The sequence below is a fragment of the Rhinolophus sinicus genome, chromosome 11, assembly GCF_057876585.1.
Source record: "Rhinolophus sinicus isolate RSI-liver-muscle chromosome 11, RSI-T2T, whole genome shotgun sequence".
Lineage (NCBI taxonomy): Eukaryota > Metazoa > Chordata > Mammalia > Chiroptera > Rhinolophidae > Rhinolophus > Rhinolophus sinicus.
Window position 1 is genome coordinate 26,308,962 of NC_142511.1, and position 288,358 is coordinate 26,597,319.

Here is a 288,358-nt window from a genome sequence, read left to right on the forward strand (position 1 = left end):
GCTGATCTAACAAGCAGCATTTTCCCTACTCCCCTAAGTTTGGGCTGGGTGCCTCTCCTCTGTGCCCTGTAATAGGCAGGGCATTATCTCTGTCACTGCACTGTGTTGCAACGATCTGTTTATATTACTATCTCTACCACGCCTATGTGTTTTTGAGAGCAGGGGATATGTCTTACTCATCTTTGTGTTCTTTATCCCAACAACAGTGTCTGACACACAGGAGATACTAAAGAATGATTATTATTGTTTTACTGCATTTCACTGACCTCCCTTGATTCTGAAGTAAATCAGAGAGCTGACACCTGCCCTCAAGGAACTTATATCCGATTTAACCTCGATTATTACTACTACGAATAGTAATCTTTTCCTGATATGAGGGGTAGATGAGACACCAAGAATTACTATGCAGGGGTGGCTGCTTAGCTCTGTGCTCTTAACAAGGTTGCCGGTTCGATCCCCACATGGGCTACCGTGAGCTGCGCCAGCTGTGATGATTCAGCATTGGTCAGAAGCCTATGATAAGAAATTCCCCAGGAGCGCAGGTATTTTACGTTCTCTTCACAGTTCTGGATGAGGTATACACTTTGGGGAGGGGTGGTAAGTGCTGTGACCCACAGAGTACAAAGTCAAGTATCAAATGAGTATTTAATAAGTATTTTGAAAGCAGTTTCATGCTAGGGAAGAATTCTGAAATCTAGATAACAGTTGGTTAAAAAACAAAAATCTAGCAGTCTTAGGAATGTATAAAAGGTGTTTAGAATAGGGACTTCCAGGAACTTTCATTCTTACAGAGGAGATGACACATGTGCAACTGGCATATAGGTATCTCCCTAAATCTCTTTTCTCCAAATTGCAAAAATTGGCAGTGAAGCAAGATCTAGTGGTGATGAGGGACTCTGACTAGCAGGACATCTGCTGTAAGTTCCATGCAGAACATTTGATGAATTCTTGCCTTGCCTTGCTGACAACTTAATCTCTCAGTAAGTAGAAAAAGCAATGAGGGGGAACTGCTACTCAGCACTTAATTAAGACTGGTAAGGAAGACCTAGATAATGATGTGTATGTTATAGGAAACTGGGAAGAAAGTGACTATGGTATTTCCAAAAACTAATAATAAATGATAAGGTGGCCTCTTATTATAATAAAATATGGCAACCATCTCAATTCCTTTAGGAAAACAGGCAATGTATTAATAAATTAATTAAAATATTCAGAGCAGTGTACCCCAGACACCAAAAAAGCAGATTTCTAAAAGTTCAGAGCAAAGAATTATGATCTTTTGACCCATGACGCAAAATAGAACTGGAGCTCCACTCATTAATGGAATGGGCATGTCTAAGAAATTCAAATAAAATAATCATGAATCATCCTGATTAAAAAAAAAAAAAAGGAGATGGCAACTAACAAAACCAATGGGAACTCATAAAGAGCTCTTTGATGAGCTCAGATTGAATAAAGACCTGCACAAAAGGTATAAGGAGGAAAGCGTAACTCGTAACAAATCGAAGAAGTTCACACTGTCCTATAAGGTCAGTAATAGTACTAATGCTCAAATTACTGATGTGTGCCAAGTACTGTTCTCAGTAGTTTATACATATTAATTCATTGATTCCTCAGAAGAACATTATGAAATAGGTGTAAAATTTATCTTGTTTTTAAAAGGAAAGAATCTAAGAAACACAGTGGTTAAGTTACTAACCCAGAGTAAAAAAAGAAAAAACCAAGAAGTAGCAGAGTTGGGATTTGAATCCAAGCAAGCTGACTCCATAGTTGACACCCTTAATCTCTAGGCTCTACTTCTATCTATAATACTTGACAACATTTTCAGCACATTGTGTATGAATAGCATGTTAAAGAGCAGAATACATAGGTCTTTGGCACAATAATAATTTCATATGGCTTTTAAAGGGAATATTCCATGTAATAATAAGAAGGAGAAAATAATGGGCTTAATAGAGGTGATAAAATGGGAACAGATGTCAAAGGAAAGGCAGCCCTATTAAACTCTTATTTTGTTGCCACTTTCTCTAAGGAGAAGATTTTAGTTGGAAAAAGTAGATTAAATATTTTTATAATTTGAAGCCAAAATAAAAAGAAAATCTTCTAATTATTCCAAAATAACAGTTGTCCTAGGATCCTAGGGATTTTAGCTGGCCAGAAAGGAAACAAGACCTATTTGCGCTGTGAGGAGGGATAAAAGTGAGAGTCATGGAATCCAAAACGCTAAAGACCATCAGTCCAGCTTTGTCTCATTTTACTCCATGTAGATTATGCTCAGTTCTGGGTATAATATTCTGTGGGGAATGTTCACCAAGCATTCCATCCATGGTTAGAGGAGTAAAGGCTAATGGTAAAGCATGGACGCTGTGCTATATGAAGATCTCCTGATGGAAGATCTCCCGATGGAAGCTCTCCTGTAGTTATGTATGTAACACTTGCATGGCACTTCACATTTACAAAGCGCTTTCACACGTACTGTCTTCCTAGATCCCCACAATATTCTTCAGCAGTAGATACTCCCAAGCCAGTTTAATAGAAGTTTAGAGGAGGAAAACAACATAGTTGGAGAAACCAAAGGCTCTGCCAGGCTATACCAGGCTCCCTCATGGTTCTGCCTTCCACCACCCGAAGGGCAATCATGTAGAAAAGGGGTTAGATTTATTCTGTTAGGTCTATCTGTGCTCTAAAGAGGAAGGAATTTTCCAACAGGACAGCACCCCAACACTGGATGTGTTCAAATGGAGTTGAGAGATTGGCATGTGAGGTTGCTCTACTGATTGGAGGTTGGTCTGAAAGAGCAGTGGTCCTCAGAGTTAAATTTCATGAACAAAACAACAACAGTAATTGGAGAACTGATTTAGGATTAACATTCTTACCACCTGTCTTTTTATCAGCCCGTTAAAAAAGGGAACTGCACACCAAAAAATGATAGTCTACTACACTGTCCTTTTGCTTCTATATTTTGCTGCAGACTGCAAAAGAAAAACACAAAAAAACAAACAAACAAACAAAAAAACAAAAAAGTCACAAACTGGCAACAATCCACAGAGCATTATTTGGGAAACCTCGGGTTACAGGGCTTTTAAGGTACTTTCTAATTCTAAAACTTGTGCAACTTTAAATCACACGTTTTGGTACCTAATTATGACTGTTTTATATTTTAGCTATTATCTTGAAGACTTATTCAGTGCAGAGCAATGTGTTAAGATTTTTACATGTCAGCCAATTCAATCTTTCAAATAGCCCTCTGTAATAGGGTCTTGATAGCCCACTTTTAGTGGAAACTGAGACGCAAGGAATTGTCCCTGGTCACACAGCTGGAAATTAAACTTTGGTCTCTGACTTCAGTGCCTTTGCTCTCAACAATTGTATTACATTTCTTCTATTATTAAATACTAATAAAATATTTCCAGTATCTTCAGACTCTGATTTCCTACATGGCAGGGTCTGTACATTTTTAATTTCTGAATCCTATGGTTGCAGTTAGCACACAGTATCTCTACTGCATTCAACAAAATTGGCAAGTGTTTATTGAATGTCTACTGTGGTTCAGGTAGTAAGCTCAGGGCTTACTAAGGCACATGGAAGATATTTGTTGATTAATTGATCAGTAAATTTATTAGAATGTTGAATAGGTGAAATTGGTAAAAAGTACTCTCATTTAACTTATTTGCTATTTGAGTATTCAAACTCACAGTAATCACCAGTAAGGAGAGTCTTTTTTCTGACTTAACAACCCAAAGAAAAAAAGTCCTGATATTCCATTACTTCTCAGACTTTCCTCTCTATGCCAGGGAGAACAGCAGAGACCCCATCCTTTATTTCCTGTGTTCTCTGACCACCTGCCCATGCCTGCTGACTGTCTTGTAGCCTGAGAGACCAAATAGACTGACCTCTGGGTCTTTTTGAACCTCTGTACCATTAAAAGGCTGTTGGGAAGAACTCACTGTGAACTAAATAGTAGAAAAGTGGGTCCACGAGAAAAGGTAAGAGGATTTGGGGTAATATTAGGTCAAGAGGAAAAGATTCTAAAGGACTGAGAGCCTGGTGTTTGACTTCACAGTTTATATTCAGATGATGCTCATCTTGTGCCCACTGTTCTCTGTGCAAAAGGGGTTTTATTGTATACCACTGCCACCTTAACAGTGCAAAAGTGTGTAACTTGCCAAGAACATCCAATCAGTGAGGTTGTTATCTTAGTATGAGCCCAGCATATGTGACCAAGCAGCTTCCATTGGTGTGTTTGGAGGATAGGGGCTCAAGTCAGGCTGCTGGAGTTGTCCTTACTGCCACTCGCTGCCACCTCGCCTGGTGCTGGATGCTCCTGTACCCCTTTAAGCACTGCCCTTTCCACGGCGCTGGCACACACTCATCCAGTGTTGGGGCTCAGGGACTGTAGGTGGGGTGATAAGGAAAGTGAGAAGAGCAAAATCTGTCCATGACAACCTGATGGTGACAATAATCACATTTACTTGAAAATTGCCTGAGAATGAACTACATGATCTTGTGTAGCTATGCAAACAGATGCAAATATATGCAAATATGTGACCCTCTTAACTATTTTCTCCATCTGGTAAGGCCAGAAGGAAGTGGGCTCTAAGTGATGGATTCTGTCCAGTTCTCCCCTTGGGCTGAAGGGGTGGCTGGAAAAATATCTTTCATTCTCCAGGCCACCTTTCTCCTATAGCTGGGGTTTGGGGTGGGGGCTAAAGCACCTAGGTAGGCTCATGGTAAGCAATATACAGTAGTTTGATTCAGCTTGATCCACTGTGGAAAAGGTGGGCCTTCTCTTCCCTGTCCCCTTCTTCAGCCCAGCCCCTCCTATCCCACCCATGCCCAGACCATAATGTCATAACAAGACAACATTATCATATTGCTCTGGCTATCTCAATAAATGGGGAACTTTCCACATCCCTGAGCTTCAGCCATCAGTTGGAAAACAAGAAAGCTGAACTTCATTCACTTTAAGGTCCCTCCCAGAAGGTCAGATCTGAATGTCTGGAATCTACAATGGAAAAATATAGCAACAGGGCTGTGCTGTATGACTCACCACCAGCTGGTTGCAACAGAGAAAGGAGCGAGGGCTTTGAAGTCATACTGGAACAGAGAACTTGGTTCAAATCGTATGTTTTTCTGGTTCCTTTCAATTTATACTTGGACAAGTTGTGTAATTTCTGATTGGAGGGCCTTATTTTTCCCTTTTGGTACTTAACCTCTGTCTTCTGTACATGCATTCATATATACAACAGACATTCAAAACCCATACTTGGTGTCCAGCACTGGGCTAGGTTCTAGAATTTAAAGATCAGGAAGACATTGACTCTGTCCTTAAGAACCTAGCCTAGTGGGAGCAACACACAATGACAGAGGTTAAATAGCACAGGGGATAACTAACATACCCAAGATGCTTTGGGAGCACAGAGCAGGTGCACCTGACTCACTAACACAGCCTGTGGGGGACACAGTGGAAGGCTGCAGGTCAAGGGGTACCTGAGGTGAATCTGAAAAGCAAGTTTAGGTATTGGCTAGATGAAGACGAGGTAGGGAGAGCTTTCCAGTCCATGGAGCAGCCCCATGCAAAGGTACAGAGGCCTGAGAGAAGGCGGCTTGCTTTAGGGGAGCAGCTTGTCATGTACCATATGTGGAGCTTAACACGATTGGTAAGGCTGGAGGGGCAGGTAAGTGCCATGCTAAGGCTTGTTTTTACTCTAGGATGAGAGGGAGCCAGTGATATTTGGAGGAGTAATGTGGACAGATCGGCATGTTTTCAGAATCTCTCTAGTTGCAGGTGGAGTTGTTTTGGGAGGGCCAGGCTGGAGTCTGAGAGGCCCATTGAGAGGCTGGAAAAGCTAGTTCCCCCACTTGCCCCAGAGAAGGTGGATCTGAGCAATCCCAGCCAGCATCCCTGTGGACCTGAGCTGCTCCTCTGCACAACTGTGAGGTGGGGCAAGTCTACCTTTGAGGTCCCCCCACCTCTGCTCCTTCTTCATTCAGCTCCTCGTTACGCCTCAGCTGCCTGATTTTCTTCTGTGGCCCTTGACCTTACTTTTGGCAACATTTCTGATAAATTAACCTACCCTTAGTGTCCATTATTTAATTGCCCCTCTTAGAGGAATTTGGGATGCAGGCAATGTTTACCAGTGAGACAGACATCTTTAACAGCAGAATATGGCTGGGTGGCAAGGACTGAACTATGAGGCCTGCAAACCCCCACCCCATCCCCACTTGGAGTGCATGGGGGAAGTTGACTCCTGTTTCCCTGAGACAACTTCTGTGGTTAGGACTGCCAGCAAACACAGACAAGGCCTGGCCAATGTGAATGGGGCAGCCTGGTCTCTGCCTGAAGGACATGGCGGTTGGACACAGGATCTAGAAGTGGAGACCGTGTATAGCTGTGCACACATGCTTTCCTGGGTGCACCACATGAGACCCTGTGTGGTCTCTGCACTTCCTCAAGGGAGTGCTACTTTGCCATCCTGTGGCTCATGGCCAGCTCCTCGGCACTCCTCAACACTCGGTCACTTCTGATCCTGCTCGCACCTCACACCTGATTTACTGACAGTTACCCACAGTCATACTTCCTAGAGATCACCTAGAGCAAGAGAAGGAAGGAAAGGTAGAAATGCTGTATACCCATTGCCCCACAGCTCTCAGACCTCTGCCATTTGGGGGAAGATTTGAGGAAAGTCTATCTTTTTGGGTCAGAGGGAGCCTAGGAAGGAATGGCGATGTTTTTTCTCACTGTGTTTAAAGCATGGGAACTAAGTGTGTGCAGCTCCTGCCCCCAGTGCAAGTTAACTCTTGAATTTTAAACTGGAGTCTGGAAGGCAGGGATACTGGAGAAAGGAAAGGGAGCCAGAGCCTTCCATCAGCTGGGGGTTGGGGGAAGGACTGGGGACTCTGCGTGAAGACAGAGCCCAGGTTGAATATGTAACAAAAAGTGTGCAGAGCATCTCAGATGTCACTGTGCAAACAAATTCCCTTCAGTTTTGTTAAAGTGCATGTCCTGACTCCACAGCAGTTCTGGGGTGAGGCCTGAGAATTTGTATTTCCTACAAGCTCCCAGGTTATGCCAATATTATGACCCATAGCCTACACTCTGACAGGTAAGTGTGTAGAATATGTGGCATTAATCCATTTCCAAAGAGTTGAGGGAAGCTCAGAGGCCGCTGAGCAGACAAGTTCTCCACACTAACCCACCTTCCCACAAGGAGACTCCAGAAGATGCCATGTTCCCAGGGACAGAAAATCACAGGAGAGAACAAACGAGAAGAGCTGGAATGTGGTCATTGTAGGGTCCCTGGAGTAAAGTTAGGTATAATAAATGGAACTATAGAGAATCACTAATTTTTGCAGTCCAAGAACGTTTTATGCTTCTGCCCTAAATAATACTGTAAAATAGCAAAAGCCAGCCAACAGCCCACATTATCACCACTACCATGACCCCACTGATTGGCCTTTTATTTATTTATTTATTTATTATTTTATTTATTAGTTTCAGGTGTACAAAACAATGTAATAGTTAGACATTTGTCATTTATATCCTTCACACAGTGACAACCCTCCACCCCCGATCTACTACCCCTCTGACATTGCATACAGCTGTTACATTTCCACTGTCTCTATTCCTAATGCTGTACTCCACTTCTTGTAACTATATATGTATGTATATAAAATTATAGTTGACATTCATTATTGTTCAGCTTCAGCTTCAGGTGTACAGTGCAGTGATCAGGCATCTACATCATCCCTGAAGTGGTCTCCTTAATGAGACAAGTGTCCATCGTGGCCTCTCTTTTAAAGGAACATTTTCTGGTAGCTTCCTATCAAGCTGTCTGGGAGCAGATTCTGTTAGCCCTTTGGTCACAGAGCTAAGTGGAGACACAAGGACAGAGGTGGAAGGGTAACTCCTATCAGTCAAGTGACTCTAGGTGGAATGGCCCAGAAGGCAATGGACATTTTTCAATTGCCTGCAGTGCAAACTCTTCTTTAATACTAATTGCAGTGTATTTCCTTCCAGCTGTAACTCATTTTACAACTTCTACATATTTGGGTTCATTTAATCTTTATATCAGGTTTATGAGGTAGGCAGGACAAAAATAGTTAGTTACCTGTTTTTCTCAAGTGGGAAAACTGAAGCTCAGAAAGCTGGTAGGTGACACAGCTCAGAAGACGAGGACCCATGTCCCCAACTCAACCTGGTGTTTTCTCTAAACACAAAGGGAGCAGAAATGACCCTTGAAGTCCCTGATTGATGTCCGGGTATCCTGGAAATTGTCTACTTTGGTTTGTAAAAGTTATTTAAATTAAGATAATTCAAGAACTGGCAACAAAGGGCAGGGGGGATTTGGCAAACAATTCCTTAGTTCTACCACCTCTATTTCTTAATGTTAATTATAGTGAAGAACTTTCTAAAATGTGTATTTAGGCTTCTCTGTTTTGTTTTCATAGGGCCCTTTCATCCTCAATATCAAGTAATTCTCTGGCCAAATTTGGGTCTGGAGAGAAGAGAAGCTGAAGTGACAAGTTCTGACCACTAGAGGGACCCCAGGCACCAGCTATAATACAATTTTTCCACGGCAATTGATGCCTGAAATGGTACCCATTTGGGAAAATTTAGGTCAGATGAATATCTGGCTAAGGATCCCTTCGTTGTTCCAGAAATCGGGTCTAGAAAAGACCAGTTCTGAACCGGAGAACTTTAATTTGAGAATCCAAGCAAAGAGATTAAAATCATCACAAGGGGGACCCAGACACCAGTATTTTTGTCTCTTTCATGTAACATATTGTCATAGGGAGTGTTCTAGTTCCAAATATTCTGATTCAGAATATCTTGAATTGAGTCAAAAACTACTGAAGATCTCTTCCCGGCAATTCTGATGAACTGCCAATTTGAGGGAAAGCTGCTGGGCTGGTCCTGGCCATATCTTAATGCCCAGTGTTCCATTTTGGTGATTTGTTACTGTCCAGTCTCAGCTTGTGTCTTTTCTGTAATTGTGAACTCATAATTCAAATTAGTTCCATCTTCTTATTCTCTTCTATGGCACCAGTTCTTTTCTATCATAACAGCATTTGTAATTTATCTGTGTTTAGTGCTTGATCTCGGCTCTCCTATTTGTCTCTCAACTCCACAAGGACAAGGCTCTAATTTATTATATTCGCCACTCTAAAACAAGAACACCAGGCAGTGTGGAGAGCATTGTGTGTGTGTGTGTGTGTGTGTGTGTGTGTGTGTGTGTGTGTGTTTACATTAACAATAATGCCATAGCCCATCTCTGTAATGTGTAATCCAACTATAGGTGTTCTTTCCTAACATTTAGTCAAAATCGATCTCTGTGATTTCTTCCCATCTAATGTTTCTAGTTGTAAAACTACAGCTACACACTTTTCTAATGCTCATTTCACAGGACAACTACTTAGCTATATAAAGATATCTATATATTTTCTATATTTTTCCAGCATCAGTGTCCCACCTCCACCCACCCCTGTTCCTCAGACCCTCCTTAGAGAAGTAGCATGTCCTCTTGATTGTCATCATTTTAGCCATCCCCTTTCCAAGACCTCTAATTTGTTAGTGGCCCTTTCAACATGTAGTACCCAGAGCTGAGCTGTTGATTTCAAAACATGGCCTGCCTAGGGCAGGAGCAAGTGCCATAGTGTCCTCGCTTATCCTGTGTACTACATCTCTTGGTGCAGCTGAGTCTGCATCAGCTTTTTGGCCACCACACACACTCTTGAATCATCTTTAGCCTGTGGCCAAGTGAAACCTTTATTTATTTATTTAATCCTAAATTTTCTTTTTTCTTCTTTTTATAAATATTTTTATTAGTTTCAGGTGTACAAAACAAGGTAATGATTAGACATTTACACCATCACAAAATGATAACCCCTCAAGTCTACTACCCCTCTGGCATTGCACATAGCTATTACAATACCATTGACTGTATTCCGTATTCTGTACTTTACATCCTGTGACTATATATATATATATTTAATTATAGTTGACATTCAATATTATTTTATATTAGTTTCAGGTATACAGCACAGTGGTTAGGCATTGATATAATCTATGAAGCGATCCTAACAATAAGTCCAGTGCCCACCTGACACATTACATAGTGTTTACAACATTATTGATTATATTCCCTATACTGTATTTCAAATCCCCATGACTATTTTGTGACTACTAATTTGTACTTTCTAATCCCTTCACATTCTTTCCCATTCCCTAAGCCCCCTCCCATCTAACAACCATCAGTTTTTTCTCTGTATCTGAGTCTATTTCTGTTTTGTTTGCTCATTTATTTTGTTATTTAGATTCCACATATAAGTGAGATCATATGGTATTTGTCTTTCTCAGTCTCACTTATTTCACTTAGCATAATATCCTCTAGGTTCATCCATGTTGTTCAAATGGTACGATCCCATTTTATGGCAGAGTAATACTCCATTGTATAAATGTACCACAGTTTCTTTATCCAATTGTCTGTTGATGGGCATTTTGGTTGTTTGCATATCTTGGCCATTGTGAATAGTGCTGCAATAAACATAAGGGTGCATATATTTTTTTGAATTAGTGTTTTGAATTTCTTGGAGGAGTAAAATTTCTGGATCATAAGGTAGTTTATTTTCAATTTTTAGAGGAATTTGAAACCTCCATACTGTTTGCACCAATTTGCAATCCCAACAGTGCATGAGGGTTCCATATTCTCCACATCCTTACCAACACTTGTAGTTTGTTGATTTATTGATGATGGCCATTCGTACAGGAGTGAGGTGGTATCTCATCGTGTTTTTATTTGCGTTTTTCTGATGATTAAAACAATTGAGCATCTTTTCATATGTTTATTGGCCATCTGTCTGTCCTCTTTAGAGAAATGTCTCTTCATGTCCTCTGCTCATTTTTTAATGGGGTTGTTTGGTTGGGTTTTTTTTTTGGTGTTGAGTTGTATGAGTTTGTTATATATTTTGGATATTAACCCCTTAGCAGTTGTATCATTGGCAAATAACTTCTCCCATTCAGTAGGATGTCTTTGTGTTTTGTTGATGGTTTCCTTTGCTGTGAAAAAACTCTTTAGTTCGATGTAATCCCACATGTTTGTTTTTTTCTTTTGCTTCCGTTGCCTGAAGGAAGATATATCAATGAAAGTATTACTAAGGGTAATGTCTGGGAGTTTACTTCCTATGTTTTCTTCTAGGAGTTTTATGGTTTCTGATCTTACATTTAAGTCTTTAATCCATTTTGAGATTATTCTTAAAATGGAGTAAGAAGTTTGTCCAGTTTCTTTTTTTTACATATACCTGTCCAGTTTTCTCAGCACCATTTATTAAATAGACCGTCTTTATCTCAAATGTAAATTCTTGCTTCCTTTGTCATAGATTAAATGACCATATAGACATGGATTTATTTCTGGCCTTTCTATTCTATTCCATTGATCTATGTGTCTGTTTTTGTGCCAATACCATGCTGCATTACTATAGCCTTGTAGTATAATTTGAAATCAGGTAATGAGATACTTCCAGCTTTGTTCCTATTTCTCAGTATTGCCATGGCTATTTGGGGTCTTTTATGGTTTCATATAAATTTTTGGATTATTTGTTCTAGTTCTCTGAAAAATGCCATTGGCATTTTAATAGGGATTGCATCAAATCTGCATATTGCTTTGGGTAATATAGACATTTTTAACTATATTAATTCTTTGTATCCATGAGCATAGTATATGTTTCCATTTATTTGTATCTTCTTTAATTTCTCTCTTCAATGTCTCATAATTTTCTGAGTCTTTTACTTCCTTGGTTAAATTTATTCCTAAGTATTATTTTTTTAATTTTTTGTTTATTTTTATTTTTATATTTTTAAGATTTTAAATTAAAGTACAGCTAACATACAATATTATATTAGTTTCAGGTATACATCATAGTTATTCAACAGTACCCATCAAGATCTATACAGTGTTATTACCACATTATTGATTATATTCCCTACGCTAAAGAAGTGATCACTATGATAAGTCCAGCAACCATCTGACACTGTACCATGCTATGACAATATTATTGATATTTTCACCCCTTTTTATAATTTTCAATTAGAGTTTCAATTATTTTATGTTAGTTTCAAGTGTACAGCATAGTGGTTAGATATTTATATAATTTAGGAAATGATCCCTCTGAGTAATACCACCTGGCACTATTCATAGTTTTTACCGTATTATTGATTATATTTCCTATACTTTACATCACCATGACAATTTTGTAACTACCAATTTATATTTCTTAATAACTTCATCTTTTTCACCATGCCCCCAACCTCATTCCCATCTATCACCCTGATAGATCTGTTACCTGTCTGGAACCATGTATAGTTATTACACTATTATTGACTATATTCCTTATACTATACCTTATATCCCCATGACTACTGTATAACAACAAATTTGTACTTCATAATCCCTTCCCCTTTTCACCCATCCCTAACCCCCTCCCATCTTAAAGAAATCCCTCTAAGATTCCTTGTAATGCTGGTTTGGTGATGATGAACTCCTTCAGCTTTTTCTTGTTTGGGAAGTTCTTTATCTGTTTTTCAATTCTAAATGATAGCTCTTCTGGGTAGAGTAATCTTGGCTGTAGGTCCTTGCTTTTCATCATTTTGAAAATTTCCTGTCAATCCCTTCTGGCCACCAAAGTTTCTGTTGAGAAATTAGCTGACAGTTTTATGGGGGGGTTCTTTGTAGGTAAATAACTGCTTTTCTCTTGCTGCTTTTAAGATTCTTTCTTTGTCTTTAACCTTAGGCATTTTAATTATGATGTGCCTTGGTGTTAGCCTCTTTGGGTTCATCTTGTTTGGTGTTCTCTGTGCTTCCTGGGCTTGTATATCTATTTCCTTCACAAGGTTAGGGAAGTTTTCTGTCATTATTTCTTCAAATAGTTTTCAATTCCTTGCTCTCTCTCTCCGCCTTCTGGTACCCCTATAATGCGAATATTGGTAATCTTGATGTTGTCCCAGAGACCTCTTATCTCTTCTCAGTTTTTTGGATTCTTTTTTCTTTTTGCTATTCTGGTTTGGTGTTTTGTGCTACCTTATTTTCTACATAGCTGGTTCAGTCCTCTGCTTCATCTAATCTACTGTTGATTCCCTGTACTATATTCTTCATTTCCATTATTGTAGACTTTATTTCTGACTGGTTCTTTTTTATGTTTTCTATCTCCATTTTTATGTTTCCTAGCTCTTTGTTAAAATTCTCCCTGAGATTTGTGAGTACCCTTGTAACCAGTGTTTGGAACTCTACATCTAGCAGATTGCTTGTTTCCATTTTGTTTAATTCTTTCTCTGGAGCTTTGTTCTGTTCTTTTATTTGAGACATATTTCTTTGTCTCTCCATTTTGGCTGCCTCCCAGCGTTTTTTTCTGTATAGAGTATAGAGCTGCTATGTGTCCTGGTCTTAGTAGAGTGGCCTTATATGGTTGGTATGCTGTGGGTCCCATTGGCACAGTCTTTCTGGTCACCTGGGCCACATACTCCAGGTGTGTCTTTTGTGTGGGTTGTGTGTGCTCTCCTCTTGTAGTTGAGCCTTGGTTGATAATTGCACATCAATAGGAGGGACTGGCACTTGGGCTCACTTGTTCTGAGGACTGGCTTTGACTACAGTGGAAGAGTTGTTGTGCAGGTCCTACAGAGCAGGATCTGCCTCAGCAGGACTCTGGTGCCTGCCCAATCTGCCCCTTGGTTGTGTTGTATTGGAGGAGGCTGGGTGATGCTCCAGCTCATTTTGAAGCTGACCACTGGGAGAAACAGTCCCAGGACCACCTTAGAGGGGATCCACTATACCTCAAGTTCAGCCACAGCCTGTGCCCCACCTGGGGCCATCTGGCAGGAGCCACAAAGAAATCCGCAGATGGCTGCTGTCCATGCCATGCTTAGTTGTGTCTTGAGAGGGAGGCCAAGGTATGAACCAAGACTGGCTGCCACTAGTGCCGGCTTAGGGCTGCTCAACCAGAGGGATAGGATAGGCTGAAGCCAGATGCTGCTTGTTTGAGTTCCATGAATCTTTGAGAGATCCTAGGAAAGTCTGCAGCATGAGCTAAGGCAGGCAATTTGTAGGCAAAAGCCACTGGAAGTGCCTAAAAGTTGGGTAGGTTAGGGTCTCGACTTGCCAGGGCATGATGAATCAACAGTGGAGACTCAGATATGGTGGCCACCTGTGACTGCACACCGGGAAGGGGGAGGGCTCAACAAAGAAACAACAGCCACGCCAGCTCCTCCATCCAGGAGAAAGCCACCACTCCATGCTCTGTCCCAAGCCAGACAACTCAGTCCGTGCTGCGTTTCCAGCTGCTGTCCCAGCATTGGAGCCTAGAGTGAGTGATTCTATTGGTGAGTAAGTCTGCACATGGTCCCTTTAAGAGGAGCACCTGGAAGTTCAGTCACCCTCCATCTCACTCAGTCATAATCTCCATTGGTTTTCACAACCAGAAATTATGGGAACTTCTCTCCCCACCACTGAAACCCAGGGCTGTGGTGGGGCTGTGACCTCTCGCTCCTCTGGAGGGTGGGAGGGGGAACCTCCACAGCCAAAATATCCCTCCCAATCTTCAACGGTCACATGCAGTTGTGGGACCAGCCTGTTACGCGTCTCTGCCCCTCTTACCAGACTTGAGGTGACTTCTTCTGCACGTCTTTAGTTGTAGCGCTCTGGTTCAGCAAGATTTCAGGTGATTCTCAGTGATGGTTGTTTTGTAGTTTAATTGTAATTTTGCTGTAGTCATAAGAGAAGGTAAGCACAGTGTTTACCTACTGTGCTGTCTTGGTATCCCCTAAGTATTGTTATCTGCAATTGTAAATGGGATTATTTTCTTAATTTCTCTTTCTGATAATTCATCACTGGTGTATAAAAATGCAACCGATTTCTGAATATTAATTTTGTATCCTGCTACTTTACTAAATTCATTGATCAGTTCCAATAGTTTTTTGGTGGACTCTTTGGGGCTCTTTATATGTAGTATCATGTCATCTGCAAATAATGACAATCTTACTTCTTTTTTCCCAATTTGGATGACTTTTATTTTTATTTACTTACTTTTTTGTCTGATTGCTGTGGCTAGAACTTCCAGTGCTATGTTGAATAAAAATGATGAAATTGGGCATTCTTATCTTGCTCCTGATCTTAAGGGGAATGCTTTTAGCTTTTCCCCATTGAGTATGGTATTAGCTGTGGGTTTGTCATACATGGCCTTTGTTATGTTGAGATATATTTTCTCTATTCTCACTTTGCTGTGAGTTTTTATCACAAATGAATGATGGATTTTGTCAAATGCTTTTCCTGCATCTATTGATATGACCATAGGACTTTTATTTTTCATTTTTTTAATGTGGTGTAGCACATTGATTGATTTGCAGATATTGAACCAAACTTGCATACCCACTTGATCGTGGCATATGATCTTTTTAATGTATTGCTAAATTCAGTTTCCTAATATTTTGTCGAGGATTTTTGCATCTATGTTCAGTAGGGATATTGGCCAATAGTTTTCTTTTTCGTAATGTTTTTGTCTGGTTTTGGGACCAGGATAATAGTGGTTTCATAAAATGAGCTCGGGAGCCTTCCTTTCTTTTGGATTTTGCAATAGTTTGAGGAGAATAGGTGTTCTTTTCTGAATGTTTAGTAAAATTCACCTCTGAAGCCATCTGGTCCAGGACTTGTTTGTTAGCAGCTTGTTGATTACTGATTCAATTTTGTTTGTAGTAGTCAGTCTGTTCTGATTTTTGGTTTCTTTTTGATTCAGCTTTGAAAGATTATATGCTTCTGGGAATTTACCCATTTCTTCCACATTGTCTAATTTGTTGGGGTATAGTTGCTCATAGTATTTTTTAAAAAAAATTTTGTATTCTTCTGGTGTCAGTTGTCACTTCTCTTTCATTTTTGATTTTATCTATTTGGGTCTTCTCTCTTTTTTTGCTTGATGAGTGTGGTTAAGTGTTATCAATTTTGTTTATCTTTAAAAAAACAGCTCTTGGTTTCATTGATCTTTTGTATTTTTTTTCATTTGTTTGTTTTTAGTCTCCATTTCATTTCTTTGCACTCTAATCATTATTATTTCCTTTCTTGTACTCACTTTGGGCTTATTTTGCTGTTCTTTTTCCTGTTCCTTTAGGTGTAAAGACAGACTATTGATTTCCGATTTTTCTTGTTTCTTTATGTAGGTATGCATTGCTATGAATTTACTTCTTAAAACTGCTTTTGCTGTGGCACATAGGTTTTTCGGGTCATCGTGTTTTCATTTTCATTTGTCTCAAGATTTCTTCCTTGATCTCATTGTTGACCCATTCATTATTATTTTTTTTTAAGATTTTTATTATTAGGGAAGGGGAACAGGACTTTATGGGGGAACAATGTATATTTCCAGGACTTTTTGTTGGGGAACAGTAGTGTATTTTCCCAGGACTCATTAGCTCCATCCAAGTCAAGTTGTTGCTCTTTCAATCTTAGTTGTGGAGGGTGCAGCTCAGCTCCAGGTCCAGTCGCCATTGTTAGTTGGTTGAGATGCTAGCATGCACTCCAACTAACTGAGCCATGTGGCCACCCGGGAGCTCAGCGACAGCTCGTTGACTTCATTCTAGTTGCGGGGGGTGAAGTTCGCTGGCCCATGTGGGAATCGAACCGGTTAGTTAGAGCATGAGCCCCGTTGCCCAGAGCTCGTGCTCTAACTAACTGAGCCACCCGTCCACCCCCATTCATTATTTAATAGTATGTTATTTAGTCTCCATATATGTGTTTTTCAGCTTTTTTTCTTGTAATTGATTTCTAGTTTCATAGCACTGTGGGCAGAGGAGATGCTTAAATTAATGAGACTTGTTTTGTGGCCTAACATGTGGTCTATCTTGGAAAATGTTCCACGTGCACTTGAAAAGAATATATATTCCGTTCTTTGTTGTGAAAACTCTAAAACTATCAGTTAAATCCATCTGATCTAGTGTGTCATTTAAGGCCCCTGTTTCCATGCTGACTTTTTTGGCTAAAGAATGTCCATTGGTGTCAGTGGGGTGCTAAAGTCCTTTACTATGATTGTGTTATGTCTGTAAATATTTGTTTTATATATTTAGGTGTTCCTACGTTGAGTGCGTAGATGTTTACTAGGGTTATGTCCTCTTGTTGGATTGATCCCTTTATTATTATGTAATATCCTTCTTTGTCTCTTATTATAGTTTTTGTTTTAAAGTCTATTTTGTCTGATATAAGTACTGCTACTCCAGTTTTTTTCTCATTTCCATTTTTGTGAAATGCCTTTTTTTATCCCTCTACTTTCAGTCTGTGTGCGTCTTTTGATCTGAGGTATGTCTCTCGTAGACAGCATATGCATGGGTCTTGCTTTCTTATCCATTTAGCTACCCTATATCTTTTAATTGGAGCATTTAATCCGTTTACATTAAAAGTGATTATTAATAGGTATGTAGTCATTGCCGTTTTATTATTCATAGTTTTGGTCTTTGTTAGTTTATTTGTTTTCTGTTTTCTTCTGCTTAAAGAAGTCCTTTTAACATTTACTGTAGTATGGATTTGGTGGTAATGAATTTCTTTAGCTTTTTCTTATCTGGGAAGCTCTTTATCTCTCCTTCAATTTTAAATGATAGAATTGCTGATAGGGTAATCTTGGTTGTAGACCCTCATTTTTCATTACTTTGAATATTTCCTGCCTCTTCCTTCTGGTCTGCAGTTTCTATTGAGAAATCAGCTGACAGTCTTATGGGAGCTCCATTGTGAGTAACTAGTTGTTGTTCTCTTGCTGCTTTCAGAATTCTCTCTTTGTTTTTAACCTTTGTCATTTTAACTATGATGTGTCTTGGTGTGGGCCTGTTTGGGTTCATCTTGTTTGGGACTCTGCTTCCTGGGCTTGTATGTCTATTTCTTTCACCAGGTTAGGGAAGTTTTCTGTTATTTCTTTAAATAGGTTCTTGATTCCTTGCTCTCTCTCTTCTTCTTCTGGTATTCCTATGATGCGAATGTTGTTACACTTGATGTTGTCCCTCAGAGCCCTTAAACTATCTTCATTGCTTTTTATTCTTTTTTCTTTTCATTGTTCCAATTTGGTGTATTTTGCTACCATGTCTTCTAATTCTCTGATTTGATCCTCTGTTTCTTCTAGTGTGCTGGTGATTCCTTCTGGTGCATTTGTCATTTGAATTATTGCGTTCTTTTCTCCACTTTTAACTCTTTTTTTCCCCTAATAGTTTCTGTGTCCTTCTTTATACTTACTATCTTTTTGTTGAAATTCTCACTAAGTTCCTTAAACATTCTTATAACCAGTGTTTTAAACTCTGTCTCTGGTAGTTTTGTTTCCTCCATTTCATTTAGTTCCATTTTTGGAGGTTTCACTTGTTCTTTCATGTGTGACATGTTTTTTGTTGTTGTTGTTGCTTCTATTTATCAGGTAAATCTCATATATCTCTCAGTCTTTGCTAGGTGGCCTTATGTAGTATGTGCCCTGTGCAGTCCAATTGTGCAGTCTTCCTGATCTGTGCACATGTTCCAGGAGTGTCCCTTGTGTGCTGTGTGTGTTCTCCTGTTGTACTTGAATCTTGATTGCTTTTGACATGTCAGTGGGTAGGATTGACTCCCAGGCTGACTAAGTGTGAGGACTGGCTACACCCACAGTGTATGAGCTGCTGCGTGGGAGCTGACTTCTCAGAGGGGGCTTCACTCCCACTGGCTCTTGTGCCTATTCAGTCCCCCCTTTGAGTGTGCCACTTGTAGGGCTAACCAGGTAGTGTGCTCTGGTGTGGTCTGAAGCTGGCCTCTGGGTGTGTGTTTTCTGGTGTGTCTTGGGAGGGGCTCCCATGCAGGCCACTTTCATCCTTGCCTGTTACTGCCCTGTGGCTACTGGTAGGAGCACAAAGCTATATGTGGTTGGATCTGCTGCCTGTGCTGGATCTGGAGGCATGTGGGGGTGGCCATGTTGTGAACCAAGTCTGGCTGCCACCAGTGATGGGCCTGAGGCAGCTTAACAAAAGGTCCAGGGTTCCCTAAGCCTATTGTCACCTGCCAGATACCAGTGAGGCACCAATGTTGAAAGAGACTCCTTAGGTGAATGGGCCAGGCTGGCTGACCCCGCGTTGAGAGTGTCCTTGATGATGCAGCACTAGCTGGGCGGGTGAAGTTCAAGGGAGTCACAAGATGTGACTGATGGCTTTTACAAAATTAACGCACATTCCGTTCTTATGTCAGTGCCCGGCCTATGACCACTTTGCAGAGTGCTCCAGCCACCAGCCACTGCCTCAGGCTTGCAAATTCCTGAAAGCGACCCCAGAGTGGCTGTGGCACAATTTTGGAGTCACTGTCCACCACTGAAATCTCCCCAGGCTGTCATGTATTGTCTCCTGCTGTAAAAGGCCTCCGCAGGTTGAGAGGCGGGTCTGACCATCCAGGTGCCCAGAGTGCCCCTGGCAGTGTAGCTCTAGGTGGGTGGGTTCCAGAGAGCTAACGGGTGTGGCCAGTGGTTTCTACAAAGTCAATGCAGTCTTGGCTTCTACACCGGTGCTGGGCCCACAACCATTTTGCAAAAATGCCCCAAGAACACCACAGTTAGCCACTGACCATCTCAGGCCCACCACCACCCATCTCAGTCCCACAGGTTCCCAAGAGCTGTCCAAGAGATAGTGTAGCACATGTCTTGGTTTACCACCCACCAGCAAATGTTTCCCAGGCCACTGCAGGCCCTCTACCAGCTTCAAACAAGCTTCCTCAGCCTGTGGGTGGGCCAGCAGCCCAGCATTAAAGAGTTTCCCCGCACAATGTAGCACTAGCTGTGCCAGGGGTGGGGACCCAGAGTGTCACCAAGGCGGTGTGCATGTGCGGATTCCACCAGACCAATGTGGTCCCAGACTTGGCCCTTTGGAGGAGGGCTTAACACTAAAAAGATGGCACCCTCCTGTAGGCCACATGTGTTTCAGGTTCCACACTGGGACAGCAATGGCTCCTGTCCCTCCAGCTTCCAGGCTGAAGCCACACAACTCAGTCCTCACACATCCCTGGGCCTTCTGAGCTGCCACCCCTCCACCAGAGACTGGGGGGTGCCTGCAATCAAGCGAGTTCATCCAGAGGGCATCTGAGTTTCCGACCACCCTCTGCCCCACCAGAAAGGTCAGACAGAGTCCTCACTGATTTTCACTGCCAGATGCTATGGGAACTCCTCTTCCTGGCACAGGAACCCTGGGCTGGGGAGCTTGGTGTGGGACTATGACTCTTCCCTCTTCAGGGACCTCTGCCACCAAGTTGTCTCTCCCAGCATTCAACTACCATCTGTGGTTTTGGGGTCAGCCCGTTTTGCATCTCTGCTCCTCCTACAAGTCTCGACGAGACCTCTTCTTTATATCCTTAATTATAGGAGTTCTGTTCAGCTAGTCTTGAGATGATTTTTGAGGTTAATTGTTCTATAATTTATTTATAATTTTGGGGTGATGCTGGGATGCAGTAAGCATAGTGTTTACCTAATCTGCCATCTTGGAACTTTCTCCGTTTTAAAAAATTTATTAAGAAATTCTGTTGAACTAGGCCTCTTCCATCCTGTTTGGGCACCATTATTTTTTTTTAAACACAGGTTTTGCACTAAGTTCTATTAAATTTAATTTAATTTCTGCAATTTTTACTATCTCAGTGACCTGTGTGTCCAATTTGTTTCTTTCATATATGCCCAGAGCTTTCCATGGATCTCCCTCTGCCAATTAATCAAGAATGTGAAGTGAGCAGCCCTGTTCTGTGTCTTGAAAGAGTGGATGTGGAGGAGGAGAAACATGGTCATATTTTTGGAAGCTTCCAGGCTGATAACAGAGACAATCCACTTCTTCCTCACCTCTTTCTCAGGTCACAGATAGAAAAGGACAAACTAATTCTTCCATACCCCTTCCATCTCTTCTGGGGATAATCAGCCTCATTGTAATGGTTTCCAGAACCCACCACACCCACCTTGTAAGAGTGTATAAGAACATTCTTAGATGTGACAATGTGGCAGGACCACCTACTGACTAGAGGCTCTGAGAGTTGCTAAGTGTCTTCAGCTGTGCAATAGAGGCCTGGAATCCAAATATGTTCAGGGTTATTAAGGAGAGGGTTGGGAAACCCTGAGAATCAAAGGAGGAAGCTGACAGGTACCTCTCACAGTGTCTTGAACATAGTAGGCCCTCAATGCATTCTTTAAATGAAATGAATTATACACCCTTTGGTGCCTTAGAGGGTTAACCAGACCAAGTACTCAGAACTGCAGAGAGATAAATAATTGCCCGGGATGTGGAATACAGAGCAGGGTACTAAACTGGAACTAAGGAAGAGAGAAGGGGAACTGATAAGGAAACAACAGCAACAACAACAACAACAAAAACAAATCAACCCTAGAGACCAAAATGACTTTTAGGTCCTAGAAGGATGTGGGCTCTTTTTCCCTGAGTGTGATAAAAAAATCTGAGGATGTGGCTGGACTCCAAAATTGATTCTGAGCCAATGGATGACTGCCTTCTAGAACTCAGGGACTCACTTTTTCTCAAGTAGAAATGACAAAACAGCCCATTCTCTGCTCTTTCTTACTGTCCAAAGCCTGCAGTTTCCCAAAGGAAAGAAAGATTGCTTCCCCAATGTGTGGGTCAGGAACTGTGGCAAAGTCCTTCAGCTCTAGCCGGTCAAAAGTGGACACAGAAAACAGGTTCACAAGCCAGAAATTGCATACTGACAGTCCTCCAGTCTCTTCTGCTCCAAAATGATTGAATGGAATGGGAGATATACCCCGGAGGACTTAGAGAGAGAAGCTTTGTTTTCTGGCGTTATTCTGCACTAATTCTTTGCCTACTTGTTCCTCTTCCCCATGAGACTGTAAATTCTCCAGGGTGGGGCACCATGCTTTATTCATAAAAATTAATTAATTCACATATTTAGCACGTGTACTGAGCTCTGACTATGTTCCAGTCACAAAAAAAACTGTGCTTGTTTTCTAGTGGTAGGAGGAGGTTGTAGATTAGCAACAAACTGATAAGCAAACAAATGAAGACAGAAGACAATTTCAGTGTGTGATAAATACCACACTGGAAACATCCCAAGTGCATTGGTGAATAATCATTGGGAACATGGAGGCTGGAGGGTAGGGAAGGGCTATGTCTCATTGTCAGGGAAGGTCACTCTTGGAGAAGATGATATTTGCATTGAAATCCCAAGGATGTCTGTCATATAAACAGCACCAAGCAAAAGAGATAACTAGTGCAAAAATTCTTAGAATAAAAATTGGATTTTCCCCTTCAAAGAACAGACAGTTCTTTACGCCACTGGTCCTCAAGATTAGTGAGCAAAGGGGAGACAAAGCCACAGCCTGATTGTGGAAGCATGGAAGTCATGACAGGCAGTGAAAGCATTTGAGTTTAACTCTAAGTGCAGTAGGGAAGAACTAAATGCCAAAATTTGGGTTTAATACTATATTTTCCTAAAGAGTAGATTTCATAATTTTCATCAGATTTTCCAGGAGACCTATAACACCCCCTCCCTCAAAGATTAATAGTACCTGATTCAGAGAGAGAAGAGAAGGCTCAGGTCCTTCAGAAGGATGCAGTTTGGAGCCACATGCAATGTATTCTAGGACACAGAGAACTGCTCTGGAAAAAAGTACAATCATCCTTGAGGAGGGCAAGGGTGAAAACTTGAGACATTATCTGTGAAATCTTATGGAGTAGGCAGCTTTAAATGCTCACAAATGTGGAAGGAACATACCCAGAAAGGTGGAGGAGAAATGGGCTGCGATGGTAAAATTGGGGTTCTCATTCTAGAAACCAAGTCTGCAAACACTGGACAATGCATTAGAGATATTTGAGAATTACTAGGACTTTTCCCTCTCATTTATACAAATATGTCTAAAAGGTTTCCTAAATCTAAGTGTGATATAAAGATGTCTGAAACTCCCCTAAAGTTATGGCCCCCAATTTCCCCAAACCCATTTTTGAAGGTCCTCTATCTTCTGGAGATTTCCTCTCTTCATCAAGTAGTTACAGGAAAGATGAAAGCTGACATATGTTTTTGCTGAACTAATTTTTAAGTCCCCCCCCTTGCATGCCCTACACCACTCCTGCCCAAATCATCTTGAAGATGTGTAGAGATGATTTGGAAGGACTTGTACTTGTCGATTAACCTAAACAGTCACATTCATCTGCAAGGTGCATTATTGTTAATTAAAACTGCCATTCTACTTGTGTCCAGACAGAGGGCTGCTGTTGTCAGAATAATTAGATAGCATACTATGGTTTTCATACATATCCCTGGTAATTAAAGTTGACAATGAATTCGTTTAAAATCCCAATGAAATTCTCAAACAGAATTCCTCTGAGGGTGGCTTCTGGAAGAAGGTGATGATGGGGCTGTGGAGGAAAGGGAAATAGGGGTGGATAAAAGGATGTAAGGACCAGCTACTTGTTTCCTAAATCCTCTGAGAGAGGCCCAAGCTTGGAATAAATGAACTATGGGTGTCAATGTGATCTTCAATATTCCCTTAAGAAATAAGTCTCTCTTTAAAGAAGCAATGTAGACTGACCCACCCCAAGACCTTGTGTGCTCCCAAGAACATGCTCCCTGGCTCTCATCTTTCAGAGAGGATTTTTTCTTTAGCCAGGAGGCCTAATAACTCATAGATAACAGTTAAAGTCCCTCAGATTAAATTCTTATGGGTTCTAAGAAAACAGGATTTGTATCCTGAAGTGTTGCAGAAAAGATGCTCGATTCAGACCAAGGTTGGAATGGTTGGTGGCATGCAGTGGGTTAAATGGACTGGGGTAACAGGACTGTGAGGAAAGCCTTAAAAGAAATGACCAAAATCAGGGTTAAACTTTCTGAAGAACTACCCAACTATAGCCTAGCTAATGACAGGAAAAGGCAAGTCCCTGAAGGAACTGGGGCAGTTGGCAGCGGTGGAATGGAGAAGAAACAACTGTGGGAGGAGTCGCCAACCCACCCTGACCTCTTATCAGCTTCAGGCTTTTGCCTCTGCCTTTTCTTTATGAGAGATGTGACAGCTGCTGAATGACCTGGGCTTCTCTCTAACTGGACTGAACAAGGAGGGATTTTTACCTGGAGGCATGGGCTGGGGGTAGATAAGACAACCCCAGTGGTCTTAAATTAAGTCTCCCTTGCATTGGGTTGACACTGGAAGACTCAGCAAGTCACAACACACTCTGCCTCAACTAGGTCAGCCTCCTCTGAGAATCCAGTACCTTCTAAGTTGGGCAGTGTCTGGTAGGACTGAGAGAGTGGTCAGAGGTTGAAGGGGGAATGATGAGAGAAGGCTGAAAAAGGGATAAGAGAAAATGAAAACACTGGAACACGTTCATTAACTGTGGTTGGAGACCTTAGCATAATTTAAGCTTGCAAATTATCTTTTGTCTTCATTTTCTCTCCCTTTCTCTTTCAGAATGTCTCCTATGTCTCAATCAGTCCCCTAAATCCCACCTTTCAATTTAGGATGCACCAATCAGCAGCTAACTTGGTAGTTGCTAAGAGACAGGAGGTGGAGGCTTTGGAGGGTTTGTTGCTGCACCCACCCAGGAAAATTCCCCAAGCCTTTTGCATCACCTGCCTAGGATGCTCTAGCTCATCTCTGCTCCTCTCCTGCACGCTACTATTTATCACCAAGCCCAAAAAGTCAAGTAGAATTGGTGTGGGGCAGGAGTCAGGTATAGCTCATCTTTGAAAAATGGAAAGAACACATGTGGATTCAGATATAAGGCTTCCCCTCAAGTTTTCCAGCTTTTAATTGGATTGGAGGGAGGAGCTCATTTTCTCTCTCTCTCTCTCTCTCTCTCTCTCTCTCTCTCTCTCTCTCTCTCTCTCTCTCACTCTGTGTGTGTGTGTGTGTGAGATCTTGGGTAGAGGGTGAATTTGTTGGTGGCAGTAGAGGTTGTTCCCCTTATGAGGAGGAGTTTATTCACTGTCCTTCCAATCATCGCCTACATGTGGTTGTGTTGGGATTGAGAAAAAGCCTCCAGGATCAAGATGAGCAGTCAAAGAATCAGCGGGTATTTAAGGAAGAGACATCCAGGGCAGGGGGTTATAATGTGGAAGGTGGGAGGACAGATTTGTATGGGAAAGAAAGGCTTATTCCAACAGCTGGGGTTTAAAATGGAAACTGAGGGATTTTAAGCAGAAATGAATTAAGTCAGTTCCCTTCCCCTTGAAGTTTCTCATGCTTCTTGATTTTCAGTTCCCTGTATACAACCTACACAGAAAAGACTAGGCAGAGAGACTAGGGTAAAGAAACTCATGGGTAAGGAGTGTGTCGTAAATCCTGATTCCATATCCTGAGAACAAGGATGGAGAACAGAATGAAGTGGAGGGGGGCCTGTGAGAGGTCACAGCACACACACAGGTGTGTGCAGTTCAGACACTGACGGAGAGGCAAGCACACATGTCAAAATATGTTATTACATGCATGCATCTAATATGGATGTGGGTTCTAACAGATTGAGACAGACAGATGTACATGTGTGCACGTGTGTACACACACACACACTCACACGGGGATTACGATCATCCTGAGGAGTCGACCTCAGAGAGATGACTCGTAGGCAGTGGCTTCTATGATTGCCTTGATATGTGCCCTAGACTAAGTAAGCTCCCCCAGGATGCTTCTCTCCACCTTCCCCACCACCACCCTGAGCTCTAAACAAACCCAGCAGGTAATAGGGAGACAGAAGGCACAGAGGAAAGTAGGACAGGTCAAACAGGGAGGGGTGTCATGATCTGGGCTCATCTTCACTCCTCTCTGCTTTGCTCTCTCCAGTTTCTATTCTTTTCATTTGCTCTCTGTAGCAACTTCTTTTCTTTACCCACTAAGCCATCTCTTCCAGTTTTTCAAGTTTAGGTACTCCCCTTATACCCTTGTCCCCCTTCTCTTTGCCCTTGAAAGAGAGAAGTAACCCTATACCTCAAGAGTACACCTGTGTGCCCTAAGGATATTTGTACATAATTCCCTTTCTCTCAGGCCAGCTAGAGAAACAGCGGAAAGTCTGGCCTGAAATCTCTCTCTCTCTCTCTCTCTCTCTCTCTCTCTCTCTCTCTCTCTCTCTCTCTCTCTCTCTTTCTCCTTTGCTCCTCCTCACTCCGTCTCTTTTCCTTCCTCTACTCTATATACCCAGACAAAATAAGTAACCACCAGCTTCATAAAAGCAGTGTACACTTTAATTCAGGTTGACAGGTGGGAAGAGAGCTAGGATTTGCTTCGAACGGTGTCCAGATGAAAGGACTATCTTGCTGAGAGAGGCAAGGAGGGCAAGCAAGTGCGAGTGGCCTGGTGGCAGAACAGGGCTAGGAGCAGAGGTGTAGCCACACAGTGTAATATTGCCAGGGCTTCTGCCAGGTGCATCAGCAGGTCCAGAGCCTGCTGGGCTGGACATGATGACAATATCAAGAAGTTGGACCTCACTAAGGAGTCCAATACCCGAAGTACTCCATGAGGCCACCAGAAAATGAACCAGACACACAGGATATCTACCCAGGGACATGACCCCCTGCCCAATACCTTCTTTAGCCCCTTGGCTCCCAATAAACCCAGTGGCAACACGATAAAGATAGCAAAACAGGCAGCAGTGTGCATAAACTGTAAAATGCCCCATCTGAATGTCAGCATGCAGAGTCCATCGGAAATGTCACTGGCTAGGGTGATTGGCAGCCCCAATAGGACTGCCACTACCCAAAGTCCCAGGGTGAGCCATAGAGTGAGGCCTGAGACCTGGCCTGCACCAAGTTTGGGGCCCAGGCAGGCACGGCAGCCTATCAGCAAAGCTTGGGCAAAGGCCGAGCTATACCAGACCAAGTGGGTCACGTGACACAGGTGGGTGTTGTGGACACCACTTAGGCCTGGTGCCAGGATGGGCACAGCAATGCTGAAGAGGATACTGCCCACAGCCAACTGTGCCAGGATTGGCCTACCAGGACAGAGCTGCCAGTGAAAGAGAGGTCTGAGAAGAGCGAAGAGGACAGCCCCACTTGCTAGGATGCCCAGGACACTGGCGAGGCTATAGAAGGGCAGTGAGGACTCATCCAGCAGGTTACAGGAGCGGCAGGGGGCAGCTGCTTCAAGTCCAGTGTAGTCATAGTCAGCTCCTCCGTAGGAATTATTCCAGTCATCTGAAAAGTCATCTCCAATGGTAAGGTTACTGAAGTTCTCATCAGTACGGGAGGAGTCCACCTGGAGGACATCCCCAGAGGGGACAATCAGAGCATCTAGTTACCCCACTGAAGAGTCTCCCAGGAACTGAGGGGCAAGTGAAGGGGAAGAATAGAAGGGAAGCTGAGGTTGGAGAACAAGGGGGCTGGAGGGGTTGGATGCAGTGGGGATGGTGGGAAAGGACAGCACATGGAGACTGAGGAGCCTGTGAAGGAGCAGAGTCACAGAACAGTACTGGAAAGCAATGGGCAAGACTGGAGAGCAGGGGGAGTTTGGAGGGACGAGACCTGGGTGGAACTGACTAAAAGACAAACAAGGACAATAATGGGAAACCTAGGAGACTCGCGGAAGAAGGAGAGAGGGAAAACGAGGGAAGGGATAAGAAATGAGGTGGGAAGGAAAGTGATACAAAGACAGAGGGGCGCACAGAAGGGCAGTAATGGCAGAGGTGGGGGCTGTGGGTTCCCTCCCACACTCACCCGGTGCAGACAGTTCCCCATAACACTGCTGGGGTCGGGCAGGCAGCGAGAAGGGCTGGGACAGTTCTGTCACTGGCTGTGGTTCCAAGATAAATGTCAGGGAGTAATGAAGGCCATCAGTTCTGGGCAGGGCCATGGGGTGGCATGGGGAGTACACTCAGGAAGTCTTTACCCCACGCCCACTGCCTGCCTAAGCCTCAGGCCCATGTGGGACACTGGTCCAAGGCTTCCTGTTTTGAGGTTGGAGTCCACCGGTGTGGTCCTGCACTCGGGAAAGGAAAAAGGTGGGGACCAAAAAATGGGTATTTTCCAGAAGGTGGAAAGGGAGGCTGAGAAGCCAGAGGGATTTCCAGCAAAGATTCTTTAAGCACAAGGAAGGAAGAAGGGGTCAGGGGTGAAGTGTGAGACAGAGATAGGAGACATGCTGGGAAGTTCGAGGGAAAGGCATGGATGACTCACTGTTCCTTCACCCCCTTGAAGTTGATCCAAGGATAATTCAAAAGTCATGTGTTTATGGGATGGGGTATTAGTGGTGCTTTTGGCTGGATGCGTGAGATGGTGACAACCCAAGTGGGATATGTGTAAGGGTGGGGGGCTCTTTGTGTATCGGCCTGGGTACAAGAATGTGCTTATTTATCTCTGTGTGTGGCTGTGTATCATGTGCACATATCTGAGGCAAGTGTCTGGGTGTGGGTATTTCAGTGTGAGGGCTGGGGCGCAGCTGGTAAGAGGGCTGGGCGGTAGCATCATGAAGCAACCTTCAGGTAGTGACGGGGCATTTGCCTCATCAACTATGAGTGCAGTGAATGTATCTTCCATACCAAGCAGAACATGGTCTGACAAGTTAGAGCAGGCTCTGGGGGACAATGGGATCTTTTCAAATGGGCCTGTTGCTTCTGGGGTACTCTCTACTCTTACTTCTGTTGGGGACACAAAGGCTGGAACTGCTGCATTGACCTAACATCTCAATACTGTATAAAGTTTCTTATATGGGGACAGCTGCGATTTCTTTGCAGCTGGCAGACAGAAAGGGTGTCTACCCTGCAGGCAGAACCCCCTAAGCTGACAGGGTTGCTCTCTGGTAAACCTTTCCCCCGAGCTGCTGTCCCATGATCTCTGCTGTTTCATCACCCCTTCCCCCACATTTTATTTTCTGTTAGAGAGACTTAGTCTGGACATTGGAAGGGGTGAGTCTTGTAGTGTCCAAGTCAGAATGGTGAATTAGAGGGCTGCTTCATTTGTGCAAGAAAACATGTGGTGCTTTAACTCCAGTCCTGCCAAGAATCTCCTTTCTATTCACATAGGGGTGCCTGGAGGTAAAGTAGGGAAGCCAAGTTGCAAAAGAATGGGGACTTTATAGGGACTGTCCCCTTTTCTCCCAGGACAGTAGCTCTAGCCTCAGGTTCAACATGAGGGGGGCTAGGAAATGAGTTTGGGGGGTCTGTTGACGCTGTCCTGGAATGATTTTGATGGCATCTTCACCTGCATTTCCTCCTTCTCCAGCCTGGGAGCAATCAGTTGCCTCACCCCAAACTCTGGAAAACAAGGGCCCAGCCAAAGGAAGCAGGCACATCTCTCCCTTGGAGAGTTATATTGTTTCCATACAGAGATGCCCTTGGGAGGGTAGCCTGGTGAGGCACACATGACCCCTGGATGTACCAGGTGTAGGGGGCACCAGCAGAGCCATCCTTACACATGCATCCCCACAGGAGCACGAACAGCAAGAAGGAGGCAGCCAAGCAACACGGTGATCCAGATATATTGAGGGTGCCCCTCTGAGATTAGCACAAGAGAGTTAGAAAGATTATAAAGATACACGATCCCCTTCCTGCTCCCTTCCCCACCCTTAGCCCACAGACAGACACACACAGCACAAGGACCCTCTTCCCCCACCGCCCCCCGGCCCCCGGTACAAATATGGCTTCTGTGTAATATGGATAGAGTGGTTTAGCTCAAAGAGGAAAAGTCATTTTCCCAAAAGCAGGTGCTGGGAGACAGGAGCCCAAAAGGCCTGAGGCCCTAGGCTGTCTTTCTGCTGTAAGAGGAGGGGCCCTGGCTTAGATGGGCAGGGTTGCCTGTGATGCCCAGGGCCCTAACCAGCGGCTGGGAGATCCACAGCAGTATGACCTGAACTGAGGGGTTTGGGTCAGACCTGTTGGATGCAGCTCCCTCTATTTTGCACACCCCTGGGTTGTTAGAACAGGGAAGACATGCTGGAGGAGGGACAGCAGTGCCAAGGAGCATCTTGGATCTGAGACAGGGTAACTGGCTGGACAGGGTGGGTGAGCAATCTCATCTCCATGGCAACTAGCTTGGGCCACAAAGGAAAACAGAAAATCAAAAGCAGGGGTAGAGATGGGAAGGAGATATGTTTCACTCCTAGCCCTCAATTCACTGGGTACAGACTATGGGAAAATAAAATGGCAGTGGTCTTTCCAGGATCAGGACCAGGGAGAGGCCTGAGGGATGCATAGCAAAGGCTGTGGCACTGACTCCATAGCTCTTAGAAGGGAGATTGAGGCAGGGTTTGATGCTCTGTGTTTTAGGGTGAAGTGAGATGGGCAACTGAGCACAATGCATCCTAGGACTGTTTTCCTGATGACAGATGGACACTGGAGGTAGCATGGACGTTCAAGGATGGAGCAACCTCCCAGAGGAGGTTCAAAGCTGGCTACAAATCCTCCACTCCCAAAGCCCTCCATTACACGTCCCACAGCCCGCCCACTTGCCCAGGACCTGCATCATTGCCTCTCATACAGATATACACACACATACACATCCTCACACTCACAGAGTTCACATTATTCCCTTCCTTTGGGCAGGAAACAGCTCAGTGCAGTGAAACTCCTTTTAGTATTTTCATGGTTATGTCTGTCTGGCTGCTGGGATAGGGAGGAAAGACTAAGGGAAGGTTTAGGAACTGAAAGGGGCAAAGCAGCACAGTGTGGGAAGAGCGGTTGCTGAGCAACAGTCCAGGGCTTCAGTGAGAGTGAGGGGACCCTGGGGAGGGAAGCAGGGGAAGCAGACAGTTAGGCCCAGAGCAGCACCACTGCCACAGCTGCCGGAACAAGGAGGGACAGCCTTGCCTTGCTATCCTCAAGGGTGGTTCCTGTGGAAAGGGCCTGGCTTCATTCATCCTGGGGATCAAGGGGGAGATGGGGCCATCTCTGCCAACTTCCTCTCCAAATCTACTTCTGGCAGGGACCCACGTCCTCCCCATGTGGAAGCTATGGGTCTCTGTGTGGTTGCATCCCATCTGCAGGTCACATCTTCTCAGGGACTCCCCCATTTACACCTTTCCCATCGTGGTGGAATGGGTGTCAGAGAGGCACCTTCATCTCTGTCCATAGCTCCAGGTGTGTGACTTCAGCAGAGGAAAGGCCACCTCTAGCTCCTGCTCACAACCTCCCCATTCCCAGAGAAGTCCAGGAAGCGGCTCTGCTGTAGAGGATGGGGGCCTGGTAAGAGCAGCTCTGCTCCTTTCCTGTCCTCACCCCGCCACCCTCGTTCTCCTCCTAAAGCTCCAAGTGTTTTGCTTTCCTCACCCCAGGGCGCCTGCCCCTCCAGCCTGGAGACAGATTTGATTTGGGATTGTTACAAAAATAATAATAACCCAAATGCAGAGAAGCCACAGAAAGGGCTGAGGCAACCCTCCCTCCTCCCCCCCCTCCTCCCTCCCCATTCCAAACCGAGTACAAAACTGCACCCAAAGCAGACATTCTGTACAGGGGGTGGGGAGCCTAGGGAGCAAGCGGGAGGGGCAGCCCTGGGGTCACTCTGTACAAGTCCGGGTTGGTGATGGCCCCAGCAGTCCCCATGGGGCCCCTGAGGGGCGCAGGAGGTGGGTGGTCACCCTAGATGAAATATTCCTTCTTGTCGTCCCCGCCCGACTGCCCGCCTTCCGCGTTGATGATGGCTGTGTCAGCATCTGGGGCATCGTCAGAACCTTTAGCCTCATGTGTCAGGTAGGTTCCTGGGGAGAGATAGGGACTCCTCTTTTCAAGTGCAGTTTCCAGACTTTGAAGCCCCCCTTGCCCACCTACCCATCCACACCTTGCTCCTCTCATTTTTCTCCTATTTAGAGCTTTCTTCTAGGGAAGAAGAAAGCCGCATACCTGACCTAACTTGCATTTTGCTGCCAATATCCATCACCTGACCACACCCTCATGAATCAATGAATCCTGCCTTTAATGAGAATTTCATTAATAACACAGGCAAAAAAATAATGGTGTGTGTGTATGTGCGTGTATATGGGTGCATGTGTGTATACGAGGTCAATTAAGTTCATAAACTCATCCTAGAAAAAGTGCTATGTACCTCAATGCTGAATATCACTACAGTCACCTTTGAAGTACACCCCTTGGGAAGCTATGCACTGATGCCAGTGCCTAGTCCAACCTTTAAAGCAATTTTGGAACTCTTTTTCTGGAATGGCCATCAGTTATTGTCATATTACCCTTGATGTCCTGAATGTCATCAACATGTCTTCCTTTCAATATTTCCTTTATCTTCAGGTAAAGAAAGAAGTCATTGAGGGCCAGATCAGGTGAGTAGGGAGGGTGTTCTAATACAGTTATGTGTTTACTGGCTAAAAACTCCCTCACAGACAGTACTGTGTAAGCTGGTGCATTGTCGTGATGCAAGAGCCATGAATTGTTGGCGAAAAGTTCAGGTCGTTTTCGTCTAACTTTTTCACGCAGCCCTTTCAGCACTTCCAAATAGTAAACGTGGTTAACTGTTTCTCCAGTTGGTAAAAATTCATAATGAATATTCCCTCAGATATAAAAAAAAAGTTAGCAACATCATTGCCACAAGTTTGTGAACTTCATTGTCAGACCGCGTATGTGCATATGTATATGAATACATGTGTATGAATGTGTGTGTCTGTATATGTGTAGTGTATGTGTGTATGCATGTCTGTATGTGTGCCTGTATGTGCATGTGTGCATGTGTATGTATGCATGTAAGGTAGTGTTAGGGAAACTGCTATGTCAGCTCCATGTACATGACAGTTGAGAGCTGGCTAGTACTTGATCAGTTGGTGTAATCCAGCTACTGGCTAGAAGTTATAAAAGAAGGGGACATCTGAGAGGAAGGTGTGTGAGGAGAGGGTAGAGAGACATGGTGTGCATATAGGAGAGGGGAGAAAAGAAAACAAATGTCGTGGGGACAAGGGGTGGAGAGGTCAAAGACCAAGGAAAATGAGGCTAAACAAAAGGAAGAAAGTATAGGAAGAAATGGGAAGAAGATGCAGAGTTTCACAGTTCTCTGCTTACAGCAGAACACCCTGGCAGCAGAGCAGCATGGGAGCAGCAGCTGACTATGTGGGAAGGTTTGATTTTACTGGATGATGACAAAGTAATGAGGTTTTCCATTATCACAGGGTTGGCTGCATTCTTTTTCAAACACTCCAAGGGGCTGACTGAGTCTCCAAAGGCCCTTCCTGCAGACAGCTCCTACCTGCCTGTCCCTAACCTAACTCCCTACCCACGCCCAAGTTCTCCTGCCGATTTTCTCGCGAATCTGACCTTTGTGCCGGATCAAGTAGTGGCCAAGGAAAATGAGCAGGATGAGCAGCAGGAAGACGACAAAAGCCACGATCCCGCCAATAATGGCATGGTAGGTGCTGGAGGATGAGGGCACCGGACTGGGGTCTGGAGGGAGGGGGAGTGCACACAGTCAGACCTGGGAAAAACCTTAATCTGATAGCATTTCTGACCTGGTCACAGATAATCTCACACAGCAGAGAACATGGACTAACATCAGGAGAATGGAGTGGTATCATTCAGCAAAGGGAATACGCCTTATTTTGTACACAAGTTTCTTACACAGTGTGTAGAAGAACATAGTTATATTTAAATAAAATTGATGCATTCATGAATAAATATATAAATCTGTTCCCATTTAACCCTTTAAGTTGAGTTCATGGCATTGAAGTTTGTTCTTGGCCAAGTCAAAGATCATTGCTTTAACATTTAAATCATCTCTCGGTCTCTCTCTCTCTCTCTCTCTCTCTCTCTCTCTCTTTCTCTCTCTATCTGTCTCTTTCTTTCCTCTTTCTCTCTCTCTCTGTCTGTCTCTGTTTATGTCTCTATCTTTCTTTCTTCCGATTTCTGGGTTATCAGAGTATTCCTTCCCTATCCCCCATAACCACTTACTCTCCTGTCTGCTTGCTATTCTGAGCTGGCTTCTCTAGTGGGGATACTCAACCTATTCTCAACCTATCCACCCACTGCCCTGAGATTACATAGAGAAGGAGCAGAGAAAAACTGATGGATCCAAAAAGTAGGCACTTTGACAATACTTTACAAAAGATGATAGACTGCGACCCCCTTAATAAAGAACAGTGTTCCTTCTTGGCAGGGGAGTTTAGAGTTCCAGCAAAACCCCAGTCCTCTAGCAAGTCTCATTAGGAAGATCTGCAATCCATTTTCACTTCCCACCATCCAAAGGTTTATGGGAAGGACAAAGTCTTCCTTCATAGAAGTCCCACTGTGCTTCCTCCAATGATGGCCAACATCTCTGCTATAGGATAGAGAATCTGTCCTCCCAAAGAAGCCTCTACTGAGGATTAATTCCCACAGCACAGATAGGTCAGGCATGCCAAGGATGGCACCAGCCACAGCAGAGTCCCAAATGCCTGAGAAGGCAGTCCACAGGCTCAGGATACAGTACTGAGATGTCCAAAATTATACTTGCCATAGATATGACTCTCCTACCCATGGGAGAGCTATTGTTTTTCCATAGACTTGGCTTGAGTCTTGATACTTCACTGACTCCTTAAATGTTTTGTCTTTCCTACCTTATGTCTCCTCAGACTTGACTGGTCCAGCTTTTTAATTCCTTGCCTGTCTGTACCTTATTTGAAAGAAAACATTTATGCTCTGTCTTTTAATGTTCTACTTAGGAGGGAGGGAGAGGATTGGCCTGGGGGCTCCATGATAATCATATCATGGTGGGGGTGTGATGGTAATAAGTTGGAGGAAGCAGAGTGAGGTTACCCACTGTCTTTCTCCCAGGGAGTATGTGAGACACAGTCCATATTAAAAATAAATCCTGGATAATTATTCCAGAGACTAGGGAGATGGAAATTCCCTAGAAAAACATAGGTTTCCATGGCCAAAATGACCTCTGGAGTCATCCATGACAGGCCCCCTTTCTATAGGTAGAAATCTATTTAATTTCATTCCAGGCAGGTGGGGATCAACACCGTGTTTCCCCGAAAATAAGACCGGGTCTTATATTAATGTTTGCTCCAAAAGACGCATTAGGGCTTATGTTCAGGGGATGTCATCCTGAAAAATCATGCTAGGGCTTATTTTCCGGTTAGGTCTTATTTTTGGGGAAACAGTACTGCTTAGGATATTCCTGAAAGATGCAGTAACTTATTCTACCACCAGGTGTCAGCACTGGAAGCAGTTAGGTCAAACAGGACTGGCTTTCCTGTACAGGGCAAAGCAGATCAGCAAGAGGCCAATCATAAAGGAACAAGAACTTTCTCTCACTACCAATCATCATCAGAGTCGGTCTGGAGAGATCTGGGGATACCGGACCTCAATGCATTGTCCTTGCTCCTGGCATTCTGCAGTAGCTTTGTTTGTTGTGCCGAGGCAGTCACATCTGAGGTCTGCTCTGGAGTTGGAATCACCCCATCCAGACACAATGGTCTCTTATCCCTGAGAGGCCTGGATGTTCTCCCTTTACTGCTTTAATGGGCATTGCACTCTGATGTTCAGGGAGACTCTGATGTTCCCCACCCCCACAATGCATTTCCTCTATTCTGAGGAAAGGCTTATAAGACTGTTTGGCAGGACTCCATTGCCATTGGGATCTTCAAAAATTTCCATAAAGGCACCTCTGTGCTAGCCTGTCTCTTCTCCTGAAACTGGGTTTGGTAGTTGTATCTTTGTGAAGAACTTCAGAGAAGAAGCATCACCTAGCCCCTCTAGAAGATATGGCATCTGAGAAAAGCTTCTAACTAGTTCTCAGCATATTACAAATTTATCTCCATTTCTGGCTGGACCCAGGTCTGCAGGACAGGAGATGATAGCAGCAGGATGCATCTCATACTATTCACAGGAGAAGCAACTCTGAGAACAGCCTATTGCAAAGGGCAATGCATCTACACCCACACTTGAGAGGCTCTGGGGCCTCTAAACACAGAATTATTATGCTTGCTGCCAGGTGAGTGCAGGGATCGGAGGATGGTGTTACTGCTAAACAAAGTCTGATGGGAGCCTTCCATTCTACTGGTCTTTCCTTATTGCACACTTCAGAGTGGATCTGAAGCCTGAGTGTTCAGGCCCTAGGTAGGGGGCTGTTGTCCCTTTAGCCCAGTTTCAAGCACCATCTGGGGGTGCTCTCAGGAGATAGAAAGACAAGAGTGCAAGATGGACAGAGAAAAGGGATGCTGGAGGTGGGCTCACCATTCACATTGAGAGTGTAGTAAGCCTTGTAGCTGCCCATGTTGCTGGTGGCTGTGCAGCCATAGGTGCCACTGTCACTTTTGTTGAGGAATGGGAAGATCAGGGCGCTCTCCTGGGTTATCTTCAGGGGTGGCACACTACCCTCCTTCTCCCATAGGTACTGCTGGGGGCTGTTGAGGCAAAGAAATCCCAGGTGTTCAGGAGAAAGTAGCTCAGGTAGCTAAAGAGAGATTAAACACACACACACACATACACACACACACACACGCAAAAAACAAAACTGGGAGCAGGGAAGTCAAGGACTGTTTGATGCAAGTGTAAAAGTTATAGGAGCCAGGGGCACTGAGCCACTCTGAGGCACGGGATAGGGGTAACCTTTTGGGGTTGAATTTTGGGAAACAGGAGATGTACTAACTTGTATCTTACTGTAACTTGGTTCCTTATGGGAACCTCAGAGAACCAGGGAGGGACCCCTCCCCACTTCTGCTCTTTGCAGGAAAAATAAAGGCTGGATGTTGTTAGACAGTGTCAGGGAAAATGAGAGGCTCAGACAATACAGAGGAGATTGAAAGACTTTCAACGAAAATCACAATTTGAGAGTATGGAGCTGTATTAGAGGCCAGGAAATGGATCTTCTTACATGGGATTGCCACGACCCTCACAGTGTAGCAACAGCTTCTGGCCCTCACGGGGATGTGGAGGGTCTGGCCTAATCTTTGCCGTCGGTGTGTCTGTGGAGAAGGAAATGATGTCAGTGCAAAACTCCCACCTCCACAAAATCACCTAGTTATACATTACAGCTTCTACACCTAAATGCCTCAGCTGCCCAAGACGCCATAAACAAAGACCTTTCTCCCCTTACTTCTGTAAGCAAAGACCGCTATTATCATTGAATGTGTGAAGGACTCGTAGAGGTAGGGTTTCGGAAGGTCTGTCTTCGGTGAGGATCCAAGAGATGTCTTAACAGAGAGCTGAGAAGGGGTGTCACTGGTTCATCTGTGCCTAGCACACTGCCTAGCACATAAATGGGACTTAACATATATTGATGACAGAACAAATACACTTGAACTTGATAATTTACTGAGCTCTCAACCTCTGAATCCTCTGCTCTGCAAGGGAGCTTAAACTGGAAAAAACACCTGAACAAAAAACATTTTTAGTGATCAGTTCAAAAATGAAGTGAGAGCTTTGAAATAGCAAGAGATGAGGGTCATATTTTGGCTGCAAAAAGGCACTAACACAATATAGATGGGCTCTGTGAAGGAACAATGGCATCTGCCACTGACCCCAAAAGGCTGTTGAGGAGGCTAGCTCCAGATGGCCGTATAGAACAATACAACCAGATGCTGGTTTAGAACAACAGATAAAGAGGCTGAGCTTCTCCTAAGGATATAGAGCCAACCTCAATAACCAGTTAATGAAGGTGTTTCAGTCAAATCAAACAGGACAAAGAGAATCAGGCCAGGTAAGAGAATGGGTGTTCCTGGGCCCTACAGCCATAGAAACCTCTAGCACAGTACCTAGAGTATAGCAATTGTTGACTGAATGCTGATCACAGTTAGGCCAAAAAGCTCCCTGGAGAGTGACTGCCCGATGGTCTGGTACCTAACATAGAAATCTTTGCGAATCAGACTGGGGAGGGCTTTCATTAGCCCTGGCCGGAGACCAGTCTTAGGGGAAGAAGCCCAAGCAAGACCAGGGGCCTTGCCCTCAGAACTAATAATCAGAGAAACACCTTATAGCTATATAGAACTCTGAAGTTTACAAAGTGCTTTCATAGATATTGTTTCATTTATTCTCAGGAAAACTTAGTGAAGTAAAAAGGAGCCACTAAGATTACATACTTTGGTGAAAGTAACACAGCTAGTAAGTAACTGCAGCTAGAATCCAGGTTGTTTGCTTCCAGATTGAGAGTCTGCTAAGCACAGAGTGATGACACCCCAAACCTACCCCATGTTCGAGTTTCAGCCATGGGTTTAGCAACTGATTTAAACAGCATTGAATTTGGGCCTGGACCTTCCACAAGGAGATTAAGGGTGTTAATTATTTTAGAAACACCCAGCCTTGAGATAAATTAGGGCAAATAATGCTTCACTTCACGGCTCTGTCTGTTGCCCTCGCACTTCATTGTGTTTTCTTTTCCCCTTGGTTACTCCACTAAGAAAAATTATTTTTGAAAATATCCAAATTTCCTCAGGTGGGGAGGGAAATTCCTTGTCCTTACTCAAGACAGATTCCATAGAGGGATAAGAATCCTTGGAAAGGTTAGGAGTGGCCATTTTGGGTCAGAATCCCAAGAGAAATCATAAAGCTACGGCAGATAGGGGAGTACAGTAGGGAAAAGATCTGGAAAGACTGATGCCAGAGAGATTGTGTTTCCTACCACCTGTATTTTCTTTAAACTATAGTATGCTAGACTAAAAGAATAAGACTTAGTGATCCCCATGTTCATCTTCTCATTTAGCAAATAAAACACCAAGCTCAGTGGGGTAATTTTCTTAGCATCACACGCTAGTAAGTGGTGGAAGGTAGACTAGAACATGCATCTTCTAATGCTTGGTTTGTTTTAGTTACCACTGCAACTTACAAGCCAGCTGCATAGCACTGACCTCCCTGGGGATTGGTAAACTTGCCCCTTGGAGCTACAAGCTACATGTTCTTGTACATAAAGTTTTATTGGAACACTGCCATATTCGTTTGTTTACATATCATCTATGGCTACTTTCCTGCAAGAACAGCAGAGGTAAGTAGGTGAGACAGAGACCATATGACCCCCAAAGCTTAAAGTGTTTGCTATTGGGCTCTTTACAGAAAACATTTGCTGACCCTTGGCTCATCCTGTCAGCTCTTGTCTCATTTTGTTTTTACCTGTCCGCTCATGTGTGCCTGTTGCTTCATGTATAGTTACCTGCACTTTCCTTTTCCCCACTCCCCATCTCATACCTGATTCGTCTTCACCCACAAGCCCATAACATACATAAAACTTCGATGCGTTGAGAGGCGGATCTGTCAGCTCCTTTTAGAGATTCATGGTTCACAGAGCATAGGATGTCTGCCCCATCATCTTCCCGGGTAACCTGGAACATCACTGAGCTGCTCACGGTGAAGGTTTTACCATTGGGATCTTCCTGTATTTGGGTTGGTTCTCCTAGAGTGCAGAAACAGACCCACATACATGCACACACACGTAGATACAGAGTGAGCACTAACATACAGATATTGTGTGGGTCCCACTGTAGACATACAGATGGTGAGTCTCAACTTAGACAAACTTAGAAAGTTGTGAAATGGGTATGTACACACAAGGAAAATGTAGGCACCTGCACACATGCACACACACACACACACACACACACACACACACACACACACACAGTATACACAGAATATCTGTCATTCCCACTTTTCCCTTCTATATCATGCCTTATGTGCACATACACAGACATATGGACATGTTCCCCTCCCTCTCTCCTCTCCTCCCCTCAGCACCACCTCCTCCTGTAACCCCAAGGCAGAAGAAACTTACCGGGAAGCTCTTGCTCACCCTTCCTCCAGGTGAGCTGAGCTGCAGGTTTGCTCCCAGAAGACTGACAGTTTAGGATGATTGTCTCCTTTTCCCGTAATGATGACTTGTAGCCAGTGATTATGGGCTTCTGTGGGATTCCTACCATGCATAGGGGATGGCCAGGATATGAAGGAGAGGCCATGAGGTCACACTCAGCTCTCCCTGCTGAGATGGCCTCTGTGGGGGTCAAGATATTTGGGTGCTATTATGATTTATGATGAGTAGAAGACTAGATATCTTTCTCTTTGATCTCCTCCCTGAGGACCAGGAAGGAAGACCTCGGGGGTGGGGGGGGAAGGTATGCTATTAGGGAGATAAACCATATCTGAGAAATGATACGTGACTGACACCCCACAGCACAACTGGGTGGCCACAGAAATAGTGTGAAGCTCAGGGAAGCAAAGAAGGAAATTGCAATATAGGATGAAATATAGGATGCTTACGTGGAAGCGTGTAGGCAACTAGGGTACTCAACTTGAACATTATAATCATACATTACATGCACTTCTTTTGTTTCCCTCACACAATCATAGGAGGTAGTTGGAACAGACATCATCATCTTTCTGTTACAGGTTAAGGAACTCAAGCTCATAGAGAGTAAGAAATTTGTCTTAGAGTAAGTGGTAAGTAGAGGAGAAAGGATTAGAACTCAGTGCTCTTTGCATGTCATTCCGTAGCAAAGGAAATACAGGCTGAACTTTTCCAAAAGACTTGGAGACTTGCCTGGCTCTAGGCTCCTTCAAGGGCCCACCTAGGGAGATTTGTTTACATGGAGCATGCTGTGGTGACACTGGGGTTTGGGAGCCTCACCAAGCACAGTGACGAGGGACTTGGCAGTTCTCACAGGCATAGTGAAGATGGAGCAGGTGTACTCGCCCTCGTCTGCCAGGGCCACATTGCTGATGCTAATGCTGAGCTCATGGGGTGTGGATTTAACCAGCTGAATCCGATTATCTCGAAGGGCTGGGGGGAAATCGGGAGAATTGGAAGCAAAGCTTTTACTGGCGTCTTTCATATTTATCTTCAATCCCAGGTCAGCTTCTTTAGGATGATATGGGACAAGGGGGGAAAACTGCTCCTGAATTTGAGCAGTCTTTGGGTCATTCAGTCACTTTCCTGGGCTTCTGGGCACTGTAGCCAGAGATATACTCAGAAAAGATGGTTGGTCCTCAAGGGCTTTCTCATGAGACACAACACTGACATCAGCTGTCTCTTACTGCTCCTTTGGGGTAAAGTCACCCCAGGACCCTATAAGACCTAGGTCAGAAACCCATGGCCTAGGTCAGAGCTATGATACTGAAGTTTCTCTGAAACTAGCTGAGGAGCCCAGGGCTTTTGCTTCCTCAAATAGCATACCTTCATGCTTCTTAGCCTCTGGACTACAGGGCCATTTCTCCTCAGTGCTGCAGTCCCCTTCCCCAGCCCATGGTTGCCCACAGAGAGAGATAACTCATGAGACTCTACCTCTCTTCTCCCCAAAGTAGAGAGTCTGCTGGGCAGGATTAGACCACTGCAGGGATGAGTCCTCATGGTCTTTCACTTGGCACTTGAGGACCACGGTGCCACCAGCCACCACTGTCTCATCAGATGTCCAGGGCTGACTGTCTGCAGAAGTAGAATACAGTTAGTTGCCTGAGTAAGCCCTAGCCCCTCCACCCATTTCTGGGCCAAGGTCCACCTCATCTAATTCAGACCATCCAAGGTCGAGGTCTCTGTGTTTTTTAAGACATCACAGAGGAAGAAATAGGGTGAAGGAATAGAGGTGGTGGGGACCTTATTTCTTCTTGCTTTGAATACACAGAAAAACTGTCACTTGTTGAATGTTTGCTGAATGAACTGACAGGGCCACAAACACTTAGAGGAATAAAGACACTCCAAATCTACACGTATCACTCCACATGTGTCTTTTCTGATAGAGTTCTACCATTCACCTTTGAAAACACACATACGCATCTGTCATTCTATGTTTTGCCTTTCTGCCACCATCTGCATATAAAAGCAAGAACAGAAGAAGCAGCTGTGACTAATAATCCCAAAACTAAAAGTGAGGGAAAGGCCAGGCCAGCCCTTGGATTGCACATTTATTTACATAAGAGGTAACTGATAAAACTTCAAAACAAACAAGAAAGATTTTTTAAAAAACTGAAACATTTTGACATGGAAGTTTCAATTCCTCCAATGGTAACTTCCCTTCTTTCATCAGCTGCCTTAACATATTGCTTTCAGTATTAGTGCTACGCGCTTCCCAACATAAACCCAAATCACCATCTTGGTGTTATTTTAAAGAGCAGAGGATTAAAGTTTTCCTTTCAATGTGATGGAAATAAGTTTTCTAATCCCTCTCTCCTTAGTCAAGTTAAACTAAAACAGGACTAATAAGGTATATGGATGAGCCATTTGAATCCCAAACTGCCTTCTAGTCAGGCATAGCTGTGAGCTCCTTGGACTGTGTGACACTTGTTTCCTCTATTTTTCCAAAAGCAGCTACTGATTCCCAATATTGAGTCCCTCATCTTCAGGACTGACTTTCTGTAACCCAATAGCACTGACTTTCACAGAACTAAAAATAACACCTTGCATCTATGATTCTGAAATATCCAGAATATTTCTTCTATGGCACTAAATTACTTAACTAGTATTATTCTTCTCTGAATAGGAAAGAAGAAACACACTTCTTAATTCCATAATTGAATAATTTAGATGATCCACATGTTCCCTATGGCACCGACCTTACTCCTGCCCTGTCTGCTTATTTTTTCTTTCTTGATCACCACAGTTCCATTTCCAAGAAACATACAATGAGTACTCCTGGCAGAGAAAGTGCCCTGAGGAGTGAAGGTGGCATGTGCTGGAATTGATACCAAGCACCAGTGCTTCAGGGTGGCTGTCTCCAAATAGAAGCACAAAGCCTGGCTACTCATTTTAGTGTTTAGAATCATAAAAATTAGAACTGAAGGGACCTTAGGGATCATGGAATCCTATTCCCTCATTTTACAGATGTAGACAATGAGGCAATGGAGGTGAAGTGATTGCCTAAGATCATTCTATTTATCGGTGATGCTAGTTAGGGCTAGAACTTTATTCTTCTGACTCTAAAAGCAGTGCTTTTTCATTGGAATGCCCTCAAATAATCACCTAACTTGAGAATTAAAACTATGATTTTGAGATTAGTGAGCCACAGACTGAACTGGCTGAGTAAATTTGGGAGTGATATATTCTTTAAATATCTCAGTGAAAGGTTAGGGAAGCCTCTCATTTACTACTAGCTAGAATACCAGTTTTTGACTAGTAATTCCATTGTCCCCAGTCCTTTATGAAGATTTCTACCTTGACTATGTTTTCCAGAAATTCTTTATTCTAAGTAAAACACTCCTCCTGGAATATTTTTATTTTGGGGGGAAAAGGTGTAGCGGATACAGAGGTCTCTGTGCTGGAGTAAGGGAGGCGTGGGTGCTCGAGACGGTGGTGGCATAGAACTAAGCACTAAAGCCAGATGGGGAGGAAGAGAAGTTGTGTGGCAACGAGGGGAGTGAGGACACAGGGTGAAGGCCACGTGACTAGGACGGGATGTGAGGATGGCGAGGGCACTGAGGGCACTGAGATGCGGGGGCCTGGATTCTCACCTTGACTGGCCAGCATGTCAGGGCTGCTCCAGACTGTGGAGCTGATGGCCTCGTCGAGTGAAGCCAGAGTTCCCAGCTCCAAATCCTGCTCCTGCCAGTAGCCTGGGGAGAGAATCTCCATCAAGGAAGAGCCCCACACATACACTGCTGCAGTTTCGGATCTATACTTTCATTTTTGGGGGTGGGGTAAGAGGTTGGCCCTATGAACAGTATGTTCACCAGGATATTCAAGAGAAGATGGATTTCTCACAAAGGAAAGAGATTAACTAGAGTCCTGAAAAAGGAAGTGAACTCTTCCTCCAAATGGACGAATTAAAGGAGGATAAGTTTTATCAGTCAATCATATAATGTTAGAGCCAAAAGAGGTCCTAGAGGTCATGTGGTTTAGTACTCCCACATCATAAGTCGGTGAGGACAATGAAGTCCATAGAGGTTAATCGTGACTTAGTGAAGGTCACTACAGAGAAAATGAAAAATAACCAAAGACCTTTCATTCTTTACCCAGGATTCTTTCTGCTACACCATATTATCTACTAAAATAACGACAGGTTTAATAATTAGTAAATACTTTCACATTAATCCTTTTAACAAACCTGTAAAATCGGTACTCTGGTATTATCATTACTACTTTGCAGTGTGGAAACAGAGTAAGTGACTTGTCCAAGGTCATACAAATAGAAGAACAAAGACGGGAAATTAAATGCCTGATCCAAATCCGAAGCTCCATTTATTTCAGGTAAGACCCTACCACTGAAGACAGACAAAACAGGGCTGAAGTTACCTCCACACCTTCCTAGATTGTTACCTTCTATTGAAAACTCCAATTCTCAAGTTTTCCTCCTCCACCCTCAGTCCAATTGCCCACTTTAGACCATGTTTCCCCGAAAATAAGACCTAGCCAGACAATCAGCTCTAATGCGTCTTTTGGAGCAAAAATTAATATAAGACCCAGTCTAATTTTACTATAAGACCGGTCTTATGTAATATAATATAATATAAGGCCCTGTCTTATATTTTTGCTCCAAAAAACGCATTAGAGCTGATTGTCTGGCTAGGTCTTATTTTCGGGGAAACACGGTATCACTGACTCTGCTCCCTTCTCTGGCACAACAAATCCCTCTCTTCCTAGAGGGTAGCCTCTAAAGCCTTTTGTGAAGTACTATATAGTGTCAAGGGCCTATTTTCCCAATTCAACTTAAAGAGGCGGAAGGACAAAGAAACAGGCCTAGGGATTCTTTTCAGGGTCTCCCGCCATAAGCCCAGAAGTAGCCAATCACATGCACAAAATTCAGTGAGGTCATCTGCTGCTGAGGAAAAGTCCAAGCTGCTACCCGTCCTGCCACGAGCCTGGGTGTAACTTTAATTGTCCCAGCGCGCTTGCTCTGAAGAACCCGCGGGGGAAGGGTGGATGGGAGAGGAAAGAACGGGAAGGGGGCGCTGGGCCACAGGCAATGGTGAGGGACGTGGGGGATACGAGGTGGTGGGGGTGCGAGACTAAAAAGGGAAGTGGAACTTGGGCCTCGGGTCCTGGAGAAGAAAGGGGATGAGGGAGAGAATTGCCTAATCAGAAGGGAAAGAGAGGAGAGGGCAGAGGGAGAGTGAGGGCAGAGGGAAAGGGGGAAGGAGAGGGGAGAAGGGAGGAGAGTAAGAGAGAGTCCTTGCTTCTTGGATAGGGCTCTAGGAGACAGCTTCAGGGGTTCACAGGCCTCCATGGAGACGTCCCTCTGTGCCGCCCTCCTCCACCGTTCTTTACAGACATGTTCTGGGAGATTTCAGAAATTACTGTTCTCAAACAGAAGCCCTAATGCCAAAATGGGAGGGGCAGTAAAGCAGAGAAAACAAAGTATGTACCAGGTAGAAAGAAGTCGGCAGAAAGAGGACAAGGAAAGTGTTGACGAAGAGAGGCAACAAAGGTCAGGACAAGAGAAGGAAATTCTACCAGGGAGAAGACAAGGGCTCGCCCATCCAGCAGAGACCCTCCCTGGGTACCAGGCTCTCATCCTGCTGCCTTCTGTGGACCTCAAGGATTGAGGCAACCTGAAGTTGGTGAGTGTTTCATATTATTTTCCAGGTTGTGTATTTGTGGGCGCTCTGCTTCAACACACAGTAGGAAGCCAAAATGGTTGTGCTAAAGATTGAGATGGTGGAGGGACAGAGAGAAGCCAGGATCAGTGCTCAGCCCACGGTAAACACTAATAGGCCTTTGCTCTAATGAACAGAGGAAATAGCCATCTCATACCTTAGCATATGACGTTGAGTTTGCAGAGTGTATTTTCAACCACGAATTGACTGAATGTCAAAACAACCTTGAGAGATAGTAGGCAGCCAGATAATTGGGTTTTAGAGATGAGGTTTAGAAAGGTTCAGGGACACACAAATAGCATACCTCTCAAGGATCCTCTTTCTCTCTGTGTTGATGCTGTCAAAGCTTTCTCAACAGCTCCTTTTTCTTATAGCTTTTCAGCCCATTTACATGTTTGGTTATTGGTCTCCTCATCTATACCTTGAGCCTGTGTATCTTTAGCACTTAGACCATAGTGGACTCAGTACAATTCAATTGGTCTGGTAATTCATTCAGTTGCTATTGGCACTGTGCTATGTCTAGTCCTAATCAGACAGAGTGTGTATTCTGTCTAACAGCATGGATTTAGTCTTTACTCTCCTTCTTTCATCTGTGCTTCCTTTCTGCATTCTAAATTCAGTTCTCCTTGCTTACATTCCTTTCATCCCTTCCCTCCTCCTGCATTTTGCTGGCATTTTCTTTTCCTGCATAGGATAAATAAGTGAAATAATGATGTAGGTCATTCAAACCAATCTGAATTATTCAGATGAGGGGGACTGATAATAAACAAATAATCTGCAATAAATGGCATATTTGGAATATGCTTGATATATTGTCTGCAGGCTTACAGAGAACGCACTCTGGTATTTGTAGTATTTTAAGAAACAGCTTAAGAGGTAGCTGGGTCCCCTCCCCCCCCCCCAGGGATGGCATTTCTCTCTCTAATTTTGAGAAGTACTTATGTTTTCTTGCTGTTTTTATAAAATTGTACAATTGTAATAATAAATTCTGAATGGCTACTCCCCTGGGAAAGATGAGTGATTAAAATATTGTCAATAGGAACATGGATAAGTAGAAGAAATCATTACCTGGGTTGTGAAAGGATAGAGCCTTCTTTGGATTTATATCATGCCAATCATTTATGATGTCAGCAAAATTCCCTCAGTGGATTCAGATTGGAAAGGAAAACGAGAGTACTCTGAAATGCTGGCATGAACTTTGAAGTGGAAATAGTGAAAATTCTGCTCTGGCAGGGTCGTTGGAAGGAAATGCAGACATTGAGACCACAGAATCATTAGAGAGGCGAGGCCCCTCATATAGAAAAATAGATGAAGAGTGCTCTGGTCATATAGGTCATATTGTTTCCCTGCTCAGAAACCTTCACTGACTTCACACTGTCTGCAGATCATATCCAGATTTGTTAGCCTGGCCTGCTAGATCCTGTAGATTCTGATGCCAGCATGCCTTTCAGCTTTCTTTTCTTTACTTCACTCACCTGATATCCTAGACATATACCTGTACTTGGAATTCTTTCTATAACCCCTTTGCTTTCTTGCATATATTACCTTTCCTACAATAACTCCGTTGATAATACCCTTCGCCCATCTTCATGTGTCTAAGCCTTACCCATCCTTAAAGCCTACTTTTTGTGCCAGCTTCTTCAAGAAGTCTTCCCTGATTGTCCCAGGTGGAAATAATTTCTCATTTCTCTGAGTTAGAACAGTTTATCTGCTTTCCTTAAATTATGCATTACTATCTATTTTGTACTGTAAGTTTGGCTTCCCTCCAAAATTATACAGATCCTGCAGGTAGGGTTGATATCCGATTAATTTTTTTATCCAATACTGGCCCTAATACAGCATATTACACATAGAAGGTACCTAATAAATATTTAATAAATGAAACACAGATGCTGTGCATCTTCTACTGTGAGAACTAGGCTCAACATCTGCCAGTGCAGAGGAACTAGCAAACGAAACAGGGTAAGAACAAATAAATAGACCAAAGAAGAGAGTCGCCCATCCAGAGGCTGAAGCTCTAGACGTCTACAAGAGGTGGAAATCTATATTTATCGATCACCTTCTGTGTGTCAAGATACAATTTAGGTGCTCTATATTCATTATTCCAGAACAACCCTTTTAACAGGTATTATTATGCACATGTTAAGGATGAGTTAACTAAGACTCAGGGAAGTTAAGTAACTCATCCATATGATGGATTCAATAAGTGTTGAGATGGGACAGGCTTTAAACTTAGATCCCTCTGACCATGAAGCTCAGCCTTTCTGCACATCTTCACTACACTGCTTCCCTTTGCAGAACATGTATTTCGTGCGTGTGGTAGTGGGGCAGGGGCTAGAGGGGAAGGGTCCTTTCTGCATCACCGGCCGGGGTGGCTCACCTGAGCAACACTCACCTGAATGTGACTCAAAAAGAAAAGGGTGGCACTTTGAAGATGGGTGCTTGTGGTGGTGGTGGTTTGACTTGTACCCATTGAATTATATTTTTAATTGGATTTCTTTTCTTTTTTTTTTTTTTTAAGATTTTATTGGGGAAGGGGAACAGGACTTTATTTGGGGAACAGTGTGTATTTCCAGGACTATTTTCCAAGTCAAGTTGTTGTCCTTTCAATCTTGGTTGTGGAGGGCGCAGCTCAGCTCCAAGTCCAGTTGCCATTGTCAGTTGCAGGGGGCGCAGCCCACCATCCCTTGCGGGAGTCGAACTTGGCAACCTTGTGGTTGAGAGGATGCACTTCAACCAACTCCTACCATTCGGGAGCTCAGCAGCAGCTCAGTTCAAGGTGCCTGTTCAATCTTAGTTGCAGGGGGCGGAGCCCACCATCCCTGTGGGAGTCAAGGAATCGAACCCGCAACCTTGTGGTTGAGAGCCCACTCGCCCATGTGGGAATCGAACTGGCAGCCTTCGGCGTTAGGAGCATGGAGTTCCAGCAGCCTGAGCCACCAGGCCAGCCCTGGATTTCTTAATATATCTTCATCTATACCTTTGGGGGATATTTTGTGCACCCTTAAGAGCCTTATAATGTGGGACTCTTAGTTAACCAAGCTACATGTGTCTGGTTAAAACTAGTGGAATCCCCTCATGTTTTCATAGCACTCTAGCACCTTCGCTAAAAATTAACATTATCTTCCTGTTTGCCCTCAGTTGCCTTGGGGGTTCTTAATTCTTTGTTTATTTACCCATGCATTCTAGTACCTTTAGGACTCCCAGCATTTTAAAGGACAACATAGCCCTTTCACCCACTAATTTCCTTTTGATTGATTGCTCAAATTAAGAATAGCAGAGGTGGGAATTGGAGACTTACTAATGTGCCTCTTTAAAGCATACATTAGCAACCTGTGGTTCAGTTTTTCACTCATAGTCCAGGACCTTGCACATAGTAAGTACTCAATAAATACCTATTCAATAAATAAATGAGTGACTCAAATGAATAATAGTATGTCTCCAATTTAAGTGATGCTAGTAGGGAAATTTGTGCACCAGTATAACTTCTGATTGCTTGGTTTTTATATCTTTCTGTCTGTTTTGGAATCTAAGGTGCATTGTCCTTAGGGCCATGAACAAGGTCACAGGTACATATTTAGGATGGTGGGACAAGGGGACAGAACTCTCCCACATAGCTGCTGTTTTCCTTCCCAGTGCTTGGGTCCAGAGCCCCACTTCACAGACTAGAGAACATCAGCTTCCTGAGTAGGAGTTGATGGTGATGGTGATGATGATGATGATGATGATGATGATGATGATGATTCAGCATTTCTCTAACTCCAGAGTTAAAAATGCTCTTCATCCCAGCCTACTTGTTATTCCTCACCACTACCTTGACGGGTGGGTGGATGAAGGGAAAAACACACTGGGGGCTGTGGCCCAGAATACTGAAGGGACCCACTTTTGGAATGGTTTACCCACACCCGTGGCTGGGCCCCCTGGCCAGGTGATCTCACTCTAATTCTCCTGTGACCTTAGACACATCATGAATTCTTGTGCGTATTTGGATCACACACTGAAGAGAATGGCCATAGCAAAATCAGTATTAGAACTCAGCTCCTGGAGCTTTTTTTTAATGACCAGAGCCATATTTTTCTTTAATAGTGAATGTCTGATTCTGCACTTGGAGGAAAGTGCACCAGTCCCATCTGAGTCCTGATTTAGGCATTAACTCCAAGAAATGAAAAGTCACTTTGACTTGAGATTTTACAGCACAACACCCTGATCAAAAAAAGGATTCTACTTAATTTTCTACAGTTTCTGTTGGGCTGCCAGGAATTATGCTACCTCTACTATGGTCATGGTGCATGGTCACGGTGCAGTTTCTTAGTCTAAGACTTTGAGGGCTTGTGTGTCAAAATATTCCTTATTTCCTGCCCTCCATTCCTTTCTAACTTTGTCTGCCCTCCCCTAAGCTCCCAATTCCCTGATATCCCTGGTGTTAGAGTGCTGTCAGACAAAACCTGAGGCCACAGAGGTGGGAGTTACTTTGTCATCTGGGCTTATCTGTCTTTTCAGGGATTGTCTGTGCAATTCCTTCTCTTTCTGTTGCTCCTCAGGGACAGGGCTCTGTCCCCTCCTAAAGGATCTCCTTGTTCAGCTCAGATATGCTCCAGCTCACATTCACTTCAGAACGTCAGAGCTCAGTCATGCTTCAGCTGCTCGCCTGCTCTCTGAGCTGGGCCTTCTTCCAGTTTGCTGCCCCTCCACCTTCTTTCCAACTGAACTACTGAGACCTTGCTCCTCCTTGTTCCTTCCCTCCATTGTTATTTCTGTTGCTGTCTAGTTTTTCGTCCTGGAGTCTTATTTATCTACCTTCCTTCTGGCTCCCAGCGGCCTCTTGGCCTGAAGTCACTACTCAGCTTTGCTTAATTCTCCCAGGACACTTGGAGGATATAAGTGAAAATAGGTGGTAACTAGGGGTGGGGAACAGAGGCTTCACTCTAAGAAGTTGCTAACATGCTGATTAGCCCTATATGTTGGTAAAGCGTGGACAAGAGATCCAGGATTTATAGAACTATTGTCAGATGATCCAAGAGATTTAGTTTTGGAAGGGGCTGTTGTGGGCTCAGACAGGTTTATTGTTGCATATTGGGAGACACCTTTGGGTTGCATACTAAGTAGTTGTTGAAAATGAAGGGCTTTGTTTCCTGGGCTTGGAATGGCGTGTGGGTGAGCTTTTCCAGGCTGAATGAGGAGGAGGGACCCTTTGGGGTAGTTGGCTAGTGTTCCTGTGGTGGGCATGAGGGGGAGATTGAAACAAAAAGCTTGTCTTGGTGTTAAACCTATATTCACTGAAAAAAAGAAAAACGAAAAACACCCAGTCATCCCAATGTTTTTCCATAATCAAACGTTAGAAATAGTAGGAAACTTTAATATGAATAAATATATTTTGTACATTTCCTAAAACCCTGCAATCAACTTGCATGGCTGGTCATTTTTTACTGACCCCTAATGGCCAGAGCTGGTTATTTTTAAGATCTGTTTGATTTTACCAGACAGGATAGAACTGATGTCCTTTTTGAACCCGTTACCAAAGTTCAATGATTCCTCTCCTTTTTTTTGTTACACCTCTTCCTTCCCAAAATATTTTCCCCTCTATGATTCTTAGAAGAATAGACTTTTAGAGTTGACAAGAATCCTAAGTACCATCTAGTGCAACCCTCTCATTTTAAAGATGAAGAACTAAGGCTTAAAGAGGTTTGGGAACTTAAGGAAGGTCACACAGGCAGCTGGTGGGAGCTGTGGTTATAACCCAGTCTCCTGTATCCATTGCCATGTGATAGCAGCTCTGTGTACTAGCTAATTCAGAGGTTAAGTTGCCATTTAGGGTGATTTCACTTCCAGTGACATGCACCCTTCCTGCTCCCCATCTCACTGTGTATTATAGTGAGGAACCCCAGGACCCTAGACATCTAGGAAAGTAACTCTACTAAAAGCCCAGCAGGTTCGAGAAGTTGGGGTGAGATGAGGAGGTAGTCCCTGAAGATGCACAGACTGGCATCTTCACAAACTTCAGGATTTTACAGGCAGAGTCCAGCTCTCACAGAAGAGGAGGCCGAGGGGCAGAAGCCACTTCCATGACTGTAGGAGTTAGAAATGGTGATTATGAGGACAAAGCCGTGTATGTGCACATGCTGGCATCTGCATGGTGGAGAGCTGGAGGAATGCTAACCTGATTGTGAAGTGGGAGACAGAGACTAGAAAAGATAAAAAAGCAGAAGAGCATGTCCTATTCTTAAGCTAGAGAGAGAAAAAAATCTGGAGGTAGAAGTGGGCTTGCAGTAGGCTGGGGGGGGGGGCATGAGAGACTTAGTTAAGATTCTGAGGAGCAGAGACTAGGAAGTGGGTGGCAGAGAAGGAGGTGAGGACAGCTGTTGCTTTGATTTGCTATTGAGTCAGTGTTCTTGGTGCATTAACATTGGGAGGGAGCCCTGAGCTGGCCCCCAACCAAAACAAGCCCCTGTGTAGCCAATACTGTGTTGTAGCAAGAACTGCAGTTGGGAGACAAAAAGGAAGGGGAACCTATCCCCAAAGAGCCCCTTCCTAGCCTTAGCTCCTTGCTTCTAGGACTGAGCTGTGTGCTCCAGACAAGCTTCTAAGGCTGGTAGGAGAGATGAGACAGAGCCAAGGGGATGGCTCAATAAGAGCTTCTGGGGGAACAGGTTCTGTGCTGGGGTCTGACTCTAATCAGTGGTTTCTCAGGTAAGCCCTAAGGCCAGCCATGAAATCACTCCAGTGGATGACAGCTCTGAGACATTTTAGGAGTGTCTACCCCCATCTCCTCATTCCCTTCCCAACGTGCTCACATACTCAGAAATCAGGACAGGTATGTCTGGGATCTGCATTCTAATGCAATAGAGAGTCAGGAGGCCAGACTTTATCTGAGCTCTTAGATGTCCCTTGAACCGACAGCAGGCACTTATACTCTTCCTCCAAATTTATCTTGCTACTTTCACACATATGTAATAGAACTGAGCAAATATACCCCCATCTCAGGAAGTACTTGGAAATGAAACATAAGAGTCAGTGTGGAGTAAATAAAAGCAGAATTCAGTTTAGTTCATTGGAAAATATGTTTAGCAATGGGAAATTAGGGGCCGGGACTAGGCAAGAAAGCCCAGAGACATCAGGGAGAAATAAATGATAGATTCCCTGAGGCTAAGAAATCTCAGTCCAGGTTCCAAAGCCTTGCTCCTGCCCTCAGAGCCTCAGTATTTGTGTGGATGCATGGATGAATTCCCCCTCTCAACGGGCTCTCTCTTCTCCTTTGCTCTTTATGTCACACTTCAAATCTTTCAGGCTGATGACTTGGTGTGGTGGGATAACAATGCTGTGAAAAAGTTTAATTTGTTAGAAGTCAGGCAAGAGAGCATTTATCTCGGCTGGTTCTGATTCTGCTGACTTGTTTTTACTGTTTTCCTTCACTGGGTGATCAGAGTCAGGGTGTGGATGACAGGTTCAGGGCAGTGGTTAGGAACATGACATGAAGAATAATGTGTCCCACTCTCCACGCCCACACTACTCTAGGTTCCCTTCTTCCCCCGATCCTGTCTGAGAGTCAGTCTCTTCCCTTCATTTTTCTCATTTGTATCGTGTTTCCCTGAAAATAAGACCTAGCCAGACAATCAGCTGTAATGAATCTTGTGGAGCAAAAATTAATATAAGACCTGGTATTATATTATATATTATATTATATTATATTATATTATATTATATTATATTATATCATATCATATCATATTATACTAATCATATTATATGACATAAGACCCATTCTTACATTATAGTAAAATAAGACCAGGTCTTATATTAATTTTTACTCCAAAAGACGCATTAGAGCTGATTGTCCGGCTAGATCTTATTTTCGGGGAAACGGTAAAACTTACTTTTCAGAGAGGGGCACATTGTTCAATTAGCCTTACTTTGTGCCTTCCTGGGAATTTAACTCTTCTGTGAAACAGATATATTCTCCAAAGTCTACAGACCTCACAGTCCCCAGAGTGGCGAATAATACTGTTCTAACCCAAAGATCTCTTTTTCTCTTCTTTTCTCTTTTTAAACTTTCATTGAGTGTCTCTTCTTTGATGTGGGGATACACTTGTTTTTGTGTCCCAAGTGCATATATATTCCGGCCTAGTACCCTCTTTCTCTCCTTCAACATGTGTCCCTCGACACGCATGGCACACTACAATTTCCATTATTCATATGTCTTTTTAAATTTTTTTCTGACATAAATACACAGCATTTTGTATGACCCAGATATAGAGCCTTTTTTACAAGCCCATTATTAATCAAAACCTCTTACTTCCAGAAAACCATATGGTTAAACACAGAGATTCTCCCCAAAGCAGAATTCAGGCTCTCTCTTCTGCTCAAACTCCCCAGGAGGTGGCCAGAATCCTCTCCTCCCTGGGGCTGAGGCTCAGTCCATCTGTTACTGACATTGGACTCCAGGGCTTGCAAACCAGAAGAGAGTTGGCATCAAGCAGCATTTGACGATAAATGAGGATATGTATGGCCCAGGGACTTAGTGATGGTGTTTTTTATATTTGTCTGAGATTACAGGATAGAGATTAGGGGAGGAAACATATAATATGTGTTTGAAAAGATTTTATCTGTAAGGAGTAGTAGGAATGAGTAAGTACAATTGTCCTACTGTCATTTTTTACATTTTCTGGGGGACAAATGATTAGGAGCAGATGGTAAAACTGGCCCCTCATTTTATAATACTGAAAGAACTTTGCCCCAGGTTCTTCAAAGGCTGACCTAAGCTATGCTAAGTCTCAAGTTACTTGCCATTGATATATATTAGAGTTTTGCTGAGTTTCCAAGAAGTATCAAGTATTTAAGTCAGAAACTCAATAAACCAGTCCACCTGTATAGCTTTTTACCTTGTCTGAGGCTTTGGCTGGAATTCTAGAATCAGAATGGAAGCAAAGAGCCAGAGCACAAAAGAAAACTAAATATATGAAGCAAGGATCTGCATATTCCTAATGAAATCTGGTACTGCGAGTACTAATGCTCCATTCTACCTTGCCAATATCCGGAACTATATGAAGGAACTGGAGAGCTAAATAATGGTTAGTTTAGAGATGAATGACTGAGCTATCAGCTTTCATTTCTTTTTCTTTTTTCCCCCTAGGGCAAGGTGATGTATCTGATCTTCCTGACTCTGAGCTGGAAGTAAATGAGCCAAAGGTGCTTATAATTAGCAGTCAATAAGCAATACGTATAGGTCTAGCTGGGGTAAGAAAAAATAGATCCTTAGAGAAGACAAAATTTTAGTTCTTTATATTATTTAGCTTTCTTATCATTCTCCTGGAGGCCTCCAGGAGAATGATGGAGAAAGATAAGAGGGTAAATAATCTCAGAGGTAAGAGCTCATATAGAAGAATGACACACACATATTGAAAACAAATATCTATTTATCTATATCTGATATCTATCTATCTCTATGTATCTATGTATTTATATATCTATATCTATCTATCTATCTATCTATCTATCTATCTATCTATCTATCTATCTATCTATCTATACCATGTTTTCCCCAAAATAAGACCTAGATGGACAATCAGCTCTAATGCGTCTTTTGGAGCAAAAATTAATTGTCCGTCTAGGTCTTATTTTGGGGGAAACATACATATGTATATATATATCAGAATCTCTGCACTAGAATCCTTTCTGAAACATGTCTTCTCTTCATGAGAATGGGGTGGGGCTCAGGGAGATGAATAGATCGCAGATAGTCCAGCTGTTACTGTAACCCTAATTCTGTCTTCTTGATGGCTCATTCATGGAGATAAATCACTTCCATTACCTGTCCTTGAAGAATGAAGTTTCTCCTTGTTTCAAATGATGAAATGGAAGGGGGATCTTGGAAATTCATTCTGGAAACCTGCTTCCCCAACTAAACTCTGCTGTAGGTCGATCATAAATGTTAACTATTATATGAACTATTATGCAGAAATTGACACAGGGAAATCAGCATTTAGGGGAAGAGAAGCTTGTGTAGTTCTTATGTGATGGGAGGAACAGGCTGTCTAGTCTAAGACTGGCAGAGGTGGAGCACTCTCAGCCCCTTGCCACACTTGATATCCTCAGCTTATTGGCAGATACCCCAAATGAGTAGCAGAGTCCAGGTTAGGGATGCAACTCCTGAGGTTTGGCCAAGGACTTAGACTCTGGGATGGGGTGATTATATATAAAGCCATTTAGTTCTGTACCAGATGGTTGTAAAGATGGGGAACATGAGTCAAGATTTTGATATTTTTCTCTATGCCTCTCATGTACTGAATCCCTTCAGTATCTATTCTGATAACCCATCACTATGTGTTGTTTTCGCATGTACTTCTAAGATTGAGGGAATAGGCAAAATAAGCTCCATGACAGGAGAGCTAGAGTTGGTCATCAGGCTCAGGATGGCTTTAAGAGGTTCAAACTTATAAACTGAGTAGGACTCATTTTGCATTCCACATTTATAGTGTATGTGTGGTTACTGTATGTGAGCAATACTGTCTCAATCTAAAACACGACTATTTGTAGTTCTGTTTTTAATATATGAGTCCAAATATGACAAAACATCCTGTTCTTTTGAGGCCATTTGAAGTCACTCTAGGCCCTAGTCTCCTGAACATTTCAAACACTTCTTTTCAACCTCAGAATTAATTGTTCTAATTGTCCCCTTCTTACAGTTGATTAGGCGGTTGTGAGGACTCTCCTGGTGGAGCAGGTCAGGGAGCATAATCAGGATCGTGTGTGTGTTTGTGGTAGGGGAGGGAGGTTCCAACCCTGTTCTGGGGACTGCACTGGGGAGAGTAGAGATTATGAAGCTTGGAGGGAAAGCAGGACCATGGAGAGCAACAAGGAGAACCTAGAGTGGCAGGGGCTAGCACCTGTCACTGTCAGAGAACCTTCAGGGGCTAGCACCATGGAGAGCTCAAAGCACAAGTAGTTTTTCCCACAAGAAATTGGGGAAGCTATAAGGTAGCCAGCCAGCTCTCCAACAATCAAACTGAAAGTACAGAAATCAGGATTTCTGTTAGGATCATGCTACACACCCATCACTTGCTCTAAAAGGCTTCCTGAAGTACTGTGTTTGAACCTGTCATATATACATCCAAGAGTATGTAAAAAGTGAGGACCACCACCAACAAATTCATGTTGTATTTGTCAACATGAGCCTCAGTAATTATGATAATTACCTAAGTATTGATGGTGGTGGACAGGGTTTTAATCTGCTACAACCAGTTATGAATAAAATTACAATTATCTAACAAGGTAAACAGTGTCACAGAGCCTGTGTCTCTTCAGAGACACTAGGGTATGGGGCAGCCAAAATGTATTATCATCAGATAGAGTATGAGATGTATTAGAGTCAGAGTGCTCTAAGGCACCCAAAATTGCTGAATAGTCCAGTCTTGATCATACATGGAAAGGAGAAATGAATCATGCTTCTTAAGAAGAGTATTGTTCTCAGGACTTAGAGGTCTCTGTGTTAATTGGGACATTTGGTCACTTTCTTTAGGCTTAGGGAAATTTTGGTAAAGGGACCAATAATTCTGTCTTCAATACTTGTTGCTTTAGTCAAGAATATATAAAAGTTAAGAGGCTTTACTGAACCTCTATTTGTAAAAATCTCAACTACTTCATGTGTTCAAGACTCTTGAGAACATGGCTTCTCAGTGCTAGAAGGGATGGATCTCCTTGTTATAACAGGAGAGGGAATTGGGTTTTTACCCCTGAGCATCAGCTGGTTCTTATCTTGTAGGGAATCATCACTACTGCTGATTTCAGAGTTTATGGATGGACCTCTATGACAGGATCTCATCCAGGAACAAAATATTCCAGTATATGGGTCAACAGGAAATAGTTAAACAGAAAATATTATATTTTAACATGAAAAATGAAAGGAGAAGATATAATTACCAAAACTTTGTAATATACTAGTTTTTTTCATTCAGTAGTTAGTAAGGAGCTGGCGCAGTCCACAGCTCTCCTGGAGAATCTGGAACCCAGATTAATATCCTTAGTACTGAGAAGTAAATGACAATAAAAGGGATAATTGGGCCAGTATACAGTTCTCCTGGAATAGGAAACGACAAAGAACGTGACTAGTCACAGCCCTGGGTGTTTTATTTCTCTGGTGATAACTATGAAGATTTCTTCCCCTAGTATGTGACTTAAGGAAAAGCAGCTTTTGACCCAATTCTACATATTATTTGGACTATGAGAAAGTAGTAACAGAAAGGAGTGCCAAAATAAAATCTAAAGATGTACAGAGCAATGGCACAACTACCCAGTCTGCTATTTCAAAGTGACCGGAAGACCGAAAAGATGCCATCTGTAGGATGTTATGGCTCAAGAACTATGAGTCATTCGCCAAGTGAATAGTGAATGTCTCCAACAAGGCACTCTTGAAATTAGATTTGGACCTCCTTTCTTCCTCAGTTGGAAGAGGAAGGAGAGAGAGGGAGCCTAAAGGTAGAGAGCTGAGTCATTTTACTGTCAGTGTAGGGCACAGGATTTCAAACGATATGTAGCAGAACCCTAAGTTGTGCCTTAAGGATTATGGGGAGTGTGGGGAAGTATGGGAATTTTGTTTTATTTATCTGAGAAAGAACTTTCACATCTTTTAAAAAAAAGAGTAAGAAAACAACTGCTGTAGAGAAAACTACTAAAGCCAACAGTGCTGCTTAGCCCTAGAGAGCACTTAGGACAGAATCTTTGTCAACTGCTGGATAGGCAGTTGACATTCCACAGCTTGGGCCCCACATCAGACAGACTGGTTCTGTATGGAATTAACTAAACTCTGCTGTACCAGTGTCTCTCCAGTGGTTTCAACTTCTCTGTGCCAGAAAATGTACATGTGTGAAGGGAGAGCATTTCCTTCCCAATGGTTACAGCTGCAACTAGGAAGAGAACAGGAACAGAAACAGAACAGAACAGAACAGTTATAGCTGCAGCTAGGAACAGAAAGTGGATGGAGTAGGTCTGCCAAGTAGATCCATGGGCAGTTCTAGAGTGAATACCTGCTGGACTTCTCCAGCACACTGGGCATGATCTCTACACTGGGCACCTGGCCAGGGGGCTGCAGAGTGGATAGCAGTGAACAGAAGGTCATTGGGAAGGGAAAAGATATGCAAGTGGGGGCAGTGCAGTACAAGGTTAAATTGCTATAACCTGGTCTAAAGTAATGTGAGGCTGTTCACCCATCCATTTCTACACTAGATCAATTCAGAGTGCTGGAAATAACTTGAGAAGGAAGAATCCAAGAAAGGCTGGTCACAATGTTGAATGTTGAGATACTCACCAGAGAGATAACCACAGGACACATTAAGTTCATAGGGTTTGTATTCCCCAAACCTGGAATTGCGAACTTCTGCCAATACTAATGTAGAAATGTGAGAAGGAAGGGGCAGGTAGCAAATTCTGAATGTCTAAACTGTTCCTGAGCTTCTAGCCACAGCACTAATGGCCAGGTTCAGATATCATTGCTTGCCCTTCTCCAGGCTCTCAATCCCTGTTCAGCCTTAGGAAGCCTAAAAAATATACACTGTACTCCCGGGAGCTATATGCCTCAGCAGCACATGAAATCTGCTTTTCTTATTCTAAATGGAAATAGCCACTCTACCACATACACTTGACCCCTCAAACAATTAGTGTACTAGGGTATTTTGTCCTTAAATTTTCACATCACATCGCTCCCTGTTTTGGTCAAACATTACCAGTAAGCTATGAACTTCCTAGCTCCTGCCCAGAAGCACCAGACCGACTTAGGGGTAGACATCCCTTCCGCAATATCCTGGTCAGAATGGCTTCATCAATGAGCATTAAATCTATGCACCTACCTCCCATATCAAAGCTGGCCTTCTTAAATCCAGAAACTAGGATGTAGAATTAATTTAGAGAGATCATATGTGGTTGTGCATCCTGAGACATTGCACATCAGACAGACGCCCACCGTCTGGACAGATAATGCTCTACAAAGAAAACGATGCTTGATTTGACTCTTCCTAGTTAACAGACCTTTCTCCCCATCCCCAACTTCCCACCGTCTCCTCTAGAAATTCTCCATTCAAAACTTAGTGCCTTCTATTCTTTCCCTTACACAGCTGCTCTAAGACATATTTATAAATATGAGGATAGAGCATTTCTCTTCCTTTCTCTTCAACCTTAATCCTGAGTGGGGGCTGGGTCCCAAGTTAAGGACCAAGAAAGAATACTACAGTTGATGAAGACTTAGCTAGCATATAGATTTACTCTGTTCTCCAGTGTTTACATTCTAGAGTTGAGGAGCTCACAGCTTTCTGGGATGACTTCTTTCTGTTTAGGTACCAGCCTGGAACCATCAGTTCCCATTGCCCAACAGGTGCAGTTTGAGTTACACTTGTCTGTCTTTAATGCAGCTAGCAGAATGGGAAGGCCAGGGGCTGCAATTGAAAGTCAAGACCTAGTAGAGGATCGTTATTGAGACACAAACACCCAGTGCCTCTCCTTGCCTTGCACTTAGCCTGCCCTCCCTCGACTCTGCATCCTCTCGGTGAGTTGGGTCATCAGTGCAGGCCTCTGAGGAAGGGCGATTCTACATAGGGGAGAGGAGGGACAGCTGTCTCTGTGGTGACTCAGGCAGCACTTCCCTTTGGGGAGTGCTGATGGGTACAGGGTGGAAGGAGTCAGCCACCCTGTAGGAAGGGGATCTCCAGTGTCCCCCATACCAGCAGAAGCTCCTTAACCATGACGGAAACGGGGCTGGGGGAGGTCAGGTGAAATGGAACGATTATTCCTCCAGCACCCTGGCTCTTCGCCTGTTTTCTTCAGATGAAATTCTCTACATCATCCTCCCCAGTTTCAACCCCCCCCTCTCCACCCCTGCCCCACCCTGTGCCCATCCCTGCTGGCCACTGGGTCCATCATCAGGAGCCTCCTCCCTTTTCTCCTCCCCTGCGGTTCTTTCTGTTTTTCATTGGCATCTGGCCTGGCATAGCCAGGCTCCCCCTCACTCTCCCCACATCCCTTTGCTCCGCAGAGTGCCCAGTTCCTCTTCCCCCTCCCCCACCTCAGCCCTTGCTCTTACTAGGGTGAAGGAGACTGGAAGATGCATTCCTTTAGTCCCATCACAGCCTGCCCTCCCTCCTCTGGGACCCAAGGCTCCGACTCTCTTCCTGGTCTCCTTACAAACTGCCCCTGCCACCCTATTAACCATAAGCAGCCTTTAAGAAAGCTGAGGTGCCCACACAATGCTGACCTACATAGCCTGGTCCAGGACAGGAGGGGCTCTTCCCAAGTCCCTTCACCCCTGGCCCTACCTCTTTTCTCTCCCCACTCTCTTCCTTCATCTCTCTACCATTACAAGCCAAAAACGGTTTGAGTTCCAGACTGGGGAAAAGGGGCTGGGCATGCTACTCCTCCCCAAATTTGGGACAATCAGTGTTTAGCCTAGGAAAGCTTCGGGTTTTCTGTGCATCCTCCTTCACAAATATCTTTTTGATCCTTTCTTTTGCCTAACCTACCCCCACCTTTTCCAGTCTGGGTTTCTTCTTCCAGCTTCAGCCACCGCTAGGGATATTGCCATCGCAGGGCCTCCTCCGCCCTGTGTTGTTGTTTTGCTCCAAGGAGAAGGTTCCCCCCCCCCCCCCCCCCCCCCCCGCCTTCTTTGCCCACGCCCCCCTCAGCAGCCTCACCCAGCCCCTTTCCCTGGGCACTCTGAGCTCCGCCACGGGTGGGGGAGCAGAAATGTTTGCATACAGCAGTTTGGGGGATTGCACTGGCCATCCAACCCTCCAGACATACACAAACACCGGACACACGCCCTGTCTCACTCCGCCCCCAGCACACACTGACACAGACATACACACAGATGCTGACACAGGAACGCAGAACCAGACACCAACAGAGACACGCACACCCAGACACACACGGACATCAACACATCCAGAGCCCGGGCTGCTATATAGCAGACCCCAACCACGGTGCACACGCAGTCACTCGACGGTGTACAAGGAACATGTATACCCGGCACACCCACGACCCATCGAGACCCGAGCGCTCAGACGAGCACAGGGGGATCACCAGCAGCTGGCGACTTGAATCCTACGTCCAAACAAAGCCACAGACGACCTCCGCCCCCAGTGGCGCTCGGAACCCCCGCCCTGGGAGCAGCCCACCTCCCCTGGCGCCGCCCCCTCCCTCACTCACCGTCCTGCGAGAGGTTGGCCCCGCCGGGCGCCCAGCTGCAGGCAAAGAGCAGGAGCAGGGGCAGGACGGAAGAAATCCCCATCACGCTTCCCGGCTGGCTCCCTGCTGGGCGCGGGCAAGCCTGGGTCCCGAGGGGCTGGGGAGGGGGTAGACGATGACTGACCGAAAGGGCGCCCCGGAGCCGCTGGGAGCCCGGGGCCGAGGCGGGGACCGGGAGGGAGCCTGCGCTGCTGCAGTCGCGGGGATTAAATAGGGCGCTTGGAGCAAACCATTCGGTTGGAGGTGGAGGGGGGGTGATGGGGGGCTGGGCTGGTCGCGGAGGGGGGGCGAGGCTGCCGCATTCCCCACTTCCCCCCGCCCCCACGCCCCTTCCGTGCCGTGGTGGTGCCTTCCACCCTGTCCCCCGGGATCTTCGCCAGCTTGGCTCGGGTGTGGAGCAGAGGGAGGGAGCTGGCTTAACAGCGGGACCCAGTGCGCACCCCTCTTAGGTTTGGGGTGGAGAGGGGAGTGGGACAGGGCGCTAGGCCAGCTGGCAAGAGCGGCCACTGCAGGCCTGGACAAGGGCGTGCCCACTAGCCTAAAATCCTTCAGCCCGACATCCCCCCTTGGCAACTGGGATCCCCAAGAGCCTAAGAGGGTCTACTTATCAACAAAGTATCCTGGGACATCTCCCCAGTGGGTGACCAGTTTCCTTGACCATTCTCCTAAAGACTAACATCCCTAGATCCTCTGATCCAAGATCCCCTAGTTACCTTTCCAGCAACAATTTGTGGCCCCAGGCACTATCCCTTGAAAGGCATCTTCTAGCAACCCCCAGGCGGTGGGACTCAACATTTCCCTCAACCCCTTGTCACAGAAATTATCCCCCCCCCCCCCCCCGCCAAAAAAAAAGCAGTGGTTTCACTTCAGACTCTTGCCCAACCAAGTGGGCTACAAAGCAACGCAATAGTTTCTCCCTTAATCCTTCCTATCCCTTTACTCCCAGGCCTTCCCCCCAATATTTTTTTTTTTCTTTCTTATTCATTCAGAAGAGCTTTTCCTCCCTTCTCACGTTTTAGTGAGTAAAATTTCTCTATGAATGGTCTGATCTACTGACTCTGGAAGCTGCCCCTCAAGGACCAGTGCATCTGTGACTGATGCAGTTCGTGGCCTTGAGTCCAGATATAGCATAGATGAGCGGCAGGGTGTCTATACTTGCTCTTGGCTCAAGAGTCCCCAGTCCCTGGGGTTGTTGTTCTTTGTAGTTGAGTATCTCTGGAAGAGGTTTGGTTCATCTCAGTAAGAATCCTTCTGAGTCAGTTTGTGCAGTTTTTGGGAATCAATTTCTAAATTTTAGAATCTCCAAATCAAAGTATGTAAGCATTCTTAGAAAATACTTGGTCCAACTCCTTATTATTCTGGTGCAACTTAGGTCCACAGAATATTAACTGACCCAGCGAAGGTTATATTTACAGTTAATAGTAGAAAACACAACTGTTGGCTAGGACATGGAACAATATGATTTTCAAAGTTCCTTCCCATCCTGTGAGGCCATATTTTGTCCCTAGATGAGGGACTTGGGTGCATGACTTCCAACTCTTGGACCAGTCCCTCCTGTACTGATGGCTGTGCCTCGCTCTGCTCATCCTTAATGTTTAGGTAATCTTTCCCCCTCTCAGACAGGCTTTCTCAGCTCTTGTGATGGATACAAGGACAAGGATGTGGAAAGCACTTTGTCACCAGTAAAGCTCTATAAAAATGCTAGTCACTGAAGGAGAGACCAAGAGAGAATATTCTCTAGGGACATCCTTCAGGATGGTCAGAATGCTGCCCCACTGTTTTTCTCTCACTGTTTCTGGAACTTAACTATGGTTTCTGGGGAAAAAGCTCTGCCTGCCTCTTGAACATTTCCTGAGTGTCTGGACATTAAGAATTACTGGCAGGAAAGTGTTTGACCACCGTGGGCTGCCTGACTTTCCTGCCTTGACACATCTCAGTGATTCTAAACCATTGTTCTTTTCTGGGTTCTCTGGCGTCTTGAAATCTCAGAGGCAAAGATAGGGGGATAGTGTAGTTGAGGGATATGGAGACCCGGGTATAAGCAAGAGAGGACGTGGACTATGGTCTGGGGGAGGGAGAGATAAGGGGGAGACTGGACTTTCTGACAGAGGTGGGACCAGGTTGGCATAAGTTTAGTCATGAAGACAGAAGCAAGGAGTGGGTGTGTTTTCAGAAAGAGAATGGGGCTTCAGAGTGGAAGGATTGGGCTATCCTAGTTAAAGTGTCTTGATGGATAAAGAGTATTTTCTTTGGAGCTAGAAGAAACCTTAGAGGTCATGTAAGAGGCCTTAAGAGAGGACAGGTTAGTGGGATGGGGGGAGTGAGAGTGGGGATGGTGGGATGAGGACCACAGGCTGTGGGATTATGTCCCAAGTTCTTCTAACCAACCATCGTTTCTATCTGCTGCTCTGCGGTGGCCCCTTCTGATGGCCTCCCTTAATCCTCCTAATGACTCTGCTGGTCTGGCCTCACCCTGCACTGGAACCGCATGGGAGGAGAACCAAGGGTGGGAGGAAAGGAAGAGAGCTGTTTTGGAGAGAGTATTAAAAGTGAGCAAATGAGATTCTGGAATGCTCTTTTCCTTTCTGCATCATCATCATCAGTTTGGTAGCACTTTAGACCCTGTAAATAAGAAACCGTCATTGGCTTTTAGAATGGTAGAATAAAAGAGTATTAGAGTCGTAAGGGACCTTCAAGGTTACCTAATTAATACCCCTTGTTGAACAGATGAAGAAAATGAAACTCAGAGAAGTTAAGTGACTTTCTTTGTTCACAAAGCTGTGTAGTAATGGGTTACCAATGTTGCATGGGGAGGCACATAGTATCCCTGGAGGCAAGAGGAATAAGGAGACTCTCCCAATACTCCCCAGAAGTGTATAATTTGAGGAATTCCTCACTCATGCATAACTCAGAGTGAAAGGGTAGTTTTTCCTACAGATGTGATGTATCCGCTGGAATAACTCCTTGTCTGTAATCATTCTAATGCCCCTTGTACATGTGCATCTAGCTTCTTACAGGCACCTTATTCACTAGGAATAGAGTTTTACAAAGAAAGAAAGACTGATCTACAAGGATTATTCCCATCATAAAAATGGGTAAAATAAAAGTATCCTTGTGGGATCGTGATTTCTATGGTTATTTACCACTCTAAAGTGCTATGATATACAATATGTCCCAGAGACTTGCACAAAATCTGTAGTAGGTTGTCTGTGGGATTAAAGAACTGATAGCTACAGTGAAAATGGGGGCGGGGGGGACAGAAAAGGGGTGTTTTGGCTCCTGGATGCCTGTCCACTCAGCAACAGCCTGGGTAGCTGGGGGTGTGGAATGTGGAGCTGGCACTGGTGCTGGGCTCGACCCAGCTGTGTGGGCCCTGGGTATTCCTTTCTCCTGTGGAAGGAGAGGAGGGAACTCAGCCTGAGTCGGGTGAATACTACATATTCCTCTGGGACGGGGATGCCAGCACCTGGGGGGAAAAACTCAGAAGATGTGGCTCACTTCTGCTTTGCACTCTAACCTTTCTTCTCTGTATGACTGTTTCTTTATTAGTAAATTCTACATAGGTTTCCACATAGTTTTCCTCTTTTATTTTCCACCCAACTAAACCAGTACTCCTTATTCTGCTTCTTCTATTATCCAGTTATAATCAACCCCATCCTTAATAATAACCTCTGTATGCATTTTAATTCTAACCTTAATTGAGTGCTATAATAATTTCAGTCCTAACCCTAATTTATTATAGACCCTAACTACTAATCCTAATACCAACCCCAATTTAATTGTCAATTTTAATCAGTATCTTAATTCTAACCTGGTATAAATCAGCAACTAGGACAGTGACTTGCACATAATAAAAATTATTACAGGTACCATTTACTAAGAACCCATTTTAATTGTATGCTGACTTTGCGCTGAGTACTTTACACACACAGTATCTCATTTAGGTACCTGAAAGTACACTAATGTGGTTGGAATTGTTAGTTGTCTTACAAATGTGAGGAAACAAAGGTTTAACCAGATTATGTAATTTGTAAATACTGGATCCAAATCCATTGTTTAATTTCTGCTTAACTGGAAAGCCTGTGCTCATTTCTCTTTCTGTCAACAAATATTTTTTGAGCGACCTTTTTCTAAAATCCTAACTAATTCTGACTAGAATGATTTCTAATATACTGAGTTTCTCAAAAGTATATTGTTAGTTGGGGTTTAAAAAAAAATACATAGTACAAAATAGAAACTGAGCAAACCAACCAACAAAAAGCCCAAATCTCCCCGCCCAGAAACCCCACCGACACTTTAAAACATGAAAGTAATGTATTCATAAAGTTAAAACAATCAAACTGTAGAAAGAAACAAACTGAAAGGAAAAGCCTCCTTCTGCTTACCAGACTGGCCGTACTGCACCATTCGTGTTGGAGTTGTGCAGTGCAGCAGCCCTGCCTCCCAAGTCATCAGAAGACAGATAAAGTCAAGGTAAATACTAGTGAAACCACCTATGCATGTATTAGGCTGGTACAAAAGTAATTGCAGTTTTGGACCATCTAAGTCATGTCTAATACGTTAGACAATTTGACACTGGACAATTTGAATTTATGATTAACAATGTTAAAGGCCAAGCTTTTATATACTAAGCTCTTTACATTTATTATATATTTTAATACTTACAAGCTCTCTGTACAGTATGCATTACCCCTATTTTACAGATGAGGGCAGCAAGGCCTGGAGAAGCCAAGTGACTAGCACAAGAGCACAAAGATGGTGAATGAAAGACCCAGGTTTTAAATACAGATTTGTCTTGTTCTAAAACCTCAATTTTTAATCACTAGACTTAGCCAGGAAGGCTTATGAGAGAAGAGGTCATTTGATCTTGGTTCTAAAGGAGAGATATTGCAAAGAAAGATGGCCTACTATGAGACTCTAGATGGATTCAAATCAAGGGGAGGAAACAGAACAATGGAGAAAAGCAAGGGAACTAGCACTCAGAGGGAAATGAGTAAAAGGCGAGAGAGTAATCGGAGAATAGAACAAATATGAGTGGAGACCAGGAAAATCTTTTTTGTGATAAATTCAGGCAAAAATAAACAATGTAGTAAATATGAGTGCCACTGTTGCTTCAGTTACAGGCCGATTGATGTATTTTGGAAAGACAGCAGACACACACAATCATCTGCAAACAAAGATACACAATTTCAGTTACATGTATCTGTGTCTGTAACCTCTCCAGCAAAATATCTTTGCATTCTTCCACTTGCATTCCTTGCTCCAGTAACATCAAATGGCTTGTAATTTCCCAAACACACTGCTGTTTCATGCCTCAGTGTCTTTGCACATACTGTTTCCTGTGCTTGGATTGCCCATCTCATTAAGCCTGATGAAACTTGTGCTTGTGTTTATCCACCCAGACTTCGATGAGGTGTCCCCGCCTCTGTGAAGCCTTCTACCCAGAGCTCATCACTCCTTGCTGGGTGTTACCACTACATTGAATATATACTTCCACTGTTACACTTTTTTCACTGTGTTGCAGTGGTTTGTCTACATGTTTTTCTTCTCTAACTGTGAGCCTTTTGAGGGCAGGAATGATATTTCATGAATCTTGCTATTCCTGCTTAGCACAGAAATGGAAAAAACAGTATATTCTCAGTTAATTCTACTAAATTAACCTGAAATAATCTATTTCTAAACACATAGGCTTAATAAACCATTTTTTTCCCAGAAGCACATTTGTATATAACCACATTTCATTGGCATACTCCCTGAAGGTATGTATGTGTTCTTAGAGATGCAATGTGTCCAAAATAAGATGAGTGGTTCTAATATACATGTACACTTATTTTTATCCACTTATTCAGGGTATATTTTGTAATTCTTGGAATTGACGTTAGAGCCTGCCACATCCTTTTGCATATCATCAGTTATAGAAAATTTTCATTCTTTGAGTTTGGCTTTTAATTTTGAAAATAGCCAAATATCTTTGGGATACAAGCCTTATGTATAAGTGAAAGATCATACTGGGTAATACAAAAAGCAGATTTGACTGTAAAGTAATAAGAAATGGCTTATAGGTTGACTAATATGTTGGTTCTTAAGGCAGTTCCCAAAGAGGAGTTCTAGAAATTTCTGAGCAATGTCATTCTTGTTTGTTTGTTAATACAAACAAAATAAAACAAGAGTTTTGTCACTTTATAGTCATACTTGGTGAACGTATAAGAACACAAAAAATTATATGTCTAGAATAGAACTCCTGATCATTTATTCATTTATAGTTTATTGAGTTTTTATATGCAATGCACAATGCTAGTTGAAATTAGGTGTTTTGTCCCTGCTGTTTTATTGCTCTGTATTAAAAAAATCTATAAACTCCCAGGTTTTATTTTTTAATTACAAAGTAAAATGATCATTGGATGCTCTTATGCCATCCCCTGCTCCCACCCCATTTTTGAGCCTTATTTTATTTGTGAGCAATAATGCAAGGGTCAGGGATAGGGTAATATTTAGGGATGCAAAATACTTGATAATCAAGATCAATTTGATAGTAATAGTTTGCTTTTTAGAGTCATAGAATAGGAGTGATTGTTAAAAAATGCCACAACAAAATGTCAGTGTCTGGTACTGGGCTCTTGAAAGTACAAAAATCAGTAAGTCATGAAACTTACCTTCAAGGAACTCCTAGACCAGTAGGGAAGGTAAGCAAACACGCAATTACTACACCATGTGACAAATGCTGCAGTACAATTATATATAAGTCACCACAGAATCAAATAAGAGGCCACAATTAAATTTGTAGAAGACTTTAAGGAGTGACTAGGTGTTGGCCAGGTGTAAAAAGGATGTAAGTCATTACAAAAGAGGGAACAGCATATGCAAATGCAAGAAACAGTATAGTCAGTGTGGCTAGATTGTGAAGGGAATTTATGCTAGAGATTGTTCTTTATTCTGCAGACAAGGAATCATTGAAGGGTTTTAAGCAAGGAATTGTCAGTGCCAGATTTTCTTTCCTTCCTTTTTTTTTTAAAAAAAAGGATTTTATTGGGGAAGGGGAACAGGACTTTATTGGACAACAATGTGTACTTCCGGAACTTTTCCAAGTCAAGTTGTTGTCCTTTCAATCTTAGTTGTGGAGGGTGCAGCTCAGCTCCAGGTCTAGTTGCTGTTGTTAGTTGCAGGGGGCGTTTTTTGGCAACCTTGTGATTGAGAGCCTGCGCTCCAACCAACAGAGCCATCCAGGAGCTCAGCGGCAGCTCAGCTCAAAGTGCTGTGTTCAATCTTAGTTACAGTGGGGCGGAGCACACCATCCCTTGTGGGAGTCGAGGAATCGAACTGGCAACCTTGTGGTTGAGAGCCCGTGCTCCAACCAACTGAGCCATCTGGCCACCCAGGAGCTGAGTGACAGCTCATTGACTTTATTCTAGTTGAAGAGGGTGCAGCTAGCTGGCCCATGTGGGAATCGAACTGGCAGCCCGTTGCCCAGAGCTCGCTCTCTAACAAACTGAGCCACCCGTCTGCTCCCAGATTTTCATTTTAGAGCAATAACTCTGGCAGTGGTGGATAGATGGGCTGGGGGATACATATTATTTGAATTAGAAGCCTGATCTTTCTGGGAACCACAAATCTAGTAGCATGATATTGCATAGGACCCACTGAGTGTGGTCTTGTCTGATCCTATGGGTTAGGTGGAGATAATACCTACAGCACTGTGGTAGGATCCAGACAACAATACACACTGTGTTTCCCCGAAAATAAGACCAGATCTTATATTAATTTTTGCTCCCAAAGACACATTAGGGCTTATGTTCAGGGGATGTCATCCTGAAAAACCATGCTAGGGCTTATTTTCCAGGTCTTATTTTCGGGGAAACACCGTAGTGTGGCCAGTGTCATGGACACAGATACAGACAGTGGTGCACAGCAACATGAAGGTGTATGGAGGAAGGGGTTAGTGTTGATGACCAGCTGTCCTGGCTTGCCAGAGACTGAGTGAGGCACTTCCCAGGACTTTCAGTGTTAGCATTGGGAAAGTCCCTTACAAACTGGGATGGATGGTCACCTTAGGCAGTGCCTGGCAGGAACTGCCTGCACTCAGTTGTACCTGTTACTCAGACCATCTTCCTGGCAACCAGCTGGGGGTCATCTCCAGGGCATATTGGAGTGGGAGCAAAGCTTTGTGAGTTATGTTATGTTTGGGGGGAGGGTAGAGGTGGAGAGGAGAAAAGCTAGGCCAGTTGAACAGGACGAAAGAGAAGAAAGGCTAAAGAGGAGACAGAGGGTAGAGGTTGGTTTCTGGTCCAGGATCTTACCTCCACTCTTTGAGATCCTGGGCTCTCTGCTGGTGGTAAGAAACATTGCAGACTCAATACAACAAGCATTGCAAAGAATCACTGTGTATATATAGTTTTTCATTCATATGTATGTTTCTTATATTCATTATATAGTCATTCAACATTCATGGAGTGCCTACTGTCTATCTGGCACTTTACATATGTTCTATCATTTAGTTTTCAAGCACAGCCCTGTGATTTGTAGGTAGGATTATTCCCATTTTACAGATGAGGAAAATGAAGCTCAGGAAGTGTGGTAACTTCCTACAAGTCACACATTAACTGGTGGAGCTGAGATCTTAATTCAGGTGTGTCACCAAAGTCCCTGGTCATTCCCACAAACCAGTGTATCCATCTGTGCCTGATCATAAGAGTTACATGGGCACCTGTTAAAAATAATACAGGTACCCAGGAGATTCTGGTTCCGAATTTTAATGACAAAGATCCCAACCTTTCTGTTAACAAATGCTCCCAGGTGATCCCCAGGCCCTGACAATCTTGACAAGCAGCCTACCTCACAAAGAGCTCGCTGACTCCTGAGAGAACCATACGTGTGAATAGTTCATTAGAACACAGTTGTGTTAAGTTTTAAAACCAAAGTATTACTGAGTTCTTCAACAAATAATTTTCTTGACTATTCTCTTCAGTGATTGCTAATCTTGTTTATAAAATGTTATGCAATCTGACCTGTGCCTTTCTCTCTGACTTCATGTAACCTCTTGGCCACACTCTCCCTCCTTTTGTATTTCTCTACACCAAACTCATGCTCACACTAAACCTTTGCACTGGCTGGGCATTCTAAACTGGAACTTTCCCTCTCTGCTCTGTGCAAAGCTGCTCTTGCTTGCACATCTCAGTTTAAATGTCACCTCCTCAAAGAGCTGTTTCATTCCCTTTCAGTCACTTACCAATTTTCTGCTACTTTCTTTATAATTTATCTTTTGTTTGTTTATTTGTTGTCTGTACCCCTTCTCACAGTAGACATAGCTCCATAAGAAAAGAAACCTCAATTTTGTTCAAAGCTATATTGCTGGAAATCAAAAGGATATTGTACATAACAACTCCTGGCACATAATAGGTGCTTATTAAATGTTTGAATGAATGCATAAAAGAGAATACTATCACTCATCATATTTGGAGAAGAGTATCCACATTCTTTGATCTTACACTTTGATTTTACAATTGGGAACATTTTTCTGGGGCCGGCCCAGTGGCTCAGGTAGTTGGAGCGTCATGCTCCTAACGAGGTCGCCAGTTTGATTCCCACATAGGCCAGTGAGCTGCGCCCTCTACAGCTAAGATTGTGAACAACGTCTCTCCCTGGAGCTGGGCTGCGGTGAGCAGCCTGAGGGCGGCGTGGGCTGCGGTGGGCTGCTGCGTGCTACCATGTGCTGCTTTCCAGGAGTGGCCGGTAGCCAGTGTGAGTGGCCGTGTGCTGTCATGAGCAGCAGCCATCGTGAGCAGCTGGTAGCCAGCAAGAGCTGCCGTGAGCTGCTGTGAGCAGCCAACCTATGACTGGTGACCGACTGCCTCAGGGGGGTGGGACGCAAGGCTCATAATACCAGCATAGGCCAGGGAGCTGTGTCCTACACAAATAGACTGAGAAACAATGGCTTGAACCGGAGGAGGGGGGTGCAGGGGGCTGGAGGCAGAAGACCTGGGTGGGGGAATAAAAAATAAAAGAAAAGAACTTTTTTCTTAGGCCCAAAGTAAACCTTCCACTGCCATTTAAGGCTTTTCCCTCTGGTTCATGAAAGAAGCATTTCTTTCTCTTTACTTGCCTCTACAAGGCATGATAAAAAATTACAGTGAATGTTTAAATTTAAAAAATTATTATAGTAAAAGACACATTGCCATTAATCCCCCTCAAAATATTCCCCCTACTTCAAACACATTTATCCCATCATTCTTGCCACTTTATGAAGCGGTTCTGGAAGTCCTCTTTCATGAGAGTCTTTAGTTGCTGTCGTAGCTGCCTTGATGTCTTGAATCTATTCAAAATGTTTACCTTTCATGATCATTTTGACTTTGGGGAAGAGCCAGAAGTCACATGGTGTCAGATCCAGTGAATAAGGTGGATGAGGACATACAATAATGTTTCTATTTGACAGAAATTTCTGTATACCAGAAACGATGTGTGACATGGAGCCATTGTGATCAACAAATATGGTGAATGCAGCTGCTGAATGCCATCCAATGGAAAGACAGGGATCTTCAATGCGAGAAGCAGCATATTGAACCTTAGTAACAGTGTGTGACAAGTTTCAATTTGTTTGATGCAGTCTGTCGGGTGTGAGCTACAGTTGAGAGAAGGTGAGTTTTAAAGTGTGCCATAAATCATCCTCCATCATGACAATGCTCTGTGTCACACATCGCTTCTGGTATACGGCAATTTCTGTCAAATAAAAATATTACAGTGTGTCCTCATCCACCTTCTTCACCAGATCTGGCACTATGCGACTTCTAGCTCTTTCCCAAAGTCAAAATTATTCAGGACATTGAGGCAGCCACTACAGTGCAACTAAAGACTCTTACGAAAGAAGACTTCCAGAACTGCTTCAGAAAGTGGCAAGAAAGATGGGATAAATGTATTTGAAGTGAGGGGGAGTATTTTATGGGGGATTAATGACAATGTGTTTTTTACTGTAATAATTTTTTAAATTTAAACATTCACCATATTGTTTCATCACTCTTCATACATATGTCCCTCTAGCGGCTTTAAGACTGTTTTTAAATTGCCCTTCAACCTCCCATATAACAGGTGAAGTGTCCTAATTCTTAACCTTCTGCCAGTTCTTTCATCATTTCAGAACCTCTTCTTTGATCCTTTTCTCTTAGATAGCTGGGTTCAGAATAGGTTCTGGTAGGTGAATAAGGCCATGGCTGATGGTTATGAGTTGAACACAAATGCTATTCTAGGCCCTCTTGTATGTTTTTCTGTTGTCTTGATTTTTAAACTGTCTTCTTTGGTTAATTCATGGTCATTGTGGACCATTTTGGTCCTAAGATCTTTTTAAGCCCTAAAATTCCAGAACTTGCTACCACTAGAGTAATATTCCCTAGCCAGGTGACACCTAATGAGATTTGCCACCTGTGCTTCCAATCCCAGGGCTTCCTTGTGGACTAGTGTCCCCACATGCACATGCCTGTCAGGCTGACCATTGCACCTGCTATTCTTGTGCTTAAACTAGAAATACTTTGGGTGTATTCTCACTATATTCACACGAAGGTAGTGAAAGATGTGGACTGTGAAGGTCCAGGAATGACTGTGTGTCCTGCTTTAAGAAAGAAAGGTAAACTGGTTCTGGGTCCACCTGCAAGGAGCCATTCCTGACTCATTAAGGAGACAGTGCAGGGCAGTGAGAAAGCATGGATTTTGAAATTTTACTCACTTGGGCTTGAATGCCAACTATTCCACTTTATCTGAGGTCAGTTTTTTCGTTAAACATTAGACATTCTTACTCTCTTGTAGGCTTGTTGTGAAGATTAAGTAAGGACATTTATGCAAAACTCCTAGTTGATAATTCAATGCACGTTAGTACCCCCTTCACTTTGGAGCAGTAGTGTGAGAGATGTTTCTCTGATCTACCTGCTTGTACCATAGAATCTTGCTCTGCCCGTTGTCTAAATGTAAAGTACTGCTTGAATCTAGATTTTCAGTTCCAATAACTTGATCACTCTTAACCCAGAGCTCCACTGTTTAGCCTGCTCTCTGCTACCCTCCTGTGGTCATCCTGACCCCTTGCCATTCGTGATCCTCTGCTCCCTCGGTGTGGTCGCTTTGCTGTAATGCAGCCTCTTCCCAGCTTCTTGGACATACTAGCTCTCAGCTCATCTGAGTTATGAACATGTACATAAAACATTTTTTAGATTAATTAATGAATCAGTTTTTTACTGTATGGTTGTTTTTCATTTTTAATTAAATTTAAAATTTATTGGGGGTAACATTGGTTAATACCATTATATAAATTTCAGGTGTATAACTTCGTAACATGATATCTGTATACTTTATTGTATACTCTCCACCCAAAATCTTAATTTCCTTTCATCACCATATATTTGGCCTCCTTCATTGTCTCCGAAACCCTGTCCCCTCTGATAACCACCCTTCTGTCTGATAACCACCCTTCTGTTGTCTGTAGCTATGAGTTTGTTTGTTGATTTGTTACATTTTGTTCTATATCTCCCATATAAGTGAAATCATGTATTTTTTAATGTCATTTTATTTTATTTATTTTTATTTTATTGGGGAATGTTGGGGAACAGTGTGTTTTTCCAGGGCCCATCAGCGCCAAGTCAAGTCGTCCTTCAATCTAGTTGTGGAGGGCACAGCTCAGCTTCAGGTCCAGTCGCTGGTTTCAATCTTTAGTTGCAGGGGGCACAGCCCTCCATCCCATGCAGGAATTGAACCTGCAACCTTGTTGTTGAGAGCTCACGCTCTAACCAACTGAAGCATCCGGCCACCACTCCTGCTGTTGTCTTCAATCTAGTTGTGGAAGGCGTAGCTTACTGGCCCATGTGGGACTCGAACTGGCAACCGTGTTGTTAAGAGCTTGTGCTCTAACCAACCAGCCATCCAGCCACCCCTGAAATCATATGGTATCTGTCCTTTTCCATCTGACTTATATCAGTTAGCATAATACTCTCAAGATCCATCCATATTGTCACAAATAGTAGTATTTCATCCTTTCTTATGGCTGAGTAGTATTCTATTGTATACATGTATCACATCTTCTTTATCCAGTTGTCCATCAAAAGACACTTAGGTTGTTTCCATGTCTTGGCCACTGTGAATAATGCTATAGTGAACATAGGAGTACACTTATCTTTACAAATAAATATTTTCAACTTTTTTGGGTAAGCCAGAAGTGGAATTGCTGGATTGTATGGTAGCTCTATTCTTAATTTTTTTGAGGAATCTACATACTGTTTTCCAATTTATATTACCATCAACAGTGTACAAGAGTTCCCTTTTCTTCACATCCTCACCAATACTTGTTATTTCTTGTCTTATGTATAATAGCCATTCTAACAGGTGTGAGGTGGTATGTCTTTGTAATTTCAGCCTTCTATTCTCGGGTAGTATTATCTGAGTTCCTCTAAGCTTTCCCTATTCCTTTCTAATACATAGCTTATCTGTCAGAGAGTCTATAGGAGACATATTCTTCATGTTGAGAGTTTGGATACCAGTAAGGTCTCCAAGTTTCAAATCTCTTGTCCTGTTCAACACCAGGTTCTCTGTCCTATGAATGCTGAAAGAGCAGTATATTGCCATAGACTATTAAACTGTAAAAATCCCCTCTTTTTGTCTTCAAAATTAGATCTCTTTAAGTTAGTAAGAAAAAATACACCTGTTTTGGTCTTGCCGAAGGGTAATGGTGGACCTTCGATAGACTCAGAATGCTAGTGCTTTAGAGTGATGATGTGTGGACGAAGGTTATATCTGCTTTGTCCTTCTCCTGATTGCATAACATGTCTATCAAGGAGAATGAAGGCTTATTTAGGATACAGTAAGTAAACTAGTTTGTTTGAAAAACTTTGTGGTTGAGAATAAAGGGAAATAAAGTTGCTGTGATGGCTTTAAACTAAATTTGAGAGGGCAGAACTTGAAAACCAGGGCAGACATTGAAGAATTTTATCTTTATCCCAGTGTTAGTGGGAAAAATTTCATAGCAGGATGTTATATGATTGAATTGATATTTAAAGAGTAATCATCAGATTCAATATGGTAAAGGTGTTAATTCTCTCTCCCTCTTAATCTATAAATTCAGTACAATTCTATGCTAAAATATATATATATATATTTTATTAAAAATATATATATATATTTATTTAAAAAAAAAATATATATATATATATATATATTTATTTATGGAACTTGACCAGTCAGTTCTAACATTCCCTTGGAAAATAAAGTCAAGAATATTCATAATTTTTTAAACACATGTGGTTTACAGTGAAGGAGGGTTTTCCAGTTATCCTAAATTACTTTAAAATTATACTTCAATGTTTTCATTGCTATAATTTTTATAGCACGGGAATATACAAATGGTTCCATGGAACAGGAGAGAAAACATAGTCATAAATTAATGTGAGAACTTAGTGTAAGAAGAACGCTACCTTTATCATATACTACACTACTAATCAGGACTAGGAGTTGGACTGTTTAATGAATAGCATTAGAATAATTTGTTTGCCAGTTGAAGTGGGATAGGTTGAGCCCTCCCTCCAACCATATACAAAAGTAAATTTCAGATGGACCAAAGTGCTAAATTTTATAAAGAAAACACAACTAAGCGAAATTTTTAAGAACTATAGAAAATTATGTTTAATCTTGAAGTGGGAGAGAACTACCTAAGCAAGACACAAAACCCAGAATCCATAAAGGAAATGACTGACAAGTTTTACTGCATGACATTTTAAAATTGATGTAATTGTAGACAAATTGTAGATAAATAAAAATGTCCCAATCTTTAACTTACTTTTACACTTTAAGTTAAAGACTAGGAATTTTTTATTTACAGCATATATAGCAAGGCACTAAATTCATAAAATGCAAAATATTCAATAAATACACATCAAAATACAAACAATTAAAGAGAAAATTACACAAAGTGTATGAGTAGGAATTCTCAGAAAAATACAATTGTCCAGTAAATACCTGAAAAAATGATCAATTGAATTTGAATTTTGAGAAATACAAGTTAAAGGAGCTGAGAGACCCTAGATTGTTGAAAATTAAAATAATGGGTAATATCCGGTGTTGGCAAGTGTTTGGGGGAAAAAGCACCTTCATTTATTGTTAGTGAGAATGTAAATTGGTGAAGACTTTTTGGAGATATTTTGGCAGAATGTATCGAAATTAAAAATGGAAATACCAGCAGTGGTAGTTCCACAAATCTGTGCTATAGATCTATTTAAACAAGTGCCATGATTTATAGAGGTGAATCATATCTTTGTTTCCAGTAGTGAGAAATGAAAAACAACCTAAATATTCATCAGTAATGAATTAGTTAAATAAATTATGGTATATTCATACTTTGTAATAACATATAACAGTTAAAAAGAATGAGGTAAATTTATATGTACAAAGATGTATTGTTAAGTAAAAACACAAAGAAAATACACATACTATTATTATTCCTTTTTGTGTAAAATAGGAAAAACAAAAGCCTAAAACAATATATTTGCATGTTGCATTCATATATAGGTAAGTGCGTGTTTAAGTAAATGAATAGCTACTTACTGGCTGTGTGACCTTGGGCAAGATACTTAACCTGTCAGTATTTTATTCTCTTTGTATGGAAAATGAAGATAATAATAGTACATACCCCCCAGGGTTATATGATAAGGCTTAAATAAATTAATCTATTTAAAGTGCTTGAATAATGCCTGGCACACAGTAGGCACTTGATAATATCCTGTTATTTGGATACATATTAAACTTGGGAAATTATTATTCTTGGGGTGGGAGTGAGATTTAAGGCATAAGGGGGGGCTATAATTGTTTATATTACATGTTTAATATTTTTACAGTGATCATGTGCTTATGTGTCGAGTGACTGAAGCATTTTTTTAAAAGCTTATCTAAGGAGATCTGTTAAAAGATGATTATAGAAATTTGGTGTTGGTTATGGGAAGCAGAGAGAGGGAGAAGAAAGAGGCTCGAAGTTTGGGAGTTTGAGTGATTGACTTGGAAAATGCTGAGCCATGGAAAGAAATAGTGGGGTCAGGAGAACTTTTTTGTGGGGTGTAGTATTTTGGTATGGAGGAAGATTAGTTTTATTTAAACTATGTTGAGTTTAAGCTTATGGGAGCCCATCTTATAGGAAATATTCAGTAGACTGGAGCTCTGGAGAAAGTTGAAAGCTTCAACTACCACTTAGAGGTAGAGTTGCAGAAAAAGTCTCAAGGTCTCAGGTCTCATTTTAATATTTTCCATTATAAAAATAAATAATTGTGGCATTATGGAACAATCTCTGGGCTTGGGGGAGAAAGACCTGTTCTAATCAGTCAGGCTGACAAGGGTAGGAGGAACTCAAGTTACTCATCATCTGGTAGGAGATAGGACAAGGGCATTCCAGAAAAAGGAAATACTCTCATACCAACGCATGTTAGTGTGGAACTGGAACAGTTGTTTTCTGTTTTTGATTTTTCTGTTTTAGGGAACTGTAAGTACTTTGGCATTGTGCAACATCAAGCCAAGGGTGAGGGTGGGAGATGATAGTAAATAAGTTGAAAAGAGGGACAGGAATCAGATCATACATGGCCTTTACGCTCTTCTTTGGGCAATGGAGAAACATTGAGGGATTTTGTCTCTGGTCAATGGAAAAACTGTGAAAAATCACAATTGTTTTGCTGGTGGTGTGGAAGATGAGTAGGAGTAGAGCAGAGGTGGTTGCAGGTAGACAAGTGAGGAGTTATTATAATGTTCAAATAGCTCTGGTTACAAAGGGTAAACTATCTGAACTACACCCAAAGCAATGGGGATAGAAAGTGAGAGCTAGTAAAGAGGTAGAATTGATAGAACTCTGTAGTTAATTAAATTTGGAGGATAAAAGTTGATGGGGGAACTGACCTAAAATGGTGGCCCAAGCGGAGAGAGAAGTCCCCAGCCTGAGCCCCAGCCCACTTCTGCATAACCCCCTCCAAGCCACACCCCAAGCCAATCACCAGACGACACCTACCCCTTCCCCGACTCAAGGAAGTCCCCAACCCATAAAAACCTGCTCAAAACCTTGCTAGGGGCTTAGTATTTTGGGAAAGATCCCGCTGAGCCCACTGGCATAATAAAGCTGACCTTCCTAACTCTGAGTGCCGCTTCAGTTCTTTCTGGTCCTGGTATCTATAACATTCTTGGTTCCCTGACCAGGAAACCCAACCGTGCTGGCCCCTTGAACCACCGGTCTGGGCGAGAACGGGACGTAGGGTGGCGGGAGAGCCGAGTTGGGGCTAGGCAGCCCTGCTGATTTCGGCAGGCCCAGAACTGGCGACCTCCTGCCGGCTCTGGCCCGTGACTCCCTGCTGAACCCCAGTGGAGAGAAAGGACGGACAGTCAACCAAGACATCGGACACAGTAAGACTCCGGGGCCTGGACCCAGTTAGGCCTGCCTAAGGGCAGAAGGGGAGCTGATCACCTCCCACTGAGTCCCACTTCAGACTCTAGTTAGGGCCGTTCCGGGGGAAGGGCGTCTTTCCTCCCTGAATGAATGTGTGTGTGCTTGGTCCTGAACAGGATTCTGTGTGCCAGAATCCTGTAGCCAACAGGATCCGTAGCCAACAGTATCCACGGCCTGTTGGCTATGGAGCCCTAGTGAGCCCCAACCTGCGTTCCGTGGTAGCATCGTACTACATAAAGGTGATTCACACTCTCGGAGTGCAACTGGGCCCAGGGCTTATATGGGCACACCTTAGCCAAGACGTACCCAAAGTTCCCGCGAGGGACACGGCCAGGCGGGCGCCTGATTGAAACCCTTCCCTTGTCTACGCGACACCAAACATCATGGGAGGGAATCACGGGAAGCCCACAGTTCAAGATTGCATGTTAAAGAATTTCAGGAAGGGTTTCAGAGGCGACTATGAAGTCAAAATGACCCCCGGATATCTCCGCACTTTATGTGAACTGGAGTGGCCAAGTTTTGACGTGGGATGAGCCCCAGAAGGCACGCTTGACCTCCCCATGATTCGCTGAGTCTACATAGTTGTCACCGGGACCCCAGGACATGCAGACCAGTTCCCTTACATTGACTCGTGGTTGGAAATAGCCCAAATCCTTCCTCCTTGGGTACGGTTCTGCTCCTATAGTAAGGGACAGTCCAGGATCCTTGTTGCACGGAACCCATGAGGCCGTGCCCAGAAAGACAAGACTAAGACCATTTACCATGGAGACCCCGATGAAGAGCCGCCAGCACCTCCCTACGCACCATGGCCAACGGCTGGCGCAGCCCCGCCACTTCCAGACACTCCGCTTCCAGCCTCGGCCTCCCCATGGTCCCAACCCAACCAGCCTGGAGCCCTACTAAATAGGATTAGCAGGAATCGAGTGGGACTGACGAGGATCGGGCTCGTTTGAACTAGGCCCCCACGAGCCCACGGTTGACTTAGATGTAGGGGGCCAAACAGTGACTTTTATGGTAGATACCAGAGCAGAACACTCAGTAGTCACCACGCTGGTGTCACCACGCCGGTGGCACCGCTCGGGGACCACAGAGTCACCATAATGGGAGCCACTGCGAATCAAGCTAAGAGCCAACCATTCTGCCAGGTTCGTACTTGTAAATTAGGAGGACACACCGTGTCGCACGAGTTCCTCTACTTACCAGACTGCCCAATCCCGCTCCTGGGACGCGACCTCCTTACCAGGTTAGGGGCGCAAATCTCCTTCGAACCATCAGGCCAAGCCACCATGTCACTGCAGCCCCCGTCAGAGACTTATTCTGTCTATCACCACCCTGAGGGAAGAAGAATGGAGGCTCTACGGGACCGGCAGTGTAGAACAGAACCCAGAAGCCTACAGGGCCTATTTCCCGGAGGTTTGGGCTGAAGATAACCCGCCTAGGCTAGCAAAACATAAGGCCCCAGTTTTGGTGGAACTGAGACCTGGAGCTCAACTCCAACGGCTACGCCAATACCCCATCTCCAGGGAAGCTCAGGCAGGGATTCAAAAACACCTCACCCGTCTCAGAGCAGCAGGAATACTTGTAGAATGCCAGTCGCGATGGAATACGCCCCTCCTGCCGGTAAGGAAGCCTAATGGAGAATACCGGCCAGTACAAGGTTTAAGAGCGGTAAACCAAGCCACAGTCTCCCTACACCCCGTAGTCCCAAATCCGTATACTCTCCTCAGTCAGCTGCCCCTGGAGTCCGGATGGTTCACCTGCCTGGACCTGAAAGATGCATTTTTCTGCATTCAGTTAGTGCCCCAGAGCCAATCACTGCTCGCCTTTGAATGGATTGAACCTGATACCAGCTGGCAGCTCCAGCTGACATGGACTTGGCTCCCACAGGGCTTCAAAAACTCCCCAACCCTCTTTGGGGAAGCGCTAGCCTCAGATTTAGCCACCTTCCCTTGAGAAGAATACCGCTGCACCCTATTGCAATATGTGGATAACTCCTAGCCTGTGCCACCGAGACCAGTGTCAAACCGTGACGCGGGCACACCTGTCCCACTTACCCGAGACGGGGTATAGAGTCTCCTGGAAGAAAGCCCAGCTCTGCAGAAACAAGTACAGTACTTGGGCTTTGTCATCTCCAACGGACAGCAGGTCCTCAGCACCGAGCGGAAGAAAGTCATCACTTCCCTCCCTCGGGCCACCAACCAGAGGGCTCTCCGTGAGTTCCTCGGGGCTGCTGGCTTCTGCCAGATCTGGATTCCTGGCTTTTCAGCAATAGCCCGGCCCTTATATGAGGCTCTAACTGGTCAAGAAAAGGCCCCCATGCTATGGACAGAAGATCAAGAACACGCTTTCCAGCAGCTCAAGAGCTCACTTGGACAGGCCCCAGCCCTCGGGTTACCTGATGCTGAGAGGCCATTCCACTTATTTGTCCATGAAAGAGACAAAATAGCCTTAGGACTGCTGGCCCAAACAGTTGGACCATGGCTCTGTCCCATTGCCTACCTCTCATAGAAACTAGACCCTGTAGCAACAGGTTGGCCACCATGCCTGCGGGCCCTAGCAGCCACTGTGGTTCTCATCAAAGCTCACCTTAGGCCAGAGACTTATAGTTAAAGTACCCCACTCGGTCACCACCTTAATGCACAGTCAAGGACCCTGATGGATGTTGAATGCACGGCTGACTCAGTATCAAGGGCTACTCCTGGAAAACCCTCGGATCTCATTAGAAACTGTGTGCACCCTGAACTCAGCCACTTTCCTGCCAACCAAGAAAGGGGATCCAGAACATGACTGTATAGAGGTTATCAACGAGGTCTACGCCACCAAACCCGACCTCTGGGACAGCCCACATCCTATAACCCAGACCAGTATACTCTGAATACTGACGGCAGCAGCTTTCTGAGGGACGGAAAACATCATGCGGGGTACGCAATAACCACCACAGATGAGGTATTCGAGGCAGGGGCACTTCCATCAGGATGGTTGGCCCAACGGGCAGAACTATGGGCACTAATAAGAGCCCTTACTCTATCCAAGGGCCGAAAAGTCAATATCTACACTGATTCTCGGTATGCCTTTGCTACCGTCCATATCCATGGGGCTATATACAAAGAAAGAGGCCTTCTGACCGCGGAGGGAAAAACTATTAAAAATAAACAAGAAATCCTTAAGCTCCTACAAGCCATTTGGCTTCCCCAGCAGGTTGCAGTTATCCATTGTCGGGGCCACCAGAGGGGCAACGAGCCCTCAGCAGTCGGGAACAGGCTCGCCGACACGACGGCTAAATCAGCGGCAATGGGAAGCCTTAGTGAACTACTCTTGGTCACTGACACTACCACCATGTCCCTCCCGCAGTACACAAAAGAAGAACTCAGATGGGCAAAGTCAGAAGGGGCCACCAGATTGCCACAAGGGTGGTGGCAACTGCCCGATGGAAGACTCTTCATCCCAGCCCTGCTAGGTCCTCAAGTAACCGCTGAATATCACAAGTTAACCCACTTAGGAAAAACTGCTCTCGAGGACCTCCTAGCCAAAAACTTCTACATTAGCCAGCTGTCAGCTCTTTGCAAGTCAATCGGAGAACGCTGCCTCACTTGTGCAAAGAACAATCCAAAGTCCGGCCCTAACCCCATCCCCAGGATTCAGAGAAGTGGTACCGCACCTTTTGAGGACCTCGAAGTTGACTTCACTGACCTGACAAACTGCCGCGGTACTAAGTACTTGCTGGTCCTGGTCTGTACCTACTCCGGGTGGGTCGAAGCTTTCCCACTTGGACTGAGAAGAGCCGCGAAGTAGCCAAGGTCCTCCTCAGGGAGATTATCCCCTGCTATACGGGATTCCACTTTCTATCCACAGTGACAACAGGCCAGCTTCATAGCAGAACTTCTCCAGACGGTAACCAGAGCCATGGACATCAACTGGAGACTCCATACAGCATACTGACCACAAAGCTCAGGGAATGTTGAACGCGTGAACCGTACCCTCAAGGAGACATTGGCTAAACTCCACCAGGAGACCTCCCTAGGGTGGGGGGACCTCCTACCGCTAGCTGTCCTTCAGGCGCACTGCACCCCTGGCAAATCTGGATTCTCTCCCTTCGAAATTATGTTCCGGATGCCCCCTCCCCTGCTAACCAACCTCCCTGGCGACATTTGCCAGCTGGGGTTCTCCAGCCTCCAAAACCAGATGGCCACGCTAGGCAAGGTCCTCACAGATATACGTGCTTGCATTATGGAAAGGGCCCCCATTTTCCTTGGGGCCCTTGTACACCCCTTTATCCCGGGAGATCAAGTCTGGGTCAAAGATTGGAAGCATGAGCCCCTCCGACCCCGGTGGACAGGCCCTCACACAGTCATACTTGTTACTCCCACCGCTCTTAAAGTTTCAGGCATCGTTCCATGGATCCTTCACACTCGGGTTAAAAGAGTCCAGCTGGAGGACGACACCTGGATCGCCCAGGCTGACCCGGCCCATCCACTCTGACCCTCAAGAAACAGCCGGATGAGCTTCCCATCGTCTGCCCCGCCTCCATCTTTGCCATCATTGAGCTCCTCCTATTTCTGGCCTTTGCTGGTCCTCTTGGCTCCTACCCCTGGCCAGCCCACTCCTCACGATCTTCCTCCTTGCTACCATCAGGCCATGCATAGTTAACACTGTCATACGTTTCATAGAGAACTCCGTCACCTGACGGGCTGCAGCCTGGATCCCTGCCCCACGGGATTATCGTCCTCTTAGCCAATATGATGATCTCTAAGTTGTTACCACTTACGATCATCAACAGGGGGGACATGATGGGGGAACTGACCTAAAATGGTGGCCCAAGCAAAGAGAGAAGTCCCCAGCCTAAGCCCCAGCCCACTTCCACACAACCCCCTGCAAGCCACACCCCAAGCCAATCACCAGACAGCACCTACCCCTTCCCCAACTCAAGGAAGTCCACAACCCATAAAAACTTGCTCAAAACCTTCCTAGGGCTCAGTATTTTGGGAAAGATCCCGCTGAGCCCACGGGCATAATAAAGCCGACCTTCCTAACTCTCTGAGTGCCACTTGGGTTCTTTCTGGTCCTGGTATCCGTAACAAGGTGAGGGAAGGAGGCTTGACATGCTCCATGTTTCCAGCTTAAGTGATTGGATGACTAATTATTTCTCCCTAAACTATTTTTATCAAATCAATCTTCTTTCAATTTATTATTGTGTAGCCAGTTCTATTAGTGGGGTCCAGATCTCCTTTATAACTTACCTTGACCTTTACCAAAAGCCTCCTCACTGAGCCATCTTGAAATTATTCACCACACAGCAATCAGAGTGAACTGTCTAAAATGCAAATCAAATCATAGTTCTTTCTTAACTGAAACCCTTTGCTGCCTCTTCACCTCCTGCAGGATTAAAATTGAAGGCCTTTAACATGATATATGAAGGTCTCTATGGTCTGGTGTTTTCCGCCACGTTCTTTGTCACTTCTTGCCTGGGACTTTGGACTTCAGCAACTCCTTATTTCTTGCAGTTTCTTATGCAAATCTTACTGTGCAAAAGGTCCAGCTGCTCACCATACAAAAGCCAAAATTCAACAGGCGAGGTTGGTGGAAAGAAAGGTAGGTTCTATTCCAGAATGCCAGTGTTAAGGGAAGACAGTGGACTCCCTGTCACAAAGACTGCCTTCCCCTCTCAATATCTTCAAAAGGTTTTATAGACACGCAAGGAGCGCAGAACAAAGGAAGGAGAAGTTAGCTGGGCAACTTCAGGCAAAAGCAGTTCCTAGAGGCTATTCTGCCCCAGGATCAGGAGTGAACCCCATAGAGATGCAAAAAACCCCTCCCAAATGACCAGTGCCAGGTATACACACTGGTCTGAAGTAAACAGAACCATTGAAACTGCTATGCATAGTAAATGCACAGTAAACAGAGTTATCAAGGTTTGGGGGGAGGAGAAGGAAGCAAAGAAAGGGAAAAAAAAGAAAAACTTTCCAAACGTCCTAAGCCAAACCACTGTTGAAGCGAATTACATCTGAGGTTTAAATTTCAGAAATAGAAGCTAGCGGGTCACTGTTGCGTAATTACAGATGGAGAGGGTTGACAAAAAATATAGACTAGAGAAATATAGAAAATAGAGTGCAAACATTCACCCACTTAGCATTATCAATTTAATCTGCAAACTAGTTTTTTTTTAACTTATACAAGTAATTAGAGTATGTTGTAAAACTTCAGCTGATGCATAAGATTAAAAATGAGACTGAATTATTTTATATTTTTCCCCCATTTTAAGCATTCAGTTATTCCAGGAAGAGTTTATTCTATCTTTTTTATTTTCTTATCAGCTAAGACTGAATACTAAGCATTTTGCTCTTCTTCTCCCTTCCCTTCTCCACATTGTACATAATGACTATTGGGGATTCACTAGCGATTCAATGAGTGACCTTATGGTGGAATAAAGAGAGCCCTGAAGTAGGAGTCAGAAAACCTGCAGCTGAGTACCAGCTTTGTGAATCATGAGCTGACTGATCTTGAACAAATCATTTTATCTATCTGGACATCAATTTTTTATGTTTTGCAAAGACAGGGAAGAGACTTGTAAGGAAAGTTCTCAAAATATCACTTCCTGGGAAAAATTATAATGGGTAAGTCCATGCCTCTCTGCCGATATCTTCTGTGGATGCCTACTTGGATTGGTGGCAGAGGTCAGGACATTGTGCCTGTAGGTTTCCTGAGCCCCACCACTTCTTAGCTGAGTGACTTTGTGCAAGCCATGTTAATGTCTTTGATCAAGATTTTTCTTTTATAAAAGGAGAATAATGATAATCTAGGATAGTTCTGATGATAAAATAAGATAAAGAATTCAAAATACTTTTATCATCATTATTATTACTGTTAATACTGTTTTTTAGAATTGTAGATAGGTAGAATGAGGAAGGGCCTTGGAAATTCAGCCACCACTTTTTAAAGGAGACTCTAAGCCTGAAGAAGATTAACTGGTTTACTCAAGGTAAAATGCTTTCCCTTGACCGTGACCCTGTCCTCAGGGTGGGGACTGAATGTTCTTTAGGACATGCTTTAGAAGGGCCAGTCCTGTGTAGACAATGACGGACTGTTGTGTAGCATAAACTGTGTATAGACTTTGCTATGATTTGTCAGAAGTTCCTACTGTGGTTCCCTGAAAATAAGACCTAGCCGGGCAATCAGCTCTAATGCATCTTTTGGAGCAAAAATTATTATAAGACCCAGTCTTATTTTACTATAATATAAGACTGGGTATAATATAATATAATATAATATAATATAATATGGTCTTATATTAATTTTTGCTCCAAAAGACTCATTAAAGCTGATTGTCTGGCTAGGTCTTATTTTCGGGGAAACAGGGTGTGTAAGGACAGGTTTAGTCCCTGGGATTGAACTTTTCATGGTCATATGTTTTGTTTAAACTGATGCATTGTAAAGTATGAACCTCTGTCTTCTCTGGCCATTGCAGAATCTACTTTATTATGTTCACCTCAAGGCTCCTTCCACGCTGAATGAGAAGTGGAGCTGAGGTAGGCAAAAGATGAAGAAAGCCCTGTTTTCTCTTAATATTAGGCAAAACCAGTTTTCTTGAATCTCTTGACCTATGACCACAGAATCCTTAAGGATCCATCTTCTAATTCTTTGTCCTTGGGCCTAGAGTATCTGCCCTTTAAGGACCAGAGGCTCTGTGGTGACTGGGAAGATAAAGAAACCTGGTTGTCAGCCCATTTATCCCTATAGTAACTCAATGCCATGGGGATTACGAGGGCCCTATTCAGGGCCTCCCAGTTTTAAATCCAGTATTGCAGAGTCCCAGGCAAAGAAACAAAACAGACACATGTGTGCTATAGAGTCAGGAAGATCCCAGGATATCTGGGATCACATAGACGGGAAGGACCAGCAAGTCGTTCTGGACAATGCTCAGGAATCTGGTACCATATGGAGTGGCTGGAAGAAGACTCAGAAGAACAGGTACTATAGACTGCATTTTTAAGGAGGAGAGATCTGGACTAAAAGGATTAGGGGGAAGGAAAGAAGTATGTAGAATGAAATCTAGAGAAAGGAAAAAGAGGGTTTGAGGATGAAGGAATAACAATATCAAGAAGATTCTAGAGCTAAGTGACAGAGCATAATAATTGAGGGCAGGGGTAGAGGGGCTTGAAGGCCTGGGAAACGCAGAGAGTCCTAAGGATGATGGCTAAGGGGGACAGAGACAGAGAGGGGCAGTGGGCTGAATCAGCAGGAGATCAGGAACAATAGTGTCTGGACAGCAGTGTTTGGAATAGATGGACCCTAGATGAAAACAGATGGGGGTATGGCCAAGAAATTGAGTTTTACAGAGTATAGGGAGTAGATGGGATAGGATTAGGGAATGCCAACTGCAGAATGTGGGAGAAGTGAAATTAACATGAATGAGGAGAGGTGTGGACAGAGAGAGAAAGGGCATTTTAAATCAGGAAATGACTAAGGGTGATGCACCTGGGGAAGGAGCAGAAGTTGATGGACATGGCAAGAAGAAACAGTAAGAAAAGAGAACTGGGGAACCAGTACTGCATATACAGGTAGGTGATGGCTTGGAGTTAGAAACAGAGGCAGAGAGTCTGGATTCTAAAGAGGAGAAAGGGTGTTTAACTAGAGGGGTAGCACCAAGAATTAACTTATTTGTTGGGGAATGGAGATGAAACAGAGAGCCATGTTTCCCACCAAATTCCCAGAAAGGTCTGTTGGGACATGATTGCCCACTGCCTCTCCTTTTGTTAAACATTGCGAGCTTCTTCCTCCTTCTTGACCAAAGAGAATTCATGTCCTTGGAGACATACACTAGAATTCTCTAGATGGTTTTCTAGAGAAGGCTGAGATAAAGGAATTATCTATCTCCGTATTCTTCATCATTCCTCAGACTCCTTTAGGGAGTTGGCCTCTGCATGGACTGTGTTGTGATTTTTACTAGTCACTAGAGGTCTAACCCATTTTGAGATAGGTTGGTTCTAGGTCTATTTTGTGGGGAGGCTTGAGAGACCTGGGTAATCAATTGTACTGGGCTAGACCTAGAGTGGTGTCTGAAAGTAAGATGTGATATAAAGCAAAATTTGCCCTGTATTTGTCCTCCTTTGGCTTAATTCTCAGACTCAGTTATTACTTGGATTATCTCACTTCCTCCATCTTAGAGGATAGGAAGTGGGATGGGGAAGGAATGAGCAATCCTCAGTTGGGCTCATCATCTGAGGATAGAAGAAAACAGAAGGCTGTATGAACGTAAATTCTTCATTGTGATGGGTTAGAAAAATGCATGAAAGGAATAAACAAATGAGCACAGGGAAAGACCCCACAAGGACAAAATGTCTAGAAAAGAAGTGATGGGCCTTTTTGCCTTATAGACATGTCCATGTTGCCCTTCTTTAAAGTGTAGGGAGTTATGAGCTAAACATCTATTAGTTCTGCAGAGTGGACTGACTATTATAACCCTGACTACAAAAAGCACCTTTTCAACCTCCCTGGGAGGGCTGAGGGCAGGAATATGGTGGGCTCTCAGGTGTAAAATACCAAGAGGGAACTGACAGTACTTAGGAACATGAAATGATGGTATATGGAAACCATTTCTACAGGATTTTCCCACAACAGATGTCAATTACTGTATTTTGCCGTGTATAATGCACACTTTTTTGCCCAAATTTGCGAGGGAAAAATAAAGATATGCATTATACATGGGTAGTACTAATTCCGTATATATATATAAATGTTTTTAATTTTTTTTATTTATGCTTATGAGTTAAAAGTGTAACTCTAGAAATCAATAACAATATCCGTATGCAAAATAATACCCTGAAATACAATAATCGGTTTTGTTGAACTTTTGATGAACTTGTAATGACGAAGAGTTCTCAGCCTTCTATGATGAGTAAATATCGTAAATTTGTTACCGGTACATAAAATTTCTTGTACCTTGTATTTGTTCTGGTGTTTTTTAAATTATTTGTTACATCACACTTCTTGTACCACAATATGTCTAAAAAATGAATGCTAAAATTCCTTTATAATACAAAAACCAAGTAATGTAAACAAATGAAAATTTGAATTAAAAGATTTTTTTACCTGAAAGTTTGGGCCAAAAACATAGGTGTACATTATACACAGCAAAATACGTTAATGAGGTTTGGGACAGTGTAGGGACTGGGAGATAAAGTATAGCATTTAAGAACTATGCTATCCAAATGACTACTTTACTATTTTGGTCCATCTAATATCCCTTAGCATTTGAAACATGGACTAGTTTAATATAGTCAATAATAGTCTAATAACTGTTAGGTCTCTGAATATTAGAGACCTTGACTTAATGTTAGGTCTCTGAATGTTAGGGCTCAGAGACTTTGACTTACAGACAGAGCCATGTCTGCAAGAAAACAACAAAATGTCTGTTGGCCTGCACCTGCAGACAGAGCCAAACTTGCGATAACAGAAAACGCTGCAAAACAGCTACTGGCTACAGGTAGCCAGCATTTTCTGTTCAAACAATACTACCCTGTCAGTACTGCCCCTATATAACTCTCTTCACCCCCTCCCTCAGGGCTGCAAGTCTCCTTTAGACATGTAGCCTGGGCTGTAGCCATCTTTTGCTCAGCCTGATAAACTTTTGTCTCTTACAATAAAAACTTTCTTAACTTGCCTGACCATGCACATTCCTTTACCGGCCACCTATCAATAACTATGTATGGTATCAGGTGGGTACTAGACTTATTGGGGTGATCACTTTATAAGTTATATAAATATCTAATCACTATGTTGTACACCTGAACCTAATATAATATTGTATGTCAATTATAATAGAAATTTTTTTTAAAAAAATTGAAAAAAGAAACACAGACTAGTTGGTAGCTTTACGGAAACTGTGATTAGGACCATAGTAGGATGTTAATTGTTTCTGTTTCTGGGCCAACAGGAATTTTTTGTGTGTGGCATTTATCATATGTATCCCACCAATGCTTTATGAATAAAATAATGAATGAGTATTACCAGTTTGCCTGTGGGGGTCAAAGAATGGGACTCAATTAGAAGTATGAGTAATGTTTGAATCACAGATCTTTGAAGAATTAAGTAAGTACAAAAAATTTTTGGAAGGCAATGTATTTGTCTTCTTAAGTGTTTACATAAACACAAATGACATACCTGGCTTAAAAGAAGAAAGAGATGTACTGTGGGGACAGAGTCCCAGAGAGCAGTTTCCAGGCTCTCGGCCTCGCGTGGAAGGTGGTGGCCTATTAGATGGCCATCAGCTGTAATCAGATGGCCATCCACTCTGTCTGGGTGGCCATCAGCTGTTACCGGTTAGCCATTAGCCACTGATATAGCTGCCGTGGCTGCGTTGGTTGGTTGGTTGGTTGGTTGGTTGGTTGGTTGGTTGGTTGGCAGAGAAGTGGATGGTGAATTGCGGCTATCAAGTGGGGTTAGCAAGCACGGATGGTGGGTTGCAGATCGTGTAGATCCTACTTCCTGGGTCTCGCCCCGCCACCAGCGAGACTGGGGTGCAGGAGGACCCCTCATTGGGGTACTGGCAAATGTTTGCTTTTTTGTCTTGACCAGCCACCATCGAGAATATAGTGGTATGAACCCCCTATCCATGGCTCCATTGATGTTCCTTTTTGACCTCACCATATCCTGTGTTCTTGTGTGGGGAGTGGAGCCAAGACCCTGCATGACATGTACTGTCTTCAGTCACTTTGAATGGCTTGACCTCATCATTCCTGCCCCTCCCTTTAAAACTTCCACTCTCTTTGATTGCTTCCCTTATTTAAATTGAAAACCTAGTTTAGAGACATTATTCATACTTATCAAGAAGCTTTATATGGTTTATGGTTGATAAAGTGAAACCAGAAATGTCAGAGAGACATCTCTTATTTGAGAAAAGCCCTCAGACAAAGTCCAGAGTATTTTTGTTGATATAGATTGGGAGTATAAGCGGTCCTGGAAAGACTTGTTGAGGAGGAGTGTTTTTTGCTACACTGGAGAGATTGCTGTTGGGGGTGGAAGGTAAGGGAAAGATAAAGAAGTGTATTTAAAAAGAAGGAGGCAGCTCAGACAATGGAGTCAAGAATTATAACTCATGGAATGGAGGAAGAACGAGGACAAAACCTTGAACCAGCTAATCTTTAAGAATAGCATTTATTATTACCCCCGGTTTATAATGTAGAAATGGAAAATTGAGGAGTAAAGTAATTTTCTCAGGGTTTTGAAGCAAGTAAGTTGCACAGCTTGTATTGAGGCTGGATCTTTTTACTTCCAGACTTATATGGTCTTGGTGTTAACTCGGAAAATTGACACCTTATTTGGTGGACAATAAGATAGATGTTGTCTTTTCTCCCACATGTCTTCCAGAGTAGTTGCTACATGGGAATTTGCCTACAGGATCCTGAGGGCAGTACCACGTCACCTATTTATCTCTCATTATTGTATCCCCAATGGTGAGTGAGAACATTGCAAACAATGAATGAAGCTGCTGGAGGGAGTTGGAGAGCTGGACTCTACATTCAGCTTGTGGAGAACACATGATCTCTAAAGAGGCAATGAAGCTTTGGGCAAAACTTGGTCTGGGGGTGGCCGGTTAGCTCAGTTGGTTAGAGCATGGTGCTGATAACACCAAAGTTGCTGGTTCGATCCCTCCGTGGGCCACTGTGAGCTACACCCCCCTTAAAACAAACAAACAAACAAACAAACTTGGTCTGACAGATTTCTTGGTTATAGAACAATATCTTTATGAAGAGCAGAGGGTTTGTGTTTGCGTCTGAGAGAACAGTGATGGAACCTGGTGGGAAGTGTTGTGAGAATCTGTATTGCATCCATGTGGTTCATGGCTGGCCAGTGGGGTTGAGCTTCCCTTTACAGTCACATGGACCTCCAGATTAGTTCTTTAAGTAGCACCTTGTTACTAGACACTCAATACACTTTCTGGCTAGTACTGAGTTCTGTGTCAGGTTGTTGAGTTGTCTAGGATAGATATGTTAAGGAAGGCCTATTCTATCCTTTCTTTATTATATACATCATCAGTTTTACTTTTCTGAGCCCCCCATCTCGAGGTCCTCGATGGAAGGCAAGTTTGGTTGGAGTGGCTGCTTTTCCCCAGGTGTTGCAGTCTTCTCCTTATATCCCAACCTGACTGAATCACCTTCGTCCTGTTCTGTCTCAGATCTCATTCTTGGGGCTATATGAATAGGTAGGGAAGTGTGAGAGATCAGTGATTAGTGATTATAGTATTAGACTTAGAGGGCCCTAAAAGATCTTTCAATCTAAGCACTTCGTATTGTCCTATTCTTCGCTTGGCTGTCCCTTTGTCTCACAGTTTAGAGAGGACGAACTTGAGTTATGATTGGAGTCAGTTGGCAGTATCCAGATCTGTGAGCCATAGAAGCACACACTGTGACAGAGGAGGAGGGAATCTGAACCAGCTTCCTGCTTTTATTGTAACCTTTGAGTGGGAGTGCTATGGTGAACACTGAATCAAAGTCTTTAAATTAATGCGTTGTCATTGGAGTATAGAGGCCAGTTGTCCCCTGATTTACCTGGGAATCAAATAGGAAAAGGTGAACTGAAGGTGAAGTAAAGAGGACTTAGATTAGACATTCAGAAGAACTGGCACAGTGGAAACTATAACCAGCAGTGATTATGGGATTGTCTTCTATAGGAGGCTTTTTAAAAATAGCAACTATTTTCTTGGATCTGGGCTGGTATGGAGGCCTTTATACATGGTTATGGAGAAATGGTCATTTTGATTTTCCTAGGAGGCCTCTAGAAAGCCCAGACAGCTGAGAAATCCTCATTCTTTGAATTAGGCAGCGCTGGGAGGAAGAATGGCAGAGAGTTATAGCTAGGGAAGATGGGGGAGGGGAAGCAGGTATTCATAGAGGTCTGTGTGAGGACCATCTGTATTTCATTAGGGAGCTGCTGCTCTCACCCTCCTCCCTATATGCATGTTCTCTCTCTCTCTCTCTCTCTCTCTCTCTCTCTCTGTTTCTCTCTCTCTCTCTCTCTGTCTCTCTCTCCCCCCACCCCCCACCCCCACCCCCTCCCCGAGCGCGCGCGCACACACACACACACACACACACACACACACACTCACCACTGTTTCGTCTCCTCCTCCATCCTTAATTCTAGTGAAGATGGTGAAGGAACACCACATCAGACTCCTGGTACCTCTTCCCTAGGCGTGACAGATACAGCTCTCAAAGTTGAGAACTTGACCCGGTCTCCTGGAACCCTGCTTCCCTGGCAGTCTCTGCCGCTGTTCACGCTGTTTCTTTACAGAAGCAGTTCCTTTGTCTCAGAGATCAACGATTTTCCTGAATTCCCTAGCTATGCTCAGCCTGTCTGAGAATAGCTTGACTGGGATGAAACCACAGTAAAGGAGAGGGGTGGAGGTAGATGTGGCTTCTCATTGCTCTGCTGGACAGAGTGTGCTCTGCTTAGTTAGCATGAGAATAGGGAGGTTTTCTCCGTATCCTCTTTTAGGGATCGAGAGGAAAGGAGAGCAAAGGTTCTAGCTCTGTCCTACTCGATCAGAGATTCTGGGACTCAGCAAGTGACCATAATCACATTCCTCCTATCCTCTGAGGACCTCAGGACCCACAGTATTGAGAAAAGCTTTGATGGAGCCGGCTGGTGGATCTCCACTCCAGATTTTCCAGCTGTCCCTGTCCCCCCACCGCTGAGAGAGCAGGATGCTGAGATGACTCCGTGATGCAGAAGGTATGTGCTTTTTCAGTTCTGGTGCTGATGCTATGTGTGTGGTGAGGTCTCTGTGGCGCAATGGACGAGCGCGCTGGACTTCTAATCCAGAGGTTCCGGGTTCGAGTCCCGGCAGAGATGATCACCTAGCAGGTACCCCTTTCATTTTCTATGCTGTCATGCTAGGTTTACAATTATATTTATCCCTCTCTGGAGTCTGTAGTGCAGCGAAAGGAAACCACTTTCCTTGGGAATCCTGGGCCTCCTCTCCTTTTCCCTCCCCACCTTTGATTCTTTCTCTTTTCCTCCCTTACTGATTTTCATTGTTAGTGAAGGCTCAGATGTCTGCTGCATCTCTCTACTCAGACTGAATAATACAGCCTTTGCATCCTTTGCTTCACTGATGACTGAGATGCCAGGTCACTGGTTCTTGGACCACTATAGTTTGCTCCTTTTGCCTCTGTAAACACAAGAAGGCAGACTTTCCCATCTGCCAATAAGGAAATGTCCAGTAGTCCTCTAAAGTAACACCTACCTTGACCTGATAGATCAGGAGATGGATGGGGTCATGCAGAGGATAATTTCTTGTGCTATCTTTGTCAACTATGTTTACATTCCTAGGGCTTTTTGTGCTAAAGCTCATCATGCATTTCCTCATCTACAAGGTGAGATGTAATCATTGCTCTTTGTCTCAGTGGAATAAACTACACAGCAGCACACTAATTACTAGTGGCAGATGAATTTCTTCCCAGAAACTCAAAGTTCTTATACTTAAATGCTCTTTACTGTGAAAAGTTTGCAGCCTTTCCTATTTGCAGAGCAACTTTAAGGGTTGTATCTAAATGCTATTTTCATAATTCCCAGTTTCCAACAAGCCATCTTTTCACCATCTCTCTCATCTTACATTCATTTTTGCTCTCTTTCCCTGTCTCACCTTCAGCAAGATTGGCAGGGAGCTTGGGTTTCTATTTTGGGCTGGTTTGGCTCTTTCTCCCTTGCATATCACAGCGTCCAGCCTATTAGCTAGAGGGTGCCACCCAAGCCAGGAACTGACCTCCACCTCCTGTGAACCCAGGAAACCTGAGAAGACACACTCCTCCTCCCACTGCTGGGAAGTGAGCATCTTGCCCACACGGGACTCTGCACAGGTGACCAGGGGACACAGTCAGCCGTGGATTGGGCTCTGAGAAAGCTGGGGTGGGGTGAAGGGGGAAAATCCACACATGGTTTAATCATACAAACGCCATGCCAAAAAGCAGGAGTTGATAGGGCAGAAAGGAGGACTCTGGGGGGAGACTGATGCTTTTTTGTCTTTAGGACATGTGCACTTTTTTAGCAAATTGAAACTCCTGAAATTTGAAGTAATGAGGTACTTTAAAGGACTTAACAATTCTTGTAGGAAGAGCCCACATAGCTTTCCTTCTTTGAGTTATGTTGGTGGAATGCAAATCAGATATTAACCACCTCCATAAGCCTCATTGGGCATGCCCTTTGGAGGATACTGCTGTGGACCAGAAATCGCTGCACAGACCCATCTGGAACTTGTCTTTTATTATTATTAGCTCAGCCTATGATAGATATTTTACTTTAAGCTCTGGCCTGAAAGGAAAAATTGGTGTGTGTGTCGGAGGCGATAGAGGATGGGGGCATTTTAGGGAAGTGGACTGTCACATTTTTCAACCATATCTAGAATACTCCGTCTTTCTAGTTCCCCCTGTATCATTGTATTGCAATGAGGCTGCTCAACAGTAATGAGAAGTAAGGAGGTTGTCCCTCTATCCCTGTTAAAGGTTGGGACAAATGTCTAGATCCATTATAGCCCACATTAAGGTTTGTTCAGTGCTAGAAGCTTTCTAGAAATAAAGACTTCATGAAATTTTGGGAGTGTGGGCTGAGAACTGAGAGGGGATGTGTGCCCAAGTAGGCATCAAACTGATATTTGTTCAGAAGTTTGATCAGGGTGCAATGTAGCCAGCTCCTTAGGTGAAGTTCTATACCAGTGAGAATTAAAACCCAAAGATAATCCCTCAAACCCGATTTTTGCCAATCATTTTTATTTTCTAACTAGGAATCAGAAGACCTTGGTTTGAGTTGCAGCTTGTCCAAGTTGCTAAATCTCTCTGAACTTTAATTTGCTTGTTTATAAAAACAAGATTTTATTATCTATCCTCCAAATGTGAAAATGAATGAGAAAGTCCATTATACAGCTATGTACAGATGTAGAGGCTATGTTAGCATTCTAGTTGCTTTTGCCTGTCTCTCCTCAACATGTGGGAAAGGTGCTTGGCTGTAAAGTGGGGAATAAAGGGTATGAAGGATCAGCCCTGCCTGGAGCATCCAGGGTGACTGTACCTTCAGTTGGAGCTGATGCTGACTTGTGCTATCCTAAGGAAGAGGGCAAATTGGACTTTTCTAGCTGGTGGAGTCCTTCAGAGGGCAGATGGTCCCTCTGTGCGTTAGCTAGGGGCTTCATCTCAGCAGGTAGGTTGAGGTCCTTGCTGGCTACGCTACTTAAGGGAACTGGAAGCTTCCACTGATTCAAATATCACCCAACCTTCAGCCCCCTCAGTCTCTGAGAAGTGCTGTTTCGGGGACTTCAAGAAGAATATCACAAGACTGGGGGTAAGATTTTCCATATTGGTAAAATTTCCTCTATATGTTGTAACACCTTTCTTAATACATGAGCGCTAACTCCTAATTTATGAATGCCATAATTACTATATTTTAAAGATATAATATAAAATAAAGATGAGTGAGTTTTTTTTCTAAAGTTATTTCACTCAAATGCTTCAGAGGTTTGGAGCTCATCCTTAATTACAAAGTATGCCAGCTAGATGTATCTTATTTACTATTATATTCTCAGTGCCTGAAACATGGTAGGCATTTAATGGACATGTTTGGAACAATTGATGTTTAGATTGGCTATAAATCATGTAGATAGAAAAGAGAACGAGACATAGCTCCTAGGGATCATGAACACAGGCAATATCTTCATATATTAATTCATTTACTTTACAAACATTCATGAAGTGCCCATTTTGTACCACTTTCCAAGTTCCAGGCACTGAGATCCAAAATAGCAGTGCCCACCTCCGTCATGGAGTGCTTATTTCCTTGGCAAAGACAAAGAATAGATAGGTAAATAACGTTATCATAGAATTGTAAGTAGAGACACTTATCCACAGTTTCACTTTCCTTGGTTTCAGTTTCCCATGGTTAACTATGGTATGAAAATATCAAATAACAAATTCCAGAAATAAACAATTCGTAAGTTTTAAATTGCACGCCATCCTAAGTAGCGTGATGAAATCTCGCACCATCCCACTCCATCCTGCCTGGTATGTGAATCGGCCCTTTGTCCAGCATGTCCGTGCTTTGTACACTAACCTCCCATTAGACACTTAGGAGCATCTCAGTTATCAGATCTACTGTCATGGTATCACAGTGCTTATGTACAGGTAACCCTTATTTTACTTATTAAGGGTTCCAAATCCATTCACATAACTTTTATTACAGTAAATTGTTACAATTGTTCTATTTTATTATTAGTTATTGTTAATCTCTTACTGTGCCTAATTTTAAATTAAACTTTATCGTAGGTATGTATGTACATGTAGGAAAGAACAGTATTTGAGTATGTTGGGTTTGATACTATCCATCGTTTCAGGCATCCAGTGAGCTCTTCAAATGTATCCCCCATGGATAAGGGGAGACTAGTGTACATGCTGGAGGAATGTAACTGATGGTAAGAGGTAGCAGTTGTGAAGCATGATGGTCACAGAAGACCTCTCTCAGGAGATAACGTTTGAGTGAAGAATGAATGAAGCAAAAGAGATCAATGAGAGATAGATGGTAGGCATTCCAATCAGAAAAACCAGAAGAGACCCTGAGTTGGGCTTGATGGCTTTGGGGGAAAACACAAAGGTCAGCATGACTGGCGCGGAGGGAGCAATGGGGAGATTTAGGTTCAGAGAATAATATGGGCATGTGCCATGTAGGACAACATTCTCAACTCTGTCACATCCAAATGTGCCTTGTATAATCAGTCTAGTATTTTCTCACTTCTCCTGTACTATCCTGCAATGAAATTCCTAGGTACTATAACATTCCTACACACACAATTAAAAGAAATAAATCTTAGGTATAATATGAGAGAAATAAAAGGAAATAAATTTGTAACAATATGTATTTGGATATGTAAATGATACACTAGCAGTCTTGTATCTATATGAACTTACTTTCAATGAAACAGATATATTTATACTTATTTATATTTATATCTGCATTTATTTATATTTATACCAATGCTAGCATGTTGCATTGCTGACACATATCACAAAGCATGTTATTTACCATCAGTGTTTTGATTTTCCAAACTGCTGAACACTTCTTGATAAAGTTATGATTAAAACAATTTAAAACTTCTCGCAAAATACACAGTATTTTTAAGGATATTTATTAGGTTGGTGCAAAAGTAATTGCGGTTTTTGCAATTATTTTTAACCTCTTAAACCGCAATTATTTTTGCACCAACCTAATATCCTTAAATACACAGGATATTTAAGAAAGTTTTAAACCATGCAGAAAACCCCCTATATTTATTTGTGAAAATGAGTTCGATTCTAGGCTCAGATGCCAACAACTAGATTTCAAAAGAGATAGACAACATGGGGCAAGTCTTCTTCATGTAAGATGCACCTGCACATTGTGGGATACATAAATCCCAGCTACCATTCCTGTCTTCAGCTAATAGTGGTCCCCAGTCATTGTGAAAACAAAAACGACCCCACCAGATTTTCAAACCACTTCCTAGAGGCGATTCCAGACCCATTGGCAAGTGATGAATACGGCTTTTAGGTCCGGCGTGTTAATGAAAACCATTAGTGAGTTTCAGCAGAGGAGTGAAGGAATTTGATTTGTGTTAAATGGCTAATTTTAGCTATTGGTAGAGAGTAGACTGGGATAGGGGTGGGAGCAGGTTTTCAGGTCTGCTGGACTCAAAGCCTTTTAGAAGTAGCCAAGAGTGGCGTTGTGGTTCCCAACTGGTGCCCACCTACAAAAGTGACTTATTAGCTCTGGAGGGCTGACCTGGCATGGATCACTTATATTGTGTGTGGGAACTAGTTATTTTGATTTATTGTCATTATAATGGTTGTTATCTACTAATGAAAATGTTTATTTTATTTGTATTTAAAAGCTGTAGTAAATTGAACTTACTCCCCCAAATACTATTTCAGTGTTTATGTCCTTAGTAGTTCCTATAAATTATAATGGAATAGAATGTCTTTAACTTCCCTGTGTCCTCCTTGGAACTTGGATCTTTTGCTTGTAATGTTGTTCTGTGATGGTTCTGTTGAGAGAATGGATTGTGAGACATGGAGCATTATAATAAAGTTGAAAACATGAGCATAGTGGAAGAAGCAACTGCATGGGAATGATGTGGACTTGGGTCTGCATCTGAGGCCTGTCTCTTTACTCAGACAACTGGGCACACACTAGGTCTCTTGAGCCTTGGTTTCCTCATCTAGAAAATGATCCAATATAATAATACCTAGAATTAAATAAAGGAAAATACCAAAGTGTCTGTATAGTTATATACATGTGCAAAAGCAATGCTACCACAGACAGTCCTTTCAAACAGTCTTCAGATCGCATGCATCGTGCTAGTTTCTTGGAGATTGTGGGTTTTTGGACTTATCCATGGACTTCATGTTTCTTACCCTTGAAAATGCTTGGTCAAAGTGCAGTGCTGGGGAAGTAAAAAATGTCTAATATAGCTTCAGTAGCAGATACCCTCCAACAGAACTTTCTGTTTCCTGCAGTGGTGGTGGGAGCCCTGAATTTCTCTCTGGGGCTATGTGCATAGAAACTTTGTAGCAATCCTTAGTCCAGCCCCAGGAACAAAGTTTCACACTCCCTGTGGAGAAGGTCATGTGAAGCCTCTTCTGCAGGGAGCAATGCAGGTGTTAATGACAGGGATGAGGGCAAATGTGTCTAGAAAAGGCAGGTAGGTGTCTCTAGAGGTGGAATTAGACTAAAGCCAAATTCCTGGAGAGGCGGGAGGAGAAAGGAGACCAGAGCTTGGCTTCTGTGTGCCTGGCCTGGTCTGGGGCCTTTTCTGGGAGTCTTCCCTGCCACGGACACAGCTTAGTCTTGAGTCTCAGTCCTGAGTCTCTGGAATCACCAATAACTCCTAATAATCTTTTCCTTCCTTCCTTTTGTTACATCTACAGGCCACTTTTGAGGAAGGAAATGGTGCCTTTCAAAATAACAGACAATTTAGAACTAATTATGTTTATTTTGAAGGAATGTGAAACTTTTTTGTTTTCAAATTATGTACAAACTTCTAGTAGTGCTTTTTAAATTTTTGTACTTAAGTGTGCCCCTAATAGAAGGAGAATGATTGCTTACCCCTAGGTATCAAGAAGCAGAGCCTAAAGTGACCTTTGTCAAGTATAACATTCCTTTGAAGTCTTATATTTTATGCTACATTACAGTACAAATTTTGAGTTATACATCATCATGCTTGCACTTTTTTAAGTACAAAAATTATCTGGCCCAAAATCTTATAGTAAAAGTGATGCCTGGCATACCTCACATATTGTTGCCTGGCATACCCTAGGTATAAAAACGCAGAAATAAATTAATATTAAAAATGAGTTTGTGATCCCAGAGTATCCACTCAGAGATGAGGAGGAGATAGTCCAGAGACAGGTTAAGTAGATAGAAACCTGACAGAGTAAACAGTAATTCATTTATTCATTCAGCAAATATTTATTTAGTATCTACTATGTGCGAAGCATTGAACTAGGTACTGGGATGCAATGGTGAGCAAAAAGAGACAGAATGATCACACAAATATACGTAAAATTGCAGCTATGAGCAAAAGAGAGATCTATGGAGCAAAGAAAGTTTGGGGAGCTGACCTCTTCAGAGGAAAGCTTCTTCCAGGAACTGTCTTTTGACTTCAGTATGAAAGATCAGTAGGAAATAACGAGGTAAAGAATGAAGGAAAGAGCTTTTTCAGACAGAAATAGGGAGCACAAAGGTCTTGTGTTGGGAAGGAGAACAAAGGACTGAAGAGCAAGCGTAGTTTGACTACAGAAAGTGAGGCAGAAGGTGGTGAGAAATGATGTTGGAGAGAGAGGCAGGAGGCTGACCCCACATGGCATTATAGTACGTGTAGGGGGTTTTGTCTTTATCCAAAAGACAAGGGAAAACCACTGAAGGGTTTTAAGCCAGAGAATAACATGCTTAGATTTGCATTTCAGAAATATTACTCCAGCTGCTGCTCCAAGTACAGAGAGGAAGGGTGCTGGGGTAGATGCTGGAGCTGAATTAGTAATTACCACCAATAGTTGTGAGAAGTGATATTAGCTTCGATTAGGGGGATGATAATGGTGTTGGTGGTGGTAATGGTGGAGGTAGAAGAAGATAGGTTTTAGAGTACTTGTGAGCTAAAATGTGCAGGATTTGGTGATGAATGGAAATGGCAGAAAGAGGAAGGGGTTGTCAGGGATGGTGCCAAGATTTCTGGCTTGCCTACCATTGACCAAGACAGGAAACACTGGAAGAAGTTCAGGTTTGGTGGAGAAAATGGTGAGTTTAGTTTTGACCTTCAAATTTGAGGTGTTTTTGAGATATCCAAGAACAGATGTCAAGTATGTATGAAGTTGAGAGCTGGGTTATGGTCTAAATTGATGGTTTGATTTGGGGGACTCATCTGCATGCTGGTGGAATTTGAAGCCATAGTATGAATGAAGTCACCTAGGAGAAAGTGTAGAGTGTGAAGAAAGACTTAAAAATGAGCTAAGAAGAACTTCAACATTTGATAAGAGAGAGGAGTTAGAAAAGCAGTGGCCAAGAGGTAGGAGGAAAACAAGAATATTATCACTTTCAAAGCCATGGGAAGGGAATGTTCAAGAAGGGACTTGGTTGGGCACCACGTGTTTCTGAGAAGTCAAGAATGATCATCACTAAAAACTACCTATTAGATTAAGTGACATGGAAATAAGTTGTTTCAGTTTCTATGGAGTACCACGGCAGGAAACCGGACTGAAGTGGACTGCAGAGGGGATGAGAGGTGAGGACATTGAAGAAATGCAAACAGGCAACTCTTAGAAGTTTGGTTGAGAGGGATGAGGAACAGGTGGTGACAGGAGGCAAACAAAATATTTTGTTTTCCCTTATTTTAAAACTTTAAATTATGGAAATTTTTAAACATAAATAAAATTAGAATAGTGTTATGAATCCACTTGTACCCGTCACTCAGTTTTAACAGTGATCAACACTTGAACAAACTTGTATCTATACCTCCACCCATTTTATTTTCTTTTTAGTGGGAGAGATGAGCTAATTTGAAAGCTATTGGGAAGGAATTTGTTGAAAGGAGAGTGAATATTTGCGAGAGAGAGGAAAAAAAGAGGCATAAGTGATAGCCAAGGTTTCTGAGAAGGTGAGAGGGGCACAGGAGAAGGGATTAACTTTAGGAAACTGAGGAGCCAGCTCCTCTGCTGCCACAGGAGAGAAAGTAGGTGAGGTGGTATGATGTGTGCAGATGTATATTTACATGTTTAACATCATCTGGCAAATAATAAAATGTCACCTGATGATGGAGGTAGCTCCTCTTCCTCCGCTTTTTCTTCCTTCTCCGTCTTTTATTATTTTTTATTTTTTTAAAATTTTTATTAAAATATAGCTAACATAAAATATTATATTAGTTTCAGGGGTGCATCATAGTTATTTACAGTACCCACCTGGCACTATACATAGTTATTACCATATTTTTTGTTATATTCCTTATGTTAAAGAAGTGATCACCATGATAAATCCAGCAGCCATCTGACATAGTACCAGCTATCACAATATTATTGACTATATTTCCTACGCTGTACAGTACATCCGCAAGACTTATTTGTTTTATACCTGGAGTGTTGAACCTCATTGCCCTTTACCATCCCTCCCTTTTTAATTTTTAAATTATGGTCGACATTCAATATTATATTAATTTCAGGTGTGCAGCATAGTGGTTAGACATTTATATAATTTACCAAGTGATCCCTTGACTAGTACCCACCTGGCACCATACATAGTTATAACCATATTCTCGATACAGTCCTTATGCTTTACTTTACATCCCATGACTATTTTATAACTACCAGTTTATATTTCTTAATCCCTTTACCTTTTCCCCCCTAACCCCAACACCCTCCCATCTATCACCCTAATAAATCCAGTACCCATCTGACACCACAGTTATTACAATATGATTGACTGACTATATTCCTTATGCTATTCCCTACATCCCCATGACTACTGGGTAACAACTAATCTGTACTTCTTAATCCCTTCCCCTTTTTCACCCACCCCCAACACTCCTCCCATCTGGCAACTATCAAAATGTTCTCTGTATCTATGAGTTTGTTTCTCTTTCATTTGTTTATTTTGTTCTTTAGATTCTACTTCTTTGTTCTTTAGAAATCATATTACATTTGTCTTTCACTTTCTGACTTACTACACTCAGCACGATACCCTCTAGGCCAGGCCCATCCAGGTAGTTGCAGATGGTAAGATTTCATTATTTTTTTACAGCTGAGTAGTATTCCATTGTATATATGTACTATCTCTTCTTTTTTCCATTCATCCATTCAGGGACACCCAGGTTGCCTTCATATCTTGGCTATTGTAAATAATGCTGCAATGAACATATGGATGAGCACATCCCCTTGAAATAGCATTTTGGGTTTCTTCAGATAAATACCCAGAAGTGGGATTACTAAATCCTTCTTTGTCTCATGCTTTAGTCTTTGTTTTAAAGACTATTTTGTCTGGTTTAAGTATTGCTACCCCAGCTTTTTCTCTTTGTTTCCATTTTGATGTAATATCTTTTTCCCAGCCCTTTACTTTCCGTCTGTGTGTGTGTTTCAATCTGAAGTGAGTCTCTTGTAGGCAGCATATGTAAGGGTCTTGTTTTCTAATCCATTCAGCACCCCCTCCCCATCTTTTGATTGGAACATTTAGTCCATTCACATTGAAAGTAATTGTTGATAGGTATTTAGTTCTTTTCATTGTATTATTCATACTTTTTGTGTGTGTGTGTGTCTTTAAGTAGTCCCTCTAAGATTTCTTGTAATACTGGTTTGGTGGTGATGAACTCCTTTAGCTTTTTCTTGTCTGGTAAGCTCTTTATTTGTCCTTTGATTCTAAGTGATAGCTTTGCTGAGTAGAATAATCTTGGGTTTTAGGTCTTGGCTTTTCATCACTTTGAATAAATTGTGTCAATCCCTTCTGGCCTGCAAAGTTTCTGTTGAGAAATCAGCTGACAATCTTATGGCAGCTCCCTTATAAGTAACTAACTACTTTTCTCTTGCTGCTTTTAAGATTCTCTCTAACCTTTGGCATTTCAATTAAGATGTGTCTTGGTGTTGGCTTCTTTGGGTTCATCTTGTTTGGCAAACAGCACTTCTTGGGCTTGTATTAGATTGGTGCAAAAGTAATTGTGGTTTAAAAGAGTAAAAATAATTGCAAAAAACGTAATTACTTTTTGCACCAACCTAATATATCTATTTCCTTTGTCAGGTTAAGGAAGTTTTCAGTCATTATTTCTTCACATAGGTTTTCAATTCCTTGCTCTCTCTCTTCTCCTTATGGTACCCCTATAATGTGAATGTTGGTACACTTGATGTTGTCCCAGAGACCCTTTAAGCTCTCCTTATTTTTTTTTTCTTTTTGCTGTTCTGATTGGGTGTTTTTTGCTACTTTATCTTCTGAATCACTGATTTGATTATCTGCTTCATCTTATCTACTATTGAGTCCTTGTAATGGATTTTTCATTTCGATTATTGTATTAATGTCTGACTGGTTTCTTTTTATGTTTTTTATTGCTTTGTTGAAGTTCTCCCTGAGATCACTGAGCATCCTTATAACCAGTGTTTGGAACTCTGTATCTGGTAGATTGCTTGTCTCCATTTTATTTAGTTCTTTTTCTGGAGCTTTGTTGTGTTATTTTATTTGGGACATGTTTGTCTCCCCATTTTGGCTGCCTCCCTATGTTTGTTTCTATGTGTTAGGTGGAGCTGCTACCGTGTTTCCCCGAAAATAAGACCTAGCTGGACAATCAGCTCTAATGTGTCTTTTGGAGCAAAAATTAATAACAGACTCGGTATTATATTATATTATATTATATTATATTATATTATATTATATTATATTATGTAATTATAAAGACCGGTTCTTATATTATAGTAAAATAAGACTGGGTCTTATATTAATTTTTGCTCAAAAAGACGCATTAGAGCTGATTGTCTGGTGTCGCGTCCAGCACAACACAGGCAGTGAGAGAACAAGAAGGGGCTGCAAAGGGTTAACAGAGAAACTGAAGTCAAGAGATTTATGCACTAGGGGCCAAGGGTCTCACAGCCTCAGAGGACTGAGAGCCTCGAATCAGGCCATCGTGTGGCTTTTATTGATGCACATACAAGGAAGTAGCATTGTTTTTTCCATGGTCTGTGAGTCCCATGCATCATACCAGAAAACTGGTTCAAACCAATCACCCTTGCCTGCAAGCGGACGATACCGAAAGTCCCATGATGTACTAGTAATTGTTGTATGTACTCCCCAAGGGACAAAACCTTTATGCTGAAACTTACTGATAAGAATAGATGGAGAACTGATGTTATCACATCATTGAATCACTTTCCAAGCAGGTTGTGGAAAGGAATGCAGCCACAGAGGCAGAAGCTCTCCTTAGACAGGGCATGGTGGGGGGCTGTGCCCACCTCTATCAGCCCTATGAGTTCTCCTGATGGCCCCTATGCAACTGTGCCTGTCTTAGGTTGTTCCTCCCTTGAGGCATCTTACCCATCATTGACTAACCAGCCATCCTTTGGGGCCAAACAGGGAGACATGAGGTGTAAGCACAAAGGTGAAGCAAAGTCCCTGAAAGGATCCATCTCACAGACTCTCCTTTCTTTATGAATAGGCACAAGGAGACAGACGGGTAGGCTGCTGCGTGACAACAGTCTGGCTAGGTCTTATTTTTGGGGAAACACAGTATATCTCCTGGTCTTAGTAGAGTGACCTTCTGTAGTAGGTATGCTATGGAACTCAGTGGCAAAGTCTTCCTGGTCACCTGAGCCACCCACTCCAGGTGTGTCCCTTGTGTGTGCCCTCTTGTAGTTGACCCTTGGTTGCTGTTTGCATGTCAATGATAGAGCTTGCCCCTCGGGCTCATTGGTTGTGACTGTAGTGGAGGAGTTGTGTTACAGGGGCTGACCCTACAGAGCAGGATCTGCTTCAGCAGGTCTCTGGTGCCTGCCAATCTGCTCCTTGGTTGTGTTGTCCTTGGAGGTGGCTAGGTGATGCTCCAGCTCATCCTAGGCGGGACACTGGGTGCGCCAGCCCCAGGACCACCTGGGAGGGGACCCACTGCAGGTCAAGTTCAGCTGCAGCCCGTTAACCACCCAGGGCCACCCAGCAGGAGCCACAAAGCAATCTGCAAGTGACTGCCACCCATGCAGTGCTTGGAGGTGCCTCGAGAGGCCAAGCCTCAAACCAAGGCCGACTGCCACTACTGCTGGGCTTAAGGCTGCTCAGCCAGAAGTATAGGACATGCTCAAGCCAGATGCGACTTGTCTGGGTTCCGTGAACATTTGAAAGACCCTAGGAAAGTCTTCGGCATGAGCCAAGGCAGGCAGTTTGTATGAAAAAGCCACTGGAAGCAGCTTGGGTGTGCCCAAAAGTTGGGTTGGGGAGGACGTGGTGAATCAATGGTGTCAGCAAGCTTGATGGAGAATCAGATATGGCAGATGCCTGCATCTGCACGCTGGAAAGGGGAGACCTCAACAAAGAAACAATGGCTTCTGCCAGCTCCTCCATTCAGGAGCAAGCGCCCGTCCAGTTCTTGTCCTGAAGCCAGACAGCTCAGTTCCCCACAAAATGTCCCTGTCACCTCTCTAGCTGCTGCCCCAGTGCTGGAGCTCAAAGCCAGTGACTCCATCAGTGAGTATGTCTGTGTGTGGGCCCTTTAAGGGGATCTTGGGGACTATAGCCACCCATCATCTCACTTAGCCACAATCTCCGCTGGTTTTCACCAGAAATTATGGGGACTTCTCTCCCTGGCACTGGAACCCTGGGCAGAGGAGCTTTATGTGGTGCTTTGGGGAGACCTTTGCTCTGGAGATATCCCCCTCGATTTTTAATGGTCGCATGTGGGTGTGGGACCAGCCCGTTCTATGTCTCTGCCCCTTTTACCAGTCTTGAGGTGGCTTCTTCTGTATGTCTGCAGTTGTAGGGCTTTGGTTCAGCAAGACTTCAGGCAATTCTCAATGATATTTGTTTCATAGAGTAGTTGTAATTTTGATGTGGTCATGAGAGAAGGTAAGCATATTCTTTACCTTTTCTTCCATCTTGACCAGAACTCCCTTCTCCATCTTTCAATTAAGTAGTCATGGTCATCTTTAGAGAATGGGAAAAAGAGGATGTTGGATGTTTGAAGAGAATATAGAAAGTTGGATTAGTTATTTTAGAGGAAGAGAATGATAATGTAGCAGAGAAATGTGGAATATTTACTAGACAGTGTTAAAGATCCATTTGGAAAAGATGGATTGGCTCTGGAAAACATTCAATTCACATATATATGTGTACATATATATACATATACTATATGTACATTGGCATATTAATGTTTGCCTTCATCATAATAGTAACATAAAACAACATATTAGTGTTGTTACTCTATTCACTAATGGAGGGATTTGTCTATGCACATGTATATGAGGTGTGATCAACAAATACATTGAATGTTTAAATTTTTAAAAAATTATTACGGTAAAAGACACATTGCCATCAATCACCCTCAAAATACTGCCCCTTGCTTCAAACACACTTACTCTATTGTTCTTGCCACTTTCTGAGGCAGTTCTGGAAGTCCTCTTTCATGAATGTCTTTAGTTGTGCTGTTGTGGCTGCCTCGATGTTCTGAATAGATTCAAAACGCTTACCTTTCATGGTCATTTTGACTTTGGGGAAGAGCCAGAAGTCTCCTCGTACCAGATCCAGTGAATAAGGTAGATAAGGACACACCTTAATGTTTTTATTTGACAGAAATTGCTGTGCCAGAAGCGATGTGTGACATGGAGTCTTTCCGTTGTGATCACAAAATACTGTGAATGCAGCTGCCAAGTGCCATCCATCGGAAAGGCAGGGATCTTCAATACGGAAGCAGTGCATCGAACCTTAGTAACAGTGTGTGGCAGGTTTCAACTTGTTTGGTACAGTCAGTCAGGTGTGAGCTGTGGTTGAGATGATAAAAGGCAAGTGATTGTAATTCTTAAAATGTTGGCGGGTCTAAGTACAGGCACTGTTTCACATTAATTGGTTTAGGGCGCCACCTGCTGGAAAGTGGGCTCAACGTCTCCAGCCAGGTTTTTCCAATGCAATAATCTAAAATCTTTATTCTCTGAGTAAGACAATGTTCTTGCATGTAGCATTTCCCTCATGATTTGTGAGTTTCGTTTTTTAGATACTCTTTTACTTTATTTGTGTATCAAAGCAGGAAAATTAAAGTGTCTTTTTTTCCTGACTTGATTTTAGTCAAAGACCACATCTATCCCATTTCAATCCATTTGTTGACTGTAAACCTCATCCATGATCCATACATAAAAGAAGAGAAATAAAATGTCAGACCTATATGAAATGACATTAATAATAAATAGATTATTAGTTATGTGTGTAGATGATACAGAGTCCAACTTTATCCAGATTAAGAGATGTACTATTTACAATCCCTCAAATTTGGATTTTGTTGTCCACCCACTTTCTGTCCCAAAATCTTCTCCTTTAGACTCTTTAAGTAAAACGTGTGTTTCTTTGTAGTTTCTAATATGATCCTTCAGGAAACTAGGCTGCTATAAATGATCTTTTTTATAGTCTATCTTAACCTGAGTATAATGTCCATTAAAACGTTTTCTTCAAGATCTCTAGGTCACACCACTAAACTGCTCCCAGGTTCTAGGTTTTCATTAAACAATTCTTTGTTTTCAAATTAACTTATTCTATAAAAGAGTTCAGGGGTAAAAAAAATTACTCTGATTGCTTCCTCTCCTTTTATTCAGTCAATGATTTATTAATTATAGTCATTTTACATGTACAAATTCAGTCATGATACATAGGAGATGTAGAGAAATGCCAATATAAAGTACTAAGTCACTCACAAGAAAAGCAGCATTGGTTCATTTACTTAACCAGTCTTCATTAAGTGCCTACAGTGTGTCATGAGCTTTGAGAGCATGGAGATATATCTGATAGGGAAAAAGACAGACATGATCTGGTTCTTACAGAGCTTGCTATACAGTATGAAAAACAGACATTGATTAAGTCATCCCAACAAGTTTTGATGAGTTCTCTGATGGGGGAAGTACAAGTAAAGTTGTGGAATTTCTGGTAGCTACAAAGTCATTGAGGTGCTCTCGGAAGAAGTGTTATTAAGCCATGATGTCAGGCAGGCTATCGGATGGAAGTCTAATTCTGAGAGCCAGATTGTGGAGGGCTGATAAACCTTTTTAAGGAGTTTGGATTTTAGTCTAAGAGCAAATACCAGCCAATGAAAGATTTTAAATGTGTGTGGGGGGCAGTGGTAGTGGAGGTGGTGGTGACCATAGTCAGATTTATATTTTGGAAAGAGTATTCTAGCTGAAGTTGGGAGAAGAGCTGGAGGGAAGCCAGATTGAATATTAGTTCAAAGGTATGTGGCATTGGCTTATTTTAGGGCAATGGAAGAGAGAAGTGAATGAATCTGATACATATTTAGGATTTTGAATGGAGAAGGCTTGGTAGAAATTGGTTGTAACAGGTAAAGAGAAGAGTCCAGGATGACTTCTAGCTTTCTGGCTTGAGCAAATGAGTGAATGGAGGTCACAGTTAATGAGACAGGGAAAACTAGAAAAGTAGATTCTCAAAATGGCACGCAAAGATGAGTATTTTTCCTTCAGACATGCTGAATTTAAGATGTTTAAAGTGTATAGGTAGATATGTCTGTTGAGCAATTAGATATATGAACTAGGAACTCTGAAGAGAAATCTAGGCCAGAGATACAAGTTAGGAATGATTAGTCTGTTGAGAGTACATTGATGTCTCGGGAGTGGTTTGATATCACATAGAATGTGCAGTGAGAAAAGAAGAATGGCTAAAGCGGAACCTTGAGGAACCCATCATTTAAGGGCTTGTAAGAGGAAGTAGAAGCCAGCAAATGAGACCAGTCAGAAAGGCTGGAAGAAAACCAGGAGGGCTGCAGCCAGGCCCAGTGAAAAGAAACTTTTCTAACCAGAAGAGCATGTGCAACAATGTCAAATGTTGCTGTTAAGGCCTGATGTTTTCTTTAGGATTTAGTAGTAGCATGTGGCCTTGTCAAGTGAAGTTCTAGTGGAGTGACAGAGTCGATTTTAGTGAGTAGAGGTAAGGAAGTGGAGGCACTGAGTACATAATATTTGTTGTGAAATGGAGTTTAGGAATGAGGTTGGAGCTGGAGGGAGAAGTCTGGTTAAGGTAGTGATGTTGTTTTGTTTTTTGGAAAGAGAATGTTTGAGAATTGTTAAATCTCATGGAAGTTATCCCACAAAGAAATAGAAGGCAGAAGGATTAAGAGAGGGTGTAGTCAGTAGACAGTTTATTCCCTGAGAGGCTCCTGGAGATGATTTTAAACATATAATAATTTATTGTGTTCTTAGTGCAGGAACTATTCTAATAGCATTATCTCATTTAACTCTTAACGCAGTTTCTCTGAGAGAGATACTATTATTATCATCCCAGTTTTTTGAGATGAAAACACTGAGGCGCAGACAAGTACTGTACTTAACCAAGGCCAGACAGTAAGTGGTGGACCTAAGGTTCATGCCCACGCATCTGACTTAAGACTTGCACCATTAATCACAAGGCCTTGTTGTGGGATCCCCAGCCTAGCTGGAGACTTAAATAGGAGGCACCCACCCTTCCTCTTATAACTGAAGAGAAGTGTAACAAGGCAGGTGTGGATGCAGGTAAGTGTCAGCATTTTTAGTTTTCTAGGGCTGTCATAACAAAATACCCCAAACTGCATTGCTTAAAAACAACAGAAGTTGATTCTCTCACAGTTTCGGAAGCCAGAAGTCCAAAATTAAGGTGTCATCCAAGTCTCACTCCCTCTGAAGTGGCTACATACCTCGAATCTTGTCTTTCTCTTACAAGGACACCTTCCATTGGATTCAGGGCTCACCCTCAAATCCAGAGTGATCTCACCTTGAGAACCTTAATTTACTTACATCTGCAAAGATGTTTTTTTCCAAATAAGGTCACATTCTCAGGTCGAGGGTTAGGATATGGACTTATCTTTGGGGCAACTTAGAAAATTAAAGGAGTTCCTGTCCAGTGGATTCCATATCTTCTATGAAGTAGGAATATGAGTCACTTTCTGGGAGTAAGCACAGGTGAAGAGGGATCAAACATCTGAGGAGTTAAAAAAATATTGAAGTTATTATTGCCATTTGGAGTCAGCTGAGTAGGAAACATAGTATGTTTGTGGAGTGGTGTGGAGAACACAGATAAAGTTTGTTACCATTAATTTATGGTTGTGTGATTTTCTCTAGCAGTGATTAGCAGCATGGGTGCAAACATGGAGAAAGCTGACAGTTGAAGTAACTCAAGTTACAGCCTAGGAGAAGGGAGCATAGATTTGAAGGAAGGACAAAGAAGAGTTTTAGAATACTGGCAAGTGGTGGTTTTCTACAGGACATAGGAGTTAAGCTAGATATTCATGGAAGTGAGGTCAGAAGGGACGCTAATGCCTGTGTCAGAAAGCAGACAAAACACTGGGAGCAATTTAGTGAACTATCTGTAATGATATAAGGTTAATCTCAGTGTACAGCATATTGGATTATGTTATTTCACATGAAATGAATCTGGTTCAGTAGACACAAAGAGAAGGTTATTAGAGATGAAAAAAATCAAATAAAACAGAAGGCAGGATTCTGGACAGGTCAGCCATGTTGACATAGTGCCACACAGAAAAATGGCAGGGCCTGTATGGAGAATGCTGTTAATGGTGCTGTGTTTCAGCTGGACCTCTAGAATTGTTAGCAGTCGGAGAAGGCTATTAAGGGAGGGTGTTGTGGTTCCCTTGGGACAACATTTACACTGTTAGTTAAGATTTTTCAGAGAAATTGAACAAATAGGAATGTGTGTGTGTGTGTGTGTGTGTGTGTGTGTGTGTGTGAGAGAGAGAGAGAGAGAGAGAGAGAGAGAGAGAGAGAGAGAGAGAGAGAGAGGAGAGAGAGAGAATATGACAAGTTGGCTCACACAACTATGGAGGCTGAGAAGTTCAAATCCAGGAGAGCTGTTGGTATAGTTCCAGTTCGAGTCCTAAGGCCTGAAAATCAAGAGAGTTGATGTTGTAAGTTCTAGTCTAAGTCTAAATTTGAAGAAAGGAGAAGACTGATGTCCCAGCTCAAAGAGAGAGAGAAAGAATTCTTTCTTACTCAGTTTTTTAATTCTATTCAGGCCTTCAATTGATTGGATGGGGCCAACCACATTGGGGAGGGGCAATCTGCTTTACTCAGTCTACAGATTTAAATATTAATCACATCCAGAAACACACTCACAGAAACACCCAGAAATAATGTTTGACCAAATATCTGGGTATTCCCATGGCCATCAAGTTGACACAAAAAATTAACCATCACAAACACCTGGATTTTATAAATGGCCTTAATATACTTATCTTCAGTCTCATTGATAATAAAACGAAGGGGTGAACAAGATTTCTAAAAGATTCTTCTGATTTTCACTTTTGTGTTTTAAAGCATAATTACTAGTCCTTAGGGTGGAAAGAAACATTGTATTAAAGTTCTTAACAAAGTGTAATTCAGAAATGATACCTGTGAATACACAAATCTTAGAAACTGATGATTATACTCAGAATCTGGCTAGTACTCTCTACCTACCTGTTTTATTTACTTGTTTGTTTGTTTATTTTGTTTTCTAACCATAAAGGTTTTGATAGAACAATTTTAACAGTACAGCCATGGAAAATTCTCTGTCATTAACACTGTTCCAAAAGGTTCTTGGACATCAGGTCCCAGGTCTGGGTTGCTGAATCTGTGCCTTTTCTGAGCGTGGAGTGAGTGACATTGTGATGCTGCAGTGGTCACCTCTAAAGTGAGTTTCTCATTTAGGTTAATGCAGCAAACTTGCTCTCAGAAGATGTACTCCAAGTTGTTTCTTTTGCTTGAAATCTGGGCATTTTAAGCCCAGATTCAATCTGGGTTGAGTATGTCTTTTAAGTATGTGTGCCTGAGATAAATAAAGACTTCCTGGAGAGGTAGGAAGAGATGACATTTTGAAGTGTGACACATGTGTCTAGTTTGGGGTTAAGGAAAGGAGAGTGTGAGTACAGCAGCAAGGAGAGGCCTTGGTTCAGTCTTCCAGCTGGAGGAGTTAGAGGGAAAAGAGTCAGGAGAGTCAGTGTCTTCTCAGATTGGTACACTTTATCTTCACTCCACTTGGATTGCCCTTCCTCCATTGCCCCCCCCCCGCCACATGACTTAAAATGTCCCCTGAAACATCAGACTCCTCTGAGTAGCTTCTCTTGACTTACCTCCCCACTCTCCCTGATCTAGATCACAGGCCCTACATTTGTTCGCCTATCTCATCCTCTGTCAGGGCATTCACCATGTTATATTTACCTGTCTTATTTTTGTCTCCCCAACACAATATCTGACATATAAGACATAATAAATTAATTTACACTGAAGTCATTTTATTGTGGACTTATGGTGAGTTTGTCATTATCTTTTGTCCCCATATCTAACAACTGTTTTATGCCAGTCACTGTGCTAGCAATTGAGAGAATAATGATAAACAAGACATATGGGTCCTAACCCTTGTGAAGCATGTATTCATTTTGAATGAATACAACTGACAGAAAAGAAGGCAGCAGAAAAACTAAATAAATGAAGTGGCTACCATTTGTAATTAGTTTGTTATGAAGGGAATAAATAAGAGACTGAGAGAGACTGACAGGTATACCTACTTTGGTTAAGATGTACAAGAAGTCTTTCTCAGTTGGCAATGAGATAAATACTCGAGGCAGTGGAAACAGCAGCATGGAGAAACTGAGTTAAATGTGGGTAGAGTAGAATGAGCAACGCAGCCTGGAGAGACACAGGAGTGAGTTATACAGAGATGTTGCTCCATAGTTAGAAGCTCAGATGAGAGGACTTGGGAGACCAATAAGGAGGCACTGCAGTAACCCCATGAGTGAAGGAGATATTATTGTCTTGGCACAATGTAATGCAGTAGAGACAGAATAGTGGTGGCTTGATACTAATTTTAAAGGTGAAACTTGATTAGATTTGTTGATGATTTGGGTGTGGTTAAGGAAGGAAAGAAAGGAATCAAGGAAGTCTCTGACTTGAGTAATGAATTGTCATGTACGATTCAGAGCGATTTGGAAGAAGGAGAAATAAACAGGCTCAAGAGAAAGCCAAGTGTTCCATTTACATTTGAGACTTGTGTAATTTATCCAAGAGTAGATTCCAGGTGGGAAGTTGGATATTAATTTTAAGTTCAGAGGAGCTCAGCATCTTCACATATAAATGAAAGAGGCCTCCACATGAAGATCATACATAGATCTGTGGGAACTGATGAGGTCATTTAGGGAAAGAAGGTAGAGAGAAGAACAAAAAGAGCTCAAACAAGCTCTTTGGATCTCCATGGTTTGAAATTTAGGTAAAGGAGGAGGAACCATAAAAACAAAACAACAAAAAGAAAAACTGAAGAGAAGTAGCCAGTAAGAGGATGATTTTGGGAAGCAAAACAGAGGCGAGCTTCAAAGAAGAGGGAATGTTGTAGCTGAGTTTAATGAGATGAGGACTGAGAGGTATCCACTGAAGCTTGCATAACATGGAGGTCACTGGGTGCTTTGGCAAGAACAGTTACAGTGAGTGTTAAGGTCAGAAGCTAGATCACAGCTGGGTAAGAGTGAGTGAGAGTTCAGGAAGTGGAGACAGCATGTATAAAGAGTTTTTTCAAGAAGTTTGAATAAAGGGAACAGAGAAGTGGATCAGCAGTTGTGTAGAGGTGTGGAGAAGAATTACAGTTGTTGTTACATACTTCCGATTTTTTAAAAAAAATTATTGGGATGACAATTGTTAGTAAAATTACATAGATTTCAGGTGTACAATTCTGTATTACATCATCTATAAATTCCACTGTGTGTTCACCACCCAGAGTCAGTTCTCCTTCCATCACCATATATTTGATCCCCCTTACCCTCATCTCCCACCCTCCACACCCTTTACCCTCTGGTAACCACTAAACTATTGCCTCTGTCTATGAGTTTTTGTTTCTCATTTGTTTGTCTTGTTCTTTTGCTGTTTTGGGTTTATATACCACGTATCAGTGAAATCACATGGTTCTCTGCTTTTTCTGTCTGACTTATTTTGCTCAACATTACACTCTCAAGAGCCATCCATGTTGTCACAAATGTTCCTATATCATCTTTTCTTACCGCCGAATAGCATTCCATTGTGTATATATACCACAACTTCTTTATCCATTCATCTATCAAAGGACATTTTGGTTGTTTACATGTCTTGGCCACCGTAAACAAAGCTGCAATGAACATTGGAGCACACGTGTCTTTATGTATAAATGTTTTCAGATTTTTTGGGTAGATACTCAAGAGAGGGATTGCTGGGTCATATGGTAATTCTGTTCGTAATTTTTTGAGGAACCTCCACACTGCCTTCCATAGCGGCTGCACCAGTCTGCATTCCCACCAACAGTGTATGAGGGTTCCTTTTTCTCCACAGCCTCTCCAACACTTGTTACTATTTGTCTTGTTGATGATAGCCATTCTGACTGGGGTGAGGTGATATCTCATTGTGGTTTTGATTTGCATTTCTCTGATGATTAGTGATGTTGAGCATTTTTTCCTATGTCTATTTGCCATTTGTATGTCCTCTTTGGAGAAATGTCTCTTCAGGTCCTCTGCCCATTTTTCAATTGGGTTGTTTGTTTTATTGTTGTTGAGTTTCATGACTTCCTTGTATATTTTGGATATTAGACCTTTATTGAAGGCACTGTTTGCAAAAATCTTCTCCCATTCAGTTGGTTGCCTCTTTATTTTGTTAAGGCTTTCTTTTGCTGTGCAGAAGCTTTTAAGTTTCATATAGTCCTGTTCGTTTATTTTAGCTTTTACTTCCATTGCCTTTGTAGTCAAACTCATAAAATGCTCTTTGAACCCAAGGTCCATAAGTTTAGTACCTATGTTTTCTTCTATGCAGTTTATTGTGTCCGGTCTTATGCTTAATCTTTGATCCACTTTGAATTAATTGTGGTACATGGTGACAATAGCAGTCCAGTTTCATTGTTTTGCACGTGGCTATCCAATTCTTCCAGCACCATTTATTGAAGAGGCTGTCTTTCCTCCATTGTATGTTTTTAGCTTCTTTGTGAAAAATTATCTGTCAATATTTATATGGTTTTATTTCTGGGCTCTCAATTCTATTCCATTGGTTTCTGTGTCTGTTTTTCTGCCAATACCATGCTGTTTTGATTATTGTAGCCCTGTAGTTCAAGCTGAAGTCAGGGAGTGTGATACCTCCAGTATTGTTCTTTTTTCTTAAGATTGCTTTGGCTATTCAGGGTCTTTTGTGGTTCCAAACAAATCTGATCATTTTTTGTCTATTTCTTTAAAAAATGCCATTGGGATTTTGATGGCGATTGCATTAAATCTGTATATTGCTTTGGGTAACATGGCAGTTTAACTATGTTGATTCTTCCAATTCATGAGCACGGAATGTCTTTCCATTTCTTTGTGTCTTCTTCAATTTCTTTCAAAAATGTCTTATAGTTTTCAGCATATAGGTCCTTCACATCCTTGGTTAAGTTTATTCCTAGGTATTTTATTCTTTTTGCTGCAATTGCAAAAGGAATTTCTTTTCTTTTTTTTAAATTTATTGGGGTGACAATTGTTAGTGAAATCACGTAGATTTCAGGTGTACAATTCTGTATTACATCATCTATAAATCCCATTGTGTGTACACCAGCCAGAGTCAGTTCCCCTTCCATCACCATATATTTGATCCCCCTTACCCCCATCTCCCAGGGGAGAGGAATTGTTTTTTGTATTTCTTTTTCTGCGATTTCATTGTTAGTATATATGAATGCAATGGACTTTTGTACGTTGATTTTGTAGCCAGCAACTTTACTGTATTCGTTGATTGTTTCTAAGAGCTTTTTGATGGAGTCTTTAGGGTTTTCTATATATAGCATCATGTCATCTGCAAAGAGTGATAATTTAACTTCTTCATTCCCAATTTGGATGCTTTTTATTTCTTTCTCTTGCCTGATTGCTCTGGCAAGGACTTCCAACACTATGTTGAAAAGCAGCGGTGATAGGGGACATCCCTGTCGTGTTCCTGAACGTAGAGCAAAGGGCTTCAGTTTTTTCACCATTAATTATGAGATTATCTGAGGGCTTGTCATCTATGGCCTTTATTATGTTAAGGTATTTTCCTTCTATACCTATTTTATTAAGTGTTTTAATCATAAATGGATGTTGTATCTTGTCAAATGCTTTTTCTGCATCTATTGATATAATCATATGATTTTTGTCCTTTATTTTGTTTATGTGATATATCACATTGATGGATTTGCGGGTGTTGAACCTTCCTTGTGCCCCGGGGATGAACCCCACTTGGTCGTGATGAATAATATTTTTAATGCATTGTTGTATTCGATTTGCTAGAATTTTATTTAGGGTTTTTGGATCTACATTCATCAGAGATATTGGCCTGTAGTTTTCTTTTTTTGTGTTGTCCTTACCAGGTTTTGGTATCAGGGTAATGTTGGCCTCATAAAATGAGTTAGGGAGTACTGTCTCTTCTTCAATTTTTTGGAAGAGTTTGAGCAGGATTGGTATTAGATCCTTTTTGAAGGTTTGATAGAATTCACTAGTGAAGCAATCTGGTCCCGGACTTTTGTTTTTGGGAAGGTTTTGAATGACTGATTCAATTTTGTTACTGGTGTTCGGTCTGTTTAGATTTTCCAGTTCTTCATGGTTCAGCCTTGGAAGGCTATATGTTTCTAAGAACTTGTCCATTTTTCTAGGCTATTGAATTTGGTGGCATATAGTCCTTCATAGTATTCTTGGATGATCCTTTGTATTTCTGTGGTGTCCATGATAACTTCCCCTTTTTCATTTCTGATTTTGTTAATTAGCGTTTTCTCTCTTTTTATCTTAGTGAGTCTGGCCAAGGGTTTGTCAATTTTGTTAATCTTTTCAAAGAACCAGCTCTTTGTCACATTAATTTTTTCTATTGTCTTTTTGTTCTCTATTTCATTTAGTTCTGCTCTGATTTTTGTTATTTCCTTTCTTCTGCTGATCTTGGGTTTCACTTGTTCTTCTTTTTCTAGTTCTTTAAGGTGTAACATGAGGTTATTTATTTGGGATTTTTCTTGTTTCTTGAGATAGGCCTGTAATGATATAAATCTCCCTCTTAAAACTGCTTTCGCCGAATCCCCAAAATTTTGGTAGGATTTATTTTCATTGTCATTTGTTTCTATGTATCTTTTGATCTCTCCTCTAATTTCTTCTTTAACCCAGTCATTCTTTTAAAGTATGTTGTTTAATGTCCATGTATTTGTGTTTTTTCCTGCTTTCTTTTTGCGGTCAATATCCAATTTCAAAGCCTTGTGATCATAGAATATGCTTGGCATGATTTCAGTCTTCTTAAATTAGCTGAGGCAGATTTTATGTCCCAATATATGGGCTATCCTTGAGAATGTTCCATGTACACTAGAAAAGAATGTATAGTCTGATGTTTTAGGATGAAGTGCTCTATAAATGTCAATTCTGTCTATTTCATCTAATGTGTCATTTATGGCTGCTATTTCGTTATTTATTTTCTGTTTGTATTATCTATCCATAGCTGTCAATGATGTATTTAAGTCCCCTAGTATAATTGCGTTTTGGTCAATTTCTCCCTTTAGTTCTTGCTTGGTATATTTCAGTGCTCCCTGATTGGGGGCATAAATATTGATGACTGTTATGTCTTCTTGTTGTATAGTCCCCTTTACCATTATGAAATGTCCATCTTTGTCTCTTGTTATCTTTTTCATCCTGAAGTCTGTTTCATCTGATATCATTATGGCTACACCTGATTTTCTCTGGGTACTATTTGCTTGGAGTGTCAATTTCCACCCTTTCACTTTGAGTCTATGCTTGTCCTTGTAACTGAGATGTGTCTTTTGGAGACAGCATATGGTTGGGTTTAGTTTTTTGATCCAATCTGCTACTTTGTTACTTTTTATTAGTGAGTTCAGTCCATTTATATTTAGGGTGATTATTGATATGTGAGGATTTCCTGTCATTCTATCTTAGTTTTCTGGTAAGGCTGTGTCTCCATTGTTTCTTTGCCTTTTTGTTGTTGTCTATTATTTCTGTGTGGTGGTATTCTATGATGTTTCCCTCTGTTTCTTCTTTTATTTCAGTATATATTTCAGTTCTGGATTTTTTTTGAGTGGTTAACCTTAAGTTTATTGAAAAGAAAGTTTGATATTTAGAGTATTCCATTTTCTTCAGCACGCTTACTTTCTCCATTCCCATATTCCGGTTCAGGCCTTACTCTCCCCCTTTTTATATCGGTTGCCACAAATCGTCCCTGTTGATGGTGGTCGAATAGCCTCCTTTAGTATTTCTTGTAGTGCAGGTTGTGTATTAGAAAATTCCCTCAGCTTCTGTATGTCTGGAAAGGTCTTTATTCCTCCTTCATATCTAAAGGATATCTTTGCTGGATATATTATTCTTGGCTCATAATTTCTCTCTTTCAATAGTTTGAATATTTGGTTCCACTCCCTCCTGGCTTGTAGAGTTTCTGCTGAAAAATCAGATGATAATCTAATGGGCTTTCCTTTGTAGGTTACCGTCTTCTTTTCCCTGGCTGCCTCGAGGATTCTTTCTTTGTCATTGATTTTAGACAGCTTCAATACAATTTGCCTTGGAGAAGGCCTGTTGGGATTGAGGTAATTAGGTGTTCTATTTGCTTCTTGGATTCGAGGATCCATTTCTGTCCACAAGTTTGGGAAGTTCTCATCAACAATTTGTTTGAATATATTCTCTGTTCCCTTCTCTCTTTCTTCTCCTTCTGGTATGCCCATTATTCTTATATTGCTCTTTCTGATGGAGTCAGAAAGTTCTTGTAGAGTTCTTCATTTCTTTTAAGTCCCTTTCTTCTTCCATCTGTGTAATTTCCAGGTTTCTATCTTCGATGTCACTGATTCTTTCCTCCATCTGGTCAACTCTACTACCTAGCTGGCTGTCTCATTCTTTATTTCTTCTATTGAGTTCTTAATCTCCAGAAATTCTATTTGGTTCTCTTTTAAAATTTCAATCTCTTTTCTAAAATGCTCATGTTGTTCTTTGATTGTGTTTCTGAGTTCATTAAACTGCCTTTCTGTGTTTTCTTGCATCTCGTTGAGTTTTTTCAGAACTGCAATCTTGAATTCTCTGTCATTTAAGTCACATATTTCCATATGTTTAAGCTCATTTTCTGGAGATTTTTCATTTTCTATCTGAGCTGTCTTGTTGCCTTGGTTATTCATGGCAATTACTGATTTATTATTTCTCTTCCTAGACATCTACAGGAGTGGCTTCTGCAACAGGTTGATAGGAAGAGGGCTTTCTTTTGTTTTCCAGTACTTGTTGGTAGAATGTTTTATTTTCTCTCCGACTGCAGCCTTTTTTTCTCTCACACGATAGTGCTATGTTTTCTCTGTACTATTCCAGCTTCTCACACAATGAGGGGATTCCTGGGAGACGGGCTTCTCCTCTGTTAATAGTTCGCCTGGGTCCCAGGGCGCAGTATCCCAGTGTGTATGCAGAGAGCTTTTGAAGTTCCAAAGCTCTTCCTGCACCAGATTCAGAGCCCGTATGTTTCAGCACTTCTGTTTACTCCTGCAGGGCTCCACCCAGATAGTTGGGGCCAGGGGCGGGTGAGTTGTGAAAGGTGGCCCAGAACAATGGCGGGGTCCACCAGCACAGCCGGTCCAGCTTCCACAGCTCCCTCCCCTTTGCCGGATCTAATTGGGCTGTCAATCTGTGTCTGCTCTCCACAGTTCTCAGAACAGCAAATATTCTGTTCTTTTGATCTGACACTGCTACTGTTCCACTTCTAGCACTGGGCAGGTGGGGGTGGGGTGAGCTCTGGGAGGGTAGGGAGGGGTTGGCTAGTCTCAGTCCCTAAGGCTTCCATTCTCTGCTCAACTGTGAGGGCTTAAACCATCGTTTTCAGCCTTCTTCCCTCAGTCTTTTCTCCGAGGTCTCTGCCGTGAGCGTTGGGTTCAGCTGTGTTATATGCTGTCTCCTCAGCCCTGTGGGCCATAAATGCAGCCCTAGCAGTTCGAGTTCTTCCCTCTCCCATAGCTGCGGTTGCTCCTGGATGCAGCGAGCTAGGAGCAATGAGCTAGGTCTGCGTCCTGCACCCACGTGTGGGGACAGAGCCCCAGAAAGTAGTTTACACGCTCTCGGCCTCACGTGGAAAAGTGCTGGCTCAAGTAGTAGATGGCCATCAGCTGTGGCTGATTGGCCGTCAGCCTTAGCCAGTTAGCCAATTAGCCGCTAATGTAACTGCTGCGGCTGCGGAGGAGAGCCGAGGAGAGCCGAGGAAAGCGGAGGAGAGCTGAGGAGAGTAGAGGAGCAGAGTCGAGGGGAGTGGAGGAGAGTCGTCGGTCGGTTGGCAGAAAAATGGACAGCAGGTCGCACGTCTGGTGAACCCAGCCTCCAGTGAGACCATAGTGGCATGACTCCCCTACCCATGGCTCTGTGGGTGTTCCTTTTTGGCCTCACCATATCCTGCATTCTTGTGTGGGGAGCGGGAGCAGAGAACCCGCAGGCCACCTGGCATGACAGCACGCGTCTCCGTCTCCGCTCTTCTCCCTTCCCTCCTCCCCTGCTTGTGCGATTCGCCCACCTTTAGGTGAATTCAGTAGTGGGTCTCTTTGTCTTGCCTGTCTGCTGTGCAGGGAGTCCTTTGTGGAGCTATAGTTTTTCGTTTTGTTGTAAATTCCAGGGGAGATTTACAGAGGCTCACCTCACGCCGCCATTTTGATGACATCTAGTATTTTATTATTGTTTCTTAGTATTTTATTAGTGGGTTGACATCACCCATACATAGCAGGCTGTGTACTATGATTGAGAGATTTCTAAAGGACTCGCTGCCTGTCAAAGTCTTCCTCAGTTGGACTGTGGTAACATGATTAAATCATTTTCATGGAGTTCAAAGTTTCTACAGTTCTCCGATTATGCAAATTAGGATCATTAAAATGCAAATGTAGACGAGACTCAATTCAACTGTGGACATTTGAGCTCTTACTTTGCTGGTCACCTAGAAATGTCTGGAGAGAATGGAGCAGAATTGCCATCAAATAGAAGAGTCCAAAGAGTTTGGGGTCACCATGAAAGCACTAAATCCTGTCAGAGTAATAAGGAGCAAGGCATTAAAGAAGAGAGGAAAGGTCTCTGCAAATGACTTGACAATTGTGACTTAGTCTAGTTTGTTCTGCTTAGGTCTAAGGTGGCAGCCTGTGATCTTTTTTTTCCTTTGAATTCTTTCTCTGTGTCATTTTTTCCTAAACAATTGTTTTTAGAACAGGATCTTGACAAACCAGAGCTATTATGACATAGACATCTAACTTTTTATCAAAAATTCATGCTCCACTTCCAGGAGCCACCCTTTCAGACTGCCTTGTATCTGGATGGTGCTGGGTGCCCATGGCACATGTGTGGAAGTGATATGTGTCTCTTATAGGCTGAGATGGTTAAAAAGCAAATACACTTTCTCCATTCATTTTTCTTGCCTGCTTACTGGGTATTGACACCAGTGGCAATACCAGAAAGCAAATCTTGAAGATGGAACAAAACTAGAAGGAAACTGGGCATCTGAGTCAATGCTTGGAGGAGAGCTGCCCGACCAGGAACACTTATGTTGAACTAGAATATGAGCAAAAATCCAGTGAGATTTTGGGGTTTTCTGGTACAGCAGATCATATCACTTGGATTAATGCAGCTACTGAGATTAGCAAACTTCTTTAGACTTTCTGTTTCCCACAAATTGTGATCAGCTAGCCTTTTCTCTTGAGCAATAGCCCTTCGCCTTTCCCTTTTCTCCCCAGATGCTTTCTGCCCTCCTTGCAGTCATGTCCTCATATGAATAATGACATCAACACAGAGCAAAGAGAGCAGAATAATGTTTATTTCATGCATGCATGCATTCATTCATTCATTCATTTTTTCCCTCCTTGACTTGATTTCATGGTAGTAGCCCAGGGGCTGGATGGGAGCCAAGGATAGATGTCTGTAGACACTGGGCATAAATTTGTGCGAGATTTTTAAAAAGCATAAACAGGGAAGGCCATAGTTTCAATTACATGATTTTAAGTTGAGAGCCAAGAGGAAGAGTGCTTTTTCACCACTTTACATCCGTGAAATTTGTTTATTTTTCATTTCTTACTTTCCATTTGGCAGAGTGCCCTTGAAATGTAAGATTTGTCAGTGGAGCAGCCTGCGGTCATTACATGGTTTATAAAATTGGCACAGGAAGATCAGAGAGTTGTTTCTACCTAAAACCAAGCTTTGTGCCTGAAGCCCAGGTTTAAATACTAGAATAGGAGAGAAACTGAGAGTCCATGTGTTGAAGGAAGATAAACTTACACATACAAAAATAACAAAACAAAAACCTAGAAAACAAAACTAAAAATAGGAGCTTACAGAAGCACAGCACACTGACTTCTGAGATATCATAACTTTCCCACTTATATAGATTGTGCTTAGAGATTCACTCTCAGTATGATCAAGTGGAGTTTGTACTTAAAACGTTGTGACAGCCTGCTATTTGAGGAGTAGAGTTGGGAAGACTATGGTTTCTAAACAAGAAGATGTCTCCATAATCAATTATGATTAAGTGACTGAACTGAAATTGAAAACATGGTTGAGGGCTCCCTCAATAGTTTCTATCACCAGCTTATACAGGCAGTGGAAGGTTTCACTTGTCTTGAATAATGCTTAACTTTCCACAGTTGAATACATGGCTCTTGGGGGAAGAGCTTCTTATGATGTGCTGGATTCTGATCAAGACTCTCCAGGTTGGAATCCTGACTCTGCCACTTACTGTCTCCATGACTTTGGGTACGTTATAAAACCCTCTTTTTGCCTCAATTTCCTCATTAGTACAATGGACTTAATCATAGGACCTACCGCATAGAGTTATCAGAGGAATTGAATGAGCTAATAGAAGTAAATCACTACAACAGCAATTACTAAATAAGAATCAGTTTTTGCTATTGTTTTTCTTTTGTGGATTAAATGCATTTCCTCATGTTTGAGCTTATCTTGGACTGGAACAGAGTTGCTAATGGGCTCAGACATGTTAAGGTCCTGACTCAGGTTCCTTCAGCCTTCTCTAGAGTATATTCATGGCACTAGATGTCCATAGCTACTTTTCCTTTCCAACAGTCACAGCTAATCACAGTTTTTTCTCTTGAGCTGTAGCTCTTTCTCCTCCTCATCTCTCCATTGATTCTTTCTATCTTCCCTGCAATCGTATCCTCATTGCACTGGCAATTTTACACATGCTAATTTAACCTTCTAGATCTGATTCAAGAGTTATAATTATGAATAATTTTCTTTTAAATTTGTTTGGCTATTAAATATCTAACATTTTTCACAGGTAGCTCTGTGACAGGTGAGAACATTTTAGTTTAGGAGCAAAAGACAATAATAGCTGTGATAATGACATAGGCTATCAGAAAGAGGGGGAGAGGTAACAGAGCAAAGTACCCTAGGATCATTGTGCAAGACAAATTATACATATCATGGCTTTCCAACGAAACACTGTAACAAACTAACTTAACTGCATATCCAATAGATACTAACATATAGTTACATGGTAAAAATAATTATTTCAAGTGTCTTGCACACAGGATTCTGATGGTATAGCTTTTGGTAGCATGTTTTCTAAGGACAAAAAAGAACTCAAGAGAATGTTAAACTTCACTGAATAGTTTTATTATTGGTGTTGTAATTTTGAAATTATTGCATGTCTATTGTAGAATAAAACAAATAATCAAAACTTCAAACAATTTTTATTTTATTTTAAAAATTCTTCTTAAGTATAGTTGGTATATAATATTATATTAGTTTCAGGTGTACAATATAGTGATTTAACATTTATGTACCTTATAATGTGATCACCACACTAAGACTAGTAACCATCTGTCACCATGTAGACTTATCACATTATTGACTATATATTCCCCTTCACCTTTTTCTCCCAGCCCCCTACTCTCTTGCCCTTGGCAAACATCAGTTTGATCTCTATTTCTATGAGTCTGTTTTTGTTCTGTTTGTTTGTTTAGTTTTGTTTTGTTTTAGATTCCACATAAAAGTGAAATGATACAGTATTTGCCTTTCTCTGACTTATTTCACTTAGCATAATACCCTCTAGGTTCATCCATGTTGTTGTAAATGGCAAGATTTCATTCTTTTTTATTGCTGAGTATATTTATTCCATTGTATATGTGATTCACATTTTTATCCATTCATCTATCAATGGACACCTAAGTTGCTCTATATCTTGGCTATCGTAAACAGTGCTGCAGTGAACATAGGGGTGCATATATCTTTTCAAATTTTCTTTGGATATTCAGAAGGGGAATTGCTGGGTCATATGGCAGCTCTATTTTTAATTTTTTGAGGATTCTCTATACTGTTTTCCATAGTGGTTGTGCCAATTTACATTCCCATCATTCCTAATGCATTACAACCCTAATGCATTACAATCCTAATAGTGCATTAGGATTCCCTTTTGTCCACATTCTCACCAGTGCATGTAATTTGTTGACTTTTATAATAGTCATTCTTATTGGTGTCAAATGCTATCTCATTATGGTTTTGATTTTCATTTATATTGATGATATTAGGGTCCAAGATTTTCAGTGTATGAGAAAAGAGAAAAAAATGTAAAAACAGAGAAGTTAAGGGGCGGGAGGAGCCCTATAATATCATATCTGAGTTGGAAATAGCAATATGGGCACAGGCTTATATGATATAATCTATACATAATCTATATAAACTATAGCATGTATTATATACAGTATAATCTATGTAACCTATATTTATCTGCATATAATCTATAAGTCTATATTATACATGCATACATATACATATACATATGTGTGTGTGGAGAGGACAGAGAGAAAGGGGAAAATGCAACAATATGTTCTGTCCAATGAAAGAGCTTAGAAGCCATTTTGTTTCAGAAGCAATGAGCACACTTGACATTCAAGTATTGTTTTCTAAAACACCATTCTCTAAAAGGAACCATTAAATGGTCAGTTCTAGGTTTGAGGCAGAGAAAGTTTAAGGTGAGCTTAAGATCTCTTATTGTATCAGAATGATAGAAAATGCTAAAGACTAATTGGGGTCTCGTTAAGAGGATCCAGGTGAATGAGCTGTCACTTGCCAAATTTGGGAAAACATCAGCATAAAAAAAATTAATGTTTGTGATTGATCATATCAATGAAAATGTCTGACATCATAAAAATGGTGGCATGAGGTGAGCCTCTTGAAATCTTCCCTGGGATTTACAACAGATTGAAGAACTATAACTCCACAAAGAACTCCCTGCACAGCAGACAGGAAACATTAAGAGGCACACTACTGAACTCAACTAAAGATGGGCAAATTGTGCAAGCTGAGGAAGAGGGAAGGGAGAAGTGTGGAGACGGGGTCATGTGGGCACAGGACACGGACCTAGCTTGGTGCTCTGAGCTTGCTACATTCTGGAACTACCACACTGGCGGGAGAGGGAAGAACTCGGACTGCTATGGCTCTGTTTAGGAGCCACAGGGCTGAGGGGCAGCATATAACATGGCTGAATCCAATGCTCACAGCAGAGACCTCGGAGCAAAGACCAAGGGAAAGGCTGAAAATGGTGGTTTAAGCTCTCGCTGCTGAGCAGAGAACGGAAGCCTTAGGCACTGAGCCTGGCCCCCCTCCTTACCCTCCCAGAGCTTGCTGCGCCCCCACCTGCCCAGTGCCAGAAGCAGAACATTAGCAGTGTCAGATCAAAATAACTGAATATTTGCAGTTCTGAGAACTGCGGTCCACAGACACGGACACGCAGCACAACTAGTTCCGGCACAGGGAAGGGAGCCATGGAAGCAGGACTGGCTGTGGTGATAGTCACCACCATTGCTCTGGCCCACCTCTCACAACCCACCCCACCCCTGTCCCCACCTATCTGGGTGGATCCCTGCAGGAGTAAACAGAGCTGCTGAAACACACGGGCTCTGATTCTGGTGCAAGAAGAGCTTTGGAACTTCAGAAGCTCTCCACATCCACCCACGGAGGCAGTGCCCTATGACTCTGGTAAACTGTTCAAAGAGGAGAAGCCCACCTTCCAGGGAATCTCCCCATTGTGTGAGAAGCGAAAATACTGCAGAGAAAATATAACACTACAGTGTGAGAGAGCATAAAAGACTGCAATTGGAGAAAAAATAAAATATTCCATAAAAACCTACTGGAAAACAAAAGAAAGATCTATTTCTATCAACCTGTTGCAGACCCACTCCTATAGATGTCTAGGAAGAGAAATAATAAATCATTAATAGCCTTGAATAACCAACATAACAAGACAGCTCAGAACGAAAATGAAATGTCTCCAGAAAATGAACTTAAGGACATGGAACTATGTGACTTAAATGACAGAGAATTCAAGATTGCAGTTCTGAAAAAACTCAATGAGATGCAAGAAAACACAGACAAGTAGTTTAATGAACTCAGAAACACAATCAAATAACAAAATGAACATTTACCAAAGAGATTGAATTAAAAAAAAAAAAAAAAGAGCCAAGTAGAATTTCTGGAGATTAAGAACTCAATAAAAGAAATGAAGAATGAAATAGCCAGCTTAGGTAGCAGAGTTGACCAGATGGAGGAAAGAATCAGTGACATCAAAGACGGAAATCTTGAAGTGACACAGATGGAAGAAGAAAGAGACCTGAGACTTAAAGGAAATGAAAAACTCTACAAGAACTTTCTGACTCCATCAGAAAGAGGAATATAAGAATAATGGGCATACCAGAAGCAGAAGGAAGAGAGAAGAGGACAGAGAGTATATTCAAACAAATAGTCGATGAGAACTTCCCAAACTTGTGGAAAGAACTGGATCCTCGAATCCAAGAAGCAAATAGAACACCTAATTGCCACAACCCCAACAGGCCTTCTCCAAGGAACATTGGAGAAGAAAGAAACGTAACAACAAAGAAACTTAACAACAAAGAAACTTAACAACAAAGAAAGAATCCTTAAGGCAGCCAGGGAAAAGAAGATGGTAACCTACAAAGGAAAGCCCAAGATTATCATCAGATTTTTCCGCAGAAATTTTACAAGCCAGGAGGGAGTGTAATATTCAAACTACTGAAAGAGAGAAATTATGAGCCAAGAATAATATACTTATCAAAGATATTCTTTAGATACGAAGGCAGAATAAAGACCTTTCCAGACATACATAAGCTGAGGGAATTTTCTAACACACAACCTGCAGTACAAGAAATACTGAAGGAGGCTATTCGACCAGTATAAATGGGGATAATTTGTGACAACCAAACTATAAAAGGGGGGGGGGGGAAGTAAAGTCCTGAACAGGAATATGGGAATGGAGAAAGTAATCATGCTGAAGAAAATGGAATACTCTAAATATGAAACACTCTTTTACATAAACTTAATGGTAACCACCACCCCCAAAAAAAAATCCGGAACTGAAATATATAATGTAATAAAAGAAGAAACAGAAGGAAAAATCATAGAATACCATCACACAGAAATAATAGACAACAACAAAAGGCAAAGAAACAATGGAGACACAGTCTTACCAGAAAACCTAAGATACAATGATAGGAAATCCTCACATATCAATAATCACCCAAAATGTAAATGGACTGAACTCACCAATAAAAAGGCACAGGGTAGCAGATTGGATCAAAACACTAAACTCAACCATGTTATGCCTCCAAGAGACACTTCTCAGCTGCAAGAACAAACATAGACTCAAAGTGAAAGGGTTAAATTAACACCCCAAGCAAATGGTATCCAGAGAAAATGAGGTGTTGCCATACTGATATCAGATGCAACAGACTTCAGGATAAAAAAGATAACAAGAGACAAAGATGGACATTTCATAATGATAAAGGGGACTATACAACAAGAAGACAAAACAGTCATCAATATTTATGCTCCCAATCAGGGAGCACCGAAATATACCAAACACTACTAACAGAACTAAAGGGAAAAATTGACCAAAACACAACTATAGTAGGGGACCTAAATACATCATTGACAGTAATGGATAGATCATCTAAAGAAAGTAAATAAAAAATAGCAGTCCTAAATAACACATTAGATGAAATGGACGTAATTGACATTCATAGAGCACTTCATCCTAGAACACCAGACTCTAAATTGTTTTGTAGTATACATGGGACATTCTCAAGGATAGACTATACATTGGGACATAAAATTAGCCTCAGCAAATTTAAGAAGACTGAAATCATACCAAGTATATCTCTGAAAACAAGGTTTTGAAATTGAAGATCAACTGCAAGAAGAAAGCAGAAACAACCACAAATATTTGCAGATTAAACAATGTACTTTCAAAGACCGACCAGGTCAAAGAAGAAATAAGAGATCAAAAAATACATAGAAACAAATGCAAATGAAAATACATCCTACCTAAAGTTTTAGGTTGCAGCGAAAGCAGTTTTAAGAGGGAAATTTATGTCATTACAGACCTATCTCTAGAAACAAGAAGAATCCCAGATAAATAACTTCATGTTACACCTTAAAGAACTAGAAAAAGAAGAACAAGTGAAACCCAAGGTCAGCAGAAGAAAGGAAATAACAAAAATTAGAGCAGAACTAAATGAAATGGAGATCAAAAAGACAATAGAAAAAATAATGTGACAGAGAGCTGGTTAATCTTCTTTGCGAAGATTAACAATATTGACAAACCCTTGGTTAGATTCACTGAGATAAAAAGAGAAAAGACACTGATAAACAAGAAGCAAATAGAACACCTAATTTCAGAAATGAAAGAGGAGAAGTTATCATGGACACCACAGAAATACAAAGGATCACCCAAGAATACTATGAAGGACTCCGTGCCACCAAATTCAATAACCTAGAAGAAATGGACACGTTCTTAGAAACATATGGCCTTCCTAGGCTGAACCATGAAGAACTGGAAAATCTAAACAGACCGATCACCAGTAACGAAATTGAATCAGTCATCCAAAACTTTCCCAAAAGCAAAAGTCCGGGACCGGATGGCTTCACACGTGACAGTTGTCACCTCAATAAACTTTCATTAAAAATAAATAAATAAATATATAAATAAATACATAAATAAATATGACTATATCGAACTTGAAAGCTTCTGCACAGCAAAAGAAACCATCGACAAAATAGTCAACCAGTTGAATGGGAGAAGATTTTTGCAAACAATGCCTCCGATATGGGGCAAATATCCAAAATATACAAGGAACTCATACAACTCAACAACAAAAAGCAAACAACCCAATTGAAAAATGGGCAGAGGACCTCAAGAGACATTTCTCCAAAGAGGACATATAAATGGCAAATAGACATATGAAAAGATGCTGAACATCATCACTAATCATCAGAGAAATGCAAAAAAAAAAACCACAATGAGCTATCACCTCACCCCAGTCAGAATGGCAATCATCAACAAGACAAATAGTAACAAGTGTTGGAGAGGCTGTGGAGAATAAGGAACCCTCATACACTGTTGGTGGGAATGCAGACTGGTGCAGCCATTATGGAAGGCAGTGTGGAGGTTCCTCAAAAAATTACGAATAGAATTGCTGTATGACCCAACAATACCTCTACTGGGTATCTACCAAAAAATTCTGAAAACATTTATCATAAAGACGTGTGCTCCAATGTTCATTGCAGCTTTATTTACGGTGGCCAAGACATGGAAACAACCCAAATGTCCTTCAATAGATGAATGGATAAAGAAGTTGTGGTATATATACACAATGTAATACTATTTGGTGGTAAGAAAGATGAAATAGTATCATTTGTGACAACATTAATGGATCTTGAGATTATAATGCTAAGTGAAATAAGTCAGACAGAAAAAGTAGAGAACGATATGATTTTACTAATATGTGGTATATAAAACTGAAAATAACAAAAAAAAACAACAAGAGAAACAAATGAAGAAACAAAAATTCATAGACATAGACAATAGTTTAGGGGTTACCAGAGGGTAAGGAGGGGGGGCTCTAGAAGAAGTTAAATAGGGTCTAATATATGGTGGTGGAAAAAGAACTGACTGTGAGTGATGAACACACAATGTGAGATAATGTAATACAGAATTGTACACCTGAAATCTATGTAACTTTACTAACAATTGTCACCCCAACAAACTTTAATTTAAAAAATAAATAAAATAAAAATAAAAATGTCCGAGTCTATGATGATACTCAAAAAGGAAAAGAAAAAAAGAGAAAGGAAATAAAAGCTTATTTACTATAATGGAGATTCTTAGTGCATAATTCCTTATTCTGAAAATTAGTAATTAAAAAGAAATAATTGAGCTTTACCTATTTTTTTTACTTTTGATAGGTAAGTTATTCTGTAGAACAAACAATGCCTAAATCTGAGTAGCTTAAAGCAAAAATGTTTATTTTTCACTTTCACTATATGTCTGTCTTGAATTAGTAGGTAATGTGATCCACATCCTCCTCCTTTAGGGATGCAAAGTGACAGAGACTTAATAATTTATAATGCTGCTGGTCTCTGTGGCAGTAGAAAGAATGTGCTGGAAAATACACCACATGTCTACTGAGTTTCCTTGGATCAAGCAAGTTACACGGCCATGTCCAAGCTTAGGAGGGTGGAAAAATTTGATCAAACCATGGCAGATTGTGTAATTTTTTAGAAGCTATTCTCCTCTCTTGTTCTGCAGGAACAGTGACTTTCTCCCTCTATTTAGATTTTGTGACTTGTTTTGGCTGATGCTGCCTAGGTGGAACTGACAACACGCTGGCCAGAGCAGAGGCTCTAAGAGGCATCTCATGCTTTCACTCTCTTGCACTCTTACCATCCAGCAAAAGAAGAGCAGGACCCCGGGAGCCATTACTTCTTCATTCAGACTCCTGGTTTGAGAGAAAGATGACATTGATTTAGAGCCTGGAGCAAAGCCCAGAGAAGCTATAGCTGAGCCATAGGCAAATCACAGAACTGTGAGCAAGAAATGTTTGTTGTTATAAGCCACTAAGATTTTGGATTGTTTGTTACTGAAAAAAAAGAAGCTGACTAATACACCCATTATGTACTTATAAGGAAGGAAAAGCAGAATGTTGGTGAACAGCCTATAAATGACTATCACATTGCCTTTTAAAAAAAAAAAAATTATTAGGGAATATTGGGGAATAGTGTGTTTTTCCAGGACCCATCAGCTCCATGTAAAGTCATTGTTTTCAATCTAGTTGTTGGGGATGCAGCTCAGCTCCAAGTCAAGTCATCGTTTTCTATCTAGTTGTGGAGGGCGCAGCTCACTGGCCCATGTGGGAATCGAACTGGCAACCTTGGTGTTATGAGCACTGTACTCTAACCACGAAAACAACCGGCCGCCCCACATTGCCTTTTAAAGTGAATATTGCAGAAAATTGCCAACTAGTAAATGTAGAAGGAATGATATCACTAGAATCACCATTTACCATCCCAAAATAATTGATTCAGACAATATTATCAATTAATTTTGGAGCCATTAGGTAAAAGTTTGTTAGGAATAGAATATTTAGATGAGGTCTAAGTATCTCTTTACCAATCGCTTGTTTTTTTTCACAGGTTTAAATGTACCTTTAAAATAGAAAGAACTGTTTTCATTAATTTCTACCTCACTGATAGTGGACAAGTTGACACTGGTGTAATGAAATATGAAGTAACAGCACTGCTTTTGAAATACCCTTGCCTAAAATGTTTCATCTGTATTTATTCAACTTTAGTCCAGAGTTCCAAGATACAAGGAATACAGGAGACCTAGGAACCTGTTAAATAATGCTACATGAAACAACACATCAGGAATGTGGTAATTTTATAAGGTGATTGTCCGAAACTCCTCAGAATGCTCTTGACATGGGGCTAAAAAAACAGTATAATTATAAGGTGTGACAATTAAGTTCGTGAACTTATCCTTGAAAAAAGTGCTGTATATCTCATTGTTGAATACCACTATGGTCACCTTTGAAGTATTCCCCTTTGGAAGATATGCACCAATGCCAGAGCCTAGTCAACCCATCAAAACAATTTTGGAACTCTTTTTCTGGAATGGCATCAGAGCTGTTGCCGTATTACTCTTGATTTCCTGAATGTCATCAAAATGTATGCCTTTCAATATTTCCTTTATCTTTGGGTAAAGAAAGAAGTCATTGGGGGCCAGATCAGGTGAGTAGGGAGGGTGTTCCAATACAGTTATTTATTTACTGGTTAAAATACTCCCTCACAGACAGTGCCGTGTGAGCTGGTGCATTGTCGTGATGCAAGAGCCATGAATTGTTGGTGAAAAGTTCAGATCACTTTTGTCTAACTTTTTCACACAGCCTTTTCAGCACTTTCAGGTAGTAAACTTGGTTAACTGTCCATTTGGTACAAATTCATAATGAATAATCCCTCTGCTATCAAGAAAGTTTAGCAACATCATTTTGATTCTCGATTTGGACTGGTGCAACTATTTTGGTGGTGGAGAATTGGCTGACTTCCATTGTGCGCTTTGATGCTTTATTTCAGGGTTGTATTGGTACATCCATGTTTCATCATCAGTGATAACATGGCCCAAAACATTGTCTTGTCTCTCCAAAAAGTCTTGGCAAACTTCGACTCTCCTTTGCTTTTGTTCATCGGTGAGCTCCTTTGGGACCATTTTTGCACACACCTTTCTCATGGCAAATTTCTTTTTAATTAAAATTTATTGGGGTGACAATCGTTAGTAAAGTTACATAGGTTTCAAGTGTACAAACAACCAAAGTGTCCTTCGATAAGATGATTGGATGCCAAGATTTTCAGTTAAGATTTTCGTAACTGCTTTTCTGTTGATGTTTACTTGGTCTGCTATGCTTCTTACAATGAATTGACACAATTCATTGAATTTTTGCAATGTTTTTTGTCAGTTCTGCTCATTAATGGCCGCCCTGAGCTGTCTTCATCAGTGACACATTCTCTCCCCTCAGAAAAACATTTTATCCATTTGTACACTGCCACTTTGTTTGTGTTATTATCCCCATAAACTTGGACTAACACGTCCCTGATTTCACCTCCACTCTTGCCAAGTTTAACAAGAAATTTAGTGTTTGTTCATTGCTCTAATTCAAGCTCAGACATTCTCTCGATGGCACACAAAAACAAAACAATAATGAACACCACTCGGCAAGACACCTCCATACGTCAACACGAACAGAGCTGTGAGACACTGATACACCAAGGTTATGAAACCTTACCGAGCTGTTTGTACAGTGTTGCCAATGTAAGCACACGGTGACAAGTTCATGAACTTAATTGTATGATTGTGCTTGTTTAAATGGACAGAAGATATGAAACAAATGTAGTGCGAAAGCCTTGATTGGATTCTATTTTGAAAAAACTAACTATAAAAGCCTCTGTTGGTCTGTTTCGGAAATTTGACCCTGTGGCCAGGATGTTGCATGATAACAGAGTATTTTTAGTGGTAATCCTAGGTATGATAAAGGTATTGAGGCTATATAAGAGATTGTTTTTCTTATTATAGGACATGTATACTGAAGTATTTAGTGGCTAAATATTATATCTAACCCAGTTTCAAATGGTTCAGCAATACATATATACTGATAAACAAATACCCATAGAATATTTAAAATTCAGGCAAAATCTTAACATTTCTTGAATCTAAGTGATAGGTATACAACTGTTCATGATCTCATTCTTTCAAATTTATATTTGAAATTATATATATATATATATATATATATATATATATATATATATATATATATATATATATATATATATATATAAAACACCTGGGGTGTAATTCAAATCTGTGCTCAAAATGTCATCCTGATCTAGAAATCTAGCAAGATAAATGTGACCTCAATTTTTATTTTCCTTGTTTCTGAACCATTTTATTTCAGGGATTCTGAGATTGAATAGTTATTCTTAAATTTCTGTATCCTCCGTCTTTTATCCTTGTACAAAGAGCAATCCATTGATTTAGGGAAAGAAACAAATAATCACACTTTACTTGACTTACAGCCCACCTGAAGAAGCTATATCTTACTGGATAGCCTGCTGTTTCTCAGTTTTAGAAAAAAGACAATCTATAGCTACACACACACACACACACACACACACACAATGCATGAACTTAAACTCGATGTGTTATTATTTTTCCTATATTCCCACCTCTTCTCATAGGATAAGGCATTTCTCTTCTTTCCTGATGCCTCAGGATAGATCTGATCTTCTGATCTTCTGTTACCCTCACTCTTCATATAATTTCTTTTGATTTTTGGCCTTCAGCCTAACACACACACACACACACACACACACACAGACACACACACACACACCTAACCTCCATTTTAAAAATAATTTATTTTTCTACTAAGCCTCCCGAGATATGTTGACGTATCTGTGTTCTTCCTTGACAGCAAAATTTCTGTTAACTATAGTTTATATAAGCTATTGCAATTTTCAGGCCAGTTATTCATTATTCTCATTTGTTGCTGAAACAACTTTCGAAAGTCACAAAAAAATTTGAATCAAATTTTCTGGTTTTTGTACTCATCTATATTTCTCTAACTTTTTTTTTAATATTCAGTGCCAATTCCATCTTAATTTGTTTCCTGTAGCATCCAGAAGATCTAACTATGGTTTTGAAAGCACAGTTCATGCCAGGTGACTATAGAAGATATGAGGTACACAGGTCTTTTTTCAAGCAGGTCTGGTCACTTCCTTAGACCCTTTCCTTACATAGGTTCTATTAACTAAAGCTACTGGCATTTTGCAGGTTCAGTTTCCTGTTTCCACTTTAAACCCATTGTGCTCATGTGTGATTTTCCCTTGTTACCAGTCTGTTGTCTTATACCTAGACTCCTTCTCAGGATAGTTCTTTATATTGACTCTGTTTGGAATATCTTCTTAGCTTCGATTTGAATTCCTCCCATTGTACTGTCTCTTGGGCCTCTCCATGTCAGATTCATGTATAACATTTTGAGGTTCACTGGTGTTTCACCCTTGCATTATATTCAGGTTCCCAGAACACCACACCTCAGACAGGGCCAGGCATCCATCTTTTTGATAAAGAAGAATCATATACAACAGTGGTCATCCTGAGGTATGATCAGGGGTCAAGGAAAGCTCAGTTCCTGTCAGATGTGATGAACTCTTTTCTTATAGGGATTTGAATTTCAGATCATGTGTGTACGAGGTGGCTCAAAGTCCAGGTCCATAGTTGTGTAACAATCCAAATATTCTCCATGTCCAGGGTCATAACAAAGTTTTCAACCCTATTGTATTCATTAGAGTTGATAGAACTTAATCAAAGGCAATGACAGTAAATTCCTAGCTCAGCACTGTCTAAAAGAACCGTAACTATCTCCAGAAAATTACTGAAGAAGTGGAGAGCTAAGGAAACTTACTATAGCCGTTTTTGGGTAGATACCCAAGAGAGGGATTGCTGGGTCATATGGTAATTCTATTCTTAATTTTTTGAGGAACCTCCACACTGCCTTCCATAGCGGCTGCACCAATCTGCATTCCCACCAACAGTGTACGAGGGTTCCTTTTTCTCCACTTGTTATTATTTGTCTTGTTGATGATAGCCATTCTGACTGGGGTGAGGTGATATCTCATTGTGGTTTTTATTTGCATTTCTCTGATGATTAGTGATGTTGAGCATTTTCTCATATGTGTATTTGCCATCTGCATGTCCTCTTTGGAGAATTGGCGATTCAGGTCCTCTGCCCATTTTTTACTTGGATTGTTTGTTTTGTTGTTGTTGAGCTATATGAGTTCTTTATATATTTTGTTTATTAGCCCTTATCAGAGATATTATTTGCAAAAATCTTCTCCCATTCAGTTGGTTGCCTCTTTATTTTGTCGATGGTTTCTTTTGCTGTCCAGAATCTTTTTAGTGTGATATAGTCCCATTCATTTATTTTAGCTTATACTTCCCTTGCCTTTGAAATCAAATTCATAAAATCGTCTTTGAACCCAAGGCCCATAAGTTTAGTGCCTATGTTTTCTTCTATGCAGTTTATTTTTTCAGGCTGTATGTTTAGGTCTTTGATCCATTTTGAGTTAATTTTAGTACACGGTGACAGATAGAAGTCTAGTTTCATTCTTTTGCATGTGGCTTTCCAATTCTCCCATCATCATTTATTGAAGAGACTGTCTTTTCTCCATTGTATGTTTTTGGCTTCTTTGTCAAAAATTATCTCTTCATATTTATGTGGGTTTATTTCTGGATTCTCAATTCTATTCCATTGGTGTGTCTATTTTTCTGCACTACCATACTGTTTTGATTATTGTTGCCCTGTAGTACAAGCTGAAATCAGGGAGTGTGATACTTCCAGCATTGTTCCTTTTTCTTAGGATTGCTTTGGCTATTCAGGGTCTTTGGTGGTTCCATACAGATCTGATAGTTTTTTTTGGTTCTATTTCTTTAAAAAATGCCATTGGGATTTTGATGGCGATTGCATTAAATCTGTATATTGTTTTGTGTAATACGGCAATTTTAGCTATGTTGATTCTTCCAATCCATGAACATGAAATGTCTTTCCATTTTTTTGTCTTCTTCAGTTTCTTTCAGAAATGTCTTATAGTTTTCAATGTATAGGTCTTTCACATCCTTGGTTAAGTTTATTCTTAGGTATTTTATTATTTTTGTTGGAATTGCAAATAATTTTTGTTTTTCAGGGATTTCATTGTTAGTATATAGGAAAGCAATGGACTTTTGTACGTTGATTTTGTAGCCAGCAACTTTACTGTATTCATCTATTGTTTCTAATACCTTCCTGGTGGAGACTTTAGGATTTTCTATATATAGCATCATGTCATCTGCAAAAAGTGACAATTTAACTTCTTCATTCCCAATTTGGATGCCTATTATTTCTTTCTCTTGCCTGATTCTTCTGGCTAAGACTTCCAATACTATGTTGTAAAGAAGAAGTGATAGGGGACAGCCCTGTTGTGTTCCTGAACATAGAGCAAAGGGCTTCAGTTTTTCATTATTAATTATGAATATTAGCTGAGGATTTGTATTTATGGCCTTTATTATGTTAAAGTATTTTTTCTTCTATACCCATTTTATTAAGTGTTTTAATCATAAATGGATGTTGTATCTTATCAAATGCCTTTTCTGCATCTATTAATGTAATCATAAGATTTTTCTCCTCTATTTTGTTTATGTGGTGTATCACATTGATCGATTTGCATATGTTGAACCATCCTTCTGTCCCTGGGATGCACTCCACTTGGTCGTGATGTATAATCTTTTTAATGCATTGTTGCATTCAATTTGCTAGAATTTTATTTAGGATTTTTGCATCTGTATTCATCAGATATTGGTCTGTAATTTTCTTTTTTTGTGTTATCCTTACCAGGTTTTGGTATCAGGGCAATATTGGCCTCATAAAATGAGTTATGGAGTATTGTCTCTTGTTCAAATTTTTGGAAGAGTTTGAGGAGGAAAGGTTTTAGATCCTCTTTTAATGTTTGGTAGAATTCACTAGTGAAGCCATCTGGTCCCAGACTTTTGCTTTGGGGAAGGTTTCAGATGACTGATTCAATTTCTTTACCGTTGATTTGTCTATTTAGATTTTCCAATGCTTAGTGATTCAGCCTAGGAAGGCTGTATGTTTCTAAGAACATGTCCCTGTCTTTTGGGTTATTTAATTTTGTGTCATATAGTCCTCCGTAGTATTCCTGGATGATCCTTTGTATTTCGGTGGAATTGTGGTAAGTCTCTGTCTTTCATTTCTGATTTTGTTGATTTTCATCTTAGAGAGTCTAGCCAAGGATTTGAAAATTTTGTTAATCTTTTCAGAGCAGCAGCTCTTTGGTGCATTAATTTTTATATTGTCTTTTTGTTCTCTATCTCATTTAGTTCTTCTCTGATTTTTATTATTTTCTTCCTTCTGCTGACTGGCTTTCATTTTTCCTTCTTTTTCTAGTTCTTTAAGGTGTAACATGAGTTTATTTATCTGGGATTTTTCTTCTTTCTTGAGATAGACCTGTAATGATATAAATGTCCCTCTTAAAACTGCTTTTGCTGCATCCCAAAAATTTGGGTAGTGTATATTTTTATTGTCATTTGTTTCTATGTATATTTTGATCTCTCATCTTATTTCTTCTTTGACCCAGTCATTCTTTAAAAGTATTTTGTTTAATCTCCACACATTTGTGATTTTTTCTGCTTTCTTTTTGCAGTTGATCTGCAATTTCAAAGCCTTGTGATCAGACAATATGCTTGGTATAATTTCAGTCTTCTTAAATTTGCTGCAGCTAGTTTTATGTCCCAATATATGGTCTATCCTTGAGAATGTTCCATGTACACTAGAAGAAAATGTAGAGTCTGATGTTCTTGGATGAGGTGCTCTATAAATGTCAGTTAGGTCCATTTCATCTAATGTGTTATTTAGGGCTCATATTTCTTTATTTATTTTCTGTTTGCAATTGATCTATCCATAGCTGTCAATGATGTATTTAGGTCCCATACTATAATTGTGTTTTGGTCAATTTCTCCCTTTAGTTCTGTTAGTAGTTGCTTGGTATATTTTTGTGCTCCCTGATTGGAGGCATAATTATTGATGACTGTTATGTCCTCTTGTTTTATAGTCCCCTTTTTCATTATGAAATGTCCTTCTTTGTCTGTTGTTACCTTTTTTATCCTGAAGTCTGTTTCATCTGATATCTGCATAGCTACACCTGCTTTTCTCTTAATACCATTTGCTTGGAGTGTCAATTTCCACCCTTTCACTTTGAGTCTATATTTGTCCTTGTAGCTGAGATGTGTCTCTTGGAGGCAGCATATGGTTAGGTTTATTTGATCCAATCTACAACTCTGTGCCTTTTTATTGGTGAATTCAGTCCCTTTACTTTTAGGGTAAGTATTGATATATGAGGATTTCTTATCATTCTATCTCTGGTTTTCTGGTAGGACAGTGTCTCCATTGTTTCTTTGACTTTTTGTTGCTATCTGTTATTTCAGTGTGGTGGTATTCTATGATTTTTTCCTCTGTTTCTTCTTTTATTACGTTATATATTTCAGTTCTGTATTTTTTTGAGAGGTTACCATTAAGTTTATGTAAAAGAAAGTTTCATATTTAGAGTATTCCATTTTCTTTAGCATGCTTTCCTTTTCCATTCCCTTGTGCCATTTCAGACCTTTACTCTCTCCCCTTTTATGTATTTTTTTTTTTTTTTGGCCACAAATTATCCCTATTTATGCTGTGAGTTGATTTCTGCACTGTAGAAGCAAGTTGTGTTTTTCCTCTCTCCTTTTGTTTTTTTTAAGTGTTCTTTTTTCCCCATCTTTACCCTGAATGTTACATTTAAGTGTATAGTATCCTATTTGATGCATGGGTTGCCATTTCCTGCTTCTGTCTGTCTGTTCATAATACTACTCATGGATTTGTATTATTTTCCTGTTTTGTTTCAGGTTGAATAATTTCCTTCAGTATTTCTTGTAGTGCAGATCGTATGTTAGAAAATTCCCTTAGCTTCTGTATGTCTGGAAAGGTCTTTATTCCTCCTTCATATCTAAAGGATATCTTGCTGGACATATTATTCTTGGCTGATAATTTCTCTTTCAATAGTTTGAATATTTGATTCCACTCTGTTCTGGCTTGTAGAGTTTCTGCTAAAAAGTCTGATGATAATCTAATGGGCTTTTCTTTGTAAGTTACCATCTTCTTTTCCCTGGCTGTCTTGAGGATTCTTTCTTTGTCATTAATTTTTGACAGCTTCAATATAATATGCCTTTTAGAAGGCCTGTTGGGATTGAGGTAATTAGGTGTCTATTTGTCTTGGATTCGAGGATCCTGTTCTTTCTATAAGTTTGGGAAGTTCTCATTGACTATTTATTTGCATATACTCTCTGTTCCCTCTCCCTTTCTTCTCCTTCTGGTATGCCCATTATTCTTGTATTGCTCTTTCTGATGGAGTCAGTAAGTTTTTTAGCGGTCTTTCATTTCTTTTAACTCTCAAGTCTCTCTCTTCTTTGATTTGTGTCATTTCCAGATTTCTCTCTTCAATGTCACTGATTCTTTCCTTTATGTGGTCAGCTCTATTAGCTAAGCTAGCTATTTCATTTTTCATTTCTTTTATTGAGTTCTTTCCCCCCCTTTCTTCTGCCTCCCCTCCCACTCCAGTTCAAGTCATTGTTTCTCAGTCTCGTTGTGTATGACCTAGCTCCCTGGCTCATTCTGGTATTATGAACCTTGCGCTACCCCCATCTGAGGCAGTCTGTCGCTAGTCCTCGGTCAGCCACTCACAGCAGCTTATGGCAGCTCTCAGCAGCTGCTTTCTGCTCACTATGGCTGCCAGCTACTCACGCTGGCTGCTGGCCACTCACTCTGGCCACCGGCCACTCATGGCAGCACACAGTAGCCCACAGCAGCACACAGCAGCCCTTGGCATCACTGCCTCAGCACTCAGCAGCCCACCGCAGCTCAGCCAACCTCCAGCTGCTCAAGGCAGTCCAGCTCCAGGGAGAGCTGTTGTTCACAATCTTAACTGTAGAGGGCGCAGCTCACTGGCCCATGTGGGAATTGAACCAGCGACCTCAGCATTAGGAGCATGGCGCTCCAACCACCTGAGCCACCGGGGTGATCCTTTTATTGAGTTCTTAATCTCCAGAAATTCTATTTGGTTCTTTCTTAAAATTTCAATCTCTTTGGTAAAATGTTCATTTTGTTCTTTGATTGTGTGTCTGAGTTAATTAAACTGTCTGTCTGTTTTCTTGCATCTTGTTGAGTTTTTTCAGAATGGCTATCTTGAATTCTCTGTCATTTAAGTCACATATCTCCATGTGTTTCAGTTCAGTTTTTGGAGACTTTTCATTTTCTTTTTGAGCTGCCTTGTTACCTTAGTTATTCATGGCAATTAATGAATTATTATTCCTCTTCCTAGGCATCTATAGGAGTGGATTCTGCAGCAGGTTGATAGGACGAGGTCTTTCTTTTGCTTTCCAGTAGGTGTTGATAGAAATTTTTTCTCTCTGACTTTTATTCTCTCAGTCTGTAGTTTTATATTTTATCTGCCCTATTCTGGCTTCTCACATAACGGGTGAGTTCCCAGGAAGGTGGACTTCACCTCTGTGAGCAGGTCACCTGGGTACAGGGCACCGCCTCTGTGGGGGTATGTGGAGAGCTTCTGAAGTTCTAAAGCTCTTTCTGCACGAATTTCAGAGCTTGTGTGTTTCAGTGACTCTGTGTTCCCCTGCAGGGATCTGTCCAGTTAGGTGGGGGCAGGAGCAGGATGTGTTGTGAGACGTGGCAATGAGCAAAGGCGGTAACCATCAACACAGCCAATCCTGCACCCAAGGCTCCCTCCTCTTTGTCAGAACTATTTGGGCTGAGAGTCCGTGGCTGCAGGGCTGCAGTTCTCAGTACTACAAATGTTCTGTTCTTTTGATGTGACACTGCCTCTGTTTCACTTCTAGAACTGGGAGGGAGGGTTTTGGGCGAGCTCTGGGGTAGTGGGGTGGAGTTAGCCTGGCTCTGTGCCTATGTCTTCTGTCCTCTGCTTGGCAGTGAGGATTTAAAATACTTTTTTCACGCTTCTTCCCTTAGTCTTTGCTTGGTGGTCTCTGCTGTGAGCATTGGATTCAGCCATGTTATATGCTGATCCCTCAGGTGGAACTTTGGGCCATAGGGGGAGCGCTAGCAGTCCACATCTTTGCCATCACTTGTTTGTTGATTTATTGATGATAGCCATCCTGATCAGAGTGAGGTGGTATCTCATTGTGGTTTTTATTTGAATTTTTCTAATGATTAGTGAGGTTGAGCATTTTCTCATATGTCTGTTGGCCATCTATATGTCCTCTTTAGAAAAATGTCTCTTCATGACCTCTGCCCATTTTTTAATTAGGTTTTTTTCTTTTTTTGGTATTGAGTTGAGTGAGTTTTTTATAAACTTTGGATATTAACCCCTTATCAGATGTATCATTGACAAATATCTTCTCCCATTCAATAGAATGCCTTTCTGTTTTATTGATGATTTCCTTTGCTGTGAAAAAAACTTTTTAGTTTTATGTAATCCCATATGTTTATTTTTTCTTTTACTTCCCTTGCTGAGGGGATATGTCAGTAAAAATATTACTAAAGGTAATATCTGCAAATTTACTTCGCGTATTTTTTTCTAGGAGTTTTATGGTTTCAGTTCTTACTTTTTTTTTTTTTTTAATTGGGTAACAGTGTTGTTTTTTTTTTTTTTTTTTCCAGGGCCCATCAGCTCCAAGTCAAGTCATTGTCCTTCAATCTATTTGTGGAGGGCGCAGCTCAGCTCTAAGTCCAGTTGCCATTTTTAATCTAGTTGCAGGGGGTGCAGCCCACCATCCCATGTGGGAATTGAACTGGCAACCTTGTTGTTAAGAGCAAGCACTCTAACCACCTGAGCCATCCGCCGCCCACCGGCAGCTCAGTGGCAACTAAGCTCAAGCCATTGTCTTCAATCTAGTTGTGGTGGGTGCATCTCACTGGCCCATGTAGGAATTGAATCAGCAACCTTGTTGTTAAGAGCACAAGCTCTAACCAACTGAGCTAACCAGCCACCCCCGGATCTTACATTTAAGTCTTTAATCCATTTTGAATTTATTCTCAAATAGGGTGTAAGGAGGTGATTCAGCTTCATTTTTTTGCATGTGTCTGTCCATTTTTCCCAGCACCATTTTTTGAATAGATTGTCTTTACCCCAGTGTAAAGTCTTGCTTCCATTGTCATAGATTAGATTACTATATAGGCATGGATTTTTTTCCTGAACTCTTTATTTAGTTCCATTGATCTTTGTGTCTGTTTTTATGGCAGTACCATGCTGTTTGATTACTATAGCCTGGTAGTATGATTTGATGTCAGGTAGCATGTTACCTCCCATTTTGTTCTTATTTCTCAAGATTGCTGTGACTATTCAGGTTTTTCTATGGTTCCATGTAAATTTTAGGATTATTTGTTCTAGTTCTGTGAAAAATGTCATTGGTAATTTGATAGGGATTGTGTTGAATCTATATATTTTAACTATATTAATTCTTCCTATCTATAAGCACGGCGTATGTTTCTATTTATTTGTGTCTGCTTTAATTTTTCTCTTCAATGTCTTATATTCTGAGTAAAGCTCTTTTACTTCCTTGGTTAAATTTATTCCCAAATATTTTATTGGTTTTGAAGCAATTGTAAATTGGGATTATTTTCTTAATTTCTCCTTCTGATAGTTTGTTATTGGTATATATAAATGAAACTGATTTCTGAATATTAATTTTGTATCCTGCTACTTTACTGAATTCACTTATCAGTTCTAATAGTTTTTTGGTGGAATCTTTGGGGTCCTCTATATATGGTATCATGTCATCTGCATATAATGACAATTTTACTTCCTCCTTTCCAATTTGGATGACTTTTATTTATTTATTTTTCTTGTCTGATTGCTGTGGCTAGAACTTTCAGTACTATGTTGAATAAAAGTGGTGAGAATTGGCATCCATGTCTTGTTCCTGATCTTAAGGGCAATTCTTTTAGCTTTTCCCTATTGAGTATGGTATTAGCTGTGGGTTTGTCATATATGGCCTTTATTACGTTGAGGTATGTTCCCTCTATTCTCACTTTGCTGTGAGTTTTTATCACAAATGGATGCTGGATTTTGTCAAATGCTTTTTCTGCATCTATTGATATAACCATATAATTCTTATTTTTCATTTTGTTAATGTGGTGTATCACATTAATTGATTTGAGGATATTGAACCTAACTTGCACACCAGACATGAATCCCAGTTGATTGTTACATATGGTCTTTTTAATGTATTGCTGAATTTGGTTTCCTAATATTTTGTTGAGGATTTTTGCATCTATGTTCATTAGGGATACTGGCCTATAGTTTTATTTTTTTGCAATGTCTTTGTCTTGTTTTGGGATTAGGGTAATAGTGGCCTCATAAAATGAGCTTGGGAGCCTTCCCTGCTTCTGGCCTTTTTGGAATCATTTGAGATAAATAGGCAATAATTGTTTTTTGAATGTTTGGTAAAATTCATCTGTGAAGCCATCTGGTCCAGACTTTTGTTTGTTTGGAGCTTGTTGATTCCTGATTCACTTCCTGATTCAATTTCATTGGTAGTAATTGGTCTGTTCAGATTTTCTGTTTCTTCTTGATTCAGCGTTGGAAGATTGTATGCTTCTAGGAATTTTCCATTTCTTCCAAATTGTGTAATTTTGGCATATAGTTGCTCTTAGTATTTTCTTAAATATTTTTGGATTTCTGTGGTGTCTGTTGTCACTTCTCTGCTTTCATTTCTGATTTTATTAATTTGGATCCTCTCTCTATTTTTCTTGATGAGTCTGGCTAATGGTTTGTCAATTTTGTTTTTCTTTTAAAAAAACCAGCTCTTGGTTTCATTGATCTTTTTAATGGTTATTTTTAGTCTCTATTTCATTTATTTCTGCTTTGATTTTTATTATTTCCTCCCTTGTATTTCCTTTGGAATTATTTTGCTGTTCTTTTTCCTGTTCCCTTAGGTGTAGAGCTAGACTGTTGGTTTGAGATTTTTCTCATTTCTTTAGGTAGGCCTGCATTGCTATGAATTTCCCTCTTACGACTGCTTTCATTGTATCCCATAGATTTTGGGTCATTGTGTTTTTATTTCCATTTGTCTCAAGTTAACTTTTGATTTATTCCTTGATCTCATTGTTGATCCATTCATTACTTAATAGCATGTTATTCAGTCTCCATGTGTTGGTGTGTCTTCCAGGTTTCTTCTTGTAACTGATTTCTAATTTCATAGCACTGTGCTTGAGAAGATGCTTGATATGATTTCAATCTTCTTAAATTTATTAAGACTTGAGGCCTAGCATGTGGTCGGTGTATCCTGGAAAATGTAGCATGTGCACTTCAAAAGAATGTATATTCTGCTGCTTTGGTGTGAAATGCTTTAAAATTATCAATTAAGTCCATCTGGTCTAATGTGTGTCACTTAAGGCCAGTGTTTCCGTATTGATTTTCTGTTTTGAGGATCTGTCCATTGGTGTCAGTGGAGTGTTGAATTCCCCTACTATGATTGTGTTGCAGTTGATCTCTGTCTTTATGTCAGTCATTGTCTGTTTTGTATATTTAGGGGCTCCTGTGTCATGTGCATAGATGTTTATTAGGGTTATGTCCTCTTGTTGAATTGATCCCTTTATTATTATGTAGTGCCCTTCTTTGTCTTTAATTTGTTTTTTTCTTTCCCAGGGTTTTGCACCAAGTTAAACAGTAATTTCTAGTCCAGTTTCCAAGTGAAGCTAGCCAGTGGTACTTTTTCCTTGCTATTTTTCTTCTTATCATTTCCCCTCATTAACAAATGAAGAGCTTTACCTGATATATCTTTCTATCCTAACAAGATAAATAGTAATCCTTGAAGCAATGACTCAAAGACTAGTCTGTTGTGAGGTGAGGCTGTGGGAAGTTTTTCAGAAGAAGCTCTGGGGAAACCAATTGCTAATTAGAAAATTATGAGGAAGCCATAGTTATGGATTTCTGTGGTGGGAAAAAGGCTAGTGTTGCCTATATTCCAGAAAAGGAAAAGTTGTGGATCATCTGATTCTAAACCTCAGATGACTGAAGGACTAGAAGTCAACTTTTATTTCACCACAACTGAGACCTTAACAAAAGGAAATGCATTTGGCTGTAGCAGGAATAAGAAAATATTGTACTGGGGATTGACCCAGACAGACTAAAAAGAATTCTGATTTTCTGGGTGTGTTGGTCTGCAGGTGTCTTATTGACATGAGTTTGTATTTAGAGGCTTTTGATTTCTGTCTGAAGGAGGGAGAAACTTAAGGGATGAGAAGGAGCCCCTAAGAAAAAGACAAAAACAATGGCATAACAAAAATGCCAATGATGTACTATTGGGTTAAAACATCAGAGTACAAAACTGTATTATACATTATTCTTGCAGTTGAAAATGTCTAGAAAATAAACTGTCACTCTACAAACTCAGGCAAAAAATATGACTTTTTAATTTTTTTCTGTGACATTTAAATTTTTATTTCTTTTTTATTATTGCTATGATTGATTCATTTTTTAAAAGATTTTTGTTAAAAATATAGCTTACATACAATATTATATTAGTTTCAGGTGTGCACCATAGTTATTCAACATTTATATACCTAAAGAAGTGATCAACATGATAAGTCCAGCAACCATCTGATATCCTATTATGCTATCACAATATTATTGATCATATTGTCTATGCTGTATATTATTACATCCCCATGATTTATTTGTTTTTCATCTGGACATTTGGCCTTCTTATTCCCCCTTTTTCAATTTTTCAATTACAGTTGGCATTCAATATTATTTTATATTAATTTCAGGTGTACTACATAGTGGTTAGACCATTATATAATTTAAGAAATGATCCCCCTGATGAGTACCCACCTGACACTCTACATAGATATTGCCATATCATTGACTATATTCCCAATGCTTTACTTTATATCCCCATGACTATTTTGTAACTACCAATTTGTACTGCTTAATCTCTTCACCTTTTTCATCCTGCCCTCTAACACTCTCACATCTACCCTGTTTCCCTGCAAATAAGACCTAACCGGAAAGTAGGCCCCAGCATGATTTTTCAGGATGCTCCTAATATAAAATAAGCCCTACCATATTTCCCCGAAAATAAGGTTGGGTCTTATATTAATTTTTGCTCCAAAAGATTCATTAGGGCTTATTTTATATTAGGAGCATCCTGAAAAATCATGCTAGTGCTTATTTTCTGGTTAGGTCTTATTTTTGGGGAAACACGGTATCACCCCAACAAATCTAGTACCACCTGACACGATACACAGTTATTACAATATTATTGACTATATTTATTATACTATACCCTACATCCCCATTACTACTTTGTAACAACCAATTGGTACTTCAAATCCCTTCCCCTTTTTTCACCTACACCCTCAAATCTCCTCCCATGCGGCAAAATGTTTTCTGCATCTATGAGTTTGTTTCTGTTTTGTTTATTTCTTTTGTTCTTTAGATTTCACACATAAGCAAAATCACATTACATTTATCTCTGTCTGACACTCTATTCAGCCCAATACCCTCCAGGTCCATCCATGTTACCGCAGATCACATGAGTCGATTTTCTTCCATGGCTGAGCAATATTCCATTGTATATATGTACCACATCCTCTTTATCCATTCTTCCATTGACAGACACCCACGTTGCCTCGACATCTCAGCCATGAACATATAGATATGAGGTCTGACAATTAAGTTTGTGAACTAATCCTGGAAAAAGTGCTACATACCTTATTGCTGAATTCCACTATGGTCACCTTCAAAGTACTCCTCTTGGGAAGCTATGCACCAATGCCAGTGCTTAGTCAACCCTTCAAAGCAATTTTGGAACTCTTGATTTTTGAGTGGCCATCAGAGCTGTCATCATATTACCCTTGATGTCCTGAATGTCATCAAAATGTCTTCGTTTCAATATTTCCTTTATCTTCAGGTAAATAAAGAAGTCATTGGAGCCATATCAGGTGAGTAACGAGGGTGTTGTAATACAGTTATTTGTTTACTGGCTAAAAACTCCCTCACACATAGTGCCATGTGAGCTGGTGCATTGTTGTGATGCAAGAGCCATGAATTGTTAGCTAAAAGTTCAGGTCATTTTCGTTTAACTTTTTCACACAGCCCTTTAAGCACTTCCAAATAGTAAACTTGGTTAACTGTTTGTCCAGTTGGTACAAAATCATAATGAATAACTCCTCTGATATCAAAAAATGTTAGCAATATCATTGTGACTCTTGATTTGGACTGACAAAACTTTTTTGGTTGTGGAGAATTGGCTAACTTCCATTGTGCACTTTGACGATTTATTTCACGGTTGTATTGGTACACCCATGTTTCATCAGCAGTGATAACACGGCCCAAAACATTGTCTTGTCTCTCAAAAAAATCTTGGCAAACTTTGACTCTCCTTTGCTTTTGTTCATTGGTGAACTCCTTTGGGATCATTTTTGCACTCACCTTTCCTATGCCAAGATTTTCAGTTAAGATTTTCCTAATTGTTTCTCTATCGATGTTAACTTGGTCAGCTATGCTTCTCACAGTCAGCTGACATTTTTGATGCACAATTCGAAGAATTTTTGCAATGTTTTCATCAGTTTTGCTCATTACTGGTCTCCCTGACTTCTCTTTATCAGTGACACATTCTTTCCCCTCAGAAAAACATTTAATCCATTTGTACACTACCATTTTCTTCATGGCATTATCCCCATAACCTTGGACTAGTATGTCCCTGATTTCAATTCCACTCTTGCCAAGTTTAACAAGAAATTTAATGTTTATTCATTGCTCTAATTCAAGCTCAGACATTCTGGTGATGAAACACAAAAACATGCAACAACAATAATGAACACTGCTGAGCAAGACACCACCACACGTCAACATGAACACAGCTGTGATACACTGACACACGAAGGTTATGAAATCTTACCACGTTGTTTGTGCAGTGCTGCCAATATAATCACACGGTGGCATGTTCGCAAATCTAATTGTCAGACCTCGTACATACAGCCCCTTAAAGTATCATTTTGGGTTTCTTCAGATAAATACCCAGAAGTGAGATAACTAGGTCCTTCTTTGTCTGTTTCATAGCCTTTATTTTAAAGTCTATTTTGTCTGGTATAAGTATTGCTACTCTAGCTTTTGTTTGTTTCCATTTTCATGAAATATCTTTTTCTATCCCTTTACTTTCCATCCTATGTGTGTCTTTCAATCTGAAGTGAGTCTCTTATAGGCAGTATATGTAAGGGTCTTGTTTTCTTTGTGTTTTTTTTTTAATCCATTCAGTCCTCATGTCTTTTGATTGGAGCATTTAATCCATTTACATTTAAAGTAATTGTTGATAGATATGTAGCTTTTGCCATTTTATTATTCATAATTTTGATTTATTTATTTAGTTTTTCCATCTTAAAGAAGTCCCTCTAACTATCCCTGTAATACTGGTTTGGTGGTGATTAACGTTTTTAGCATCTTCTTTACCTGTCCTTTGATTTTAAATGACAGCCTTGCTATAACCAAGACTACCCTTGGTTATAGGCCCTTGTTTTTTCTTATCACTTTTAATATTTCACGCCAATCCCTTCTGGCTTGCTAAGTTTCTGTTGAGAAATCAGCTGACAACCTTACGGGAGCTCTCTTATAAGTTATTAGTTGACTTTCTCATGCTGCTTTTAGGATTCTCTCATTGTTTTTAACCTTTGCCATTTTAATTATAATGTGTTTTGGTGTGGGCCTGTTTAAAATCATCTTGTTTGGGACTCTGTGTTTCCTGGACTTGTATGTCTGTTTCCTCTGCCAAGTTATGGAAGTTTTCAGTCATTGTATCTTCAAGTAGGTTCTCAGTCCCTTGCTTTCTCTCGTCTCCTTCTGGCAGCCCTATGATGCGAATGTTGGTACACTTGATGTTGTCCCGTAGGTCTCTTAAACTATCATTTTTTTTAATTCTTTCTTCTTTTTACTGTTCCAATTAGGTGTTTTCTACTACTTTGTCTTCCAACTTGCTGATTCGATCCTCTGCTTCATCCAGTCTGTTGATACTTTCCTCTAGTGCATTCTTCATTTCAGTTATTGTATTCTTCACTTCTAACTGCTTCATTTTTATTGTTTCTATGCTTTTTTTGTGCTTGCTATCCCACTGTTTTTTACAGGCAGGTGTTGTGGGGGTTCCTCTTTCCTGCACAAGTACTCCAGGCTGGGAAGACTAGTTGTGGGGTTAGGGTCCCTCACTTCTCTGGGGGGGAACTTCCACAGCTGAGATATCCCTCCTGATTCTCAACCTCCACATAGCATTTGGGGCCAGACTGTTTCACGACTCCACCCTTTCTACCAATCTCAATGCTTCTTCTTTACATCCTTAGTTATAAAACTTTTGTTCAGCTAGACTTCAGGTGGTTCTCAAGGTTGATTGCTCTATAATTTAGTTGTAATTTTAATGTGTTCATAGAAAGAAGCAGGTACCGTGTTTATCTACTTCACCATCTTGGATCTCTGCATTCCTGAGTAAATCTAATTTCTATTTCTTGTAGTCTATTCAATGGCAGAAAATTGATTTCAATTCACTTAAGATTAGACCCCATTTTCCCTCAGTCACAAATAAATTCCTAGATTTTGGAGAACCAATTAGAATCACATAATAACTATACTTTAAAATCTTTTGAGACATCTTTTTCAGTCATATTGGATATGTAATAAACGTTTCTAAATATGCCATCAGATGAAAAGTTGTTAATTATCTTGTTAGATTCTTTTATATTTTTGCTGAATTTTTTTGGCTGTTTGAACTATAATTTATTGAAAGAAATGTGCTGCAATCTCCCACTGTTATGGTGATTTCTGTTTATTCTTGCAGATCTATAAATTTTTGTTTATATATATTTAGTCTATGTAATGATGTGCACACATATTTAGAATTGTTATATTGCTTTGGTAACTTTTACCTTTAATCATTGTAGAAACTCTGTACTTAATGATTCTATTTGTCTTAAAGTCTTCTTTGACTAACATTAATATAGCTCTACTGACTGTCTTTTAGTTATTATTTGGTTGATGTATCTCTTCCCATTCCTTCCTTTCCAACCTTTCAGTATGTTCATGCTTTAGCTGTGTCTTTTGTCATTTGTAAATAGCCCAGAAACTGGATTGTGTTGTAATCCGATCTGACATTCTCTTTTAACTGGCAAAGTTAATTTGTATATGTTTTGGGATAATTCATATAGTTGGGTTTGATGTTGGTGTTATTATATTGTTTACTTTCTTCTTTTTTTAAATTTTTTAAGATAAATATTTATATATTTCCCTTGATCCTTGTTTCGTAAGTCCTACACCATTACTTCTGTGGGAACATGTCATTTTCTTACACTTCATGTAAATTTCTTCCAGATGTAGCCTTTTTTGTCTAAACACTTAGTGTCAAGTTCTCTCTCTCCATCTCTCTCTCTCTCTCTCTCTCTCTCTTTCTGTCTTGTAATTGAGGTGAAATTTATATAAATTATCTTAAAGTGAATAATTCTATGACATTTAGTACATTCGTAATGTACCAAATATGCAGTCACTACTTCCGTTTATGCCCAAAATATAACATCTCTTTTGCTTTGTTCTGTAATGTATTTTATTAGGATTCATGCCAGGTTGTTTTAATTTTTTTGAAAAAATAATCCCTATACACAGCCAGAATCTTCCAAAGGAGGAGTGGATTGCCCTTGGCATCATTCCTTGTCCACTTTGCTATTAGAATAATCATCAATCTAATCTGAAGCCAAAGAGTAGTGCCGAATCCTATAGTCACTATCTAAGAAGATACTCTTCAATCCTTTAGAAGAGAAACAGGAGGGTGGCTATGGATGGACATAGGGAATCTTTGTTTATGCTCCCTCAAAGGGTTTTATCATTACCACCATGGTTAATCCACCACAAAGAACCATCTTATTACATTTCAGTCCTCCACTTCCATGCTACCCAAAGAAGTTTAGAACTCTCCCCCAATCTAATGTCTTTCAATCTTGTTGCTTTTTTATTATTGTGGTAAAACATATATAACATAATTTTATCATTTCAACCATTCATTTCACCCCTGTACAATTCAGGGGTGGCTGATTAGCTCAGTTGGTTAGAGCGTGGTGCTCTTAACAACAGGGTTGCCGGTTCGATTCCCACTTGGGCCACTGTGAGCTGCACCCTCCACAACTAGATTGAAACATAAGTGTACAATTCACAGGCATTAAATATATTCATAGTGATGTGTACCCATCACCACTGTTTATACCTAAAACTTTTCATTGTCCAAACTATTGTTATTTTTTCATGTTTATTCTAAACCTGGTCTTCCCTATCATTCATGGTGGTAAAGACCACATGGCTAATAAACTCACACTTTTGAAGCGTCCAGATCAGGTTCTGTGGCAGCTCAGGGTTACTAAATACTATTCAATATTAAATCTTCACTCTTCCTTTCTAGAAGCATCTTATATGGTCCTAATGTGTCCAGTTTATAAGCAAGCAGAGAGAGAAAAGAACACAGCAAAACAGCTTCTACATTCATCAGCCTCTCTGATACACATGACACAATGGTAACTAAGCTAAGTTGTGGGGAGGGCTTACAGGAGAGCTTGTGAAGGGATCAGAATAGAGGCACAAACAAGCCTTTTACCATTTTTCCTTTGCCCACCACTTCTACTGACTCGGATAAGACACTAAGATGAAATGGAGAGTAGCATTTTGTGTCCATAAATATGACTGAGAGGAAAGAAGTATCCTGGGTCCCAGATGGCTTTGTAAAGCTGCTATACCAGCCCTGGGTGGTTTACTACTGGATATGAGAAAAATGAAACATTCCATTAAATGTCTGCTTAAGCTCATTGTTTTGTTTTTGTTCATTTGAGTCTCTTGTTACTTTCAACTGAATACAGATCATAACTTCCACAGGCTCCCTTCAGCCTAGCTCTCACCAGCATCCCCCACCCTCACCCCCACATGTGCATTCACACCAACAGGCAGTAGAACAAGACTCATCTCAGTTAGAAGCCATATTAGTTAAACACTAGCTCACAACAATTATCCAGAGAGGTCAAGTAGGATTGGGCATTGCTCTTTGAATTCAGATTAGACTGATGATTATTCTAATAGCAAAGTGGACAAGGAATGATGCCGAAGGTAGTCCACACCTCTTTTGGAAGATTCTGGGTGTGTATAGGGATTTTTTTTCCCCAAAAAATTAAAACCACCTGGCATGAACCCTAATAAAATACATTATAGAACAAAGCAAAATAGACCTTGTTATATTTTGGACATAAACTGAGGTAGTGATTGCATATTTAGTACATTTTGAATGTACTAAATGCCATAGAATTATTCACTTTAAAATTGTTAATTTTGTTATGTGACTTTCACCTCAATTAAAAAACAGAGAGAGAGAGAGAGAGAGAGAGAGAGAGAGAGAATTTGCTAAATGTTTAGACAAAAAAGACTACATCTGGAAGAAATTTACATGAACTGATGAGACACCTTGCCAAATGTGACAGCAAAGTTTACCCCACCCACATCTCAAGGAAACCTGGCACACAGTCATTAAGTTGTTAATGACGTTTTAAAAAATCTAAACTCTACCCAGTTTTAACCTCATGGCACACTGCTTTCCTGCACATACCCCTTTCTTGAGAACATTTCTGTCTGACCACTTGGTACAGTTTCTGAATATAGGTTGAAGTTGTCATAGATGTGACTTCCTGTTTGCTTCAAAGTAAAAGCTAGAAGCCAGACAATGGTTTATCATTAGGACCAAACATTGTGGTTTGCTTGGTATATGACTATTCTGGTATAATTATAAGTAATACTTTTTTTACTCTTAAATGACTTCCATTTGGGACAATAAACTATATGGCCTTTTGTGCTGTGAGGATACAAATCTGGTCACTCCCCTCCTGTCATACTTCTCTGACCTCATCTCCTGTGACCTCCCCCTTTATTGCTGTGCTGTGATGATACTGGGCTCCCCACTTTTCCTTGAATTCATGGGTGTACTCCTGCCCTAGAACCCTCACAGGAATTATTTTCTCTTTCTGGAATACTCTTCCCCAGATATGTGCATAATCCATTCCTTCAAGTCTTTGCTTACGTTTTATTTTCTCAATGAGACATCAACTGACCACCAATTTAAAATTGCATCACTCACTCCCCCCCTGCATTTCTGATCCCCCTTATCCTTCTCCAGTGTTTCTTATTTTGGTAACATACTATACCACATATATACATCTCATGTTTATTGTTCCTCTCCCTTAGCTAGAATATGAGCTTCTCAAGGGCAGGGAATTTGTATTTTTGTTTCCTGATGTAGCAGAAGAGCCCAGAATGCCTCACACATAGTAGACACTCAATATATATTTGTTGAGTGAATGAGTGAAAGAATGAATGAAACTTACGTGATCTGTGCCCATTTCCTCAAAGACTTCCAGGTGACTAGCTAGCTATAAAAGAGCCATGGTCTTAATAGCTGATGGTGACTTACTAATTTATCCCTAAACTGGATATCTGTTGCATTTTTATTTCCCAAGGGAATGTTGAAACATTTTACAGCATAGGATTTGACCATCTTATCACAGACCAGTATAAGGGAAATTTGGAAGACAAGTAGTTCTTCAGGATCTCTAGAAAAAAATTCCAAAGAAGCAATTGTTTACCTAAAAGAAAATCTGGGCCGGCCCAGTGGCTCAGGTGGTTAGAGCTCCATGCTCCTAACTCCGAAGTCTGCCGGTTCGATTCCCACATGGGCCAGTGGGCTCTCAACCACAAGGTTGCCGGTTCAATTCCCCGTCCCGCAAGGGATGGTGGGCTCTGCCCCCTGCAACTAAGATTGAACATGGCACCTTGAGCTGAGCTGCCTCCCGGATGGCTCAGTTGGTTGGTGCACGGGCTGTCAACCACAAGGTTGCCAGTTTGATTCCTCGAGTTCCGCAAGGGATGGTGGGCAGCGCCCCCTGCAACTAAGATTGAACACAGCACCTTGAGCTGAGCTGCCACTGAGCTCCCGGATGGCTCAGTTGGTTGGAATGCGTCCTCTCAACCACAAGGTTGCCAGTTCGACTCCTGCAAGGGATGGGGGGCTGTAACCCCTGCAACTAGAAAACGGCAACTGGACCTGGAGCTGAGCTGTGCCCTCCACAACTAAGACTGAAAGGACAACTTGAAGCTGAACAGCACCCTCCACAACTAAGATTGAAAGGACAACAACTTGACTTGGAAAAAAGGCCTGGAAGTACACACTGTTCCCCAATAAAGTCCTGTTCCCCTTCCCCAATAAAATCTTTAAAAAAACAACAACAACAACAAAAACTAAATATGCTGCCAAAATGGGTCTTAACCCGATAGTAGCTCCTCTAGTTTGGGATGGGTCTGTAACTCAAATTAAGCCCCAATATACTAAAAAAGAACAAGATTTGGTTTAAATAAGGGACTACACTGCCCAACCCACAGGTTGGTTACAAGGGTAGGATGGTCGTTTACACCTCCCAGCTGCTAACCAATGGAAAATTCTTAAAACCCTCCACCAAATCTTCCACTTAGGAAGGGACAAAACTTTACAAATGGCTCAAAAATTATTCACAGGAAAAGACCTTCAAAAGACTATGCAACATATTCTCACATCCTGGCAGACCATAAGAATAACCCTCTAACACATCCTCAGACCCCCAAAGGGTTGCAAAGACAAGGAAGATGCCCAGGAGAGGATTGGCAATTAGACTTCACCCATATGCTTAAGGCTAAAGGATACAAGTATCTCCTAGTGTGGGTAGACACCTTCACCCACTGGGTTGAAGCCTTTCCTTGCAGAACAGAAAAGGCAATAGAAGTCGTCAATGCCCTAATTATAGAAATTATACCTAGATTTGGCCTCCCCAAGTCTCTTCAAAGTGACAATGGGCCTTCTTTTAAATCTTCAGTCACTGAAGGTGTATCCAAAGACTTAGGAATAAACTATCACCTCCATTGTGCTTGGAGGCCACAATCATCAGGCAAGGTAGAAAAGACCAATGACATCATCAAGAGACATCTTCAAAAGCTGTCACAAGAAACCAGTCAAGATTGGATAACTTTACTTCCCATAGGTCTCCTTTGCATTCGAAATACTCCAATTAAGCGTAGCCTGAGCCTTTTTGAAATGCTGTATGGTAGACCTTTCTTGACCAATGACCTCCTAGTCAATCATGAAGTTATGGAATTAACCCAACATATAAACTCACTAGCACAATTTTTAACAGGCCATTTAACAACTGTTAGAAGCTCAACCCCAAGCACATTGAAAACAACTATTTAATCTAAGGGGTCTGAAGTTCTTATTAAATCTCTTCTTTGTCTCCAACACTTGATCCAGTGTGGAAAGGTCCCTACACGGTAATCCTCTCCACTCTTACTGCAATTAAAGTACCAGAATTCGACTCCTGGACCCACCACTCTCAAGTCAAGTCTTGGACACCCCCAGATCAGAGCCCTGGATACTCCAGCCATCCCCTGGGAGACCTAAAACTGATTCTATGTCGCTCAGGTAAATGTTCAGATGGTGGGGCTTAACTCCAAGAAGGCAATAATTGGAGGTTACATTTTTCTATTACTGGCCTTCCTTCTTTTTCTAGCGGCCTCCCTCTTTTGTGGGGCTCTAAATCCCACTCCCCTCCTCTGCCTCCAGGGTCTCTCATGGACAGGTTTCAGCTTGGGGCTATTCTGTATTGTGTTCCTGGGACTCACTCTGATAGTCCTACACATTTCCCCCAAGATTTAAGATGGCTACATGACTCATCTTCTTAGCTCCCCTCCTAGGCAACACATGCTCTCCAAACAGAGGGAATCTTAGAATGGGTCCAGCTTATAGCAACTGCCTTTAACCTAACTTACTGGTGGATCTGTGGGAAGGAGTCTCTAGGGAATGTTATCCCTGCTTCTACACTCACCTGGTTACAAGCTAATTACACCATTACTACCTCAATTTCTTACACTCACCCCTTCCCCAAAGAGTATGTTGAGAAACTGTTCCTAGCTGCCGAGAAAGAAGACATGGAAAGTAAAAAACAACAGACTCCCTGTTCCAATGAAACCCAGTCTGTTGCCTGGCTAGATAAGGTTCTGAAATGTCTCCTTCACTCCAGGACAAAGATATGAGAATGTGCCTTGAGGTTAATAAATTATCTCATAAATGCCTTTTGGCCAGATAAAGGAGCAGATCTGATACATAGGGATGGGTTCATTAATCCTTTTAGGATCTGATAGACAAGGATGGGTTCGTTAATTCCTTTAAGATCTGATAGATAGGGATGGGTTCAGTTAATCCCCTCAGGATGGGCAAACAGGACAAACCTGATAGACGAATTCCATTAGAAGGCACCAGCCCCCTTCTCACAGCAGGGAAGGAAAGATATAAAAACCAGCCTTTGCCCCAAGTTGGGCAAACCAGTCAGGACCCCCTCTCGCTCCGAGAGCTGCGACTCTTTACTTTTAATAACTATCTTTTAAAACTCCTCGCCTCTCCTTGGTCCATGCTTCCATTCTTTGGTTTCACAAGACACGATCCTGGCACAAATAAAATATTCTACATCATTAAGGCCAATGTGCAAATGTATACTCTGCTGGGAGATTTTTTGAGGCCAGGGAACTTCCTTGCTGCTCCTTGAATCAGTCTTCCTTGGTTCAGTCCGATCTTGTTTCTAGGATTGTGCTTCTTCATTGCCAGAATAGATTTAAGCACAGACAAGCCTGAAGGCTAAGTGTAAGTGATTCTCTGGTTTTTTGTGGGGGAAGTAGGGAGGAGCCCAGAGATCTAAGAAGTCCTTTTTCAAGGAAAGTCAGTGTAACACATCCACCAGTGAGGAAATATGGCTGCTTGGTTTCTAATCTAAGCAGACACCAGCACACCAGGCAAGTGTGGTTGTGCTCCTGCTCTCAATTCAAGCAGGTGATTTGAAAAAAGAAAAGTAGTTCCCAGAATCAGACACAGAGTACATCACTTGTGGTCTTGTGGTCTTTGGGAGGAAAAAAATAAAGCAGGTCTATGACAACCTTGTGGAATGTGGTCCTGAGCTGTATGTTAGAGAGATGAGTTAGAGTCTCAAATCCTGTGTATTCACCTACATCACCTTTTACTTCTATTCCATTGTATCCACCATGTCCTATGCCCACTCTTGGGATCTTTTTTTTTTTTCTCTGAAAAATAAAATTTGATCAATTTCCTCTCTGACCATTTCTCATCTGTCTCTTGACTATCCTTCCAACTCTGTCACCCAGTTTTCCCTCTCCTTTGTGTCCTGCCTCATCCAGATCTGCAGTTTTTGACCTGTTTTTTTCAATGTGCATTAACCCCCCTGTCTTCACTGCTTTTTCTACTAAACTTGGAATCTGTAGTCAATAACTTCAATAACTCTTCCCAATATCCTTAATGCTACTGTTCACCTATCCTTCTATTGCAAGACCCCAACTGTCTGCCATTTCTGAACCTTCTCTGGAGTTATTGAGCACTGATGGGGGGAAAAAAAATCACACAACTATGAAGTTGGTGTCACCATATACTTAAAATTCCCAAAGTCACCTGGGTCCTCACTACTCAGCCAACTGAAGTAGCCTCTCCTCATCATCCCACCTTTTTTCCTTCATAGCATTTGTCACAAACAGACATTATCTCTTGGGAGTATGTTTTTTTGTTGATCTTCCTCTGCTAAAGTTCCATAGGAAGAGACTTTGTTTTTCTCTCCTGTGTCCTCAGCACACAAGTACATGGTAGAGATTTGTTAATCAAATAAACAAATCTCAGCTTAAATGTTACTATCTCAAGGAGGTGTTTTGAATCCCTGTCTCCTATCAAGTCTGAGTTAGGAATTTTTCCCTTAGCATCTTGTGTTTCACCATCATGGCACTTTTCACACCATATTGTCATTGCCTATTTATCTACCTTTATCTTTTTCTAGATCAGCACTGTCCATTAGAACTTTCACAAAGCTAGAAATACTCATTATCTGTGCCATCCAATACAGTAGCCACTAGACATATGTGACTGTCAGACACTTGATGCCATGTTTCTCTGAAAATAAGACCTAGTCTGACAATCATCTCTAATGCATCTTTTGGAGAAAAAATTATGTTATGTAAGACTGAGCCTTATGTTACGGTAAAATAAGACTGGGTTAGGTCTTATTTTCATGGAAACACAGTATGTGGCTAGCGTGACTGAGAAAATACATTTTTCCTATTATTTAATTTTAATTAATTTAAATTTTTATTATATTTATTGGGGTGACATTGGTTAGTAAATATATATAGGTTTCAAGTGTACAGTTCTATAATACATCATCTATATATCACATTGTGTGTTCATCACCCAGAGTCACTTCTCCTTCCATTACCATATATTTGATCCTCTTTATCCTCTTCTACCACCCCATCTCCCCTGCTTATCCTCTGGTAACCACTAAATTGTTGTCTGTGTCTATGAGTTTTTGTTTCTTTGTTTGTCCTGTTTGTTGCTTTCACACATATGAGTGAAATTATATGGTTCTCAACTTTTTCTGTCTGACTTATTTCACTTAGCATGATAATCTCAAGATCCATTCATGTTATCACAAATGGCAGTATTGCATCTTTTCTTAGAGCCAAGTAATATTCCATTGCATATTTGTACCACATCTTCTTTATCCAGTCATCTGTCGAAGGACACTTTGGTTGTTTCCATTCTTGGGCACTGTGAATAATTCTGCAGTGAACATAGTGGTACATATGTCTTTACAGATAAGTGTTTTCAGATATTTTGGGTAGATACCCAGAAGAAGGATTGCTGGGTTATATGGTAATTCTGTTCTTAATTTTTCGAGGAGCCTTCATATTGTTTTCCATAGTGGCTGTACCAATTTATATTCCTAAGAGCAGTGTACTAAAAGGGTTCCCTTTTTTCCACAACCTCTCCAACAGTTATTACTTGTCTTGTTGATAATAGCCATTCTAACAGGTGTGAGGTGGTATCTCATTGTGGTTTTGATTTGCATTTCCCTCATAGGTAGTGAAGTTGAGCATTTTTTCATATATCTTTTGGCTGTATATTTTCTTAGCCACATATGTTTAGCACCAACTCTATTAGAGATCACACACAACTCTAAATTTGAAGGTCTATGAGGTAAGGGACTGTGACTGTCTAGTTTTCTTTTGTATTTCTCAGGGCCAACATTGTTTCTGGCACATGATAGGAATCCAATAAAAAGAAAGTTGGCATATAATCTATTGATTGTATGTCTGTTAGAGGTTGATCCCTTCTGTGGTGAGATGGAGGTTGAATGTGAGAAAATTCTTTTTCAAAACGACTTGGATATTTGTACTGATGAGTTTAAGAGACTTAAATTATTAGTGTGTGTGTGTGTGTGTGTGTGTGTGTGTGTGAGAGAGAGAGAGAGAGAGAGAGAGAGAGAGAGAGAGAGAGAGAGAAAGGTCTCCAGGTGTGAGCTAGCAATAGCTGCTAGACTTAAGGTAGCTAAATTTGTAATAGAAAATGCTTATTCCCTCTTGGCCCTGAATTGTACCATAGAAAATTTTTAAAATGTATTTTAAATACATAAAAATGCATTGTACATCTGCAAAATAAGAAAAATGAAGGAGATCCCTCTTAGGAATGGAATACAACCTCAGAATGTAGAGGGTATTTTATTTCTCTTTTGTTGCTAAGTGGTTATAGTGCCTGCAAATCTTGAGTTAGAAAATTGATTTGCCAATTTAAGGATGTGAGTTAACTCTGTGCAACATAATAAGCACTGATCTAAGTGTTTTATATGCATTAATTTATGTGATCCTCAAGTACTACTGTTACGGAACTCAGGTTCGGACTTGCAGCCCAAAGAGTCCAAAAACTTTGAGTGACAAGGTGTCATGCGGGGCGGCCTGCGGGTCTCAGCTCCCACTCCCCACATAAGAATGCAGGATGTGGCTAGGCCAAAAAGGAACACCCACGGAGTCATAGGTAGGGGAGTCACACCACTATAGTCTCACTGGAGGCTGGAGTCACCTGACGTGCGACCTGCTGTCCGCTTTTCTGCCAACCGATGGACTCCCACTCCCCAGCGCAGCTGCAGCAGTTATATCAGTGGCCAATTGGCTAATCGGCTACAGCTGACGGCCAACTAGCCACAGCCGATGACCATCTACTACCTGAGCCAGCACCCCTCCATGTGAGGCTGAGTGCCGGGAAACTGCTTTCCGGGGCTTTGTCCCCACACTCCACCCCTACAGGGTTTCGCCTCACAATCTACATGACAAGCATCTTCTGCGAGGGTCCTTGTGCCAATTGAGCCTACAGGCACCCGACCACACAACACCAAAAACCTTGACAGATAAGCCAGGGCCTTGGACTTTTTCCTCGTTCACCACCCAGCCACGTGACTTCAGGTGGCAGAGAAGAGAGGGAGCTGCTTGCTCTAAATCTGAAAGAGAATCTGATATTAATAAAATATCATCGACATAATGAAACAAGGCCACAGAGGACAGGTGATCCCACTGTGCCAAATCCTGGACCACGAACCCGTGGCAGATAGTGGGGCTGTGCAAGTATCCTTGCAGAAGGACTTGAAAAGTCCACTGCCGCCCATCCCAAGTAAAAGCAAACTGCTCTTGACACTCGGGTGCAATGTCAATGGAGAAAAAAGCATTGGCCAAGTCCACTACATAATGATACGTTCCCAGGCAGATAGTCAGACGATCCATCAAATCGTGTATTGAAGGCACTGCAGCGTGCAAGGGTGGCATCACCTTATTTAACTCCCTATAGTCCACAGTCATTCACCAGGTCCCATCTGGCTTCTTGACAGGCCATACTGGGGAGTTAAAGGGACTGTGCGTTGGCCTCACTATATGTGCCTTTTCCAATTCCAATATTGTACGACCAATCTCCTCCTGTCCTCCTGGCAGGCGGTACTGTCGCACTGTAACCACGCGCCAGGGCTGTGGCAACACTTGAGGAGGGTGGTGAGCATGCCCGCGTGTCACCGCTTTCACCACCCGGATCTGGAGACGGAACTCTCCTACCGACGTCTGTAAGCTGAGGCCATGTAGCACGTCCACCCCTAGAATATATTCCGGAACGGGGGAGACATACACCTTGTAGGTACGAGTGGGAAGCCTTCATATACTTAGTGGTAAGGAAACAGCTTTTACAGTCACAGTCTTTCCCCCGTAGCCATCAATGCAGGTTGCTGGTCCGGTGAACAGTTCTGGGTTCCCATAAACAAGACTGCAGTCTGCGCCAGTGTCAACTAGAGCCAAAACCCTCTGCACATTAGAAGGGAACCAATGTATGGACAGTTCCACGTGGGGCCTCCGGTCCCTGCTTGTCCCCTCTGACCGGGTACCTTGGCCCTACCCCTACTCAAACTGAAAGGAGTCGGCCTCAAGCGGCCGCATGAAGTCCTAGAGGGACACGGGTCGCGCTTTCCCAGACTTCTCCTTTAGGCTTCTCCGGAATTGCTGTTCCGGACGCAACTCTTTCCGAAGTTCCAACAACAGTGCATTGGGTTGTTGGTCTATTTTCTCCTGATTGACCCCTGCTGCCACGAAATCACACCACATCTGTGCGCGTGTTACTCTCTGAGGCCCGCGACCTCGCCCCTTTACCTTTGATTTGGGCTTCCAGGTCTCAACTGTGTGGACCTCCTGTCTTAACTTCCTTTGCCTCCAGCTTTCAACATCCCCTAGGGTGGTCATGGCAGTTGTAACTTCATGGATCCTTCGCCCTACATAAGGCATAAGAATGGCAACCAAGGATCCAAAAGCACTCGCAGGTGCAGTATCCAAAACCAGATCTCTCATGCTGGCTGTAAAAAGCTCGTCATCCGTCCCCTGCATATTAGGGTTGAAAATAGCATGTCTCATACCCATTTCACGGATTATTTGCGTAAGTTCTGTATATGACTGCCATTTACTCACAGTGTCTGGCAGCTCGCCAGCCTGTTCCCATACGGTGCGTACCGCAGCAGTGAGCCACTCATTAGAGAATGGTTGCCCTGGTTGTTGACCAACCTATGGCAGTTCTATAACCTTTGTCGCAGGGACAGATGCACTGTCACAAAGGCTAGCTTTTCCATCTCTCCTGGGAGCAGAGAATGTCTGCTCCCTCATCCCATAAACGTAATAGCCAAGCCGAGACTGGCTCTCCAGGGCGCTGTCTGTACCGCCTCCCCAGCTCCTGCAACTCAGTGGGAGTGTATGGGGGGTAGGTTGTGAACTCAGTCACAGCTGGGTTACAGGCAGCAACGCCCCCGGGGCCCAAAGGTTGCTCACGTTTCACCCTTTGCTTCAAGATTGGCCGGGCTTGGGGGTTGGGAGCTACATTGTCTCCACTTGCTTCCTCCGCCTCTGCCTCAGAGTCTCTACTGTGGGGCCCCCCTTCTAACAGGCGGACCCGAGCTTCCAGTGCTTCCAACCGGGACACCTGGTCTGGCACCTGGGCTTTCATTAGGCACATTTTCCGTGTTGAGACTCAAGGCCGTGAGGAATATCCAGCCCACGTGGCCGGCTGTAGCCTCCGCCTCCTCCGGCAACTGCTCAACCAGAGCCTGCAGGGACCTCTCCACACTGGCTGGAGAGCCATCCATGTCCTCCCACCCCTCCTTGGTGGCCCAACTTCTGAGAACAGTGGCCATCGGGCACCACACACTGTTTGGGGGCCACACGTCCTCCTGCCCAGAGTCAGGCTCCGTTCCTACCTGGCCGGAATCTTGCTCACCGTGCCAGGTGTCTGAATGGGTGGAGGCCTCCGTGTAAGATGTCCACAACCCTCGGAGCCTAAGGCCGCAGCAGATTACCAAAATGAAGGCAACCTCTTTCATGGCCAAGAGAGTGGTGTGCCAGCTGAAGGCTTGAGTCTCCCAGGCAGACCGCCCCTCCTGTTCCCTGTGTCGCTCCTCATGGGCCTCCCGAAGCTGAGCTCTCACACGCACAAACTGCTCCACCATGCTTTGGTAGGTTTTGGCTGGCACCGTACTCTGCTTATGAAACTGAGCTTTTATACGTATAAACTGCTCCAGTACATTCCGGAGAGTTTCGGCTGACACCACACCCTGCTTGCTGTGCCATGTGTCGTGCAGGACGGCCTGCGGGGTCTCAGCTCCTGCTCCCCACACAAGAACGCAGGATATGGTGAGGCCAAAAAGGAACACCCACGGAGCCATAGGTAGGGGAGTCATGCCACTATGGTCTCACTGGGTTCACCTGACGTGCGACCTGCTGTCCGCTTTTCTGCCAACCGACCGACTCCCACTCCCCAGCGCAGCTGCGGCAGATATATCAGTGGCCAATTGGCTAACTGGCTACAGCTGATGGCCATCTACTACACAAGCCAGCACCCGTCCATGTGAGGTCGAGAGCCGGGAAACTGCTCTCAGGGGCTTTGTCCCCACACAAGGGTTGGTGAAGAGAAAAGTGTCCTTTATTCTAGATGCCAGCAGCTAGGGAAGATGGCAGACTCGTGCCTAGAAAAACCACCTTCCCTGAGCCAAAATGATTAAGAGGTTTTATAGGCAGGTAATTGGGAAAGAACAAAGGAAAGCAAGCCTCAGGGCTAATAGTTGAGACTCATCTCCAGGGGTCTTCTGAGGCCTCAGATTTGTCTCAATGTTATCTTAAATCTTATTGTCCATAGCCGTCTGCAGAAAACCTGATAGGGAGTGGTGAAAAACTGCTAGGGAGTTGTGTTCTTGGGTCCCGAAGTCCATGTCTGAGGATTGAAGAAGCTGCTCTTTTCAGGTTAGGATATTTGTTAATTAACAAGGTACGGGTCGCCTTGAAAAAGGGAACAGAGTTTTTCAGTTAAACAGTGGGAGGAGAAGCAAACAGGAAATCGCTGAATATCAGGGTGGATTAAACTACAAACTACCACGTTTCCTTGAAAATAAGACTGGGTCTTATATTAAGGTTTATATTATATTAATGCCCAAAAGATGCATTAGGGCTTATGTTCAGGGGAGGTCATCCTGAAAAATCATGCTAAGGCTTGTAGTCTGATTAGATCTTATTTTCGGGGAAACATGGTAGCTAAGCTTTATTACATTATTGGTCTACCAAATTGCACCCTTACACTACTATAGATGTAGGAAATTTTTTCCATGTGTGAGTGAGTGAGTGCCAGGATCATGTCTCATTAAACTGAAGAATGGAAGCATGGACCAAGGAGAGGCAAGGAGTTGTAAAATAGAATAGTTTATTAAAAAGCAAAGAAATGAAGCTCCCGAGTGGAAGGGGTTTCCTGAATGGGGTGCCCCCTGACTGAGGCAAAAGGTCTTACTTTTATGCCTTCCCCTGCCTGTTTGGGGAAGGGGGCTGGCACCTTCTAATGGAATTCATCTACCAGGTTTGTTCTGTTTGCCCATCCTGAAGGGATTAGCAAAATAACCCATTCCTATCTATCAGATCTGTTCCGTTCACCTGGCCAAAAAGAATTTTATGAGATAATTTATTAACCTCAAGGTGCTGTTACATTTTGTCCTGGAGTGAAGGAGTTATTTCAAAACCTGAAGTTTCAGGATATGGTTTTCTTTTATTTTATCAGGGACCTTCCTGTTTGCCTAACAACATGCTAAATAACCTGTCTCACTATTAACTCTACTTTACGGCTAAGGAAATTGAAACATAGGATAAGTGGCTTGCCCAATGTTACTCAGCTAAATGGGGAAATGAGGATTTGAACCCAGGCATTCTGGTTCCACAATCTACTCTCACTTGTATTGCCTCTTGCATTATCACTTGTACTGTCTCTCTGTACTTACCATAACTGAATACGTTTGCTGTGGCTGTGAAATTTGTCTGTGTGTGTGTGTGTGTGTGTGTGTGTGTGTGTGAGAGAGAGAGAGAGAGAGAGAGAGAGAGAGAGAGAGAGAGATGAGCGTTTCCTGAAGATGCTTGTTCTTTGCTACAGCCTGAGAGGTGAGGAGACTGGAATGAATAAGGCACGGAATGATGTAACTATGGTCCAGTGAAAAATAATTCCCCTTGGAATTAGATGCCTGTGTTTTCTCACTTATGGAGTTTTGGGAAATTACTTACCTCATTTGGTTATTCAAATTACATGAGTATGTATGTGAAAGGGCTTTATAAAATATAAAGGGTTTCAGTAGGATGGGTGCCTGAGAATCTGAAATACTGGCACAGTGGCCATTAAGCAATGCCATGTGTCAAGGATCATACAGTTATAGGACTTAGTGATGGGCCTGAGATTTGGGGAGAATTCAGACTTTTCTGGTATCCTGCAGTCCAAGGATTCATGCTCTTGGATGGTAAAAGAGAGGCCTAAAGGCTTTCTTGCAACTCCACATTTTCTATGTTTTGGAGTTGCCTCAATCCCAGAGTCACCCATTGTCTAGGAAATCAGCCATATCACAGCAAGAAAGAGATTTAAAGATGAAGGGAGGTTTTTTGTTTTCTGTTTGTTGGTTGTTTTTTGTCACTAAAGGCCAATGCAGTCCCCTCATATCCCCTGATGTGAGATGAATGTCACCTCTAGGATTTGAAGCAACCCAGATTATATATACCTCTGCTCTCAAGGCTGCTAATACCTACAAATAGTCACACACATTCTTCTTGGCTGGTTTTTGCTGCAACTCTTCAATGAGTAGCCCTCTGTCACCATGGTGTGTCTGCCTGAGAGTACTGTTTGTGTTCTGGCTGTGATCACACTTCATGGAAGAGCTAGTAGGCCACAGAAATTATGAAAAGTTTGGAGCCTTATGAAGTTATTCCTGCTGTAAAACACAGTAATTTTAAAATGTCTCTTGAATCTGAAAAAGGAGATTGTGATGGATAAGTAGAATCAAAATCCATAAAATTTTTGAAGTGAAAATAAATGGCAATTTGTTATTAAATCCAAATTATTATCCCCTTGGTATACATATTACAACCAAATTTATTAAACTCGTGCTATGAGCTAACCATTCTGCTGGGTGATACTGCATATTATCCTATTTCTCTTCATAGTATTCCTGCAAGGTGGACATTATATCTTTACAGATAAGACTCAGAGAGGCTAAGTAACATGCCCAAGGCCAATAGCTAGTGAACCAGGATTTGAATATGTGTAAAAATTTTAAACTCCCCGCCCTTTCCATTACACCAAGTTGCCTCTCTTGAAGTTCAAATGAGAAGGTTTGGATAACTAAAGGAGGATCTTTACAGCATGCAATAACATTGTAGATGGGTAGTACCAGAGTTGTACATTAGATTCAGAAGAAAGCTTATGTCGTATCTGGAATAACACCTTTCCCTTTGATAGTCTTCTTAGAACCCAAACCTACTCTACCAAAATAAGTTATAATCTGGTTTATGGTAACTGGCAGAATTTATAAAAATAAACAGGTGTGATGTGATGTTCCAAAGTTGGTTGAGATTTAATATATGAGACCCTAGTCCAATTCAATACTCTGCAATTTCTTCTCAGTTTGGTCCCCTCATATCAATATAATAATCCTGATTTGAAACTGTACATCTGTAGTCATCATTGTAAGCTATGAATCGAGGCTGTGATGTTTTCTTTTTAAATGTCTTACGTCCTTCTTAAGGAATTCTTTTTTTGTTATTGTTTTCTCTTCTTCCACCTCCCCGCCACACTCTAGTTCAAGCCATTGATTCTCAGTCTAGTTGTGTAGGACACAGCTCCCTGGCCCATGTTCCCCACCAGCTGAGGCAGTCGGTCAACTGGTCATTGGTTGGCCGCTCACAGTAGCTCTCACCGGCTGTCAACCTTTCACAATGGCTGCCAGCCACTCACACCGGCCGCCAGCTACTCATGGCAGCACACAGCAGCTCACAATGTTTGCCGGCCATTCATGCTGGCTGCCGGCTACTCAGGCTGGCCACTGGCCATTCACCGCAGCCCACAGCAGCCCACAGCAGCTCACACCAACCTCTGGCTGCTCACAGCAGCCCAGCTCCAGGGAGAGCCATTGTTCACAATCTTAGCTGTAGAGGGCGCAGCTCATTGGCCCATGTGGGAATCGAACCAGCGACCTTGGTGTTATGAGCACTGGGCTCCTATCACCTGAGCCACGGGGCCAGCCCAGGAATTCTTGATGGTATACAATGTATGATGATGCCACTTAGGTTATTAAAATTGTAAATGTTTCTAGCCGCTACAGATTTCCAGGCATCCACTGTGATATTTTAAGGGAGGGTCTTTTCACTTCAAGGCAAGTATGGTACCTTAAAGATCTTGTTACATACACTTTCATCATAGAGTAAACTAGGTACTTTACAACATAGGCCGTAAAGCAGGGAGACAAAAAAAAGGTGCAGAATGTAGTAGAAGTATTCTAGAGTACTGTGGGGACAGAGCCCCAAAAAGTAGTTTACAGGCTCTCGGCCTCACGTGGAAGAGTGCTGGCTCGGGTAGTAGATGGCCGTCAGCTGTGGCTGATTGGCCGTCAGCTGTAGCCAGTTAGCCAATTAGCCGCTAATATAACTGCTGCGGCTACGGAGGGAGAAGAGAGAGAGAATGGGGCTAGCAAGAAGATGGTGGCTGGGCTGGCAAGTATGGATGGTGGTTTGCGGACAGTGTGAATCCAGCCTCCATCGAGAGTATAGTGCCGCCAGAGAGAATATAGTGGTATGTCTCCCCTACCTATGGCTCCGTGGGTGTTCCTTTTTGGCCTCACCATATCCTGCGTTCTTGTATGGGGAGCGGGAGCAGAGACCCCGCAGGCCGCCCCGCACGACAAATGGCGCAGCGAGCAGGGTCTCCCGCATGACAAGTACTTAGCTGGGGAAAAAAAGATAACAGAGGGAGTTATTGATGTGTCAATGGAATTAACCCCTGGTCATTTGCAAAATGTGAATACATTCACAGACTCAGCCTGAAATGAGGAGAGCAAGTTTATTCAACAAGAAAGATGCCAGCATAGAAGTTGCCAGGGCAGATAACTGCACCTAACTTTAGGTTAACTTTTTCTTGTGTAGGACAGGGCAGGTAAATTTCCTTACAGCAGGAGACTGAGGTTCTTTGATTGACATGTTGGTTATATAACTAGCTCTTTCTGTGCATGCTCTTACCCAGAATGCATACAGAAAAACCCATGGAGGGGCGGGGGGTGGGCAAGCCTTAATGTTCATTCCATTCTAATTGTATTATAATTAGGCTAGAGTTCAACTATCGGACAGGTTTTGGCAATTTGTGCATGTGTGAAGAACTAGTTAGTATCAGTTGGGTCTTATCTCCTCTTTTTATGAGGGTTTAGACCTTTTAGACTTATTTCTAGGGGATGAGCCTGGGCGTTTTCTACCTCATCAGTTATCATGTAAACAAAGAATCCCTGTAGGCTGGAATGGCATGAGTACTCTTACCCACCTCCATTTTCCTGAGCCTTTGACATTGTGGATGGAAAAGGAGTCGCATATTAAACCTGACAAGCTCAGGAGACTGACAATAACCACGTAAGATGGCATGAGCCTAAAAATTTTATAATTAAGTGGGCCATGTCTGGAAGTCACTTCTTTCATAAAGTTAATCTGTGCCTTTAAGTGGGTCTGTTGTCTTTGTGCACCTAAGACAACATCTTTGGAATGTCAGTAATCCTTTTTCTGGACCAGAACTGGAAAATTGCAAAATTCTTCATTATTATGCTTGTCTCCTGATTACCATCTCTATGTGCTGTAAAAAGCAAACTGTTAACTATCCTGCACCCACCTATGTAAAAGAAGTACCTCTCCAATTTACTTTTATCCAATCCCAGAGATTTCCCAGCTTTGCTTTCTCCCATCCCCTTAATCTATCACCAATGTATTTCATGAAACCATCATCCTTTGATTTTATGTATAAAATAAGCTGCAAACCACCATTTTGTGGAGCATTTTCTCAATCTGTTGAAATTTTGCTTCCCGGCAATTGTTATCAGTTTGGCTCAAATAAACTCTTTCAAGTTTTTTTTTTAGGCCGGATGATTTCTCGTCGACAACACGGACTGAGAATTCACAGCTCAGCAGCATTCTCACCAAGTGTCTCAAAACGACCAACTGATTGGAATAGACATTTATAATATAGAAAACTATTCTCCATCCAAGCTCTATCTTTTTTTCTTTCCTTGGGGGAATTATTTTACAAAGCCTTTAGGATACCGAGGAAAAGAGAAAGAAGGCAGATCCAGAGTTTTCTGGTCTTTGATACAGATTGACTAAATAAACTATGGTAGATGATAAAACATGTGTAGCAAAATACCACCCTTTTTATAATTACATTATTGCATAACCAATGATGAAAATGATCTGAAAAGATTTTTTACAGAAGTGTCAGAAGTGCTTGTGTCTCTGGATGGTGAGATTATGAGTATTTTTTCTTTCTTAATATTGTTTTGCTATGTTTCTGATTTTTCAGTAATGATTTCAATTGCTTTTGTAACAAAAGCAATAAAAAAACTGAGCTTAGTGAAAGAAATAATAAAATATTTTTCTTATTTTCAGGTTGTTTTACCTTTTTTTCTAGCATAAGCAGTCTACAACAAGAAAAACTGGCTGATAGAAGAGGGTAAATGGGGTCAAATACATGGTGATGGAATGAGAAATGATTCTGGGTCATGAGCACACAATGTGATATATAACTGATGTATTATAGAATTGTACACTTGACACCTATGTAAATTTACTCATTTATTTGTCACCCCAAATATATTTAATTTAAAAAATAACTGGCTGAAAATAAATTCAGCATAACAAAATAAAAAGAACAAAATCTTCAATTTTGGAAAAAAGTATTTAAGTAATATAAACCTTCATAAATAGTTGTAAAAGAGGTTCATGGTTTGCCAAGTTTCCAATATTTAAAAAAAAATCATTGAGAACACTAGATTTCTTAAAATTGTTAAATATTGCATAGATATACATAGCACATATTTAAGATGCAAAGGTATAACAGCACAATAAATATCCCTATACCCACCACCCAGTTTACAAATAGAATAATATCATTATTTCTGAAGTCCCCTGTATGCCCCTTTAGTACCATCTACTTCCCACTCTCCTGATATAACTATTATCCTGCATTCTGTTTTAAGTTTTGTGTCAATAAACTACACACACACACACACACACACACACACACACACACACACAGATCTGACAATTACGTTCGCAAACTCATCCTAGGAAAAGTGCTACATACCTCATTGCTGTATATTACTACGGTCACCTTTGGAGTACTCCCCTTGGGAAGCTATACACTGATGCCAGCGCCTAATCTACCCTTCAAAGCAATTTTGGAGCTCTTTTTCTGTAATAGCCATCAGAGCTGTCCTTGTATTAACCTTGATGTCCTGAATGTCATCAAATATCTTCCTTTCAATATTTCCTTTATCTTCGGGTAAAGAAGAAGTCATTGGGGGCCAGATCAGGTGAGTAGGGAGGGTGTTCCAATAGTTATTTGTTTACTGACTAACAGTAAACATGTGAGCTGGTGCATTGTCATGATGGAAGAGCCATGAGTTGTTGGCAAAAATTTCAGGTCATTTTCGTCTAACTTTTTCATGCAGCCTTTTTAGCACTTACAAATAGTAAACTTGATTAACTGTTTGTCCAGTTGGTGCAAAATATAATGTATAATCCCTCTGATATCAAAAAAGGTTAGCAACGTTATTGCAACAAAGTTCACAGCCTTAATTGTCAGACCTCATATATATATATACATATGTATATATATGTATATATATATTACATTTAATACTTTAAAAATGGAATCACATTATGTATATTCTCTGCAACCGCTGAGATTCATTCATCTTATTTTGTAACTGTGCTTCACTTTTGCAGTTGTATAATATTCCACCACATAAATATATCACAATTTATTTGTTCGTTTTACAGTTGGTCACTTTTTTCTTTTTTTTTTTCTTTAACAAACAATGCTGCTAAAAAGTTTGTATCAGATGGGGAGTTCTGTGTCATAGGATATGTGTTTTTTCAAAATTAATAGATAATGCCACACTATGTTTTAAAAAAGTTGTATCTCGTTATATTTATACCAACAGTGAGTAAGACTTTCCATTTATCCACATCCTCACTAATATTTCAATTTGTCATACTTTAATATTTTCTTCTCTGGTGGTTATGAAATGGCATCTCACTGTGATTTAAATTTTCATTTCCTTGATTACCACTGATGACTTTAAGCAACTTTTTATATATTTGTTTGCTAGCTGTGTTTCTTTATGTGTAAAATTCTGCTTGTCTTTTGCTCATTTATTTATTGGATTATTAGTCTTTTTCTTATAGATTTATAGAACTTGTTTGTATATTCTATATACTAATCCTTTATCAGTTATATGGACCTGTAAATATCTTCTCCTCGTTTTTGGTTTGTTCTTTCCACTTTCTCTAATTTTTTTTTAATCAACAGATAGTCTCAATTTTAAAGTAATTTATCAATCGATTTTTTTCATGGTTTTCATTCTATATCCTTTACTACTCATTATCATAGAGCTATATGTGTTCTTCTAAAAGTTTTATGGTTTTTCTTATTTAAATTTTCAGTCACTTGCTGCTGATTTATGTATATTGTATTTTATTTCATATGGAAATGTAAGATTACTGTTAATCTCTCCTGTTAAATATGCACTTACACATTTGATGGTTTCTATGTTCCATAACTTAAATTTGTAAAAATTAGTTTTGCAAATTTTTGGTGCTTATTTTTTCCTGGTCCTTTTAGGTTATTTTAGATATCTATTGTGCTAACCAGTATATATAAGCTTCCCTCCCTATCTTTGTGTTTTCAAGAAATCTGATAAGTGTTTTCTACGCCTTTATCTGAATGAACAATAAAAAAGGCTAGGTCAGAAGAGAATCCTGTGTCACACTTCTCCAGATTGTTCTTCTAAGCTGAATTTTATTCACTAATCAAGACTCCAGAGGTGATCCTTTTAAAACAACTAAAAATCCACTTATCAATATTACCAACTTACATTTTTTTCTAGGTAACCTGTAGCAGTATTAAATCCAGTTTGTCTTCCCAGAGTATAATATGACATATCTGGTTATGTCTCTCTACTGACCCTCAGGAAATTCAGATGCCTTTTAAAATTATATAACCAGAGACAGAAATTGAAATAATATGCTAGACCTTGTGGAATTATATATGACATAATTAATAATTTTCCATTTGTAAATATCATGGATGTGTGTGTGTGTGTGTGTGTGCGTGTGTGTGTGTGTGTGTGTTAATGTCTTTCCAGTATTTTATTTATGCAGAAGCAGATTGGAATTTGGTTAAGATTTTAGACTCTTGAGAAAAATTACTCAGGATTAAACTCCACTCTTCTACTTATATCGTATATCATTATAACTTCAGGTAAATAACCTATCCTTTTTACACCTAAATTTCTCAGTCTAAACATGAATGCCATAATAGTTCCTATCCTTAGAGTATGGTTGAGCCTGGAAAACATTGGGACATAAGGATTCACCCTCTCCTTCTCAGCTGCCTGACATGGACTGTCTGTGTCCCCTACCCCTCCTCACCCTTCCCCATCTTCTCTCCCTCCCCCAGAAGATTAGAACTTCAACCTACTTCATTCTGATGGGTTGGGCAGAGAATGGGAGCCAGTTTCTCATTTGTGTAATTCTGGAACATATTTTGTGGGGTTTGACTTATGCCTAGTTAGGGCGAAAACTGTTATATGCTGTCACAACCTCCTGCTGCATATATATTCATAAACTTCAGGACTTCTTCTATACATTACGTAGTAACTTACCGTTTTCAGATAATGCAATGTAGTGAACCATTTCCTGTGTCATATTCTTCAATACCATGTTGGTGGCTAGACCCTTAGTTTTCCATATTCAGATAGTATTTTCATATTTTTCTGTTAAAATTGAATAAGGATGAATACCTATTTATTCAAATCTGATTTTACATTTTTATTTCCTGAGGTAAATGCCAGGAAGTAGAAGCTACGTTATAATTACACTCTTTTTTTCAATAATCTTTAATTTACTGTAAGATCCATACTGATCCAAGGATTTCACTTTAATCACCTTTCCTTTTTTTTTTTTTCAATTAAATTTATTGCGGTGACAATTGTTAGTAAAATTACATAGATTTCAGGTGTACAATTCTCTATTACATCATCTATTTATGGTTTATTCTTACTTTGAAAAATTTTTTTTTTAAATCAGAGCATTTTTTTTCCAATTTTTATTGCAGAATATTGGGGAACAGTGTGTTTTTCCAGGGCTCATCAGTCGTTGTCCTTCAATCTACATAGTTGTGGGAGGCACAGCTCAGCTCTAAGTCCAGTCGCCTTTTTTATTTATTTATTTATTGGGGTGACAATTGTTAGTAAAATTACATAGATTTCAGGGGAACAATTCTGTATTACATCATCTATAAATCCCCTTGTGTGTTCACCACCCAGACTCAGTTATCCTTCCATCACCATATATTTGATCCCCCTTACCCTCAACTCCTACCACCCACCCCCCTTACCCTCTGATAACCACTAAACTATTGTCTGTGTCTATGAGTTTTTGTTTCTCATTTGTTTGTCTTGTTCTTTTGTTGTTTTTGGTTTATATACCACATATCAGTGAGATCACATGGTTCTCTGCTTTTTCTGTCTGACTTATTTCGCTTAGCATTATACTCTCAAGATTCATCCATGTTGTCACAAATGTTCCTATATCATCTTTTCTTAGCGCCGAATAGTATTCCATTGTGTATATATACCACAACTTCTTTATCCATTCATCTATCGAAGGACATTTTGGTTGTTTCCATGTCTTGGCCACCGTAAACAAAGTTGCAATGAACATTGGAGCACACGTGTCTTTATAGATAAATGTTTTCAGATTTTTTGTGTAGATACCCAGGAGAGGGATTGCTGGGTCTTATGGTAATTCTATTCGTAATTTTTTGAGGAACCTCCACACTGCCTTCCATAGCGGCTGCACCAGTCTGCATTCCCACCAACAGTGTATGAGGGTTCCTTTTTCTCCACAGCCTCTCCAACACTTGTTACTATTTGTCTTGTTGATGATAGCCATTCTGACTGGGGTGAAGGTGATATCTCATTGTGGTTTTTATTTGCATTTCTCTGATGATTAGTGAGGTTGAGCATTTTTTCCTATGTCTATTTGCCATTTGTATGTCCTTTTTGGAGAAATGTCTCTTTAGGTCTTCTGCCCATTTTTCAATTGGGTTGTTTGTTTTGTTGTTGTTGAGTTTCATGAGTTCCTTGTACATTTTGAATATTAGCCCCTTATTGGAGGCACTGTTTGCAAAAATCTTCTCCCATTCAGTTGGTAGCCTCTTTATTTTGTCGATGGTTTCTTTTGCTGTGCAGAAGCTTTTAAGTTTCATATAGTCCCATTTGTTTATTTTAGCTGTTACTTCCATTGCCTTTGTAGTCAAACTCATAAAATGCTCTTTGAACCCAAGGTCCATAAGTTTAGTACCTATGTTTTCTTCTATGCAGTTTATTGTGTCAGGTCTTATGCTTAAGTCTTTGATCCATTTTGAATTAATTTTGGTACATGGTGACAGATAGCAGTCCAGTTTCATTCTTTTGCACGTGGCTATCCAATTCTCCCAGCACCATTTATTGAAGAGGCTGTCTTTCCTCCTTGTATGTTTTTAGCTACTTTTTCCAAAATTATCTGTCCATATTTATGTGGTTTTTGTTCTGGGTTCACAATTCTATTCCATTGGTCTATGTGTCTGCTTTCCTGACAATACCATGCTGTTTTGATGACTGTAGTCCTGTAGTACAAGCTAAAGTCAGGGAGTGTGATACCTCCAGTATTGTTCTTTTTTCTTAAGATTGCTTTAGCTATTCGGGGTCTTTTGTGGTTCCAAACAAATCTGATGATTTTTTGTTCTATTTCTTTAAAATATGCCATTGGGATTTTGATGGGGATTGCATTAATCTGTATATTGCTTTGGGTAATATGGCCATTTTAATTATGTTGATTCTTCCAATCCATGAGCACGGAATGTCTTTCCATTTTTTTGTGTCTTCTTCAATTTCTTTCAAAAATGTCTCATAGTTTTCTGCATATAGGTCCTTTACATTCTTGGTTAAGTTTATTCCTAGGTATTTTATTCCTTTTGCTGCAATTACAAAAGGAATTGTTTTTGGTATTTCTTTTTCTGAGATTTCATTGTTAGTATATAGGAATGCAATGGACTTTTGTACGTTGATTTTGTAGCCGGTAACTTTACTGTATTCATTGATTGTTTCTAATAGCTTTTTGGTGGAGTCTTTAGGGTTTTCTATATATAGCATCATGTCATCTGCAAAGAGTAATAATTTAAGTTCTTCAGTCCCAATTTGGATGCCTTTTCTTTCTCTTGCCTGATTGCTCTGGCAAGGACTTCCAACACTATGTTGAAAAGCAGAGGAGATAGGGGACAGCCTTGTCGTGTTCCTGAACGTAGAACAAAGGGCTTCAGTTTTTCACCATTAATTATGAGATTAGCTGAGGGCTTGTCATCTATGGCCTTTATTATGTTAAGGTGTTTTCCTTCTATACCTATTTTATTAAGTGTTTTAATCGTAAATAGATGTTGTATCTTGTCAAATGCCTTTTCTGTATCAATTGATATAATCATGATTTTTGTCCTTTATTTTGTTTATGTGATGTATCACATTGATGGATTTGCGTATGTTGAACCATCCTTGTGCCCCGCCCCAGGGATGAACCCCACTTGGTCGTGATGAATAATATTTTTAATGCATTGTTATATTCGATTTGCTAGAATTTTGTTTATGATTTTTGCATCTGTATTCATCAGAGATATTGGTCTGTAGTTTTCTTTTTTTGTGTTGTCCTTACCAGGTTTTGGTATCAGGGTAATGTTGGCCTCATAAAATGAGTTAGGGAGTTCTTTGTCTTTTTCAATTTTTTGGAAGAGTTTGAGCAGGATTGGTATTAGATACTCTTTGAAGGTTTGGCAGAATTCACTAGTGAAGCCATCTGGTCCCGGACTTTTGCTTTTGGGAAGGTTTTGGATGACTGATTCAATTTCGTTACTGGTGATCGGTCTGTTTAGATTTTCCAGTTCTTCATGGTTCAGCCTTGGAAGGCTATATGTTTCTAAGAACTTGTCCATTTCTTCTAGGTTATTGAATTTGGTGGCATATAGTCCTTCATAGTATTCTTGGATGATCCTTTGTATTTCTGTGGTGTCCATGATAACTTCCCCTTTTTCATTTCTGATTTTGTTAATTAGTGTCTTCTCTCTTTTTATCTCAGTGAGTCTAGCCAAGGGTTTGTCAATTTTGTTAATCTTTTCAAAGAACCAGCTCTTTGTCAAATTAATCTTTTCTACTGTCTTTTTGTTCTCTATTTCATTTAGTTCTGCTCTGATTTTTGTTATTTCCTTTCCTCTGCTGACCTTGGGTTTCACTTGTTCTTCTTTTTCTAGTTTTTAAAGGTGTAACATGAGGTTATTTATTTGGGATTTTTCTTGTTTCTTGAGATAGGCCTGTAATGCGATAAGTTTCCCTCTTAAAACTGCTTTCCCTGCATCCAAAAAATTTTGGTGGGATGTATTTTCATTGTCATTTGTTTCTATGAATCTTTTGCTCTCTCCTCTAATTTCTTCTTTGACCCAGTCATTCTTTAAAAGTTTGTTGTTTAATCTCCATGTATTTGTTTTTTTTCCTGCTTTGTTTTTGCAGTTGATATCCAATTTCAAAGCCTTGTGATCAGAGAATATGCTTGGTATGATTTCAATCTTCTTAAATGTGCTGAGGCTGATTTTATGTCCCAATATATGGTCTATCCTTGAGAATGTTCCATGTACACTAGAAAAGACTGTGTAGTCTGATGTTTTAGGATGAAGTGCTCTATATATGGCAATTATGTCCATTTCATCTAATGTGTCATTTATGGCTGCTATTTCGTTATTTATTTTCTGTTTGGATGATCTATCCATAGCTGCCAATGATGTATTTAAGTCCCCTAGTATAATTGTGTTTTGGTCAATTTCTCCCTTTAGTTCTGTTAGTAGTTGCTTGGTATATTTCAGTGTTCCCTGATTGGGGGCATAAATATTGATGACTGTTATGTCTTCTTGTTGTACAGTCCCCTTCACCATTATGAAATGTCCATCTTTATCTCTTGTTATCTTTTTCACCTTGAAGTCTATTTCATCTGATATCATTATGGCTACACCTGATTTTCTCTGGGTACCATTTGCTTGGAGTGTCAATTTCCACCCTTTCACTTTGAGTCTATGCTTGTCCTTGTAGCTGAGATGTGTCTCTTGGAGACAGCATATGGTTGGGTTTAGTTTTTTGATCCAATCTGCTACTCTGTGCCTTTTTATTGGTGAGTTCAGTCCATTTACATTTAGGGTGATTATTGATATGTGAGGATTTCCTGTCATTCTATCTTTAGTTTTCTGGTAAGGCTGTGTCTCCATTGTTTCTTTGCCTTTTTGTTGTTGTCTATTATTTCTGTGTGGTGGTATTCTATGATGTTTCCCTCTGTTTCTTCTCTTATTTCAGTATATATTTCAGTTCTGGATTTTTTTTGAGTGGTTACCCTTAAGTTTATGTAAAAGAAAGTTTGATATTTAGAGTATTCCATTATCTTCAGCACGCTTACTCTCTCCATTCCCATATTCCGGTTCAGGCCTTTACTCTCCCCCTTTTATGTTTCAGTTGCCAGAAATTGTCACTGTTGATGGTGGTCGAATAGCCTCCTTTAGTATTTCTTGTAGTGTAGTTCGTGTATTAGAAAATTCCCTCAGCTTTCGTATGTCTGGAAATATGGATTCCTCCTTCATATCTAAAGGATATCTTTGCTGGATATATTATTCTTGGCTCATAATTTCTCTCTTTCAATAGTTTGAATATTTGGTTCCACTCCCTCTTGGCTTGTAGAGTTTCTGCTGAGAAATGAAATGATAATCTAATGGGCTTTCCTTTGTAGGTTACCGTCTTCTTTTCCCTGGCTGCCTTGAGGATTCTTTCTTTGTCGTTGATTTTAGACACCTTCAACACAATGTGCCTTGGAGAAGGCCTGTTGGGATTGAGGTAATTAGGTGTTCTATTTGCTCTTGGATTCGAGGATCCAGTTCTGTCCACAAGCATGGGAAGTTCTCATCAACAATTTGTTTGAATATATTCTCTGTTCCCTTCTCTCTTTCTTCTCCTTCTGGTATGCCCATTATTCTTATATTGCTCTTTCTGATGGAGTCAGAAAGTTCTTGTAGAGTTCTTTATTTCTTTTAAGTCTCAAGTCTCTTTCTTCTTCCATCTGTGTAATTTCCAGGTTTCTATCTTCGATGACACTGATTCTTTCCTCCATCTGGTCAACTTTACTACCTAAGCTGGTTATTTCATTTTTAATTTCTTCTATTGAGTTCTTAATCTCCAGAAATTCTATTTCGTTCTTTTTTAAAATTTCAATCTCTTTCATAAAATTCTCATGTTGTTCTTTGATTGTGTTTCTGAGTTCATTAAACTGCCTTTCTGTGTTTTCTTGCGTCTTGTTGAGTTGTTTCAGAACTGCAATCTTGAATTCTGTGTCATTTAAATCACATGTTTCCATATCTTTAAGTTCCTTTTCTGGAGACTTTTCACTTTCTTTCTTAGCTATCTTGTTGTCTTGGTTATTCATGGCAATTACTGATTTATTATTTCTCTTCCTAGACATCTACAGGAGTGGCTTCTGCAACAGGTTGATAGGAAGAAGTCTTTCTTTTGTTTTCCAGTACTTGTTGGTAGAATGTTTTATTTTCTCTCTGACTGCAGCCTTTTTTTTCTCTCTCACACAGTAGTGCTATGTTTTCTCTGCACTATTCCAGCTTCTCCCACAATGAGGGGATTCCCTGGGAGATGGGCTTCTCCTCTGTTAATAGTTCGTCTGGGTCACAGGGCGCAGTGTCCCGGTGGGTATGTGGAGAGCTTTTGAAGTTCCAAAGCTCTTCCTGCACCAGATTCAGAGCCCGTATATTTCAGCAGTTCTGTTTACTCCTGCAGGGATCTGCCCAGATAGGTGGGGCGAGGGGTGGGGTGAGTTGTGAGAGGTGGCCCAGAACAATGGCAGCTACCACCACCACAGCCCGTCCTGCTTCCATAGCTCCCTCCCCTTTGCCGGAACTAGTTGGGCTGCGAATCTGTGTCTGTGGTCCACAGTTCTCAGAATAGCAAATATTCTGTTCTTTTGATCTGACACTGCTACTGTTTCGCTTCTAGCACCGGGCAGGTGGGGGCAAGGCGAGCTCTGGGAGGGTAGGGAGGGGGCGGCTAGTCTCAGTGCCTAAGGCTTCCGTTCTCTGCTTGGCAGTGAGGGCTTAAACCACCATTTTCAGCCTTTTTCCCTCAGTCTTTTCTCCAAGGTCTCTTCTGTGAGCATTGGGTTCAGCCGTGTTATATGCTGTCCCCTCAGCTCTATGGGCCATAAGCGGAGCCCTAGCAGTCTGAGCTCTTCCCTTTCCCGCAGCTGCAGTAGTTCTGGGATGTAGCAAGCTCGGAACACTGAGGTAGGTCTGCCTCCTGCACCCGCGTGGCTCCGTCTCTGCAGTTCTCCCTTCCCTCCTCCCACGCTTGCGCGATTCGCCCATCTTTAGGTGAATTCAGTAGTGGCCCTCTTCGTCTTGCCTGTCTGCTGTGCAGGGAGTCCTTTGTGGAGTTATTGTTCAATTAGTTGTAAATTCCAGGGGAGTTTTACGAGGCTCACCTCATGCCGCAATTTTGATGATGTCTTCTCTTTTCCCATCCTTTCCTTTATTTGAACACTAGAAATAAGGCTCTTTGGGATGTGTGTATCTTTGGAAAAATCACCCTCTTTACTTTCTTTGCCTTTGTTATGTTTCATGACTTCAGGGTACCAGTCTCTTTATTCAGAACATTTTTACAGGTGACATTAGTTGAAATATCTACCTCTTAAACAGGAACTTTTTAATGGAGGAGGACAAAGCCACTTCTTTTGCTTTAACTGTTGTTGGCTTTTGGTCAACACACACACACACACACACACACACACACACACGCACTCACGCACACAGTTTGTTAACATGTCCTTTATATTTCAACCTCCAAAGTTACTTTAGAAATAAAAGGGCATCCAGAGAGGAAAACTTTGAATTGGCTGCCTTTATCCCACAGATTTCTCCTAATACAGAGATAGTGAGAATACATGTAAGGATTGTATTTTATAAGTATATCCATGCATACCTTGTTTTATAGTGCTCCACTTTACTTGCTTTGCAGATACTGCATTTTTTACAGAATAAAGGTGGGGACAACACCACATCAAGCATCTGCTGGTGCTATTTTTCCAATAACATTTGATCACTTCATGTCTGTGTCATATTTTGGAAATTCTCACAATATTTCAAATTTTTCATTATTATTATATTTGTTATGATGATCTGTGATCAGTAATCTTTGATTTTATTGTTGGAATTGTTTCAGGGCAACACAAACCACACCCACATAAGATGGCAAACTTAATCTATAAATGTTGTGTGTTCTGACTGTTCCATTGACTGGCCATTCTCCCATCTCCCTCTCTTTAGGCGTCCCTATTCCCTGAGACACAACAATATTGAAATTAGGTCAATTAATACCCCACAATGAACTCTACATGTTCAAGTGAAAGGAAGAGCCACAGATCTCTCTCACTTTAAATAAAAAGCTAGAAATGATTAAGCATAGAGAAGAAGGCATGTTGAAACTGAGATGGACTGAAAGCTAGGCCTCTTGCACCAGTTAGCCAAGTTGTGAATGCAAAGGAAAAGTTCTTGATAAAATTTAAAATTATTGACCCTATGCTGTACTTTACATCCCTGTCACTATTTTTGTAACTGGCAATTTGTACTTGTTACTCCCTTTCACTTTTTTCACCCAGCTCTCCAACTCCCTCCCACCTGGTGACCATCATAGTTTGTTTCCGTTTTGTTTATCCGTTTATTTTAAATATATAAAACTTGTTGAGCATCTATGTGCCTGGCCCTCTACTAGGCATTTTGAAATAAAAGAGGGAGATAGGAGTCTAGCAGGTAAGACACATAAACAAAATCAAAATATGAAGCATGTAGAGAGATAGGGGAACTAACCTAAGTATGAAAGGAGGAATGGAGGAGAGGTATACAGATGGCTCTTAAGCTGAATTTTGGAGGGTGAAGAGGAGCTTACCAGAGAGAGAGAGGGAAGTCAGGGAACTAGGTACAAGAAATAATGTCTACAAAGGCAGAGCATACCTGAGAGCAGGGCACATCCCGTCATGCAGAGTCTGCAGAATGGCTGGAGGGGACAGGCTTGTTATGGCCAGCAAACAGGAGGAGAGTGGCGGTGAAGCCCAGATATTGTCACCAACACATGCTTCAGAGGTGACCCTGTGCAGATGGGTGGCATATGTGGTCACCAAAGAGGCCAAGTGAAAACAGGAATTTTCCAGTGGGCGGCGTAGGAGCCAAAGGAGCCATGTCCTTGGAGTTGGAGAAGCTCGGAAATGCACACGTCCTCACTGCCACCCTCTTCTCAGTCTCACCAGCATAGTCAATCTACAGCTGCCATTCAAATAACTATAACTCTGTTTCTTTCCTGCAGAGAAACAAAAACCCTCTCCATAGGTCTTTAAAGACTTCCAAACAGTGACAGAGGCTTGGCTGTCGTTTTCCTGGGCTGTCAAGCCACACACCACTCTGCACAGGACGATTGTAAAAATGACTCGTACTTTACTGTCCATCTCCCCTTTTCTTTTGACAATATCAATAGTTTCTGCCAGATGGCCATGATATGTTTTATAAGATCCTAGGCAATTTTACCTGCCAAACGACTTAGATTTAGTATTTATGGTGTTAAGGAGATTAGCTCCTAATTGCTAATGTTAGGCAGACAGCAGAACTACCTGACCTGATTCCTTGGTGCAGCTTCTTGAAGGGACCCTGCTGAATTGGAGAGACCCTGAACCTGACATTTCCTGCACATTAAAAGACGTCCTCACACACTTCATTTGTACATTGAGAAACAAGGTGCTAGATAGAAGCCAGAGCTCAGGCTGCCACTGTCCTCCCTAGTTTGTCTCTATTTGGACTTTGAAAAATTATACAGACATTTCAGGATTTGTTTTTTCATTTTGGCTTCTTTGGCGTTTTGTTTGTTTGGGAACGCTGAGGTAAAAGTGAGGGTCAAGACACTGGATGTGAGCAACTCATCGTCTCACTTCTCTGCTAAGGAAAGTTGGATGGCAATGGAAAGATACTTTTCTTCTCTCCTCCCTCTTTCCTTCCTTGCCTCCTTCCCATGAGCTACCCATTATATTCAGGAATATAAAATGGGCAATGATTTGTCCTGCCATCAAGAAACTTGCCATCCACTTGGAACCAATGTAATATTGTATGTCAACTGTAATTGAAAACAATTTTTTCAATGAAAAAAGAAAAGAAACTTGCAGTGTCTTCAAGGAGAAGGTGCAGGGTATTCTAAAGCCCCAGTGAAGACCAGGAGCATTGCTTGAATGCTGCTAGAAATGCAGAATCTCAGGCCCAGCCCACACCTCCTGAATCAGAACCTGCATTTTAACCATGCTCCAGGTGACTCGTATGGATGTTGAAGCTTGAAAAACGTTCTATGCCTTCAAAGCAGCAGGCTATGCTCCCCAAAGCATGTAGGCTGAAAAGAGAACAAAGTATTCTGGAATAAGGAAAACCAAAGCAGGTTTTATGGAAACAGCAGCCAGCTTTGACAAAAACTACATGTAAATCAAGTAAGTAGAAAAGAGACTGGAGAGCAAGACTGGACAGACGGCGCATGGGACTATAAAATCAAGTGAAGAGAGAGTTCTGGAACAAGAGTTGAAAAATCCAGGTTCTAGTTCTGGAATTGTCTATGATTTTCTAACTATGTGACATTGGACAAGAATCGCAGTTTTTCATCAGTAAAATGAGAATCATAATACCTGTCCTGCTGACTTCATTAAGTATTTAGAAATATCAAATACATTAATATACATGAAGAAGAATTGTAAGTCGTAAAGTATTTGCAAATGTAAGTTTTAATTAAGAAACTAGAAAAAGAGGGAACAATTGATCGTAACACAGGTTACAAAAGATGTATTGAAATAGTTGATCAAGTTACATATTGTCCATGCTCTAGAATGGTAATTCTCAAACTGTCTCATGAATCAGAAACATGAGCCTATCCCTGGAGTTTTTGATTCAGCAGGTCTGAGGTGAAGCCCAATAATTTTCATTTCTAACAAGTTCCCCATCGGTGTTGATGCTGTGATCCAGGAACCACATTTTGAGAACCACTGCTCTAGGATTCAGAAGAAAAAAAGAAACATTTTTTTTGGAACTTGATGACTGCCTGGTTTTCTATTCTGCCATTGAAAATGTTTTCTCTGATAATTCTTTACACTAAGACCAAGGTATGGAAGTTGACCTCTTCAGGCCTCTAAGGAAGACCTATGGCTTCTTAGGAAAAGGAAGTTGTGTGTGGGAGCTGGGGAGAAGGAGCAGGATCCCTGAGTGATGAGGCAGATTGGGAGCATGTGATGACCTTTGTCTACATGAAGATTTCATCCTCAGAGGCCCAGTTAAATCTCACTTAGTCCGGGAACTAAAATGCCAAAGAACAACAAAGTACAAGTAAATGCAGGGTTTGAAATGAGATCTTCAATCCTTTGGAGGAAAAACCACTCAAAAAATAGACTTTCCTGATGGTCTTTTTTTTTTTTTTTTTGAGATGAGACCACATCAACCAGAGAACTAGAACAGTAGGTCAATTCCATCCTTTGTTTTTTAAACGTTTATTGAACTATGTGCCAGATATAAGTTTTGAATGCTTCACCAGGATGTAATCTTGAAATAACATCCTGAAAGAGTAAATCCCCACGCCCATTCCTCCTCAATTCCTTTTACAATTTCATCTTTGCCCCCTTCCCATTTGCATTCATTCATTCATTCATTCATTCATTCATTCATTCAGCACCTACAGGCCTTTGTAGGTTTGTGGCATGTGCACAGATGATTAAGATCGTGTCATTGTGTACGAGAAAGTCACAGAAGAGCTGGGGAGATGAGGCATGCATATGAACATTTATAATGCAACTAGGAAACCAGTGGTTCAGGTGGGTTGCAGATAAAATGTCAGGGGAGTCCTGAGGTAGGAGAGATGACTACCATCTGTAGGTTTCATCGGGTCATAGGTTAAGAGTCTGGAATAAAATCTGGCAGGGAAAATAGAGTTCTCACTTCCTTCAGTTCTCTGATTTAGCCTGTGAGACTCAATTAAGTTTTCTGAACAAGGCCAATGAAGGAGCCAATTGGAGCTGCAGGTGGGGGCTATTTCATGATATATCAAGAGTCTGAGTTCAAACCCCCTCTAATGATATGTAATGGGGTTTCTTTTTTTGGATATCTTGCAAAGAAATAAAGATAACATGCCTGGTTCCCTGGTCCTTGGACAGGAGGCATTGCTCTTTTGTGGGCTGACAGCAGTATTTCCATCTTAAGGGGACTGTGTTGGTGAACAGTGGGCCTCCTCCACACTGACAGTCAGAGGTGTGATGACCAAGATGTGATACCTGGGAAAGGCTCTGGGCTCCGGGCAAGGAGAAAGACATGGCTTCACAGACCTCATTCCCATTTCTGAGTTCACTCTTTAATGTATTCAATAAACATTTGTTGAGTGTCTATTAGTGCTGGGGACACACCAGTGAACCAGAAAGTCAATGTTTTGGGGTGTGTTTTTTGTTGTTGTCGTTTGTTTGTTTTATGACCTTGTATTTTATTGTGGAAAGGCAGAAAATAAACATGAAACAAACACAAAATGTTAAATAATTGTGTCTATCTACTCTGGAGACAAAAGAGGATGGTAATATTATAGAGAAAGAAGGTCCTCCCAGGAAGGGACATTTCAGGGCAGCCCTGAATAATCACCAGAAACCATGTGAAGGTCAGAAATTCCTTGCTGCACCTGAGAAATTTGACTTGTTTTGAGTCAGTTTTCTTATCCCTGAAGTGGATGCATTGATGCTGATTTCACAAGGTTGTTATAGAAAGTAAAATGGATGGCATCTGCAAAGCACTTGGTTCAGTACCTTCCATGTTTTGTGTCCTCACTCATTCTTTCTATCCTTCCTGCCCCCAGCTATGGGACTTTGCGACTAGGCAATGACCTAAGACTACTTCCTTAGTGGTGGCTCCTCTGCGCTCCAAGATCTCTGATGCTCCAAGCCTTCCCTGGGCTTCAGACACAGACTTCACAGCTCCAGAGGTGAGGAATGTAACGACCATTTGGCACTTCAAACAGATATTGGAAAATATTCCTACCCTTTATGTTCACATCTCAACTCCCAGAAAAGACAGGATTCAGAATGTGCCAAATTGATCCTCATCTCTTTTTTAATGAGAAGTGAGCTTACTGGGTGATCCCTGATGAAACCGTTTGTACATACATATTTTTAATTGAAAATAGCTCTTTATGCGAAATAAGTCAGACAGAAAAAGTAGAGAACCATGTGATTTCACTGATATGTGGTATATAAACCAAAAGTAACAAAAGAACAAGACAAACAAATGAGAAACAGAAACTCATAGACACAGACAATGGTTTGGTGGTTGCCAGAGGGTAAGGGGGGTGGGGGGGTGGGGGGTGGGAGATGAGGGTAAGGGGGATCGAATATATGGTGATGGAAGGAGAACTGACTCTGGGTGATGAACACACAATGGGATTTATAGATGATGTAATACAGAATTATACACCTGAAATCTATGTAATTTTACTAACAATTGTCACCCCAATAAATTTAATAAAAAATAAAAAAAAAAAAGAAACTAGCTCTTTATGAATGGTTACACAATGTACTGTTTGTGAGAGAAATGGCCTGGTTTTAACTGCGCATTCTTCACAGACAGCTCCTGTTTGGTCTCTTCTCCCAGGAACCATAACTGAGTTTTATGCTAGGGCAGGAGAGGTTGGCTGTTACCAGTGGGAGGGGACATTCTTCTAAAGTTGATAAAACATTGCCAGGTAAGGATATCCCATTGTCATTGGGGCCCTCAATAGAAGTTAAATGTGCTGTTCTTCTCCCAACTTAGGCGCTGGAGGACACTTAGGAGATGGAGGAGGTAAGGGCAGGGGTGGAGGTAAGGAGGAAGGGGACTACTCAGGGCCAAAGACATTTCTGATTTTGTCATGGCTGTAATTACAGAAAAAGAGGAAGCTAAGACTCTTGGAACCTAGGATTTCTGACCCTGAAGTATGGGAGCAACAGATTGAGCTGAACTTGACAGGTATGAAGACAGGTAAGGAAGATGGAAGCATACACTCCGGGAAAAAGGAAAGGCTGACGTTAGAAACAAGTCTTCTGAGGCAGTATACGATTCTGTTTATGAACTCTATCACACTGCTTGAGCTTAACTTCCTGACTCTGCTGCCTACTTAGCTGCCTGGCCTTCCTTAGGCAAGTTGCTGAGAACTGTGAACTCTCGTGCAACACAGAGGACTTGCCCGAACACTGTGTTGAGACACTTGTCTAAACTTTAACCTGGAGTCAGTCATGTCCCTTAGGTGACCCCAGCCCCAGTTCTGAGTCTTTGCTCAAGAAAAAGACATACTGTCAAACCATAGAATACACATTGTCTCAACCCACCTTGCCCAACCATTTCTAGTAATTCTCCACTTACCACCTCCTGTAATTTACCATTTCCCTAGCCACCAGTCCCCCTTTTTGTTCCCCTTTTATACTTCTCCACAGACCCCTTTGTATTCCCCAGATGCTCTGCCTTTAAAAACCTCAGTCACCTTTGTCTTAGTTGGAGTTGAGCTCAATTCACACTGGAGTCTTTCTCCCATACTGTCGTAATCTGAATAAGCTCTGTCTTGCTACCTTTAGCAAGTGTCTCATGCTGTTTTTTCTCTCATGTTACGTAACATTCTGAATGGGTTTTCTCAACTGAAAACTGGAGATCATGATAGCATACACATCATAAAGGAAACAAATTCTAGTACAATGTGTATAATGGTATCTGATCATGGCCTAATCATTACTCAATATAGGTTAGCTATAATTATTGTTGTAGCTGTTATTACAGCAAGGGCAGGTATCTTGACTAGGGAGATGATGGGATTCTGTACTTCAGTGTTGTTTGGTCACTTATTAAACCTGGCCCAAAAAGTCCCGAGAACACTGCTCTGGGTTTGGTAAGGTGTCTGAATGAGGAGGAGAAGAGTGTTGGGGGTCTGTGTCTCATGCAGCATGCTCTGTGCTGAGCTAGTTTGCCTACTCTGTTATTCTTCAGGAAAACAAGTTCTTCCACCAGCACACTGTGATGACACAGGGAAAGGACAGCTGCAATAGGATGAAGTGAGTACATCCTATATCACTGTCCAGAGGTCAAATATCTTTACCACTCTTCAGAAGAAACTATAGTTCATTGACACCAAAACTTAAATCCTTTATAATTAAGGATGAAAGCTTTTTCACCCTTAAATTTCCAATCTGTGAAGTATGAGGTAAAGACTTGTCTAGCTGAGAGAACAGTGACTCTGCTTCCCGGTAATGAGTTACCCTGGGGCAATAAACTCAGTGTCTTCAAACCCTGGGAGACCAAGATTCGGCAGATGCAATAAATGAGTCTTCACAGACCTCCCTAAGGTTAGCAGAGGGATAAATGGGTGAAGGATTCCCTTTCATCATCCAAAAGATCCACAGGAAACCGTGGGTCTCTGCCTCCAGAAAGCAGAAGGAGGATAAGAAAGATGGCATTTATGCATGTCATTTGTGAAGGGACAGGTGATTTCTGCTCAATAAGCCAGAAGATCAGAAAAGACACCTTATGATGACCTTGAATTCCCTGCTTAGTACCAGGCTGAAACATGTGGAAAGAACACTCTAGGCTGAGAAATGTGCATTCTAGAGGGGTCTCTAAAAAATTATAAAACTTCTCTCTTAATTCCTGTCTGTCTCTAAAGGAGTGGTTTTCAATATGTGGTCTCAGGAGCAGAGGCATCAAAATCACCTGGGAACTTGTTAGAAATGCAAATTACAGGGCCTCACCTCAGAGCTTCTGAATCAGAAATTCTGGAGCTGAGGTCCAGTGATAGTATTTTAAAAAGTGTTCTATGGGTGTGAAATGGTATGTCATTGTGGTTTTGATTTGCAGTTTACAAATGGCTAATAATGTTTAGCATCTTTTCAACATGTGTTTATTGACCATTTGTATATCTTCTTTGAAGAACTGTCTAATCAGATTGTTTGCCCACTAAAGGGGGGAAAAGTGTTCTAGGTGATGCTGTTGCTCAAACAAGTTGAGAATAAGTACTCTAAGAGATTAGGTTCCACTCATTTGACCTCTGCCCTATCCCCCTGACTGTGATGATTAAATTTTCCAAAAAGCCATCCGTCTTAAGACCCTATTAATTAAACAAGAAGAGATGTGTTCTTGCTAAAACAGGGGCCCTAGGAAGATGTCAAGGAAAGATGAGGGCCAGCCATGCATGTCACCAACTCCTAACCCCTCCTTCTGTCATTGCAGCTTTGGTATTTGGCTTCAAGAGGGTCGAGAGAAAAGAGAACCCAACATCCTGCACCCAAGTGGTGGTTGACATATGGCTCCCGTGTCTCAGATCCTGGTAAACCCAACCTGATTTTTGTCTCTGTAAATCCATTTTACGGTTTCTGCAGATCTGGAATGCTAATTCTCAATATGGCCTTGACCACGCACCTCGTGTTCCCTGCAAGAGCCTGATACAATCTCCCTTCTGATTGTCAACAACAGAAGAAGAGTTGCTGAAGACAGCTGGTGTCTTCAGATGGGAGAGGGAAGTAGAAAACTGGCTGTTACAATTACAAAACTGATTGGCACCAGAAGGGGGCATGGGAGAAGACAGACATTTGTGATTAAAGTGTTAATCTCTTGCCGAGACATTTTGCCAATGTCTCTTTGGGCTTGAAAACCCTCCTCTGCATTGTGCTAAGTGGAATAAGCCACACACAAAAGCACTCATGTTGTCAGAGCAATGATGTCATCACATGTTATTCCATTGATACAAGGGTCCCACAGTAGTCAAAATTATAGACAGAAAGTAAAATATAGATTCCCGGGGGCTGGTGGCAGGGGAGAATAGGGAGTTGTTGAATGGGTACAGGATTTCAGTTTGGCATGATCAAAAAGTTCTGGAGATGGGTGGTGGAGATAGCTGCACGATAATGTGAATATATTTAATTCCAATGAATTATACAGTTAAAAATAGCTAAAATGTTAATTTCATGTGATATACATTTTTATCATACATTTTAAAAAGCAAATAAATAGACCACCCACAGGCCATTGGCCATTGCCTTGGCATCAAGATTAAGTCCTTCACCTGGTTTGGCAGACCTTGTGTGGGCAGTACCCCTCTTCAGCCCCATCTCAAGCGTCTTGGGCTCCCCTTGTGCAGCCACCGCAACCTTCTTTGGGATTTTCAGAGTACCGTGTGCCCTCTTGCCCACACACCTTGTCCCCACCCTCCTTAACTAGTTCAGACTATTTTGTGAGAGTTCACCTTAAGTATCAGAGCCTCAGTGTCTTCCCTTAGTATCTATTTTCACCATAAGACTTTAGGCAACTTGAAGGCAGGGTCACATCAGTCTGGTTTAACGTTAAATCCCAGGGCCTCGCACAATGTCTGACCCAAAGTAGAAACTCAGTGAAATACGTATTAAACAAATAAATCAGGAAATACATTCCCTGATAAGGGCCAACTTACCTGGGTAAAAACCAGGTGGAAGTATGATTAAGGCCAGAGATTCTCAAACTTTCTGGTATCAGGACCCCTTTACATTCTTGAATAATTGTGAAGACCCCAAAGAGCCTTTGTTTATGATGTTCTATTGATTGATATTTATCACATTAGAAATAAAAACTGAGAATTTTTTAAAATTCAAGAATACACCAAAAGCAAAGACATCATCACATGAGTTGACCTTAAAATGCCACAGTACACTCATGAGAGATGAGAGTGAAATAGAAAAATAACTTCTCATTAGTATTATAAAAATAGTTTTGACTTCACAGATACTCTGCAAGGATGTCAGGAACCCCTAGGGGTTCCCAGAACACACTTTGAGAATAACTCTTCCAGTCATTTAAAATGTCAGTGTCTAACTTGAGTTAGTGTGCTCATGGACACTGAGTGCTTGGATTGGGCTTTCTAGAGGCACACAGGCATGAGATTGCAGGGTGTGTGCTGCTGGCAATACAGAAGTCAGTATTGCCAAAGCTCAATAGTGAGAGTATAGAATATCAGTACATTTAGAAAATGTTCATTGAGCACCTCTTATGTTCCAAGTAGAGATCTTTTGGCATGAGACGCTGTGTTTCCTCAAAGAACGATTCCCTTTCATGAAATAAAGACTGCCTATTGACAACACAAGCTTGGAAACTTGGTATCTTTGGTAGCTATTTCTCTTCCTCTCAGAAGTAGGAGGAAGGACAGGAGGCCTTGAACCCCTCTGTTTTTTCGCATTTATTTACTTAATTCTCTCAGGTTGACCATTGGAACCAATGAGTTGATTAGGTCAAATGGTTGACCAATGCAAGTTAAACAAGTTACTTGCCAAAAAAAGAAAAAGCAACCTTCTTGCTTTTTAACCACTCAATTGACCAAATGAAATTCTCTTTCCCTTTCCCTCTCATTCTGTTTGTGTGGTGTTGACGGCCAGTGAGGCATCTAGGACAGAGTGGTGACTAGGACAAAAGAGCGGATAGCACTTGAAGTTTTGGCCGACAAAGGGGTCAGAAGCCAGAAAAACAAACAGGGATCAAGGGACTCAGATAACTGGGGTAAAGCACATGCAAACACTGGGTCTCTGGGAGAATGGCAGGGTGAAGAACACACAGGCAGGCTGGGTACATGGCTGCCTGCAGAAGGCTGCTGCTGTGGAGGCAGCTGCTTGCCCAGCCCAGCTGCACTTTCTTCCCTTTCTCCCTGGTGAGAACCGGCCCTCCTTGAGTTCTGCCTGCGGACCCTGTAGGTGCTGAAAACTGAAAGCAGCTGGCAGGTAGAAGTGCAAAGTAGAGGGAATACAGATCTCCTACAAAGGCAGAGCACTGATATTACTTTGAACAATCATGGATTTATTGCTTCTTGTCCAGGTAACACTATGAGTTTTTATTTTAAATTATATGTTTCAGGTATGCAACATTATAATTTGACATCTGTATACACTACAAAGTGATCACACCAAAAAGTCTAGTTAGTCTCCATCATCAGACAATTGACTCCTTTTTCCCCTTTGCCCACTCCCCAATCTCCTTCCCTCTGGTAATCACCAACCAGTCTGTTCTCTGTATCTATGAATTCATTTCCGTTTTATTTTGTCTGTTCTTTTTCTTTAAGGCTCCACATGTGAGTGAAATCACACAGTATTTGTCTTTCTCCTTTGTTGCGACCTGCACAACGCAAGTTGTGGGAAGGCGAGGGAGGCGGCAAGGGTTAAACTATCATAAAGAGACAGAGACTCAAATATAGTTAAATCACAGAGGACCGAGGGACTCACAGCCTCAAGGGACTGGAGCTCCGAATCGGTTTGTCGTGGGTATTTATTGATTTCTTACAATAAGCATCACCAGATGAAAGGCAGGGTCCCGAAATTCTCACACACCATAAAAATTCTTCCAATTCACAGATATCTGTCCCAAAGCAACCGATGCTCATTGTCCCCAGGCGACTAAGGTGGGTGTGTTCAACGCCCTGGGGGAGCAAGTCTCACAAGGTAAAACCATCCCATGAGCTAAGCAGGAAGAGCGATAATTTATCGCTCTAAGAAGTCCTTTGCATAGCAGGGTGCAGGACAACAACTGGGGCATGCATTAGCAGCTTCCCATAATGGTGAGGAGGAGGGGTATGGCTACCTCCTGACTTTTATTATGTTAACTCATGGGGGTCCCAATGGGGTCCTGTCTGGCTTAAGTCGTTCCTCCCATGAGGAATCATTACTCGTCTTTGACTGCAGACCCTGCTTACAGGGACCAAATAGAGAGACTTAGGATAAATGAACTCAACCCCAAAGAGGGACAGTCCCACAAAGTCTTTCCTTTCCTAAGGAAAGATTGGAGGGGACAAACGGCTAGGCTGCTGTGTGACCACACTCCTTCTGATTTCTGTCAGTTAGCATTATACCTTCAAGTTCTATCCATGTTGTTGCAAACGGCAAGATTTGATTCATTTTTATGGCTGAGTAATATTCCATTATATATACCATATCTTCTTTATCTATTCATTCATTGATGGACACTTAGGTTGTTTCCATGTCTTGGCTATTGTAATTGATACTGCAATGAACATAGGGACTTACATGTAGGTATTTTTGAGTTAGTGTTTCTGTATTCTGTGGGTAAATCCCAGCAGTGGAATAGCTAGATCGTATGGTAGTTCTATTTTTAATTTTTAGGAATCTCCATACTGATTTCCATAGTGGCTGTACCAATTTACAATCCCACCAGCAGTGTATGAAGGTTCTCTTTTCTCCACATCCTCTGCAACACTTGTTATTTCTAGTCTTTTTGATAACAGCCATTCTAACAGGTGTGAGGTGATGGCTTATTGTGGTTTTAATTTGCATTTTTTTGATGATTAGTGATGTTGAGAATCTTTTCATATGTCAATTGGCATGTGTATGTCCTCTTTGGAGAAATGTCTATTCAGGTCCTCCTTTTTAATTGGGTTGTTTGTTTTGTTGTTGTTGAGTGTATGGGTTCTTTATGTACTTTGGATGTAAAGCCCTTATCAGATGTATGATTTGCAAATATCTTCTCCCATTCAGAAGGTTGTCTTTTCATTTTGATGAGGCCACATTATGTTTTGTACAGGGTACTGGGAGCCAGGTTCTCAGTTTATGAGAGGTTGCCCATCCATCAAATCTAACGGGAAAGGAACAAGCAAAAGAAAAAAAAAAAAGTTACCTGGAGACTCAAGTTTTGATATGTGCATCTTTAAATCAAGTCCTATATTGGGTTTCCCAGAGGCAGTCCCCCAAACAAAGATTTTGTGTAAGTAGTCTATTTGGGAGGTGATCGTAGGAAACACCTAAAGGGAAGTGGTAAATTGAGATGTCGAAGGAAAGCAATAAAGTATGCATTATTGAGCAGATTACCATGATGGACAGCTGGGCTCAATGTCTCTGGGGAACCCTGAGAGATTATATAGAGCAAACTGCAGAGTTATCCCACCCGAGAGGAAGGGGAGATGAGCTATTTATCTGTCAAATCTTTCCAGTCATTGGTTGAGAAATTTCCCAGGAGGCATTGTATCCCTGGCTTGCCCTCTCACCATCTTAGTGGGCTCCCAGTGGCCAGATGGAGGTCAAAGGCAAGGAGTTGGAGTGTGGGCAGTGGAAGCTATTCCAGTCAGTGCTCGTGGCAATGGTGGGTGCAAAGGGACAAGGCATGGCTCCCAAGTGTATGTGTAAGAAAAGCTGGGTGGGTGTGCTCAGTTATCAAGCGAACTCAACATTCCACTCAGAGAGGCATGTGAGATTCAGCCAGGAAAGTCCTCACTACTTACTGTCCTCCTTAATGATCATTCCTTCAATTTCATTGATCAAAAGAGGCAAGACTACTTTTCCTCCATCAGCTAGTCTCCAGCTTTTCCATCTGTTTGGTGGTTTTTATTGTGAACCTCAGGAATGTGTCTCAAGGAATGAGTTTTTTTTTATTAATCATTTCTTTGTGCAAATCCAGGATTATAATGCAATGCAATAAGAATTACACCAACTGCTAGGCAGTAACAATCTGGATAAAGCAATCAAGGGGAGAAGTCAGTGGACAGCCATGGAACTACGTATATCTGTTTGCCAAGTTTGTAATGTATGAGATAGCAGCCTTCTGAAAATTTTGATTTATGTTTCATATAATCATCTATTATCTTAATTTGTAACATTCCTTTTAAACTCACCTGAGGGCATGTTCTTTCAGAAGCTTAATTATGTGCAGTTAGTTGTTTGACAACAGTTTTGGCAAATGGTTATAATGAGAGTAGATCTGTGTGTTTGACAGACAGCAGGACATAGCAGGCTTCTCAACAGGTGCCTCTGGGAGGGGACCCACGGTGTGAGAGAATCCTTCTGCAGATTTCCCTCAAAATTGAACATATTTTTTTTTTTTTTAAATTAAATTTATTGGGGTGACAATTGTTAGTAAAATTACATAGATTTCAGGTGTACAATTCTGTATTACATCATCTATAAATCCCATTGTATGTTCATCACCCAGAGTCAGTTCTTCCATCACCATATATTCGATCCCCCTTACCCTCACCTCCCCCCCCACCCCCCACCCCCCTTACCCTCTGGCAACCACTAAACTATTGTCCGTGTCTATGAGTTTCTGTTTCTCATTTGTTTGTCTTGTTCTTTTGTTGTTTTTGGTTTATATACCACATATCAGTGAAATCACATGGTTCTCTGCTTTTTCTGTCTGACTTGTTTCGCTCAGCATTACTCTCTCAAGATCCATCCATGTTGTCACAAATGTTCCTATATCATCTTTTCTCACTGCCGAATAGTATTCCATTGTGTATATGTACCACAACTTCTTTATCCATTCATCTATCGAAGGACATTTTGGTTGTTTCCATGTCTTGGCCACCGTAAACAAAGCTGCAATGAACATTGGAGCACACGTGTCTTTATCTCTAAATGTTTTCAGATTTTTTGGGTAGATACCCAGGAGAGGGATTGCTGGGTCAAACGGCAATTCTATTCGTAATTCTTTGAGGAACCTCCACACTGCCTTCCATAACGGCTGCACCAGTCTGCATTCCCACCAACAGTGTATGAGGGTTCCTTTTTCTCCACAACCTCTCCAACATTTGTTACTATTTGTCTTGTTGATGATAGCCATTCTGACTGGGGTGAGGTGATATCTCATTGTGGTTTTGATTTGCATTTCTCTGATGATTAGTGATGTTGAGCATTTTTTCATATGTTTATTTGCCATTTGTATGTCCTCTTTGGAGAAATGTCTCTTCAAGTCCTCTGCCCATTTATCAATTGGGTTGTTTGCTTTTTTGTTGTTGAGTTGCATGAGTTCCTTGTATATTCTGGATACTAGCCCCTTATCGGAGGCACTGTTAGCAAAAATCTTCTCCCATTCAGTTGGTGGCCTCTTTATTTTGTCAATGGTTTCTTTTGCTGTGCAGAAGCTTTTAAGTTTCATATAGTCCCATTCGTTTATTTTAGCTTTTACTTCCATTGCCTTTGGAGTCAAGTTCATAAAATGCTCTTTGAACCCAAGGTCCATAAGTTTAGTACCTATGTTTTCTTCTATGCAGTTTATTGTGTCAGGTCTTATGCTTAAGTCTTTGATCCATTTTGAATTGACTTTGGTACATGGTGACAAATAGCAGTCCAGTTTCATTCTTTTGCACGTGGCTATCCAATTCTCCCAGCACCATTTATTGAAGAGGCTGTCTTTGCTCCATTGTATGTTTTTAGCTTCTTTGTCAAAAATTATCTGTCCATATTTATGTGGTTTTATTTCTGGGTTCTCAATTCTATTCCATTGGTCTATGTGTCTGTTTTTCTGCCAATACCATGCTGTTTTGATTATTGTGGCCCTGTAGTACAGGCCAAAGTCAGGAAGTGTGATACCTCCATTATAGTTCTTTTTTCTTAAGATTGCTTTGGCTATTCGGGGTCTTTTGTGGTTCCAAACAAATCTGATGATTTTTTGTTCTATTTCTTTAAAATATGCCATTGGGATTTTGATGGGGATTGCATTGAATCTGTATATTGCTTTGGGTAATATGGCCATTTTAACTATGTTGATTCTTCCAATCCATGAGCATGGAATGTCTTTCCATTTCTTTGTGTCTTCTTCAATTTCTTTCAAAAATGTCTTATAGTTTTCAGCATATAGGTCTTTCACATCCTTGGTTAAGTTTATTCCTAGGTATTTTATTCTTTTTGCTGCAATTGCAAAAGGAATTGTTTTTTGTATTTCTTTTTCTGAGATTTCATTGTTAGTATATAGGAAGGCAATGGACTTTTGTGCGTTGATTTTGTAGCCGGCAACTTTACTGTATTCGTTGATTGTTTCTAGTAGCTTTTTGGTGGAGTCTTTAGGGTTTTCTATATATAGCATCATGTCATCTGCAAACAGTGATAATTTAACTTCTTCATTCCCAATTTGGATGCCTTTTATTTCTTTCTCTTGCCTGATTGCTCTGGCAAGGACTTCCAACACTATGTTGAAAAGCAGAGGTGATAGGGGACATCCCTGTCGTGTTCCTGAACGTAGAGCAAAGGGCTTCAGCTTTTCTCCATTAATTATGAGATTAGCAGAGGGCTTGTCATATATGGCCTTTATTATGTTAAGGTATTTTCCTTCTATACCCATTTTATTAAGTGTTTTAATCATAAATGGATGTTGTATCTTGTCAAATGCTTTTTCTGCATCAATTGATATAATCATATGATTTTTGTCCTTTATTTTGTTTATGTGATGTATCACATTGATGGATTTGCGTATGTTGAACCATCCTTGTGCCCCGGGGATGAACCCCACTTGGTCGTGATGAATAATCTTTTTAATGCATTGTTGTATTCGAGTTGCTAGAATTTTATTTAGGATTTTTGCATCGGTATTCATTAGAGATATTGGTCTGTAGTTTTCTTTTTTTGTGCTGTCCTTACCAGGTTTTGGTATCAGGGTAATGTTGGCCTCATAAAATGAGTTAGGGAGTACTGTCTCTTCTTCAATTTTTTGGAAGAGTTTGTGCAGAATTGGTATTAGATCCTCTTTGAAGGTTTGGTAGAATTCACTAGTGAAGCCATCTGGTCCCGGACTTTTGCTTTTGGGAAGGTTTTGGATGACTGATTCAATTTCGTTACTGGTGATCGGTCTGTTTAGATTTTCCAGTTCTTCATGGTTCAGCCTTGGAAGGCTATATGTTTCTAAGAACTTGTCCATTTCTTCTAGGTTGTTGAATTTGGTGGCATATAGTCCTTCATAGTATTCTTGGATGATCCTTTGTATTTCTGTGGTGTCCGTGATAACTTCCCCTTTTACGTTTCTGATTTTGTTAATCAGTGTCTTCTCTCTTTTTATCTTAGTAAGTCTAGCCAAGGGTTTGTCAATTTTGTTAATCTTTTCAAAGAACCAGCTCTTTGTCACATTAATTTTTTCTATTGTCTTTTTGTTCTCTATTTCATTTATTTCTGCTTTAATTTTTATTATTTCCTTTCTTCTGCTGACCTTGGGTTTTACTTGTTCTTCTTTTTCTAGTTCTTTAAGGTGTAACATGAGGTTATTTATTTGGGAGTTTTCTTGTTTCTTGAGATAGGCCTGTAATGAGATAAATTTCCCTCTTAAAACTGCTTTCGCTGCATCCCAGAAATTTTGGTAGGATGTATTTTCATTGTCATTTGTTTCTATGTATCTTTTGATCTCTCCTCTAATTTCTTCTTTGACCCAGTCCTTCTTTAAAAGTATGTTGTTTAATCTCCATGTATTTGTGTTTTTTCCCGCTTTCTTTTTACAGTTGATATCCAATTTCAAAGCCTTGTGATCAGAGAATATGCATGGTATGATTTCAATCTTCTTAAATTTGTTGAGACTGATTTTATGTCCCAATATATGGTCTATCCTTGAGAATGTTCCGTGTACACCAGAAAAGAATGTATAGTCTGATGTTTTAGGATGAAGTGCTCTATAAATGTCAATTATGTCCATTTCATCTAATGTGTCATTTAGGGCTACTATTTCGTTATTTATTTTCTGTTTGGATGATCTATCCATAGCTGTCAATGATGTATTTAAGTCCCCTAGTATAATTGTGTTTTGGTCAATTTCTCCCTTTAGTTCTGTTAGTAGTTGCTTGGTGTATTTCGGTGCTCCCTGATTGGGGGCATAAATATTGATGACTGTTATGTCTTCTTGTTGTACAGTCCCCTTCACCATTATGAAATGTCCATCTTTGTCTCTTGTTATCTTTTTCACCTTGAAGTCTGTTTCATCTGATATCATTATGGCTACACCTGATTTTCTCTGGGTACCATTTGCTTGGAGTGTCAATTTCCACCCTTTCACTTTGTGTCTGTGCTTGTCCTTGTAGCTGAGATGTGTCTCTTGGAGACAGCATATGGTTGGGTTTAGTTTTTTGATCCAATCTGCTACTCTGTGCCTTTTTATTGGTGAGTTCAGTCCATTTACATTTAGGGTGATTATTGATATGTGAGGATTTCCTGTCATTCTATCTTTAGTTTTCTGGTAAGGCTGTGTCTCCATTGTTTCTTTGCCTTTTTGTTGTTGTCTATTATTTCTGTGTGGTGGTATTCTATGATGTTTCCCTCTGTTTCTTCTCTTATTTCAGTATATATTTCAGTTCTGGATTTTTTTTGAGTGGTTACCCTTAAGTTTATGTAAAAGAAAGTTTGATATTTAGAGTATTCCATTATCTTCAGCACGCTTACTCTCTCCATTCCCATATTCCGGTTCAGGCCTTTACTCTCCCCCTTTTTGAGTTTTGGTTGCCACAAATTGTCCCTGTTGATGGTGGTCGAATAGCCTCCTTTAGTATTTCTTGTAGTGCAGGTCGTGTATTAGAAAATTCCCTCAGCTTCTGTATGTCTGGAAAGGTCTTTATTCCTCCTTCATATCTAAAGGATATCTTTGCTGGATATATTATTCTTGGCTCATGATTTCTCTCTTTCAATAGTTTGAATATTTGGTTCCACTCCCTCCTGGCTTGTAGAGTTTCTGCTGAAAAATCTGATGATAATCTAATGGGCTTTCCTTTGTAAGTTACCGTCTTCTTTTCCCTGGCTGCCTTGAGGATTCTTTCTTTGTCGTTGATTTTAGACAGCTTCAATACAATGTGCCTTGGAGAAGGTCTGTTGGGATTGAGGTAACTAGGTGTTCTATTTGCTTCTTGGATTCGAGGGTCCAGTTCTGTCCACAAATTTGGGAAGTTCTCATCGACAATTTGTTTGAATATATTCTCTGTTCCCTTCTCTCTTTCTTCTCCTTCTGGTATGCCCATTATTCTTATATTGCTCTTTCTGATGGAGTCAGAAAGTTCTTGTAGAGTTCTTTCATTTCTTTTAAGTCTCAAGTCTCTTTCTTCTTCTCTCTGTGTCATTTCCAGGTTTCTATCTTCGATGTCACTGACTCTTTCCTCCATCTGGTCAACTCTACTACCTAAGCTGGTTATTTCATTCTTAATTTCTTCTATTGAGTTCTTAATCTCCAGAAATTCTATTTGGTTCTTTTTTAAGATTTCAATCTCTTTCGTAAAATGCTCATGCTGTTCTTTGATTGAGTTTCTGAGTTCCTTTAACTGCCTATCTGTGTTTTCTTGTATCTCGTTGAGTTTTTTCAGAACTGCAATCTTGAATTCTCTGTCATTTAAGTCACATATTTCTGTATCTTTAAGTGCCTTCTCTGGAGATTTTTCACTTTCTTTCTGAGCTATCTTGTTGCCTTGGTTATTCATGGTGATTACTGGTTTACTATTTCTCTTCCTAGACATCTACAGGAGTGGCTTCTGCAACAGGTTGATAGAAAGCGGTCTTTCTTTTGTTTGCCAGTACTTGTTGGTAGAATGTTTTATTATTTCTCCAACTGCAACTTATTTTTCTTCTCCCACACAGTAGTGCTATGTTTTCTCTGCACTATTCCAACTTCTCACACAATGGGGGGATTCCCTGGGAGACGGGCTTCTCCTCTGTTAATAGTTCGTCTAGATCACAGGGCGCAGTGTCCCGGTGGGTATGCGGAGAGCTTTTGATGTTCCAAAGCTCTTCCAGCTCCTGATTCAGAGCCCGTAGGTTTCAGCAGTTCTGTTTACTCCTGCAGGGATCCGCCCAGATAGGTGGGGTCAGAGGCGGGGTGAGTTGTGAGAGGTGGCCCAGAGCAATGGCGGCAACCACCACAGCCCGTCCTGCTTCCACAGCTCTCTCCCCTTTGCTGGAACTAGTTGGGCTGTGAAATTGTGTTTGCAGTCCACAGTTCTCAAAACAGCAAATTTTCTGTTGTTTTGATCTGACACTGCTACTGTTTCGCTTTTAGCACCGGGCAGGTGGGGGCCGGACGAGCTCTGGGAGGGGAGGGTGGGGCGGCTAGTCTCAGTGCCTAAGGCTCCGTTCTCTGCTCGGCAGTGCGGGCTTAAACCACCGTTTTCAGCCTTTTTCCCTCAGTCTTTTCTCCGAGGTCTCTGCCGTGAGCGTTGGGTTCAGCCGTGTTATATGCTGTCCCCTCAGCCCTGTGGAGCCCTGGCGGAGCCCTAGCAGTCCGAGTTCTTCCCTCTCCCGCAGCTGCGGTAGTTCCGGGAAGCAGCGAGCTCGGCACACTGAGCCAGGTCTGCGTCCTCCGCCCGCGCGTCTCCGTCTCCGCGCACTTCTCCCTTTCCTCCTCCCTCCACTCGCGCGAATCTCCCACCTGTAGGTGATTTCAGTCGGTAGTGGGCCTCTTCGTGTTGCCTGTGTGCTGTGCAGGGAGTCCTTTGTGGAGTTTTTGTTGTTCGATTCGTTGTAAATTCCAGGGGAGCTTTACAGAGGCTCTCCTCACGCCGCCATTTTTCCGGAAGTAGTCAAAATTGAACATATTGATTAGCATGGAGACTGAGAAATCGTGACCTCTTACTCAAGAGGTTACACTTCCAATAAGGAGTGGGGAGGAGAGTATCACTCAACAAATGTTTATAGAGCATTTACTGCGTGCAAAGCCAGTGATTCTTTTTTTAAAGATTTTTATTAAAATATAGCTAACATACAACATTATATTAGTTTCAGTTGTACACCATAGTTATTCAACATTTATATACCTAAAGAAGTGATAAGTGCAGCACCACGATAAGTGCAGCAACCATCTGACACTGTACCATGTTATCACAATATTATTGACTATTCCCTGGGCTGTACATCACATCCCCATGACTACTTTGTAACTGCAAGCTTCTGCTTCTTAATCCCTTCACCTGTTTCACCCTTCCCAACCCCCTCCCACCTATTACCCCCCAAAATCTGGTACCCATCTGATACCACACATAGTTATTACAATATTACTGACTATATCCCTTATGCTGTACCCTACATCCCCATGACTACTTTGTAACAAAAAATTTGTACTTCTTAATCCCTTTCCCCTTTTCACTCTCTCCCAACTGCCCTCCCATGTGGCAACCATCAATATGTTCTCTGTATCTGTGAGTTTATTTCTGTTATTTTGTTTATTTTGTTCTTTAGATTCCAGGTATAAATGAAATCACATTGCATCTATCTTTCTCTGTCTTACACTCCACTCAGCACAGTACCTCCAGGTCAATCCATGCCCCTGCAGATGGCAGGAACCCATTCCCTTCTATGGCCGAGCAATATTCCACTGTACATATGTACCACCTCCTCTTTATCCATTCTTCCATCGACAGACACCCAGGCTGCCTCCACATCTTGGCCATTGTAAACAATGTTACAATGAACAAATATATATAGATGCACCCATCCCCTTGAAGTAGCATTTGGGTTTCTTCAGATAAATACCCAGAAGTGGGATTATAGGGTCTTTCTTTGCCTCTTGTTATAGTCTTTTGGTTTTTGTTTTAAAGTCTATTTTGTCTGGTATAAGTATTGCTATTCCAGACTTTTGTTTTGTTTTGTTTTGTTTTGTTTTGTTTTGTTTTGTTTTTTTGTTTCCATTTTCATGAAATGTCTTTTTCCATCTCTTTACTTTCCATGTGTGTGTCTTCTAATCTGAAGTGATTCTCTTGTAGGCAGCATATGTAAAGGTTTTGTTTTCTTATCCATTCAGCCTTCCTATGTTCTTTGATTGGAGTATTTAATCCATTTACAATGAAAGTAATTGTTGATAGATATGTAGTTGTTGCCATTTTATTATTCATAATTTTGATCATTTTATTTTCCATCTTAAAGAAGTACCTCTAACATTCCTTGTAATACTGGTTTGGTGGTGATGAAATCCTTTTGCTTGTGCTTATCTGGGAAGCTCATTATCTGTCCTTTGATTCTAAACAATAGCTTTGCTGGATAGAGTAATCTTGGTTGTAGGTCCTTGCTTTTCATCACATTGAATATTTTGTGCCAATCCCTTCTGGCCTGCAAAGTTTCTGTTGAGAAATCAGCTGACAATCTCATGGGAGCTCCCTTAGAGGTTACTAGTTGCCTTTCTCATGCTGCTTTTAGGATTCTTTCTTTGTCTTTAACATTTGCCACTCTAATTATAATGTGTTTTGGTGTGGTCCTATTTGGGTTCATCTTGTTTGGGACTCTGTCTTCCTTGATTTCTACGTCTATTTCCTTCACCACGTTAGGAAAGTTTTCAGTCATTATTTCTTCAAATGAATTCTCAATCCTTTGCTTTCTCTCTTCTCCTTCTGGTACTGCTATAAAGTGAATGTTAGTGTGCTTGATGTTGTCCAAGAGGTCTCTTAAACTATCCTCATTTTGGTGGATTTTTTTTTTCTTTATGCTATTCTGATTGGGTGTTTTCAGCTACCTTCTGTTTCAAATCTCTGATTCAGGCCTTTGCTTCAATTAGTCTGCTGGTAATTCCTTCTAGTGCATTCTTCATTTCAGTTATTGTATTCTTCACTTCAGACTCTTCTTTTTTAATGGTTTTTATGTCCTTTTTTATGCTTGCTATTTCTTTGTTGAAGTTCTCACTAAGTTCCCTGAGCATCCTTATAACCATTGTTTTAAACTCTGTCTCTGGTGAGTTGCTTACCTCGATTTTGTTTAGTTTTATTTCTGGAGTTTTCATCTGTTCTTTCATTTGTGATGTATTTCTTTGTTTCCTCACTTTTGCTGCTTCTCTGTTTGTTTCTGTGTATTAGGTAGATCTGCCATGTCTCTCAGTCTTGGCCAGGTGGGCTTATGTAGCAGGTGCCCTATGGGGCCCAGTGGCACATTCTCTCTGTCACCTGAGTCAGGTGCTCCAGGAGTGTACCTTGTGTTTGTTGTGTGTTTCCACCTGTTGCAGTTGAGCCTTGATTGTTATTGGCACATCAGTGGGTAGGATTGATCCTCAGGCTGATTGGCTGTGGAGTTTGGCCTTGTCCACAGCTTATAGGCTGCTGTGTGTGGAGCTTACCCCATTGAGTGAGATTTGCCCCAGCAGGATCTGGTCCCTGTTGAGACCACCCTTTGTGCAGGCCACTTGTGGGTCTAATTGGGTGGTGCTCTGCTGTGACCTGCAGCCAACATCCAGGTATGTTGGTTCTAGAGTCTCTTGGGAGGGTCTTTAATGCAGGCCCAGATCACCCACTGCCTGTGACTGGTCAGGGACTACCTGGTAGGAGGTACAAAATGATCCACGGTTGTTCGCAGCCTGTGCTTACCATGGAGGTGCATGGGAGAGGCCACACTGTGAACTGAGGATGGCTGCCACCAGTACTGGGCCTGGGGTAGCTCTACAAAAAGCCAGGACACCACGAGGCCTGCTGCCACCTGCCAGCTCCCTTAACATTCAGCCACTGATAAAGCCTCATGTGGTACATGAGTTGGGTGAAGCAGGGTCTCAGGGAGTTATTAGAGTGGGAAGATTTGTGGTCAACAGGTTAATGTAGACTCTGGTTTGGTGCCAGTGCTGAGCCTGGAGCTACTCAGCAAAATTCTCATAGCACACTGAGGGCAGCTGCTGCCCACATGGGTCCCACAGACTGATAGTTTTTCAAGAAAGGGTGCTGGCTGCTCTGGGAGAAAGTGCCTCTGGCACTGGGGGGCAGGGTCCCAGTGAGTCAGCAGGGCGAACCTGCAGAGTTCACCATGCCAATCAGATTCAGATTTGTTTGTGAGGGTGAGGGCTCAACACATAAAAGATGGTATCCACCTACCAGCTGCAGGGATAAGGATCCCACACAGGGAAGACTGTCCTCCAGTCCTTGTTTTGAAGCCACACACCTCAGTCTGGCCCCCAATATGTCTCCACCTCCCCTGAGTTGCTGTCTTGCTGGAGCCCAAGGTGAGTGCCTCAGAGTGAGACAATCTGTGCGAGGGCCATTTAAGAGGATGCCTGGGTTTCCTGCCATCTTCTGTCCCACCCAGATGGTCAGAATCCCCATTGTTTTTTCACAGCTCCATGTTGTGGGGGCTCCTTTTCCTGGCACCAGTACTCTGAGATGGGGAGGCCAGTGTGGGGCTGGGGTCTCTCACTCACTCTTTCATGGCTGAGATATCCCTCCTGGTTCTCAACTATCACATGGAGGTTTGGGACCAGCTGGTTTTGTGTCTCTGCCCTCCTACCAGTCTCTATGTGGCTTCTTCTTTATAGCCTTAGTTATAAAACTTCTGTTCAGCCAGACTTTAGATGGCTCTCCAGGTTGATTGTTCTATAATTTAGTTGTAATTTTAATCTGTTCATGGAACAAAGCAGGCACAATGATTATCTACTCTGCCGTCTTGGGTCTCCTGTCCTTAAACTCAAGCCAGTGATTCTTTTGGTCTCAGAACCCTTTATACTCTTGAAAATTATTGACAATCACAAAGTGCTTTCATTTATGTGTGTTATATCTACAGAGATTTACAAATAAAAATAAAAATGTTAAATACTTATTATTAATTCATTAAAAATAGCAATAATAAAGCCATTACATGTTAACATAAGTAACATTTTTATGAAAAATAATTATATTTTCAAAGCAAAATAATATATTGCAGGAAGAGTGGCATTCCTTTGAATTTTTGCAAATCTCTTTTAAGTCTTGTTTGATGGAAGGCAGCTGGATTTTCATATCTGCTTCTGCATTCAATTTGTTGTAGTATGTTGTTTTGTTGAAGAAAATTTGGCCTCACACAGATATATATTTGGAAAAAGGAGGAATATTTTAATAGCCTTTTAGATAATTGTGGATATTTTTCTTTGATGCAATACCAAACTATACAATAGTAGTTTCTGTTTTCCTCTCCTCTCCTCTCTTTTCCTCTCCTCTCCTCTCCTCTCCTCCCTTTTCTTCTCCTCTCATTTCCTCTTCGTTCTTTCTTTTGCACTTTTAACCATTTTTAAATACACAGGTCAGTAACATTAAGAACATTCACATTGTTGTGCAACCATCACCACCATCCATTTATAGAACTCTTGGTTTTGCAAAATTAAAACTCTGTACCCATTAAACACTAACTCCTCAGCATTCTTCCAGACAGAGGCAACCACCATTCCACTTTCTGTTTCTATCAGTTTCACTTTATATACTTCACATAAGTGGGATCATTCAGTATTTATCCTTTTCTGTCTGGTTTCTTTCACTCAGCATAATGTCCTCAATGTTCAATCCTATGTAGCATGTTTCAGAATTTCCTTTCTTTTTAAGGCTGAATAATATTCTATTGTATGCCATATTTTGTTTATCCATTCATTTATGGATGGACACTTGGGTTACTTCCACCTATTAACTATTGTAAATAATGCTGCTATGAATATGAGTGTATAAATATCTGTTTGAGGCTCCGCTTTCGATTCTTTTGGGTATATGCCCAGAAGCAGAATTGCTGCATTGTATGGTAATTCTATTTGTAAGTTTTTGAGGAACTATCATATTATGTAATAGTTTCTTAAAAATTAGTTACATGTGGCATCTGAAAGAATTATCAATGAAATTTTTGTGATCTGTTGCATCAAGATTTATTAGTCTATCTTGCACTTTGAATGGATCTTTAACCCATGCATAATTCTTAAAGTAGTGTGCATGGGTCATTTGGAAAATATTGATTCAGTGAGTTTTGAAGATCTTCCAAATAATGATTCATTTTTAATACAATATAAAATAATCAAATTCATTTATATCACTGTTGCTATCATCAGAAAAGTCTAAGAATTTCAAAGCTGTCAAGTTCATGGTGATGGATATAAATTGTCTAAAATTCTAATTTTCACTTGAAAGCTTTGTGTTTTATCATTGGCAACCAACACTGTCAGTTGTTTTCCTTGAAGTGATGGGCTCACTTTGTTCATTTTCAAGAAAAAGTTTGTTAAATATCCAAGTCTGAATCACTATAACTTGTCATTTTTCAAATAATAATAATAATATTCCATAAAGGAAGAAAGCTCAATTCAAGCAACTGCCCAAGTACTTTTCTCAGAGACAACTGTCGTCCTTTGGTATGCAGCAGAAGTGTATTATGTGTACTTTCCATTTTGTGGCACAGAATATTAAAAACACAGGTATTCAAGGATCAGTTTGGATTTAACAAAATTAAGCATTGTTACTGTTTCATCAAGGACATTCTTTAGTGACACTGCATGGTTTTACTGCCTGTGGGTTGTGAGTGAAAACTAGAATGTCTACTAGTTAAGTTTGGCTACTGCCTCTAGTTGTGCTAAGGCCCAAGCAGGTTTACTCCCTGTTGCTTTTGCACCATCAATGCAAGTATCACCCCAGTGACTAAGGCAAATAACAGCTTAAAATTTTTTGAGAATAGATTGGATTTCTCAGATTTCCTGAAAGTTTTCTCTGGGACAGTCTGGGTCTGCAGGCTGTTCTTTGAGAACCACTGCTAAAAATGATACTGCTTGGTTGAAAATCCAAATACAACATACTAAACACATATGTATAGTGTGTACCTTCCTCATTTGCTTAAAATATTTTATTTTTCTTCAGAAATGTCACAGATTTATGACAGCAAATATATAACGATTAAAATCACCAGTAACCTTATCATCCACAGAACAACTATTATTAATAATTTTCTTTCTATGCTTTCAGATAAATGTGTATACATACATCTACCTACACATATACCTTTTAAAAATGGAATAATATTAAACAAACTATTATATATATTATATAACCTGTGTCGTTTGTATAATGTTATGGCATACATATTTTTCCATGCCATTAAACATTCTTATACACATTCATATACAAGATACAAAACAGATATAAAACAAATGGCATCACATCCTATGACTACATCAACATTTTAACCAAACCCAGTTATTGCAAATGTAGCTTGTTTTCTATTGCTTTGCTATTATAAAAATTGTCCACCCGCTATTCTTATGTCTGAAGTGTTATATATGGATTTGTATTTTATTTCTTAGTATAAATTTGTAGAAGTAGAGTTGGTAGATAATAGAATCTTCATATTTTAAAATAAAAATGGATTTTGTGTAATTGTCCTCCAAATAGTTGTATCATCCTGCTGTCTCATAGTACTGTAGGAGAATGCCCAGTTGCTAGATGTTGGACTTCTGGTGTACATTATATTTTCCTGGTCCCTGTGTTGGAGTGTTTGTCCCTTCCCATAATTTAAGGATGGAGGGTCTGCTCAGACTGTTTGCCCTTGGCCCATTCTCTGTCCAATTGTGTAATCCTCACTCTACCTCTTTGTGTGCGCGCGTGCGCGTGCACACACACACGCACACACACACACACACAGACTCCTTGATCTGCAGAAGGGGGACAAAGCTGGCGTGCACATCGCCCAGGTCGCTTCCCTCAGAGCTGACTTATTCATTCTGTGTTACTGAAATATCTCCTAGTTCCAAAGTCTAAGTTTCTGATACTCTAGTCTGATAAAAGACACTGAAGATTAAAATTTCCAGTAGGCATGACTTCAGATTCTGTTCCTCTCTCTGCTCCATGAACACACTCCATAGGCAAGATCCCCCCCTATGTAGCTTCCCTGTAAGGCCTTGCATCTGGCTGAGTAATAACTTGGTGCATAAGACAACTGAGACCATCCTACTTGAAGAAAACTAAATCCAAACTGACTTCCTCTACATTTGCAGGCTTGAACATTTGATTGTATTCCAAATTTTCAAAGAGAATGGAGTTCATTATGGTCCACTGAACTTTTTCTTTCTTTCTTTCTTTCTTTCTTTCTTTCTTTCTTTCTTTCTTTCTTTCTTTCTTTCTTTCTTTCTTTCTTTCTTTTTTTTTTTTTTTAAGTAGGGCACAGCTCACAGTGGCCCATGCAGGGATCAAACCCGTGACCTGGGTGTTATTGGAACCATGCTCTAACCAACTGAGCTAACTGGCCGTCCCTCCACTGATTTTTTAAAAGTTATTTAAGTTGTGGTAAAACACACATTGACACAAATATTGCCACTTTAAGCATTTTTAAGTGTATAGTTCATTGACATTAAGCACATCTACATTGTTGTACAAGTGTCACCACCATCCATCTCCAGAACTTTTCATCTTCCCAGCTGAAACTGTACATATTAAATAACTTTCCAGCCCCTGGCAACCACAATTCTATTTTCTGTCTCTATGGATCTGACTACTTTAGGTACCTCATATAAGTGGAATCATGCAATATTTGTCCTTTTGTGACTGGCTTATTTCACTCGGCATAATTGGCTTATTGATTTCCACAGCCTGCTTTTATGAGCCCCTGACAGCACCAGTATGGTTCAATTCAAGTGTTTGCAAGCAGATAACATCAGGATTTTCGTGTTCCTGAGCAAATTTGTTCAGGAAAGGGGATGCATGAACAAGAATTCTTGCTCTTGAGGGATAATTTGTCTAAATGCGTTTTCAGAAGAAAGAGAACAGCATCACAAGTATGAGGCTTCATTGAAAGTCTATTGATTTAAACCACAAAACTGGAATTTCTGGCTTCTTTTCTCCTCCTCCTCCTCCCCCTCCCCTTCTTCTCTTACACCGCCTCCCTCTCCCTCTCCCTCCCTTCTCCCCTCCTCCGCCCCGCTCCCCTCCTCTTCTTACCCCTCCCCTCCTCCTCCTCTTGCCATTTCTGAGGTGAGGAGCACCCCATCACGGACCAGGAGGATTTCAGAATCACTGGGACTTCACTGTCTTTCCTCTAAAACGGAAAGACTCCTCCTTCCAAAGGCTAGTTTGGATCTACTGTTCTGGTTCTGATGGAACGTTGCAGTTAGGCTTATCTTTGTGGAAATTTGGGTACAAGCATTCACACCCTCAAGTTGCTTTCCAATTCTTTATTTTTTTAAAGAGGATATTAAATTGTTTACTGATTACACGATAATGGACGACACACAAGCTTCATTCCCATTTATGATTTTATTTGGTACCATAATTCAATTTAGATATATTGCATAGGATGTGCCAACATCATTAATAACCAAATAAACTCCATGACTCTGCTTGGGTGACCCTTGTAATGGTGAGCTCCAGGTCACCAACACAGTACTCGTCAATTCAACTACACCAAGGTTTCTGAAGACAAGGCTTCTGAGCCCAAACAGATTGTAAATAAATTTCAAATGGAACCTGGCATCACCCTGAAGGAATTCTAACTTCACACTGTTGGGGTAACTTACCAAGATGGCTTCAGAGCAGACTAACTTTATATAGCACATTAAAAAAAAAAAAGACACATTTATTCAGTGTCATAATCAGACTATTACATTTAGCAATCAACAGCATGAGTGCAACTCCCCCCCCCCCAATGACATTAAAACCCTTTGTTGGAATGCTTTACACTTTCCACAGAACAGAAATTAAAATAACCTGTTATACAATTAGTCACAAGTACAGTCCTCAAGTTTTTTGCTGAAACTCACGAGTACTGTCTAAAGTATGTCTTCTTTGTGGCAGCTAGGCTCTGCCACCACTGTGTTTGGCTGAGCTCACAAATCTGTTGTAACCTGTAGCTGCCCTGTCACTTCTCTGGCTCTCCTCTCCTGCTAAGCGTGGTTTCTTGGCAGTAATTAAAACCTTCTGCCACTGCCATAGCTACTGCTGCTGCTGTAACCGCTACAGCCACCTTGGTTTTGTGGTTTGGCAAAGTATTGGCCACCACCACCATAGAGGCCAGAGCTTCTGCCTCTCAAGTTTCCTACTTTCAGGGTCCAAAATTTGAAGAATGATTGTTGTAATTGCCAAAATCACTGTAGCTTCTGCCACTTCCAAAACTGCTTCCATCATTACCAAATCCTTTATAGCCATCCCCACTGCCACCATATCCTTCACCACCACGGCTGACACCACAGCCACCTCAACCACTGAAGTTCCCTCTACAACCAAAGTTGTCATTCCCACCAAAACCACCTCCTCAACCACCACCGAAGTTTCCAGAACCACTTTGACCTCTTTGGCTGGATGAAGCACTAGCCATTTCTTGCTTAGATAGGGCTTTCCTTATGTCACAGTTGTGGCCATTCCCAGTACAGCATTCCTGAATGACAATCTTGTCTACAGAGTCATGGTCATCAAAGGTGACAAAAGCAAAGCCTCTCTTCTTGCCACTGCCTCGGTCAGTCATGATCTCAATCACTTCAGTTTTCCCACACTGTTCAAAATAATCTCTTAGGTGATGTTCTTCAGTGTTGTCTTTAATACCACCAACCAAAATCTTTTTCACAGTGAAGTGGGAACCAGGTCTTAGAGAATTTCCTCTTGAGACAGCCCTCTTTGGTCCCACACCTCTTCCGTCCACTTGTGACCTTGCATTCATGGCTGCATCCACCTCCATGGTGGCATCAGTAACAAACCCAAAGCCTCTGGAGCACTTGGTGTCTGGGTCTCTCATCACCACACAGCCAGTGAGCGATCCCCATTGCTCAGGATAGCTCCTCAGATTCTCATCAGTAGTTTCAAAGCTCAAACCTCCGATGAAGGGCTTCTGCAGATGTTCAGGCTCTTGGGGAGACTCTGACTTAGACATGACGACCACAGGAGGGGAGACGTCCAGGATGCTTCCTCGGTGGCGTCCACCGACAGAAAGGAGTGATCTCCCAATTCTTCATTAAAATTAATTTAAGTTATCAGCAGAGTCTAAAGAATGGCATCAGTTCACGACAGTCTATGCAAAGTGTCCTGAGAGGTCTGCAGTCACTTTGTCCACAGACCCTGGGCTGGCCGGGCTGTGTCCGCACCTCCTTTCTCCCCGCCCCCCAGCATCCAGCACCGCCAGGCCTGCGCCCGTGGAGGCGGGCACAGGGGACGAGCGGGCACTCAGAAGAGCACGCATTTGCTGCTCATGCAGCCGGGGTTACCCTCATCTGGTGGGCTCACCTTGCGTAGCTTGCGCTGCTGGATCTCACGCACCAGCGTGTAGAAGGCGTCCTCCACGCCCTGGCGCGTCTTGGCCGAGGTCTCGATGTAGGGGATGTGGTAGCTGCAGGCCAGGTTCTGCGCCTGTCGAGTTTCCACGGTGCGTGCAGCCAGGTCACACTTGTTCCCCACCAGCACCATCGGCACATCGTCCGAGTCCTTCAGCTGCCCGATCTGCTCCCGGTACTGGTGGATATCCTCGAAGGACTTGGTGTTGTTGATGGCGAAGACGCAGAGGAAACCCTCGCCAGTGCGCATGTACTGGTCCCGCATGGCGCTGTACTCCCGCATGGCGCTGTACTCCTCCTGGCCCGCCGTGTCCAGGATACCCAACAGACACGTTTCCCCATCGATGACCACTTGCTTCCGGTAAGAGTCCAAGATGGTGGGGTCGTACTCTTCCACAAAGTGGTTCTGGAAGAACTGGATGGTCAGGGCACTCTTCCCCACGTTGCCAGTGCCCACCACCACGAGCTTGTACTCCGTCATGTTTCCTCCAGGGACTCAGCACGAGGTACTGTGCTGGTGTCCTGTCCCACAGCTCACTGGCGCTGCCGCCCCTCGGGCCGGAGCGGGTGGGGGCGGCTGCCGGGCGCGCAGCTCTTCCGGCGCTTGGGCTCTGTCAGCAGTGGGTGCGGCTTCGTTTGTGGGCGGTGGGCACGAGCGTGGGGGGCGGACACCAAGACTATACTTTTAAGAAGACTTGTTCTAATAGCAGTGGTATCTGCCGTCTCGCTAGGGCTTGCTTTGTGCCATGCATGTGCTTATTGAGTGCTATAAGGTGCTTATTCTCAGTGCTGTTTTTGTGAATGAGGAAACAGGACAGAGGTAATAGATAACTTGCTAGAATCACAGTATATGGCGGAGCGGGATTGGAATTCAGGCAGTCCAGGGCTAGAATCTAGGGGCTTAATAAACCCACCCTAAGATTCCTCGTCTATCAACAGACTGCTGAGTATTGATTACACTGATTTGTTGAAGAAGGAACCTTTTAAAAGTGATGTAACAGTTTTATTTACAAATATTAATAAGTATAAAGTGCTGGAAGTGATATCCTTGGTGATTATGTAAACATATCATGAAACTTTTTAAAGTAGTTTTTGAAAGTATTTTGGGGGCCTCTGCAAGCAAAAACATTGGAAAACTCTGTTCTAGTTTACAACTGATTTTGGAAGAGAGCAATGATCATAATCTAATTTGACTAAAAGTAAAAAGTGATAAAAAGTTATTTAAAACTAATAGAAGTAAAACAATACTTGGACTATCAGTTTAACGACCTGGAATACATCAATGCAATATCAGTCAAAGACAAAGTAAGAGGCTGTTTTTAATTAGTGCATGAAAATTACATCCTTTATGAAAAATAGAATCAGGAATAACTCTGTTTTGAGAAAAACATTATTAAACAAAGCAAGTGTGAAAGGTAGGCAAAGTGAATTACACCCAAACAACCACAAACCCAGCAAGTATAAGCAAAAATTTTAATGGCCTTTCTTTCTTGTTAATAATGATATATGAAGCTATGCACTACTTTTTAAACTAAGCAATCAAACCTAGCAGAATAAGCCTATGCATTTCATCCAGGATTATGACAGTGGATTATGAAAGGCCCATAGGGAGGAGACAGCTGGTTCTAGGGCTCCCAGCCACCTATTAGAAATTTAAAGGAATTTTCTGCTTTCAGATCTCTATCATGTCCTCTACTTCACTACAAGAAGCAGATTATGACAATCCCTATGGAGCTAATCAGAGGGGTCTCAGGGCAAAGAGTTTATTTTATTCAATTACAAGAATATTCAATGACTATCTACAAGGAGCTCAGAGCTGTAGTAATCGAGGACAGTTTTGGGATGCAGAAAAGATGAATAAAACAATGAGATAGTTCTTAAGGAGTTCTTTCTCATCTAGGGAGAGGAGATAAAGAGAAAGCAGGGAAGCGAGAGAGAAAATTGAAAAGTGAGTGTTGTGGTAACTGTGGTATGAGTGCCGGGAAGAGAGAGAGTAGGGATTGTGGTGGGAAGTACGTGACTGAGATGGAGGTGGTACACGGATAGTGTTTCATACCAGCATAACAGTGGTCTCCAAAGAGAAAAACAGGGCAGTGGAACAGAACTATAATTCAAGAGAATTTTCCTGAAATACAAAAGGACTGGAAACTGCCCACTGAAAGTTACCACGTCCCTGCGAGTACCAACCCAGAATGACTAATACCAAGACATATCTAGTAAAAGTTTTGGATTTAAACAAAGAAAAGAAATCCTTTGGGTAAGAGGTAAAACAGTCAGTCAGTCAAAAAATGGATTAGATTATCATCAGATTTTTGACAACACTGCTTTATGTTAGATGAAAATGGAATAACATCTTGAAGACAGTTTTTTACTGAGGAATATTCTGGAGGACGAGTTAACAGACAACTGAAATGGTTAGAGACAGTGCCATTAGAGCTGGTGTTGAGCTTTCAACATCAAGTTACTGTAGAACTAAGATTTAGAGAGGGTTAGCAAGGAGACAGGGCAGTGATTATGATGGCTGTTATATGATCTGAACCTGGTTGTTCCAGATATGGAACAACCCTAGAAATAAGGGGAAAATGGGAAGGATATGCAAAAAAAAATTTTAATTGACTCTCAGAAATTATATTCGGCATGCTGTTCTGAGACTGTTGTGTATAATATGGGATAAGCAATTGCCTTTTCATATTCTTCACCTTTCACCTACCAGGATAGAGCCCTCAGATATCACATTGACCTTTAATAGCTCTCTTTTACCAGGGTGTGTATGTATGTATGTGTGTGTGTGGGTGTGTGTTTAATTTGCCACTAACCACATTGGGAGGTGGGGGAGGAGGTTACTGTACCTTTATAACACTACTCCTTCTTGGTTTCGCAGGTTTCTGGTTCTAGGCAGAGGGCCTCTGTTCATTCCTATTGTCATTCTCACTGTATTCCTGTCTGTCAGGCTTTGTATGTTTTTAAATCGCAAAGAATATTTATCTTCAGGCTTTTTGTTTATTTTATTAACATCTAAATGTCTATCCTGGGCCACTGATAGGCATTGTCCATTTCCAATTAGATTATGAATGGAATTAATCCATCATTCCACTGGAATATTCCTTTCTCCTGAAAACCCAGTCCCTGTCATGAATTTATCAGCCATGACATACGCTCAGTGTGGTTTATTTCAGTGTCATTGAATGGCCAGCAGTTTAGTTCCCTTCTTTCCTTTTTGTACTTTCTGTGGCAGAAAGGAGAAAACTTTGGGTGTCTGTTATTCACCATATATACTGTATTGTATTTTTCTCCATAGCACTTAGCACAGTGTGACTATTATTCGTGTGTTCATCCACTCTCTCCTGTGGCAGCACGACCTTGTTTGTTTGTCACTGTTTCCTCAGCATCTAATGGCAATGTTATCTTAATGTTTGTTGAATGAATGCAATGCTTTTTGATATTATGTATTTGTGATAAAGTAAATATGTGTGTTCTTAAAGGAAGGCTCCATAAAGTATACTAGGCTTTATTATAGAAATTTAGAAGACACAGAAGTACAGGGAATTTTGTCAAATTCCAGAGAAACATTATTAAAGTTTCTCATGGTACCTACTATTCTTAAGATTATCTACATATCTTCTAGACATGAGAACATTTTTTTCCCCACCAAATAGCTAGCTGTTGCATGATGTTTCACCTAAGTAAATAAATGAGTGAATAAAACAAACGTTAATATTTTAATAGCTTGAGATAGGGTTATCATTCAACAATATTGTATACCATCACAAAATATTATATTTTTAGTAAGGAAAAATGAAGTTTTTCAGCTAAAAGTAAGCTACATTATGCATAAAAAACATAAAAAGCAAATGCATAGATAAACTTTTCCTTTAAAAATAAATGAATGAAAGTATGCTATATACTAGGGGTGCCAAAAAAATGTATACACATGACTTGTATTCATCTTCTATTATCAGTATATATTAACTATTACAATTTTAGTACAGTGTTTTTCTTTTATTAAAATGTGTGTACATTTTTTGGCACCCTCTGTATATAGTTTTCACCTTGATTTTTAAATATTTCATATTATATCTAGAAGATTGCTCCATATCAATCAATGCATATAGAGTTTCCTCATTTGTTAATGCTGCTCATTATTCCACTGTATAGATTTACAATAATATATTTTACTAGTTATCTATTGATGGACATTTAGGTAGTTTCCAGTCCTCTGCTATTAGAACCAAAGCTGCAATGTCTAATACTGTATTTAGGTTATTCCATAAATCTGAGAGTATGTGTATCTGTGGGATGAATTCTGAGACGTGGATTTTCTGGACAAAGGGTCTATGTGTTTGTAAGTTTGATAGATTTTGCCAAATTGCCTACTGTAGATGTATCAATTTACACAGCAGCAATCAATGAGTGGGCCCTGTAACCACTCTTTAATGGGTACCTGGGACTTTTGTGGTCTGCAGGGGCCTGGGAAAGGCACTGAAGACTTGGATCCTTTCTGAACTGAGGGGACGGGAGTTTAGAATAAAAGTGAGGACCCAGGCAAGCCTGCTTATGGGGAAAACAGGACAGAGTATTTATACTTGAGAGTGTTGTGAATTTTCTGGAATGTATGGTCACATTGCCAAGTTCAGATATCCATGGAAATGCATGTAGGCCACTGTAATTTATTGAGTAGGTGTCTATTGTTTGAAGGACATCTTGGCAGAATTTGTACTAAGAAATTTCAGAAGCTTGGGGCTGTTGTCCTTAGGGCTCCAGGCCAAGGTGCTTTTTGACCACTGGACCAATAGATTCTTAGCTGATATATATATAAATATTTTATTTTGAAAGAAGGTGGGGGAGACCACATATCAAGGAGTGATTTCTGTGCAATCGATGAGCTCAGCAGTGGCACAGGTCCAATTTTGTCATTAAGGCCATGTGTACATGATGTGAAAACAACTTGTAAATTCCATGCGTTCACATATTTGGTCTGTTCAGTGGGGGGCACAAAGAGGGAAGATCAGTTAAACTGATTGTTAGGTTTAATTGACTGGCTGTTTGAATTGATGAGACAGTTCAAACATGGTCGATCAAACAGTTCAAAAATGGTCGATCCAATTAGGCATGTAAGATGATTGAAAATACAGGATCAATTGCTTCTGGTTTAGTGTTTTCATTCAATGTAGGCTGTAGTGGTGGTCTTCATGCTGTGTCTCTTGTTTTAGCACTTGGGTGGCCCAAGTTTGGGCTTGGGCTTCCAAAGTGTGCCATATAATCCCCAGAAAGCCCAGGCAATGCAAACAATCTGCCTCAATAATAATAGCAGTAAGTGTAGTTTACTATTGTTTTTATTGTATTTTGAATCACAAAGGGATAAGGGTAGTGTAATTTTTTTTAAAAGTTTAGGTTCTCTAAAGGTTCCAAGCCAGTCCTGTAAAAATAGTGATATATATGTTTGTTGTCATTATTTTATGGGCATATTCTTGTAAACTCATTGCCTAAGAAATTCTTGGTTAATTTCCTTAAAATTTAGTCACAAAGTACTACCAGGCATAAGATAGAGCCATGCTATTTGCCAGTGGTTAAATAATAAGCATCGCAGGATGATCGGAGAAAAAGATCAGAGCTGGCTTTTTCATTGAAAGTCTACAATTGGAAATAGAGACTTTTATAAAAACAGTTAATCTTAGCAATGTTAAATAACATATTATACATTATAGTAATGCTTTTTCATACTGGAAGAAAATAGCCACGCCAAATTTGGAAAATAAAGGAAACAAAAGAAAAAAATCTCCAGTCTATCACTCTAGCCAAGTTATGTTATTACCACTTTGAATTTTTGGGGGAAGAGACAGGTAAAAATAACTCAAATTAAATCTGTATTTTAGGATTATTTCCTCCTTGTAAAATAAAAAAAAATTGAGAGTAAATTATTTAAAAAGCATCTAGGTACAAACAATTTGATGTCTTTCTAATCTTAATTGTATGCAAAAATTTTATTAGAATCTTCTCTAATTTGGAGAAAAGGCTTTTCCACAGTTCTAAGTCTTGAAATAAAAATCCTCCAAGTATCCTGGCCTTTATTTTCTTAGGAGTGAGAATTTACTTGATATTGATTTTTTGCAAGTGTGAGGCAAAATCTTAGTTTTTATTGCTAACGTTTCACATTAACTCCTCAAGTTGAAGAGATACAGAAATTTGTGTCTAGGTGTCAGGTCGGGTTCAATTTCAGTCTCAGGACATTTGCAGTGACAATTGAACATCAGAAGATGACCTGTCTTTGGGGCTGAGGGTGAAATGAGTTGATTCTCTTTTGGCTTTTTGCTGTTTCTTATGAACTGACTTCTAAATAAAATCATTCTCTTAACAAGTGGCTATTTAAAAAGCGTGGTCCCAACACTTAGTGTGTACTTAATACATCTCAATGAAGGCCAAAAAATGTGTTCTGAAAGAACTAGGCTCTCTTTCAGTAAATATAATTTAAACACTTAAAAATTTATTTATTTATTTACCTATTTTTATTTTTTTAATTGAATTTATTGGGGTGACATTGGTTAATAAAATTATATAAGTTTCAAGTGTACAATTCTATAATACATCATCTGTATATTGTATTGTGTGTTCACCACCCAGAGTCAGTTCTCCTTGCATCACTGTTTCCCTCTGGTAACCACTAAACTGTTGTCTGTGTCTATGAGTTTTTGTGTGTTTGTCTTGTTCCTTTGTTGCTTTCAGTTTTATATCCACATACGAGTGAAATACTATGGTTCTTAACTTTACTTGTCTGAGTTATTTCGCTTAGCATGATAATCTCAAGATCCATCCATGTTGTCACAAATGGCAGTACTTCATCTTTTCTTATGGCTGAGTAGTAATATTCCATTGTGTGTATGTACCACGTCTTCTTTATCTAATCATCTGTCGAAGGACACTGGTTGTTTCTATGTCTTGGCCACCGTGAATAATGCTTCAATGAACATATGGGTATATATACTTTTACAGAGAAATATTTTCAATTTTTTTGGGTAGATAGCTAGAAGGCAGATTGTTGAGTCATATAGTAACTCTATTCTTATATTTTTTAGGAACTTTTATACTGTTTTCCATAGTGGCTATATCAATTTACATTCTCACTAGCAGTGTATGCGGGTTCCTTTCCCCCCACAGCCTCTCCAACACTTGTTACTTGTCTTTCTTTGGTGTATGGTGACAGGTAGAAGGCTAGTTTCATTCTGTTGTGTGTGGCTTTCCAATTTTCCCAGCACTCTTTATTGAAGAGGCTTTCTTTTCTCCATGGTATGTTTTTGGCTCCTTTGTTGAAAATTATTTGCCCATATATATGTCGGTTTATTTCTGGGTTCTCAGTTCTGTTTCATTGGTCTGTGTGTCTGTTTTTCTGCCAATACCCTGCTGTTTTCTTTCTTTCTTTTTTTCCCACAATTGTTTTATTTTTCAATTGCAGTTGACATAACAATATTATATTAGTTTCAGGTATACAACACAGTGATTAGACATTAATATAACTTACAAAGTGATCACCCTGATAAATCTAGTACCCATCTGACACTATAAATAGTTATTACTATATTCCTTATGCTTTGTAGTAGTATAATTTGAAGTCATGGCCTTGTTCTTTTTTCATAGAATTACTTTGGCTATTCGGAGTCTTTTGTGATTCCATACAAATCTGATGATTTTTTGCTTTATTTCTTTAAAAGATGCCATTGAGATTTTGATAGGGATTATATTAAATCTTATATTGCTTTGGGTAATGGTGCTGGGAAAACTGGAAAGCCACATGCAAAAGAATGAAACTAGACTGCTATCTGTCACCATACAACAAAATTAACTCAAAATGGATCAAAGTCCTAAATATAAGACTTGAAACAATAAATTGCATAGAAGAAAATATATATGGACCTTGGTCTTAGAGAGGATTTTATGAATTTGACCTCAAAGGCAAGGGAAGTAAAAGGAAAATTAAATGAATGGGGCTATATCAAACTAAAAAGCTTCTCACAGCAAAAGAAACCATAAACAAAACAAAGAGGCAATTAATCTCCTTTTTTAAAAAGAAAAAAATAAAATGAATGAAATAAAAGAACAAAGTGACACTAAACTTGTGTCTCCAGTCTTATTCACACATAGAGTCATGGAGGAAAGGCTCACCCATTTTATGTGAGCCAGGAACTTCTACTAATCTCAGTGTATTCAATCATGGAATGGGGAATTGAGAGTTACATATGAGAGGAGGGGAGAAACTGGTTAGGAATAGAAGAGAGCAATGACAAAGAGAAAGAAAGATTCCTCAAGTCCACCTTTAAAAAACACGTGATAAACTATATAACAATATATAACATAAATTTTTACCATTTTAACCATGTTTAAGTGTACAATTCAGTATTAATTATATTCACAATGTTGTACAACCATCACCACTACCTCTTTCCAAAACTTTTCATCACCTCAAACAGAGACTCTGTAGCCATTAAGGAATAACTCCACATTCCCCCTCGTCCAGTATGCGGTTGTGGGGGCAGAGCCCCAGAAAGTAGTTTCCAGGCTCTCGGCCTCACATAGACAGGTGCTGGCTCAGGTAGTAAATGGCCATCAACTGTGATGGGATGGCCATCAGCTGTGGCTAGTTGGCCGTCAGCTGTAACCAGTGAGCCATTGGCCACTAATATAACTGCTGTGGCTACGCTAGCAGAAAGAGAAGAGGAAGAATGGGGGCTAGCAAGAAGATGGCGGCTGGGCTGGCAAGCGTGGATGGCAGTTTGCGGACAGTGTGGATCCAGCCTCCAGTGAGAGTATAGTGCCGCCAGAGAGAATATAGTGGTATGACTCCCCCATCTATGGCTCCGTGGGTGTTCCTTTTTGGCCTCACCATATCCTGCGTTCTTGTATGGGGAGCGGGAGCAGAGACCCCGCTGGACTCCCCACATGACAAATGGCGCAGTGAGCAGGGTTTCCCGCATGACAGCGGTAAACTCCGTTCTACTTTCTGTCTCTATAGATTTGTAATTCTATGTATCTCATATAAGTAGAATCATATAATATGTGTCCCTTCGTGTCTGGTTTATGTCACTTAGCATAATGTCTTTAAGGTTCACCCATGTGGTAGCATATGTCAACACTTCATTCCTTTTTATGGCTGAATAATATTACATTGTATGAATATTTTGTTTATCCATTCATCCAGTGATGGACGCTTGAATTGCTTCCACCTTTTTTCTGTTGTAAATGCTACTATGAACATTGGCATTCAGGTATATCTGTTCAAGTCAGCGCTTTCAGTTTCTCTGGGTGTGTGTGCGCCTCAGAGAAGTGCTTTTCCTTTTACGCCTTCCCTTCTTGTGCTCCCTCTAGATAGACTGACTTGCATTGCAGAGGTGGAAGCAGCAGAGTCAGTATGGGGGACAGCAAACCAAAAGTTGGCAACAAAGTGTTTTTATTTTGTGTTTTAAACTGGAGACAGACTTTAAGGGGAAAAAATCCAAATAAAAGCAAGGCACCCATTTCTCCTCTCTCTCCTCATTCCTCCCCTCTCCAAAGCATTCCAGCCACCCCCCTCTCTCCTCTCAAGTGTGTGAAGAGTGACTGGACTCCTGTGTTTATAAGTCTCCTCTGCAATTGCTCCTTCAGGACTTTATTAATGACATTTACAATTCCCATTATAAGTAAACCATGCTGTTCTCCCAACACCAGGCATTGGAGAAGACATTACCCTGGTGATCACAACAAAACTGACTTCGAATGGGCTGCCTGCTAGTGCAATATGCTGTGAGTAACTCCCTGTGTTCTGGCAGCAAAAACAAATTAAATTAAAGATTCCTGTTCACCAAAGGACTAATTCTAATTTTTGCAAAGTTTCCATTAAACAATATTGTCTACAGAAAGTATGCACTAACATTCTCCCTCTGGGAACTAAATGGAAAGGAAATTCTAATAGGAGGGCTATTAAACTTCCCCATTAATTTTGTGTTACACCTTTTTAGCATTTATTAATAATATTAGGAAGATTCAAAGATCTGTTCTCTTTGGATTCTGTAAAGCATTTATGGAAATGAGATTTCATCGGGGAGAGTGAATTGCTGAAAATCAGAAATGAAAAAAGCAATAGATTAAAAGGGAATTTGCTTTGGTAATAAATATGGTAATGGAGTTTCCCCCTTTTATTAATGGCATGGAAACATTTCAGGAAATATTTTAATATTGTTTTCCCCTGTAAGAATCTTAGTTCAAATATTTTTTCTTCCACCATTTAATGACAGTGATTTTCACCTTGCCTTTGATTTTGCAGTTCTTGAAAGCCGTGCATGACCTCTGTGAAAAGCAGGTGAGGTTTCCATACTGCTGGGGGCATGGAAAAAAAATGGCACCTCTGGGAGGAGTTGTGTGGGTGGGCTACACACACTGATAGGTTGGTTTGTTGATTATTACTGCAAGACTGCAGTGAAATGTTTAATTTCTTCCATTCCATTTTATTTGAGATGGATTCCAGGGCTCTCAGACTATTTCTTAGGTACATGTGAGAAGTACGGTGCTTAAACACAGGAGTGTAAAATGTTGGTAGAACAAGAGAACAAAACTTACTGAACACCTAGCAAGTACTGGGGACTATGTACCAATACTTTTATATATCTTTTTACATTTTGATTTTGATTCTCACAGTAGACCTTTAAGGTAGGTATTTTTATTCTATGTTACGGACAATAAAACTTGCCCCAGGTCACATAGCTCGTCAGTGGGAAAACTGGAATTCATTCGCTCATTCATTCAACATGTTGCTTTTTGGTACCGATTTTGCACTAGGCATAGTGCTGGGCTCTAAAGTTCAACAATAGTGACTAAGACAGATGTTCATCATCTAGTGGGGGAGAAAAGAAAAGAAGCAATTATGACAGAGAATGAGAACTGGTTGTGAGAGAACACAGAACACCTCACTTTGGGTGGCCAGCCTGGCTGGGGTGGGATTTAAAATCCAGGAGTGACCAGTTCCAAATCCCATTGTTTGTCCCCTGTGTCCTGTGGGGTCCACTGAAGCAGATGGAAGATTTTATGGATCCCTTGGGTACTGAGGCCCCAAACCACAATAACTTACAGTTTCTACCATGCATCTCAGAACAGAGACCCTTTGGGCCTGCTGTTTCTGGGCTCACTCCAAAAGTGTCATTCAGCCTTTGGAGCCCACAAATCTATAAACCCCCAGTTTTAGGTAAATGAAGATCCTTAGCGGTAAATGTGAGTTGGAATCAACCTCAGCACTGGAAGCAGTTGAGAAGAATCTTCTAGGGTCTCTCTTGGGATGCTCATAATCCCTGGCAAAACAAGGATTATTGTGCCCAATATGGCTTGCCTGGGTCTGAGTGAAAAGCAAGCAAGCCACCATTCAGATATTTCTAGTTCTCTAAAGGAAAACCCATTTGGACCTCTCAGAGTGGGCCAGAAGTATCTCTTAGCAATACATCATTAGGGCAAATGAACAAAGCTATCCTGATCAGTCAATTGTTGCACAGAGAATAATTTCCCTGGTGGGCTGCTAAAATCGGTGTCTCTAGAAGCTTAGAAATCAGAATTGTTTGTTTTGTTGTAAGAAGGGGCTCATCACTATATCAAAAAATTTAATATTGGGCTGTCAGGCACTAGTCCAGGTGGGTGGGGAGGTTTGACCTGAGCTCAGGTAGAATGGGCCTCTGGCCTTCCTCTGCCATCCTCTTTCTTCCTTTCTTTGTGTGTATCTCTCTTTTTCTCTCTCTGCCTATCTACACATGAGTCTCTCTGTATTCTGCTCTGATTCCCTTTGATTCATTTTTGGGATATCTTTCTTTTCTCTTCTGATTTACGTCTTTCCCTTATTTAATCATTGTCTGTATCTTAGGTTGGGTTCCCCCTAAAGCAGAGACAAAGCTGAAGATTGGTGCGAAAGTGAGTAACCTGAAAGTCTTACAAGGGAAAACTTGTAGGGAACTATGAAAATGGGTGTGGGGAGGAAAGGAAGCCAAAGCAACATGGCAATATCAAGCAAAGTCCCAGGGGGGTAACGTTGGCTCAGTTTAGAGGGGACAGGGTAGATCACGCTGGAAAGTCATTCCTAGCTGGGGCAGGCACAAGGAGCTGGCGTGTCTGTTAGCGGGATGTCTCAGTCGCTGGTCAAGGACTTAACCCGCTCTCTGGACTCAAAGGCAAAGTGGGCAAAGTAGGCCAGGTGCTGGCTGTTGGGAGTGAAAGCACATAGGCAGCTGGTGTGCCTGCAAATGGAAAAAGGCCGTGGTGGAGCAACGATAGCGTTCACAGCAGTGTGAAAATGGTCTGTGCATACTCTTTGTATTTGTGTCATTTATTGAGATGTTTTATTACCTTTTTTCTTCAAAAGCAGATGGGTTAAATGTTTCATGTGTGTGTTTTTTTTTAAAAACCCACAAAATTTATTGATGTGTACAGTGTTTTATCTTCAAATTTCAGTTATTAAGTTTTTTATTTGGCTGTCGCTTCACAGCAGTGCTTCTCTGCGTGTGGTCCTGGGACCAGCAGAACCATCATTATGGGGGTACTTGTTAGAAATGCACCCTTGGGTTCCCACCCAGAAACTCTGGAAGTCTGACTTAGAAATCTGGGTTTTAAGAAGATCTCTGGTGTTTCTGCTGCTTCTTAAAGTTTGAGAATCACGGCTTTATGGACTAGGAAATTGTTACAGAGATAGGAAAAGGAAGAGGGAAACTCACATTTATTCAGTAGCTACTTTATGTTAAATAAAGTCCTAAATACTTTATATTCATGACCTTATTTATTATGACTCTTACCTCCTGTGAGGTAAATATTGTAAGCCACATTTCCACTAAAAGTGGAAGTCAGGAAAGTAAACTGACTTGCCTAAAGTCATATAGGTAGAGTCAAGGTCAGGATTTGAACCCAGGCCTGACATTAAAGCCTGTGCTTTTTCTAATGCATTGTGCAGTATTAAGAAACGAGATGCCTGACAGAGGCATTCACAATGTAAAGTAGAGATAGGTGTATAGCCTTGGGGAAGACACAGTCTTGCCTGGGGCTCTGGCAGTGACCCCCACATGTGCATGTCCTGTACAGCAGAGATCATCAAGTAGCAGTGGAGAAACAGGGGCAGTGCAGGTCAATACCACAATGGATGTGAGACAAGAATCTCTTTCAAATATTCTGGAGAAAGTTAATCCTGAAAGGAAGTTGGGGGAAGCTAACTAGCTTCTGCTATTGTGAGAGTAGGGGCTGTTCGAATGGCACGCGTTTAGCTTTGTAATAACAAAATAACAACAGTGTAATTGTGTGCTAGTGATGGTGGAGATAAAGGTGGTGGTGATAGTGGAGGTGGTAGTATTGGTGGTGGTGGTGATGGTGGTGGCTATAATGGTTGACATGGTGGTGATGATGATGGTTGTAATGGTTATGGCAGCTACCTCGTACCACACTCTCATTAAGTACTGGTTATTGTATTATAATAAACTTTGCATGTATTGTCTCATCTAATCCTGTAACAAGCAATGTGAGGTAAGGGGTGGAGGGTGCCACTACCACCGTTCTACAGATAAAGAAACAGAGGCTTCTGAAAGGCACACACTTTCCCAAATTTAAAGCGCAAAAGCTAAAATGGAGTGATCTATGCATTGATAATAAGGGTCCACCTAAAAGAGTACTTACTTTATACCAAGTACTCTGCTTAACAGTTCAGTTAATCCTCATAAGGTCTTTATTAGGGAGATATCATTGCCTAATAGAGATAAACATAAACACAAGAGGTAAGTGTTGTCTTGCTCACAGATCTATAAGTAGCAGAGCCAGGAATTGACCCAGAGCTCACATCTGACCACTGAACTGTGCTCTCTCAGCATACATTCAGTGGGGACTGGAATCTTTGCAAGATTTCATGACAACTTACTGGATTTTTTTGGTGCTTCCCTAGAGAAATTGTTGCAGTTCCTGACTATATGAACCCTTGGGAACATTTGTTCCCAATTTTCAGTGGCGTCAAAGAGTTGCATGTGTTTGCCGTTCTTTACCTTTCCACATTTGGCACATGCAATTGCACTTATCCAGTCCAAATTCCATACTAATTGACTGATTGAAACAGGATTCTATTTCAAGTTTGCTTTGTAATTGAGCACTCTTCTCTGGCCATAGCGTCAGGTCATCCATATAAAAGAAAAGACAAATCTTGAAGTCTTATCTCTTTCTGAGAGAGTAAGGATAATTTGGCTCATTTTGCATCCTACTAGAGTAGGTTCAAAGCTAAGCTAAATTACAAAGGGCTCCAGCTGTCACTCTGGAAGGTGCCTTTTTGTACATCCGTTTGGAAAGGATTTGTTCTCATGGAGGCTTCTATACCTTACAGATATTAAATGCTGCTTGGATGGGTGGGCTGGGACTCAGAAATCTTTTCATCCCTGTAAGATTTTCCTTGTAATTGAGGTGCCCTTTGATAATGTTTGACCTGTATTGACTTCTCCTAACACCTCTGATTAATAATCCTACTGTTACCAAAAAAATGTGGATGCTGTGTATTATATGAGTGGTAGTTTGAGAATAGTAGCTTAGCAGTGCTACTCAAACTGTTGTCTTTCAACTAGTGTTGGTCTAGAACCAGTTTGTTCCTGGTTCGCAAGGAGATCCAGAGTTCTCTCCATAATGTAAATCTGCTAGGCAACAAAGCACACTGTTTAGCTCAACTGATATGTTTTCATAGTAAGACTTTCTCGATGAAGGAAGACTGCACAAATTTACAATCTGGTAAAAACACCTATGTTCTCACAGACCAGTTTAAAAAAAGTTTGAAGTCTAGCTACTTTGCATAGCTTTGGTTTCCTGCACAAAATCTGGAACCAAACTGCCTGGGTTCAAGTCTTAGTTCTGCCACTGGGTGATTTGAGGTAGCTTACCTAACTTTTTTGTGACTCAGTTTCCTCAACTATTAATTGAGAATGATATTAGTACCTACTACTCAAATATGTGAGTATATATGGGATAGATAAATATATCAATAGTAAGACTATGCAAGTGTCAATAACAACAGTAATAGCAATAACAACAGCAATAATTATATGAATGAAACAACCAGCACGGTCCTGCAGGGCCAGTTAGAATTGTGACTCTCCTTTGAACTGAGATAGTTACAGAATGGTTGAGTTAAAGAAATGAGAAAATGGGGCCAAGGCTGAGCTTGTAATTGATAAGGATGTGATCTGCAGAGTTTTAATTGTTGACTCTCCAAATTGCCATCCTTGCCCTCATCTATCTCTGAAAACGAGAGGGGCTCCCAATTAAAAAGTGACCAGGGTTGGGGGAGGGAGGAAAATGGTTATTGCTCATTCCAGCAGTTTTGTTCAGTTGAGTGCAAATTGTGAGCTCCATGAAGATGGTATTTGTTATTTAGCAGGCACTCTACAAATATTTGTTGAATGAATAAATGAATGACTACAGACATCACCAGAAATGCAAAACTATTCAAACTGTGGATGATTTAAGGTCTATAAATTAGCATGCTATAAGACATGAAACAAAGAGAGTGACTTTACAAAGGGTCTACTATATATTTGTCACTCTTTTAGCACTGGCTCAAAGTAGCCTTGCCAAGATTATTGGGCTTTTGTCCTTTTGTTTAAAAGATCATGTGAAAGCTGAGCTCCAAGCAACTCATATTCTATGCATCACAGTTACACTCTCATTATATGTGAACAGAACTGAAAGTCTGTTTGTCAAGTTTTGCTTTGGGTCCTAGAATCAAAACTTTGAACTTTTCTCCATGCAACCGAATACTGTTTACTTATGATGCTGGAAAATCATGGCCTTCAGAAGCCATGGGAAATACACTCTAAAGACTCCTAAAATCAAGAATTCCAGGAATATTTTATTTTAAAGAAGGGCAGGATGAGAAGCTGGCATGTTGTTATTTGTCCCCACCTACTTTCCCCAGTGGTAAAAATGAAGATTGGCAGAAAATATTGGACTCACCTAGAGACTGGATCCAGATAATTTAAATTAAGAAAGCAGGCTACTTTTTGGAAAGCTGATTCTAATTTTAGTTATTTCCAAAAATATATTTGATTTTGATTAGTGGCAGAATCACAGCACTAATATTACTAAGGTTTGTTGCATACACTCATAACTGAAGGAAATGCTAAATTTCAATTAAAGTTAATGAAAAATATAATGTAATGTTTTTTCCTTCCAAGATCACAGACCCCTGGAATTCTATTTATGTCTCCCTTGGTGAGGGGTCCATGGATCCTAGGTTAAAATACAGCTCCTTCCAGAACTAGAACATCCACAGAAGGAGGGATCAGGGGAAGAAATTCCCCAACCTCTCTCTTCCTTTGTCCTCCAATCTCATGCACTCTTTTCCACTGACTGGAATCAACTGGTAGCCAGAGAGCGAGGGAGTCTGGATGATGTAGTGCAAGGAATCAGACCCCTGTGGCACAGAACGGGGCAGGGAAGGTAGACAATGAATCGTGGCTGGGATGTGGAGTGGGAGGGAGGGAGTGAGGGTGAGGTGAATTGGTGGTGTTGGCACACTGAGAACACCCAACACAATCACCACAAGACTACTATGTGGCTCTCTCTTGAGCTTCCATACCAGGAAATGGAAAGCGATGAGGGTTTTGCCTTCCTAATGAAGTTTCGTTGAGAGTAATGTTTCCTAAAGTGACCTTCTTTGGAATATGCTGGGAAACATTGCAACATCTAGCCCACATTTTGGTTTTGGAGACTCACAGTACATCTAAAAGCAGCCTATTAAAAGCTCTGGGAAGATACGCAGTGATGAGACTCTTTTGAAAACTCTAATTTCCCCAATTCGTGTGCACACACACTTGCCTCATGGCCCTCGTATTAACAGAGCTTTGCAGAACACCAGTTCGGACATGCCTGTTTAGAGTACTGTAATTTGTATTCATAGGCAGCTAGCTGTCAAAGCTCTTTTACATTCCTTATCTTGTTTAGCCTTCATAGCATCCTTGTGAATTAGAATTTTGAGATTTAGAGAGGGTCCATGCCTTACCCAAGATCACACAGCTGCTTATTGGTAGAGCAGGATAGAAAAACCAGTTCTGTTGGTACCCTATAAAATAATAAACCCACTTTTTTCTCCCTAATGCTTCAGTCTTCGGATATCACCCAAATGAACCCAGTTGTTGACTTTGCCCCTTGTGGGGTAGCTCTGAAGGTAACTAAGTCAACAGCCTCTGTGACCTTGTTATGTCTTCTGGCTCAACTGCATCAAGAAGCTTTTGATTTTTGTAGAGAAACTGGCGGGAGCCTTGGGAAGAAAGGTAGGGCACCATGGATTGTGTGCACCCCGAGGGAGGGGCCCCTGCCTAGGCGAGCATTACAGTTCTGGTGGCATCTGGCGAGGACACAGTGAGAAGGTGAAGGTGGCTGTCTGCAAGCCTGAAAGAGAGCTCTCGCCGGGAACTGAATCTGCTGGCACCCTGATCTTGGACTTTCCAGCCGCCAAAACTGTAAGAAATAAATGTCTGTTATTTAAGCCAAAAAAAAAGAGAAGGAGAAGGAGAAGAAGAAGAAGAAGAAGCTTTTGATTTTTGATATGAGCCCAGAAAATGGTTTTAAGAAGGAAAGAAAAAAATCATTCTGCAGTTTTTCTTACGTGAAACAACTTTCTCAGTAGGAGAGATGTTTCATCCCATTCCTATTTCCAAGCACTTTCCTACTTTTGGAAAGTGACTAGTCTAGAAGGAGAAAAAAATGATCTGATCGATGTAAGCACACAGATTGGGGACTAACATGTTTTTGCCCGCAATAATAATGGGCTTTCCTTAAGGGGGCAAATGTTCACAGCAAAGACTATGTCCTGGAAGGATAGAACATTTTCATCTATTTGATTCTCTTACAGTCTTGAGAGCTAGGTGGGGTGATCAGGGCTTAGAGAGGCTATATGGCTTGTCCATCTAGTAAGAATGAGAGCTAGGACATGTGATTAGAAGGCCAGGATCATTCAGGCCAGGGCTCTTTCCACTCATGACACTGCTTTGAACTTTCAATAACCAGAGCACAATAATGGTGTGTGATTTTTGTCTGTAAACCTGTGAGGAATGGCAGGTGGGGAGCTAGGAAGTTTTGAGCTATGTTCTAAACGGAAGGAGAGGCATTATTAATAGAAAAGGAAGTCAGGCATGAGTCCCGAGATACACTTGGTATACCATGTAGGGGATCGGAGGTAAAGGCTTGCACTTGGCTATCCATCAGAATAAGCAGGCACCTAAGTGGTACAGAGGCAAGAGGAGAACGCAGGGCCAAGGGAAGAAGGTCTTCAGTCATGATCTGCCACCAAATAGCCATAAGAGCTTAGGTTAGGTATGTGGCCCCTTTTCTGCCTACTGCACCATTTATAAAATTGGTAAGGGGGGTGGACCACTAGACTGTATGCAATGTACGGTACTGAGGTGCAGGTACAGAGTCAGAAAGATTCCTGACTTCATGGAGTCTAGAGAGAGCAGCAGCCAATGGAATAATAGGAAAGTGTGTGATGAGTAAACAGTGTTGTTCTAGAGGCCTTTAACTTCAGATACCAGCTAGTAAGGATTCCCAAAGAATTTGACACCAAATCTGAGAAGAAGGATGAATAGAAGGTAGCTAGGTACACGAATGATGGTGGGGAGTGGAGAGAGCAGTGTTCCAGGGAAAAGGAGCAGAATGTGCAAATGCAGAGACACAACCGTTTGAAGAATTAAAAGGAATTAGCTTGAGATGAGGTGGGACAGGATTGGTGGAAGGCTTTGTTTTCAGCTCCTTCCTCCTGATTTACATATCATTTTATTGAATTTTATGAATGGGCAATATATGTGCACCTAACACTATCCCAAAGGTATGAAAAACATAAAATAGAAAATATGTCTTTCTTCTCCTTTGCCCCCTCGCCGTCCATTTCTGCTTCTGAGACAACCATAGGAACCAGTTTCCTGTTAATACTTTCAGGAATATTTCATGAATTTATAATCATATAAATGTGTTTCTCTACAGATGGCAATATTTTATATACCATTATTGCTTTTATTACTTAACTATATATCTTTGATTTTATTACTTAACCACATTTTTTCAAAGTCCATTGTTTTTAATGGCCAATCTGAGAGGTAAAAAAGTGGTATCTCATAATTTTAGTTCTCTTATTACAAGCAAAGTTAAGCTTCTTCTGGTATGTTTCAGAGCATCTCTATTTTGTATTCTGTGAAAAAAAAATCTGTTTACATATTTGCAAATATTTTGTATTGCTTTGCCAGGACTTTTTATATATCAGGAAAAGTAGCCTTTTGTGATATGACCTTCAAATACGTTTTTCCTAGTTCTGACTTTTTTTTTTCTTTTTGCTTTTTATGTGTTTTTATGACAGCTTTTCTTTTTTTTCTGGTAGTCAAGTTTGTTAATAATTTTTCATGGCTTCTAGGTTTTACATAATGTTTTAGGAAAACTTTATTTTTTCTAAGAAAAGGGTCTCATATTTTATTTCAATAATTTTACGAATTTATTTCACGTTTCTAATTTTCTTTTCTAATTTTTTAAATTAGGGAATATTGGGGAACAGTGTGTTTTTCCAGGACCCTCAGCTCCAAGCCAAGTCGTTGTTTTCAATCTAGTTGTGGGAGGGCACAGCTCAGCTCCAAGTCAAGTCATTCTTTTAAATCTCGTTGTGGAGGGCACAGCTCACTAGCCCATGTGGGAATCGAACCAGTGACCGTGGTGTTAAGAGCACTGCTCTCTAACCAACTGAGCCAACCAGCCGCCCCACATGTTTCTAATTTTTACTCATCTGTAATTTATTTTATTATGAGATACGAGTTAGAGACCTAAATTTATCTCTGTTTTCCAGATGCCATACACTTTTCTCAGCACGACATTTTATAATCTACCTTTTTTTCCCCTCACGTTATTCAAAGTGCCACCTTTATCATGTACCAAATTCTCAAATGTATTTGGGTTTGTTTCTGGATTTTCCATTTGACTCATTTATCTGTCTATTCCTGTCCTGGTGCCACATAATTTCAATTTCAATTTCTGTAACATATATGTATTTAATATTTGGAAAACTTAGCATCTCTTTCAGAACTCTTCTGCCTGTTCCCTCCGTTGGGGAAACTTTGGATGGAATAATAACTGGTTTGGTTTTCTTTTGTTGCATTCTCAGTTCCTGAGATCTAATGTTTCCCTTTGGTTCTGTCTACCTCTGGCTGGTTCCAGGAATTACTGGATTTCTACTAATGAACACTCTATTCTGTTTTTGATCTGCTTTTTCAGAGTTTTTATCAATCCTTCCTGGACTCTGAGAGGAGAGATTGGATGCATTATTCGTGGTAGAGCTTTGACTGGAACCTAGGTTTTCCTGACTCCAGTTCAGGACTTAACCACTATGATTAGTACTATGATGACATCTTGTATTATTACAACTAATGTCATCATCACCCAAACCCCAGAACTCCTATTAAAATACACGGTGCCAGGAGCTGTGCTAAATATTTTTAATATGTTATACATTTCATCTTTACACAGCACCCAGAGGAGGTGGAATGTGTTTCTCTATCCACACATAACTGTTGGTGGTCACTACGGCATGCATTCCACCCCCTAACACATTCCCTTTATTGACCTCTTTCCAGCCTCTGACCAGGAGCCCAGGCATCCAGACTTCCTAGTGCTACAGCAGACAAATTGCTATATGAGTGTATTTTTATTTCCAAAGTTGTAAATTACACCAAAATAGTTTTTATACAATTTACAACGTGTCTGACAAGTAAACAGATTGTTTCTGCCAAATCCTGATTTTTAATTGAACCTGTACTTGAGTGGGGGGCACAATTAATAGCCCTACCCATGGGGGCATAAGGCAACAGTAGAGGCATTTGAGAATGTCTCCTGGGAAGGCCAGGGGTCAGAGATCCCACAGTTTTCTGGATTTGGTTATTTTTGGAAGTGTCTCCTAAAGGGCCATTGCAGGGGAGTCGAATTCACGACAGCCATTTTGATAGCAGGCAAGTAACAAAGCAGTTCTGTTAAGCCACGGAGCTGAACTTGGACTTAATTTGACATTAACGGACTTGGTAATCCCTAGATCACCTAAGTTTGTTCTCCGCATGCCTGAAAAGTGATTCTGCACACAAAGAGAGGACTTCCCTATCTTGTTGGGCATTTTGCTCAGAGATGGCTTATTGGAGAATGAGGATGTTTGGCATTTCACTGATCGAGTGAGAGATGCCAGCACAGGCAGCTGTGATCTGAGTCTTGGGTCACTCTGCCACTGACATGGCATCATACACAGATGGTAGTTGGCACATTGTATACCTAGGTCAGTGCAGGGGTCAGTGCAGGGATGTGTGTGCTGGTGTGTCTGTGAGGAACAGCATCATCGCTGGTGCACCATATCTATTGTGAGAAGAGAGAGGAGCCGAAAGAAACTAGAAGACAATGGCCTGCATCATGATCCCTGGAAGCAGAATGTGGGTGGCCAAGGTGATCCCTGAATGTTGGTATTCCTGTAGCTCCTGATTCAGTGCTGTGGAGGCCCAGACATGTTCACCATTTCTTGCAGTTATCCAAAATCTCATTTGAAATTCCAACAATCTTGCAATCTGGATATTATTATTCCTTACTTAGCTGTAAAGAAATTGAGACCCAGAGATAACTTGCTCAAAGTGTGAGCCGTTTTTCTGACCTTCAGAATTCAATATGAGGATAATTTTTTTAATGAGAAATAGAGGAATGGATATTTTTCTCTAAATAAATCTAAATGTTTTGCCTCAAAAAAATTGTTCCTTAACCCAATGTCTCATACAAATTCCATACATGCCTTCTAAAAATGCAGAACAGGATAGACTATTTCTCTTCTTTTATTTTTCCACAATTAATACAATGACTGTGTTTAACACACATTTATTGACCACTTCCCTGGTCTCTGGCACTGTATACATTGTAGGATGTGATGATGCAAAATATAACATTTTAAAGATGTTTACCTTTTAAAATGTAGAAACATCTTTAAAAGCAATATATTTAAATATCAGACAGGAAGAGTGGTTGTCGACCTTGATGGTCTTTCTGCTCCTCACTTGCCCTAGCTGGATCTTCTCTCTTTTTTTGCTTCCTGCTGCCCCAGTAAACTTAAAAAAACACTGTGAAAAACGTGCTCCCTCCCATGGAAAAATTACTGAAACCTGGTTTTCTTTGTGAACTTCAGAGTCTGTGGTCCGTTCTTTGGAATAACCTCATTCAAAGCAGATTTTCATCTTTGAAAGATAGATTTGACTTTTGGAAGCTGGAAAAATCATTTAAAGCTAAGTATGGTAAATAACGTGGATAATATAATTTTGGTTTAAAACAATGTGCTGTTATAGAAGAGAATGGTTTTCTTGCGTGTTTTGAGAATATTTCCAAAGGTGATTCCTAATATTTTACCAGTGAGGGAAAGGCTAACAAGTAGTGTAAAACTATGAAAACATTTATTTAGAAAAATAAATTCTGGTGTGTTTGTCATGAAAAGTCAATGTTATTACTCTTATAGTTATGTCTGTGCTTCGAATTTAGGAGCTACTTCTCAGCCAGCACAGCATAATGTATATTTATTATACATGATAGAAAAATATTTCTAATTTTTGTTTCCCTCATGTTAGCAGTCAACCTGAATTTCTCATAATTCTTAGTTTATCACAAAGGGGTTTTAAAGTGCTGCCTTAGAGTCGCATATGTCGTAAGTCAACCTCACAGCTCCAGTAAGCAATCCAGGTCTTTTTTGTGAACAAACTACAAAGTCATAGGATTTTAACTAGTCCACTCTGTGATGTTTATATTATACTATGCTATGTATTATATTATACTATATTATATTGTATTTTAAAGTATTCAGAAAAGGGAAAAAATATTAATGTTTCTTTATCTGAGGGCTAAGATAACTCATAATATTATAAAATCAGTTAAAATACTTTCATTGTAGGCCAAAGAGTCATTCAGTTTCAAGGGAAGATAAGAAATGCTAATGGAGTGAGTGATGGCTAACAGTCTTGTGGTCATGGCAATCATAGTACCACTTACCTGTAAGAGGAGCTAGGAGGGCTCAAGGAGGTTATATTTTATTTGGGAAACAACAGCAAAAGAGAGAAACCATGACCCATCTGATGAGAGTCTTGGAGGAACTTAGCTTTTTGATATTGACATTTGTATTTCTTTTATTTAATGAACACTTATGTGGTATATGTCCATATTTCCCTTGCTTTTTGGGGTGCACACAATTGGGTATATCAAATAAGGACCAAGAACCAAACAAAATGTCTGAAGAACTTGTTGGTCTTTTATGACAAGGCTCTACTTGACATTTCTCATTTATTTTTTATTTGCAAACTCTCACTTATTTTCTTTCTCAATTTTAAATACTGAAATTATCCCTTTACTACAGCTGGTGCAGAAATACTTAGGGTTTGACTACATTGTCTGTTTCTCCTCATTTTTGTAATTTGAGGGACCACAATTTAGCAAAGATATTAAGGAACTTGCAATATCTGAAGAAAGGCAAAGTTTGGGGATATTGGAACTTAAACCCTGAGGTAGGGAAGATAGAAAATCAAAAGGAAACCAATAAGTGAACACTACAATTTTTAAAAATAATGGAAAGAGAACTGACTCTGAGTAGTGAGCACACAATGTGATATATAGATGATGTATTACAGAATTGTACATCTGAAACCTATGTAACTTTACTAATAATTGTCACCCCAATAAACTTTAATTTTAAAAAATGAAAAAAAATTCAATTCCAGTTGACATACAATATTATATTAATTTCAGGTGTACAAATAATAGACATTTATATAACTTATAAAGTGATCACCCTGATAAATCTAGTACCCATCTAACACCATATTATTGACTATATTCTTTATGTATACTTTACATCGCCATGACCATTTTGTCACTACCAATTTGTACTTCTTAATCCCTTCCTCTTTTTCACCCACCCTCCCAACCACCCTCCTGTCTGTCAACCATCAAAATGTTCTCTGTATCTGTAAGTTTGTTTCTGTTTTGTTTGTTCATTTATTTTGTTCTTTAGATTCCACATATAAGTGAAATCATATGGTATTTGTCTTTCTCTGTCTGGCTTACTCCATGCAGCACAATACCCTCTAGGTTCATCCATGTTGTTGCAGATGGCAAGATTTCATTCTTTTTTATGGCCGAGTAACATTCCATTGTGTATATATGTATATATATAAACACACACACAATGGAATGTTACATTGTGTGTGTGTGTGTGTGTGTGTATCACATTTTCTTTATCCATTCATCTGCTAATGGGCACCCAGGTTGCCTCCACATCTTGGCTGTTGTAAATAAGGCTGAAATGAACATACGGATGCACATGTCCCTACAAAGTAGTGCTTTGGGTCTCTCTGATAAATACCCAGATGGGATTACTAGGTCCTTCTTTGTCTCCTGTTACAGGCTTTGTTTTAAAGTCTATTTTGTCTGGTATAAGTATTGTTATCCCAGTTTTTGTGTTTGTTTTAATTTTCATGGTTATGGTTATCTTTTTTCATCCCTTTACTTTCAGTCTAGGTGTGTCTTTCCATCTGAAGTGAGACTCTTGTAGGCAACATAGGTAAAGATTTTATTTTCTTATCCATTCAGCCACCATATCTCTTTTGATTGGAACATTTAATACATTTACATGTAAAGTAATTATTGATAGGTACATAGTTATTACCATTTTATTATTCATATTTTTTAGCTTGGGGCTGCTCAGCAAGAGGTATGGGGCACACTGAGGCCAGATGCTGCTTGTTTGGGGTTGTGAACCTTTGAGAAATTTTAGGAAATTTCTGCAGCTTGAGCCAAGACAGGCTGTATGGAAAAGCCACTGGACACAGCTTGGATGGGTCCACAGTTTTGGTGGGGCAGTGTCTCAGATAATCACCAGGGTTAATAAGGTTGATGGAGACTCAGATGTGGCACCCCCCTGTGTTTGTATGCTGAGTGGGAGGAGGGCTTAACAAAGAAACAGTTTATTCTTCCAACACTTCTGTCTGGTAGAAAGCTGCCCCATCCAGCCCTCACCCTGAAGCCAGATAATTCAATTCCTTTTTGTATGTCCCTGGCACCTTTTGAGCTGCTGCTCCAGTGCTGGAGATCAGAATGAGGGAGTTCAGCAGCGAATAAGTCTGTGTGTGGATCCTTTAAGAGGAACTCCTTGGACTCCAGCCACCCTCCGTCTCACTCGGCCACAGTCTCTGCTAGTTTTCACAGCCAGAAGTTGTGGGGACTTCTCTTCCCAGCAGTGGGACCCTGGGCTGGGGAGCCTGGTGTGGGGCTGGGACCCCTTGCTCCTCAGGGGGGACCTCCCCAGCCAACATATCCCTTCTGAGTTTTAACCTCCACATGTGGGTGTGAGACTAGTCCATTCCATGTCTCTGCTCCAACTACCAGTCGCGAGGTGTCTTCTTCTCTATGTCCTTAGTTATAGGGCTTCAGTTCAGCTAGATTTCAAGTGGTTCCCAACGTTGGTCGTTCTGTAGTTTAGTTTTAATTTTGATGTGGTTGTGAGAGGAGGCAAGCATAGCCGAACACTACAATTTCAAGTACTGAAAATTGAGCAGAAGGCAGACGTCATAATGAAAAACTAGCATGTGGGGGGTGACTATTCTAGATGACTGAAGGTCTCTTTGAAGAGGTGATGTTTGAACTGAGATCCAAGTGTGTCTGTCAGCAAAAGGAACAACAACTGTAAAGACTGGAGAGCGATGGGATGAGCTTGGGGGTTTAAGGGAGATGAAGAAGACCAATGTGCTAGAACAGAGAGAATAGTACAAAATAATATGAGATGAAGTCTAGGAGGAGGCAGGGGCCATGATATAGTGTCTATGAGCTATTAAATACTTAGATGTTATTCTAAGAATGATGGAAAACCAATGGAACTTTGATTTATGTTTTAAAAGATTGTTTTGGCTACTATGTAGAAATGGATTGTTCCACTGCCCTTTCCTTTTTTCCTGTATATAACATGCCTTTAAAAAAGGTTTTTTAAGATATTCTATTTATCATTGGTACTGAGAAAATTGATTATCCTTTACCTTGGTATACTTTTTCTTCTTGTTTCTTGTGCTTCATGGAGTTTATTGAGCTTTAATGGAATGTGGATTATCCCGGTCAAAAAAACTGATCATATCTACAAAGAGTGGGAGAGGGCTGAGGTCAAGTTTTAGGGCCCTCCAATATTTAGAAGTTGGGCAAGGAGGAAACTGGCAAAGGATCCTGAGGAGGAAGAATAGTCAATGGTATAGGATGACAACCAAAGGGGTTCAGTGTCGTTGAAGCCAAAAGAGAAGTGTTTCATGATCTGGTAATGTAGAAATATTTATTGAGAGCTGTTTCAGTGGAATACAGAGGCTAGTGTCCAGATCTGAATTATGTTTAAATACCGATTATTTTTCAAAAAGCTGGCTGAAAGGAGGAGAGACTTAGGATGATATCTCAAGGGAGACTTGGTGTAGATTTTAATAAGCTCGAGAGAAAATTGAGAGTATTTATAGTATTAGGAAAAAAAAGTAGGGAGAGTTGAAGATGTAGATAGAAGGGGATAATTAATGAAAGAGATCAGACAGGATAGAGAAGAGACACAGTTAGGAGTATGGGGAGGGGTATTGCTTTGATAGGGAGAAGGGACATGTCATTCTCTGAATGTGGAGGGAATCTGAATGTGTAGATTTGCTTGCTAGATGAGGGCAGATAGTTGAGGTTGATGGCCTCAATTTTATTGCTGAAGGTGGAAAAATGATCTTCTTCAAGTGGAAAGATAGGTTTTAGTAGGGGGCCTGGGATGAATGTAAGTTTCGTAGATTGCTAATGGAAATAGAAGACAACTATCCAAGGATGAGTCAATGGCGTATTGGATTATGCTGAATATCCATTGGAACTGGGAGTGCAGATGTAGGAATGGTTGGTTGATATTCTTTTGCAATGCTCAGCAGCCTTAATAATGGCCAGTTGTGAGATTTGTGGCCTTGATGTATGGTGTTTAATACAAAAACAGGGGTGCAAGGAGCTATAAGTGATGGTGAAACAAGGTTTCAGATGGTCAATAGTATCATCTAGGCAAGGTTGAGAAGTAAAGGAAACTGTCTTAGGGGCATAGGGCATCCTAGGACCCTTTTTGAAAAAAGGGATGATAAATCAGAGGAGTTTGTATAAAGACAACTTGAAAAAACAGTTGTTTTTCTACCTGCCTCATACAGTTATTATAAGGTGTAAAGGAGTAAATTCATGCACAGTCATTTAACTACTGCTTAGCACATAGGAGGAGCCCAGTAAAGGTTGGCTATGGTGGCAGATGCTATTGGTGTCCTGCACCACACTCCCGTACCCGACTCTGACTTGAGCTGTAGCTCTGGTGGAGTTTCTGGGTGTGTTTATGGTCTCTCACCTCCGGGGCCTGCTGTATCCTTTCTCCAAAGCAGCAAGCATTTGCTCACTTTGTGCCTAAATGCATCTAGGAAATGGAGGGAGTTGTATGTAAAAGGCTCTGCCTCTTGTCTTTCAAGAAAAAAATTAAAAAGACATTTGGATAGAAAACCTGTTGACTACATAGGAACAAAAATTGAACTGCTTTCCAAATTCTCCTGTGCAACACCTAATGATAAAGGAAATAAAATGACATCAAGAAGAGCTTGGAGGCAAACCAAAAAAAAAAGAGAGACTGCATTCTAATGAATCTGTATTCAGGAAACTTGTTCAAGTGAAAACGCAATGGAAAAAAATACTATTAAATGTGCAACCTACTAAACTAAGCAAAGTTACTTGAAGATCTGTTTTAACTGATCGTGAAATTAATCAAAATACGGAACTCTAGAATGTGAAAATCATTACAACTACCATTGAAACAAATACAAAGAAGATTAGGTCTAAGTGATTGTTTTATATATGGTTATAGAACAGAATGAAAGTGTAAAAAAACAACTCTTGAAAAAATAACATTTTAACTATAATAATGTGGGTCTAATGTGTTGTCATACGAAAACAAAAACTGAGACAAACTGAAGAAAATACAATTTCTGCATTATTCATAAGGAGGGTATTATTTCATTCTTAATAAAGATAACTGAAGAAATAGATGTTCCAGGATGTAGTTTTAAACCTTAAAACAAGAACTAGTTGAGATAAAAACAGGATGCATACTTTCCAAATTACTAAAGAGATGGGCAAAGAAAACAAATTTCACATATCAAACATAGTCATCAAACATGTTGACATTTTCGGTCTTTAATCTTCCATCTCCAGGGACTTCTGTGACTCACACTTCCTGAGTCTTAGGATCATTTCCAATGTCATTAATGCAAGTGCCCTATTTCTGACTATAACTATCTCCCTTTCCAGCTTTGTTTTTTCATTATAATCACTAAAATAGTTTTGGATCTCATTGTGACCTCTAGCCCTTTTGTCTATTTTCCCTACCCTTCAGCCTTCTCCATCCTTCACTTGGCAACCTTAATCTCGCTTAGATTTGAGGGGCCATTATTTCAGTGATACCATTGCCAATACTGTCAAGTCCCTTGCCTCCTTGGGCTTTTGTCATACTCCATCAGGCTGAAATCCAATCCCAGAGCAACCCACTACATGCTTTCTTTCTCCCTCTGTATTTGAGCAGCTGGAGAAACACACAACAGGGCAGATTGTACCATCATAATTTCATGATCATCAGTCTTTATTGGATACAAAAGTGCTAGACAATCCTTCAAGCATCTCTGGTCAACTCATTGTCCCACTCTTCACAGTGGCTATTTCAAACTTTTCCCTGCCTTCTCAAATGCTCAACTTTCCTTCCTCCCTATCATCTCTCAGCAGATGCCCTTATTCAATGTTTTACAAAGCATAAACATTATTAGATTAAAAAATCCTCAACAATCCTGCTACCAACCCACCAATATAACCACATTTGTACCTGTCTGGTCTTCCTTCTTGCCTTTTACATGGAGGAGCTGTTTCTCTTCCTTATGGAAGCCAATTCCTGAAGTGTGCTTTGGACCCTGCCCCCTTCCTCCTCCTTGGGAAACTTATAGTACGGATTATCTTTTGTTTCTCCTGAATATCCAATCTCTTCTTCTCAACCTCAATTGCCTCAAATTGTAAACATTACAAACAAAAATCCAAGAGAGGCCGGTTAGCCAGTTGGTTAGAGTGTAGTGCTGATAACACCAAGGCTGCCGGTTCCATCCTGCGTGGGCCACTGTGAGCCGGGCTCGCCTTTAAAAAAATTTAAAAATAAAGTAAAATAAAAATAAAAATCTATGTTATTAAAAAAAAAAAAGAAAATCCATTCTCTTAAAAGACTCGTCTTGCCTCCAGATTCTATTGGGAGTTTTCTGAACTTATTATCTTGACTGACTTACCTCCCATTCACTTCTCAACTCACTTCAACCTGGCTTCTGCTCCCATCCCTCCACTATGACAACTCGTATAATGTCACTAGTAACTTCCATGGTGTTAGATCCCATGGCACTTTTTAAAACCCATTCTACTTCTAAGTGACATTGGGATTCTGCTCCCAATTCCAACACGTGGGCTTATTCCCTCAGGCCACCAAACAATCCTGACACATAAGCCACATGTCCTACAACTCAACTCAATTCTGACATTATCTGCCCAGAGATAGCATTGGATTCCACAAGCTAAGGGCTCAGTCTTATAAGACGGCCCTTCCTTCAGATGCCAGTTGCAAATCCAAGTTGGCATCTGGGCTTCTGACCTGACCGACTGGCTATATAGATCAGAGGTTCCCAGGACTTCCTCTTTGGGTTTGATTAATTTGCGAGAGGTCTCACAGAACTCAGAGAAACATTTTACTTACTAGACTACTGGTTTGTTATAAAACGATACAACTCAGGAACAGCCAGATGGAAGTGGTTACACATGGCAAAGTGTATGGAACATGGGGAGCTTCCATGATTTCTCCCAGTACACCATTCTCCTCAAATCTCCACTGTTCACCAACCCAGAAGGTCTCTGACCACCATTCTCTCGGGATTTTTATGGAGGCTTCATTTCATAGGCACGATTGATTAATTGGACATTGGTGATTGAACTCAATCTCCAGCCCCTCTCCCTTCCCCTGAGGTCAAGGGGTGGTGGTGAAAGTTCCAACCTTCTGATCACATGATTGCCTGCACTGATCACCACCCCCCATCCTTAGTTGCTTTTGAAAAATCACCCCATTAATTTAACAAAGACACCTTTATTGGTCTCAATACTCAGGAAGTCCTAAGGGTTTTGGAAATTTTGTATCAGGAACAGAGTCAAAGATCAAATGTATATTTCTTATTATAAATCACAATATAACAGACATTTGCTGCCACTAACTATTCTTGTTTTCTCTTGCCCTTGTCTTCTCTGATACTCTACTTTCTTCTCTTTGTCCTATCTCTCCACGTGTATCTTCTCTGTCTCTTTTTCAGGATCTCCGTTTTCTTCCCTGCTGTTTCTACATTTTGGAGTTCACAGAAGCCCTTTGTGTTCAATTTTGGTTATACAATAAAGTCATCTGGGAGATTTTAATAACTACTGAGGCCTTGTCCTTACTACCGACTGTTTCAAAATGAATCTCTGGTGGTAAAGCCCAGCCATCCTTACATAAAAATCATATATATTAAAATATCCAAGTAAAACAGGTGTTTGGATACATTGCTGGTGGGAATGCAAAATGGTACACATCAACAATACAAAATACATATGTACAAGGTTATTCACTGTAGATTTATTAACGTGGCTTCATAAAAAATTTATGTTTTCTTTTGGAAGTTTTAGAGTTTTGAGTTTTATAGTTAGATCTGTGACCCATTTTGTAGTAAAATTTTACATATGGCATAAGGTTTGGATTGAAACTGTTTTGTATGTGGATATTCAATTGTTCCAGCACCATTTGTTGTAGTGATTATTCTTTTCCCAATGAATTGCCTTTGCACCTTTGTTGAAAGTTAATTGTATGTGGATGGGTTTTTTTCTGGACTCTATTCTATTCCACTGATCTATTTGTCTATCTCGTTGCTAATATCACACTGTATTGATAAGTGTAGCTTTGTAATAATTCTTGAAATCAGGTAGTGTTAGTCCTCCAACTTTGTCCTGCTTTCTCAAAGTTGTTTTTGCTGTTCTAGGTTCTCAGCATTTCTGTAGCATTTTATAATGTTTTTCAATTTCCACAAAAATGTCATGGGGTTATGCTTGGGATTGTGTTGAATATATAGATCAACACAATGGGGAGAATTGACTTCTTAACAATATTGAGTCTTCTGATCCATGAACGCAGTATGTATCTCCATTTATTTGGGTTTTAATTTCTCCCAGCAAGCAGTTTTCAATATAAACTTCTTGCACGTTTTGTCAGATTTATCCTTAAGTATTCCTTATTTTTTTGATGATGTTTTAAAGGATGTGTTTTATATTTCATTTTAATTGCTCATTGATAATACATGGAAACACAATTGGTTTTTGTTTTTTGATCTCATATCCTGCAACTTTGATAAGCACATGTATTAGTGTTAGTAGCCTTTTGTAGATTTCACTGGGTTTTCTTTATAGATGACCATGTCGTCTCTTAGTAAAGACAGGTTGACTTCTTTCATTACAATGTAAAGAACATTTTTGTCCCTTGTTGCACTGACTTGAACTTCCAGTGCAATAGTGAATAGAAATAGTAAACATAGGCACCCTTGCCATCTTCCTGATCTTAGTGGGGAAGTAGTCAGTCTGTTACAATTAAATATGATATTATTAAATTATATTATTATTCTTTTCTATTTCTTCTTTTGGATTATGTATTATTTTTATTGCATTTTATAGTATGTTAGTTAATTTGCAATAACCTTTCTGCTAGTGACTTATTAGCAATAATCTTTTGTTTTTCAGTGGTTGCTTTCAGGTTTATAGTATAAATTTTAATCTTATCTCCGTCTGTCACCTAGTAGCATAGTACCACTGCATGTTTAATGTAAAAACCCTGCAACAGAGTACTTCAGTTTTTCCCCTTTTAGTTTCTGTGCTGTTATTGTCATTCATTTCACTTCCTTGTGTTATAAAACCCATACTGCATCCCATATTATTTTTTAAACAATTATCTTTAAGGATGTTAAATAATAATACAAAATTATGCATTTGTCTCACAGTTATCATTTCTGTTGCTTTTCGTTCTTTTTAGAAAGGTTTCTCAGCCTTGGAACCATGGACTTCAGGGCCGAATAATTCTCTGTTGTGGGGGCTGTCCTGTGCATTGTAGGATGTTCAGCAGCATCCCTGGTCTCTATCCATCAGATGCCATTCGCACCACCCAGCCTTAACAAAAACTCTTGATCTTATCTTCGTCCTCTCAAACTCAGTCTACTCTAAAGGTCCCTGAGAATGGCACCATTGTGCATACTGTTGCACAAGTCTGAAATCTAAGAAGCAATCTTGATACTTCCTTTTCCTTCATTTTTTATGTTTCATCATCAACTTAAATTATTTTTACTTCCTAAATACGTTCTAATTCCATCCATCTTGTCATTCTTTGCTGGTACCCACTTAACCTAAAATATAATTTCTTAACCTAAACCACTACAATACAATCCTAACTTCATCTCCTGTAGCCCATTTACTTCCCTCCAACCTATTGTTTATACTACAGCTAGTATACTTTTAAAAATGTAAATCTTGCAAAACCCACCCACCCATCCCCAATTTATAACCAAAGTAATTAGTTTATGCCTCTTATGTAAGTATAACCCCTGCAATGTACTCATATTTGGAGAGCAAAGAAATGTAGTAAGAGGGACTCAAACTCAGTATCATACTCTACAAGGAGACAATTATTGAGTACTTGAATAAATATCAACTCAAAATGAGAGAGAATACTGTATTTTCAGGAGAGAAAAGTGAAGAAATCATAGGAATGAAAGCAAGTGTTTGCACGGCAGAAAAATCATCAAGAGCTTCATTCAAGTTCATGCAACTAAACTTTGTACCGACTTTCCATATTCAAGAAGTGTCTACACCTCCTGTTAATGTACGAAGGAGAAAGTTTAACCTACCTTTGCTATGCAATTATGATTTTCAGTAGCATCAAGACCCTGTTCTAAGTACCCTGCAGGACACAGATAGCAAGATGAATAGGACATTGTTTTAGTTTAGGATATACTCAAGTCTTCCTGTCTCATCAGTTGCTTATCTTCCACCAACTCTTTCCACTCCAAGAGACTCCAACTTTGCCCCCTTCACCATTAACATTTTGGCATATGGCTAGGTAGTCAGTAGTCCTAAGATAAGAGGGGAGGGACAGGAAATCTCAACAAGAACTTGTTCAAATTGCATTCAACTTAAGAAGAACAAATGACTCACAGTAAGTATAGAGGAACTTGAAGCTTTTTTTGTAAAGAACAACAAAACACACTACCTGAAATCAAAGACAAGACTTTCCATTTGAAATCTTTCTCTCTGAACAGAAACAATGACACATTTCAAGTTCATATTCTTGAAGAAAGTGGAGCACCAAAAATGGATAAGGGAAAAAAGGAGAGGGGGAGAACTTGGAAAGATCAAAGAAGGTGCTATCGGACGTTAGAATCAGATAAAAGGATTTCCTATAAGACGGTCTGCTGGTAAGTCCATAAAAGATGGCATTGTTACTGTTTGGTAAGTAAGAGCTTCCAATTTGGAGAACACTCTCCATGGTCTTTAAAAAGGGAAGGTGACCATTACAATCTTGTAAGAATGCTAGCATTTGTAAGCTTTGATTCACTTCAAGCCATGTTGCCAAACAAACAAACAAACAAACAAATAATCAGTCTTTTAAACTTAACTTCACAAGTAAAAAGACTTCTTATGCTGGGCTTGGATCAGAGTAGCCACCAGTGTGTGTTCACGTCCTTTGTAAAAAATCAGAAAGTAAGAAAATTTTCAGATTAGAAGAGTCTTTAGGGAACACTAGGTCTTTTTAAAGCAGTGAAACCCTCTCTTCTGTTAAAAATCTTATATGGAAAACCAATATTTAAAAAATGAGAGCAGAAATGAGATTAATGGGGAAAGGAGGGGGAACTAGGGACATGAATCCCATCTTCTTACCTTCCAGCTCTGAGCTGTGATCTGAGGCACCTTTGTAAAAATGCTAGGGCTATTTGGAGCACCATTTCACAATTACTCACTTAGTCTTGTTCTCTCTGCTTACAAATGAGGAAATTGAGACTCAAGAGTTAAAATGACTCATCCAAGTGCCATCACACAAATAGTGACAACTGAGCCTTAAGATCTCTCCTCGATGTTAATATGTGGTGAAGTTCCCTCTCCCAAAGCTCTGATTCTGCCTACCTATCTATATTCAGTTGGTCAAGTTCTTTTTTGGAGGGTTATTTGAATGGTCAAGGAAGGATCTTAAAAATAATTCAAGTGGCTGACATGAGGGCATGTAACTTTGATACCCATGGTTGGGTCCCAGAGAGATGAAGGAAAAATGTCGGACCCCCCCAAAAAAAATGATGTAAGCAACAAATTTTAGAATTGATTCCATCTTTTTATAGACACCTCCTAGGATGCAGGAGGCCTCTGCCAATTGGAATGTCCAGGGCTGTGTCCAACATCATAAGCATTTGCTGTGAGACCCTGGGCTCGAAGGAAGAGCAATGTCCAGGCTTCAAATAAACTAACACTACATCAGTCCCAGATACCTGTTCCCTTCAGCCTTTGGGATTGGAGACTGTGGGGTTCTGGCTGTCTTTCCCATGTGCCACTTCGTCACCTCTAGAGACTATAATAACCATCTCTGTTTCACATGTAAATGGTCTGTGAGCCTCTTATGGGTATGAATCTTGTCGTTGCTGTGTGTCTGGCACACTGATTTGTACAGAAAGTGCTGGTTGATAATGTCACATCCAGAGCTTAGGAAGTGGTTTTTGTTGGAATGGGGTTTCTAGGTAGCATGTTAAACTGGGTGTGGGAAGAAAGCATGGTATTTTTGGGTAGAAAACAAACTGGCTATTAATATTGTCTCAACCTCTAACTTATTGTCATATTTGGGGATTATTATTTACACTTAGACTTTGATTTCCTCCAGTATAAAGTTAGGAAGACAGACTAGATGATCTCCAGGGTCTCTTCCAGTCAGAATTCTCATATCTCTTTATTTGCCTAATGCCAGTCGCTACTATTATACTTAGGAGCATCCACTTGATACATGCTGTATCTATTCATCACAACACACTGCAGTGTATAGGGGGCATTCTCCCACTTCACAGATGAGATTTAGAGGCAAGAGGTTTAGAAACTCGCTCAAGTTCACATAATCAGTAAAGGACAGAACTGGGATTCAAATTCAGATTTGCCTAACTCTGAAGTTCCCACTCTGCCATGCTACCTTAAACTTGTGATGAGAAAGATAAAGGTTGGGGTGAGGGACACCGTAATGAAGGGACCTTATAACTCATTGCTGAACCACTATTTATCTCCATCTTGCTCAGGAGTTTTACCTACACCTCCAGCCTCTGCTTTGATCACTTCCATGGGGAGAATGCTCATTCCTCTTCACACAGCTCAATTTGGGTCCAGTTTTAATTACCGAACCTGGGTTCTTCCTAAAATCTCTCCTAGGTCTTGATTCTCCTCTGGGACCTGTTCTTTGTGATATATCCTCCCTGCTAATGGATAGGATCTGAGTTTCACGGAGAGTCAGAATGTGAGATCACCTTAGCTATACCTGGCTTTCTAGGCTGTTTTTAATCAAGGGATTTTGGCTTGAACCAGATCTCTCTGGAAACAGAAAGTTTCCATTGGTCTGTGAGAAGATTCCTGGCACACAGGATGGCCTAACCTTTTCTGGTTTCTGGTTCTCTGTAGAGGGAATTGTTCGTTGTGCCAAAACATTAAGCATCCTAGCTGAATGTATTGAGACTCATTTTCTTTGGCTCAGTCTTGTCTTTGAAAGTGGAATATTCGCAGAGGCCTAGCGGTATTTCCCCAGCGTTATGCCTTTTATTTCTAAGTGACACTGAGTTTAGATTTGTGCCTCTGAAGGCAATGGAGCAGTCTTGCTGTGCCACTTTCTTTCCAAGTTTGGTTTTCTGTATTTGTTCCTGTGTGTTTCCTATGTGTTCAAGTCTGATCTGCCTTCCAGTGGGGCAGAATGCTGGACTCTGAAGCACCGATGCTTCAGGCTGGAGCTGACTTTGGGAGAAAAGCAGTGGCTTCAACACCCCCGGGACTAATGCTTAACCACACCATTAAAATGTTTCTCTCCCCAAAGTGTGATGGTGAAGGGCATGGCTCTCTCACGCTCTTCTCCGGGTATATTCCTATTTGCAGGAGTTACAGTAGTATCTCGGTTTTTAAACGTAATCCATTCGGGAAGACCGTTTGAGTTCTGAAACGTTCGAAAACCGAGGCACAGCTTCCCCATAGAAAGTAATGCAAAACGGATTAATCCATTCCAGACCTTTAAAATCAACACCTAAAACTGCAAATTTAGCATGAATTTTACTATCTAATGATACCATAGATCCATAAAATTTACGGCGTTTTCGTAAACCGAAATGTTCATCAACGGAGATGTTCGAACACCGAGGTACTACTGTAATTAATTTCTGTTAAAATTTAAACGTAGGGCCTATGAAATGATATAAGAAAATGGGTACTTTACAATTTTCAAAAAGATTCGATACTTAGTTTTGCAAAGGTGCTCACAGTCTAGAAGGTGCTTTAACATTTCTTCTCTGTTCCCCTTCCACTGCCCTTTCAGTCCATACCCAGGCTGGCCTGCAGGGGGCCTTTCTTCCATCTTACTTCTTCTTTCTCTTTCCTACCACCCTTCTTTCTTTTCCAACCTGTTAAGACTTGAATATATTTTCACAAGTCCCACTTCATCCTGTATCTTCCATTCCTCACTCTGTAGCACCTACAAGTAAAAACAAAAAACAAAACCCAACCTCTCTTGCTTATAATGACCTCATCTCATAGCGTAACCAAGATATACTCTTGTCCCTGAAAGTTCCAAGCATGAAAATGAAGAGAGGCAGACAGTTTCCTCTCCTGCTACATACAGAGGGTGCCAAAAAAAATGTATCCACATTTTATGAAAGAAAAAAACTCTATTAAAATTACGCTGATATCCCGGGGTTTTGAAAATTAATTTGGGGAACGTACAGAGGGATAGTGGATGGGGGGAGGGGGGTTCACACAGTGTGAGGGATATAAATGATAAACGCCTAAGTTTTGCTTTGTCTTGTGCACCAGAAACTAATAAAAAAAAAATTACGCTGATAGTAACCACTTTGGGCACCACTTGTAATTGCGGAAGTCAAACATGACTTGTATTCATCTTTTGTTATCGGTATATATTGAGTATTACAATTTTAATACAGTTTTTTTCCTTTCTTAGAATGTGTATACATTTTTTTTGGCACCCTCTGTATATATACAGTTGACCCCTGAACAACACCGAACCCCACACAGTCAAAAATCCATGTATAACTTTTGACGCCCCCAAAACTTAACTACAGTTCTTGGCATCCTCGAAGGGTTGGTTCCAGGATTTGGTATTCCTGTGGATCCCAAAATCCGAGGATGCTCAAGCATAAAATGGTGTCGATCAATATATCCAGTCAGCCCTCTGCACCCGCAGATCCGAATCTTGAATAAAAAATTCTCTTTTTGGGGCTGGCTGGGTGGCTCGGGTGGTTGGAGTGCCATGCTCCTAATGCCGACGTTGCGGGTTCGATTCCCACATGGGCCAGTGAGCTGCACCCTCTACAGCTAGGATTGTGAAAACAGTTCTCCCTGGAGTTGGGCTGCCGTGAGTAGCTGGAGGTCGGCATGTGCTGCTGTGTGCTGCCATGTGCTACTGTGTGCTGCCATGAGTGGCTGGCATCCAGCGTGAGTGGCCGACAGCTGGGGGTAGCTGCTGTGAACTGCTGACTGACAACCGGTGACCTACTGCCTGGGGGCGGGGGGGGGGAGCGCAAGGCTCCCTGTGTAGGACGCAAGGAGCTGTGTCCTACACAACTAGAATGAGAAACAGAGGTTTGAACTGGAGTGGGGGCAGGGGGAGAAGCGGAAGAAAGGGGGGAATAATTCTCTTTTTCTTCCATCATTGGTTGAATCCACAGATGTGAAACTTGCGGATATGGAGGGTTGCCTGTATTTATTGAAAAAAAATCTGCATGTAAGTGGACCCACACAATTTAAACTGTTGCCGTCACAAGGTTCGTGTGCTTGGCACTTCAAATGTCCAATATTCAGTAGATAAGGGTTTGTAATAAGGAAAGGTTTATTTATCGAGAAGACTACAAATGAGAAGATGGGAGCCCTAGTGGTACCTCAAATCCATCTTAAGGGCCCTTCAAGTTGAAGCGTCTTTTATCACAAGTGAAGGGAGGAGGGGCGGGGGAAGAGGTGGGATCCAAGGAAGAGCAGAAATCTCCAAATCTGTTCTCAGCTGGTCAGGCCTGAAGTTCCAGTAAATGTTTGATAAACAGCCATTGCTTTACCTGCATTTCCCCACCTTTTCAGCAAAGGCACCTTCTGATAAGGGGCTGTTTTTGAAGAATATTCTTCTTAGGCAGACCTCCTCCAGGCAATTAGCATATCTGTAGCAGGAGCTATTAGCCTAAAGGCCATAGGAGAAATGCGGGCTGGAATTAAAGGTAGAGTTGTGAAACCAGTGTTGTTCAAGGGTTAACTATATTATTCTAGAAAAGAGGGTAAGATATCAAGATAAAAGGGATGAAGAATAAGCCAGAATGAGGAAGTTCAGAGAAACTATGATTCTCATTTTGGATCTTAAAGGAGCACAATTCCCTTCTACCTTGGGTGGAGACCATCTGATCTTTACACCACTGTCTTTGCTATATTCCATTCTGTCTTCTTCTCCAATCTTCTCATTTTTAATTTGCTGTAACCTGGCATTTAACTCGTTATAGAAGCTACACCCCTTTCTTTCATTTATATTTGATAAAGATTTTTTAATTAGAGAAAATAAAAATCATCCATAACTCACCAGAGCAGTCGAGTAATGTTTTTTCCTTCCACTCTTTGTCTACATATATGTGTGTTGTGCGGGAGACCCTGCTCGCTGTGCCATTTGTCATGCGGGAGACCCTGCTTGCTGCGCCATTTGTCGAGCGGGAGACCCTGCTCCCACCGCCATTTGTCAGGCGGGGCGGCCTGCGGGGTCTCTGCTCCCGCTCCCCACACAAGAATGCAGGATATGGTGAGGCCAAAGGGGAACACCCACGGAGCCATAGGTAGGGGAGTCATACCACTATGGTCTCACTGGAGCCTGGGTTCACCGGACGTGCGACCTGCCGTCCGCCTTTCCGCCAACCTACCGACCAACGACTCTCCTCCTCTCTCTCGACTCTGTTCCTCTCCTCTCTTCTGCTCTCTTCGGCTCTGCTCAGCTCCTCGGCAGTCCTCGGCAGTCCTCAGCAGTCCTCGGCTCTCCTCGGCAATCCTCGGCTCTCCTCCGTAGCCGCAGCAGTTATACCAGCGGCCAATCGGCTAACCGGCCACAGCCGATGGCCAATCAGCTACAGCCGAGCCATCCACCACCCGAGCCAGCACCCTTCCACGTGAGGCCGAGAGCCTGTAAACTACTCTCTGGGGCTCTGTTCCCACAATGTGTTTAATGTTTTTGCTGTTTGTATTAATACAATTTTATATCTTTTTTTCTCTTAATGTTATTTTGATAGCTCTTTCTTGGATGTTAACAAAATCTCATATTGAGACAGGTTAGCTAGCATGTCCCTAGGTAGACAGGGAGGTCCCGGGTGGAATACACAAAGGCAGCCATACCCTGAAACTCGAGGTTTTGAAATCACTCCTTTGCTCCAGGACATAATATAACAAGGCCTTGAGGTTAATCATAAAATTCCTTTTGGCCTGACAAATGGAGCAGATCTGATAGATAAGAGTGGGTTATTTTGCTAATTCCTTCAGGATGGGCAAGCAGAACAAACCTGGTAGACAAATTTCATTAGAAGGGCCAGCTCCCTTCTTCAAACAGCTCCCCTTCCCCAAACAGGCAAGGGAAGGTATAAAAGTAAAAGCTTTTTCCTCAGTCACTGGGCACCCCCATTCTGGACCCCCTCCCGCTCGGGATCTCTGACACTTTGCTTTCAATAAACTATCCTCTTTTTAAAATTATTTGCCTCTCCTGGGTTCGTGTTTCCATTCTTCAGTCTCACGAGACACTATCCCGGCACTCACTCACTCCGAAGTCCCCTGCTTCATTTGAGGACTCACAGAGACATATTCCTCCTTCAATATCACTTAATTTTCAGGTCTTTCTCTTTTCTCATTCTCTAGAACCTCTGAGATACACTACACTTTAAAATTACACACACACACACACACACACACACACACACACACACATACTGGGAGTGCCACAAAAATATATACATATTTTAAGAGGTGATTAGGTTGGTGCAAAAGTAATTGTGGTTTAAAAGGTTAAAGATAATTGCAAAAACTGCAATTACTTTTGCACTAACCTAATATCTATGCTCAAGCAGTAGTTCGGAGTCATCAGAAGTGTCTGGATCCTGATGGTCACCACTTTGAGCACCTCTTGTAATTGCAGAAGTCAAACGTGACTTGTATTCATCTTTTGTGATCGGTATACTTGTACATTAACGTATATACTATATATACTATGCAGACTAAGATATTATATATGGTATATATATATGTATGTATGTATGTATGTATGTATGTTTCCTTTTTTTTAACTGTGGGATTTTCCTCATGTGTGATGTTACAGGTTAACCAGAAATAAAATTCATTTAATACATCTTTAAGTATAAATGCACTTTGACCATCTATTTTATATTTATAAAACTGCTTAAGATGATTTTCCTAAATCTTAATCTTTGGTGGCAGTAATAGAATGGTTAGGATGTCCCTGGTAAGATGTTCCACTCAGTATCACATGCAAGGTGATGTATAACTTTGGACAAGTCCCTTACTCTCTTTCGAGTGATATGACTACGTGGGGTGGAAAATGCCAAGATAACAATGCTGGTTTTGTTGTATGGAGGTCTGGATGAATATCCATCTGGAAGAAAGCAAGTAGTTATAGAAAGGATCCAACAAATGCAGCCCTTAATGATTTCCCAGCACATTATGCAAAAAAAAAAAAAAAAAAAAAAAAAAATCTTGGAAAGAAGTCCTCTTCCCTCTATGATAAAGCAACAATTGTTCCCTCAACAGATTTATTTGAACTTGACTTTATGTTGATCCATGGATCAGAGAAGAAGCTCATTTGTTATATGTAATCGTTATATACACACTTAATGAGGTATTTAGAGAATATTATTGTTCAGGAAACACATGAAAACAAAAATTACACCACACATGCTAAGTAGCAGATGAGTGTTATAAGACAACTCAAGAACATTGAACGGATATGAGGAGACTTGAGTTTTAGCTCTGGCTCTAAAAATAACTCAAAGACCTTCACCTCAGCTGTTAAAGGGTGGGGTTGTACATTGATTTCTAGATTCTTTCCAGTTGAAGTTGCTGTTTTTATTGCTAGCACTTATTGATTCTAATTAAGTGCCAGGAATTATGCTGGGTTTTCTGCATGAATGGCTTGTTTGATCTTCTCATTAACCCTATGAAGAAGGGCTCATTATCTGTAACGAAGAGATAAGGCAATCCATGCTAAAAGGAGTTAAGTAACTTGTTCAGTGTTTAACTGGGACTCAAATTCAGGTCTCTTTGACTCCAGACCTCATGAGGTAGACCCTTCATCATTGCCATTTGAATGGCAGAGGAGGGAAGTCTCCCTGAAAACTGGAGGTGAAAGAGGAGGAAAGCTTGATGGAGGAGGTGCAGGCAGGGGATGGATCCTGAAGAAGGATGGGATTTAGATCAGCAACAGCAGGAGAACCCCAGAGGTGAAGACATGGCATAAGCAAAAAGGGAGTGACATCTTGGTTTGGTGATTTAAAAGTAACTAGTATGTCTTTGACACAGATTTGGCACTACTTGAATGAATGAATAAGCAATGAGTGAATAAAGTGGCAGGTGGAAAGCTTTGGAAAGGCTGTGATGTATTAACCTTGAACTTAGGTGGAAGCAGCCAGCAAATCCCACAACTATGTTAGACGAGTGCAGTAGTGGAGAAGAATTGATGCAGATTTTTCACATCCCAGTAAATGCTCTGAGTCTTTGCTCCGTCATGCTGCCAATCCTTACTTGTCCATCTCAGAAAGTGCATCAGTTAGGGATTCTCCCATACCATGAATGCAGCTGTCACCTGGCAGTATCAAATCCTTCTTCATGACAATTAAACTGAATCATGGGCAATGGACACAGCTCAACTAGGGGATAGTCCCTCTTTTCTTTCCAAGTAGCTAGTTGGGATTAATCCAAATGACAAGCTAAGTCTATGTGGGTGGCCACTTGACCATTCCTTGGGGCACAGTTGTTTGCCAGAGCCTGGCGTGTGATTCTGGGGGAGACAGGAGCTGCAAAAAGCATTTCAAATGAGCACAGTCCAAGTCAGCACTTTTGAAAGACAACAGGCCTCAGTGAGTGTAGAGCAAGTTCCTTTCTTTCCAAGAATACTAATGAAACTTATAGCGCAGCCAAATTGCTTCCACACAGTCATTCTTTCTCAGGATCACTTGTGACATACAGGTAACAGCCAGATGGTTCATGCCAGGTGGATTCCACAGAAAAAGAACATGAATACAGCATCTGGGCCATTCAGGTGAGTGGAAAGGTGCCCAGTGTGTGAAACTTAAAATGCTAGTGTACTTGGTATATGGCTTCTGTTGTCTTCCTGTGCCATTAGAAGAGCCTGCATCTGAGCCGAAACCAGGTGTGCGACCATTTGGCAATCAGCAGCCGACATGGGCAGCCCTACTTGGTTTTTCTCCGACTCTCTTCATTCAGTTTTTCCACTGAATGGGGGGCAGGAAGGAAGAGTTAGGGGAGTATCTGTGGGAACTTGATCCTCAGAGTGACATATGCTATTTTCAGTGCTGCTTGGTAAGAGAAAATAATCTGATCCCTGGTAGAACAGGGATTTCATGTCTTTTATAATGATTTTTTTCTCCAGTCATAACAATGACATATAATCTTTGCAGAAAATTTGGAAGTTAGGAAACATATAGATAACTAAATAAAATGTATCCACAATCCCACTACAGAGACATATGGTTAACACGTTACAAGTATTTCTTAGTAAGCATAGATAAGAACATGTGTGTGTAAATATGTAAACATATTCTTTTTTTTTTTTTTTTGCCGAGTTGGAATTGTAGGGTGTAAGTTATTTTTATCCTGTGTTTTCCATTTATTATTCTGTGAATGTTTTCCCATGCCATGAAACATTCCTCAGGATCAATAATTTTAAATAACTGTAATATACTGTGTAAATATACTTTATTTAACCATTTCCATCTCACTGAACAGTCAGCATGCCTCCGGTTTTTCTTCATTATAAGTAACTAGGCAATGAATGTCCTTTTACATTCACTGAATATGTGTACATTCATCAAATATGTGAAGACACACATATTTGGTTTCCTGAAATATTCTCAGTCCCTAGAATCCTGTATCGTGGGGAAAGATTTTCCTCACAGCTTAAACAGAGTTTGGGGTCCAGTTTCAGTCATGGGACCTCATGCATATGGAGATGTGAGTGACAATTTTTCGAGTGAAAATATAAACCTTTGCAATGATGGGGGTAACACCTATGTTCAGGCGAAGTAGCTCTTGAGGTGAATATTCAGGCTGCCTCACAGTTGTATTTTTCTCTCTCCAGTAAGGAAAAGGAAGGGAAGTCCCATTACTCCTGTCTTTCCCCTGTATCTGTCTCACAGGAACTCAGAAGGCAAGAGAACTGACTCTGGGTGGTGAACACACAATGTGATATACAGATGATATATTACAGAATTGTACACTTGAAACCTATGTAACTTTACTAACCATTGTCACCCCAGTAAACTTCAATTTAAAAAAAAGTTTAAAAAAAAAGAGAGCACCCTTTCCCTCCTGTATGACCCCTTCCTCCAACAAACACTACTCACGGTGCCATAGACTCACTCTCAACCTTCTCTTGACTTGGTCCTCAAGTAAAATAAGTGCCTCATTGCTAGGTTGTGTCCAAGGACTGTGGCTTAGTTCATGGGAGAAAATAAGCAGGTTTGCTTTTTCTCTTTGCCGACCATCCAGTGTGACACAAAACAATTGGGGGCTGTGATGTGTTCTGCTGAAAGGAACCCCTCTCTTATCAGAAGATGGGAAGGAGGCTGTGAAGTGTACTGTGTCCCTGAGGTAGGAATCTCATGAATGCACAGTGTCAGGAAGACCTCTCTGAATACAATCATTGCAACAGAGCAGGCCCAGCTCAGCCCTGTGTGAACCAGAGACTCAGTTCTCTTTCTGGCTTTGCAGGATTTTTCTAATATTTCTTTGGTAATTTCTTCATTTCAGTTTTCTGAACTCTTTCTTCTGGATTCTTGGCCTCTTTAATTAATTCTCCTTATGTCTTTTCTTTCTTTGCTTTTATTCCCCTTTCTTTTCTTTCTTCCTTCTTTTCTCCATATTTTTGGAGGGTTCCTCAAATCTGTGCTCTTCTGGGGAGACCTCTGCAGCCGAGATATCCCGCTCCGTATTTCATGGTCACACTCGGGTGTGGGACCAGCCCATTCTGTGTCTCTGCCCCTCCAACCAGTCTCAAGGAGGCTTTTTCTGTATGTCCTTACTTTACTTGTAGGGCTTTGTTTCAGCTAGACTTCAGGTGATTCTCAGTGATGGTTGTTCCGCAGTTGAGTTGTAATTTTGATATGATTGTGAGAGGAGGTAAGCACAACATTTACTTCCTCTGCCATCTAGATGTCAAGTTTTATTTTTAAAAATTACCTTTATTTCTTTTTGGAGTCAGTTGTGTATCTGTCATTCTCTGTCTCACTGTGTGTGTTCCCTAACTGCCTGGTAGATCTTTCTGTCTGTTCTTATGTAAGAAGTAGGGTCTAGGAAGGCTGCCTGGATTTTGTGTGGTGGGCCTACTGTATGATCAGGATTCAATTTGGTGTAAGTGGACAAGAAGCTGGGGTGCTGTAGGTGGAGGGAAGGTTATACTCTGGAGGGTCACTATTCACTTTAACTGTCCTCATTCTCCCCAGACGGTAGTTTAATTTTTAGAGGAAAATCTTGATATTTTTAGCTTGGGAGTAAGTGCTTGAGCACTTGCTATTCTCCAGGGAAATGGAGAAGGTGGTTATAGACCTTTATTTACTACCCTCGTATCAGCCCCATTCCTCACTTCTTCCCTGTCTTCCTGTGCCTTGTGGGACTTCACCAGGCACAGAGGCACAGGCTCCTCTGTTTGCATGTGGGGCTGTGGAGTCATCTGCTCTGTTTCATCCATCAATATTCCTCGATCTGCTTTTCATTTAATTTTAATTGTTATGATTATGAAATGTTTTAAATATATGAAAAATATTAGGACACCCAGGTACCTACCACCCAGATTTAACACATGTTAACATTTTGCCATATGTACTTCAGATTCCATCTACTTTCCATTTTTTAGACATTAGTTCAAATCGTTCACTTACTGATGTTTTTTATCCTGCTTCTCTGTGTCATGCTTGTGATTAAAAAAACAAAACCGAAAACAAAACCCATTACTATTAGGCCTTTTTTTAAAAAATTAAAGTTTATTGGGATGACAATTGTTAGTAAAGTTACATAGATTCAGGTGTAAAATTCTGTAATACATCATCTATATATCATATTGTGTGTTCACCACCCAAAGTGAGTTCTCTTTCTGTCATCATATATTTGATCTCTTTTACCCTCAAAGATTTTTTTTTAATTTATTGGGGTGACAATTGTTAGTGAAATTACATAGATTTCAGGTGTACAATTCTGTATTACATCATCTATAAATCCCATTGTGTGTTCACCACCCAGAGTCAGTTCTCCTTCCATCACCATGTATTTGATCCCCCTTACCCTCATCTCCCACCCCCCCACCCCCCTTACCCTCTGGTAACCACTAAACTATTGTCTGTGTCTATGAGTTTTTGTTTCTCATTTGTTTGTCTTGTTCTTTTGCTGTTTTTGGTTTATATACCACATATCAGTGAAATCATGTGGTTCTCTACTTTTTCTGTCTGACTTATTTCGCTCAGCATTACACTCTCAAGATCCATCCATGTTGTCACAAATGTTCCTATATCATCTTTTCTTACCGCCAAATAGTATTCCATTGTGTATATATACCACAACTTCTTTATCCATTCATCTATGGAAGGACATTTTGGTTGTTTCCATGTCTTGGCCACCATAAACAAAGTTGCAATGAACATTGGAGCACACGTGTCTTTATGGATAAATGTTTTCAGATTTTTTGTGTAGATACCCAGGAGAGGGATTGCTGGGTCATATGGTAATTCTATTCGTAATTCTTTGAGGAACCTCCACACTGCCTTCCATAGCGGCTGTACCAGTCTGCATTCCCACCAACAGTGTATGAGGGTTCCTTTTTCTCCACAGCCTCTCCAACACTTGTTACTATTTGTCTTGTTGATGATAGCCATTCTGACTGGGGTGAGGTGATATCTCATTGTAGGTTTTATTTGCATTTCTCTGATGATTAGTGATGTTGAGCATTTTTTTCCTATATCTATTTGCCATTTGTATGTCCTCTTTGGAGAAATGTCTCTTCAGGTCTTCTGTCCATTTTTCAATTGGGTTTTTTTTTTTTTTTTTCTGTTGTTGAGTTTCATGAGTTCCTTATATATTTTGGATATTAGCCCCTTATCGGAGGCACTGTTTGCAAAAATGTTCTCCCATTCAGTTGGTTGCCTCTTTATTTTGTTGATGGTTTCTTTTGCTCTGTAGAAGCTTTTAAGTTTCACATAGTCCCATTTGTTTATTTTAACTGTTACTTTCATTGCTTTTGTAGTCAAATTCATAAAATGCTCTTTGAACCCAAGGTCCATAAGTTTAGTACCTATGTTTTCTTCTATGCAGTTTATTGTGTCAGGTCTTATGCTTAAGTCTTTGATCCATTTTGAATTAATTTTGGTACATGGTGACAGATAGCAGTCCAGTTTCATTCTTTTGCACGTGGCTATCCAATTCTCCCAGCACCATTTATTGAAGAGGCTGTCTTTTCTCCATTGTATGTTTTTAGCTTCTTTGTCAAAAATTATCTGTCCATATTTATGTGGTTTTATTTCTGGGTTCTCAATTCTATTCCATTGGTCTATGTGTCTGTTTTTCTGCCAATACCATGCTGTTTTGATTATTGTGGCCCTGTAGTACAAGCCAAAGTCAGGAAGTGTGATACCTCCATTATAGTTCTTTTTTCTTAAGATTGCTTTGGCTATTCGGGGTCTTTTGTGGTTCCAAACAAATCTGATGATTTTTTGTTCTATTTCTTTAAAATATGCCATTGGGATTTTGATGGGGATTGCATTGAATCTGTATATTGCTTTGGGTAATATGGCCATTTTAACTATGTTGATTCTTCCAATCCATGAGCACGGAATGTCTTTCCATTTCTTTGTGTCTTCTTCAATTTCTTTCAAAAAAGTCTTACAGTTTTCAGCATATAGGTCTTTCACATCCTTGGTTAAGTTTATTCCTAGGTATTTTATTCTTTTTGTTGCAATTGCAAAAGGAATTGTTTTTTGTATTTCTTTTTCTGAGATTTCATTGTTAGTATATAGGAAGGCAATGGACTTTTGTGCGTTGATTTTGTAGCCAGCAACTTTACTGTATTCGTTGATTGTTTCTAGTAGCTTTTTGGTGGAGTCTTTAGGGTTTTCTATATATAGCATCATGTCATCTGCAAACAGTGATAATTTAACTTCTTCATTCCCAATTTGGATGCCTTTTATTTCTTTCTCTTGCCTGATTGCTCTGGCAAGGACTTCCAACACGATGTTGAAAAGCAGAGGTGATAGGGGACATCCCTGTCGTGTTCCTGAACGTAGAGCAAAGGGCTTCAGTTTTTCTCCATTAATTATGAGATTAGCAGAGGGCTTGTCATATATGGCCTTTATTATGTTAAGGTATTTTCCTTCTATACCTATTTTATTAAGTGTTTTAATCATAAATGGATGTTGTATCTTGTCAAATGCTTTTTCTGCATCAATTGATATAATCATATGATTTTTGTCCTTTATTTTGTTTATATGATGTATCACATTGATGGATTTGTGTATGTTGAACCATCCTTGTGCCCCGGGGATGAACCACACTTGGTCGTGATGAATAATCTTTTTAATGCATTGTTGTATTCGATTTGCTAGAATTTTATTTAGGATTTTTGCATTTGTATTCATCAGAGATATTGGTCTGTAGTTGTTTTTTTGTGTGCTGTCCTTACCAGGTTTTGGTATCAGGGTAATATTGGCCTCATAAAATGAGTTGGGGAGTACTGTTTCTTCTTCAATTTTTTTGGAAGAGTTTGTGCAGAATTGGTATTAGATCCTCTTTGAAGGTTTGGTAGAATTCACTAGTGAAGCCATCTGATACCGGACTTTTGCTTTTGGGAAGGTTTTGGATGACTGATTCAATTTCGTTACTGGTGATCAGTCTGTTTAGATTTTCCAGTTCTTCATGGTTCAGCCTTGGAAGGCTATATGTTTCTAAGAACTTATCCATTTCTTCTAAGTTGTTGAATTTGGTGGCATATAGTCCTTCATAGTATTCTTGGATGATCCTTTGTATTTCTGTGGTGTCCGTGATAACTTCCCCTTTTACATTTCTGATTTTGTTAATCAGTGTCTTCTCTCTTTTTATCTTAGTAAGTCTAGCCAAGGGTTTGTCAATTTTGTTAATTCTTTTCGAAGAACCAGCTCTTTGTCACATTAATTTTTTCTATTGTCTTTTTGTTCTGTATTTCATTTAGTTCTGCTCTAATTTTTGTTATTTCCTTTCTTCTGCTGATCTTGGGTTTTACTTGTTCTTCTTTTTCTAGTTCTTTAAGGTGTAACATGAGGTTATTTATTTGGGAGTTTTCTTGTTTCTTGAGATAGGCCTGTAATGAGATAAATTTCCCTCTTAAAACTGCTTTCGCTGCATCCCAAAAATTTTGGTAGGATGTATTTTCATTGTCATTTGTTTCTATGTATCTTTTGATCTCTCCTCTAATTTCTCCTTTGACCCAGTCGTTCTTTAAAAGTATGTTGTTTAATCTCCATGTGTTTGTGTTTTTTCCCACTTTCTTTTTACAATTGATATCCAATTTCAAAGCCTTTTGATCAGAGAATATGCTTGGTATGATTTCAATCTTCTTAAATTTGTTGAGGCTGATTTTATGTCCCAATATATGGTCTATCCTTGAGAATGTTCCATGTACACTAGAAAGGAATGTATAGTCTGATGTTTTAGGATGAAGTGCTCTATAAATGTCAATTATGTCCATTTCATCTAATGTGTCATTTAGGGCTGCTATTTCATTATTTATTTTCTGTTTGGATGCTCTATCCATAGCTGTCAATGATGTATTTAAGTCCCCTAGTATAATTGTGTGGTCAATTTCTCCCTTTAGTTCTGTTAGTAGTTGCTTGGTGTATTTCGGTGCTCCCTGATTGGGGGCATAAATATTGATGACTGTTATGTCTTCTTGTTGTACAGTCCCCTTCACCATTATGAAATGTCCATCTTTATCTCTTGTTATCTTTTTCACCTTGAAGTCTGTTTCATCTGATATCATTATGGCTACACCTGATTTTCTCTGGGTACCATTTGCTTGGAGTGTCAATTTCCACCCTTTCACTTTGAGTCTATGCTTGTCCTTGTAGCTGAGTTGTGTCTCTTGGAGACAGCATATGGTTGGGTTTAGTTTTTTGATCCAATCTGCTACTCTGTGCCTTTTTATTGGTGAGTTCAGTCCATTTACATTTAGGGTGATTATTGATATGTGAGGATTTCCTGTCATTCTATCTTTAGTTTTCTGGTAAGGCTGTGTCTCCATTGTTTCTTTGCCTTTTTGTTGTTGTCTATTATTTCTGTGTGGTGGTATTCTATGATGTTTCCCTCTGTTTCTTCTTTTATTTCAGTATATATTTCAGTTCTGGATTTTTTTGAGTGGTTACCCTTAAGTTTATGTAAAAGAAAGTCTGATATTTACAGTATTCCATTTTCTTCAGCACACTTACTTTCTCCATTCCCATATTCCGGTTCAGGCCTTTACTCTCCCCCTTTTTGAGTTTTGGTTGCCACAAATTGTCCCTGTTGATGGTGGTCGAATAGCCTCCTTTAGTATTTCTTGTAGTGCAGGTCGTGTATTAGAAAATTCCCTCAGCTTCTGTATGTCTGGAAAGGTCTTTATTCCTCCTTCATATCTAAAGGATATCTTTGCTGGATATATTATTCTTGGCTCATGATTTCTCTCTTTCAATAGTTTGAATATTTGGTTCCACTCCCTCCTGGCTTGTAGAGTTTCTGCTGAAAAATCTGCTGATAATCTAATGGGCTTTCCTTTGTAAGTTACCATCTTCTTTTCCCTGGCTGCCTTGAGGATTCTTTCTTTGTCGTTGATTTTAGACAGCTTCAATACAATGTGCCTTGGAGAAGGCCTGTTGGGATTGAGGTAACTAGGTGTTCTATTTGCTTCTTGGATTCGAGGGTCCAGTTCTGTCCACAGATTTGGGAAGTTCTCATCGACAATTTGTTTGAATATATTCTCTGTTCCCTTCTCTCTTTCTTCTCCTCTGGTATGCCCATTATTCTTATATTGCTCTTTCTGATGGAGTCAGAAAGTTCTTGTAGAGTTCTTTCATTTCTTTTAAGTCTCAAGTCTCTTTCTTCTTCCATCTGTGTAATTTCCAGGTTTCTATCTTCGATGTCACTGATTCTTTCCTCCATCTGGTCAACTCTACTACCTAAGCTGGTTATTTCATTCTTAATTTCTTCTATTGAGTTCTTAATCTCCAGAAATTCTATTTGGTTCTTTTTTAAAATTTCAATCTCTTTCATAAAATGCTCATGCTGTTCTTTGATTGAGTTTCTGAGTTCATTTAACTGCCTATCTGTGTTTTCTTGCATCTCGTTGAGTTTTTTCAGAACTGCAATCTTGAATTCTCTGTCATTTAAGTCACATATTTCTGTATCTTTAAGTGTCTTTTCTGGAGATTTTTCACTTTCTTTCTGAGCTATCTTGTTGCCTTGGTTATTCATGGCGATTACTGGTTTACTATTTCTCTTCCTAGACATCTACAGGAGTGACTTCTCCAATAGGTTGATAGGAAGCGGTCTTTCTTTTGTTTTCCAGTACTTGTTGGTAGAATGTTTTATTATTTCTCCAACTGCAACTTATTTTTCTTCTCCCACACGGTAGTGCTATGTTTTCTCTGCACTATTCCAGCTTCTCACACAATGGGGGGATTCCCTGGGAGACGGGCTTCTCCTCTGTTAATAGTTCGTGTAGGTCACAGGGCGCAGTGTCCCGGTGGGTATGCGGAGAGCTTTTGATGTTCCAAAGCTCTTCCAGCTCCTGATTCAGAGCCCGTATGTTTCAGCAGTTCTGTTTACTCCTGCAGGGATCCGCCCAGATAGGTGGAGCCAAGGGCGGGGTGAGTTGTGAGAGGTGGCCCAGAGCAATGGCAGCAATCACCACCACAGCCGGTCCTGCTTCCACAGCTCCCTCCCCTTTGCCGGAACTAGGTGGGCTGTGAATTTGTGTCTGAGGTCCACATTTCTCAAAACAGCAAATTTTCTGTTGCTTTGATCTGACACTGCTACTGTTTCGCTTCTAGCACCGGGCAGTTGGGGGCGGGGTGAGCTCTGGGAGGGTAAGGAGGGGGCGGCTAGTGTCAGTGCCTAAGGCTCCGTTCTCTGCTCGGCAGTGAGGGCTTAAACCACCGTTTTCAGCCTTCTTCCCTCAGTCTTTTCTCCGAGGTCTCTGCCATGAGCGTTGGGTTCAGCCGTGCTGGTACCTACCAATTCACTTTGAATTTGGTGGCATATGAAATAACCAAGTTTTATCGTAAATGCTGATGTTTTTCCTTTAACCCATTCAACCAATTATGTTAAGTTTCTACTATGTGCTCAATATTTTTATAAAAATCTTTGGGGAAAATACAAAAATAGCAAAATGTATGTTCTCTTTCAAACAGTTATGGAAATAGAATCAATAGGCATGCAGATCTTTAAAGATTAGACTTGTAGTTTGTAGTTGACTGATGCTTTACACATTATAGATTGCCTTCCTGAAGGTTTTCATCTGATCCCTAAAACAGCTAAGTCAGTGAGGCAGGGACCATATCATGAGTCCCATGTTAGAGAGAAAAGACATCAGTGTTGGCCAAGGGCATGGGAAAGGCTTAATAGCTGAGACAGGACTTGTGCTGAAACTTGCTGTGTATCTAGGTGACAGAGACAAGCAGGAGGGCTTTCCCAACTCCTTACCTTGTTAATCGCCTCAATGTGGACATTCTTTCTTAGCATGAAGAGATACTAGACTGGGTTTTCAAGAGCAGGTGAACTTTATAGGGTTACTAAGAGAAAATTATTTGAACTAAAATCAAGCGATTACTTCTTTTCTTCCTTCCCCAATAAAAAAAATTGTTTTCATTAAAAAAATAAGGGAAGGCCATATTTTTAAAGGAAGGGTCCTTTCACCATGCATGTACCAGCTAATCCCATTGAGAGCTGAGTGGATCTTTATGGATTAAAAATACAGCATAATAGGTATGGAATAGTCTTAGAATTTGGGGATTCTGTGGATTCTCTTTTACCAGAGTATCTTTTGTAAGTGAAACAGGGCTTTATTTCTGATTACAAAGGGACAAAAAAGCAATACGTTTTCATTTTAAAAGATTCAGACAATATGAAATTCAGTAGAAAAGAAAGTAACCATCGTCTCTAATCAAGGTTTTCTACTTCCAGTAATGGTGGATGAGGTCATTTGGATTGATTCTCTACCTATGGACATATACAAAAGCCAGCCAAGTATGAAAAAGGTCCTCCTGAAACCATCAGAGAATTAACAAGGTTGTATAGAAGTACCAGGCCAAAATCCAGGGGGAAGACAGAAACCTGGAGGTGAATTGCTATGTGGGACTGTTATGTCTTGGAGGCACTGATGATTCCAGGAATGGTAGGTGAGAGGTAAAGAAAACCTTTAGCAGCTTTGCTGGGATAGAAGAACAAAAATCAGAGTCAGGACTTACTAAATGTCAAGCATACGATACTTGTTGCCCAACACACAGAGCAGCAGTCCTGGGATGTCAACCCACTGCCTGGTTTGCAGATGCTGGAGTCACCAAGAAAAACAGGAGTCACATAGGCACTGGCTGGAGCAATGTTTTATTCACATAGATAAGAAACAGAGCGAGGTCAGCTTCGGCAGTGAGCGTGGGTCCCCCATGGCCAGTGGGTGATGCAGGGTGATGGTCTGCAGGTAAAAGACTCGGTAGGGTTAACCAGGTGCCATATGACACACAAGCAGAACAGGGTAGGACACATCAGACCTGGAACAGAGAAAGATATTCCGAACAAGGCATCATACCCAGGCCAGACTGTGAAGGCTCCTTATCACCCTGTAAGGAAATGTTCCAGGCCCAGGGTCACTCAAGCAGGGATTAAAAGATTTATCTCATGAGACTGGCTCCCACAGACTTAAATGTGGGGACACTAATGAATAAACCAAAGTGGGGTTGGAACCTTGAGTGGCTACACTAGGAGGAAAGATAAGTCAGAATACAGCCCTTGGTCGCAAGTCGTCTTGGTGGCCCCATCATGACATAAAAGATTAGAAAAGCATGATTCATAAAATTAACCTAATTGACATAGATAGAAAATTGCATCTAACAACTGCTGATTGCATGTTCATTTTAAGCTCACATGGAGCATATACAACTAAGAAGGAATTTTAAAAATAAAACCATATTTTCAAAAAAAAACCTTGATCTTGTGGATCTTTTTTATGTAAGTACAGATTTCATGCTGGCCTTTTTTTTTTTTTTTTTTTTTTTCAGTTTCAGGTGTACAAAACAATACAATAGTTAGACATTTCACCCCTCACAAAGTGATACCCCCTCCCCCAATCATGATGGCTTTTTAAAGACAAAGTTATAATAAGCAGTCAAAGGGTGTCATAAAGTAGGTGTTAAAGCTGTTCAGAGTCTCATGTCTTTTTTTTTTCTGCATGGCACAATATGAGAATGTTGCATGCCATGGTATTTAACAGAACATTTGGTCACCCACTGTTCTGTTTATACCTTCTTGATTTATCTGGAAGTCAGGATGAGTACCTTACCTGCAGAGTATCCTGGCTCCCTTTAGGAACCGCAGCCCTAGCCAGCTAGACCTCAGTTGGTGTCAGAGGAGGGGGGAGTCAAGGGCTTAAGGAGAAGTCACTCACGGGGTTAAGAACATCCTCCTCCACTCGTTCCTGAACTAGGCTGAGCAAATAAGCCATCCGGCCGCCCCCTGATTTTTTAAATTGAATTGAATTTCTTTAAAATAAATTTATTGGAATAATAGATGCACATGATTAAAGAATTAAAGGGTTTATAAATGAAAAAAGAAACATGGTACCCTGTTCCATCCTTTTCACTCCTAAACTTTTCTTTCTCAGAGGCAGTGACTTGGAACTCCTTAAGCTGTTTCTACTGGAGGCTGTAAATCATATGCTTATACTACAATATACAAAATTTTTAATTTTAGGCATTATGTTTTGACTCTGGGCTATAAAGATACAGAGGATTTAGTTCATTCATAATGTATGTCATCCCCACCTTTACCTTTTCTTCCTCATCTCTCCAATTTTAACATCATCTTTTTTCTCACCTATTCTTTACACTTACACCATATTTACATATTTGATTATTGTTCCATTACAGACAATGGCTTTCAACTCTTCCCTTAACAAATACGGTGGTAAAATGGTGCCATTAGCTCTCCTTCCTTCCTATCCTTCTCAGTTTCTGCCACCTCTACTTTAAATTTTTACAAAATTAAGGTTGGTTCCATTTATATTCTACTCCAGAGATGGAATTGAGTTGTTTGTACTTTATCTACAGGTCAATTCTCAAAGAGAAAAGTTGATAAAACAGTATTTACATTATTGTAACTATGTAAATATTATTCACACTGGAACCAGATACTGTAATAATACTAATGATACTATCTTTTCTATACTGCTTTTTATTTTTCCTAGATTTCAAATTGTCTCTCACTTTTTCTTGCACCATTTCCTTTTCTTATATTTTCAATATTTGCTGCCCTCTCCACCCAATCACATAATATATTGACTTTATTTACCCCTCAGATCTACCCCCTGATGGCCTCTGTTCTTGTTCACCTTTTGAACTGCTTGTTTTCTATGCCTGGGATTTCTTGTCACAACTCCCTTGGGTTGGTTCCACTGGTTTCAATTTCCCATGTCTTCCTTTTCTTGGCATTTTCTCTTTTTCCTATAGCATAACCTCAAGTAAAATTCCTAAAGACATGGTTGGTGGGACATAAATATTCTGCATTCTTTTATGTTGGAACATGACTTTATTCACTCTTTACATTGGATTACTGATATGGCTTAGTTGAAAGTCACATTTCCTCAGAAATTTGAAGCTGTTTCATAATTATTTTCTAGCTTCTACTGGTGCTGATGAGCATTCAGATATTAGTCTGATTCTCATTTTTGGCGGGGATACTGTTTTATTCTTTCAAAGTTTTGAATATTCTTTTTACCATCAGTCTTCTAAAATAATGAAGTTACGCTAGGTATGGTTTTAATAAAACTTTAGGACACTTTTCAATATTGATATTTTGCCAATCAGCTCTGGAAAATATACCTACATTATTTCTTTGATAATCTCTGTTTGTCTGTTCTCTTTTTCAAAATTTCATTAACCAGATGTCACGCCTTCATGGATGTCTTATCTCCTCTCTGATATTTTTATCTCTTAGTTTTTCAATTTCCCGGTTTAAAAAAGTATTTCACTTTAAGGCCAAGTTTTTTGTTTTTTGGTTTTTTTAGGAGGTTTAATTTTTGTCCTTATTTTTAAACAGTTATTTTTATATAATTTTTGTTAATGTTATACATCCATAAAGGTTAAAAAGTTAAGTAGGAAAACAAGCTGTCTCTCACCCCTCAGTTCCCTTATTTCTCCTCCACCAGGACCTCTACTTTAGCTCTGTTTCTAAATAACATGCTTGTATTCCTTGTCTTCCTCCTCTTCCTTTTCCTTCTCCTCCTTCTATTCTTCCTCCTTATTCTCCTTCATAGTCTTTAAAGTCTTCATAGTCTCCTTCATAGCTATTGACTTTCCACTTACTACTGAAAATACGGTTTTCAGCTGTCTTTTCTTCTACCTCCATCATCAGGCATATCCTTCCCAGCCCCATTTTCCCTGTAGCAGACATCTCACCAAAGCAGGGCAGACCAGAGCTGAGTGGAGGAGAGCAGGTGGAGTGGACCAGACCAGACTGTAGCAGAGCAGAACTATCAAGCCAGAGAGGGGCCTTGCCGCAGGGCCATCTCAAAGCCATGTAGACGCACAGCCGTGCTGTCTCCTAATTGAGCTGTAACACTATTGAGCTTCACCATAGCTCTGCTGTATCACAATTGAGCTATTTACATTGAATAAACTTCCCTCTTTCCCCACACCACAAATTGTAAATCCTCTTGGCGTTGAATTAGCACCAATGACAATCAGTTGACACTTTGTTGTTGAGAACATTGCCTCTCTTTCCAGGACATGAGCCTCAGTGCCTCTAAGGTTGTGTAAGAGGCAGATCCCAAACCCAGTCTGATCCTAGCTTGAAGGGAGCCTAAAACCAGAAGCAAGGCTAGAACCAGAAGCAAGTCTGGAACCAGAAATGGAGTCAGGGCAAGGAGCTCTTTGGCAACCCCAGAGGGTTTCTTAGCAGTCGTCAGTCAGAACAGGGGTCAGAGACACTGGGGTCCTCAAAAGAAAGACGGGAGCAGATCTAGAAGAAAGATTAGTATGGGAGCAGGGGCCAGATCCAAGCCATACAACTGGCCCTAAGTCACAGGTTTTGTAAGCCTGAGATCCAGGGCCCTAAACTAAAATGAGACCAGCATTGGGGCAGGGTCCAGAGATATTCTGGTTGTCAGAGCACAAGCTGAGCACAAGCCAAGCAGGGAGCCAACCCCGTTCCTTGTGAATACTGGTTTCTGGCCTAGTTTTAAGGAGAAGAAATGTGGCCCCAGTAGGTATAGGGACGTGGCCATTGTAGGTACCACTAATAAATTGCCTCATAAATTCCTTATTCTGGAGAGGAAACAACATCTCTTAGAAAAGAAACCAAAAAAGCATGGGGTGGGTGGAATGAAAACACTCTGTTGTATAATTAGTAGGATAAACATTTTTTTTTGCCAGTCCTCTCCAACCATAGATGCTTCTCCTTTCCATCTTGTCAAGCTGGTTCCTGGGTGGGAATATGCCCAATGAGAAAAGGATAGGGAGCAGGAAAATTCTTAAGTCACACATGCAGCCATGATGGTCTAATACATGCCTTTTCTGGGCTTGAATATAAAACTCATCCTCACCTGAGTGCTTTCGAAAGTTCCTTGGACACCTCTCACTGCTACTTCTCTGTTATCCTGAGAATTTCAACTCTTTTCTGGACAGCACCTCCTCGACCATCCCTAAGATATCCCCGTCCTGTCTGTCTCACACACACTCATATGTGATGGTTATTCTTTGCCTACATGCATTCACCTCAGACAGAGCCTAATGCAAATACATCCTAGGGTTCCATATTTATTGTATTGCAGAGATGCATTTGAACAACAGTGCGTCTTTTTTAAAAGGTTATGCTCCAAATTGAACTTCATTCTATGGCATGTAATGGTAGATTGAGCTTCTAAACTATTTCAAAATTGTCTGACATTTTGGAAATGACAAAACTTATACTAAATAGGTCAATTGATGATAAAATCTGGAAAAATCTGTGCCTCTCAAATATACAGTAAACTACTCCTTGCTCATTATCCTTTTCAAGGGAGATGTGAATTCCTCACCAAGCATATAGATGGTTTTCTAAGTGCAATAATTCTAATTGAGGCCTTCCATACTATGTGAATTGAAAATTCAGGAAATTGGCCATTGTGCTGCCAGTGATGTCCAAATCAGCTTGAGCACTGGAATTATATCAGTAAGTTTTTAGACACAAGATTCTGCAGCTTCACTACAAACCTGTTAAATCAGAATCTAGACTGCTGGGTTCCAGAAAACCTAAGGTTTTTAGACTCTTCTTGGTCATTCTGATAAACTGCTTAAATGATTGCCTTCTTGGTAACTGGAATACTTGCAAGTCTATTCACTGAACTCCTATGGTGTTCCACCTTCAAATCTTTTTTCCCATTGTCTACTGAACATTAAAATATAGGTCATTTAGAGAAAGTCAACACCTCAACTAGTCAAGTCATGTCACAATAGCCAATAATATACTTTAGTCCTTCCATTCTCTGAAAAATTTACATCACAAAGTACAGAAATTTGAAAGATGGAATGAGAATAAACATGTCATATACAACTGCTGTCCTTGTAAATCTTTCAAAATTTCAAAATTTATCTTAGGTACTTTTTATCTTAAACTTCTATAAACTGATGCTGTAGTTTAAGAAAGTCTTCATTATAATCAAGATTTACCGTAACAAAGCAATTTACTTTGGTTGTGGAATTTGTTGGTTTGGAGCCCTGGATTTAACTCACAGCACACTGCAAAATGTATCTGAGTTGACATCAGTGCACAAGAGAAGAGGCTAATCGTACAGCCTGCTTCACCACAGAAACTTTTAAAAATTACATAAAATTGTCAAAATCAACTCTAACAGAACTCTAGAAAACAAGCCAAGCTTTATATCAACAAAGTGAACACTAAATCTGGGAGGAAAAAAAAAGCAACTTAAAAATGATAGAATGTGGGGCCGGCCCGGTGGCTCAGGTGGTTAGATCTCCATGTTCCTAACTCCGAAGGCTGCCGGTTCAATTCCCACATGGGCCATTGGGCTCTCAACCACAAGGTTGCCAGTTCAATTCCTTGAGTCCTGCAAGGGATGGTGGGCAGTGCCCCCTGCAACTAAAATTGAACACAGCACCTTGAGCTGAGCTGCCGCTGAGCTCCCGGATGGCTCAGTTGGTTGGAGTGCGTCCTCTCAACCACAAGGTTGCCAGTTCAATTCCTTGAGTCCCGCAAGGGATGGTGGGCTGTTGCCTCCTGCAACTAGAAAAACGGCAACTGGACCTGGAGCTAAGGTGCACCCTCCACAACTAAGATTGAAAGGACAACTTGACTTGGAAAAAAGGCCTGGAAGTACACACTGTTCCCCAATAAAGTCCTATTTCCCTTCCCCAATAAAATCTAAAAAAGAAAAGAAAAAAATGATAGAATGTTTGGTGGCATTTTAATTTACCTTTGTTCCAACCCACTGCCTGGTAAGGACAGTGCTGGTGGTGGTCTTCAAGAAGGGGGCCTGTATTCCTGATGTGGGACCCCAGGCTGTGTTTCAGAGGGCACAGAACAGACCTTGCTCACAAAGAGTTATTTGTATGTTCTAACCTGTCTGAAAGCTAGAAGACTGACACAAAGCACTGCCCCCTTTTGACTACTTCAGAACTCACTCATGGTGAAAAGAGGCAGGCAGTCTGCAAAAGCAATGTAAGGCAATCTGACAACCCACAGCCAGTAAGGACAAAACATTACAGATTGAGGCACACAATAGACCAATGAAAGCCATGGGTGAAGAGCTAGAGAGGGAGTTTCTTTGTAAAATTGATGTATTCAAAGGCACTCCTGTATGCTGGAAATTTAGACACACACATCCTCAAGGCAGGATGCCTGCTCAGGAAAGACACAAGAAAACTAAGCTTTCACTGTTGGCTGATCTCTGGGTTCAGTGTAGCAGGAAGTAAAGGCTAAGGAGGACTTGTAAATGGCCTGGCTAAGCTCTGAAGGAGTGCCCCAGTCTAGGTTGAATTTGCAAAGCCAGGAAAAGGTTAGGATTTTAAAAATATTTTTAAATCTCTCTCTCTCTCTCTCTCTCTCTCTTCTTTTTCTTTTTTTTTCTTTTTTGTTTCTAATGTTCAAGAAAATTTAGGTCAAAACACTAGCTGAACAATAGCTAGAGGTACAGAGACTTAAGAGATCACAAATGATAAAGAACACAGACATGTAAAGTAGTTGATAAAGTTCATTAAACAAGAAGCTACAACCTACAAGCAACAGAACCCTAAGGAGGGAGAAAACCTTGATTGAAAAGACTACATGATAATATTCAGGATGTCTAGTTTTCAATGAAAAATTACAAAGCATGGAAAAAAATTTGGGCCATTCACACAAAAATTAAAGTTAACTGTCATTGTCTCTGAGGAAGCACACTGATTGGAATTACTAGACAAAGACTTTTAACCATGTATCTCAAATATGTTGACATAGTTAAAGGAAGTCATAAGAATAATGTGTGGACAAATAGAAAATATCAATAAAGAGACAGAAATTATTAAAAAGAGCCAAACACAAATCCTAGTGATGAGAAGTATAATAATTAGAATGAAAAGCTCACTACAGGATTTCAACAGCAGAATTGTATAAACAGAATAAAGAATCTGCAACCTGGAAAACGGACCTACTGAAATTATTCAGTTGGAAGAGCAAAAAGGCAAAAGGATGAAGAAAATGAACAGAGCCCAAGAGTTCAACCAAACCAACATACAGTGGGAATCCCAGAAGAAGAGAAGGCAGAAAAAAAAATAAACCATAAAGAGTTCTTCCCGTAAGCAGTCTGAGGTGACCTCTGAAAATGGTTCGCTATTCGCTTGACTCAGAGAACCCCACAAAATCATGTAAATCAAGACGTTTGAATCTACCTGTTCATTTTAAGAACACTCGTGAAACTGCCCAGGTCATCAAGGGTATGCATATCTGAAAAGCCACCAAGTATCTAAAGGATGTCACATTACAAAGGCAATGTGTGCTGTTCCGTCGTTATAACGGTGGAGTTAGGAGGTGTGCCTGGACCAAACAATAGGGTTGGACACATAGTGCAACCCAAAAAGAGAACAGAATTTTTACTGCACATGCTTAAATATGCAGAGAGTAATGCTGAACTTAAGGGTTTAGATGTAGACTCGCTGGTCATTGAACACATCCAGGTGAACAGGGCTCCCAAGATGCAGCCCAGAACTTACAGAGCTCATGGGTGTATTAACCCATACAGGAGCTCTCCCTGCAACAGAGAGATGATCCTAACTGAGAAAGAGCAGATTTTCATTGTTCCTAAACCAGAAGAGGAGGTTGCACAGAAGGAAAAGATCTCTGAGAAGAAAGTTAAGAAACTAAAACTTATGGACCGGGAATAAATTCAGCATCAAATAAATGCTAATAAAAGTAAAAGCAGAAAAAAAAGCATAAAGAATATTTAAAGAAACAATAGCTGAAAACTTTCCAATTTTGATAAAAGATGCAGATCTACATATTCAAGAAGCTTAATGAACTCCAAAAATTATAAATCAAAGAGGTGCATACCAAGACACATCACCAAACTCTTCAAAGCCAAGGACAAACAATCTGGAAAGCAGGAAACAAAGAAACAAAAATTAAGTCGGTACAAAGTATCTGCAATGAGATGCACAGCATATTGCTCATCAGACACTATGGAGGCCAGAAAGCAGGGCAATGACGTTTTGAAATTGCTGGACTGGGTTCTGGTTTAAGATGGCCGCATAGGAAGATCCTGAACTCATCTCCCCCAAAATACACACCAAATCTACAGCTATATATGGAACAATTTACTCTGAGAAAAACAACAACAAAAAACTAACAACTGGTACAGTGACCCCTGCTCATCCGGTAAACAAAAGGGAGAACGCATCCAAGCGGTTAGGAAGGGCTGAGACAAAATCTCACCATAAACCCCACCCCCAGCACACTGTACGTGCTCCATAGCTAATGTGGTGAGAGCCTGCCATACTGGACAGGGCCGACATAGGACGTTTCCATCATCACGAACAGTTCTATCAGACATCACTGCTGTGGAAGTTTCTAGTCCTACCTTTCCAGTATTGTTTCTTGCTTCTGAAAGGAATGTTTTGCTCCTCCCCGCGGAGTTTCTTTCACACCTGCACTGATCTCACTGAAGTCACCCTTGCCTCATCAGCATGGCTGATATATACCGGTCCTCATTCAGAGGAATTAATTTCTTGCCCTGCTCTAGGTAAAAGTGTATGAACTTTGATGTTATAGAGGTTTGTACTCATAGTCTGCGTCCACCATTTTCTAACTGTGTGGCCTTGGGCAAATCATGAAATCGTACATTACTTTCCCCTTCTATAAACTGTGGAAAATTCATACTTCACAAAGTTATGAGAATTAAATGAAATAACAGAAATTAAGGGCCTAATTCAGTACCTGCTACATGTATGTGCTCAATAAATGTGATTTCCTTCCATCATATTCCTTGTCTCCAGGTGTGACCAAGTTAGATAGAACCTGGCCTTCCAGGGGAAGGATTTACTGGTATCTCTGGGAGTTCTGAAGTTTAGAGGCAGAGGAGAACAGCTAATCACTCGGGGAAATCTAATATATGATTAAGAGACGGGTTTCCTTGCTTGGACATCATATGCCAAGATTCAAGATTGCCAAACAAATCATATAGGTGCTTTGGTGGTAAAATTGTTTAGGAAAACAGGTAAAGCCTCATTTGAGGGTAGCAGACTAGAAAATGTCCAAGGAAAATACAGTCAATGCCTTCTGAACCAGAATATTGGACAAGCAAAATGAGCCAGGTGTGACAGGTGTCGTCATCCTGAAGTGACTCTCATGGGATAAACAGTAATTCCCTTTTTCTAGACCCAGAAGACCATTAGACAGGCTGAGGGATTGTTCAGTGATTTCTATGCCACTGCGTTTCTTTCACCTGTAAATGAAATTGATGAAAGTGATTGACCGTCACTCTTATTCCTGAAATACAGTGCTGCAAGAAGACTGTATACCACGATGGAGATTATTTATTTATATATAAATAAAAAGTAGAAGGAAACTGAAGCACATAATGTTTTACAAAGTTCCCTTGTGCACACCGACAAACATGAACTTTTATATGTGTGTCCAGCAGATTGTGCGTGCCCACCCGCCCCCTCAGTGAGGAAGGCTAGCCTGCCACCCCAGTGTTCTCTGTCTTCCCTCTCAGCCATCCCAGCGTGTCACTCTTGTGCAGGCCAGTTCTCCTCCTTGTCACAAGCTGGTGGAGCACTTTCCAGATCAGTCACATACAACAGTATGGAGGGGAGGAGAAGGACTGTTGTCCCATGTGCCTCTACAAAGAGTGGTGTAAGTGCTCTGGTGTTCACTGCTGCTTTGTTTACGGTGGCCAGTACATGGACACAACCAAAGTGTCCTTCGGTAGATGATTGGATAAAGAAGAGGTGGTATAGATACACCATGGAATACTATTGGGCCATGAGAAAAGATGAAATAGTGCCATTTGTGACAACATGGCGGGATCTTGAGATTATTATGCTAAGCAAAATAAATTACAGAGAAAAAGTCGAGAAGCATTTGATTTCACTGATATGTGGGATATAAAACTAAAGCAACAAAGAAACAAGACAAACAAAGAAACAAAAAACTCATAGACACAGACAATAGTTCAATGGTTACCAGAGGGTAAGGAGGGAGAGAGGTGGTAGTGAGGGTAAACAGGGTCAAATACATGGTAACGGAAGGAGAACTGACTCTGGGTGGTGAACACACAATGTGATACGAGTATATTGTAGTACAGAATTGTACTTGAAACCTATGTAATTTTACTAACCATTGGCATTCCGATACATTTTAATTTAAAAAAAAAAAAAAGAGACTCAGAAGACTTCTGACATTTCTCCGGGTGAAAATGCCTACATCTGATTCAGTAACTGACGCGAAAAACTGGATCACAATGACTGGCATGGATCACATGGTATTTCTTCCTGGGACATGGATAGTGTGACCTCTCTCAAGTCCTATGGGTTAGGGCTAGACAATAGAACACAATAAATGCTCCACATCAGGAGAAAAGGTGTGACCAACTCTTAGGAACACAAGGTTTTTTCTTCTGGTAATACTTCTTGAAACTTCGTTCTCTATGCTTCCCAATGTGTAGGGAACAACACCCACTGCATTTCTCCAAAGCCAATCTTAGATAATCTTGACTATCCTATCTATAATACTCTCTCTGTTCTCGGCATAGTATGGACCTTACCTGAAATTGTCCTGAATTAACTTTTTCCATTCATTGTTATTCTTTGTCTATAGAGGAAATAAAGTGAAGGCAACAATCTATTTCTTCTGGGAAATTAGTTTTTTGTATGCACAAACTCCTCTAAAAAAAACACAATAGCCTGTTAACATGCCCTCTCATGTGTGCCATGAAGCTTTCTGCTGGCCACTTCACCAGACTCTCAAGACATCCCAAATCTAATAGTAATTACACACAGTTTCCTTGTAGATAGAAAAATATCATAGGGCCATGTAAGCAATCTTTCCTCTTACACATATCTCTTCAGTTACTATTGTGTTTTTCTGCTTGGGACTAGAGGCATAAAGATTAATAAAAACACACATAACTCATGACCTTGTGGAACTTGAGTCTACCAGGAAAGCCAGACATTCACCAATCATAACAAGCAAATGAAAAATTATAACCATAATCAGTGCCAAGAAAGAGAGAAGCAAGAGAAGTCAGAACAGGTGCCATGAGGACGTGAAGCTTAAGCTTTTATTGTAGGAAGACAGCAGCCAACTGGGTAAGTAGTAGAGGGGTAGGAGCATGATCCAGACAGAAAGAATAGCATGGGAGAAGGTTCTGTGACAAGAGAGAGTGGCTCAGCCTGAAAAAGGCCAAAGAGTTGGGAGCATAGAAAGAAAGGTGCGGGAGGTGGTGCTGGGGAAAGCCAGCATCTCAGGTGGAAGCCAGATCATCAGGCCCGGGTCACTCACAGTTCGAATTTTAGTCTTTCTCCTATGTGTAGAGGGCAATTTCCGAAGTGTCTTATCTAGGGGATGGCACGATCAGATTTGCATTTGAAAGGGTTATTCTTCCCAGTAGAGATCACACTGGAGGCAGCAAAGCCACTTTTTCAGGCTAATGCAATATACCACATGAGAGACGTTGCTATCTTAGACTAGGGTGGAAACTGAGGGAAGCGAAGAATTCAGAAGAGAGTCGGGACATAAGAAATTGCCAGAATGCCGTGATGGATTGAGTGAGAGGTAAGGTAGCAGAGCCTGATGAATGGTGGTGCCCATAGAAATAGGCCTGGGTTTGGAGGTTGAGGAACAAGTTTAAGAACTGCTGAGCTGAAGGAATCTCTGAGACAGCCAAGTGCACATGTCAAGAAACCAACTGGATCTATAGATCAGGAAGGACTCAGAGGACTAAAACAGAGACATCTATTTATGAATCAACTTCACATAGGTGATAATTTAAACTTTGGGCATAGATGAGATAAACCAGCGCTTCAGTGGCTGGAAGGTGTAAATACAGGGGCTGGGAAGCGGGATACACATCTGCAGATGGGACTGAGACGCAGCCAGAGAGGAAGTGAGGAAACAAGGTGAGGGCTGGGTCATAGAAGGCAAGGGAAGAGAGAATGGTTCAAAAGGAAGCCAGTGACCCGCTGCCCTGAATGATACTAAGACCTCAAGAAGAATGAGGCCTGGACAGTGTGCACTGGATTTTACTGCAGGGACGTAACTGGTGACTTCAGTGAAAGGTGTTGACAATAGGCGGAAGCTAGATGGAAATGGGTTAGGCAGTAAGTGGGAGGTGAGGCAGTGGATGCTGTGAGTCCTAATACGTTTTGAAGGAGTTTGGAGGTGGAGGGGAGGGATATAGTAGGGTAGCCGGGGCAGTATGAGAGCGCCAAGCACACTTACTTTTAATGGGAGAATCTTGAACATATTTAAAAGCTAAAGTGAGGATTCAGTGAGAAGTAGACACTGAAGTTACAAAATAGAGAACAGGTTGTTACTACTGTAAAGACCTAGAGAAAGAACAGGAAGATGGGATCCAAAACACAAGTGGAGGGATTGGCCGTTTAGGAAAAGACCTGTCTAAGCTGGGAAGGGCGGAAGGAGAGACTTGCTGTAGTGGGAGGAGTCCATCAGGTGAGGGGCCAGAATCCAGCAGCCCTGGAAGCCAGGCCACCTGTGGATTATTCAGCTGAATGAGACATACATTCTACCTTTGCCTCAAGTCCTTTGAGGCACACGTTTTAACACTTGTAAACTAATGCAGAAAAAAATTATAACAAACATGCTTAATCTGATGCCACCTCGTCATTTTCAGGCATTGTCCCAAACTCACTAGGCTGGGGTCAGTCTCAGAGCTATAAAACTGACAGAAAAGGATTTCACAATTTTGAATTGCTTTAACACCAACACCACAGAAAATGTGATCATAAATATTTAGCCAAACGCTATTTTGTAGTCAACTGGAGAAATCTAAATTCCATTTGTAGGATATCTAGAAAAGCCAGCAGGAGAGCAATTGGATGCAAACTGCTTTAATTCTTATTCTTGGCCATCCGATCTCAGAAATGCATTCAAAATCTGTTACCAAACATGTATAGCCAGATCTGAAGCATGCCAATAAATTCTTAGTTTTTAGTGTTTTTTACTGCCTGGTTTGTGAATAACAGAGTCATGTTGCTCTTTCCACTTCCAAAAAGGAAAAAAAAAAAAAAAGACAGGAATCCAATGAGTCTGCATGAGAAAGGGCTAATCAAATTGCCAATATGTTGCACTGAGTTTGAAACTTGGTCTGTAATTAAACGTTTGTGAGCAACAGTAGTGCAGTATCCACTTTATTCATATGAGTCATTCCCCTACATTGAGCCTTTGTACGAGCAATGCAAATCACAAATCTTATTCCACTTGTGGAATTATTATTTAATGCAGTGACCCTAGTTTTATAGAGTGTGACTGCATATTTGAGGGAAGCTTATAGCCAAACCTTGTCCAACAGCTTGGAATCAGGAAAAAAAAAATAAATGTAAAAACTCAAATCAAAAACAGCAATGTGACAAACTTTTTAAAATGGGAAATTGAGGCAATCTTGTGCTTATGGAGAAGTAAAAATAAAAAGTTTCTCTCTCTCTCTCTCTCTCTCTCTATATATATATATATATATATATATATATATATACACACACACATATATGTATATATGTATACATATACATATATATGTGTATATATATGTATATATATAGTGTATATATGAAAGAATCATTGCCAAATCAGGCCCAGTTTGAATAACTGTTATCCTCATGTTCTGCAACAACCATACAAGCCTCCTTGTTCCTCCCTTAAAATACTGTTAATGTGCAGATACTTCCTTGACATCAGACTCCTTTCAGCCAGGAAATTCCAATTTCCTGAGACTAATGTTTCTGTGGTTATAATTTGATCTTCGAATCAGAAGTAGATCTTAATTTCCAGTGCTAAGGGAATACATTCATGGAAAAAAAGCTCTAAAACATCTTTTTAGGCATTAACAGCAAATGTCTTTGAGAGATGGTCCAGAGCCCCAGAAACAGTATGTCACTTGATTTTTGAGTCCATGTAAGTGCAGTTTCACTTCCAGAAAACAGTGCTGTAGGAGGAGGTGTCAAACGCCTTCTTACCAGAAATTTCTGGATTGATCAAAGAAATAAGATCAACAGGAGCCAAGATGTCACCTAAATGGCCCACATTTTGTAGAGGATACTGAAGGAAAATGCCAAGAGCTGAGTCATATGCATCCTTGCTGTGATTACAAAATGGTGCCATAGAAAGCAGAAGCAGTCCTTTCTCTACGTTCTAGACTCGGTTGGCTACATCACAGGCAGATCAGTTCTTTGTTTTTTGTTTTTTTTTGGCTTTTTTAAAAAAAATTATTGGGGTGACGATTGTTAGTAAAATTACATAGATTTCAGGTGTACAATTCTGTATTACATCATCTATAAATCCCATTGTGTGTTCACCACCCAGAGTCAGTTCTCCTTCCATCACCATATATTTGATCCCCCTTACCCTCATCTCCCACCCCCCACCCCCCTTACCCTCTGGTAACCACTAAACTATTGTCTGTGTCTATGAGTTTTTGTTTCTCATTTGTTTGTCTTGTTCTTTTGTTGTTTTTGGTTTATATACCACATATCAGTGAAATCACATGGTTCTCTGCTTTTTCTGTCTGACTTATTTCGCTCAGCATTACACGCTCAAGATCCTTCCATGTTGTCACAAATGTTCCTATTTCATCTTTTCTTACCGCCGAATAGTATTCCATTGTGTATATATACCACAAGTTCTTTATCCATTCATCTATCAAAGGACATTTTGGTTGTTTCCATGATCAGTTCTTGAAGATTAGAGGAACCTCCACATAAGCAATGATAATTTGGATGACAGGCATTTATACTAGCAGATTGGACCTCTTAGTCTAAATATAGTGATTTAATGATTTATATTAATGATTTATATTTAAACTTAATAATATACACCTACATTTAATAGGAAATACTTCCTTACTCTACAGGAATAAAAAATAAACATACACATTGGCACTAATTGCCTGATGAAATTATTGATTGAAAGGATGGCAATAAAAGTAGGAGAGGACTTGGAGGATGGTTGTGGAGTTGGCCACAGCAAGGACAGAAAGAAAAAGATGAAGGAGAGTCAGGGAAGGAAGAGAAAATGAGAGAGTGAGAACGTATTACAGTAGCAGAGGGTAAAATAGTGTGCAATGATTGTATGTGGCTGAGCAAAATAAAAGAATAATAACCATAGAAGCCAACATTTGTTGTCCACTCACCATATGCCAGGTAGAATGCCGTGCCCTGATTGTGCATCATTTTATGTGATCGTTTTTGAAAAAAGAAAAAAAAAATTATGTGGTGGCGGCCAGATGGCTCAGCTGGTTAGAGCGCAAGCTCTGAACAACAGGGTTGCTGGTTCGATTCCCACATGAGCCAGTGAGTTGCACTCTCCACAACTCGATTGAAGACAATGAGCTGCTGCTGAGCTTCCAGAGGGGCAGCTGGATGGCTCAGTTGGTTAGAGAGTGAGCTCTCAACAACAAAATTGCTGGTTCAATTCCCACATGGGATGGTGGGCTGCGCCCCCTGCAATGAAACAGCCACTGGACTTGGAGCTGAGCTGCACCCTCCACAACCAGATTGAAGGACAATCACTTGGAGCTGAGAAACACACTGTTCCCCAATATTACCCAATAAAACAAATTTTTTTTTAAATGATTGAAAAAAAAAAAGAAAATTAGGTGAGCTTCCCCAAACTGCCAGAATTGGATGGCTGAGACAGTATTATTTTCATAGGATTTTTGTCTTGCTTCAAAAATCTAGAGCTCACATTTAATATGTGTGCCATTCTTCTTCCTCAGTACCTGACAGGGTGCCGTTCATTAACTAATCCAATATGCCAGACAGTTTTTTAAAGAAGAGGCTGAAATATTTGTAAAACTAGATACTATAGGATAAAATGGCCATATAAGTACAGATTCTTGTAGCCTCTTTTGAAATCTCTTGAAAGTGAGTTTGTGAATTGAAAAAGTAGAAACAGCTGTGTGGTGAAGCTTCTCCCCCAGGGTGAGAAGGGAGCTGAGATGTGCTCCCTCTCTAGTAGGGGAGGGGGAGCACTTGTAATTCCAGTGGGTCTAGGACAGGGTGACACAGGGTGACCTTTAGCTGTCACTGGTTTTAGCTTATGCTGTTGTCCCCTCACCCCCAATGCCCCGGGGCAGTGATAACTGGGGCTTGGCCAGAAGAGACAGAAGGAACTCCATTCCAAAGCAAGCACCAGAATTGGGGGTTTCCTCAGAAAAGAGAACTGTCCAGCCCCTGTCAATTAGAGGAAGGCAAGCAAGGATTATTTCCTCCTGCTCTTCCTTGAGAAGACAGCGGTTTGGGGGGCGGGGGTTCAGGTGAGTTTACTGGAAAATTTATTTGTCTGTTGGATGAAAATCTGAAGATTTCATTTCTGTCCAGTTCTCTGTATCTGAAATGTCATTGTCTGGTTTTAGGAGCTTCTAGGTTGGTTTGTTTTAATTCTTAATCACATAATTTTTTAATGTTGATCTGCTTAAGACCCTGTTTTGTATGAATATAAATAAAAGGAATCAGACTACCCTCCAAAAAAAGAAAAAAGAAAAGCAGAAAGAGTGAGGAACATGTCTACCAATGTGAAACCAGAAAAAGTCCAATCTCCTACCACAAACCTTGCACCAAATTAAGTTACTACACCAGGAATGGAAAAGTCACTCACTTTGCAGAGGAGCGTATGCACAGCAGCAGCAAATGGGGGGAATTCTGCAAATCCCCACTTACTGCAGGCAGGGGGCAGGAAGGACATCCTGGGTTCCCGTCTGTGTCCCATGTTGGAGATAAAGACTTCAAGGCCTACAGTGGGAGACGTCCCAGGTTTAGCCTCTACTTTGGCCCAAGGACGAAACTCTAAACGGCCAAAATCTAATCATCATTTTTACACACCTGGCAATGGCAGTAGCAATGATTCAGCTAAGGGAGAAAAATGGAGGAATTTTTTTCCCCCGCAGTTTAATATTTGTGTAATCTAGCTGCTTAAAAAATCTACAGCAAAAGCATCTTTTCATCTCCTTGATGGACGATAAGTGATAATATGACCACCAGTTCCTGTGCTTTTTCCCTTCCCTTTGAATAAGAGATACCTTAGCTTGTGCCACTTTTAAAAAATGCACTCTAAATGTGTGTCTCTGTCTCCTTAGATATCCTCAAAAGATTACCCGATGAGGCATCATTAGCAGAGAACTATGGTATATATATTTACCATAATGAAGAACAAAATATTTGTCACAAGAAAATAACTGCACTTTTGTACTAAGGTATTGATCTTTCTAGGACTTTCTAGGACCTCTTTCTATTGAAAGAATTAGATTTTGCTCTAGGTTCTGAAATGGAACAAAATAGTATTATATTAATTGAATGATCTCAATAGCTATTCTGAATTTAAAGCTATTTCCTACCCCTACTTCTGACCAGCCATATTGACCAATATACCCTCTCAGAGTTTCTGCAATGATATTAAATAACATTAAAATTAAATATTCCAAATTAAATTAAAATATTCCCCTACTCACATGTCAGCATATAGTAATACTCCAAAATTAAGTATGACCCCTCCCATTAATCTCTAGTGATATAATTAAAAGATTAAAATCTTAAAACATTAAAATCCTGACTCTTTCAGTGAAAGTCCACTGGAGCGATAATGTAAAAGGCCCTGCTGTCCTTGTGCATTAGGAATCCAAAGAAATTCAAGTCCCAAATCTCCATTTAGAGCCTAACTCCATTCTCCCGGACTTCTCATCGTGCCAGTTCCAATCAGATGAACTGTCCATGTCTGCATCCCTTTGGCAGCTGCAGCCAGGAGTGGGTGCAGTTCAGGGCATCGCAAGTGTGTGTGTTCACTGCTAAGCAGCTCAGGAGCCTCACTTTTAAGGAGTCAAGCAAGTTTTGAGTCAAAACAATTACATGGCAATTGTTTTCCATACTTACACATTTTAGAAAATAAAGCAATCCCCGACTCCTAGTACAGTTATCCCAAACACAATTATTTTCCCAACCCCAGTACTTTGTATAGTCAAAGGCCGTAATAGACTGAGAGGCATCTAAAAAAAGTTAGTTTCAACTTTGCTAGTATACTGGTCAACCCATGATGCTTGTCTGGGGTGTGTGATCATGATCCTGAAAACCATTTAGGATCACACAGCAATGCTCATAGCATCATTCTACGTAATAGCCCCAAACGGAAACAATCCACGCCCATCAACTGACAAATGGATAGACAAATACTGTATATGCACACAATGGAATATCATTCAGCTTTACTAAGGAATCTATAATGCTACACATTACAATATGGATAAAAATTGAAAACGTGATGGTAAGTGAAATCAGCCCGTCTAAAAAGCCACACACCGTATGGTTCCATGTATGTGAAATGTCTGGAAGAGGCAAATCCATAGACACAAAAATTTGATTAGTGGTTGCTAGGAGGGCAGGTAGGGGAGAATTGGGACTGACTACTAACAGGTACAGGGTTTCCTTTTGATGTGATGGAAATATTCTGAAATTAGATACTTGTGATGGTGTTACAACATAATCAATATACTAAAAGTACAGAGTTGCACTCTTTTGAACAGCGTATGTTATGTTATATCCCAATTTCTAAAAAGTAATTAGAAGAAACCTTCCATAAGAGGTTAAATTAGACACTATGGGATTTTCTATATATATGGAACCAGGATGTGGTAGGGGCTAAGATTCACTCATTTCCTTTCCCAAGGTTGTCACTTAAGGTAGTCCTGCCTTTTTTTCCTTAGAATTTTCAGTGGAAGTAGTTCCAGGTATCAGGTCCTGAGAAGTTCTTTCCATTCAGCATTTTCAGTCTGTCAGTTCTGACTAGCGCATTGAGTGTCCTCTTTCTGGCCTTCTGATGCTGCGTGGCCTGTGGGCTCCACCTCGTGATTCCACTCTCTCCCATGGACCAGTGATTTTGGTCCTGAGCAACTATGGTTGCTGCCACTCACTATGGAATTGCTTGGATCTGGGAAACCTGCTTCCCAGGGAACATTCTGCTGCCCACTTTGTCCCCATTATTGTTTCAATGAGAGAACCACCGCAAGTTTGGAAACAAGTTGCTTCAAATGAACTGCGCCCCTAGTGGCCGTCTGTGTCATGACTACTCAAGAGAGGTATTTTCCTCTGGTTTAGGTAGGACGTTACTGGCTCTGTGTATATATCACTTCTATCAGCTATGTCCTTTAAGCTATATGCCTTTATTGTTTTAGTTTACCAGTAGTTTCAGGAAGACTTAGCTCACTACCCTACCTCACAGAGTTCTTTCCTTCTTTATTTACCGAGTAGGGCTATGCTTTTTGCCAGTTCTGAGTACTTTTTCTTTCCCCTTTTGTGGCCCTAGATGTTTTCCTAATACTTATATTCCTCTAGATTTTGTTTTATGCAGTTTTCCATAGTGAGATATGTGAAAACAGGAACTTTGGTTTCTGCCAAAAGCATCTGATGTTTAAACAAATCTTGTCCACATTCAACTTTCCTGGGTTACATAATCCTTCCCAGAAGAGATCCTTCCATCAGACCAACGACTATTACAAAATCAGTCGATAGTATGTGGTCTTTCCTTCTACCCTCCCTCCAATATAGCTCATCTTTTCTGTGCCTTACCACAACTCCTAACCATGATTCCTTGGGCATGTTTTCCCAGGGTACAGCATACAATACGTGGTCACCTTAAGAGCCACTTACTAATTTTTTTGAGTTTTTACACTGATGTGATTCAACTTCCCCTCTCAAACCTGCCCTGATATTCTGTAACCAATTCATACTGCTGTCCCAATATTTGATTGGAGGGTCCTCCTTGCTCTTCCTAGGGAGTCTCTCTGCAGCTTTTAGACACACCCTCAGGGATCACTCTAGTCAGCTGGCATCCTGCCTCTCCTGCTCTCTAAATTGGTGGGGCCCAGTCACCTTTCTGATCTAGTAACAATGAAAGCACCACCCCTTTCCTGAAACCCTCTGTGAGAGCAGGTAGACCCCACACTTCTCACTCCCCTGACCTATGGAGCTCAATTCCCCTTCACATCTGTTGAGTCTGACCCTCCAAATTTCAACCATTATCATGAGGAAATCTTTCACTTCCTCCAGCTAAATCAACCTGAATTTCTTTATTCTGTTATTATTCTATTGCACCTATTCTTATAGCATGGTTGAAGCACACTTTTAATGTGTCCTCCAGAGAAGAGTTGATTCCTTGAGAATGAGCCTCCCGGTGCAGGATTTCTGAATTGCTTTTGGGGGCATCGGGCTATTGCAGCTTCACTGAAATGATTTCTTCCCTCAAACCAAGAATGTGCTATGTTTTGTTTTTGTTTATTTTTGTAATAAAGTGCCCATCTTTCTGTTTGTTGGTAATAAAATTCTACTACCCTTCTATGGTCAAAGCCAAACTGTAGGTTTCAGATTTCTACAACCGAGACCAGTGTGTATCTAAATAAATCCAGAGCCAACTTGAAACTACAAAGTGGGGAATGACTCTTAAAAGTCTGTGTATAAACAATGTGTATCCATGGGTTGGCCTGTCCATAGATTCCCCCCTTGCTTGTTATTTGGCTTCAAAACACCACCAAAAGTGAACAACCTGTACACACAGTTTAAAGCTAACTTACACACTCTAGTTGTTAACTTCACACATGGAATTTATTGCACTAAATGTCTGACCTGCACACCTGTTTGAAAATTCAGATTGTAAAAGCAGCAAATAATTATCCCCACCCAAGATGCTCTTGTCCTTATAAGTGAATCCATGCCCCAGCTGTGCTTGTTACTTAGGGCCCGATGGCACACTGACTGCAGAGACCCTGTGAAGCTTGTTAAACAGGAGTGCAGTTCAAAATAAAACTGTAGCCATCCAAATTCTAAAGCCAGCCCTCTGGGTACCCTGAGGGAACACCAGCAGGAAAGACCAGCATGTGTCACAGCATCTGGCTGCGTAACAACCACCACTTCCCCGTGATCAGTGTGGCCAGGAATTACAGTGGTCACCAAGGTCAAAATACGCTGCCTAAGATGGAAAGCGTTTGCAGGGGTCATGGGAGGTCAGAAAGAAAGTAAAAGTCTCCACGATCACCCGGCACAAATAGGCCATTGCAAACTTGTCAGGGCATGAACCCCAATGGCCTGGCCCTACAAAAGCCCCGGTCTCTGAATATTACTTTGCTCCTGATTCATGAACCAAAAACAAAGAGTAAACCTTAGAAGTAACCAAAGATTGTGGGGACAGGGGCAGGGTGTGGAATAGATTATGTTCAAAGGATGAACAGTTGGGGAACCAATTCTCCACAGCAATTATGGAAGCCAAAGAGCAGCAGAATGTCATCTTCCATATCATCAAAGAGCCACTAACCTATAATTCTCTATGCAGTAAAAATACGTGCCAAGAGTCAGAAGAAATATAAGCAGAGATTCACTACCAGGCATTTCTCACTGATGAAAATTCTAAGGGATGTTGTCATGGGGGGCGGCCTGCGGGGTCTCAGCTCCCACTCCCCACATAAGAACGCAGGATGTGGCGAGGCCAAAAAGGAACACCCACGGAGCCATAGGTAGGGGAGTCATACCACTATATTCTCGCTGGAGGCTGGATTCACACGACATGCGACCTGCTGTCCGCTTTTCTGTCAACAGGGACTCCTGTTGGGACTCCCACTTGATAGCTGCAATCCGCTGTGCTAACTGCTGTCCGCTCTTGTTAGCTCAGCCACCATCTTCTTGCTAGCCCCCATTTGCTGCTAGCGTAGCCACAGCAGTTATATTAGTGGCCAGTGTCTCACTGGTTACAGCTGACGGCCAACTAGCCACAGCTGATGGCCATCCAATCACAGTCGATGGCCATTTACTACCTGAGCCAGCACCTTTCCACGTGAGGCCGAAAGCCTGGAAACTGCACTCCTGGCTCTGTCCCCACACACCCAAATTTTAACATTTTATTTATTATTACTATGAATGGTAATATTAACATTTATCTAACACTTTATTGTGTGCAGAGTTATTTAAATCACCTATGGTCCTCAGAAAACCTCTATGAGATGTATGATGGGCCTTAATATTATTCACACTATGGATAAGATAAGAGTGAATTGCTCAAATTCAGAAAAACAGCAGATGCAGAGCTGGGACTCAGACCCCAGTCAGCTGGCTGTAAGTTTTTGTCCCCTTCTTCAGAAGGACCCAGCAAATCCTTGTGGCT

At 41.0% G+C, this 288,358-nt stretch overlaps 2 protein-coding genes, 1 long non-coding RNA gene, 1 other non-coding gene and 2 pseudogenes across 11 annotated transcripts; 2 read left to right on the top strand and 4 right to left on the bottom strand.

Moving 5' to 3' along the window:
* Positions 1-26,167: 26,167 nt before the first annotated feature.
* On the bottom strand, positions 26,168-29,070 carry ACKR1 (atypical chemokine receptor 1 (Duffy blood group)). Its single transcript, XM_019716859.3, has 2 exons — positions 27,657-29,070; positions 26,168-27,198 (listed from the first exon to the last, which is right to left on the bottom strand). The coding sequence occupies exons 1-2, from the start codon at positions 27,675-27,677 to the stop codon at positions 26,254-26,256; spliced, it is 966 nt and encodes a 321-aa protein (XP_019572418.3). The 5' UTR covers positions 27,678-29,070; the 3' UTR covers positions 26,168-26,253.
* A 146-nt stretch (positions 29,071-29,216) lies between these two features.
* CADM3 (cell adhesion molecule 3) lies at positions 29,217-61,772 on the bottom strand. 4 transcript variants are annotated; one of them, XM_019716855.3, is made up of 10 exons: positions 61,535-61,771; positions 43,271-43,372; positions 41,112-41,252; positions 40,458-40,610; positions 39,609-39,746; positions 39,060-39,230; positions 36,723-36,813; positions 36,083-36,252; positions 33,185-33,310; positions 29,217-31,629 (listed from the first exon to the last, which is right to left on the bottom strand). In XM_019716855.3, exons 1-10 carry the CDS (start codon positions 61,614-61,616, stop codon positions 31,511-31,513), a joined length of 1,293 nt encoding a protein of 430 aa, XP_019572414.1. In that variant the 5' UTR covers positions 61,617-61,771; the 3' UTR covers positions 29,217-31,510. The 4 variants fall into 4 exon arrangements, with proteins under 4 accessions (XP_019572414.1, XP_019572415.1, XP_019572417.1 ...); XM_019716856.3 differs by lacking the exon at positions 61,535-61,771 and adding an exon at positions 59,188-59,209; XM_019716858.3 differs by lacking the exon at positions 40,458-40,610 and having other exon boundaries at positions 61,535-61,772.
* Positions 44,354-195,790, top strand: LOC141569348 (uncharacterized). Of its 5 annotated transcripts, none has more exons than XR_016022793.1 (6): positions 44,354-45,316; positions 93,609-93,734; positions 186,714-186,839; positions 187,664-187,693; positions 187,777-187,870; positions 190,103-195,790. It is a non-coding gene; the product is annotated as an uncharacterized LOC141569348 (long non-coding RNA). The 5 variants fall into 5 exon arrangements; XR_016022794.1 differs by lacking the exon at positions 44,354-45,316 and adding an exon at positions 188,867-188,931 and having other exon boundaries at positions 93,509-93,734; XR_016022792.1 differs by lacking the exon at positions 44,354-45,316 and having other exon boundaries at positions 93,509-93,734; positions 190,103-195,789.
* Positions 93,781-93,854, top strand: TRNAR-UCU (transfer RNA arginine (anticodon UCU)). Its single transcript has one exon. It is a non-coding gene; the product is annotated as a tRNA-Arg (tRNA).
* A 14,989-nt stretch (positions 195,791-210,779) lies between the features above and the next one.
* LOC109435000 (heterogeneous nuclear ribonucleoprotein A1 pseudogene) lies at positions 210,780-212,171 on the bottom strand (annotated as a pseudogene).
* Positions 212,172-212,444: 273 nt separating this feature from the next.
* Positions 212,445-214,825, bottom strand: LOC109434999 (GTPase HRas pseudogene; annotated as a pseudogene).
* Between the last annotated feature and the right edge of the window lie 73,533 nt (positions 214,826-288,358).

What these genes read in the sequence shown, in the direction of transcription:
- ACKR1 (XM_019716859.3), bottom strand. Translation starts at nt 27,677, where the DNA reads ATGGGGAACTGTCTGCACCGG. An exon ending in TGGGGAACTGTCTGCACCGG is followed by an intron (nt 27,199 to 27,656) that starts GTGAGTGTGGGA and finishes GATGTCCTCCAG; the next exon opens with GTGGACTCCTCCCGTACTGA.
- CADM3 (XM_019716855.3), bottom strand. Translation starts at nt 61,616, where the DNA reads ATGGGGATTTCTTCCGTCCTGCCCCTGCTCCTGCTCTTTGCCTGCAGC. An exon ending in TCAACGCATCGAAGTTTTAT is followed by an intron (nt 36,814 to 39,059) that starts GTATGTTATGGG and finishes CCTTCTCCACAG; the next exon opens with ACACACCGACGGCAAAGATT. An exon ending in CTACTTGATCCGGCACAAAG is followed by an intron (nt 31,630 to 33,184) that starts GTCAGATTCGCG and finishes ATCTCTCCCCAG; the next exon opens with GAACCTACCTGACACATGAG.